Below are 288,358 nucleotides of genomic sequence, written 5' to 3' on the forward strand. Positions count from 1 at the left end.
TTCCTGGTACAATTTTAGAATGAATTGCTAAAGGGACAATTGGGGAGAATATAGGGTATGATTAGAGATGATTAGAGCATTAGAGGTGATTAATAAAAGCCAGTATGAGTTTTTGGGTTTTTTTTTTAAAAAGTCATTTCAGGTTAACTCCCATTTTCTTTTTTTTTGGGGGGGGGGAAATAGATTTAGGTACTCTAATTTCAGATCCAGTGTACTTTTTTTCTTTTACATTTTCTTTTTTGCTAGTATGAACTTGGCAAATAATAATGAAGATGAACATTTCCTGATGAAAACTATGGAAAAAAGAGTATTGTATGTCATACCTATATGAAATCTATATTTTTTTAAAAAGCAGTATGCATTAGTTTAAACTCAATAGTTCCAACATTGCTCTTCTTGTCAGTGTCCTCTTCTGAACTCTGTTCTCCTCTATTGTGTGCTTGAAACACTTTGTTCTTTAGCATCAATTCAGTTTTACTTATTCTTAATAGATGCTAATAAATTCTGGTTATTATTAATATTATCATTTAATAATTGACAATTAGGAAAAAATCAAGGAGCCAGAAAGTGAAAAATGAAAAGTTTTTTAAAAAGAACTAGTATAAAAACATTCAAGTAATGAGACAATCATATTACTGTCTAGCCTAAGAGATTAAAATGACCAATTTTTGTTTTAAATCAGTTGATTAAAAGGAGTTATAATTAAATAAAAATCCCAAAGACTTGGTGAAAGAAGACAGGCAAAAAAGGCCCCATGTTTATTACATTCTAAGAGAACAAAGGTATACAAGTTAGTTAACAGCTTAGATTTCAGGATAAGCTTATTATTAGGGATGTTACAGATTGGTTTATTTATTTACTTTTCTTTGCCTTTTAAGTTACAAAGTTTTTCTGGTCATTAGATTTGGATAAATTTGTTAAAACCATTAATCCTGCTTTTCTGAGTTCAGTAACTGTAAGACATCTATGAAGCATCAACAAAATCTTTGAGAATAGGATGCCTTTTCTGTTTCACCCAAATAGAAACTTGTCTAGAATTGCAAGTGACATATTGTTCCAATTTATTCATCTCAGATCCTTAAATGGATCTGTGGTCACTTGATTTTAGAAGTTCCTTCCAATGATGCATAAGCCATCATTCATACTTGACTATCTTGTGTGATGTCTTGCTCATGTTCTCTTGTAAGAACACCACAAAAGTCAGCCCAAGATGCTTGACACCTTCCTTGCTTTTTCTTGACATTGGGAAGATATCCATGGAACGCTCTGACTGTCTTCCACTTGTCATCCATTTTCTCTTCTTGTAATATAATTTTTTGATGGCATCTTTCACTCCTATTTTAATTTGGAGTTCCTCATTGATTATAAGTTGAAGCCTGTTTATATCCACTGTGTGTCTCCCTATTGACCTCTAGGAGATATTGATTGTAATTCCTCCAAGAAAGTAAATTCCATATCATACTGTCATATAACCCTTACAGGCAGTTAGTTGGAAAGTAGAGCTGGAGTCAGGAAGACTGCTTTAACCATTTCATAGCTACAACCCTAGGCAAGTCATTTAACTTTTGTCTGATTCAGTTTCTTCTTCTGTAAAATAAGGATAATTATAGCACTTACCTCTTGCAAGATTGTTGTGAGACCAAAATGAGATAACATTTTTAAGCTCTTTGCAAATCTTATAATACTAAGTTTTATCTGGAATAATAATTGCCACTATTATAATTATTATTGCATAACAACATTGACGTGATGCTGGCATTAAAAAGATGGAATTTTGCTTTCTTAGGAAGTCACTAAAGAAGTTTTATAATTTCCAAAGCAATTAAATCCACTCTCTTCTTGTTTAACTCAGCCCAACTCACTGTCTAAATCGAAGGATTTTCTCTTTTTTTCTCTATACAATTTCTGTTGCTCTCATCAGCTCTGATGGATTCATTTTGTACTGTTCAAGATATACAGACAGATGAATAAACTCTAGGGCAGAGTTTTTGAATCTTTTTTGTTTCATGGACCTTTGTATCCTTTCTTAGAATAAGGTTTTTAAATAAATTAAAAAAATGCATCTTTTCTCCATCCAAATTAATGAATTCCTTGAAATCTTAACCTTTGATTAAGAACCCTTTAATGATCAAAAAAATTATGTTATAATCTAGGGGAAAAGATATTCATCTTTTTTGTTGTTCTGTGAGTATGGTAGAATAATCTCTTTGATAGATATTTTCTAGGAGACATTATAATATTGATGAAATCAGAACAATGTTATCTGTAAATAAAAGCATCTGGAAGTTCTCACCATCTTCAGGGAACCCTTCTTTGAACTGTACTCTATGGTCCTAGATTTCCTTCATTATAGTAAAGAACAACTTTGGTCATCCTGAATCTTTGCCTAATGGTAATTGTCAGAGAGTCAGAAAATAAAGTTATTTTTATGATTATATATTTTAAGGAATCTTGAATGATCTTGATGCATGAATGGAGATACCCTATTATAAATGAGCCTTTAAATCAGGATTTTGTTCTCCCAAATCAAAGAATTTTTCACAATCAACATTAATAAGTACAATGGGATTTCATATTTCCTATATTTTTCATTTCATGAATTCAGAAATTCATTTATGTTTGCCATATATTGTAATTCTACCTTCCCTTTGTTCTTTGTGACCTACATGTAGTTTCTTGACCCTTCAGTTCTTTCTCAGACCAATACCCCAGTACCTGGTATACTCTCTTCCCTTCCCTTCTTGATTTCTTAGTCAATCAGTTCAATGTGCTATTCACAAATAATGACTTTTCCAAAACTTTTAATTTCTCATCCCCCTTTCCTTATTCTTTCAACTCAAAACTTTGTCTCAAATTGTACTGAAAAAGTTGAGGTCATTTGCTGAAAGAGGTTCCTCATTTCTCCTGCTCTCCCTCTCACATTTCTCCAATAACTTCTGCCAATAAGTATCTTCACCTCTGATTCAAATGAAGTAGTCCTTCCTGATAAATCAAATCATTATACATGCAAAAGTGATTACATTTTATCTTCTTTTCTTTAACATATTTCTCCCCTTGAACATCCCTGCTCTCACTGATCTTCAGAGACTCCTCATTTGTAGGATGTTTCCTAATGCCTACAAATGAACTATGTCCCTCATCCTGAAAAAATTCCCATGATCCTTCCATCCCCACTATTGTCCTATATTTTCTCTACCTCCTTTCCTTTCTTCATCTTCTTATCTCTTTTCAAACTGGCTTCTGATTTCATCATTAAACTGAAATGCTCTCTCCAAAGTTACCAATGATCTATTAATTGAATCTGTGGCCTTTTCTCAATCATCACCCTCAGCTTCTCTGTAGCTTAATTATCTCTATTCCTTGATATCCTCTTCTTTCTAGGTTTTTGGGACACTGACCTCTCCTGGTTTTCCTCCTACCTGTACGATTTCTTCTCTGTGTACTTTTTTGGATTTTCAATCATTTCATGCCTGCTGATTATGAGGGTCCCTCAAGATTCTGCTGATCCTTGAATAGAGATACTCTATTATAAATGAGCCTTTAAATCAGGATTTTGTTCTCCCCAATCAAAGGATTTTCTCTTTTTTTCTCTATACAATTTCTGTTGATCTCATCAGCTCCGATGGATTCAATTATCATCTTTATGGTGATGGTTCTGAAATCTATTTATTTAGCCCTAACCTCTCTGTTGACCAGAAATGACATCTTGAACTGGATGTTCTGTAGACATCTCAAATTCAAGATGTTCAAAATTAAACTCATTATCTTTCTCCTCAAATCTTCCCCTCTTCCTAATTTCCATTTCTGTCAAGGATTATCAGCATAGAGATGATAATTGAATTCATCGGAGCTGATGAGATCATCAAATAAAATAGTAAATAGAAAGAAGAAAAATGATAAAGATATACTCCATAGTTGAATATTGCTTACAAAAGTCTGCTTATGCTTGATTAATACTCTTGTAAAGGATGACCTTGAAAACTCTAATGAAGATTTTTTTTTTATAGATGGGAGAGTAGCAAAATTACTCTGCTTGGTTGGGTGACTTGCCAAGATTTTTAAACTCTTTTTACTCTCTGCTGCTTCTCTGTCCTTTATGACACAATATGGCTTAAAATCATCCATTATCTCTCTTCACGAGACTTTTGCAAAGAACTTTATTCTGCAAACCAATGTTGCTTCTAGAAACTACCACTCTTCATTTGGCAAGTCACATATTTGCTGACCGTGGGGCTTACTATTCTCTCTGTATCATCAGTTTGGCATTGGTTAAACTTCTGGATACAGTTATTACAGACAGGGTTGATGTCATTTCTTTTTTTTTTTAATAAAAATGTATTTATTTATTTATTATTCTAAGTACATGCAAAGAGAGTTTTCAACATTCATTTTTTGGTATGATTTTGAGTTCCATATTTTTTCCCCTCTCTCTTCCCTCTTCCCTCTCCTTGATAGCAAGTAATCTGATATAAACTATGTATAACCATGTTAAACATATTTCCATATTAGCCATATTGTGAAAGAATAATCAGAGCAAAAGGGAAAAATTCATGAGAGAAAAAATATAAAATATAAAACAAATTTTAAAAATTGAAAATAGTATGTTTTGGCCTACATTCAGATTCCATTGTTTTTTCTCTGGATGTGGTTGATATTTTCCAGTTGATGTCATTTCTAATGTTTATTTCCATTTTTTGTTTATCAGCTCCTTGAATAAATGAATGACTAAATTAATAATTCAATTAAAAATTTATTAAACCATATTATGGTATAGGAGCTATGATTTGTGCTAGAGATATAAATACATCTAAGTAGTATAGTCCCTGCTCTCAAGGAACTTGGATTCTGGAAGATAATAACTATAGGGGAATGAGAGTTGGAAGGAGCATAACTTGGAGATAACCAAGAAGTGATGTGGTGGCTGCTACATTATATTTATGGTTGTAGATAGGGATATACTGGTAAAAACAAAGGAGTTCAAAAAAATGTGTTCACATACACTTTCAAGTTTAATTTGCCTTATTAACAAACAATTGTTTTCATCACTTGTTGTCTAGATAATCAATGAAACAGTAAATCAAACTGATTTATGTAGTCTTGCCTATTTCTGAGATGTAAAAGTTCACATTGAAAATGTAACAATTGATTCTCTCAAGACTGTGAGAGTTGGCTACAGCACACCTCTGGTTTTAAGCTCTTAGATTAAGCCACAATTTGAGCTCACAGTATTAATCTCTTCATTCATTCTACCCAACTACTTCTCTATGTAGGGCATTGGAACAGGCATCTATTTTTCATTCCAATATAAGCTGCCAGAAAAAACAATGGGCATTCAGTACATTTTGAATCCTACATTGCTCCATTTGGATGTACCTCAGTCTTTGGGGGTAACCTCCTCCCCCTTTACCCAAGATCTGGGTTATTCTGATGTTTGGTTTATTTGCTGTAGCCATAGCTGTATTGTGTCAGTGCCGAAATTCCTGACCACCTCTAATTGGTCCATTAGACTTTAGTCCATTTAATTATATCCTCATTTATAATTTGCCACTGTGTCCTCACCTATAGTAAACAGTTTACTATTTGTCTACTGTATTCTTCTGGCACATTCCCATGTTTAACACTGCACAGAGATCAGGGTTCAGGACTCTATAAAAATGGGTTGATTACATTAGTAATCTTTTTCAGTGACACTTATACTGTTAGTCCAACTAGTAGGAGGAAAAGGTGGAGAAATACACACCTGAGTCAGCTGATAACTGAACCAGCAGTCTGTGTGGGAACTGTTGCCAAAACTCAAAAGTCAGACAGCAGAAATTTGAGTTTCCAGCCTCAGATGGAAGAAGAGAAGAGATAGGAAAGGAAGAAAGAGGCAGCATGATAAAGCACAAAGATTATTGCAAATTATAGTTAGGAAACGTGAGTTCAAAGCCCAATTCTGCTGCTTAGTAGCCATGGGAACTTAGACAAGTCACTTGACTTTTCTAGGTCTCTATTTTCTTACCTACAAAATGGGGGAATTGGGATAGATGATCTCTTAGAGTTCCTTCCAGTTCTAAGTCTTCTGAATTTGTCTCCCATTTTGTCAGTGTTGGTACCTCTCAACTCATTCTACATTTAGAAAGAGGGTAGTAGTAGTATTACTGGTAGGCAAAATCTTACAGTACAATTATAAAAAGTTCACTATTTCTGAAAAGTTGCTAACTCTTGATGATATTCTTGTCTTTATCCCTACTCCTGTCCCACATACTGTCATTTCCATATTAATGAATTCAAAGGCTTAAAATAATAACCTAAAACTGAAAGTTGAGCTCTTAATGGGCAGCTATTATAGTGGTGCTGAGATATTTCTCAGTCAGTACTAACTTTTCTTCCAAAATTCTCATAATAGAATGGTTTTCTTTATACATAATAGGTATTATACATAATAGGTATTTCTATCTGAATGCTTACAGATTAAATTGATAATAAGAATAATTAATTATCCTAGGTTTGGTCTATTTTTAGTGATATTACTCTCTATTCCAGATAATTAGAAATTTTGGTAGAATTTTGGCCATATTCCCAGAGATAAGAATCTTGGTCTTTGGAATTTATTGCCCATTAAAAACATCTGATAATTGTGCACTCAAATATAAAGAAGCAAATGGAGAACTGAACGAAAATAAGTTTTATTAGACTTAATTTGCAAGCTCACACATAATCTTTTGAAGAATATAGTTCCAAAGAGGACTTGTGGACTGGATCTGGATATAATCTATTAAGTGTTTACATATTAGCATTCTAGTTCCACAAGCTATGAAGTCAGTTCCCATTAACATTGACACTTCCTTTTTCAGTACCAGAGAAATCAACAGAATTGAACTAAAAATAAAAAAAAATCTGGAATAAAATCATAGGATCCCAGATTTAGAGCTGACAGAGATCTTAGGGGTCATCAAATTCAACTCCCTCGTTTTTACAAATAAGGAAACTAAAACTCAGAGAGAAGGAATAACTTGTCCAAGGTCAACACAAGCAGTAAATAGCAGAATTGGGATTTGAACCCAGGTCTTCTAACCCCAAATTCAGCACTCTTTTAAAAGAGTGTGTCTATATCTAGGGCAGCTAGATAGTGCAGTGAATGGAGCATTAGGTCTGGAGTCAGGAAACTCTGAGTTCAAATCCAGTCTTAGACACTTACTAGCTGTGGGACCTTGATCAAGTCATTTCACCTTCTTTGCCTCAGTTTCCTATAAATTTCTGTAAAATGAACTGGAGAAGGAAATGAAAAACCATACCAGTATCTTTGCTGAGAAAATCCCAAATGAGGTCATGAAGAATCGGACATGACTGAAAATGACTGAACAACAATAAGCCTGTGTCTAACTTCATAGACTCTGGGCTTCAAGCTCCTAGACGATGTCAGAATTTCTATTTCTTTTGTATCTGAGACTTGTGGTTCATGATGGTTGCTGTTAAACATAATGTACTTCAACAACTTCATATTGCCTCTAAATGAGAAACACAAAATGATCTATATGACATTCACAATCCAGCATAACCTAGAACCCCCTACCTTACCAGGCTTCTTTTACTATACTCCTCAATATGTATTCTTCCATCCATCTCCTGGTTGTTCCATGAACAAGACATTCTGTCTCTTGTCTCCAGGCATTTTCTCTGAGTGTTAATCCTTGCCTGCAATGCTCTCCTTTTTCTGTTCCAGCTTCAGATCTCCCTCACTTCCTTTGATCCCACCTTCTATAAGAAATCTTCCTCTAACCCCTCTATATTCTACTATTCTACTGCTTTCCCTCTTTGTATGATTTCCTATTTATCCTATATATTGTTTGTTACACACACACACACACACACACACACACACTATATATATATATATAGTTTGTTTGCATGTTGTCTCCTTCATTAGATCATAAGCTTCTTGAGGGTAAGGAGTCTGTTGTCTCTTTTTGTGTTCCCAGTGCAGAGTATAGTAGCTGGTCCATGATAGATGCTTGATAAATACTTGTTGAATGCATAAATAAATTCCTAAAACAAAACACAATAAAAAACATCCTTTGGCAAATGAGGCAATGAGTTTCATGATCCTTCTTTCAATAACTACAAAATGTTTTCCAAGTTGTCTTACACAATAATATGATTTGATACATTTTTAATAAAAAAAATTCCTCCTGATCTGTAAATAGTTAAAAAAAAAATCCAAGAGAACTATGCTGAAAAGACAAGATTCTGTTGGATATTTTAAAAATGTGACCCCCTCTAATTCTGTATCACCCAACCAGACATCATCTTTTTACATCATTATTTTTTACCCCTTTACTGCTTTGAAGATAGGCCAGCAAATTATGATGAATGAGTTTTCTTAGCCAAACAAAGCATCATTTGGATAAGTTGATGAGAAATAATAGTTTAATAAGTAGCACCATATGTTCTCTCTCTCTCTAGGGAATCATATCCTATCCAGCAAAACATTTAGATGCAGTGATCCAATATCTTTTTCCATTTTTGAAAACATTGGTCATTACCCATGCCATTACCCCAATTATTTATATATATATATATATATATATATATGTGTGTGTGTATATACATACACACACATATATATATGCATGTATGTATATGCATAAGTATATACACACACATATAAGTATATGCATATATTTAACTGTGGATTTCTTTGAACATAATTAATTTTTTAAAGGTCCCTTGAGATGAATAAAACAATGTTCTGTCCACTGAACAATGAGATACAGGCAAGAAAGTGACTTGTTCATTCTATTTGTAGCAATCAAACAAGAGCATGGTACATTAGCAAAATGTTTCCGTTTTCATCAGCCATTAAAGTTGTTTTCTGTGAAAGAGTCTACAAATAAATCAGTAGGAGTCTACTATTGGGCTATGCTACAAAGCTAGTTTTCAGTGTATAAACTTTGTGTAGTTCAAAGAGGAAAATCAGATATGGTTAGTTAGTTGTGGTCTTTCAGTCTCATAAAGGATCAAAAATGACACTATGTTGGACTCAAGGCACAGTATGTCCAACTGTCACTGATCTGATCCATACAAGCTCAGAAGTCTCTACTAAGGTTGGGCACAAATAGGCTGTATAAATCTGACATACTTGAAGAAACAATGGTAATTAGTTCATCTAGGAATTAAAAAGGGATTAGAACTATCTTGTCTATCCATTGTAAACTTTAAAGTGTGAAAGATATAAACGATTATTGTTGTTGTCCTTTTTTCCGATATATATTAGCTTGCATGACCATGGGAAATTACTTCACCTTTCAGGTTTCACAGCAGCTCTTTAAAATTCTAGTTACAAAAGAGATGTTGATCTACATTGGTGGAAGGTGTTTCTTCATTGCACATCAAGGAAAATGGAAATGGGGTGGAAGTGGAAGGAGGGAAGAAGAAGAAAAAAGACAGAGAAAGAGGAATAAGAGGAAGGATAAATAAAAGGAGGGGTCTGGTAGAGTAACCAGGCTATCTGACTTTCTGAATCCAGAAAACTCAAATTCAATGTATTGAATATGCTTCTGAGCTAATTACCTGTGTCACTCTGGGAAGTTAATTAACCTTGAGCCTCTGGTTTCCTTTTCTTTAAAAGAAGGGACTTGGACTAGCTAGCTTCTGAAGTCCTGGGTATACTGATAGATGTTTAACAACTGACTCTCTGGGGGAAGGGGATATACAAATGACATACTATAGGTTTAATCTGCATTATTAAAATTTTCTTTATCACTTTCTTAAGTCTAGACAATTAAAAAAACAACAAAGCTCTGATTTCTTTCCCTTTTTTTTGAAGCAATCAAGGTTAAGTGAATAGACAGTAGAAGTCTGAGGTCAAATGAACTCAGGTCCTCCTGACTCCAGGACTGATGGTCTATCCACTGCACCACCTAGCTCCCCCAAATGAGCTGCCCTGATTTCTGAGGTATGAATGGTTACACTGAAAATTTAACTATCAGTTCTCCAGATCCAGTTCAAGCTGGCTTCAGAACATCCCTCCCTGTAGCTCTAGAGCCATGGTCCTATGAGGTGATGATAGCACAGCATCCCCGATAGAAAGCAAACTGTCGAGACCAAAGATTTGGGTTTGGGTTCTATATTAGACACATACTAGCTATGTGACTATAAATGAGTTCATTCAGCTTCTCTTCAGAATCAGGCAATTCCATAAGAATCAATATTCATCAGTGTAATATATCAATGCTGTCAGCTCCCCAAAATATCCTAATCATAAAGCTTCAATTTGATTTACTTTATATTTATGAATCATTTCATCTAGATTAGCTCATATCATAATATCATTATGATGACTTTGGCTTTTATCCCACAGAAAATGGAATTGTCAAATAATCCTGAAACCAGAGCAAAGTACATTCTCGTCTTGCTAGTTGTCCATCTCATTCTGGTCCTTTCAGAGAACACTCTGTTGATGCTTTCTGTGAATTATCTCAAGAAAAAAAATTCTCCCTTGCACTTCCAAGACCTGAATACCTGTTAGTGGAAGAAAAATTAAAGTCATAGCATTTGATAAGTTTGATATAAGCTTGCACTTACCAAGATTGGAAGGAGCTTTTGCAAGAAAAAAGTCCCATGCACTAAGATGTTGATGGAACCATGAACTCATCCAACCTTTCTGGAGAGCTATTTGGAATCATGCCCAAAGGACAATAAAACTGTACATACCCTTTGATCCAGCAATACCACTCCTGGTTCTATACCCTGAAGAGATGATGAAAAAGGGTAAAAAAATCACTTGTACAAAAATATTCATTGGAGCCTTGTTTGTGGTGGCAAAGAATTGGAAATTAAGTGAATGTCCTTCTGAGAAATGGCTTAACAAACTGTGGTATATATATGTCATGGAACACTACTGTTCTATTAGAAACCAGGAGGGAATTCAGGGAATCCTGGAAGGATTTGCATGAACTGATGCTAAGCAAGATGAGCAGAAACAGAAGAACACTGTACACCCTAACAGCAACATGGGAGTGATGATCAACCTTGATGGACTTGCTCATTCCATCAGTGCAACAATCAGGGACAATTTGGGGCTATCTGCAATGGAGAATACCATCTGTATCCAGAGAAAGAAGTGTGGAGTTTGAACAAAGACCAAGGACTATTATCTTTAATTTAGAAAAAAAAGCCTGATATCTCTTGCTATCTCTTATACTTTATTTTTCTTCCTTAAGGATATGATTTCTCTCTCAGTACATTCAATTTGGATCAATGTATATCCTGGAAACAATGAAAACACTGGCAAATTGACTTCTGTGGGGGGGTGGGGGGGAGGGAAGTAAGACCAGAGTGAAAATTGTAAAACTCAAAATAAATAAAATCCCATGGAATTTCCACCTCAATCAAGTCTTTGGGTGCAGGTAGAAAATTGTGTCATTGATTTCTGTGAAGGTGTTAATAATGTTGTGGTTGCAACTGGGAACTTCAGGTGCCACAAATTGCATCCTGACATTAGTCTTTAATGCAATCATTCTTCAAAATACTCCTCAAATAAAGTAGCTAATTGAGGGCATAGCTCTTGCCACCATCATGTTTTAAGATTCATCACTGGGCTTTTGCTTCCCTTGCTGGAAAATTTTAACTCAGTGACATTGGTAGACAACATTTTTTCCCCATAGGGTCGTAGATCTAGATGAAGAAAGAACCTTAAAGTCTCTCTAGTCCAAAGCCTCATTTTTAACAAATTAAGAAATAGGTCAGAGAAGCAAAGTGATTTGTCTGAGCTTGAACTGATAGAAGTTGAGGTCGAATCCAGGATTTCTGCCTCCAAAGTTAGGGAATTTTCCGCTGCCTGACACAGCCTTTTATTAAACAGGCTTGGAGTTTGAAGCTCAGTTACAAAGGGGCTCATCAGTAAATGCTTTGTATAGGAAGTGGCATGTGGGTTGGGTCCTGATGAAAGCTAATGAGTGTTAGAGGAGGACCTGAGGAGGGAGGGCTTTTCAGCATGGAGAACAGATTATGTTGATAAGTACAGAACAAGATAATAGAACAATCTAGAAGTCTACATGATGGAGAATTGTGCTTTGAAGGGGAATAGTATGAGGAAAGGTACAAAGGTAAATTGAGACTGGAACTAGAATATAGAGGGTATTAAAGATCAGGTAAGGAGGCAATAGAAAGACATTGATATTTCTGGATCAAAGACATGGTCAGATTTCTGCTTTTTGAATCAGAGAGAGAGAGAGAGAGAGAGAGAGAGAGAGAGAGAGAGAGAGAGAGAGAGAGAGAGAGAGACAGTGAGAGAATCAGAGAGAGAGACACAGGGAAAGGCAGAGAGAGAGACAGAGAAAGAGAGATAGAGACAGAGATGGAGATACAGAATGACAGAGAGACAGAGACACAGCAAGAGACAGGGAGAGTGACAGAGACAGACAGACAGAGACAGAGAGGGAGGCAGAGACAGAAACAGAGACAGGAGAGAGAGAGAGAGAGAGAGAGAGAGAGAGAGAGAGAGAGAGAGAGAGAGATAAAGAGAGAGACTGTTTCAAGTCTCAGTCATGTCTCAGGCACAGATAGTCCCTGCCATCACCACATGGTCACATTAATCAGAATTTGTTTTTAATAACAGTCAGGGATTGAATGTGGAGAGGTAAAGCCCTTTCTAATTACAACCCCTCAAGCATTCTTCTGAATCCTTTCTCCTTTAAACTAAAACAAGCTGGGCCTAGAGTAAGGAAGATCTGAATTCAAATTTGACCTCAGACACTCCCCAGCTGTGTCACTCTGGGCAAGTCATTTAACCCTGTTTCCCTCTGTTTCCTCATCTGTAAAATGATCTTGAGAAAGAAATGACAAAAATCACTCCAATATCTTTGCCAGGAAAATGTCAAATGGGGTCATGAAAAAGTCAGGTATGACTGAATAGCAACAATATTAATTGTTATTTACAAACCTATTGTACTATGTGTGATATAATGTTGTATCATAACATCAACACTGATAATAATAGTAATAATAATAACCTAACTAATCTTCAGATTCCTCACCTATAAAATGAAAGATTTGGACTGGAGGGTTTCTGAGGTCCCTCCCAGCTCTTTATCTATGATCCTATATTGTGGACACCGTATTAAAAATGAGTGAGTCATAGAGAGGTGAAATGACATTAGTGATAAAGGTTCAACATAAGCTTCTAACTTCAAATCTAATTCTCTTTCTCTGATACTATCCTGACTCCTTTCCCTCTCACCATCATTTAACATTTTAATAACAGTATAAATTTTATTATAGAGTCCGAGTCACTCAGCCTGTTCAGAATCTCTCTACTGTCAATAGACACAAGAATGATGAATATTATTGAGTGAACTTTATACATCATGTGAGGAGGAAGAAATCTCTTTCCCAGTGTTTACATTAAATGATGAGCCACAAACATGCCTATTACAAACATAGCTCAGTAAATCAAAGAAAAAAATTGATGTAGGGATTTTACCATCTTTCCTTTCTCTTTTGGTCATACTTGTCTATGCTTTCTCTTAAAAACTCCAAGGAAGATATATGTGTTATGTTGGAGATCTGCCTCTAAATCTTTGAACATTTTGTGGGTATCAGTAGAATTCTTGGATAGTACATTCATGATTCCTGGACCTTGATATTTAACTGACTTCTCTCTTTTTTTTAATCATATATTATTTCCTGGATATCATTTATGCTACTTTTTATGGGGGTAGCTAGGTAGCAGCATGGATAGAGTGACAGATGGAGTCAGGAAGACTCATCTTCCCTTTCTAGCTGTGTGATCCTGGGCAAGTCACTTAATCCTAATTGCCTTGGTTTCCTCATCTATAAAATGAACTGGAGAAGGAAATAGCAGGCTACTCCAGTATCTTTGCCAAGAAAACCCCAAATGGGTTTATAAAGAGTTAGACATCACTGAAAGCCTCAATGGCAATAAAAAAGCAAACTTTTCCTTATCACCACTCCTCAACCCTTTACAATTAGGCTTATGACTGTACTTCTCTCCAAAATCTGCTATTTCCAAGATTACCATTCTTGGTGTCTTTCCTGCTAGATAGAACCTGTAAGAGATAGTCCTTTTCTGGCATAGTTTGAGAACTCTGTCAGTCAACAAACATTTCTTGAGCATTTAGTATGTACCCGATGTTGATTAGTCTCAAGAATAAAAAGGCAAAAACTCATATCATGATAAGGCATCTTTAGCATAGTATTTCAGTGGAGGTTAATCATTAAAGAAATAATAAATAATAGTCTATGATAGCTAATAAAATAAGATTAAAGACTGATAGATGCATCTATTTTAAAAAATTTTTGTTATTTTTTGTTTCTATAACACAGTTCTTACTATTTAATCACTGTCTCCTCTCCTCCTCTTCTCTACAATTATAAGGGGATTAAAAAAACCCTTTAAGCAAGGACACCATGACCACATCCAATAACACACCCCTCAAGTCAAATCTAAAGTTTATGACAGGGGTTCTTAATCTTTGTTGTTTCATTTTTTATACTCTTGAATCTTAGCTTTCCCTTCTCAGAATATCTATTGCCTTCATTTAAATTTTTTAAAATTCATTTTGAACATAAAGAAAAATAGAAAAGAACATTTCCATATACATAGCACAACATAAAAAGAGTAGTCAAAATAAAACTACCAATTAATAGATCAACTAAGTGGATTGTTTGATTAAATGCACTTGATTATTTTTTAATCATATGTTATACTCCTGGCAATCCTGGTTCCAATCAACCTGGTCTCCATGCTTTTCCTCACACACAACATTCCCTCTTCCACCTTTATGTCTTTTCCTGAGTTCTTTTCCTTGCTTGGAACATAGTCTGAGGATCTCTCACTTCCTTCTCTGCACCAGTACTACATCCTACATTAGGCCTTTTTGGTTTTTTTTAGTTTTTGCAAGGCAATGGGGTTAAGTGGCTTGCCCAAGGCCACACAGCTAGGTAATTATTATGTATCTGAGGCTGGATTTGAACTCAGGTACTCCTAACTCCAGGGCCGGTGCTCTATCCACTGTGCCATCTAGCTGCCCCCGCATTAGGCCTTTCTTAATCTTCCTCAGTTTCTAGCACCATTTTTGCCCTATCCTTCTACAAATTTTTATTTTGTATATATATTTTTACTTTGTATGTATTTCATATTTTCATTTATTTTGTTTATATTTTATATTTTCATCTATGCATGTACATACACATATGTGTGTGTATATATATATATATATATATATATATATATTTATGTATAGTGTGTCCCCTAAAAGAATATAAACCCTCTACATGTAGGGTCCATATTATGTTTATCTAGTGTAAAATATGGGGTAATAAATGTTTGCTTGTTCAATTGCCCAATACCCACTTTTTATTCACTTTGTTTTTTATACTGTAGAGGGTTAGTTTGACTTTTTGTTATTGTTGACTATATCAAAAAGGTTTTGTAGTGTTCGGGGTCTCAATGATGAAAATGACAAATGGGGACATTTAGAAAATGTCACCACCAATAGATAATCCTTTTGCTTGTGTTATTTTTGTAGGACATATTTCATGACACTGGAAATGCCTTAGGTGAGTAAGGGTCTCCTTGTTTTATATCTCACTTCTCAGTCATCAAGAGGTCATTGCACAAAGTCATCTCTTCAATAACATGTCAGAATCTTGTATAATTTAAATGTATGTGTGAAAAGTAGTTTGTTTCTTGAGTCCACAAGACTTTATTTGATTCTACTATGTTATTTTTTAAAAAATCAACAAAAATTAGATCCAGAAGGATCTTTTCCTCTCTCTACTTTTCAACAGGATAACCTTATTGATCCTGTGCTGATGCCTCCCTTTAGTATAAAAGTGACACTTGTTTTTTGAAAGCCATGGAGTCAAGTTATGGAAGATTCTACTTTCCAGAAGCTAGAGAGGCTTCAGGTATGGAACTAATTCCATGTTGTTTCTGCTATTCAAGGACTAATCTGGTTAATCCTTTAAAGTCTCACCAACAGAAGGAAGGTGGGCTCTTGGGTCATTTTTTTTAACCAAATTGAATTCAGAAATGGACAAAAATACAATAGCAAACAATAAAATTCACATAATGGAAAGCAAGAATATTTGTGCATATGAGACAAAAATTAAATAGGTCAATGTATTATTATGGAAACAGGCTCAGGCTTCCATTTTCTATTTAATAAATAATATCATGGGTCATACTCCCTTAACACTCATTTAATTGGGAGTTATTGTTCAGTTGGTTTGATTCATTTGAATGCTGAGCAGTGTGGCTCAGCTATTTTGGGAAAAGGAAAAGCTCAATTGAGGCTATCCCCCCTTTTATTTCTATTCATAATGCCAATTGGAAGGCTATTTAATTCTTTATTAGAAACTAGCCATTTCACTAAGTTTAAGTATATTTGTAGGAATGGAGAGAGGTTTAGAGTGTTGGGTTTCTAAGAGATAAATCATCTTTATTTCATGGCAAAGAATTCTCCATGTGGTTATGTATTATGCATTATTCAGTTATTCTGATCTCATGCCAATCAGTTCAGTGAATGTCAACGTCAGCCAGTATCTCCAGATGCTATGTTTTATTTGGTGCTGCCAGCAAAAGAGGCACAGTAATCCACAAGCGCTGATGCCATCCTTATTGCAGCAGGGGATGCCTGATATTTCTACAGTAATTCTGCTTTAGCTTAATCCATTCTCATTGTGGGTCTTACATGCTTAATTGGCTTTCCAAATGTCACTGCAGTAATCAGTTTTTAAAAAATTTTAATTTTAGTTATGGCTTGAGAATTCAGCCTCTGAGTTCCTGGAAAGGAAGATAAGCTAGTTTCCTGTTTTATAAGGATCCCTGGTACTTATTCCAGGTCTAATCAGTTTAAAGATTCAGTCACCTAGGAACCATACTAATTATTTCTCAGGACAAATGGAGCAAATGGGAATGGGAAATATAAGGATAAAAGGACAGTTTCTCTTTAATACTTCTTTATTTTTTAAAATTGGTATTTAATGAGCTTGTAAGAGGCAAGTTCATGCTTATAATAAAGTTGAAGAAAACGTCTCAAATAAAGTGGGGGAAGAGGATGCTTTAGATTTTCTTTTGAAAAGGAAAGGACCAGTTACATGAAAATTTAAGTCATTTTTCATACATTTAAAGTTGAGGAATAAGAAAGCATAAATTATTCTAAGCATAAGATATTCTGACATAGAAAGGCAAATAAAACATTGGAAAATAGTTTTTTATGTTGTTCCTGTGGAAAAGATGGAGACATGGACTACATACTGATATAAATATATGGACTTGGGTCTGGTTAAATAGAGAGACACTAAATAGTGGTGGATCACTAATAACTTGGAAAGGGTCTCCAGTGAAGTTCCTTGGACATCTTTGGTGCTACTTAACATTTTTATCAATAACTTAGGTAAATGCAGAAATATCATGCTTATCAGATTTTCAAGGTGATGCAAACCTGATAATATACCAGAAGATAGAATCAGGATCCTAAAAATATCTTGACAAACTAAATCATTGGACCAAACTGAGTAAGATAAGAATGAATAGGAATGTCTTTTTCTTTCCAACTTATAAGCATGAATACTATTTGAGCCATGTCTGGGTATAGACAAATAGGGGAAATAGCCCATATAGCCATGAGCACACACCTAGTGAGATGAGAGAAATAGACAGAAATGGAGACAGAGAGAGACTGAGACCAACAAAGAGAGACAGAGAGGTAGAGAGAGATGTCATTGAAAAATAAAGTTGTGCTTGAGATGATTGAATTTGTGTGTTCAGTAGAGTTGAAATGTGAAATGGTTAAACAGCAGAATTGCCAAACTGTATTACATCTTAATGAAGCTTATTACCAGTCTCCCTGTCAAATATACCCTAGATATGAATTGAGTTTCTGAATTCTGTTTAGATTGCTCTGTTAATATATGCTGCAATTCTCTTATGCTTATCATTTTCTTTGTGGTAATTAAATGATATCATCAATAAAATGTAGCAATAAAATCATTGATCCATGAAATATGAACATGAAAAGTAAAGTTAAAAACAAGCAAAGAACAAACTAGAATTTGACTCAATATAGAGAATACAGTTTAAGGCAAATAGGATCATATGTAATTTTGAATCCACTGTAACATTCTTGCAAATAGTGTCTATTAGAATTTTTTATGCATTTTGGATCATCATCAAATGGGAAATTTAAAAAATGTCATTGTATTGGCAAAAGGTTGGAGAGGTACTTTAATATTATGTTCCATCTGTGACTTTGATGATTGACCACTGTCCCCCAAAATATAGATCATTATCTAGCCATCCTCCCTCCTCCTAATCCATATAACGTTTGATTGTGTGCTTCTGTTAAGTCTATTCAAATGCAACCATCTACTGTGGTGGGGACCTTCTCCTAGAATTAATGCCATTTTTTGGATAACAGTGGAGCACACTGGCTATCCATCAGATATCTCTTAATTCTAGAACATTTTTATTTCTTTCAGTCATATATTTCTCTGATGATACCCTTATGCTGCTTTACTTAGAACTGAAAATGACATCTGAGATCTTTTATGAGTATTTAAACACCATTCTTTCTATGAATGATAGGGAAAGAAGCCATTCTGGTCTCTTACATCATTAAAAAACAAACAAGACTTTCTGTAAAGCCAAATAAATTTGATTTAAATCTTCCAGAAGTAGTAAAGTTATTCCCATCTATGACCCTTTAATAGACTGCCAAGGTCATTATCTCCATGACTAGGGAAATTGGCTTCAATTTGTATTTCATTTGAGAGACCCTGAAAGAGAAATTGCTTACTAAACAGCAGGTGACCATCTGTACATACTGGGCAATGCTATTCCCTGAAACAGATCAACACTGTATAGCAAAGGTTTAGTTTGTCAGACAGCTCATGGAATGATACCAAGAAAAAAAAACAATTAAAGATAAAAGATGGACATTCGAAGTAGTTGAGGGAGGGAAACCCACCACACATGTAAAGAATAGCAAAAATAAAGCCATTGACTAATTATATTACTAACATTTGGTTCTGGTTATTTTTAGGGGTAATTAAAAACTTCTTTTGAATTCAAAATTAATTTTATTTAAACAAACAAAATATTCTAGTCTTGATACAAGTCATGCTTATATAGGCCAGGTCAGCATAGCTTCTTAGTTAAAAAGGGATCAGAAGATGAAACTGACAGTTACACATAATAAACTTCAAGTCAAAGTACAAAGAGCAATATGGTAGGAAATAGGATACTGATAAGTTATCAGTGGAAAAACTTATTAGCAACAAATTAAAATTAGGTGTATGACATCATGTTATTTATCGTAGAGCATTCAGAAATAGAAACAGGACAATGAAAGACATGGAAAGCAACAAAAACATTAAGGTATTTAGCATATAATAAATGGGACTGGATCAAATATTTTCTTTTCATTGAAATGGGATTTTGCTTTGACTTTAATTGTTTATCTTTCTTTCTAAAATCCCCAGAACAAAATCTTTCAATGATAATAATGTAGAATGATTTTTTTTCAAAGTTATGAACCTTGAATTCCAACCACTGTGAGTGGATTATCTGAAGTCATTTAAATATCAATTGATATAATCGTGATTTTATAGATTTGACTATTTGGACTTTTCTTTGAATTTACTAAACAATTTTGTTAAATATGTAAGAGTTAAAAGTGCTAAATTTAGCTTTCAAATGTAGATGTTTCCAATTGTATTTCTGGGTCTCTAGCACATGGTAGGTATATAATCAATGCTTAATGATTAAATGAATCTAATTCAACATTCAATGAAATGCATATTTTGAAATACTAATAACAATACAGGTTAACCAAAAGATAAACAATTTTTACTTTAATAAAATGTGTGGCATTTAAAATTTGTGTGTAGTTTAAAATGTTTAAAATTATACTTATAATCATATATCATATAGATAATTCACTGTCATAAGAAGACAACTTGTAATATCTATGAGCAGTATCCAAATATAATCTTAAAATAACAAAAAGGGTTTTTAACCAAACACTCCAAATATAATGATTATTCACAAGAAATATCTGCATGCAGCTGAATCCTATGAGTTTGAATATTCTTATTAAAAATGGACCTTTAGGTTGAACTACTTGGGACTTTTAGTTTAAATTATCATCTTCTCTTAAGTGAACATATATGGAAATTGTAGAAATCAGAAGACAGGGCATTAAGGAGACTGGAAAGTGCATTTTCTAGATAGTTATTTTTAGTCTCCTGAGTAAAGAAAAATAGTCTTCTTGTTTTTGTTAAACTACTTCATAGAGATGAATGCCCCTTAGCTGGAACCTAGTGAAAAAGAAGGTTAAGGTGGCAAAATTATATATGTGTGTGTGTGTGCGTGTGTGTGTGTATTCAACTAAAATATTTATTTTCAATATTTATTCATTACCAGGCATTCTGCTGGGTTAAAAAAGAATCAAGGCAAAATAAACAATCCTTTTGAGTTTATAGTCTATTGGGGGTCAGGGAATATGATCACAAATATAAATAAGTACAAAACATACTCAAAGTACACACAGAGTAATTCTTTTTTTGGTAGGGGGAGTGGGGCATACTAACAACTAGAAGAACTGAAAATGGGATATTTTAGTAAATTGTACTGGAGCTCAGAATTGGGGAGCTCTAAAAGAGGGAGGTGAGGAGGAAAAACATTCCAAGTAGATATGGGACATAGCCTGTATAAGGGCATGGAGATGAAACATGAAGGGTCCTGCAAGAAAATTGTTGGAATATAGAAAGAGCAATGTACAACCATTTTGGAAAGATAGATTGAAAATATATTGTGAAAGGTTTTAAATGCTAGACTTCATTTTATTCTATAGAAAATAGGGAGCCTTTGAAACTTCTTGAGCAGGGGAATGGCATGATCTGACCTGTGCTTTAAGAATATGAATTTTGCAATTGTGTGAATAAACTGAGGCAAGGCAAAGCTTCATGTAGAAGAGCTCATTAGCATATTATTGCAATAGTCTAGGGAAGAAGTGAAGAGGGCTGGAATTGTGGTGGTTGTGTTATGGAGATCAGATTGATATGAAAGAGGAGAGATATTACAAAGGTAGAATTGCTTAGATTTAGAACTTTAATGGATTTGGAGGGTGAGGAAGATTGAAGAGTTGGGGATAATTTGGAACCTAGATTTGGAGCCTGGGTATCTGAAAGAATGGTGGTATCTCACCAGTATCATCTTCAAAGATGGTATTTCTCCAGAAATGGAGATGTTAGAAAGGAAGGTGTGTTTGGGATGAAAGATAGTGATTTGATGATTTCTGTTCTAGATATATTGAATTTGAATTGCCCAAGGTACATTCAGGTGGAGACGTGCAGTAAGCAGTTGAAGAAAAAGGACTAAGCTTAGGCAAGAGGTAATGTGCAGATTTGGGAGTCGTTGCGTAGAGATGATAGTTGAATCAATGGGGAATTTATTAAATTTTTTTAGGTTTTTGCAAGGCAAATGGGGTTAAGTGGCTTGCCCAAGGCCACACAGCTAGGTGATTATTAAGTGTCTGAGACCGGATTTGAACCCAGGTACTCCTGACTCCAGGGCCGGTGCTTTTTCCACTGAGCCACCTAGCCGCCCCCAATGGGAATTTATGTGATCACCAACAGATATCAAAAAGTTGGAAAGGTTTTTGTGCAATTAACTTTATAGAAGTCACTGACTCGGATACTGTCTTGGCTAGTTTTTTTTTTTTTTTTGCTAAGTGATAGAAGAAGCTAACATTTTCCTGGTAGTTACTATTATTATTATTATTATTATTAGTCTACTGTGACTATAGATACACTTCTCATTTTAGGAAGACTTCTTTTCTAAGAAGAAGAAACTTATGTATTTATTATTGAAATCCTTTTGGCTTGCATTTATGAATTAATAGTTTTCTTTATGGCATAGTTAACTGTAGCTTTGTGAGTTAGAATGTTTAAAGTACAAGAGTTCTTCCCCTTTCTTTTGTATAACTTCAGTAAAAAATTTTGTGGAGGTACTATTTTTTGGTATCTTAACTGCTATCTTAACCCCATCTAGCTGATAGTCTATAAGTTAATTATGAAGACTAGCTCTTCATACACAGGTTTACACACAACATGCTTTAGATGCATGCCAAAGTCATGAGTATAACAAAGACTATGCTTATGTACCCCAGTCAAGTAACATTCTGGTATCTTCACTGGTCCCAGAGTCAGGAAGACTTGAGCTCAAATCTGATCTCAGATACTTATTAGCTGTGTGACCCTTGGCAAATCACTTAACCCTAATTACTTCCCTTCCCTCTGCTCCCCACTATGTTCCTTTCTCCCAGAAAAACACATGAAATACAATGGCCTCACTGATAAGACCTAATGTCATAGGTGGAGCTTTTTTATTTTTTAAATTATTGCCATAGCAATCCAATTTCAAATCACATTGCTGCTAAATCCTCCTCTGTGACTCTGATATACTGGTTCTTCTATTGACACAGAAAAGACCAACATAAAACCAAAAGAAATTCTATAGGTCTGGAGAGTGTACCCTGCTTCATGTTATCATCAGATAAGGCCATGGAAAGCTTTTTATTCCAGAACTTTCCATCTACCTTAGATTCAGTTGTAATTCACCTCTGAAATAATTCCAATGCCCTTCAATATTCTACAGAATCTTTTTGTTGGTGGCATCTCTTCTACTAAATTCTTTTTTCTTTTTTTATATTTTAATATTTTTAATTTACATTTTTATTAATTTATACATTACTAAAATAGTCTTGTTGTAAGAGTAAACATAATCCCCCCCCACAAAAACAAAAAAACTTCATGAGAAATAAAGTGAAAGAAAGAGAAAAAATGTGGTTCAGTCTGTGTTTCGATACCATCAGCTCTGTCTCGTGGTGGATAGCATCCTTTGTCATAAGTCCATCAGAGAAGTTACTTCCATATTTTTCCACAGCTGATGTTGCTGATTGTAATTCCTTCCATCCATTTCTCCCCATTACCAATTATTATATTTTCTCTCTCTTTTCACTCTGTCACTCATCAAAATGTGCTGTGGGGCAGCCAAGTAGCACAGTGGACAGAGCACTAGCCCTGGGGCCAAGAGGCCCCAAGCCCACATCCCACCCCAGAGACCCAGCCACCACCTAGCCCTGTGGTCCCGGACAGGCCACCCAATCCCACCACCTTGCAAAAAGTAAAAAAGAAAATGTATTATATCTTACTTTACTCTCCCATGATCTACCCACATCACCCCTCCCCTCCCCATCCCCCTTCTCTCCTTTTTTCTTCTAGATTTCTATATCCTATTGATGTTGTTTCCTTTCTGAGCCATTCCGATGAGAATGAAAGCTCCCTCATTCCCCCTCACCTGTCCCCTTCCTTACCATTGCAAAAGCTATTTCTTGATTCTTTTACATGAAATATCTTACATCTATTCTACCTCTCCTTTCTCTTGCTCCCAGTACATTTCCTTTTTATCCACTGACTCCATTTTTACAATATATTATACCTTCAAATTCAGCTCTCTCCTGTGCCTTGTCTAGTTATGCTCCTTCTAACTGCTTTAACAAAAGAGAAGGTTCATATTAGTATTGTTTCATCTTCCCATGAAGGAATACACACAATTCATCATCATCAAGTCCCTCATAATTTACTCTTCTTGTCCACCCTCTCTATGCTTCACCTGAGTCCTGTACTTGGAAATCAAACTTTCTGTTCAGCTCTGGCTGTTTCAACAGGAATATTTGAAATCCCCATTTCATTGAAAGTCCATCTTTCTCATCTCACCTCCTCCTGAAAGTCCATCTTTTGCCCTGGAAGAGGATGTTCAGTTTTTCAGGGCAGTTGATTCTCAGTTGCATTCCAAGCTCTTTTGCCTTCCAGAATATTATATTCCAAGCCCTATGAGCCCTTAGTGTGGATGCTGCTAAGTCATGTGTAATCATGACTGTAGCTCTGCGATATTTGAATTGTTTCCTTCTGGTTGCTTGTAATATCTTCCCTTTGACTTGGGAATTATTGAACTTGGCTACAAGTCTCAGTAGGAGATCAGTGGATTCTCTCAATTTCTATTTTACCCTTTGCTTCTAGGATATCAGGACAATTTTCCTGTAGAAATTCTTTAAAAATGAAGTCAAGGCTCTTTTCCTGATTATGACTTTCAAGTAGCCCAATAATTTTTAAATTGTCTCTTCTGAAATATATTTATTTCTATTTCTATTTAATACACAGATCTTTTTTGTTTGTTTGTTTTTTTTGCAAGGCAAACGGGGTTAAGTGGCTTGCCCAAGGCCACACAGCTAGGTAATTATTAAGTGTCTGAGACCGGATTTGAACCCAGGTACTCCTGACTCCAAGGCCAGTGCTTTATCCACTACGCCACCTAGCCGCCCCTTAAATTCTCTCTTCTGCATCTGTTTTCCAGATCTGTTGTTTTGTCAGTGAGATATTTCATGCTTTCTTCTAGTTTTTCATTCTTGTGATTTTTTTTTATTATGTTTTGATTCCTTGCAGTCATCTGCTTCCTTGAGCTCCATTCTATATTTCAAGGATTTGTTTTCTTCAGAGAGCTCTTATCTCCTTTTCCAACTGGCCAATTCTGCTTTTTAAAGTATTTTTCTCCTCATTAACTTTTTTGAACTGTTTTTTTTTTCCTTTTGACTTAAACTACTTTTTTGATATGTTATTTTCTTCAACATTTTTTTTTTTTGGAGCTCCTCGACTAAGCTGCTGACTTGTTTCATGTTTTTTTCCTGCATCTCTTTCATTTCTTTCCCCAATTTTTCCTCTACCTCCCTTACTTGATTTTCAAAATCTTTTTTGAGCTCTGCCATGGCCTGAGCCCAACTTCTATGTTTCTTGGAGGATTTAGATATAGAAACTTGGACTTTCTTGTCTTCAAATTGTGTATTTTGGTCCTCCAGGGAACCAAAGTAATTGTCTATGGTCAGGTTCCTTTTTTTCTGTTTACTCATTTCCCCAGCTTGTGCCCTGGTTTTGGGGTGCTTCCTGAGCTTTTGAGTATTGTTGGAACACTCCTACAAGGACCTCAGTATGTGAGGCTCTGACTGCTCTCCTGCCTGTGCTCTGGTCTGTGGATGAAAATAGGGGACTCCCAGACTGCGACCAGGGTCTGAATATGGACAAAGCCCCAGAATCCTGTCCCAGGTCAGAGGAGAGACCTCGACAGTCTCCTCCACCCCATCCCTTACCTTCCATGAGCTGAGTGATCAGATCACAGCAGCCGGGTGGTTCTGTGTACCTGCTTCTGTTCCCTGGGATCTGGGCTGGGCTGAACACACAGCTATGCTGATGGCCACTGCTGCACTGCAGGCCATGCTGGCTCCCATGCACTCTGGCACAGATCTCCCCACTGTTCTTCCAAGTTGTGCTTTGTGCTCCCTGGGTTGGCAGGTCAGAAAACTGCTTCTGGTGCCAGCAGCTGGTGCTCCCAGCAGGCTATTCCCAGAAGACTGGAGCTCCTTCACTCCAGCTGCTGCCCCCTCCACCCCTATGGAACAGAACTTTCCCACAATTTTCTAGATTACCCTGGGCTGGAGAACTGCCTTGCTGGATCTTTCTGTGGTTCTGTCTCTCTTGAAAATCTAGTTAGGGGCATAATTTTAAGGTTTTTGGAATATTTTGGAGAGAGCTCTAGGAAAGGCTGTTCTCCTGTCACCATCTTGGCTCTATCCCCTCTTCTACTAAATTCTTAAAAGGAGTTGGGGGAAGAGGAATACATATAAAATACTTGAATAAAGGGAAATATGAGTTGTGTATGGTTTTTACTTTCACCTTTTATGGCACAGGCATAATTATTTCCTGCATAAACTATTTACTGCTAGGTTTTGGGGAATGGGTAGAAGAGCCTAACCATCTTTCCAAATGATAGAATTTTTCCTAAAAAACTAGAACAGGAAGTTTCACATTTTTTAATTTATAGTCTTGTCTTGAGAGGCCTATATAAAGGTAAAAAAGATTAGTAAGAAGAAATTTTAAAATGATGATAGGAAAGAAAAGCAAATGGTCATCAAATTTCTTCAGTCAGCTAAGTGATTTCTTTAGGTCAAGTATAGAGTGGACTGTTATTCACATAATTTTTATATGGATTTTTGGAACTTGAACTCATTGCTAAGCTATACATCAGTCTTTTTGTGAGAAAAACTAAATGGAGAATCAAGCTACATGAATCAGGTTTTAGAAATGTTAGTCTAAAAAAAGTATTCAAGGGGTCATCTGGTCCAAAATTCTCTCCGTTATAGGCCTGTATTCAGGAAAATAGCACAAAGCCCTCTAAATCTTCTTGATATAAATTAACAATCTTGAAGGGTGGAGCCAAGTTGGCAGCATGAGAACAACCTTTCCTAGAAGCTCTCTCCAAAATATTTCAAAAATCTTAAAATTATGACTCCATCTAAATTTTTGAGACAAAACCCACAGAAAGATCCAGTGAGGCAATTCTCTAGCCCAAAGTAACCTGGAAGATTGTGGGAAGGCTCTGTTCCATGGGGTTAGATGGGGCAGCAGTGCAGTCAGGATCACTGTACCAGATGAAGGAGCTTCAGCCTTCCCAGAACAGCATGCAGGGTCCCGGAGTCCCTGAGTCCCTGGGAGCCCTGACTCCTGGTAGCAGAAAAAGTTTCCTGACTTGCCACCCCAGGGAGCACTAAGCACAACTTGGAAGATCAGCAGGGAAACCTCTGCCAGAGCGAGCATGAAGAATGGGCCAGCTCGGCTTTCAATGCAGCCGTGACCCTCAATGCAGCCCAGATCCCAGGAAAAAAGAAGTAGGCCTACAGAGCCATCCAGCAGGGAGATGCCTGGCAGCTCTTCAGAGCACTCAGTCCACAGAAGGTAAGGAGGGTGGGGGGAGACTGTCGAGTCTCTCCTCTGTCCCTGGTACAGGTGCTTTGTCCATATTCAGACCCTGGTGGCAGTCTGGGATGCCCCATTGCTATAGAGCAGGGACCCTCCTTACAGCTCCAAGGCAGAGGGGTGTACTTGTGGTCATCCACAGACCAGACCACAGGCCATGAGAGCAGTCAGAGCCTCTGATAAGACCTTGAAGGAACTGATATCCTTGCGGGCATGTTCTGATAACACTCAAAAGCTCAGGGAGCACCCCAAACCCAGGGCACAGGCTGAGGAAATGAGTAAACAGAAAAAAATGAACCTGATCAGAGACAGTTACTTTGGTCCCATGAAGGATCAAAACACATACACACACTCAGAAGATGACAAAGTCCAAACCTCTGTATCCAAAGCCTCCAAGGAAAATAGGAATTGGACTCAGACTATGACAGAGCTCAAAAAAATTTTTGAAAATCAAGTAAGGGAGGTGGAGGAAAAATTGGGAAGAGAAAAGAGAGATGGAAGAAAAACATGTAAACCAAGTCAGCAGCTTAGTAAAGGAGATCCAAAAAAATGCTAAAGAAAACATGCTAAAAACCAATTTAGGTCAAGTTGGAAAAAAGCAGAGCAAAAATTAATGAGGAAAAACATACCTTAAAAAAGCAGAACTGGACAGATGGAAAAGGAGATAATAAAGCTCTCTGAAGAAAACAACCCCTTCAAATGTAAAATGAAGCTAAGGGAAGCTGACGACTTTTCAAGGAAACAAGAAATATTAAAACAATACCAAAAGAATGAAAACCTAGAAGAAAATGTGACTATCTCACTGAAAAAACAACTGACCTGGAAAACAGATCCAGAAGAAACAATTTTAAAATTATTGGGCTACCTGAAAGTCATGGTCAGGAAAAGCCTTGACCTAATTTTTAAAGAATTTCTACAGGAAAATTGTCCTGATATCCTAGAAGCAGAGGTAAAATAGAAATTGAGACAATCCACTCATCTCCTCCTGAAAGATTCCCACCCCCCATAACCCTCAGGAATATCATAGCCAAGTTCCAGAACTCCCAAGTCAAAGAGAAAATATTATAAGCAGCCAGAAGGAAACAATTCAAATACTGTGGAGCTACAGTCAAGATTACACAGGACTTAGCAGCATTCACATTAAGGACTCATAGGGCTTGTAATATAATATTCCAGAAGACTTTTGCTTGAATTGCAACTGAGAATCAACTACACAACAAAATTGAACATCCTCTTTCGGGGGAAAAGATAGATTTTCAATGAAACAGGGGAATTTCAAATATTCCTGTTGAAATGGCCAGAGCTGAACAGAAAGTTTGATCTCCAAGTACAGGACTCAGGTGAAGCATAGAGAGGAGAAGGGGAAAATATGAGGGATTTAATGATGATGAACTGCTTGTACTCCTGCAAGGAAAGATGGTATTGATAATACTCATATGAACTTCTTCATTTATTAGGGCAGGAACTTTTAAAGATGAGTCAAGGGAGGGAGATGAATATGAAGGCATGATATAAAGATGGAGTCAGTGGGTGAAAAAGGAACGTACTGGGAGAAAGGGAAAGGAGAAGTAGAATGGGCTAAAATATTTCACAAGAGTCAAAAAAAAGCTTTTGCAATGGATTGGAAGGGGGAGGATGTGGGGGAATGAGAGAGGCTTCATTCTCATCAAAAATGGCTCAGAGAGGAAACAGCTTAATAGGAAACAACATACTTAATAGGGCATAGAAATCTAGAGGAAAAAGGAGAGGAAAGGGATGGGAGCAAGGGGGTGAGGAGGGGCAGCGGCATAGAGGAAAGGGTAGATCATGGGAGAGGGCAGTCAGATATAACATTTTTTCTTTTTTTACTTTTTATAAGGATTGTGTGGCCTGTTCAGGACCATAGAGGTGGGTGGGTTCTGGGTCTCTGGGGTGGGACATAAGTTTGGAATCTCTTGACCCCAGGGCCAGTGCTCTGTCCAGGGCACCACTCGACTGTCCCACAGCACACTTTTGAAGAGGGACATAGTGAAAGGAGAGAGAAAATATAATAAATGGGAGTGGGGAGAAATGGATGGGGAGAATTACAATCAGCTATAGCAACTGTGGAAAAATATGGAAGTAACTTCTCTGATAGACTTATGATAAAGAATGCAATCCACCCCAGAGACAGAGCTGATGGTATCTGAACAGACTCATGCACATTTTTTTTCACTTTATTTATTGTGATGTTTTTTACATTTTTGTGGTGGGAGGGGGAAATGTTCACTCTTACAACAAGACTATTTTAGTAATGTTTAAATTAAAACAAAAAAAACCTACCAATCTTTTGGGATATTCACTTTTCCTTTTGTCTAATAATGTTTCCTAATGCCTTACCAAAGTCTGTCCTAGTGTCATTTTTTTTTTAGGTTTTTGCAAGGCAAATGGGATTAAGTGGCTTGCCCAAGGCCACACAGCTAGGTAATTATTAAGTGTCTGAGACCGGATTTGAACCCAGGTACTCCTGACTCCAAGGCCGGTGCTTTATCCACTACGCTATTTAGCTGCCCCCTGGTGCCATTTTTGCTTTATTTCATATCATGTCCTCATTAGCAATTGAGTTTAGATATTCACCCCCTCATGTCTGGAATGCTTTTGTTCTTTACCAAGATTTTCCTGGTTCATTTCCCACTTTCATCTTCCTCAACGCTGGTAGTACCTTCTGAGACTACCAATCTCCAGTTGTCCTGATCTCTATTTTGCCACTGGACTCAAGAGGGCTCAGGAGGAGGGAGTGAGGCTGGTGACTGTACAGTCCTGCCTCACTTAAATCCAACTTTTATACTGTCTTTCTGTAGTTTGATGGATTTTCTTTAAATATTTAGATGTTATACTATTCAATGCACATATATCACATCATGATTTCATTGTCCATTTTGTTTTTAAGGATATCAATTCCTTCTGATCCCTTTTAATCATTTCTATTATTAATGCCTTGCTTGAGATCACAATTGCTAGGGGGTGGCTAGGTGGCACAGTGGATAGAACACTGGCCCTGGAGTCAGGAGTACCTGGGTTCAAATCCGGTCTCAGACACTTAATAATTACCTAGCTGTGTGGCCTTGGGCAAGCCACTTAACCCCACTGCATTGCAAAACAAAACTAAAAAAAAAAGATCACAATTGATATCCTTGGCATGAGTTAATGAAGATTAATAGATTTTCATTTTAACTGTGCAAAACTTTCTATTTCTTATAACAAATTGTTGTATTCTACTTTCTAATCCATTCTGCTATCTCTTCCTGTTTGTGATTATTCCATTCAATTATATTTCCCTTCATTCAAGAATCTATACTTTTTTCAACTTCCTCAATTTTTTAGTAGAGATGCCAATTTCTGTACCATTGTCCCTCCTCTCTTAATCCTTCTCAGAGTTTAATCATTTTTTAACCTTCAAATCTGAACTTTGTTTTGATTTTGACCATTCCCTATACACTTTTAATTCCTTCTCCCTTCATCCATACTTGCTTCTCTGATGAGTTTGATACCAAATTTTAGAGGTGGAATGTGCACATGCATGCGTATGTGCACAGGATATGTATGCACATTATCTGTGCATTGCCAGATAAAAGTTCATATGTCTGTTCTCCTTTTCTTTGTTTATATAATCTCACAAACTCTCATTATAAGAAAAGCTGAGTCTAAACCTTACTCTTCAATACTGGTATATTTCTTTCCCCCTTCTCTTTTCTTTACTCTCTAAAAATCAAAACATAAGCTCAGGCTCTGTTTTAATAGCTTCTTACACCTTTGAAGCCACAAAGTTTGGAAGGAATACTTATGTATTTTTCATCTATTCTATAGGAATACAATCACTTCATCATTTAATTCATTCCAATAGCTCAAATGCATTTACTTAGCTTTGAGGCTTTTATCAGGATATTTCAAAATTGTTTTATCCATTAAAGGTCCATTTCTTGTCCCTTCTTCTCCTGCATCAGACTATACTTGGTCCTTACTTCGTAATTTGCTTTTTTGTAATAAGATAAAGACTGTAGTTCCTTGGTACTTGAACTTTTCTTTTTGGGCTGCTTGCTGTACTCCCCAACCCCCCCCCCCCGCCCCAGATTGGATTTTGGTTGTTCTTTCCTAGGAATTTTAATTTTTGGAGTTTATTTCAAGAGGTGACTGATAAGATTATTTCTATTTTTACTTTCCTCTCTGGTTCTAATAGATCTGGAGTTATCATTCATGACTTCTTAAAAGTTATTCTTAAATCCTGTTTTTCAGGAAAAGTGATGATTTCTAAATTTCTAAACTGATACCTTGTTTCTTCTATTTTAAAATCTTTTGATTTGTTCTAATTTTTACTTCAGTAAGATTTATGAGCTTTATAAAAAGCTCGTTAATAGTAAGTAGGGTAAAATACAGTTCTTTGTATTGTTTTGGTGGGGTTTCAATTACATCAAATGGCAATCTTTTTTGCTGTTTTAAAAACTGATATGGGACATAATTGTGGACTATCATTTTTTGTAAAATCTAACAAATGTTTATATTCTAAGCTGGGGGATAGCCTTGGCAACCATCTCTATGCTTGGCATTTGCTAAGATGATTTTTGGATCCTTTTGGTTCCTCATTGTGGTAATTGATTTACATTGGTAAAACTTTTACATAAAATTGGATTAATGTCCTTTCATCCATTGTCATTAATAAAAATAAGTTGAAAATATTTTAATTACATGCTAATTATTTTCATTTTTATTCTAGTTTTGTATTGATTTACAAATTGGTAGCCTCATTGTACCCAGATGATTTTCAAGTGACTATTATAAGAGGAACAAATACTTTCATTTCTGCTAATTAAAATTTTTTCTTTTGTGTGTTATTCAGTGCTTACCCTGGCTAGAACCTTCTAATCCTTTCTTGAAGAAATTATTCATGTAGCCTAAAAGTCTTGTGGTAAACATGGTATAGGGAGCTAAAAAAGACATATATATATATATATATATATATATATATATATATATATATATATGTTTAAATATTACTTTAGAATTAGTTGGGTGACTTTGGGCAAGTCACTTGACCTCTGTGACTCAGTTCTCTCATATAAAACAAAGGGATTATGGAAACCTGTCCCTTTCAGTTCTGAATCTATGAAACTATGATCACAGGATTTCTTTCATTCCCTACTCTTAAATCATATTTTTCATGATACTGTCCCTCATTTCCAATGACCTCAAGTTACTGAATAGAAAAATATGATGATTTAATTTAGAGGGTTTTATTGAGATCTTAGACTTCTCTGTTTCATCTTCTGAATACATGTTGGTTTATCAATTGTACTTATATTCATGATAGTTTCTTTGTATGTATCTATTTATTTACATGGTGTCTCCCCAAATAGGACGTAAATTCCTTAAGGGCAGAGATTATTTTTGTGTTTTTTGCCTTTCTTTACATTTCCTGCATTAGCACAATGCCTGATACATAGCTGGTACTTAAAATATTTATTTGGATGAAATACCTAACATAACAGCTTCAATATAAGATGACAAAATGTCCCATGAAATGATTTTTTTCCCCTTTTTTTCAGTACAATAAAACCAACCAATCAACCAACAAAACCAAGTTTGTCTTCTAATTTTGTTTATGGTGATAATGTCAAGGAATGATACAATTCAGTTTCTCTAGCAGTATGTACATTCACTGGTCAATGCACAAGATTACACATTTACACATTACTTACATTTAGAGCACCAACAAATTGTTTACAGAGTAGAGAGTATAAAAACTGTGATTCTTTGCACCTTCTGCCTTGTTCCCTGACATCATCCCTGCAATGGAGGGCTTGTTTGCATTCTTTTTTTATGGCTTGCCATGATCAAAGAAGTCTTTGCCAAGTGGTCAGCCTGTTGGTGAGCAGTTATCTCATAGCTCTAGCCTGGACCGTGGAAAGCAGATTCTTGTTGAGGCTCTAGTGGAAGCTTTTCTAGCTAGGTAGAATCTATCAGAGCACCCACTGTCCTAGTACAGCTTTCAAGAAACCAGTGATTATCTTCATGCCCTGATGAACCCCTGGAACAGAACTTTGAGGAGAAAAACATCATTGAAATGGTGTATGACATATTCCTTTTGTTGGGCAAGGTGACAGGAAGCTTGGAATGCTAATGAGTCCCAGGTACCATTTCCTAGCTATGTGATCTTATTTCTACTTTGAGCGTAAGTTTTCTCATCTGTAAAACTGAAAAAAATATAAATGCACAACTACCTACTTCACACATGTTTTAAACTTTTAAGATGTTATATAGATATAAATTGCTGCAGTTACTTTCTCAAGTTTTCATTTGAAGCACTTTTACACAAAAACTCTCAATTTCTACAAGGAACAGAGTCATCAGATCAAGCCTTTCTAGTTTATCTATTTAACTACCTTAGGGGGGAGAGAGTACTATTTTAAAAAGCAGACTTTCAAGCAATAATCCCTGTCCCCATCACCTTCTATCCTTTCAAAAAACCTAAAAAACTAAGATGCAGACTTGATAGAGCTTGCTATTTTAAGTTTGTCAAACCTCACGCTGCTACTGTGTGGATATTTTCTTTGTTACAATAGGTTAATAAAAGCCTTTTTGATCAAACCAATATATGACATATAGCAGTTTTTTTTCCCAGTTAGTATAGAAAATATTTTGCCAACTTCATCTGCTTAGCTTTTGCTAGGAGCAGACTGTACAGTTAAAAATAAGTCCTGAGAAATGCCCCTTTTTGTACAAGGGAGAGTGGGTAACTATTTCTATTTTAACATATTACTAGCACCTTATCCAAAGTACAGAATAAAGAAATGTCTTATTAGTGAGCTTTACCCATACAGCCCAAAGGGCACAAAACCAGTCATAAAGGAAACTGTTTAATCTCCTTACATAAAGGATAAATACAAATAAAATTACATATAACTTAAAAATGTCAATGCATAAATTAAATTCATTGTCAAAGTGAGTTATTAACAGTCTGCTGATATGGGAAATTTATTTATATTATATTTTATTGTAACCATCACTACAAAGACTATGAACATGGAGTTGAAAAGAGATATGAAAATATGAATGGTAATTTGATTATCTGCAAGGTTTTTATTTTGTCTTAAAGTAAAAAAAATGGTCAGGCAGTTTTACTCAAATGATTGAACATGGTTGTTTTATTTTAATAGTTTAATAGATTAATCATGTTAAAAACATTTTGATAGATTAAAGCTACATCAGACACTAAAACACACCTTTTAAAAAAGTCTCATTTGCATTTACTAAGGAAGACACCTCTTCTATGCAAGTTAAGGGAAAAATATTCAAAGTTACAAAACAAGTAATAGAGCTCTCCATCTATGGAACTTTTGAGGCAGGGTCTGAAAAAGAGCTAAGTAGGAGGTAGGTAGGTTGAAATAAAGGAGAAAGATTGGCTTGAGTATAAAAAAGAAAGATTTGAGTCTATAAAGCAATGAAAAGAAGTCCAAATAAGGACACAAGTATGATGTTTAGAGGTCTTGGAAGGAGAAAATAAACAAATCTCAGGTCTCTGATCCCAGGTCCCATCCTATACTTTTGGGAGCCTAGACAAGATATTTAATCTTTTTTTTCCTTGTCTGAAAAATGTGGGGTTTGGACCAGATAAACCTCTAATGTCACTCCCAACCCTTAAATCAAATTAACAGGGTTCTACTGATTGGATGGTTGATACATTTGAAAATTTGTAAGAAAAACTGGATTTGGATCTTTGTAGTATAGAAAAGAGAAGAAGACATAGACTACAAATAAATAAAAATCAAAAAAATTGCCTGGTTTGAAAAATAAAAGACCTGGAAAGACTCCTGAAACTCTGAAAGATGTCCATGTCTATATTTTTTCTTTTTCTAAGGTATCTTAGTTTAAGAATGATGTGGAGAATTTATAAGGAGGCTTCAGGAAAGAGAGATAATTAAAGGGTTTGAGAATATGACCTTTGAATGAAAAGTAAAGGAATTGGAGAAAGAAAAGGCAGAGTGACAACATAATAATGATCTTTATGAATATGAATGACTATTTATACAGAGACTGATGACCAATCTCAGAATTTCCACTGAACAAGGATAAATAAGTGTTTAAATGTTGCAACATGAAAAATTTGGAATATAAGAAATTCCTGACATGACTGTTGTTAAAACATTTGGATAGTTTGCCAAAGAAAGGAGTATAGACTTATAGTTCTAAAAATTCAACTTATGTACTACCTTCTGGATAGTTACCCATCTGTCCTTTAATTTGCAATGATCACAGATACCTATCCTGGAATATTCAAGTTCCCTACAGACTTATTTTGGGATTATTATTGCTGCACGCTACCAACCAACAGAGTTGGGATTCTTTCCCCTATTAGTGGGTCATAAATAACTTTTTGTGAATTGCACACAGCCCACTGATGATTGTTATGCTGGTAAAGAGATGGGCTCAGAGATTCTTTGGGATTCAAGGAACAATATAAATACTAAGTGATGGTTGAGAATACTTTGAAGCTATAGTTTTAATAAAAACCTGTGTCCCTTGGTAAAATACCCTGGATTCTTTATATTGTTTTGGTGAGGTTTCAATTTTTATGTCAGAGAATTTCAAGTTTTGATGTAGCTTGTTACTGTCATTTATCACTTGGATAAATCCTTTTTCTTTTATTTCTAGAAAGCTTGAAAGATATTTTTTTATTGCATTTAAGTAAGCCTATGGCTACTGAATACAGCTGGTGTCTCTTGCTTTTGAAAGCTTAGCCCGTGGATTATTAAATGAAGAAAAGGGACTTAATCATACTGAAGCCCAAAGAGAAAAAGTGAAAGAAAAGAGATTTAACAAGCTGTTGTTAAGTTGTTCTCATCTATGAAAACAGAGAAAAGGAGATCACTTGGCTTGACAGCTCTGCATCTTTGGAATACTAAATAAGGCATTACATATTTTGATACTCTGGGAGCTTTAAGCTTCTGTGATTATATATATATCTTGAATCTAAGTCACTGGCATTAGTTCTTGGTCTGGCACTACTAATACAATGTGAAATCAAGAAAATGCTTTCACAAATGCATGATAACTAAATATATACATTTTTCTGCTGAACTCAGATGAAAAGTTGTAACTTTAAAAGTTATGATAAGTACAAAAAAGCAAATTGGTCCAATAGATGCTTCTGAATTAGACAAAATATGCTTATTATATATCTAAAAATCTTCATTTGCTTCTAATTTGGACTTTTTCATTCTAATAAGTTTGACAGTACTACTGACACTAAAATAAATTCAATTTCTGTAAAAGATTGAAAAGTTGATTCAATTTTCCTTCACTAGTTAATTGTCAGGGTATATATTTTTGATCCAAAAGATATGTATAAATAAGCATGGTAGTGGATGCCTCCAAAAAGGGGGTAGGTTGAAGGTAAGCAGTTTACAGAGATAGTCTGAAAGTTCCAGAAGGATGTTTGTCTGGAATAAGTAATGCTATATAAAAGAATTGATATACTTAGGTGGGGCTTTATTCTAAAAATTATGCTAAGGGAGATAACTCAACCTAGTACCTTTGGTTGGGGTATTTAAGAGCTTCTGAAAACTGAATGTGAGTTCCATAACTCAGAATATTAAAAATTTCCCATTATTTCTATCTCTACCAAAATAGTTATTTTTTACCTTATATATATGTATGTATGTATGGAAGAGCAATTTGTTTTCTCTAAAATTCAAACATACCAGATAATGTCTCTAAATACAGCTCTGGAGAGAATATTCAAAGACCACAAAATGAAAATCCTAAACATGCTTATAATTAAATTACATCAATTGGAATTGGAGAACATGCCCTCGATGGACATGATCTGATCTCTGCTATGAGAGCCCATGCATATTTAACTTCAACTGAAGAATAGGCACCAAGATTGCTTAAATGGATTTTCTTCAGTTGAGTCAAAAAGAGTTGTTTATTAACCCATAATGACAGCAAACACCCAAGCCTCTAATCAGATATGCTGCTTGCTCCTACAGTGTCTCTAACTAGTTTTCTGAGCAGCTAATGAAAAAGGGATTGGAAGCATTACAAACAAGTCTGAGACTTTGAACAATGAAAACCTGAATATTCTGATTGTGCCAAATGACCAGGAAGCAGGCACTCAACTCCCTTGTCCAGGTAATTCTTCACAGAAGAAATATCATGTTTTCATTATTTGCTTATTTGAACATGATACTCTATTGTTTCAAAACAGAAGATGTCAGTCTAATTTTTTTTGGAAGGGAGAGGGTCTCATTTAGAGAAAAGAACAAACTGTAATAGATTAAAATACATTCAGTGGATTAAAAAGCACAGTCACGTCATGCAGAGGGGACAAAACAACACAATACATTAGTACAGTTTACCTCCCTCCACTCCTCCCCCTCCCCGGTATATTATCAGGTTATAATCATATCAACTATAAAACATAAAAAGTTATAATTAGTAATATTTACATAGCTTCATCAACATTAAAAAACATTAGGAAAAATCTCAATTAGAAAGTTTTGTAGCATTCAAAGTCAACAATAAATACATTTTTAATGTTGCTGAGACTTAACAGAACTGCTCATGCTAATAAAACCAAGTATAAAATGAAATAAAATTTAGCTAAATAGTTTTTTTATTTTATAATAAAAGAAGTTAAATTTTTACAAGTCAGCATGAATAACATGGCTTATTTAAAGGGTTGTAAAATGTGTAAAATACTTGGATTTCAGCATTTTGACTTTAAGAGAAAGATATATATATTTATATATAAAAGGAAAACTCAACATGAGCAACTTATTTTAAAGGGTTCTGTTCACATGAAATTACTGGGCAATTTCTATGTAAGTTATATTTAAATCCACTTTAATGCTAGTAGTTAGGATAATTCACCACTTATTTAAAACATTACTAAGAGGAAGATAGGTGAGTTGCATAATACAGATATTAGAATCTCTTTCTGTATAAAAGAACATTTATGGTGACTCAACTCTAGGCCAATTTAATTCAAGAAAAATTAGTTTGCTCACTAGTTTTATAGCTTCCTCTTATTCTAACTAAATAGAATGAAAAGAAAAGTATAGTATTATCCCCTCTTTCAAAATTACACACTGATATTCTTTGGGACCAAAATGAATTTTATGTATAGTACTAGGGAACTTTATGGTTCATTTGGAATTGAAAAGAATTCCTTAACCACAAGAAAATGGTGCAAAACCCCCAAAAGAAGCATTTATCTAGCCTAAGAACAGGGTTGGGTGATATCTACTAGAATCTATGACTCATGACTTCACTAGTACTAAAATCTATATTTAAAGACTATGAATGTAAGAATGGTTTCTGACTTCAAATTTATGTTAAGTATGATTCATTCAAGTTCTTCAGTTTCTTCAGAAAATAGGTCTGCAAGATCAGCTACCGTCAGGACTGAAGCCTCCGACTGCTTCAATGATGAACTAGTATGGCTGCAGAAATTTTAGAGAGCAGAGTCAAATTAACCAAAGTAAATTTCCTTGAAAAAGAAATTCTGTTTGTGTAATAAATAGTATACAATACAGAGTCATTCTAAAACTTCTACTATCTGCATTCTAATATACAATCAGAGGAACCAGGGTGGTAATATAACTGTGTTCATTCAAAAGCAGTGCACAACATTCTATTTCTTAGTTGTAGTCTCTTTTATGAAAATATTGTTCCATAAAAGGTATTAGTAGGTTTGAACCATACAATTGTCTCCTCACTATCAAAAGTTAATTTGTCTTATAGAGAATTTTAACAGTTTTCTATCCTGAGATATGTAAATAAAATCAAAGATAATTAATAATGAGAAATCAACCAAAAAAACCCTGAAGTCTAAAGCTATTTTACTGATCTGGTGACTCTTTTCTTCCTTTTAGACTTCCAGTGGAAGAAAACAATTCCTGGCTTCAAATCACTATTCTGCTCAGCAAAGCAACTCTGCAGGAATGACCCCTTTTAAGGCAAGAATCTACTTCTTGGATTTCCTCCAATCAGACCTATCTTAAAGAGATATTGTAAAGCATTAGTTAATTCTTGTTAAGGACTCTGAAGAGGAAAAACATATGGTACAAGTGTTAAGAGGCTTTATGATTCCCAAACTGGATTTGTTTGCTGACCAAATCAAAAGTTTTACTATTATAGTACAGTAACCCCAGACTCTTCTACTTTTGCAATAAAATTATCAGATGAATTCTATGCTCACAGGATATACAAAATAAAAGGTGTTCTTATTTATTCATACTAGGTTAAGTCTTTCAATTTGGAGGGGGCAGAAACCTTTTTCACTTTTAAATTGATCAAGGATTGCTTTATAATTTGACAGACTAAATATATATTTTAATCAATCTATAAATACCTCTATTTCCAATTTGTTATTTTATGATTTGGCTTAAAATTCATCATTAAAAGTTTTTCTCCATTAATACAGAGCTCTAAAATATTTAATATTGCATGTAGACTATTTTAAAAAGCACATATGTTTTCAGTTTGTGAATTCAATGTGAAAAGATATTAGATGAGACTGACTAACTGCTTTTCTTCCAAGTTTACTGAAGATGAATTCCCTTGCAATTTATAAATGATTCCGCTAAGAAAATCAATCATGACAAATAAATAATTCTTAAATTTGTGCTTCTACACACACACACACACACACACACAAAACACACTCTTGACAAAACTGCATTTTTTCTTTTATTTAATTGGTCATGTTTACCTTCTCTCAGCGGTTTTCAACATTGCCTGCATTCGTTCTTCAATAGTTGCTTTAATTAGAAATCTGTGAACAATGGTAGGCCTACAAGATGAATAAAAAAAATGAAAATGTCAATGGAATAAGGACTGAACCTCTGGTTTTGTTGGTATAAGGAACTTCCAGAGAGGAAACTGTCTCAACCAATCAATGTCAGTGATGCCTTTTCTATAACTTAAAGTTTAGAGTTATTTAGATGTGTAACTTGTCTGGGATCACACAGCTAGTAGGTGTTAGATGTAAGACTTGAACCCTGGTTTTCCAGGCTAAAGGCCTGCTCTCCATATACTATAACACAAGTTTCACATTAAAATGTAATAAACATGCTAATTGAAACAAAGAACTCACAAAAGAGTCAATATTCCATGTAATTCTTTAAATTCTCAAAGCAAATACTAAAGTATCTAACAAGTAAAAAATTATAAATATTTCTATATAGAAACAATTTATATAAGGAATTATAGATTATTTTAAAAAGTACTTGATTTGTTTTCCAATCATATACAATAGTAGAAACTATATAATAGTTTTTTACCTATCATTTTTATAAGACTTTGAATTTTACCCTTTTCCCCCACAGAAGGAAGTCTGATAAATTTTTACATTGTTTCCATGATATACAATGATTGAAATTGAATGTGTTGAGAACTCATATCCTTGAGGGGAAATTAAAATATTAGAGAGATAGCAAAATTATGTAGTACACGAGATACTTTTTTTTTTAAATTGAAGGTAATAGACTTTGGTCTTTGTTTAAACTCCATAGTTCTTTTTCTGGATACAGGTGGTATTCTCCATTGCAGGTACTCTAAAATTGTCCCTGATTATTCCATTGATGAAATGAGCAAGTCCACTGAGACTGATCATGAGTGGAATATTCCCCAATAAAACCTTCTTAGGGTTAATATTCCTAGTGAAGTCCTCTTGGGGTTAAGAAATATTAAGAAAACCATACCATTATTCTTAAGATTATTCTTAGAAGAAATACCTTGCATTCCAAATGAGACTTGTAAGGCTACCTGTTTTCTTGATAAGGAACTGGAAGGATGGCAGACTGTCACTAGAGCTTGTGTTTCAAAACAAGTTACATTACTTCAATAAGAGTTATAATCCTGAAGGTTATTCTCACCATCTGGATGGTGAGATAATATTTTATGAAAATCTTTCATTCTTTTTTTTGTTGCTGGGGTAGATTTTCCAGAGTAAAATGTAACTCTGAAGACTAACCAATGAGTTGACAGAGAGAGAGGATGGGGGTGGTGGTGTTGTTTTAAGTCATATAATCTTGCTTGACTGCCAATTTGGGGCAGCTCCTTGATCTTCACTACCTTTGTGAGACTTGGAGTGTGCCCTTCTCTTGAGAAACACAAATAAAAAAACCTTTTGGTCAGACCAGTCCCTGAAGATTTTGTTCATCATATTTTTATCACACACAGTCATTAGCCCCATGTTGCTCTTAGGGCATACAATGTTCTTCTGGCTCTCCTCCTCTCATTCAACATCAATTCATGCAAATCTTTCCAGGCTTTTCTGAAATCCCATCCCTCTTGGTTTCTAATAGAACAACAGTGTTCCAAATTGTACATATACCACAATTTGTACAGCCATTCCCCAACTGATGGACATTCACTTGATTTCTAATTCTTTGCCACCACAAACAGGGATGCTATGAATATTTTTGTATAAGTAATGGTTTGTTTTACCCTTTGTCACAATCTCTTCTGAGTATAGACCCTGTAGTGATATTGCTGGATCAAAGGATATCACATTTTTATTGCCCTTTGGGCATAGAAATTACAGATTATTTATAACAATGTCTTAAAACAATCTATTATTACAAAGATAACCAGAGAAAGAGTTCAAGTTAATGTGGAAAGAATGGAGAAAACATGTAGAGAACTTTTTCTGGCAGAGCACCACTCTTGATTGCTCAAGGAAGTGATTTGTTTGCAAGATGATGGGATTAAATGACTTGCCCTCACACAGCTAGGTAATTATTAAGTGTCTGAGACAGAATGTGAATTCAGATCCTCCTGACTCCAGAGCTGGTGCTCTATCCACTGCATCACCTAGCTGCCCCTAAGGAAGTGATTTGGATAAAACATAGTTCATATGCCTAAGCCAAGTTTAGCACCCTTTCTTTCAAAAGTGACTTTCTCCTTTACCTACTTCACCATTTCTGTGAAAGGCACTGTCAAGTCTTCTGGGAAGGATGATTTGAAACTCTTTTGGTGAGGAAGAGATGGTTCAAAATGACTAAATGGGGAAATATTTTGTTTTTAGGCTATAAAACCTTTTATTAGTAATAATATAAAACAAATGGAAAACCAACAGGTATATATTTTTAAAATTTCAGGTTTCCTATTTTGAAAAATGGCCCAATTTAAAACCCAATTTTACCTATAATTTCCTAGACTGAACAATTTAGACATCAAAAGAACAATCACTGGATTTGGAACCATAAGATAAGAGTATGAATCCCTGGCTCTGTAACTGTGAATAAATACCACTTCTCTGAACCTTTCTTTTATTAATAATAATGATAATATCTCCATTAAAGAGTGTTTAACGAATATTTGATCTTCATCAAACTTGTGAGGGGTGCTCATCTTATACTCATTTTATAAAAGGTATTAAAGCTCAGTTAGGCTCAATGTAACACAGCAACTAAGTATCAAAGGTTGGATTTGAATTCAGTGTCAATTAATGCCCACTGGTACTTCCCTAAAAGAAGGAAGTTGGATTAGCTTATCTTTAAGTCCTCTTCCAATTCTAATATTCCAAAATCTAATGGTGACAGAATAAATAATGAACATAAACAAGAATTTGAATTGAAAAGTAGTAAGTTTAAAAAAAAAGTTTGGCTCTAAAGTCTACTAACTCCTTGTATTTTTTCATTGTTCATTACTGCTTAAAATAATTATTTGGTAACTTGGAGTTTTAACTCTGAACATGATCCTTTCAAATGAAAGAGTATCAATAAATTTTCTTGCAATGTTCGTCTTTTGTTTAAAATTAGATTCTCTCCTTGTCCCCCTGAATAACTGCCAAAAACAAAAATAAAATAAAAAAAATAATAAAATTAAATCCCTTACTGTGAAAATTGGCCAGTTCTAATCATTAGACAGGCAGATACACCTACTTGCTGTGGGGTTATCCAGGATCCTTGTCTAGGCCCTATGGTTTGGAAAGGAAGGAAGAAAAACCTGCTCTGTATTAAAACTCTATTCAGATTAACAAGCATTTATTAAGAACCTAACTCTTGGGGGCAGCTAGGTGGTGCAGTGGATAAAGCACCAGCCCTGGAGTCAGGAGTACCTGGGTTCAAATGTGGTCTCAGACACTTAATAATTACCTAGCTGTGTGTGTGGCCTTGGGCAAGCCACTTAACCCCATTTGCATTGCAAAAACCTTAAAAAAAAAAAAAAAAAAGAAAAGAAAAGAACCTAACTCTCAAAGAGTACTATGTAGGTCTTGGTTTTAATCTGTAGTTGCCCAAGGCTGAACTTTAATCCTGGATACATGAAAAACAGAAAACATTATTCTATCATACTTCTATCTTATATTGATATCCCTTTCCCTTCTATACCTTTGACTGGCCATGAATTTCCAATCTTTTGGGCTTCTGTTATAAGCCTAATACTTCCAAAGGGCAATCACATACATACTATGCTCAGTTTAATAATATGTCAATTAAAGTGTCATTATGGATGCACTTTTATAAGCATGTACTGTACTGAGAAAAAACACTGGGGAACATCATCAATCTGATATTTATAGCCAGGTAAAACTGAATCTTCTTATTACAAAATTTACTTTGAACTCTGGGCTAAACCTATTAGATTCACTGATCTGACCTAGATAGTAGTCTGGGCAAAAATTGAGAGACAGAATTGTTTCTTTTCATCTGAATTAGATGTACCTTCTTTTAGATGTAGTTTGGACAACAAATTAGTAACTTTCACACAAATTATGATGATTGCTTTTAATTTCATTGCTAACCCAAGTCTTTCCAGTCCTTTTCCCACCTGTTAACCTTTTTTTTAGTTGCCAAGGGATGAGAACTTTTTGAAAAATTGGGAAGATGACTATCAGTCAGGGAAGTATATGCACTGTCCATGCTACACAGTGAAAGGAGTATGAAAAGACCCCCTGGAGAGTCACTTTTGGCTTTCCAATTAAAAGTCTGCCAGACTGTTTTACCATAAATTATAGAAGTACAAAATTAAAATGGGACTCAAAGGTCAATTATCACCACTGTTTCTCAAAGAACAGTTTCCATCTACAATATTATAATCAAGTGGTAAACTAGTCTCCACCTTGAACAGTTCCAATGAAGGGGAACTCATTATTGAAAAAGGTAACCCATTTTCATATTAAGATTATTTTAAATATTAGGAAATTTTTTAAGAAATATGTCTAAATGAAATTTGCCTCAAGGCAACTGCTGTCCCTGGAATCATACAGCATAAGTATAGAGAAAAAGTTCAATTATTTACTAAATTTTCTAATTATCTAAAGTGAAAGTGCTAGATTTTGTTTTCAATCTTACTTTGTTTGTCCAATTCGGTGTACTCTTCCAATAGCCTGAAGTTCATGTGCAGGATTCAATATAGGTTCCACTAGGAGAACATGAGTTGCTTCAATGATATTTAAACCATTGGAACCTGTATGCAGAGGTAGCAGCAAAATATTGATCTTGGGATCATATTTAAATGCTGAAAGGTTCTCCTGAAAGAAAAAAAAATAGGTATTTCAAATGTCACCATGGAAAACTGAGATGCTCATTCTCCAAATCAGTAGACTGCTTTGTGAAAGGTAAATATTTAAAATGCATCATTTTCAAAAAAATCAAACCTAAATTAATTCAATACTGCAGAAATGCAGAGTGTGCATGATTTTAGTTATACAAAAAAAATGTACGTGTATATGTATACATATGGGCTTCCCCATAATGAATTTTAAAAATTAAATTTAGAAAGATAAAGTAACTACTAGTTTGTGGAGTAGTTTGCTAGGTCCTGGAGTGAGATACAAACTCAGGTAAGATACAGTAAGATATATAAACACAAGAGAACATGTAATATACGGAGAACTATATAATAATAACTATACTAATATAACATTATATGATAAAGTATCAGGGTGGGGTTAATCAAAATATCTAAGGGGAAAGGATTGTCACTGAAGATGAATAAGACAAAACTTAATAGGGATATCTCTTCTACTGTACTTCTACTGTACTTCTACTGTACTTTCAACAGATTTTAAGAGGTTAAGAAGGTCAGACAAGGGAGATAAAGAAAATTCTCAAGCAGAAGTGGCAAGACAACTGATGTGTGAAGAGCAGATTGAGAAGATTCATACAGAGAGAGTGGAAGCTGATGTGGTAACCCAGTCAGACAGCAATTAGATCTATTCTAGGATGGTAGAAATTGTAATGTGGGAAGGAAAAAATACTAGAAGATATTGCTGTAGAAAGCTTGATAGGACTTGGGAAGTGACTAGATGCCTATGAGAGATGAAGTAGTCAGAGGTAACACTAGAGATCTGTACAAAGAAAATAGGATGAATTTTATAGACAAAAATAAAGAAGTTGGTAGAAATTTCAAACATGATAAAGCTCAGTTTTGGACAGATTTTTGAGGCCTTGATGGGACATTCAGTTACAGGTGCCAAAAATGCAGCTGGAGAAGTAGAAAATGTCCTTGAGAGCTAACAGGACATCAAGTCTCCAGTGCTGCCATGACTCTACAGAATTCTCACCTTGAACTTCTCTCAGTTCCTGAGAACTTCTTCCTCTAGTTTATTACTTCACTGTCTCAGCTTCCTCTAAATGGTTCCTTCTAGGGAACCCTCTTTTGGGGACCATATTTCATCATCCTCTCAGATATGGCTCTGATGCTCTGCACTGGGCCACTGTCCCTGTCTTATCTAGACTCCCTCACCCTGTCCGCTGTACTTTGGAATATAAAGTCCTTGATAGCAAGGATTGTTTCTTTTTGTTTGTATCAGAAGCTGTAAAAATATCTGGCTTACAGTAGGTGTTTAATAAATGCTTGTTTACTGATACATACAAAATCCTCCACAGCACCATATAGACTTGGTGAACATTTGTTGAAATTAAATATGAAAGGGCTGCTTCAGACAATAACCTAATAGCCATGAGTTCAGTTTTTCATCTCTCAAAGTATGGATGTTAGAAACTAGATCAATCATTTCCAACCTTTTAAAAAATATGAAAAATTTTTTTACCAACAAAAAATTATGATCATATATAAGAGAAACTTGCATAATGACAAAAAAGCTCAGATGGATTTAAAATCACTTTAAAACGAATTCTATTAATCACTTCCGAATACATTTAAAAATCCATTATTCAAGTTACAATATCATGTTGCTGCTAAATAAAAATCACTATGACATTGTTTGATGAACATATAAAAGTTCAGTGAATCCATGGAAAACCATGATTAGTAGTCCATACATTGGGAATCACTGAACATCATAATCTCTTGCATCTAGAATTCCATGAACTTTAAAGCTCTGAAGTGTTAAACTATAAGGTCTATGAAAATAAGGACATACAAGATTACAATATTTTTTCTTGATAATTAGGTGATAGTAGGTGTAAGTGAAAAGACTTGACTACCTTTTTATTACTTTAACTTTTAAAATAACCTATATACAGGTTACCAATTAAGAGCATGCTCTATGCTATATAATCAGATGGGTGCTTACTAAACATTTGCTGATTTTTTTTTTAACTAAGTAGACTGGTACTAGCAATCTATTAATATAAAGTCCCCTCTCAATAACTTATTTATACATACAAAGCTTTGTCAGCATACCTGAAATCTGTGAATTCCATTGATTTGTGAAAAGACCATGTTGTTATCATACAGAGCTTTTGAAATAATGTCTAGCACATCTTGCCACTGGAACACAAAAAAATAAAATAAAAACCACTATTAAACATTGTTTTCAGAATTTGGAAATAAGTTAAGAGAAGTATAAGCCTTCTTAAGAATACCTAAAAATTATTACCTATACATATTACCTGGTGTTTTCTTGAAAAAAAAAAAGCAAGTTGAAGTTTAAAAGCACAAAAGAAAGTGGTATTGTTTAAGTGATTAACTACAACTACCACTGAGAATTAAGAATAAAAAGCTTAAAATGAAATTATTTGTTTCAGAAATAGAATGAAATCCAGTACTCTCTTACACCCCTGATACACAGATACACATACACAAAATAACAAAATGAAATCCATCAGTTTAGCATATATGAAAGAAAGAGTAGTTACCTGTGTTTGTGTTAGTTAGAAAGTTACAATTTATACAATACTAAAATGTGCCAGACTTAAAAATAAAATTATGAAATAAATATCGTGTCATGTTTTGATGGACTAGATGGCCCCTTAAGAGTCCCTATGAAATTCTGTAAATGATCCTCTGAAACGACAGATGACCACTGCTGTCATCATGTCATGTAGAATTTGTCTGATTAATCCAAATCTTAAAAAAATTAATCACTTAACAGTCATTGATATTGAGCTACAGGATCTGTCAGATGCAAGTAGATTAGACAGCATTATTAAACTTTATAACCAAGAGAAAACAGTCAAAACCACATTGAAAAAAGAAAATACTGATTATACCGTTGAGAAGACGAGTGATTTGGCGCCTGGGTTTTTGAACTGGATTCTCTTTAGAGTTCTGACCACAGCTTCTACTTTTGTAGAATGACTACCCTTTGAACAAAAACAAGAAAATCTGTCAGAAACAGAACCAATTCAAAGGTAGAGAAAGGATAATCACTAGGGAGCACAACATTTCAGCATATAAGCAGTAGCTAGAACACATTCAATGTAATTCAACTCAATTAGAAAGTCATTAAGCAAATATTCAGAGAGCACTGTCAAAGTGGCTAGTTACTTTAGATAGGACATAAGACACTAGTCTTAAGTATTTTGTGATCTAATAATAGGAAGGGGATAAACAGATATAAAGAGAAAGTGAGACAAGTGCAAGGAAAGAAAAGAAAAGGCTCAAGCAAAGGACTATGGAAAATATAACTGAATGACTATGAGAAGCATAAGTGAATGATCACTCTTTCTTGAAAGAGGAAGAAGGAAAAATTATAAATTGGAAGCTGGCCTTCGAAAAGGGAAAACTTCAATAAATGAATTAAAATAAAGGGAGAGAGAAACTACTCTATACATGGGGAATGATAGGAAAAGTCAAAAAATATAGTGGAATGTCTACTATGGGTAAGTGGAAGCTAATATACTTCTTGAAACTCATAGAATTGCATGGCAAGAATGCTGGAACAGGAATTGGGGGGAACTGAGTTTGAAACCAGCCTCAGTCACTTATTAGCATAGCTGTTTTGACTCTGACAAGTCACATAACCACTTTGGGTCTAAGTGAGGGGGCTGAATTAATGGACTCTTAGGACCTTTCCAGCTCTAAAACTAAAATTTCGTGGCAATTTTATAAATTTTAAGTGCAGATCTTCTCTTTTGTTCCCCTCACTGGAGTATAATGTTTTATATTCTTAATCATATTAAATAGAATTCCTCAATGAAGACATAAAAAGAATGTTGACATAGATCAAGAAGGCATTGAGGGGCAGCTAAGCTGGAACAATGGAATGAACACTGGTCCTGGAGTCAGGAGGACCCGAGTTCAAATGCGACTTCAGACACTTAATAATAATGACCTAGCTATGTGACCTTGGGCAAATAACTTAACCCCATCACCTAGCCAAAAAAAACCAAAACAAAACCAAAAGAAGACATTGAGATATTGTGTTCACCAGTTTTCTTCTACAGTGCTATAGCCATAGTTCCAAAAATAAAAATACAAGAAACAAAAACACTTTTTTCTAATTCTTTTCATCACATTAAAGTGACTGGCCTTTCATAGATTAAAAAACTGTCTCTTATATTGCGTTGCTGGTGGAGCTGTGAGCTCATCCAACCTTTCTGGAGAGTAATTTGGAACTACACCCAAAGGGCAACAAAAATGTGCATACCCTTTGATCCAACAATACTACTACTGGGTCTATACCCTGAAGAAATGATGGAAAAAAGGTAAAAACATCACTTGTACAAAAATATTCATAGCAGCCCTGTTAGTGGTGGCAAAGAATTGGAAATCAAGTAAATGTCCTTCAACTGGGGAATGGCTTAACAAACTGTGGCATCCCCCCCACCCCCCCAGGAGGGATGGGAATTCAGGGAAGCCTGGAAGGATTTGCATGAACTGATGCTGAGTGAGATGGCAGAACCAGAAAAACACCGTACACCCTAACAGCAACATTGGAGCGACGATCAACCTTGATGGACTTGCTCATTCCATCAGTGCAACAATCAGGGACAATTTTGGGGCTGTCTGCGGTGGAGAATACCATCTGTATCCCAAAGAAAGAACTGTGGAGTTTGAACAAAGACCAAGGACTATTAACTTTAATTTAGGGAAAAACAACTGATATCTTATTTTCTCATCTTGCTATCTTTTATACTATATGTTTCTTCCTTAAGGATATGATTTCTCTCTCATCACATTCAATTTGGATCAATGTATACCATAGAAACAATGTAAAGACTGGCAAATTGCCTTCTGTGGGGGGTGGGGGGAGGGAAGTAAGATTAGGGGGAAAATTGTAAAACTCAAAAATAAATAAAATCTTTAAAAGAAAAAAAGAAAACTTTCCCTTAATAAAAGTATTTTATAGACCATACTGAAGTATAAATCCATGTCTTTGTGTGTTTTATTTTTTTGATGTTTTTAGAATGAACTAGACAGAAGGTTATAGTTATCTTAAAGAAAAAAATTCCTCAATTATGAAAACTTTCTGCCTCCCTTCAGTATCATCTCTTCTTACCTATCCCCTTTTCTTCACTCACCCTAAGCCCCTGACCTCAGTCAGATCTTTATTATTTTTTGCTTTAGACAATTATGCTCCTGATTTCAGTCTTTCTAACATTTCAATCCAACTGTTACACAAAGGCTACAAGTCTGACCATGCTATTTTCCTGATCAAGAATCTTTAAGAGATCCCTATTTCATCTAGAAAACATTACAAACTCTTTAGGCCAGCATTGGTCTTTTTTTCACAGATTCTGTATTCCAGCCTAATTAGCTTGTTTGTTATTTCCTGAAATCAGATTTCCAGTTCACAACTCAAGGGTTTTACATTAGGTTACCTCCTGGGCACTTCCAACACCTCTCAGCCCTTTAGAGTCCTCCATGGACAGTTCAGCAACATCTACTTTTTAAAGCCTTTCCTGATTCCCCTAATTGTCAGAGCTCTCGCCCACCTGAAATTCTGTTGTGCTTTCATATTTATAACTTATATAATGTAAAGTCCCGGGAGGGCATGGATACTTTCTCTTTTTTGTCCTGTGGTCTTGTACAGGGTAGTTGCTAAAGAAAAACTTGTCAAATAAAAGTGACTGCAGATAGAGCACAGGGTCAGTGTGCATAAAAATTTAGAAAAAAATTAATATTTAAAAATAAACACAACCTTGTCAAAATACTCAACTATCTGGCCCCAGCACACTTGCCTCTCTAGGCTTTGAAGGATCAGTAACAACGAGTTCTAGAAAGTGAAAACCCTGCCTGGCAAAGAGCCCCACAAAGTTTGGGCCAGCAGGACTTAATCCCTGCTTCTTACAGATTGAGAAAAAGTGGATGGGGGATCCAGAACCTGGAAAATGAGGGAGGGCTCATGGTCAGTAGATGATCCATATCTGGGTGAGATTTTTGTAATATGAGCATGTTTACTTTGGGCTACCTTTGAAAACATTTCCAGTAATCTCTAAAGTAGCTGTGCTAGGCAAAAGGAGAATAAGTAAATTAGGATCATATTAGGAAGGGAAATTGTGCAATTAAAATTTTCACATACTATTCTATCTATGGAGCAATGTTTGGAGAGGTCCCATGATTCCCACATGAAGAGAGATAGAACAGTTTGGACTATATTTTTCCCTCTCAAGACTATTTATTTATGATGATAGTGTTTTAAATTGCTACCAATGAAAAGACATATCACAAGAGATTTTTGATAACCACGTCTATGCATTTCTATTTAAATAACCACATTTTGTTTATAAGCTTTTTATGGCACCACTACCCCCTGTTCCCCACACTCCAATGCTATGAGCAATAAGAAACAAATTAAGGTTTTAACCTTTAATGTTACATGTGCTGATTTGAACTCACCAAGAGTCTGGTTTGAATCTATTCATTAACATGTTCTGAACCTTTAACACATATCAGTCACAGAATGAAGATATCTCAACAGCAATCTGGGCCTATCCATACACAAAAGATGTCAATTATATGTTTTTTTTCCTCTTCTGTTTAGATTTCATTCTTTGTTCACAACTTGATTAATATGGATCTATGTTTAGCTTGAGTATAAATGTAAAGCCTATATTAGCCAGGGGGAGAGGGGAGGGAAGGGAGAAAAATGCAAAACTCAAAACCTTCCAAAAAAAATGACTGAAAACCACTGATGCATGTAGTTGGAAAAACAAATAAAAAAAAAAAGGAAGGGAAGGGTGTTAACAGTCAAAATTTGAGGGACCTTAGGTGAGGGAGGTAACATAAATGTTAGAGACACCATTCCTCCCTCTTTCTTCCTGAGATGTTCATGGTGGGCAATGGAAGCACCATCAACTTTACCTAATGACAGTTGGGAAAGATAAGGGAACTTGGAGAAAGGGGATCCTTGGACATTCTTGCAGAAAAGTAAAAGTGTGAATTTTAACCATTAATGGCCAAGAGCAAGATGATGGATGCTTTTATCTGGGCTGAAAACAACTGGAGACAGTTCCTGTGTTTTATTTTTTTAAGATTCTTGAAGTAAATGTACATGAATTACCAAAAATAAAAAAAAATTAAAACTGCTACTGCATGTAGTTAAAAATACCCACTATAACATATCTAATCATTAGTCATCCAATCTCTGTTTTAAGGCCTCCAAGCAGAGGAGGGAGAACTCACCACCTCTGGAGACAGCCCATTCTACTTTAAGCAGTTCTATACTTCTCAGTAAGGTATTTTTTTTTTAGGTTTTTGCAAGGCAAATGGAGTTAAGTGGCTTGCCCAAGGCCATACAGCTAGGTAATTACTAAGTGTCTGAGACTGGATCTGAACCCAAGGACTCCTGACTCCAGGGCCAGTGCTTTATCCACTGTGCCACCTAGCTGCCCCTTTCAGAAAGGTATTTCTAAACATTCCAGTATGACTGCAGTTACCTCTTCTAGTCTGATTTTTACAGAAATTCCTTTAAGCACTCTCCATTTCAATCAAACTCAATCCTTATTTGTTTGCTGCTCTTGTTCCAAACCACTAAGCTGGGTTTATTCACACTGGTTGGCTTCACCATCTATGGAGGGTACTCCATTAATTGAAAACCTATTGAAATCCTCTTCTTCCTTACAATCATATCATTTATCACCTTAAAAATCTTTCCTAAATCTCCTTAGTTCCTAGTGACCACTACCCAAATTTTCTTTAGGTGCTCGATTTCTCCTTTGTTCTTATCACATTGTATACTTGATCATATATATACAAATCATATCTTCTGCTCCCAGTCATATTGTACGATCCTTATGTGAAGGGACTATGCCATTTTAATCTTTGTGTTCCAGTGCCTAGCTCACAAAACGCACTTAATAAATGTTTATTGAAAAGAATACAATGGGAGTTCAGCTGAGAGATTACTTCCAAGTAAGGAATCATGGAGGACTACAAGGAATAAACAGCCTTCAAAGAAGGTTAGGATTTGGATGAGTACACACCAGTAGGGAAGAGGGCATTTTAGGTGATGGGAATAGTAAAGGCACCAAATAGGGGAATCCTGGGGAAGATTTAGTGAACTTAAATATGGAAGGAGTGATATTTAGTTGTAGGATACTATATCTCTGGAAAATGAGGGAGGGCTCATGAACAGGTGAAATTCTGTATATGAGTATGCTTACTTTGGGCTACCTTTGAAAACATTTCCAGTTATCTCAAAAGTAGTAATCTATCCAGTAATCTATAAAGTAATTAAATCTGTAGCTGCTTAGACTATAATCTATTGGTGAATATTAGGAAGAGAATTTTTGGGCTTAAGGTAAATGACTCTTGTCTACTGTTTACATTCTTGCTTCTTTCTTTGTCTAAGGAATTTAAGAGAAGTTAGTTTAGGTCTTAGGAAAGCACTTGGGTCTTTCCTGCTATTTCCAGATAATTATAAAAATCTGACTATCACAGTGCTGTCACTTCTTTTGGGCTTAAAAAAATCCTTTCTTCCTTATAGTTCCTTATAGTCTTGCCTCATTCATATAAAAATTACTAATGAGGGAGATAGAACTAGTTTGAAGGTAGGCAGTGGTGCAATACTACCATTTGAGCTCAAAACTTATAGAAAAACCAAACAGTGCTATTGGCTCATTTTGCTGTTTCTAGAGCAAAAATATGGAAGTTAGTTTATGGCACTGCAGTTCTGCAATTTTAAAAATAACTGGTGTTAACCTTTCATTTTATACTCAAAACAAACACAAATACTTTTCATGAGAACTTTTGTTGAGATTGAATCACCACTGCTAATGAAACAAAATAGGTGCCAAAAAACTATAAGCCTAAAACCCTTTCTGTTTCAAAGTACTTAAATAGCTCCAGACTTCTGAGAAGGAAGTAAAAGCTTTTGGAAAGAACAGATGACATCCATTAAAACAAAAAGCTGACAAAAGAAGGTAGTTTTTAAAATTCAGTCTGGAGGTCATCAACATCTTAAATGAAAACTAGAAATATCATGAAGCCTCTCATCTATTATCACAAAGGTAACTAGGTTTATTTTCATTACCAGGTTAAATTTCATTTGTAAACAATCTATTGTAAAAAATGAATGCCTCACTAAAATTCTGAGAAAATCCAGTATGAGGCAGAAACATAGTCTAGAAGAAAGATCAGAGTAGACACACAGTACCAGTTCACTCAGCACTTCATAAAAACTTACTGACAAGACTGATCAGATTAGAAGTTTCCATCTTGGCTCTGCCACTAGCTACCCTTGTCACCATGGGTCAAGGAAATTAGGGGTTTTTAGGACTAAGTTAATTAAATGTTTGACTAAATATAGCCAGCTAATTTTTAAGTCGATAATTTTGTATGGCCCATGAATAATATTATAAATATCCAAATGGCCCTTGGCAGAAAAAAGGCTCCCCAACCCTGTCCTAGGTAAACCATACCAACTATCTGACTTTTAATTTCCCACAAACCAATGTCAGAGGTTATGAGGAATGTACTTTGTATACTTTTAAAGTACTACAGAAATGTGAGTGAAGAGCTAGATGATGGTGGGGTCTTCTCTACCTCTAACCTAAGGAAGCCATTTTTATTTGGATAGAATATCAGGAAAAAAATAAAAAAGAATAATAAAAAAAGAACGTCAGACTATATGACATTTCTATTGTAAATAAAAAATAGTATTTGTCTGTTTTATCTCTCTGTGAAGAGTGTTAAGTAGATAAAAAGCATTACTGTATAATAATGACACTCCAATCCTGGTAAACTTAAGGATACAGTTTGAATGACAAAAGGGATTAAGGGTTTCCCTCCTTAATAGGAATATGGGCAAACTAGAGGAAGGTATAGCACAGATGGAATAAGACAGCAGCTAGTTTGGGAAATCTATTAGATTAGGCTTCAACACTAATCCATATATAGGTACTTTCTTAAGCCTGACAAATCCTTATTTGTTCTTTCTTTAACAAACATTTACAGAATACTGTCTATATGCAAAGAACAGACCATAGGTGCTATGGAGAACAAAAAAACAAATTAAACATTTCTTTTCCTGCTGCTCACATTTCTTCAGAATAACTTGAGAGAATTATGCTTGTAAAAAGGGTTGAGAGTAACTCATTGATCTTTTTATAAACATTGCCATCCACTGAGCAAGTAATTTAATCTCTTTTGGCTTTAGTTTCTACAAAATGAGGAGGCTAGATTAGATGACTACTACTGTCCCACTGCAGTCTTAAACCCCAATAAAAGCATCTTAAAACAGCAACAATGTTTTCCTCACGTTAAAAATAATGCATAAGGGGGCGGCTAGGTGGCACAGTGGATAGAGCACTGGCTTTGGAGTCAGGAGTACCTGAGTTCAAATCTGGCCTCAGACACTTAATAATTACCTAGCCGTGTGGCCTTGGGCAAGCCACTTAACCCCCTTGCCTTGCAAAAACTAAAAAAAAAAAAAGCATAGAAGTGAATAATGTTAGATATTTTCCTGGCAATTTTTGACCCTTGCCAGAATCTGAGTTCTCGTTCTCTCTGTCTCTCTCTGTCTCTCTCTCTCTCTTTCAAAGTGGAACCATACCCAAAGCATTTTGGAAGCCATATCCATATATAAAGATTAAAAAGTTCAACAAGAAGACTGTTTCCTATATTCATAATTCCCAAGATGTATTGCTATAGTTCAGATCAGGAGTCAGAACACTAAACCACATTATTAATCCAGGCAAAGAGCATCACTGCACACTAATTCAGCGAACAGAAGGCAATCAAATCTAATATTTAAAATAAACAAGACTTTTAAAAATATAACTTTTACTCCAGAGATTCATGGTGCATAAACACAATTTATTTTAAAATAAAACCAATGCTGATATAAACAGCAACTGGAGTCAGAACATTGTAAGTTGACTGGAAAGTTAAATCTGGCATCCAGTATTCAATTTTGAGCTGTATGCTAAAAATTTGGGCACCACTAGCAACAGTGTCAGCTTCTCATTCAAGTTTTGAATCAATAAATGGAAGACAGAGAGAGGGATGAGTGGGGGGGGAAGAAGAGGAGAGAGGCGTGCGCGCGCACGCGAGAGAGAGCGAGAACATAAAACCAAGCAAAGAGAAACATCTGTTTATGACAAAAAAGATGTGGGACAATAAGAGACAAGAAGAAACTTAATATGAAGTTTTCCTAAGACCGAAAAGCTGCTGTCTTTCCTAAACAAGAAGAATAATTGCCTAAAGAGGAGATTCAATGGGGAAAAAAAACTGCAGCAAGTTTCTCTCATAAAAGTCTCTTATCTATACTATATAAGAAACAGATTTTATAATATGACTAAGATCCATTCTACAATTGATAAATGGCCCAAGGGTATGAACAGTTTTAAAAGAAAGAAATCCACATTTTCAACAAATTCCTGAAAAAATATCCCAAATTACTAATAGTGAGAGAAATGCAAATTAAAACAACTATGAGGTTCACTTCATACTATCAGACTGGCTAAGATGAGAAAAGAAGAAAATGACAAATGCTGGAGGGACCTGGGAAACAGTATGTTGATACACCATTGTTGGAGCTGTGAATTGGCTTAGCCATTCTGGAAAGCAATTTGGAACTATGTTCAAAGAATTACCAAATCGTATAGCTGTGACCTAGTTATATTACTATTAGGCCTGTAGCTCATAGATGAAAGAGAAGAAAAGGACCTATGTGTACACAAATATTTCATTTCATGGTACCTCAACAATGAAAATTATTTAGGTTTGCATTTATTGGGGATCATCTAAATAAACTATGGTACATGAATGCAATAAAATATTATTATACCAAAAGAAATAAAGAAATACACAGTTGATTTCAATGGACTGAGATAGAGTGGAGTAAATACAAGCAGGAGGACATTTATATCATGACAACAGTATAGAGAAAAATAATTTTGGTAGACTTTAGAACTCCAATCAAACCAATAATAAATGAATTCAGAGGAAAGAATCTGTAGCATACCAACTCATCTTCTACCTGAGAGGTGTTAACCTCAAAACGTGGACAATGTGGGAATTTGCTTTCCTGGACTATGAATATTTGAGGGTTTTATTATTTTTTTAATTGTTCAATTGGTAGAAATAGGAATGAGAGCTAATAAATACTTGTAAAATTAGTTTTATAAAAAGAAAAAGAGGTTTAGGGGAATCTAGGTGGTGTAGTAGATAGAGCACTGGTCCTGGAGTCAGGAGGATCTGAGTATTAATGTGAAAATTTTCCTTTTTTAAAAAAATGGCATAACATACAGAAGAGTGTGGGAAGGGATTTTTGTTAAAGGGGCTTATAAGAACAGGTTCAAGAGTGGCATTTTTAGGACAAGTCATTTTATTGGCTTCTTCATATACCATATTTCTTATGGTATATGAATGCAATGGAATATAATTAATCCAAATGTAAATACAGAGAGATATGGACTTTTATTGATACAATGAATCAAGCAGAACTAGGAGAACAATACATATACAAAGACCAGGACACCATAAATGAAAATAACAATAAACAAATTGAATACCTAGCTACTAATTTGCTGCATCATCATAATGATCACGTCTGACCCTGGAAAAGAGAAGAGAAAATGCACCTCTCTTTATTTCTTAGTTAGGTGGGGGGTTATGGGTATGTAAATGGAATTATGTATTAAGACATGCTATTAGTTGGCTTTGTTGTACTTAATAGACAATTTTTGTTACAAAAGAAAGCTTGCTGTCTAGCAAAGAGGTATATTTGAAAATGAATGTGACATTACTAAAAGGCACCAGTAGAATCCTCCTTCATTCCCCAAAGCCCCAAATAATAAGTGGATTAGACTAGAAGATCTCTAAGGTCCCTTCTAGTTTTAACATTCTAAGAAGTCTATAAGACTTTAAGGGGAAAAAAAAGAGAGAAATGAGGACAAATGGTCTTTTAAAATACGAGTACCACCTAGTTAATTTTTAGATTACACTTTATTGTCCACAAAGTGCTTTTCTTCATAACTACTATGGAAGAAGGCAGTACAAGTTCAGAAAAATGAAATAATTTGCCTCTATACTCACAATTAAGAGGTGTTAAGAATTGAGATCTAGATCTCTGGACTCCTTTATCAAAACCTGCCCACTGAACAACTCTACTTACTAATACCGAGTGAGCAACTTGGTCATGGTAAGAAAAGAGGGAAATAGTCAAAGATGAGAGGCTGTAGGAAATGACAATATGTCAATGTGCCTGTCTTCCCAAAGTCTCTCATCATTGACTATTTGGTCCAAAAGCTCTGAATTTCAATTTGTAAAATCATGCAAGTAAGGCGACTAAAATTGAACACGTCCTCTCATCATAGCAAACTCATCACTGGGCTATTTATACCTCAAGGAAGTTAAAAAAAAAAGGTTCAATGTATATATTAAAAAATATTAATTAGAAGCACTCTTTGTTATTGCAAAGAAGTGGAAACAAACTAAGTTCCTAATTGTGGCATGTTTTAAATAATGGAATATTTATTGTGCAGTTATAAATGAATAATTTGAGGAATTCAGAGAAATATGAAAAGATTTAGATGAATTAATACAAAGGAAAATAAAAACAATTTACAGAGTGTAAAAATATAAATAAAATGTCAATAAAAGAAGATAAAGTCTAATTAATGGGGGGAAAATAAGAGAATGAAATATTTCTCCTATGATGGAGAAATTGAAAAGTGCCTATATTTTCTGACAAGATTTCTGTATTAGATGTTTTTGTTGTTTTCCTCTTTCTCACAAGGGTGAGCTCACCATGGGAAAAAGAATTTATCATTTTGAATCCAAAACAGTGATCAGTCTTTTCATAATTAGCTAAACTGATCACCAGATGAATGACCTGTACTCTGGACCTCTATAATTCAGCAGGACCTGACTGATCTCTACCAGGACAATGCTCAAGAAATAAGGGTCAAGGGCAGCTAGGTGGCACAGTGAATAGAACACTGGTCCTGGAGTCTGGAGGATCTGAGTTCAAATGCAATCTCAGATACTAAATAATTGCCTAGCTGTGTGACCTTGGGCAAGTCACTTAACCTCATAACCTTCAATAAATAAATTAAAAAAAAAGAAATAAGGGTCACTTCCACTAGATTACTATTCTGATGAGTAGGACTAGATCCTGTGACACAGATCCCCTGTATTTTCAAGGGCTGTGCACTGGAAAAGTAGAAACTCCAGGGGGTAGGGGTGGGGTGGGTTGCTGAAAAGGAAGGAATTCAAATAAAGTCCTGGTAACTAATTATAATTCTATTCTCTTTTTTAAAAATCCATGAAAATTTGGTATGACTTCTGCTAAAAAGAAAATTAATAACCATAAACTTCAATAAATAGACACCAGCAGAAAAGATAAACTTTACATGATGTTTTCATCATTAAAAATTCTTTTATAAAAGCTAGCCTTGGTTATTTGTTGATATTCAATAGAGGTCTTATAAACTTTTCAGCATTCATTTATACCCTAATGTAAAGTCTGGTAAAATATAACTAATTCTAAACTTTATGTTCCTCGAAGAATTAAAGAAATGATAATAACCTATCTTATTGTGGATAGACATAAACAACCATCACATACCTACAAAACTGAAATAAACAGGAAAGTAGTGGTTGGTTCTATGAAAAGAATGCAAGTGTTGTAAATCAGTTATTTTTAAAGTAATTTTCTCTCATTTCATTGATACTGAGAGTAATTCAAATTCAATCCATTCAATCCAACATACATTTATTAAATGACTACTATATGGAAGACGACCTACCAAAGTGAAAAATAATTACTATACTCAAGCAATGTGTTTTCTACTGGTGGGATTCAATATGTAATCAGAAAAGCATATATGTGATCATTTTAGGAGGGAGATAGGAAAAAAACAAATTAAAGAAAAATGAGCTTTGAGATAAGCAAAGGTTTAGAGGAAGATATGGAAATTCTATGTTGGGGAACAGCAAGTAGGCCAATTTGGCTGGCATAAAGTAGTATTATACAACAAACTTAGAGGGAGAAGATGAAGCAAGATTCTGAGAGGTTTTAAATGTTCAAATGAAGGAGTTTGTCTTCTATTTAAGAGTTCTATTTCGAGCTTCTTAAACAAAACTATACCTTAAGTAATTTATACTTTGGTTAAGCCTTCCTTTGCAACCAGTTGTCCAACTATGACACAGACTCCACGCTAGAGGATGTAAGAGCCTGAGCTGGGGTAGGATGGAAATCATCTAATAATCATCAGGCTTTTCTTAGAATCAGAGATTTTTCACATCTAGAAGGAACTTCAGAAATTATCTTGTCCAATGATTGATGGTGAGATGCAGAGAAATAAAGGGACTTGTCCAATGTCAAGTATGGTCAGTAGTAAGAAGAGTTAGGATTCAATTTGAATCCTCCAACTTCTAAACCCAGTGGGGCTCTTTCAATTATGTCCCACTGCTTCTCAGACAGGATTATCATGGCTAAATATTTCTGGAAAATGTAAAAAGTAGTTTTTCTTATTGCAAAATACTCTACACTACTCTGTGTAAGAGCTTAGGCCTTAGTTACATTTAGAATGTCCACAAGTCTTAGTGTAGTTTTAAACTTCAATAATTTCAGAAGTATAAATGCAACAAACTTATAAAAAATATCACTTGAAAATTTAATTAAGTTTCTTTTACACTTTAGTGAATTTTGAATATAAATTTTAAATGATAAACACAATGGGGTAGCACTGTCATTAAACATGGTGTGCAGGATAGTTGTGGGATGTCACTTTCTCAGACCAGTAGATTGGTAGAGAAGATGTTGGTCACCTCATTTATCCCATTGATCTCCAATAGATTTTTTTCCTGTGGGACTATACTGTCTATGTGTTAGAACCTCACTTTCTGGATGATATTAAATCAAGGATTATAAGTGAAATTCTTTCACTCACTGAACAGTAAATGAAAGTTTTTACAAAATCTGAAAATCTGTTACAGGGATGTGTAACAAAGTTATAACTGAATTTTAATAAAAACTATCAATATCGAAAAAATGATCCTTTAATTTTAGGAGGTAAATTTGTAATATTTATGCTTCTCAAGTCATTAAAACTGCACTGAGACCTTTGCCTAATTAAAAGAATGCAAACAGGAGGCTATGACATGCATCATGATTGAAAAAGGCTTTAGATATTGTTAATCATGAAATTTTATTATTTAAAAAGGGGTTTAAATTATTACTATAGCTCTTCCTACTTTTGCCTAAAGCATAAAGCTTCAAATTTTAATTTTTAAAAAGCTACTACAAAAGATACTTAGTACAAGTACTAAGCATGATTCTTCTTGGCACTTATCCTTCTAACAATATTTTTCACATCTTTTTGAAGATATTACTTCACTCAATCTATTTTCTTTATTAAGAAAATTATTTTTTAATTTATTTTTAGTACTCTTTTCTTTCAAATTTTAATTTCCAAATTCTTTTCTTTCCTTCCACCTCTTCTCCCTTCCACTAAGGAGGCAAGCAATATGATATTAATTATACCTGTGAAATCATGCATAACATAACTGGAACTTCACAACAGGTTTGATATAGAACTAAAAAGGACATAAGATTATGTCCCTTTAAACAGCTGAGGAAACTTCTAGCTCAGAGTGAGCAAATTCCTTCAAAGGGTCCTCAAGGCTAGTATTTGTCAGAGGAAGGGTTTGATCCCAGCTCTCTCCTAACATCAAATCCATTGCTTTCGATTACATGAGCTGCTGCTGCAGCTGCGCCCACTACAGTAGATCCACAAACCCTAGAAAGGGATTGCTTTCACAGATGATTCTGATTATTGTGTGGTCTTGGCTTTTTACTTCAATTATCTCCAAAAGGCAACTGTCATCATAAGAGATGAGGTTGCTTATCTGCTTGTGGTCACAGCCTGTAGTGACATAACAGTGACACACATGACAGGCAGACTTTCAAGGGCTCTGACAATGCCTGTGAGGGTCAACTCCATTGCAGGTAAATCATTGACCTTCACAACTGAGCATAGATGACATTTTCATCTCTAAATGAAAACAACAAAGTAATTAAATGTCCTTATTCACTGAAGTCTCAGCAGAGGAGGCAGTTAGGGAAAATTAAGTTAGATTTTCAATCAGGATGACTAAGAATATTTGGGTTGATGTTTAACATATTTTCTCTGGGGCTCCATGTCTATTTTTCATACAGACTCTTCAGTTCATTCATTTTCCTATTTTCCATTTGATGTTCCCACAAAAATCTTTCTTTCTTGCCCTCCTCAGTGTTCCAATTCTCTTGAACTGAAACTAATTGCTATGAGGGCCCTTCACTATGAGACAATTTCAGACCTACAAAACAGTTTCAGCCGGGAAGTGTTGGCATGCATTGTTTTATTTCTGTCTGCACCTGTTCTCCTCATGCTGAACAGCCTATCTATGTTGGTGGTGCTAACAGTGACAGTCAGATCAAATTTAGTGCAGTCATGCCGCATGTGAGCTTGGTGGGGACGGGGAAATCCTGGTCCAAGTAATGCTTGAGGCCACTGCGGGGTACAAGGAGCATTCACAAGTTGCTACTTGGTATTTTTGCTGAATGATTACTCATCTAACTCTATGAAAGATCACAGCTGCTTCAGGCTGTAATAAACTGTCTCATTGCTTGTTCTATAATTTTACACAATTATTTCAAAAAAAGAAACTTAGGAATTGCAAAAAGTTTTTAAATTTTGTTCAAGTTAAGGATACTTCTGGGCACTATCTAGAAACAAATGTAACTCTTGGCCCTTATTAGCAATAATGTTCTTGACTCCCCCCGCCCCCATTAGGACTCTGCTCCACACTAATGATGGTAATCTTATATTAGTTTTCTATGTTTGTTGGCTGACTTATTACTAGACTCCAATTAGTACCATCAGTATGTATTTATGTAGTGCCTAATGCCCTGTTATATGCAATGGGAATACAAAGAAAACAGCCCTGCCCTCAAGGAGCTCATGTTCTATGGGGAGACAACACACACACACACACACACACACACACACACACACACACACACACACACACATACAGGGTATGATTTTTTGGGGAGGGGGACAGACATTATTAGTTGGGCAGGTCAGACAATACCTACTGTAGGAAGTGGCATTTGAGGTCATATCTGGGAGAAACTAGGGATTCCAGGAGGGTACTCCTTGAGAAGTGTGTGTTATTATTACTAATGTTGAATCAAAGGATTAAACAAACACTTCATAAAGTGAATTTAAATTTAAAGTCCTTTTAGTAACCAGATAAACAGGTTATTTTGGCTCTAGACTAATTACAATAGAAACACTATGATTATGGATTGAAACTGTTACTTTATATCTGTGTGGCATATTCTGCATAAGATTTCATTTGTCAGTAACATTCATGTGCATGCAGGCCTCTAAAATATTTTAGACAATTAGATCTGAATTTGTTTAATAGTGAAATTTGTCTAGTTTATCCATCTATGTTTATTTGAAAAGTTAGAATTTTTCCAATCCTTATAGAAATTTTAAATCACATTTAGCAATTACTTCAATGAATGAGCCTTACTCAATTTTATAAAAATGAAAGAATGAAAGCTACATAGAAACCAGAGAAAGTCTTATAGGGATTTGAAGTGAACAAATATTTTTTCTACAAGATGAAGTATAGAATATTTTTTATCAGCCTGCAAAAATTGCAAGGGATTAAGAAAATGGAGAGAAATTTGATGCACTGTGGTTATATAGCCTTATCCATGAAGCATTTCCCTAAGGGCAAGGAGTCATTTATCCCAGGGATCCTTCCCCACTATGGGGTCAGGGCTCTTACTGGCAAAAAATACTCTGTATGAAATGCAGCCAGATTTAGGACACACAGAGAGCACACCACGTGGGGTATGTGTCCTGCCAAAGAGGGCCTCCTCACAATCCAAAATGCCTGGTGTCTGTTAGAACTTGCAAGGGAATTTTGTTTGCTTTATGAAGTGACTACTAAGTTCCAAGGGCCATTTAGGAATACTGCCCTGTGTATTGTTAAAGTAAGTTAATTAAGAAATGGTTTGTTTCACTCATTTAATGTAAGTACTATCATAAAGAACAGATTTACAAATCCAACTAAAATTGTCTTTCTAAGTCAGGTAATGGGGCTGTTAATATAGTAGAATATTTCTAGATTCCAAATAACTAAACAAGCAAAAATTTCTAATATTCTTTTAAAATATCTCTATATATTCTAAAAAAAATATCTCTATATATTTTTAACCACTAAAGTATTTGCAATTTATAAATCAACTACATGCTGGAGAATGCCACTTGAAATTTTTTATACTGTTAAGTTTCTGAGATAGGCCTGACACGAAATAATGGAGACAATATAACTATCACCATGTTTCAAATAATTTCTTTTAAGACTGTTTTTCTAAAATATAAGGCTGTTTCTTTAAGGGAAAAAGTTCTAAATTTGGAGATGGAATGACCTTGATTTTTAAAAAACTTACTGGTATTAATTGCTCAAATAATATATTTACTCATATAACAATTACTTAGGCCATTTTTTTCAGTCTTAAAATAGGGGAAGGAGCCCCAAGAGGGAGAAAAACCATTTAGGAGCCCAAGAAGACAGTCAACAGAAGCAGTAGAAGGCAGCACCAGGAACAGCAGGTAGACACTGTGACAAGGAGCAGTAAGCCCAGAGGTCAATCTGGTGGGAAGTAGTCTGAGGTGGGCTGAGGGAGAGAGGAAGGGATAAATCCTTTTGCTTCATAACAGATGCCATATTAGGTCATTGATCTGCCCTAAAACTAAGAACATTCATACAACTATCACAAAAGAGAACACCTATTACATAAGTCAATTTAGTAATCCTACAATCATATAAAATGTCAATGATTTTTCACATTTGCTAACAGTAATAAAGGAAAAAGGCAGAACAACAAACAAACAAATAAATAAATGCATGGACAATACTGACTCCTGCTCAGCATGACATCAAACAGAACTACTTCTGACCTCCATCTCAAGCTTTTGAAGAGACTTTGATCAAATGAACAGATGTTCTCAGTTTGAGATCAATGATTCAGGCTGTGCTATTTATTCATTGATAGCTATGCTAATCACTTCCCAAATCTCACTGCATGAAGTCTGATTACCCAGTTCTTACTTGGATTAACAATTTAGATTTGATTTTAGGCTTTAGTAAAATGTATTAAACTAGGGGATGGGAACTTTCTTAGCCTGAGCACCAGGTGTACTAGTAAGGAAAGAAATGCTTGGGTATTCCTGCAAACATACAACAGAGACAGAGAAGGAAACAAGGAAAGGAAAAAAAAATGAGTAGTCACAAAAAAGGAAGGAAATAGTAAAGGGGTAGAAAGCTTCAGTTTCTTTCTCTCCTCTGTCTACAAGAGTACAGAGTCTTATTAATCCTCAGATATCCTTCAACTGACCCTGCTAGTACCATAGGCTCTTGTATCCTTCAACTGACCCTGCTAGTACCATAGGCTCTTGTTCTATTTCACAAATAAACTTCCAAAAAATGAGATCCATCCCCCACTCTTAGCACCCTGTAATGGCTTTTGTTTCCATCCTTCTACTGAAGTTGCTCTCTCTGAGGTCACCTTGGTTAGTGCCCAGACCACTTGAACTTTTGTAGCTTCCAACAAAACTTATTTCTTATGTTTCTGTAAATGTGATTCTATCTCCCAGATTCTCACTCTTCTACCTTACTATTATTGCCTCTGTCATCCCCACCCTCCTTTTTCGGTGTTTTCTTCTCTCACTAAAATGGAAGTTCCTGGGGCTGCTAGGTAGCTTAGTGGATAGAATGGAAGTTCCTTGAGAATAGGGACTTTCTTTTTGCTTCTATATGACTCTTCAGTGCTTAGTAAAGTATGTGGTAACAGTGTGTTTAAGAAATGATTCCTTGATTCCTTCCTTCCTTCTTCCCTAAGCAGGTATCCTTTCCTCTTGTCCTTCTTCACACTCTCAATAAAGATCATTAAATGGTTTAATCATCTATTGGCAGCATTGAGGGGGTGCAGTAGATAGACAATGGGCCTGGAGTCAGACACTTACTAGCTGTGAGAACTAAAGTGGGCAAATCCCTTCATCTGTCTGCCTTTGTTTCACCAACTGTAAAAAGAAGATAATGGGGCAGCTAGGTGGCGAAGTGGGTACAGCACCGGCCCTGGAGTCAGGAGTCCCTGAATTCAAATCCGGTCTCAGACACCTAATAATTACCTAGCTGTGTGGCCTTGGGCAAGCCACTTAACCCCATTTGCCTTGCAAAAAACCTAAAAAGGAAAAGGATCTATGTGTACAAAATACACACACACACACACACACACACACACACACACACACACCAGCTCTTTTAGTAATGGCAAAAAATTGGAAACTGGGAAGATGCCCATCAACTGGTACAATGTCTGAACAATCTCTGGTATATGATTGTGATGGAACACTAATGTGCAATAAGAAATGATGAAATGATGAGCAAGGTGCTCTCAGAAAAATCTGGCAAGACTTACATGAACTGATGTAAAGTAAAATGAGCAGAATCAAGAGAACACTGTTCACAATAACACCAACACTGATCTACTGTTAGTAACTTAACTATTCTCAGCCTTACAAAGATTCAAGACAATTTAAAGGACTCATGATGAAAGGTGCTGCCCATCTCCAGGGAAAGAAGTAGACCTGAATGCAGATCAAAGATATTTTTGTTTACTTGATTTTTCTTGTTTCTTTTTAAATCTGTTTTCTTTCATAGTATGACTTATATGGAAATGTGTTTTGCATGACTATACATGTATAACCTATGAAAAATTGCTTGCCTTCTCAAAGGGAAGGGTAGAAGAGAATTTAACTCAAAATCTGAAAAAGAGAATTGTTTTTCATGTAAATGTGAAAAAATAAATTATTGAATAAATATGCTTCTTCCCTTCCCTTACATAGATGAGTTGAATTTCATCATGTCTTTTACCTGGACTACTGCAATAGACTTTCTACCTACCTGGTCTGTCTGTCTACTTCTAGTCTCCACTCCAACTCATTCTTGGTACAAATGACAAATTAATTTTCCTAATGCACAAATCTGACCCTCTCTTCTCTGATCAAAAAGTATCAGTGGTTCTCTATTCCCTATAGGAAAAAATACAGAACCTTAGTCCAGCATGTAGGGTCTTATGCTATCAATTCCTTAACAAGTATTTATTAAATGCTTGTATGTACCAATCCCTGTGCTAGTCATTGGGAGTTCAAAGTGAAAAAATGATGAGTTCTGCCCCCAAGGAGCTAACATTCTATCATCTAGCTTCAAGCTACCCTTCCAGACATATTTCACACTAATTCCTTAGCTTTGCTCCTTATTATCTTTGCAACCCTTGGACAAGATATTTGATCTCCTTTGGTCTTATTTTTCTCATATGTAAAAGAGGATTGGGTTAAATGATTTCTAATGAATCTTTACAGTTCTAAGTTCCATGATCCTTCTCTGCTCTATGTTGCAGCCAAATTGGACTATCTAATCCCCAAATTTGCCCTGCATTTTATTGCTAGTACAACTGGGCAGGCCATTTTTTCATGTCTTAAAACATATTCCCTCCATAGCTACATGTTGAAATCTTCCTTTTTTAGCTGAGTGTGATGATCAATGTCTATAATTTCTTGCACCTCTGATGGCTGGCTGGGTTCAGTAGCTCTGAGATGTCGCAGGCTAAGCTGCATTAAATAAGATATGCATTCAGGAATAGGAAGTCACTAGAGGGCCTGGGAAGTGATAAACTGTCCCTGGCTGGAAATGGCACAGATCGAAGTTCCTGTCAATCAGTAGTAGGACTGGGCCTGTGAGAAGTCTGTACCTTTAGCTTAGGCAACACAGGGAGATACAGCTGTCAACAAAACAATCCTTTCTATGTGTCTTAACTCATAGAATCTCTTCTGCATAGTCACCTGTGATATCCCTCTACGGACAGTGAGTTTTCTCTTCTCAAATTTTTGTATAATTCTCTGATATTTTGCATTCCCCTTATCATATTCTACCTTCTATTTACTTATGTACATATTATAATCCCATTATTACTTATGTACATATTATAATCCCATTATCAGACTGAAAGTTCCTTGAAGTTGGAGACAATACTGTTTCTAATTCTTGTATCCCCGATGCCAAGCACAGTTCCTTGAGCAAAGTAGGCATTTAATAAATGGTAGGTAGTGAAAGGAAGAGAAAATCAAGTGTTACATATGATGACTAATAAGAGTTCCACAAAAAAATGCCATGTCACTTAGTGTACTCACACTTTCTGATCTAATAAGTCCACTGTTGGAAATATATCATTTCAAACTCTGTGATTCTGACAACTGACTCTTTCCCTTGGTGTGAGTTTCTCTCTGTCCTCCATATACATAGATACACAGACACAGACACAGATACACCCACACACACCCACACACCCACACACACACACACGACATTCCATTCTACCCCTGTGTTTTTTGCACTGGTTGTCCTGTCTTTCCCTTCTTTACACCCATCTTACAGAATCCCTCTACTCCTTCAAGACATGAAGCCTTTCCTGAGCTCTCAACTCCTGTATGTGTGTATGTATGTATTTGTGTATGCATATATTTAAATAAATAAATCTCCAGTAGAATCATAACTCCTTGCTAGCAGGGTTGTTTCACTCTTTTTTATGTGTATACCTAAAACACAGATTCTGGCCAAATAGGGAATACTTTATATATTGATTGCTTGGAAAGTAAAAAGGATTTGTAGTCAAAAGACTTGGGTTCAAGTTGTCTGTCCTTTGTCCTACCTGTATGACCTTGGATGTGTGTTTAAGTCTTTTCATCCACAAAATGAGGACCAAATAATCTCTAATGTTCTTTTTAACAGTAAATTTATGGTTCAATAACTCTCTGCCTCCCTCTTGTGGTGATATTCACTCACCTAATACCTACATTTTAGATTCAGCTTTGCTTTAAAGCAGTAAGAAACATCCTTGTTCTCTGTTGCCCAGGTCGAATGGGGGAAAAGGAGAAAAATTTCTATAAACAGACTCTCACTTAACCACAAATCTTATCTATTTACACGGGCCAAGAAGCTGACAAGAAAACAGAACTCTTTAACAATGCTCCTTTTTCTGCCTCAAATTACAGGGATGTTTCCGTCTGCTGTTCTCTATGCAAGGACAAGGACACTACCTCTGGTCTTCTCCAAAATGAGAAAAAAGGAAGACAAAGCTAGCACCTTCAGGGCCATTTGGCAAAGAATGGCTACATATAGAGAATGACTTGAATAATTGTTAATTCTTGTAGCCACCCTGTCCAAATATTTCTGGATGACTCCTGTCATTTGGCAGCCACAGTTCTGTTGTGTTCTAAATTGTGCTTTAACGTGCCCTTGAATTATTGTTACCTTCACAGGAATATCATCTTCCTGATTTGCAGTCTCTGCAGTGAAGACATAGGAGATTTCTTTATGTGATGTTGTCTGTCGGCAGATGGCACACTTAATTGAGCTTCTGCGAGTACCCACGCTGTATTGCTCGATGATAATGGCAACGCATTCATTACAAAAACAGTGCCCACAGGTCAGTACTGACCACTAGAGAAAAAAAAGACAGTATCACTTGAGAAGGTTGCTCTCAAAGAGTCCAAAAATGTGAAAACAAAAAAGTTTGTGGGATGCAAAGAGTCTGAAAGTTACAATTTTAGTTTATCAGTAATAAACAATTCTAATATTTTAAAAGCAAACCAAAACTGCAACATATGATTAGTTTTGTTTGCTTCTTTTTTTAAAGAATCTATCTCTATGACCAGTAAACTCAAATCTAAAATTCTTTTTATTTTTTTATTACTTGATTCCCTCTTACCTTTTTGGTCTGCTTACATCTTAACTCATTGCCTTGCATGTTGTGTTCCAGAGACACTGATTTCCTTGAACAAGACATTCCATCTTTATAATTCTAGTGCTTTCACTGGTTATCATTCATACCTGGAACTCTCTGCCTCCTCCTCTCCTTTAAGTAAAATCACTCATAAAAGAAGCCTTTCAGGGCAGCTAGGTGGTGCAGTGGAGAGAGCACCGCCCTTGGAGTCAGGAGTACTTGGGTTCAAATCCGGCCCCAGACACTTAATAATAATAATAGTAATAATAGTAGTAGTAGTAATAATAATAATAATAATAATAATAATATTAACCTAGCTGTGTGGCCTTGGGCAAGCCACTTAACCCCATTTGCCTTGCAAAAAAAACAAAAAAAAAAAGAAGCCTTTCCTGATCCCCCTTAAGGCTAGTACCCTCCCTCTGTTGCATATCTCCAATATATTTTAAATATCTCTTCAATATACATAGTGTTAGCATGGTATCTTCTTCATTAACCTGAGCTCCAGGGGAGAAGGGTTTGTTTTTTGCCCAAGTTTGTATTCCTAGCACTTAGTACATAATAGACTCTCAATAATTTCTTATCTGACTGAGTATTGAGGACAGTTGTCTATAATAACTGTCTACCACCATCTTTCTGCTTAACTGAGTACATTTTTTATAGTCAACCAAAGCATCCTTCCATTGTTCAAAAAATAACAGAAATTCTACCTTTTCTACAAAACCTGGAATCTAAAGGGTACTTTTTCTTGACAGCACATCACCTGATCATGGAACTCACATTATCTTTTTGCTAACAGTCACAAAAAAAAAAATACAAATGCACTTTTTTTGAAATTCTAAAAATATGTCAATGCTTTTGTTCACTATTTGGATAACTGCACATGCCAATGTATACAGGTGTGTCTGCCATGAGCTCCCAAAGATCAGAGATCATGAACTGCTCCATTTTCTTTGTTTTGTATAGACTTGATGATGAAATCACACACATAAAAAGGAAAACCTTTTGTGAGAGGAAGTGTGGCATTGTATGAAGGGAACTGGTTCCTGAGCAAACAGGTACATAGACGGGGGGTGGGGGTGGGGTTGATTTCTACCTCCGACCCCATTTAGGTATGTCATCCTGATCAAACTATTTTTCCTCATCTGTAAACTGAGGATGCTCAGCAAGGTATCACAATTTATTAAGTGACAAAAGCAGTATTTGAACCCAGATCCTCTACTCCTCAAAGCCAGGGAGGCTCTTTCCACTGCTTGTACTCTTCAAGATTCCTCCCACAACACTATATATGACAAGTTTATCCATTCTGTTGTTGCAAATGCTACCTTGACCGTACAAACTTCTATGAACTAATGTGCACAAAAGAAGGATAACTGATACTTGTTGATTGCCATAATATACTTCTAAAAAGTCCCTCAATTCACAAGGAGGAAGTTGCATTTCTGCTGATTAAAAGTGGAACTCTTGCATTTTAAAAGAGCTAAGTATAGTATAGAGTTCTCCACAAAGCTAAGGGAGTATACCTTTGTAATGATAAATAAACACATTCTTCGTATTCTATTTCTAAACAACTACCAGCAAACTAAGTCAAACACACAAATTCAAATCAGCCTTATTCATTTTTCAAATTAAATATTTGGAATAAAGGAGTATAATTATACTTTCTCAAAATTTGATTTAATAAGATGAACTATGCTAAAAATAATATCTGATCTGCTTGTAGTAGATAGAAGACAGTTGTCAAGCAAATCATAAAACCTGTTTTTGAAACTAGCTTTTCTACTTATTAGATGACCTTGGGCATAAAGTTAAATTTTTTTCTGTGCCTTAGTAATCTTTTCTATAAAAGAAAGAGGTTGGACTAGATGATGTGTAATATTACTCTTGTTTCTAAAAATATAAGCAAGACCAGGTAATAGTAAGATGGATTCATTACAGACTGGACAATCCTGAGCAATGGTAACAAGGGGTGGTGAAGGTAGGCCTGATGCACAGGAAACCTGCCTTTAGTCTTTGAAGGAACACTTAGTCGGAACCTTGGGCAGGTCATTTAACTTCCAAAAGTCTATGCTTATAGTCTGCAAAAAAAGGGATAACATTTTCCCTCTTACCTCAGAAGATTACGTTGATGTTCAAATAAGCTCTTAATATCTGTAAATTATTGAGTGTTAAATGAATGTAATGCACTCTATTTTACCTGTTTCCCCAGCTGCCGAGCACAGATTGGACAAGGTTCTGGATTTACTCCTCCTGTGGTCTTATCTTGAGACTATAAAATATTATTAAGGAAAAAAAATCAAATGTTTTCAGGCAATTCATGCAGCTGAAATAAATAATCTTAAGAGCTCACATTAAAGCAGAATGCAAAATCAATTAAGTGGTCCCCACCTTTTGTTGCCTTAATTATTCCAAACATTACTACTTACAGGTAAGATCTCCCTGCCTTTAACCTATCCAACCTCTGAGGCTCTCCTCCACACTCCTGATCCAGGAATGTTTCTAAAGTGGCAGTTCTATGATTATGTAATGCATTATGATAATCACTGTAGGTTGTCCAATGCCTTCAGCATAAAATAGAATGCTCATTCTACTCCCTTTAATTTATTCTATATTCTGAGCAATATGAACTGTTTTCCATTTCCCATTTCCTCTTTTATGTCTTTAGATTGCACTACTTTTAACAGCTCATCTTTAAATGTCTTCTTTCCTTCAAGGCCTAACTTTGATGCCATTTCTTCAATAAAATCATCTATTGATGTGTACTGCTCTAAGGGGGAAAGTAGAAAGTAATGTTTTCCTTTTTTACATTTCTCAGGACATTTTACCTGATGAGATTCTCCTTTGTACTTTTCCCTGCTACATCTATTCTATTATCTTCTGGTCATCTGAATGTAAGCACTTGGAGCAGGAATGGAGTCATTGTATATATTTGTTTCTATATACACATATACTCATGAATACACACACACACACACACACACACACACACACACAGATAGATAGATATAAAAAATCTAAAGGATTCAGAACATATTACAGGTACTTTATAAATATCTGATTACCTGAACTGACACATTTCATAAATAGTGATTTCCCTGGTATATCAGAAACAGAATTAAGATACAATCTGATTAATATTGATAATTGACATATTCTATTATCACCAGTGCTAAGAAGTGTTTCCTCAAATGGAATATTAGTGCTCTATTCCAAAATCAGTACTTTAAAAACTTTTATGAATACACTAGGGAATGCAATTTGAGGCAAAATATAACATTGATAATTTTTCAAACTTCCATTCTAGTGTAGATTCCACTGCAAAGGAATGTTACTTCCCTTTAATTACTTACCAATTAAGATGTGAAAGCAATGAGATTTTTTTTTAGCCAAAGAAAGACTGTGATTAAGAAGGTTTTCCTATTTATTCTGCATCTACACCTAAGTCATACATTGCAAATTTAAATAATAAATTCAGAAAAGCAACAGCCTGAAATGCATTCTGATTACCACTAGCCTCTTTTTGCTTTCTTCAGCAAAACAAAAATCAGTAGAAGAGGGGAAAAGATGTTGTTGATGTGTAAGGAAAAGACCTGTAAATTAAAACTGAATATTAATTGTTCAAAATCTCTGATGCTGCTGTTGCTTGTCCTTTTTTTTTTGCAAGGCAGTGGGGTTAAATGACTCACCCAAGGTCACACAGGTAATTTATTAAGTGTCTGAGACTGGATTTGAACTCAAGTCCTTCTGATTCCAGGGTTGGTGCCACCTAGCTGCCCCTTGTCCTTCATCCTTTTTAGGGTTTTTTTTTGCAAGGCAAACGGGGTTAAGTGGCTTGCCCAAGGCCACACAGCTAGGTAATTATTAAGGTCTGAGACCAGATTTGAACTCAGATACTCCTGACTCCAGGACTGATGCTTTATCCACTACGCCACCTAGCCACCCCCTCCCTTGTCCTTCATTCTTGTAAAGGACCATGACATCAGGAAGGTGATGCCATGACAAGCACATGAATTGAGGGGGAGCTGTGCTAAGTCTTCAGCCTCACTTTCTCCTCCAGAATCATTGGGTCCAGTGGTCAGATATGAATCAGGACGACTGGAGATGGTCCTGGATGTGAGGCAATCATGATAAAGTACTCGTTCAAGATCACATAGCTAGTAAGCATCAAATATCTGAAGCTGGTTTTGAACTCCTGTTCTCCCAACTCCAAGGCCAGTGCTCTGTCCACTGCACCATCTAGCTGTCCTTTCAAAATCTCTATTAAAAAGTTTAAAGCAAGGGCATAGTCCCCAGGGGTAGGATTTAATGTAGGTGAATTTTTAAATGAAAAACTAAATTATCACCTAACTCTTTATAAGCTGGATGAAAAGCATAGGAATCTAGGTAAAGAAATAAAATTATTTATTTGGAAATTATCTTATGCAATATTTTTAGAATAACCTAATTAAAAATAATCCAATTTTACCTTTCAGGGGAAATATTTTCTAAACTTTACTGAAATCTAAAATAGATTGCTGATCAGAATGATTCAGGGGGCAACAGAATTTACATCAACACTCATACAAAAACTTATTCCATGGAAATTCATTACCATAACTAGATCAAGAATATAGAAAGTGTTTTAAGTAAATAAATCCATAAGCACTATATAAAAACATCAATATTTGATCTCTTTTAAATATCACTAATTATTAAATATTAACATGTCTATTTCCTGTTGATAGACATCTGCAAATATTTTTAAGTAATTCACATCTAATCATAATCTTTAGAAAATAAGTCTTAATAGTTAATACTCTATATAAATGAATACATCTATATCCATTGTCAAAAAATTGACTGCTGAATGAATCAGACCCATAACTAGACTGTAAAAACTGGTCTCCTGACAAATGACAGGAAGAAGTCAGGAGGCATGGGAATGGAAAGTTGGAGGAGGCACTTAGTGATGGGAATAGTAGTAGATCAATAGGTAGAGACTGTGAGAGTTAAGTAGGGCTTCTGTTAAAACTTCATTCCTGGGTTTCTCAGTCCCCAGGATTACTAGGACCCAAGATCTGGCTAAACCTGGGAGAGCAGAAAAACCCAGCTCTTGTTCAGTGAGCCTGGATCCACCTTCAGTGCCAATAGCAGGGCACTTTGCAACATGTTTTGCTATCTCTGCAGAGAAGGGACAACTAGAGGACCATGAAGGACCAGTCTGGAAGGACCCCACCTTGTTTTCCTCAGTCTTTGGAAAGAAAGATATTTAGGTAAAGAGAAAGAAACAATGCCTCTGTCCCTCCTCACCAAACTGGATACAACTTTGCCTGTGTATCCAGGTTTTGCTCTCCCTTTTTTTTCAAGCTTTCCCAAGTCACCTGAGCAAGAAAGTGGCAAACTTAGAAGAGGAAAGGGGGATTCTGGAATCTGGATTCTTGTAAGGCCTGGGGGTGGGGTGAAAGAGAATTTTTTCCTAGGTCTAGGAGTTTTCCACTGGTTCTAAACAAGGCTTACACTGGGAGAAAGACAGGGAGTGAGTAGAAGCATGTCAAGTAGATAATGACAGTGAGGTCCAATCCCTAAGCTCTTATTTGAAAGCCACACCACTCTGGATATGTCTCTACCTCTTCCTATCCTTCGAACTTTTTCCCTTCACAACTTTGACTTCTCAAACTGAGGACAACGTCACATCTCCCCCGCCCCCTTCAAGATGACAACTGTCCTGAGCACAGTTTGTAGTATTTGCTCCAGGTGCAAAAATTCTTATTTGTAGGTTTTACAGAGATCTCTTTAAATTCATGATCATCTGAATTTGTGAGGTTAAAAAAATTAAGACAGATGTGAGAACAAATATGATATCAAGTCAAGGGTAAATGAGGATAAATTCATGCTTCACATTTTGTCTTTTTCTAAATTACAAATTTCTCCATTCACAGTCCCAAAAGTCAGAGTCAACCTTTACCAAAAAAATCAATTGGGGTGGCTAGGTGGCGTAGTGGATAAAGCACCGGCCCTAGAGTCAGGAGTACCTGGGTTCAAATCTGGTCTCAGACACTTAATAATTACCTGGCTGTGTGACCTTGGGCAAGTCACTTAAGTCTGTTTGCCTTGCCAAAAAAAAAACCAAAAAAAAAAATCAATCAAGGCAAAAATCGGTTTTCAAGTTATATAAATACAAAAGCAGAAAAATTGCTGGTGTAAAAAGGTTCAGGTTTTTCAAGGTTCTTCTAAAATCCTATAATAAAAATGGAAATTTGTGGGCTATTTAACAAAATACTTTCTGGAAAAGCTTTTAAGAAAACAGTGTGATGTTATTCACGAAAAGTCATTCCATCTAAGAATCCGAGTTGTACCCAAGGTATATCCAATCATCCATTAGCATCTAACAACTTCTCGATGGTAATGCCATGATGACATGACAAGGTAACTACACTGCTCAGTCAAAATTCTACGAAGGTCACATTCTTAGATACAAACTTGACTGCGTTGTCACCTATGTCCAGACACTGGTGGAAGGCTATGGGAAAACAACTGCTATGTGACAGACACTATGCTAAATGCATATTTACCTTATTTCATCTTCATTCACAAGAGCTCTGTGGTTGCTATTATTATCACTTTTGACAGTTGAGAAAACTGAGGCAGGCAACCAAAACTTAAATGACTTGGTCATACAGATGTGTCACACTGAAAGTGGCTGAGGCTGAATTTTTGAACTCAGGTCTTCCAGACTCTAGGCCCAGTGCTTTACTCATTGTGCCAACTAAGAGATTCAATTAGTCTGGTTTCCTTATACAATACAAAACAATGTGAGGACAGCTTGACTTAAACTGACTTGATGGTTCACATTCTGTGGGTATAGCATGTTAATAATGTAGCATATTAATGGTTACTTTTAAACAAGTACAGTGTGTCAAATATCCTGACATATAATTATGCTAATTTACCATATTTCTTAGTCTCACTGTATGATAGTTATAGTTAGAGGGCATAATGGATTGTGTGATAGACTTGGCACTACTGAATTTGAATCCTATCTCAGATGCTTACTATCTTGTATGGACTGGGAAAGTTATTCAACTTCTCTCAGCCTCAGTTTCCTCATATATATAAATGGGGATACGTTCTTGTGAAGATCAAATAAAGTAATATTTGTAAAAGCTTTATAAACCTTAAAACACCATAAAAATGTCATTTTGGTTATGTACACATACACACACACAGGCGTGTCAAGATAACCACATTAACTAAATGCTATCCTTACTAATAAGCCAGGAAATACATTTTTATACATTACAGTGAAAAACTAAAGTTGAAAAAAAAATCTGGCAGACAGTTGTAGTATCACAAGTGATGTTTTGAATACTTGGATAAATTCATAAATACATTTTTTAAAGGAAAGCAGATATGGGTTGAGTCATATTCTCAGGTCTTTAATGGGTACTAAATGTCCCATAATACCTCAAACTCTATTGAAGATAGTTGTTCTACTAACTTCTTTCTAAAAGGGGAGAAAGTAAGGGAAGCAAAATATCTTGTGGCAAAAATTGGGAGTTCTGTTTTATACATTTTGGATGTGAACTACTGGGTCATCAAAAAATAACTTGAAAGGCTTAAGGATGTAACCCATCAAGAGACTGAATTCCCATGAAAAATTTATTATATATCTATCATCAATTTGTATAAATTATACCTTTAGCCTTTATGATAATTTGAGGCAGTGAGTTTCATAAGCATGTCATTTTTAGTACTTTTATTTTTCCTTTTAAGTCTGAACTAGTAATCTCTGGTTCTAGTATTTCAGGATAAGAGTCTCAAAAATGGTAGATGCTCAATAAGTATTTATTAGTTGAGTAAACAAAAATCACTTCTCTATATTCCTACATTCTGATGTCTCATCTCAGTGAAACAGTGAACCTAGGTTCTGATAGTGCCAGAAAAATAAACATGCTGGAGCAGAAAAGGCTTTGAGTACGGTTCTAGTAACATACTGTCACCAATTAAACACCAGAAGGTTGTCAAGACTAGTGGTGTCAAACTCAAATAGAGATGGATCCCTACAAGCCATATACTGACTTGGAAAACCTCAAATTACTATAATCTGTGTTTTATGGCATTTTAAAAATTGATAAACATTTCCTAATTGCATTTTAATCTGGTTCTAGTGGCACTCAGTTCTGTGAGCCACATTCTGTACACTGGCCATGAGTTTTACATCTCTGTTCTAGAAGAGGAATTATTTTCTTCACAGCAATTCACAAATATAGTTTACTAAAGTGTAGAGAGGTTTTTGACAAAAATGAAATGGTCAGTCTCTTGAAGAAGTGGTAAATATATGTGTTAAACTTGTGCACACCAAGTATGATTTTATACTATGGTTATGCTTCCTCTCTCAGTTCATCAGTTTATTTATTAAACAGTTATGTGTTGACTACAAATTAGGCATTGTTAAGTAGTGGCCTTGGGCAAGCCACTTAACCCTGTTTGCCTTGCAAAAACCTTAAAAAAAAATACTAAGGGCATGGGGTGGCTAGGTGGCACAGTGGATAGAGCACTGGCCCTGGAGTCAGGAGTACCTGAGTTCAAATCTGGCCTCAGACACTTAATAATTACCTAGCTCTGTGGCCTTGGGCAAGTCACCTAACCCCACTGCCCTGCAAAAACCTAAAAAAAAGAAAAAAAGAAAAAAAGGAATACTAAGGGCACTGGTGGGAAAAAAATGACCCAAGTTCATGTACTGATTGTAATGTAATTATTATTCCTTTATCTACTTTAATGTATGACTATACTTCTGATAATTTTTTTTTCCTTTGGCTTTACTATCGAGTAAATTCTTATAATTAAAATTTAAAAGTGTCATTTTTATGACAGGCTGGTTATTTTTTCTTTTACTTCACTGTTAAGTAAATGCTTATAGTTAAGATATATAGTTGTCATTTTTGTAATAGGCTGGTAATGTATAAACAGAGTACATTAATGAGTATTTAAGAGCTGAAATGGAGAAAAGAGGGAATGTATTCCCCAATAGGGTGTTACCTCTAGGATCCTATGAGAGTTTCAATGTAATTTAAAGGTCCCTCTCTGAGAACCTAGATATGCCTATGTGAGGAAAAGGTGCAGTAAGTGAAGCAGTCCAGGGAATGAAAGAACTACCTAAGCATAAAATGTAAAAATTATGAGATACAACTGTATGAATGGTATCCCTTACACATGTAAACTCACATGTAGCAATATACACCTTGCTTTGTGTGCCTATCTCTAAATTTCCTAAGGAGGATATATTCTTTTTATACCCCTTAGGAAAATATTAACAATAGTCAGATTTGAATTCATAGCTTTTTTAAAAAAACTAGACCTATGATTTAATATGTGCAAGGAATTCCAAGCACTAATTCCTTGACCAATGCATATCACTTGAAACTTTTCTGAAACTTATAATTTTAGAGAGTTGTCTGGGACACTCTATAGCTTTATAGTCTCAATAGTATAGAAAATCACGATTATCAACGGTAGTATTGCTTGATTTCCACTAGAGGGCACCATGATTACACAACATAAATAAAGGCAAGTATTACATACAACCTTTTCCAAATTAGTAAGGTAGAGAAGCTGGCCAAGTTTCTTCTGAAGCTGAGATTTGGCAACTGCCTTGTCATTCAATAGTTTTACTCGGTTTTGTTCCACCTAAAAAGAAAAAATACTTATCTCTATATTCTAATAAAAATGGTGAAATCATATTTAAATACTCACATTAATATATTATTAGCTAAGTTAGATAAGGGTATCTGCAATTTATTTAGTCCATGAAAGTAAAATTTGCAAGGACTCTTCTATGAAGAAACTGTAAAATAGTTAAGTTTAGCATGCAAAAAACAAAGATTTGGCAGTAAATTAAAAATATTCTATTTTTCAGACACACAAAGGGATTTATACTAGAACAGATAACAATTGTTCTTTTCTGATGAAGAGTTAAAATAATAAAATACTAAATTTAAGGACAAGACTTTTCTAGCTTGAAAGGAGATATTGGGGAAGAGGACTAAAATATTCACAGGACTTCTTTTCTGAAATATTTTTTGTAAAGAATTAGCAATCTGATTATGTCAGCTTTTAATCCTGTAGGATAAAGGGGTCTTGTACATCTAAACATTAAGAGTTATATACATAAGTAGGCTCACTATGACTTGTGGACTGACTCACTGCTTACACTACATAACTTCCAGGTCTCTGATGTCAGGTACATTCTTTTGAGCTATACTGCCTGTATCTGACTCATTGGCAACCTACTTCATGAGGTTCTATTATGTGAAGAACAGGAGGATTGGGCTTTGGTTCATCAGGATGCCTCACTCTTAGACGTTCTGTAGCCATTGCAAGTTCATCAATAGCAGACACATGATCCCTCAGAACCATCCAATATTCATGAAGCAACTGTACAAGAAAAAAATTAGAATAAAAGTTGTGAACAGTTCTGGAGATAATTCAGTAGAAATCTTCACTGAGATCTTTAGGAAAACCTAGTATTATATAATAGGACAGAAAGTTCACAGTTCTCTGGCCATGTAACATTTAAGAGAGGTTGCCAAGCACCTGTACAAAATGGCTCATTTATTTCTCTATCCGCACAATTTTAGTTTTCTAATTTGGTAACTGGCAATTCCAACATAATACAGATGAACAAAAAAAAAAAAAAGGAAAGAGGAATCAAACACAGAGGTAATTCAGATTAATAATGTAGGAAGCTTGGGCTAACACCCTTTTAAGGCAAACATGTGATATCAAATTCTTACTACCATTCCTTTGATTTCCCACTACTTCTTCAAGGTCACTCTAGTAGGGAAAGTACACCACAAATTATATGATCACGGCACATGAGGGATGGGGCTTGAATCTAGGTCCTTGGTTCCAGAACTAGTGCTCTCTCCCCTACTGTATTAAGCAAGGGAACATGCAGCAATATAAAATATATAATAGGAAAGTGCTGATCTAGGCATTAGACAATTTGGGCTTTGGTTCTGGCTCTGCTGCTAACTGGCTATGTGACCAGCTGGCAAAGTCACTTCCAAATCCTGGGCCTTATTTCCCCTCATTTTAAAACTAAGGGATTAGTTTAGATAACCTCTATGTTACTTTTCAACATAACTAGATTAGTAGCACCTTGAGGGTTGAATCCATATCTTGTCATTCACGTATCTCCTACTCTCTCCTCACCTCTATCTCACAGAATCCTTTATAGGAGATTTAAAAAATCCTTAGACTTGACTGAATGACTCATTGAGGGCTCTGGGCACTATTGTCTCAACTACTCTGGCCCCTCAGTTTCTTCATCTGTAAAATGACAGTTCTGGACTAAATAATCTCAAAGCTTCTTTCCAATTATAAATCCTAGAAATTTCTGAATCAATATTACAGAGACTATACAAAAATCACTATAATTTAACATGCAGTTTTTATATAACCTACAAAATCTTTGAATTTACTTATCTAGCTGCAATTATCTGCTTAGAATGCTTATTTCTACCTAAATTTTCCATTTGTAGATGAAACTCCATGCAACTGTTTCATCTATACGAATAATTCAACTACTTTGTCTTCTTTGGCTAAAGGAGTTTTCTAATAGATTTTGAAAAGAAAATTGTTTGCTATTCTCCAAGCAAATCTTGATTATTACCAAAAAGCTGTCAAAGGAGCCTATGATTAGACATGAAATGCATTGTTTCTCTTCCTTTGTCTAACCCATTCAGTAACAACAAGGCCATCACATCACAGTGTATAAATACCTAAAGAACAAGTGCTGTTGTTGGGGAATGATATATTAAAAAAATGGTTTCTGACCTTAGAGATTCTGCAATCTTGGAGGAGATAGAAGACAAATGCATAGATGTTTATAATAGAAAGATGAAAAACACAGAATTCCTTAAGAAAGTTTTAACAAAGTGCAGTGTAGAAGTAGGAGGCTTATTTGTTTGAAATGGCCCAAATTTGGGAGGGAGTTAGTAAGTGAACTGAAACATACAGAATATCTTTCTCTACTCCATTTTCATAGAACTGTACTAAGAGTAGCAAAGACATCAACAAAGATATGTATGCCTGGAAAAGGAGGTGGCCTGATGAAAATATGACAAACAGGTAGATCTGTAGATAGATAACTAGAGCTAGCTTTTATTCAGTGTTTACTATGAGACAGGTAATGTGCTAAGCACAGGGGGATGTAAATAAAAGCTGATAAAAAATCCTTGCCTTACAAGGATTTGTAGAGTATCTAAGAGTATAAATGAAAGCAGGCAGTGTTATGTCTGTGGATGGAGGCCTGGAAGGTAAGGTCAAAGATGACCTCACAAAGCCCAGGGTGACTCCTGACAAAGTTCTAAACTTATATGGGAAGTGAGTGGTGATAGTGGTCTAAGTGGAATGAAAATGGACAGCCTGAGTAGTACAATGGCATGTGGGTATTACCTACTGGCATAAGAGAAAATGAGAGGAAAGCTTCGAGTATTGAGTGGAAAGGATAGAAAATTTTTGAAAAGATAAGAATCAAACAGGATAAGAAGGCATGGAGAGCTTTCAAGCTCATGTGATGTAACTGACCCTGAATGTCTCAAAGTTGTAATAGTACTAAGCCAAAGGGGAGACTGTATCAGAGGTGGGACTAACTTCTTGCAAGGATTCTTACTAGCTTCAAATATGAAAGCTAAATAAGACTTGATATTTACGTGACTATTTAATTAATAATTTACTAACAGAAATTCAAAAAAGGAGAGGGACAAGGACTGAATCTGTGATTTCAATAGCCCAGAAAACTTCCAAGTGAGTAAATTTCCTTGATCAAACTGTAGGCAGGCATATTTCTGCCATTTAGGATTGTGGAGCTGTTTAGAGTACTGAGAGAATAAGTGACTTGATAAGGGTCATAGAAGCAGGATTTAAACCTACAACTTAAATCAGCTTTGAGACCAACTCTCTTTTCAGTCTGCTGTGCTTCCCCTTAATCATTCAGGGCAGAATCCAAATAGAAAGTTTTCCTATTCTACCTTGTATTCCTTCTTCCATGCTTCAAAGAGTTCCATTGAAGTATTCCCTTCCTCAATGAGTCTGAGGTCTAGGCGGTGTGCTTTGGCAAAAGACAGGATGGCTTTCAAAGAGCGCTCTGTCTCACTCGTCGCCCACAATCCTCGGCTCGTAGTAGGTAGCCGATCGTCCACCAGGCCTTCTTCATCTTCTATCATCTCCTCAAAAATCGCAGTTTGGCCTTTCACCCTTGAAATATACAAAGAAAGAGGTTCTCACCAGAATAACTGCTGAATCTACCCAATCTGCATTTGGTGGAGCAGCCAAGTCAGGATGCAGCCACGTTATAGCCACAGAAACATCTGAAAGTTATCAGTCTATGTAAAGGGAAAAGGGAGTGCTAGAAGGAGGAAGGAAAATGAGGTATATGGAGGAAACTGTTAGCAATAATGAAGAGACTAGTGACAGGTAACAGGCACTGTGCTAAGTGCTTTACACATGTCATCTCATTCCATCCTCACAAATTTTGAGAGGTGGGTACTATTAGGATTCCTGCTTTAGAATTGGGGAGATTGAGGCAAACAGAGACTAAGTGACTTGTTCAAAGTCACAAAAAGTGTTTGAAGTCATATTTAAACTCAAGTATTTCTGACTTCAGTACCAGCACTCTACCAACTACTCCACCTAAATGCTAGCTGTTGTTGTTATTTGCTTAGGATTAACTACTACCACCTACAGATTGCCTAGATGGATCCTTAAGAAGCAACCTGACTTCATTTTACCCTGGCTCCCTTTGCTGATGAAAAAAAAAATGTTTAAATAGCTGGCAATTTATTGCTGGAATTTACTTTAAAGTAAAATTAAAACAATACATTAAAAGTCTTATTTTAAGGGGTGGCTAGGTGGTGCAGTGGATAGAGCACCGACCCTGGAGTCAGGAGTACCTGAGTTCAAATCTGGCCTCAGACACTTAATAATGACCTAGCTGTGTGGCCTTGGGCAAGCCACTTAACCCCTCTTGCCTTGCAAAAAAAAAAACAAAACCATATAAAAACCAAACCCCCAACCTCTTATTTTGTCTACAACAGAATTAAAGGTTTAAAAAAAGTGTATGTGAATATAATGTATATTATATATGTATACATACATACACACATGATATTGTGTATACATACACACATAAAGTATATACTTGGGGAAAAAAATTATATAACTTATAAACATTGTTGTGGGCTTATTTTTTCCAGTGGTTAATTTTCTAGTAGAAGGAAGGAAGCATGGTCATTGTGAAGAGAATATAATCTCAGACTCAGAACACTATACCCCCATAAAATGTTTCATTTTCCCAATGGAAAATAAGCAATCAGAGAACTTACGTGTGAGAAAATAGCTTCGACTCATACTCTGTGAACAATTCATCAGCTTTACAAAAGACACAGCTGGAAAAGAAAAGATCACCAAGAAAATATTTTCAGCTGTAACTAGCAATCAAGTAATTTGCAGGAGAGTTAAGTCAATATTTTGCAACCCACTTGTTCATTTTAGCAAAAATGCATGCACATATTAAATTTTCAACTTTTTTTTGGTGGCAAATAAATGTAAATTACAAATTGAAAGTGGAAAGTGTTTAAGAGTTGCTAAAAAAAAAACTCCAGTTAGATCAATATGAAGTTTACTTTTCTTTCTGAAACCAAATGAAAAAGCTTCATTGCCTTTGGTCATTATTCTATCAAAATAAGTTGACAATGAGGGTATGACACCTCAATCCATGATTTCTTCTTTTACCTACTTGTTGAGGGGGAGTCTGACAGGTCGAAGGTGGCAGATTGTGGCAGCTTCAATGACATCACGGGACGGAGGTCCCTCCAGTTTCTTCACGGCATCTCTCACTAGTTTTTGGAATTTTTTCAACTCTTCCATTTGTGTTGTAAGTAAGTACTGAAGACCTCTGCAGTCCCGGAACCTGTTCCCCAACAAGAACCGTAACATCACCACCAACAGTAATGACAACAACACACAAAGCAGGTCAGAGTGCTCAGGCAATGGCTGCTAACCAAAGTATTACCTTGGCTTCAGAGGTGCTATGAAGCTACACCCAGTAACCCTACCCTGTAGTATGAAGCCTTTCTGAATGCCTAATATTCAAAAAATATTTACCTTATCATTATGCCTAATATTCAGAAAATATTTACCTTATCATTTATACCTATCATCAGGTATGTACAGAATGCCTCTGTGCCTAACATTATACTAGCAGCTAAAGAGTACACAAAAGTCCTAGATGACATAGTCCCATCTAAAGGACACAATTCAATTTAATTCAACAAAAATCCACAAGTTCAGATCATTTACTAGGCATCAGGGATGCAAAGTCAAAACAAAAACCAGTTCCTACCATCCAGAAGCTTAGGTTCCACTGGAGAAGTATGATATTCTATTCTCTTAATGCATTCCTCCACACCTTTATCAAAAATAAAATGACCGGGACAGTTGGGTGGCACTGCAGTTAAAGCCTTTGGAATCAAGAGAACTTGAGTTCAAATCTTGGCCATGTCACTTAACTCCACTTCCTCATCAAAAAAGATAACACAATAGTACTGTCAAACTCAAATTGGTATTGAGCCAAGAAATCTCAAATAAGATCCCAGTGGACCCCCATATTAACTTAGAAGACTTCTTTTCCTTTTTCTAGGCAATCTTCTTGTTCCTCTTTTTTTAAGGGTTGGGAAAGGAAAGAAACTGCTAGAACTTATGAGAAGGTTGAAAATCTTTTTAAAGGAAAGAGGTGAAATCTTTCATGAGATGAAAGATTAAAGGGAATACAAACAAATTAAGAAAAGTAGATATACATGAAAGAGGAAGGAAACCCAGAAATTTGGGAATGAGAAAGGAAAAAAAAACAGACACTCTTTGGTACCTTATAGCTAACAAAATCTGGCATGGAGAGAGGAAATAATGTAATATAAGTCCTACAGATTACCTATAAAACTAAAGATTTTTAATGCTTTTACATTTCAACACACTGACATTCAATTATATTCAAATGTACTCTCATATTATTCTTTGTACATGTGCAAATTTTGATAGTTTACAAAGACTGCAAACTCCTCAAAAATAAAAAAATCATCCTCAAAATAAAAAAAAAAAATCATCCCAAACCATGTCATACACTTCCATTTTCTATTCTGTGCCAATCCTAGAACTCTCAAGCATATTAAAATTAACTACAGAACTAGTTTAGAGATGTCGAGCAAAAATAGGTCTAGAACTATTGGTATACAAAATCACAAAGAGAGGATTCTCCTTTCTGATATACTAGAAGCATGTATTTGCCTATAAATATGAAACTTGATGTCTGAAATGTTTGAAAAAGAGTAAGTTACTTCAGATATATTCTCATAGATATTTGTATATTTAAGTAGTTTGATTATATATTTCTTTACCTCTCCTGAATTTCTGAAATAGTCCTCTAATTGGTCTCCCTGGGTCAAGCCTCTTCCCCACTCCAATTCATCCTTTCCTCAGGAGCCATGGTAGTCATTGTAAAGTGGGTCTGGGGTTCCCTACCAACTCTGCCTTCCAGGACCAAATATAAAGTACTCTGGCAAAGTTCTTCATAAACTTTCCCTTTTTTATCTTTTGAGACTTCATTATTCCACCACCCCCACCCCTGCTGCTGTCCACAGACATATCCCATCATTATGTCTTCTCTGTTCCTACTTGTTCCCCATTGGGACTGCCCTGCCCACTGCACTTTGCTTCTTAGATTCTCAAGTTTTTTCTTCAAGGCTTAGGTCAAACTGCACATTCAGCAGGAGGCTGTTCCCTTTTAGATGCTAAAGTTTTACTCTTTTAGACTACCATCTAGTCTATTTATATCTTGAGGTTTCTCACAGAGTCTGGTTTACTAATCACTCACATTTTTGAATGAAGGCACTGAAGACTTCTGTTAAAAAAAAGTATGTTATCTGAGAGAGGCAACTCATTATTATCCATTAACAGTATCACCAAGAACAAATCTCCAGACTATCTCCTCTTTTACAATAAGGAATGATGAAGAGACAGATATATTCCTATGGATAAGAATAAAGGTTGGGGAAATGGGGTAAGGTAAAATGTGAGATCAGAAGCAGCTAGATGGCACAGTGGACAGGGAACTGGGCAGGGAGTAGGGAAAACCTGATCTCAAATCTGGCCTCAGATCCTTACTAGTTGGGTGACTCTGGGCAATTCATCTATTCTGGGTGCCTTGGTTTTCTTATCTATAAGATGGGGAAAATAGTAGCACCTCACAGAGCTGTTGTGAGGCTTAAATAAAGTTAATATTTATCAAGTCCTTAGCATAGTGCCTGGCATATAGTAGGCCCTTAATAAATACTTATTTTCAATCTGATAACATGGGTATGAAGAGTGAATGATGTGGGAAAGGTGCATCAGAAGTCAGCAGCATGGTGTAGGACAAGGGTGGGGAGTTCTCAAAATATAGTTCAAGGATAGCTTTGCTTGATTACAACAGAAATAAGAGAAACAGAACAAAACTTGGCCTGGTCCAAAAGAGGCAATTTTTTGAGGCAGAATGAAACGGCAGCCAAGAGAGGCTGGTCTTGAAAACAAGAAGACCTGGGGTTCAAGTCATGAATTCTCCATGTAAACCTGTCAAGTCAGATAACCTCTCAGTGATGTTAAGATCTCTCTAAGCCCATAAGCTGTAGAGAAGGCATCAACCTGCCCAGGTTTAATTAGTCTGTTCCTCTGGGAAGCTCCCTATACCACATTCTTATCCACATCCCTGTCTTAGAACACACTTGTGATTTCACTGACATAAGGAACTCTGAATATGGGCAATTGCCTGCAATTTAGAGCCTTAGAAGATCTGTTCTGGTACTCTCAGGTGAAATGATTTTGCCAATCACCCAGTCAGTATGAGTCCAAAATGAGATGGGAACATCTTGCTCATTGATCTCTTGGGAGAGGCCATGAGTGCTTACTTATAGGCAGGGATTCTCTGAAGTGCTATGGGCAATTCAAAGATTAATAAGGAGAGAAGCCTGACCTAAAAGATATTACAACCTAATACATTTAGTTTTTTCCCTATTCTTATCTAAGCTATCTTTCTTACTTTTCTGCCATAGAAAGTTTACTAGTTTGCTGCTTGTAGTTGCTGGTTATTTCATTTTGCACACGTTGAACAAGCTCCTCATCAATAGCATACTGAATTGCTGACTGGATCACATCGAGCCACCATGGTGAGCCTGAATGTGTCTGTAAGGGGAAAAACCCAGGAAGATTCATCATTAAATTAATATTTATATTTACTGAGCATTGGCTATAAGGCTAGCACTGTTAGGTCATGTGAAAGTTGCAGGCAAAAGGATAAGACAGTTCCTCCCATCAAAGGGCTTTTTGGCATATAAAAACAACAACAAAAAACCCAAAATAATGCACTCTGAGGCAGTCAAGCATAATAGAGTCTGAAGACCTGTATCCATATCTCATTTCTGATTTTTTTTACTGTGTGACCCAGAGAAAGAGACACTTAACATCTCAACTTCTTAGTTTCCTCATATGTAAAAAAGGGAGATTAATAACACTGACAGTTATTATAAAGATCAATGACAATGTTAATAATGTTAATAATTAACATTTTTCTAAGATTTGCAAAGTGTTCTATAGATATATCATTACATCTTCACAAAAAGCATTTAGTAGGTACTGCTATTCTCATTTTATAATTAGGGAAACTGAGACAGAGGTTAACTGACCTGCCTAGTCAAAAAACTTATAAGGATTCAAGGATGAATTTGAATTGATCATCCCATTTCCTGGTTCAATGTTCTATCCACTGATACCTAGCAACACAGCATTTAAAAATTTTTTAAGTGTTAAATAAATAAATGTTGGGCAATTAGGTGGTACAATAGACAGGAAGACAGGAAGACCTGAATTCAAATCCAGCCTTAGATATTTACTAGCTGAGAGACCCTGGGCAAATCAGTGAATTTTGTTTGACTAGGTTTCCTCATCCATCAAATGGCCTGGAAAAGGAAATGGTAAACTACTCCAGTATCTTTGCTAAGAAAACCCTAAACAAGATCACAAAGAATAAGATATCATCATTATTAATATTATTCTTTGAATTAGTAGTTCTATGTTTAGTCTACTAAAATAACACTATTGCTCAAGTATTTTGGATATATGAATATTTGCTGTTTATACATATAGTGAGCCCATTATAAAATATTATACCATGATTCTGGAATTCTAAGGAGCAATTACTTAATTCTGATGATCTATAGTCCTCCTCTCTAGCTATAAGAAAGGCAATACTTCTAATCACTTAATACCAGTGGCATAATTATATTTTAAACAAAATATATTTTAGATAACTTTGAGGAGACCTTCACAAAAGTGCAAAATGTTTGGTGAGGAAACATGAGGAGAGGAGTGACTCAAAACTTAAAGAATAACATTTGTTTATCTGGGGCTTCCACTTTTACTTATTTTACAAAATCAAAGTTTGAAAAGAACAAGATATTCTTGATTCACCCCAAAGTGGGTAGGAACCCCTTTTGTTTTGTCAGCCCTAAAACATCCTTTTGAAAATCACTAAGTCTTAGGTTAAAAATGCATCAAAATGTTGGGGATTCAGACTCTTAGAAAACTCAAATATCCAGTCTCACAACTTAATGTCAGACTTGCAATGTATCAGATGAAGTAGTGACATCACACTTCAGGTGATATTCATAAAATACTAATTTTCAAGGCCTTTGTCACATGAACATCCCATAAACCAACAAAAGCAATAGTCATCCTTGGTAAATGTTGGAGGTGGAATTCAAATTTGGGCAGGTCTTCTGACTAAATACTACAGACCAATCTAAAAAACTGATATTCAATAGATTGCCAAACTAATCATGGTAAACAGTGAGTTAAATCAATAATTGCAGCTTGCCTTCCTCTGAAGCTCTCGGATGGTCTGCAAAACTGGCTGTAAAGCTTGATGGGCTTCTGCAACTTCTGCATTGGATTTACTCATGTAATGCTGTCTAAGTTGTTCAGCCTGTAATAAAAAACAAGACCTTCATTTAAGAGCTTGTACAACATTCAAGAGCTTTTGTAAGACATTTTAAGAACATTTCTATAACTGATACTAATTACCTATTTACCTTAAATATATATTCAGGTGTGATCATGTGTTTTTATTTGAATGTATGTGACACTATAAATATAACTGGGATTAGCAAAAGGAAATTAAAATTCGCAAATTACCCTTATTTATTAAAAAAAACATCTTTACTCCTCTACGTGTCCTCTATTTGTATTTCTCTTGTCAAATCCAACATTTACAAAGCTATCACAATAATGAGAGTGGACTTCCTGCTACTGGAACTAGAGTGTTTATAGAGAATTTGAGTAACTGTAAAGGATACTTAGAAAAAAAGATCTCTGTACTGGGAGAAAAGTTAAGCTAGACCTGGAAAGCAACTTTCCTGAGGGACACATAAGTATCCTGTATTATGAACAAAGGTTCTTACAAAGATGGTTTTTACAAAGCTTGGGGAAGGAAGGGGTAAAGCGCCAGTAGTTGAAGGCTATAAAAGATACTAAGAATGGAAGATGGAAACAAAAGGGAAAATTATTAGTCTTCACGATGTTTCTTGCACTGGTTAGGGGTAAATTTATTTGGTATAGCAAACATTTTAGAATATGAAGAAAAAGATCCTCTCCCTAAACCAAGTCTTTTATAGTTATGCCTTTATAATTCCTTTATTTATTACTTATTTCCAAACTATGCAATTGGTTACCAAAAGTCAGACTATATTTCTTCAACTTACACAATGCAAGTAGCTCATGAGAAAAAAAAAATAATTACAGGAGCTGAGATTCGTCATCTAATTCAACCCACAAAGATTAAAAGCAGTAAAGGTTGAAAATTAGCTTTGGTCAAATACATTCTGAAATGTATGAACTTAAAGAGCAATAACAAAAAAAAGCATAGAATCTGAAAAAATCCCACTCTTCCAGAGTGAATGATAATTACCTCTTCCTTAAGTTTGCCATCTCTCAAGGTAGGAGGTATTCCTGGGTGCTTGGCTAGTAATAATTCCATCAGGTTGTGTGTAGAATGAAGTCTCTACATAAATAACAACAAAAAAAGCAACTTTGCTATCCCATTCATGGAACAAGTAAACAGGAACTTACCTTGGGAAAACTTGTTATCACTGTATATGGAGTAATGGGGCTGTATAAAGAAGAAATATTTTATATGAAAGAATTTTTGTCAACAACCTTCTGAAAAACTGAACTCAATTCCATGAAAAGACTTTACAAGTCAAACTTCTTTCAAATCCAGATGGTGCCAGCATACCTGTCTGTTAATAAAGCTTCACTTATAATTTCATCATTTATCTAATCTGTAGTGACAATAAAAATATGATGGCAAACTTATTAGAGGACTTTCAGAATAAGAAAGGTTAAAATCAGAAGAACAAGTTTTGTTTTTCTTTTGCTTTGCACATATATAGGGCACAGGTTGTCACCTGTCTTGCCAAGAGCAGTTACAGATCTGATTGATACTTTTTGTAATCAATGCACCAAAGATGAAATTGCCAACCATGGCCACAGGAAATGGTGTGAAGTTTCTCATGACCTTTTCCTGACCCCCCCAGTCAATTGGTTAGTAAACATTTATGAAGCAACTACTATGATCCAGGCATTGTGTTGGATGCCATGTTCGGAACAGATCAAAAAGTTGGGGCCATTCACCTATCGCCCAACATGATATGAACATTGAAAGGAACAACAATATTCTTTTATGTTATATAAGATTCTAGAATGCTGAGAAACAAATATAAGATTAAAGAGTCAGAAGAAATGGGTTTGATGCTCTATTTCGGCTGAGGCTTACTAACTGGGCAACTCTAGCAGATCCTTCAATCTCCTTCTTAATCTATAAAATGGGGATAATAAAGCTTATACTACTTACTTAAGAGGGTCACTATGTCAGTGAAATAAGGATGTATGCAAACTACTCTGTAAAACAGTGTTAGCTATTTTTATTATTAAAATCAAAGTATCGAGATATGTTTGGGCTAACTTTTTTTTTTAATAACATCAAACAAAGGGGCAGCTAGGTGGTGTAGTGGATAGAACACTGGCTCTGGAGTCAGGAGGACCTGAGTTCAAATCTGGATTCAGACACTTAATAATTACATAGCTGTGTGACCTTGGGCAAGTCATTTAACCCCATTACTTTGCAAAAACAAAAATATCTCCACTGAAACCTGTTGCTTTCCAGTAACATTTATTGGTATTCACAAGCATCCAAAGAATCCTTAAGAGAAAAAAAAGAAAAAGAGAGAAAAATTTCCAAATAAACTAGTCAAATATCTACTCACTTGTAATGAATCAGTTTTGAGTTTGTCTTTGTGTTCCTCAGATGAACGTAATACTTCTCTGTAAAGATCCACGGCTTGGGCATATTCATCTGAAGAATTAAAAGTTCATTTAAGGATAAGAACATATATTTTTAAATTAAAAACTTCCTTAAGTTATCTGCTACGTACAATCCAAATGTTGTAATTTAACTTTCATTATTTTTAAAGAAAAGGAAACTTTATACACTCCAGGAGTTGGGAAGTATTTTAGATGAATCTTAAACTAAAACATGAATCCTCTCATTTAAGGATTTAATTTTATTTGGTATGGGTTTCTTACTTTAAAATTAAGAAAAGTCAGTTTTAACTTGATTTAATTACAATATTTCAGACATTTTAACAGATTTTTACAATACTCTCTTACTAAAGCATGCAGAAGTGGAAGAAAAATAATTTCTGTTTAAGGATTATTTTTAAATGCCAAAGTCCTTTTGTCATTAACTATAGCTTAGTGTCTTAAGACTATTATTTCTGCCAACAGAATTTGCAAATAAAGATTATTTCTTTTTCTATTACTTAATCTGATCAACTGTTTCATCTCAAAATGACGTCAAAATGTCATTTCTAGGTAAGTTGAGGCTAATCTAGTTTGTTGCTTTTGAAAGTTCACAACACAAAGTTGAAATAGAATCTGTTTTGCTAATATCATCGCATGATTTTTATTAAAATTGAAGTACTTTAAATATGCATAAGTCACTGAGATCTAAAAGTCTTATTAAATAAACAGTTGGAAAGGCTTTTTTTAAATATCCTTATAAATATTTTCTAAACACTTAGTTTTCATCTTGTTTTTATTTTTTAAAAATATCTAGTGGCAGCAGCTACTTTATTCAGGACTTTCCCCCATATAATAAAATACAATTTCAAAACATATTAGTCAACCAATTCTTATTCAATTTAGGGCTGCAGATTATCCAGTTAACAATTACAACAAACAAACAAACATAGCCTTTAATAATTTAGGTATAAACAACCAGCTAATTTTGTTACTTCAAGATGGTATTATATAATTAGTTACCCTTATTTAAATTATTATGAATTTCTGATGAGGGTTCTTCAAAGGGCACATGGAATCTACAAGCATTTATATCATCATTTACAGGTGATGGTAAGTCTAGTTAAGTAACTATACATTATCCTAAATTATTTCCAACAAACACATATACAAGTTTATTTTCTTAAAGGAAGTACAGTACAAATTGCAGTAGAGTCAATAAAGGAGTAGAAATTGATTTTTTCATTAATATGCAGTCTAACATAGTTTATATATGTAAGAAAATATAAATGTGAACAAACATTCCAATTAAAAAAGTTGCCTATTTCTGACCCCTTGACAGCATTAAAAGTTCCAAAGAAACTCATTCTACTTGACACTGCAGAGTTCATTTGTTCATTAATATCTGTAAAAAACATACTAATCAAAAGACACAACTTAATGAAGGTATCAGTAGATACATGTGTTATATTTGCATATATACATTCATATTTTATATAAACAGACTGATGTATGGTTTCAAATTTATTTTAGAAATTCATTAAATATTAGATAAAAGAGAAAAAAAAACCTGTTTCTTTATAAGACATGTGATTTTGTCTATGTACTTTTCCAGTAAATTAATTCTATTAGTTACAAAGCATCAAATCTCTATCATTTACCATTTCATTTTCAAGCAAAAGGAATTTCGAAAAGACACTTCTAATTGAGAAGCATTCTTGAGTGGTTTTCTTTTGATTTAACAATAGCTGACTATGACTCTAACGCACAAAAAGGAAGTAAACCACAGAAAGAATATAAAGAAAAATAACTGGAATGGAAGATACTGAAAGTTTGTTCCTTTGGAGTTATGAAGCATGCTCATCTTGCCATTTGCCAAGTACTTTAGAATAAGATCAGATGTTCTACCTTTTCTTCCAAATATAGACTTATTTTTTTACTTTCTCAATGGGGTACAAATGAAAAGAGAAGAAGGGCAAAAAATGTCAAGAGAAGAACACTTAGCTATTGAAGTACCTAAGCACATGATCACATCACACACACATACACACAGACACAAACACACTTTCTGAAGCCCAGACTGTAAATTTCTTCTTATACTTTTGCTTGTGATTATATTTAATGAAAGCAAAACGCTTTCCAAGGCATATTTTGTATTCTACTTGTTCTAATACCTGTCTACGACAGGTAGTTAGAGAAGAGTGTCAACCTTAGGGTCAGCTGTGGGTTTATAATCAATCCATCTCAAACATTTATAAGCTGCATGGATCATGGACAAGTCTTAATTTCTCAGAACCTAATTCCCTCAACTATATAATGGAGATAATAATATTTACATTACCTGTCTCACATGGTTACTGTGAGGAATGCATTATAAATATGAGTTGTGAATACTATCCTTCAACTATACTCCTATTCTGATGACTAAATGAGCTAAGAAGTTAAGCCTGGTTTCTCAAAGGCAGTAAGATAAAAAAAGGTCAGTTAGGCCCTATCAAACTAGAAAGATTTACAGCATAGGCATGTATCTATTATATGAAGACAAACTAATTTGGTTTTGAAGCTAAAAAGTGATAAATTTTTGGTCATAGTATCTTTCAAAAGACTGTCTAATAAAATTACTAAGGGATCATGATGTGCATTAGATGAGGAAGTTACCTAAACTGGCAATGTAATTACAGATCTTAGAAGTATCAAACTACTGAAATTTTATTATTTCCAAGTTCTCTCTTCTATCATAAATAAATTAGATTTTGTTTTGAGACTGGCAGAAAATTCAATGCCCATTCTGGTTAATTCTAAACTAATTTAAATATGCCAGGAAACTCCTAACTGGCAAAGTCTTCGTATGTTTGTGATGACATCTCCATTAGTCACTTGGTATTAGCTTTCATTTCAGATCATAAACCCAAGGTGGGATAAGAGTATTGGGCCTGGAATCAGAAAGACCCAAGTTCAAATCTGGGCTCAGCCACTTACTAAGCTGTATGATTCTAGTCAAGTCACTTAATCCTGTTTGCTCCAATTTTCTTAACTGTAAAATAAGCTGGAGAAGGAAATAACAAATCACTCTGCTATCTTTGCCAAGAAAACTCAAAATAGAGTCAAAACTAAAAATGATTAAACAATAACCCATCAATTCTAAACATAATTCTGATCAAGTTGCTATACATACCAATCAATTCTAAATACAATTCTGATCAAGTTGCTGTATGTAAAGGTAGTCACCTGATGAAGTTATTGATAACTTCTAAGGTCTCTTTAAGCTTTCATGAACTTAAAGCAATGGTGGATATTTCTGTTCTGATTTCTGTAAATCTAGTTTGAGGTTTCTGAGATACCTGGGTTGATTTTTACGTATGAGATTTTAAGACAAGAAAGGAAAGCATCCCTTTACTAATTCCATTAAATGAATGTAATAATGATTGTACACACATGTTCATCCACACCAAGTAGATGGGTTACCTTGGTAGGGAGGAGGTTTCTTTTCCCTAGAGATCTATAAGCAAAAGATGTGTGTGTGTGTGTGTGTGTGTGTGTGTGTGTGTGTGTGTGTGTGTGTGTGAACATTTTCAGGAGAAGGTGGGCATAAATAGAAGCCAGAAGTTCCTCCCTATTCAAAGGTTCTTTAATACTCGGTTTGTAATATAGTGGTGAAGTGTTACTGTCACCAATGATTGCAGGAAATACTAAATAGTTTCTTTAACAAAGCCAATGAGTTTGTTCTTCAGGCTCACTCTTGAACACTTCTGGTTTCAAATCATAAATCTACATTATCAGCTAGCTGGATATAGCCTGTTGCACATTGCCTACCTATAGTCTATTGTGAGGTTTAAAAAAATTTTTTTAAGTCTTCCTATAGAAAATAGGGACTAGTAACATCTTATGCATAATTCTTATTGTATCTTGGTACCTGAGGATAAACAAAAACCTTTGCTTGAAAGAAATGAATGATATATATAGGATATGCTTGATATAGAAATATATATATATGTATGTATATATATATATATATATGTATATCATACTTACATATCACCTTGTCTAAAAGTGTTAGATTGTGATCTAATAATCAAATTCTATTTCACATGATTTTCTTTAATAACTACGTTTTCCTTTAATTTAACTTCACATTTTAATAATAAAATTAACTGAACTAAGCAAAGACTTTTTAAGAGCGAGTAGGGAGATAGAGAATAAGAAAAGGAAAACTCAGTATTAACTTGAAAATGTAACCTAAATCTCATGAACAAAATAGGAAAAATAGCTATAGATGATAAATGAGTGAACTAGAGAAAGAAAAAGTTCATACTAAGGTTACTATACAGCTAAGCAAAAATGGTGGGAAGAAGGCATTTTTTGTTTGTTGTCTTCTGGTAATTCTTTACCACTGACAAAAACTATTATACTAATATTAAAAGTTAATCCAGGGCAGCTAGGTGGCATAGTGGATAGGGCACTGGTCCTGGAGTCAAGAGGACCTGAGTTCAAAGCCAGTCTCAGACATTTAATAATTACTTAGCTGTGTGACCTTGGGCAAGTCATTTAACCCCAATGCCTTGCAAAACAGCAAAAATAAAAAAAAAAAGTTAATCCTTAGTTATTTCTGGGTATAACATAAGTATTTCCTAGACTGAATAGCACAAGGCCTGACAGTGCCAGCTGTAAAAAAAAAAGGTTACTACTGATTCTGAATAGGCTGCAAAAGAAAGCATAAATAATAATTTATTTATAATTTATTAAAGTACCAAGCTTCCTTCAGAATTTTTTTAAGGTAATCAGAACAAAGCAATCTGCTTCTACCTTTAATGATATGGATGCCAGCTAAGCCATTAAGAGCACAAACCAGTTGCCGATGTGCTTCTTCACATTCAGTTCGACATTTCTTTTGCAGTGAAGTCAGCAACTCTTCCATAGTCATAGTACTAAAAGAAATAGTAGATTGGTCAGACTTAGACAGTAAACACTCAGATATATCTTCGAAGGTAGTAGTATAAGCAAGCAAGAATAAACAAAATGAATCCTGTAAGGGGAGTGAGGAAAGGAGACTTTACAATTCAGAGGTTATGACTCAATGGCTAGAGCTCACAGAGTATCCTTCATATGACCCTTCACAAGGTAGGGTTATTTCCTACAAAAAAGTTTAACTAACTTTGCTGGGTAACAAAAGAAGATTTAATTTCTTTATAAAGAAAATAATATAGCAAAAGCTAAGTTGACTTAGTTTTGATTCTCTGATTCATCATGGAGGCATCAGGGAAAAAAAAATTTTTGTTGACACTTATTCACATGTATATAAGAAACTATGAGCCAAATACCTCGCCTATTCTAGGAATGGCCTACTGAAGTAATAGACAGAATTAGCACAGAAAGTAATACATCACAATCAATGCTCAGAAAGGAATCTCTATCAAAATAGTTCTTTTTTATCTCGTGTTCAGAAAAGAAATCAATTTACTTCCAAATTATTATCAAAGTAAAGATGTTTGTTCTCCAAAATCAACAAAATTTAAGTTAACAGTCAGAACGTTCAATAGTCTACATGATTACTTAGTTACTTTCTTAGAAGTAACATTTAGTTAGGGTTAAAGGAATCCTGTATTTCTTCTTCTAAAAAGCAAAAGGGGATTGACTTACAGCCAAGATGGCGGAGAGAAGACAGGCACAGTTCTAAAGTCTCCTGATCTCTTCCCCATCTATCACATGAAACAAACCTCTTAAAAGAAATCAGATCCAAAAAACCCAGAAAGAAAAACCAGAAGAACAGCTACCTCAGGATTTGTCTCCCGCAGCAGCCTTGGATGAATCTGGGCCGGTGAGTCTGGGCTCAGAGGGAGGATCAGCCCAGGGTCAGCCAGATTAGCAGCTGAATTGGAGCCAGGAGTCTGAGGGCCCCAGAGCCAGACCTGCTGGATCAGGGTGGGGCTGGACCTCCAGGAAGAGAGCAGAGGCACTGGGAGATCCAGGACAGGGCTGGGGGGGGGAGTTCTGGAGCAGGAAGGCTTCACACACCATCCCTGGGCTCCTCTGGTCTGAGTCCCATTACAACTCAGACTTCTTCCCTAAGAAACAAATGCAGGCCCAGGTGTGTGAGCAGAAGAACCAGCCCAGCTGAGGAATGACCTCAGGCCAGGGTAAAGCCCACCACTGATTGAAGGCAAAAGAATTCCATAGCTTCAGCCCCTCCCTTCAAGCAAAGGGAGAAGGCCTCAAGCAAGGTCACAGACACTCCAGAGAAAGCAACCAGCACCTCCTACTGGCCAGCCAGAGGAACTGCACTCAGTGAGTAAAGCCTTTAGAGATCCCAAGCCCCTGTGAACCAGCCTCCCCCAACTCAGGTCTTAGCAAAATGAAGGAGGGTCAGCAGAAAAGTGGATCCATAGAAAAATTCTTGGAAGGGAAAGACCCTAACTCAGAGAGACCTGGAACCTCTGAGGAGAATACAATCTGGTGTTCAGCCCAGAAAGACTTCCTTGAAGAAATAAGGAAGGAGCTTAAAAATTTCGGAGAGATAATTAATACCTTACAACAAGAAAACAAAACCTTAGAAAGTGCAATTGGACAAATACAAAATGAGAATAAACCTCTCAGATCTTCAAATGGGCAAATGCAAAAAGAAATTAATTCTCTCAAAAACTCAATTGGTCAAATGGAAAGCTCTTTCAAAAGTAGAACTGACCAATTGGAAAAGGAGTTGCAAAAGGTTAATGAAGTAAACTCCTCCCCCCAAAAATGGAGTCTACAGAAACTAATGACTCCATGAGACAGCAAGAGTCAGTTAAACAAAATCAAAAAATAGAAAAAAATAGAAGAAAATGTAAAATACCTCATAAACAAAACCACTGACCTCAAGAATAGATCAAGGAGGGGCAACCTGAAAATTATAGGACTTCCTGAAAACACTGAAGAGAAAAAAAAGCCTGGACTTAATATTACAGGATCTAGTGATGGAAAACTGCCCTTATATCATGGAATTGGAGAGCAAAGTAGTTACTGAAAGAGTACATCGATCCCCACCAGAAAAAGATCCTGAAATGAAAACACCAAGGAATGTTGTGGCCAAATTCTAGAACTATCAGATAAAAGAGAAAATCCTACAAGCAGCCAGAAAGAAACAATTTAAATATCAAGGAGCCACATTAAGGATCACACATCAACATTAAGGGATCGAAGGGCCTGGAATGACATATTTCGAAGAGCAACGGAGCTTGGAATGCAGCCAAGAATCTACTTAACCACAAAGCTGAGCCTTCTCTTCCAGGGAAAAAGATGGACATTTAATTAAATGGAAGAATTCCAAAAATTTCTGATGAAAAGACCAGGGCTAAACAGAAAATTTGGACATCAAACAGGAGGTTCAAGAGACACATGAAAAGAGAAAAAAAAAATAAAGGGTGGCGGTAAAAGGAAAAAAAAATGCAATCCACTAAGTTGAAACTGGCTATATCGCATCATGGGGGGGACAAAAGATTCTCATAAATCTTGAGAATTGTAACTCAAACAAAGAGAATATACCTAGCCAGAATGATGGACATTCATGACCTATCCATGAGACTGCTATCTAAAGAGATGTAACTGGCTTTAACCCCACTTGGGAGAAAGACCCTAATAACTCTCAGGAATTTTGACTCTATTCGATAGAATATAATGAATTAGAAGGGACACACACTCAGAATTTTCTATGACTTAGAATGATCTAAAAAATACTACCTCCTTAAAAAGGGGGACAGGAAAGAGACTGGAGGAGGGAGGGGAATGAATGGGGTATAGCTCCTTATACTAAAAGGCACAAAAAAAACCCTATGGTAATAGAGGGGAAGAAGGGAGCAGATGAGAAACACCTGAATCATCTTCTCATCAGACTTGGCTTAAAGTCAACCTACACCTACTCAGTTAACTTATAAAACATCTAACCTTTCAAGTATTAAAGGGGGGAAAAGGGGAGGGGGGAACAGAAAAAGGGAAGGGGAGTGGGGGGGAAGGGGAAATAATAAAAGGAAGGGAAGGGAAAGAGGAAAGAAAGGGGAGGGTGTGATACAGGAGGGGCAAACACACTGAAAGGGGATGGTATTCAGAAACAAAATACTGGGGAATATGGATAAAGGGGGGGGAGAAGGGGGGAAAAATACAAACAGAGGGAAGATAGCATGGAGGGCAATAAAGAATTAGTAATCATAACCTTGAATGTGAATGGGATGAACTCTCCCTTAAAATGTAAGCAAATATCAGAGTGGATTAAAAACCAGAATCCTACAATATGCTGCTTACAAGAAACTCATTTGAAGCAGAGAGATATATATATAGAGAGCAAAAGTAAAAGGTTGGAGCAAAATAGTATTTTGCTTCAGTTGAAGTAAAAAAAGCAGGGGTAGCAATCCTTATCTCAGAAAAAGCAGCAGCAAAAATAGATAGTGTTAAAAGAGATAAGGAAGGAAACTTTATCCTCCTAAAAGGTGCAATAGACAATAAAGTCATTTCAATACTGAATATATATATGCACCCAGTGGGACAGCACCCAAATTCTTAGAGGAGAAGCTGAAAGAATTACAGGAAGACAAAGACAGCAAAATTCTCAACCTCCCGCTATCAGATCTAGATAAATCAAATCATAAAACAAACAAGAAAGAAGTTAAGGAGGTAAATAGATTATTAGAAAAATTAGATATGGTAGACTTATGGAGGAAACTGTATGGGGATAGAAAGGAATATACCTTTTTCTCTGCAGTACATGGAACTTATACAAAAATTGACCATGTACTAAGACATAAAAACCTAATGATCAACTGCAGAAAGGCAGAAATAGTGAATACATCTTTCTCAGATCACAATGCAATAAGTCATATGCAATACTGGGCCAAGCAGATACAGATCGAGAACAAATTGGAAACTGAATAACCTCATTTTAAAAAATGAGTGGACCAAAAAACAAATTATAGAAGAATTAACCATTTTATCCTAGATAATGATAATAATGAAACAACATACCAAAACCTATGGGATTCATTCCAAGCAACTCTCAGGGGATATATTATAGCTCTAAATGCTTACATGAATAAATTGGAGAAAGAGGAAATCAATGAACTAAACATGCAACTAAAAAAATTAGAGAAAGAACAAATCAAAAATCCCCAATTAAATGCCAAATTAGAAATTCTAAAAATTAAAGGAGAAATTAATAAAATTGAAAGCAAAAAACTATTGAATTAATAAATAAAACCAAAAGTTGGTATTATGAAAAACCAATAAAATTAATAAACCTTTGGTCAATTTGATTAAAAAAAAGAAAGAAAACCAAACTGCTAGTATCATAAATGAAAAAGGTGAACTCACCACCAATGAGGAGGAAATTAAAGTAATAATTTGAAATTATTTTGCCTAATTCTATGCCAATAAATTTGATAATCTAAGTGAAATGGATGAATATTTACAAAAATATAAGTTGCCCAGGTTAAACGTAGAAGAGATTAAATATCTAAACAACCCTATCTCAGAAAAAGAAATTCAACAAGCCATTATTGAACTCCCTAAAAAAAAATTTCCAGGGCCTGATGGATTCACAAGTGAATTCTACCAAACATTTTAAGGAACAATTGTTTCCAATTCTATATAAACTCTTTGGAAAAATAGGGAAAGATGGAACTCTGCCTAACTCTTTCTATGAAACCAATATGGTACTGTTACCTAAACCAGGAAGAGTTAAAACAGAGAAAGAAAAGTATAGACCTATTTCCTGATGAATATAGGTGCAAAAATCCTAAATAAAATCTTAGCAAAACAATTACAACAAGTTATCACTAAGATAATACATTATGATCAAGTAGGATTTATTCCAGGAATGCAGGGTTGGTTCAATATTAGGAAAACTGTTAGTATATTCAATTATATAAACAACAAATCCATCAGAAATCATATGATCATATCAATAGATGCTGAAAAAGCTTTTGACAAAATACAGCATCCATTCCTATTAAAAACACTAGAGAGTGTAGGAATAAATGGACTGTTCCTTAAAATAATTAGCAGTATCTATCTGAAACCATCAACAAGCATTACATTCAATGGGGAGAGGATAGAGGCATTCCCAATAAGATCAGGGGTGAAACAAGGGTGCCCATTATCACCACTACTATTCAATATTGTATTAGAAATGTTAGCATCAGCAATTAGAGAAGAAAAAGAAATTGAAGGAATTAGAATTGGGAAGAAAGAGACAAAACTTTCACTCTTTGCAGATGACATGATGGTCTACCTAGAGAATCCCAAGAAATCATCCAAAAAACTACTGGAAACAATTAACAATTTTAGCAAAGTTGCAGGTTATAAAATAAAGCCTCATAAATCCTCACCTTTTCTATATATGTCTAGCAAGATACAACAGGAAAAGCTAGAAAGAGAAATCCCATTCAAAGTAACATCAGACAATATAAAATACTTGGGAGTCTATTTGCCAAGACAGACTCAGAATCTTTTTGAAAACAATTATAACACACTTCTCACACAAATTAAATCAGATTTAAGTAACTGGGCAAATATCAACTGCTCATGGATAGGCATAGCTAATATAATAAAAATGATAATTCTACTAAAACTAAACTATCTGTTTAGTGCCCTACCAATCAAAATTCCAAAAAAATTACTTTAATGAGTTAGAAAAAATTGTAAGTAAATTCATATGGAGAAATAAAAAGTCAAGAATTGCCAGGAGCTTAATGAAAAGAAGTGCAAAAGAAGGTGGCTTAGCCCCACCTGATCTAAAATTACATTATAAAGGATCAGTCATCAAAACTGTTTGGTACTGGCTAAGAAATAGAGTGGTGGACCAGTGGAATAGACTAGGTGTAAAAGCAGATGATTACAGTAATCTGCTGTTTGATAAACCCAAAGAATCCAGCCATTGGGATATAAACTCCCTCTTTGATAAAAACTGCTGGGATAATTGGAAGTTAGTATGGAAGAAACTTAGATTAGACCAACACCTCACACCCTTTACCAAGATAAGATCCAAATGGTTACAGAACTTAGACATAAAAAACAATACTATAAGCAAATTAGAAGATCAAGGATTAGTTTACCTGTCAGATCTATGGAAAGGGGAGCAGTTTATGACTAATAAGGAAGAGTTGGAGAACATCACCAAAAACCAATTAGATGATTTTGATTACATTAAATTAAAAAGCTTTTGCACAGATAAAACCAATGTAACCAAGATCAAAAGAAATGTAGTAAATTGGGAAACAATCTTTACAACTAATGATTTTGACAAAGGACTCTAAAATATACAGAGAACTGAGTCATATTTTTAAAACAAAAAAGCCATTTCCCCAATTGACAAATGGTCAAAGGATATGCAAAGGCAATTTACAGATGAGGAGATCAAAGCAATCCATAGCCATATGAAAAATGCTCTAAATCATTAATTATTAGAGAAATGCAAATTAAAGCTTCTCTGAGGTACCACCTCACATCTCTCAGATTGGCCAATATGACCAGAAAGGATAATGATCATTGTTGGAAAGGTTGTGAGAAATCTGGGACACTATTACACTGTTGGTGGAGCTGTGAACTCATCCAACCCTTCTGGAGAGCTATTTGGAACTATGCCCAAAAGGCAATAAAAATGTGCATACCCTTTGACCCAGAAATACCACTACTGGGTCTATACCCTGAAGAGATGATGAAAAAGGATAAAAACTTTACTTATACAAAAATATTTATAGCAGCCCTGCTTGTGGTGGCAAAGAATTGGAAATCCAGTAAATGTCCTTCAATTGGGGAATGGCTTAGCAAACTGTGGTATATGTATGTCATGGAACACTACTGTTCTATTAGAAACCAGGAGGGATGGGATTTCAGGGAAGTCTGGAGGGATTTGCATGAACTGATGCTAAGTGAGATGAGCAGAACCAGAAAAACACTGTACACCCTAATTGCAACATGGGAGTGTTGTTCAACCTTGAAGGACTCACTCATTCCATCAGTGCAACAATCAGAAACAATTTTGGGCTGTCTGCAAAGGAGAGTGCCATCTGTATCCAGATAAGGAGCTGTGGAGTTGAACAAAGTTCAAGGACTATTCCCTTTAATTTAGAAAAATACAGATATCTTATTGTCTGATCTTGTTACCTCTTAGACTTCTCTTCTTTAAGGATATGATTTCTCTCTCATCACACCCAATTTGGGTCAAGGTACAACATGGAAACAAAGTAAAGACTGACAGAGTGCTTTCTGGGGGGGGGGGCATGGAGGGAAGCAAGATGGGGGGAAATTGTAAAACTCAAATAAAATCTTTAATAAAAATTAATTAAAAAAAAGAGATTGAACGCAGCAAAAAAAAAAAGCAAAAGGGAAAAGGCAAGTTCTATAAACCATTACCACAGGGGATCTACCATATACTTCAGGGTGAAAATGACAATATTTGCATGATGCTGGCAACCTCACAGAGCTCAAGAACATCACCAAGCAAGAACCAGTATAGAAATATAGAGCACATGAAAGGCTCCCTACACTTAGCAGAGACATGAAATTTATAAATAGCAAGTTAATAAATAGTAGGAAAAGGAGAGAAATAGAAAGTAGACAATCCTCACAAAAGCAGAAAAAGAAATACTATTTAGATTTGGGATTAAATTCAACTTTCTAAATAGAAGGTAGTATGACAGAGTAGACAAGTCCTGGATTTGGATTTCAAGGACCAGAGTTGGGATCCTGGCTGTCTAATCTATTACTTAGGGGACACTGGTCAAAATGACTTCATTTCTCTTTGTCTCAGTATCTTCATCTGCTAAATAATGGGGACTAAGTAGATGATTTACAATGTCTAGCCCAGCTCCAAATCCTATTAACCTTGGATTCCTTAGAAACAGAAAATTTAGGAGAGGGAAAATAATTTCTGAAGAACAACAAAGTAATGAGTTAATGGAAGTTGCAGAGAGGGAAAATGTCTTAAGAGACAAACAGAGAAGAATTTCTGTAAAAATAAAAGTAGGGAGTACTTAAAACCCCCAAACAACTTTTATATAGTAAGTAGTTATAATGCTGTACTTATCAAATAGATAGGTACTCAGAACTACATCCAAAAAGTAGAAAATGGCAATTAATTTCAATAATATCACTGATTTCCTTTTAACATAGGAAAGTTATTTTTTGTTATCTTAGCTTCCTGATCTATAATGCTATTTCTGTGTGTATATACATATATATTTGTATATATCATATATATATAAATCAAGAGCTAAGCGTGTGTGTATGTATATATATTATATATAAAAATATGTTTTATATATGTTTATATCTGCATTCTAAATCAAAAGCTACATTTATGGAAGAGAAAGTTTAAACACAGAAAAGGAATGCATTGTTTATTAATGAAAATGATGACGATACATAGGAATCACCAAGGGCTTAGTATTGAATTAGAAAACCACTTATTACACACACACACACACACACACACACACACACACACACGTTTTATTGTGACTTTATTTATTTTGTTAAATGTTTCCTAAGTACATTTTATTGTGATTTAGGATGCACTTGGGAGTGTGGTGGGCACTGCCCACAGGTCACATATTTGATACTTCTGTTTTATAGAAGTTAAATATTCAGTCTCTCAATAAAAATACCAGATATCTTAAAAGTTAATATTTTAAAAACTATTAAAACTTTTAACAGTTTAAAGCTGCACTAAGTTTTTTGGGACACCCCATATATCTCATTTTGTATAAATTATTAGTTATTTTGAATAGTTTAGTTTTGCTATGGAGAGGTCTAGCTGGCTTAGAACAGATTTTCCTCTTGCTTTTTTAAGTTTTTGAAAACTTAAGGGCATTAAAGGCAAAAGTTACCAAGGCAGTACATTTGGAAAAAAATAAATGCAAAGGATTAAATTTCACTGGGTTAGTGTTAATCACTTTCCTATTAATTGCAATCATCAAATTATGGCTAATAATTGAGTACAATTTTGATATGACTGAATAAACATTATTAGTTACTTTGAAGAATTCAAATAAATAAAAATGAATAAAAATAAAAGTGCTTATAATTTAATTCTCATTTCATCTTTGCAATGTATATTTTGGGAAATATGGAAATTAATGAACAGACTTGCTTTCCCACAGCAAGATAGCAAGAATACAATCCATATCTAATTTAGAAAGTAAAAAATAAAAATATTTCAATAAACAGAGAGTAAAAAATGTCAAAAGAATAGTTCTGCCATTCTTTATCTCAGTAGTAGAGGGGGTTTGAGACTAAGGAGAGACTAAGAGAGAGAGTTTGTTTTATATTTTTCCCCCTAGAGTGATCACTTTAATGAGTCAATATTACTAAAGGATTATCAATAACAGGATAAAGGAATTATAAGTAAAACCTTTTTTGTAGTGGCAAGAATTCTCCTCGAACAGCCTGTGGGTGGCAGCAAGCCTGTCTGAGTCTCAACAGTGGATAGAGAATAGATGTGACGGTCCTCCTGTCCAGGCTGCTGAGTTTCAGAGTCCAATCTGATATCTTTCTAAGCTTTGCCAAGGCATCCTGACAACACACCTCATGCTGACGATGATAGAAATGTCTTTCCACTGGAGAAAAGTGAAGCCAGTGAATATCCTCTGTCTGTGGGGGAATCTGGATCTGAGAATGAAAAACAAACAAGATATTTCATAAAACATTTTTTCTCTACAAGGATAATGGTTGCTGTTATTGTTTTAAACATTCTTAAAAGAAAATCAAAACTTTTACTGACTTGATCAATTACATCCTTCTTTGCAGACCTCCACATTATCTTGGCAATAAGGTTGTAGAGGGGTTGAGGATTTTTCCTGCAGTAAGGACGATACAGGAGTTGATCCCACCAGTGTTTGACCCAATATGGATCAACACCAAGAAACAGCACTAACCCATAGAGATCTAAAAATAAAGCAAATAAGACAGTTTTCTGTTTTTGTCTTTCTTTGTTATTCTTTAGAGGTAGTATTTTCAATGGAAGTTTTTCTTTTAAATGAAATTATTCATCATCAGTTAAATTAGGATCAACACTTTTCAAGAAATTAAAATGAATATTAGACAGGGTCATGGGAAGCTTATACTATAAGAGTACAAGTTTAATATAAGTGGTATATATATATATATATATATATATATATATATATATATATATATATATATACACACATATAAAATATGCTAAAAAAAGATCCAAGACTTCAGTGAAAAGAGAAATTCAGCACCTACTTAATCAAGAAGGCTAAAATTCTTCTAAGATGTAAAGTCAGAGGCATACTTGCTAGAGACTCATAAGACTGTATTTGTTAAATGAATAAATGGTCTGAAACTAATACCAAAAGAATATATACACACAATACAATACCTGCTGGATCAGAAAAGGCCAAGTAAATGGAAGCATATAGGGAGGATGGTTCATAAAAGATATTCTGCCTCTGATTTTAAAGATTTGAGCCAAAAACTATTAAAAGAATTGTTGGTAACTGGTACTGGTTTTAATTTCCTTACTATTACCAAAGAAGTCGAGTGATAGTTAAGTTAAAGAGTCCTGAAATAAGTTATCTAAAGTCAATATTCTAAAAAAACTCAGAAGTTAAGTCATGTAACATCAACAGGAATTAAGGCCGACCACACTACAAAGCACATAGGCTAAGGGAGAAGGGAAAGAGTATTTCTGCCTTACTTGTAGTTTCCAAGAATTTTTCAAGGAGAAACAATCATCTATATATATATGATTTGGCAATCACACACTACTTGATATAATGTACTATGATTCTAAATGCTTGATTTTCTAATACCCAGTCTTAGAATTATCTGATACCTTTCTCTATCAGTCCACATTCAATTAGTAAACAAATTGTGTGGCTTTCATCTTCACAACAGTAGCAAACCTGCACAGATCTCTTCTACACTACTACCCTGGATCCTATTACCTTTTGACTAGGTCTTCCTGGCTCTAAGGCCAGTTCTCTATAAATCATACTATGCTATCTCCTAATATATTTAAACATTTTCAAACTGTAGTGTATTTTTGCATATATCTTATCAAGCTCCTTTAGGACAAAAACGACATCATCTTTATCTCCTCCAGTGCCTAGCAGAATGTTGCATATGATTATATGTTTCATATGTGCTAAATAAACAAATGAATCTGTACTATACTTGGGGTCACATATTTCAGGGTTAATTTCATATCAAAATTTTCTTAATTTTCTATCATCTCACAATGCATTTAGAACTAATATCCTATGTGAAGAGGTCCTCTCTCCCATATAACATACTTTATAAACTGCCTGTGATTGTGTTAAACAGATGATCATCATGGGCATACTCAAATGCTTTGTTTCTCAAAAATTAAACAAGTACTTTGTAAACACTTATTCAAGTAAGTGTTACATGAAAAGGTATCAACTTGGATTTATTATAAACAAACCATGCCAAACAAATTTAATTTCTTAGTTTGATAATATCACCAGAATGGTTGATCAGACGAATGCTTTGATATTATACCATAATAATCTCCTAATTTGCAATATGAATCAATTTTGAGTGAATGATAAACCAGATAGGGAGGGCATTTGAATGAAGAACCCAAGGAATATTGATTAATTGATCTATGCCAGCCTCTATAATCCAGAATTACAAATTATCTTTCTAGGCTTTCTTTTCTCATGTTACTCTCCTCCAAGCAAACAGATCTTTCTCTCCCATAATTTCTCCCCCAATTCCCCCACCTTGGACTGTCCTATTTCCAAGTTGTTGTTCTGATTGTTCTCTTTGTTCACAATATCTTTTATTTTCCACTATCCATCTTTTAAAAGTTTAATTCAAATGCCACCTTATTCACATAACTATCCTAAAACAATCATAGATGACATCAGAGAGTAATTTGTCTTGCAGTTGTCCAAAGAACTTACATATAATATTGTCGGGGCAACTAGGTGGCACAGTGAATAGAGCACTGGCCCTGGAGTTAGGAGGACCTGAATTCAAATCCAACCTCAGACCCTTAATAATCACCTAGCTATGTGGCCTTGGGCAAGCCACTTAACCCCACTGCCTTGCAAAAACCTTAAAAAAAACAAAACATATAACACTGTCTATTATATTCTTCCTATTTGCCTATCACATCCTAGACTGTAAATTTAAGGGCATGGATCAAGGACACTTTCTTTCTTTCTTGTATGGTGCCTAGCAGAAAGTTCTTCATCCAGTGGGTAATAAGAAGTGCTTTTCAAAGAAATATATGAAATTATACAGAAGTTAGTTTATTACAGCACTCTTTTGCCCTATTTTATGCCTACATGGATATTTTTAAATCACTAACTCAGATGAAGACATAAAAGTCATGATTATCAAATCATCAGCTGATAAAAAAAATCAGGAAGGGGGTAAAGTCAGATGAACTTTAGCACTTATGAAAATATCCTTACAGGATCAAGTGATGCTGAATAATAACTAAGCACATCTTTTTCTTCTTTACTATTATAACTGACCCATCTACCCTGAGTAATAGTCTTATTCTTCTTGAAGTCTATTTTTTCCCCTGATATAGATACAACAAAACCAAAGAAACATTTTTTGCTTGTCCTTAGCATTTGTTTTACTCATGTTGAAGAAGAACATTCCAGACACTTTTATGGGATTGTAACGTGCTTTTGTATTCCTACTCTGTCATCTTCTGTAGCCAAGTGGGGCAGTAGGAGAGAGTGCTAGGCCTAAAGTCAGAAAGCGCAGAGTTCAAAGCTGGTCTCAGATACTTAACAGCTGCATGACCCTAATATTTTTGGGATTTAAAATTATACCTTTTTCAACATCATAAGTCTCCTAATTCTGTTCCTGGCTTCTAGACTTCCACAGCATCCTAGTTCATTCTAGAACATCCACAGTGCTTGGGTCCCTTGTTCCTCTAGAACATCTCACACTGTCTTTGGCCTTCTCAATATGGATCATAGCTCTGAAAAATCCACTCCCTTCTGAGTGGACCAATTTCATTTTGTGGAGGACCCAAGTCAGTTGCAATTCCCCTGCCATTATTCTGAGCTCTACTTTTGGACCATGAACTTCAAAACTATGACTCCACATCACATACCTTACCTCTTGAGGAGTTTAGAGTTTGTCTTTCTTTTAGCTTTTATATATCTACATCTATCTTTTCTATAGCTATAAGATAATACTTTGCACACAGTAAATGTTTAAATATCGAATTTTTTCCTTCCTGTATGAGTTAATAAATGAATTCAACCATAGAAAATTTTTGAAACAATATAGAGGATAAGAGTTAAGAGTAATATACTGGTCAGCTCTCAATATTTATGGGATTATCATATAGAAGAGGGATTAGGATGGCCCTTTAGTTTGGGAAGAGGAGTAGAATTAAAAACAAACAGAAGTATGGGGAAAAGGAGATTACAAGGAAACAGATTGTTGTTCAATAAAAAGGAAGAACTTTCTAACAATCTGAGGCATTCACAAAAAAGAGTGGGCAGCCTAGTAAAGTAATTTCTACTTCAACACTGGAAGTTGAGCAGAAGATGGATAATAACCTCTCAAGGAGTTTAGAAAGGGGAATTCCCATATTAAGTAGGAAGCTGTAATGTTCTCCAAAGACCCTTCCAACACTGGAAAAATTAATACTCAGAAAATTTGATTTTCATAGAAGAAAGGCTCAGATACAAGTGATATTCAAATTACTTTAAGTGTATTTTACAACCTTGATAGAAAAAAAAAGATGTTCCAGAAAACTACTTTTTCATACATGCTTTTTAGTCTCCCATCTGCATCACACTGGCTCTGTGACCTGGGCCAGTCACTTACCTCTCAGTGATCTAAGTGATTCTCCAAGACCGTAAATTGCAGACCTACACAGTTAGAGGGCGCTTCCTCATCCAGAAGTTCCCTATATCAATGAAATCACAGAGCCAGTTCCTATTTAAATTCCTATTACTATTCTATTCCCTTTTAGGAGCAAATAAAAAAGTTACTATTCTTTACTACTTACTACTAGAGTAAATTATTACTCAAGTTTGAATATATTCCAAAATTATTTTTAGAATTTTACATGTCTTAGGTACTAAAAATATTTCTAATCAAAGCAATGCTTTATGGCTGCAAATTATTTTCACAAAATGAAAATTTTCACTTTTAATATTGAAAGAACAAAATAATTTTATTTATAGTATTTTAAATTTTTTATGGCCATATACACACACACACACACACACACACACACATTTATGTACAAACAGATATTTCTGATTTTATTTTTTTAACAGGTTCACTTATAAGTATTTGTCTATTACCAAAGATTTTGGAAGTCAAATTACAATTACGTTCCAATAGCAAGATGGGAGCCAGTTTTGGGTAATGAAAATCTATGGAATACTGCATTATTAAATGATGAATTACCATTATTACAAATGTAAGTATGTGTTATGTATGTATCTATCTGTAAATATATACCCACAATATTTATAAATGGAAGAACATAAATTTTTTGTCTCATAAGCAAAGATCTCACTTTCAAAAGGAAAATTCATCCTAGAACTTATTTTAAAAAAAGCACAAAACCTTAGAATTTCAAATAGGTTTAGTTTCAATAGGGTTTAGCTTCATTACTTTTAGTGAAAATATGAAAAAGTAATTTTGTAATGTATAATTCAAATCTTCTATAGAAAAGTTAATCCTCTCAAACTAATATAAACACTAATACATAGAGAAAACATAACACATAAGGAAATTAATCCTTCACCTTCTAATCCTCTTTGTACTGGAGTGCCACTAACACACCAGCGATTGATTCCACTCAAGCGCAGAGCCATTTCAGCAGCCTAATGAAAAGGAACAGGAATAATAAACAAATTGTGTGGAAAAAAAAAAGCAAGAGTCAAGAATAAATGTACTCGGGAGGGAGGGGGGAACCCATGAATGTCTGTACTGCAAATTAGATGTATACTGTTATTACATTTAACCAAAACTATATATAAGTTTATATTTTTTCAATGCAAAATCACCAACTAGCTTCACAATTATGAATTCAGTTAAGGTTATACTAAGTTAAGTGAACAGTCAGAGGTAATCCTTTATTTATATCCAAATTTCTCCTCTCTTCCCATTTCTTAACTCATTTAGTGAGTTAACTCAGTCTACTGTCTTTTAAAGTGACAATTCTGTCTCAATTTGGTTTCCCTGGAATTGCCAATTAAGTCATCTAGAGCCCAAGCTATTCAATCCTTCCAAATGAGCTTCCACAAAGTAAAGACATGATTGTGAATACTCCTAAAAAGTATTTCTATTCTGAACTACATCTTATTCCAATATATTAGACATTGTATACAAAATGATTCAAGTCTATAAATTGGTAAGTAAAAACTGATAAATACCCTTCATTTTTTTTTGGTGTGTATGCCTGCATACTATATTTTGAGAAAGAATTTCATTTTCTATGAAATTAAATGCTCATAAGAAAGATAGCAAAGAATCTCCCTCCTGGGCACACCTAAAGATTTTCCATGACTACTTCTCACCTTTGCTGTGGTACACTCAACCATCTGAGCTTCATCCAGGCAGATCCTCCACCATTCCACTGCTACCAGGGGACTTGGTATGGCCATATACCTCTTCTGATTTCTGAAGCGACGCCCATCCTCACTGTTGCTGTGAGGGATGTCTACATAGTTCAATTCTGACCGAAGGACATCATAGGTAGTGATAACTACATCCTGTTCTGCCAACATATGAGGCTGTAAGAAGCCATGTTTTTTCACCCCTTGATACACCTAAATAATAATTAGCAAAGACACAGATAGAGGAAGAATTATAGATAAGAAATGAAACATTTTTTAACTTTTCGCTAAAAAATATTACCAGTAAGAGCCACATATTCTCTTGGTTCATATCTATTTACAATTGTATCAAAATACAGAAGGGATATATGATTATCCAGAGTGAAACAGAAATAATTCAGAACACTTAAGTGTTGGATTTGAGTTCCAATTATACCACTAAACCTCTTAGTAGTATTAAGAGGATCAAAAGATAGCACTAAAAAAAAACCAAAAGATAGTACTAAGACTCATAAGGCCTTGGATGTCATTAAGTATAACTCCTCGTTTTCTTCATGAAGAAACAGAAATATTTAGGCAGTGTGTGTGACTTGCCTCTGGTCCAACAGGTAGCAGTCGAATTAGATAGCGAGTACAATCTTTCCTACAAAAGACCTGCTCCAAAGCCAACTAAAATAAAGATGATTCATTAAAGACACCTAGGAAAAGTGAGACTCCTTATTTCTTCCAACTCTTCTTTGAGGTATATGGAAACTAACAGCCCTCATCCTAGTTACTATCACCCTCCATATAACTGAATTCTTATTAAAATCTACATTCCTATATTCAAAATGAATAACCCTTTTAGCTTTGCAATTACAATTTCCTATTGCCCATTAATTATTTTCAAAGCTTTCTTTTGAGTTCTCCCTGATTTCTCCATATTTTCTCAAAAGCTGGCATCAAGAAAATGGCTATACTCTAAAAGGCATCATCCACCTGGTCTAAAACTTTTATTCAATGACTCTATCATGCCAATGTTGCCCCATCATCACTTAAAAAGTGTTGAGAAATGTGCCCATTTGAAAGGAAGAACAGCAATAATGTGTTTTTGCAGCCTAGAATTGGAAAAGTGTTTTACAATTTACAAGTACTTTCTTGTAATTTAATCATTGGCTTCATTAAGCAAGGCAAAGCTTCAGAGACTGAGGAGGCAACAGTTCTTATTGAAGTGTGTGCTGGTTAAGACATATATCTCAACTACTTTGTCCAGTCCTTGGAGCCCCACGTTAGCAAAGGCAATGACAAGCTGAAGGATATTCAGGAGGCAATCATAATAGAAAAGAGTTACAAATTCATTACAAATTATTCATTAAATGCTCACTATATGCCAAACTCTTAGAGGGTCACTAGAAATACAGAAGCAAAAATGAAACAGCTTCTGCTCTCAAAAACATTCTATAGGAAGATAAGGTGAAAAACTGAGGATGTTTAGTCTAGAGAAGACTAGAAAGGAGGGAGTGGGTTATGTGGAAGAGGGAATGGATTTAATCTGCTTGGTCATGTATGACAACTAGGAATGATGGAATTAAGTGGTAAAGTGGTAAATTGAGGCCTGATATAATGAAAATTCTTCCTAACAATTAAAGCCATCTAAAAGTAGAATGAAAAGCTTGAGAGGTAATGAGTTCCCCTCCCACTCCCCCCCCCCAATAAGTCTTAAGGCACAAGCTAATGTCAGCTCTGCTGTAGAAGGTTCCCATTTAGAAATGGATTAGATTTAACAGTTGCTGAGGTATCTTTCCAAGTACTAGGTACCTAGTTTCTAGGAAGTTATGTGAATAGCTTACATGGAACAGGTTCTGTAAGAAAGGTACCTTTACAGGGCAGCTAGGTGTCACAGTCAATAAAGTACCAGCCCTGGAGTCAGGAGGACCTGAGTTCAAATATGACCTCGGCTACTTAATAATTACCTAGCTGTATGACCTTGGGCATGTCACAACCTTATGGCCTTAAATTAAAAAAAAGAAAGGTATCTCTTTTACTGATGGTTCTTAGTTTCAGAAAAATCAAAACTAAAACTGATGAAAAGAGAAATGGAAAGATACATGGTAGCTAAAACTAACAATTTCTGATACCCAGGAAGGGCAGAAAAGATGCTGTTAAAAACTTATGACTGGAAAAAGAGATAGGCTAGTTTTGAGAAGAAATTAACAAATGTAGAGCTCAAATGTTACTATGGTTTCCTTGAGATATTTTAAAAAACCCACAACAGTATCAGACTAAGGTGTTTCAAGTGAATAGGCTAGATCCAAGAAGACTTCATTAAGTGCAAGGGCAAGAAACTACACAGGATGGGAAGGCCTGGCAGAACTGATGAGAAACTATGATGTCTGCACTAATAGAATATACTCATTTTGATGAGATCACAGATACATCTAAACAAGTATTCATGAGCTATATATTTGTGAATGTAAGTATTTACATTAATAATAGCTTGTTTTTAAATTCTATTACATATAAGTACAAGCATTATGATTGTCATTTTATAAATGCTGAAAATCAGAATTAATCATTCACTCATTTCTACAAATAGACTCCCACTTACATCTCTAAACCCCAGTGCTTTGGCTACATTAAGGCTGTCCCTAAACAGTGTCTTTAACAATGAAATATTTACAATACTGTCTATCTTTCTATACTGGGGCACAACTTGAATTATTAAAAGTGATAGCTTAAATTGAACCCTTAATATCATTCCTTTAATTTTCTTGTTAAGAACTCAAAAAGTTTTGTAAAGCAAAGGCTTTAAATAATAATTTATTTATATTTGAAGTTACTCCAATAAGCTGATAAAATTCCATCTGTTTATTCAACATATCTCTTTATACATTTAATAGGAATGTCTATATGTTAATCTCATAGCTAAGTTAGTTTTACTTATTCTAATAAATAAATCTTTATCAAAAAATAATCATTTAAAAAGTCATTATGGTTTACCTTCAACAGCCTTAATTATTCATTAGATTTTTTAAGAAATTAATAAAAAAAAAGAAATTAACTATGTGGCTAGAAATATTCTAGGGTAAAAATTATGAAACCTGACACATATATTAGTAATCACATAGGAAACAGTCAGTAAACTCCAGGGAATAAGGTAGGAAAAACTGTGATATGAGGTGTATGGCATATACCCTAATATTTAGCATTTATCATAAGTTTATTTTAAAAATATAAACAAAAATCTGTAATTTTCTGTTGAAGTGAGCTATCATGGAGTCTCCTTTATCTAGAACACAGCTAAGAAGCAAAAAATTTTTCTAAGAAGAAAATGGAATTTATATAGTCTATACACTAAAATTTAAAATTTAAAAATTTTATACCCAACTCTAATAAATTTTTTAAGTCTTGAACCTGAAAAGTTTTAAATCAGGAGTAGTAAAGATGACTATGACAAAAACAGGTCAGGTAGCACGTACAGGGGATAAAGCATCAGGCTAGAGCCAGGAAGACTCATCTTCTTGAGTTCAAATTTAGCCTTAGACATTTACTAGTTGTGTGATCGATCCTAGGGCAAGTTACACTATCCTGTTTGCCTGACTTCCTCAACTGTTTGTAAACTACTCCAGTATCTTTGTCAAAGAAAAACCCAACCAAATAGAATGACAAAGAGTTGGATACATTTGAAAAATGACTGAAAAAAGATGACAAGTACATTCATAGCAAGGAGAGGGAAATCGACAAAGTGTTAAAACCCAAAATAAAAGACACTGCTTTGTGAGTATTTTATGTGACAGTACCAAGCCAAATCACATGTGTATTCATTATCCCAGTTTTGAGAATCTATGGACAATTATTTTATTAAATATAAAATATCTAAAATAGTAATAATAGCTGGTATTTACATGACATAAAAATTTCATAAAAAGCAATATACCTTCACAAGTACATTATCTTATTTAATCCTCAAAATTCTGTGAAGTAAAAAATATTCCTATTGTATAAAGAATCTGAAGTTTAGAAACATGTAATTAATTGCTAGCATTTGCTGCACAATTAGCAAGTCAAAGATAGGAGTACAACCCAGGTTCCTTTAGTCTCCAAATCCAATCAGCATATTGAAATATTAATTAGTCAAAGCACTAAGAAATAAAGACTACTCACTTTTAAGGTTTGCAGTGGCTTTTAAGTTGGAAAACTAAAAAGTTCAATTTTTAGTCACTTCTCAATTACAATGAATTAACTAATTGAGAATCTAATTCCTTAAATTCTGGCTATGGGTATTACATTTTTGTCCTCATACTCTAAGTAGATTCTATATTCCAGAAGAGATTAAAAATGAGGAGGTTTGATTTTATATTTCCTTAGTTATTTAAAATATCTTTCAAAATACATGCTTGTTGATTAGCTGTCATAGCACATGTATACATGTTTATTTCCCAAAATATGCAACTTTTTTCTTTTACCAATATTCAAAATTAACACAATATTATATGCCTAATCACAATGTATTTCCATTTTTGGTTAAATATGAAACATCCCACTTTGCACCTAGGACTTTCCATTAGATTATTACATTAATACTAAAATTTCCTAAAGATGGTAAGTCAAATCCTTCCTGTATACTTGAATGTACATATAAAGATTTACTCATATATATCTTTTGGCTTTTTGCATCATTCCACTCAACTATTTTACTTTTTCAATTTTCACTGTTCAGAACGAATGATATAAAACCCTGAGTCCTGTTTTTGAATTTATTTACACTTGCATTAAAATTTCTGTTTTAAGATTCTTAAACAATTATCTAATTACAAAGTCTTTTTTGATGGATTAAAAGACATGGGAGGTTCTAAAAATATTTCTATTTTGGGATATGAGTCAGGACAACCAGAGATGGCCCTGGATGTGACTTGCCCAAGGTCTCATAGCTAATAAATGTCTGAGGTCACATTTGAACTCAGGTCCTCTTGATTTCAAGGCTGTGTTTTTTTTTTAGGTTATTTAATTTTTTTCCAATTATATGTAAAGATAATTTTCAACATTAATTTTTTTAAGATTCTGAATTCCACATTTTCTCCCTCCCTTTCCTCTTATATATATAATCATGTTAAATGCAGTTCCATATTAGAAAAAAAAAACTGTCTTACCAAAACCCGAAGAGAAGACGACCTCACATGTCTGTTGATTTCATCAACCCACTGATGACAAATAGAACTTGGAGAGATGATTAAAGTTGCTCCTGTGGAAACTGGTTTCATTGCAACTAGGCAATGGGGACAGTAAAAAGGCTTAATTTTCAAGTTTTCCTCCTTGTAGTTCACACATTCTGCATGTTGCCATAGGTGGCATTTCAGACACTGAACACGAGCTTTATAGTCTACTAGACCAAGTTCACCACAGATACACTCAAAGCGATAGTCAGAAGTATTGAAGGGACTTATAGAATTGGTATGCTGTACTTCATAGCCAGTATGGTCCTGAGTTTCAGATACCTGATCCTTCAGGCTGTCTTCTTCAGAATTTGGTTTACTTTTAGAGACAGTAGCATGAATACTTAGGGGATCACTGGATGATGGACTATGTCTTTGCAAATCAGCAGTATCTAATTCTTCAGTTTTAGGTTGAAGATTTTCATTAGCGTGTCGGCTGGGTTTTTGCCTGAGCCTACCATGGTATCTACTGACCTCACAATAATCATGCTCATCTTCAGTGATGTCCAATGATAGGGATTTTTCTCCCTTGTTTTCAGAAACTGTGTCCTTGCTCTCTGATTGATGTTTTTCTTCATCTGAAAGTTTATTCTGATTCTTTCTAGGGCTTCTTGTTGCCTATTGTAAAATTAATAAAGAGAAGGGTTTTTTAATAGTCCTAAATCTAAAGAAAATAGAAATAAAAGAGAAAATGGTCATATTTTGATTAAATAGATAAAATTTCAATTGTCTAACATTATTATTATTATTATTACCCTTACTCCTAAGTAATATCATTCAAGTTTTTAATCTTGTATCTCATAAACTTCAAATGGTCAAAAGGAAGAAAGGAGGGAGGGAGGAAGAGAAAGAAGGAAAAAGGGAGGGAAGGAAAAGCAAGCAAGTAGGGAAGGAAGGAAGGAAGGAAGGAAGGAAGGAAGGAAGGAAAGAAGGAAGGAAATAAAGGAATAAGCAAGGAAAGAAGGAAAAAGAAAGGAATGGAGAGAAAGGTGGGAGAAGGGAAAGGAGGAAAGAAAGAGGGAGAGAGGGAGGGAAGGAAGGAAGGAATAGAAGATGAAGAAAGTTCTTAATTCCTTTCAACTTTATTTAACTGGAATTCAAAGCTTCACATGACACAATCCTTATAACCATTTTATTTGACAAAGAAAATTACCCTGTCTTTCCCCTCTGCTTTCTCTGCTTCTGAAGCCCCAAGATTCATGCCAGTGTGTTCAGGGACTCATAATGCACTTCTCTGAAGGAATTTTTCAGTCAGAAAGCAAGTAAAAACAATAAGGATAGATTGATTATGCACAAGGTCTCTTGTTATAGCAGAGGATTAAAATATCTGAGAACCCATCCTCTATAAACCAAAAGTTCTTGGTTTGCTAGTTCTTAAAGGATGAACTTTTTTCATATGAAATACAATAATTAAACTAATACCTGCAAATACACACACTTTAAAAAAAATTCTTTATTTCAATTTGCAAATACTTCAGTGATGATTTTTCCTAAAAGCAAATTAATATTCATGGCCCAATGTAAAAAAAGGCATAGAATTACACAATGTCAAAAGTTCAATGACTGTGAAAAAAATGACATTTGGATGTGAAAAAGAAGAGTATTAAGCACTATATAAATTCAAGGCATTATTAATATTATTTAAAAATTAGGGGATGAGATTTTAAAATTGATAGCAATATTATAATCAGAATAGAGCTGATATTTTAAATGCCATCTGCCTGGACATTCCATTAAACATTCACAAATCACTTAAAAAGCAGGAAATCTGAAACAGAATTGGACAGCATACCCAAGTATTTTATAAGATAAATATTCATCTTCAAAAGAAAAGTTCCTAAAAAGTAGATCCTCTACTTTTCTAGAATAATGAGCATAAATAGGCACTTAAATATTTAATAGTGAAGAATAAAAAAAGATGTTAATAGGCCCCCTTCCTTTAAATATAATTAAATTCATTATTTTACCTGTTTCTTAGTTTTATCACATGTCTTCTGTTCCTTGTAATTTTTTCCCAGTTTAAAAGATCCAGACAAACCATGTCCTTTGACTTGTTCCACAACCTGTTCTGCAATTAATTTTTCCAAATTTTTCTTCAAAAGTCGTCGATTCCTCTGTACATCATATCTATATATAGTGCTGACATACTTGAAGATAGCAATGATGGAAGCTCCCTTCTTCACATTCATTTCTTTCACAGCTGCTAGTATCATCACACGCAAACCTACACATACAAGAACGTAGTGATTCAAATGAATTAGATGAAAAAATTCAAAGGGAAGAGTCAACATGGAAAATAAAGAATTTACTGTGGAAATACTCATAAAATTATTTAAAGCTGTTTTATCTGTACTGTGAAAATGGAATACTATATTCAATGATTAGGAAATGGTTGAACAAGACTATAATCAAGTGAATTGTATTTTGATTACCAAAAAATGACAAATAGGAAGAATTTGAAGAAACCTGACAAGACTTTTATGTGAATGAAATCAGAACAACATGTGTGTGTGTATATATCTAACTTTTATTGGAGCAACTAGGTGATGCTGTGGATTGAACACCAGCCCTGGAGTCAGAAGGACCTGAGTTGAAATCTGGCTTCAGACACTTAATAATTACCTAGCTGTGTGACCTTAGGCAAGTCGCTTAAACCCACTGCCTTGCAAAAAAAAACAAAAAATAAAAAAAATATTGAACTTTCAGAAGAATATAGGAGAAAAAAGATAGGAACAAAGAACTAAATAAGATATCAATATTATTATTTTATTACAATTAGCCTTTCTTCATTTTAGTGATCTGTAAATAATTTAAAGTTTATTAGTTATATGTAAGATTAAAATTGTATTTATTTGGATGTTATGTTGAAACACTTAAAATACAGAGCTTGTTTTTGTTTTTGCAAGGCAATGGGATTAAAGTGACTTGCCCAAGACCACACAGCTAAATAAATAAGAGTCTGAGGCTGGTAAAATATAAAAACTTGTAAAGAAATAAGTTGTTAACAAGAAAGAATTTATCATCATGAAGCTAAATTTCATTGATATAAATGCAATCATGCTAAACTAGTGATCTTGCAGTCTATGACTTCATATGAAAAACTAAAAATGCTTTTAATATTGGTTACCACATTAGCTTACAATTAAATATATTCAGTTCTAATATGAACAAAAAAAATTTTCAAAACAAACTTAAAAAACTAGAAAAAGTCAAATTCAGTATACTTTGACAAAAAGTAAATTGGATGAAGAAGAACATCCAATTCAACATTAAGAATTACATGGAATCTAAAGAATTAGTACAAATCTTCTTGAAGATTACAAGAAGATTATCAGCAACAATAAGGTCTATTTACTGGAAGGTTTCCAAGAATTATGATAAACATTGGAAACATAAGTATTTAAAAATATAGATACAAATACTTACTGGGGTACTGTATTTTTTCCTTAGATTCAAACTCCATTGTCTTAGGTTTCTTCCTTTTGCTTCCTTCAGCAGGTTGTGGAGGTATGAAATAATTTACCAGTTTTCCCTGATAGGAACAATATTCAGTAGTCACCAACCAGACTTTCAAGTTCATCATTACAGTAATATTAAGCTTTAAAATCTAGATATGAGCTATCAGATTATAAGGATAAAGATATAAAAGTTATCAGATTATATTCCCTCATCTTCACCGCCATCAAAAGGTTACTGCTCTATTCTTTTGAGTTATGTTTTTCTAAGTGTAGGGATGATAGACCTAAGCAGATCCATTCACCTTTTCTCTTTCACTTCTACCAATGATCAATGAATGAAGTATGCTATGAAACAAAGTGAGATGTATGGGCTTACACACAAACCAGACTTTTTTATCTTACACAAAGTTCATTGTCTAGCTACACCTTTTCTTAATGATCTTCATGCAAATTAAGTAATCAAAAATAATTAACCTTGTACATTTGCATAATGTGATAGAAAAGCATTGCTTTTAGAGTTGGAAGACCTAGGTTCACTTTCTGGCCTTGACACTACCTGCTGTGACCTTGGGACAGTTACTTCTTAAAATCTCTGATTCTCTGTAAAATGAGGGGTTAGATTAGATGATTTCCAAGGTCCCTTCCAGCTCTAATCCTATATATGAATACAAAAATTTATTTCATATAATGCAGTATATAATGATTGTCTCACAACTTCACCCATAAAGTTTATAATGGTATGACAATAACAATTAAAACAAAAACAGTAAAATTTTTCCCTCTTCCACCAACAAAAAGTTACTGCTATTTTCTTTTGAGTTATGTTTTTCTAAGTATGGGTGGTGGGATCTAATTAGATACATTCACATTTTCTTATTCACCTCTACTGTTGACCAAGAAACACATATATGAAGGTTGGCTAGGGATAGGCATGCATTGTGATCCTGAAATGAAATGCAACTAACAGAACTAGATCAATTTTGTCCCTTTTACTTTAACCACCTAATCATGAACCAATATTTTCCAATAAATTGATGAAAAGTTATCATCAACAATGTCCAATTAATTATTATAAATTAAAAGAAGTGTCCCTTTACAAAGATGGCATCACCAATATGCACTGAATTGTTTCCTCAGTAAGGAGAGGGTAGATTAAGGCAATATCACACTCATATCAGGGTCCCCTGTGTGCTCTTTGAAATACATTTGTAGAGGCAGCTAGGTGGCGCAGTGGATAGAGCACCAGTCCTAGAGTCAGGAGTACCTGAGTTTAAATCCGGCCTCAGACACTTAATAATTACTTAGCTGTGTGACCTTGGGCAAGCCACTTGACCCCATTTGCCTTGCAAAAAAAAGAAATACATTTGTAAAATAAAAGGTTGGGATAAGGCATTAGGTAGTCTACAGAATGTTTTTTTTTTAAAATCTAAATTTAATTTAACAAATGTTAACAAATTACTTACTACATGGGAGGCACATGCTAGGTATACAAAGATGAAAGAAATAGCTCCTGCCTTCAAGAAGCTAGTAATGATGATGATGATGCTTTTTGAAGTAGTTTACAAACCTTATCTGAGAAACTCAGCAACCCTGTGAGGTAGGTTCTATTATTACACACATTTTATATGAGCAAAATGAGGCTGAGAGTGGTTAAGTGACTTGCTCAGGGCCACACAGCTAATAAGTGTCTAAGACAGGATTCGAACCCAGGTTTTTCTGACATCAAGTCAAATATTTTTTCTACTATACCGGGGGATAAGATGTAAACAATTAAGTATAATACAAAGTAGACTGTGAGGGCGAATGAGAAATATAGAAGAATTGCATTTAAAAATAATTTAAGGAGAAAGTAAGAGGATCAGAAAAAACTTCAAGAAGAAGCTGATATGTGAAATGGACCTTGAAGAAAGAGAAAGGTTTCAATAACGAAGTAAGGGTATTTATAGGTACATGGGATGGTTTTCAGTTAGTTAATAGTCCTTGATTTTGGATGTAGATTTTATGAAAAAAGTTTGGAAAAGTAGGATGGCATATGGTGGATAGAAGGAATTTACATTTTAGATATCATTATATAAAACTCTGGGTTTGCCCATCTGAAGTTGGGTTTCTTTTACATAAATTCTAAATTTGAATTTTTCAGAAGAAAAGTCAACTTTGGTAGAGGGCAATGGTCTAAGAATATACAGTCTACTTTTAAAATTTCAACTGTTATGCAAATTAACTATTTAACTAAGGTATTCTACATAAATATAAGGGGTTATGATATGGATTGGACCACATGACTTCTGATGTCCCTTTCAACTCAGATTCTGTTACTCCCATGTCTTAGGTTTGTCACATCAATTCATTAAGTGCCCTTATTGATTCTCAAGTCATGTGCAATTTGAAGGCTTCTGTAAATAAGAAGAGAAATAGTAACATTTTTGCACATAGCTTGTCACTGTCAACATAGAGGCAAACATTTTTTTTTTGGCAAGGCAAATGGGGTCAAGTGGCTTGCCCAAGGCCACACAGCTAGGTAATTATTAAGTGTCTGAAACCAAATTTGAACCCAGGTACTCCTGACTCTAGGGCTGGTGCTTTATCCACTGTGCCACCTAGCTGTCCTCAAACATGTTTTTAATGCTAAATTAAGGCAGTTATAAAAAAAAAAGGAACATTTCAGCTGGTCAGTCAGTGTAGTGGTGGCAAACAGCTCAAATCATAGAAAGGTCTAACACTTCTAAATTAACTCTCTTCAGTTCCATAGGATAATAAAAATTTTTATTTTTGTGTCAAAACAAGCATTTAGAACATATTGTTTTTCTTGAATATACTAAGTCCCTTGCTTGCCTAAGTTCTATGTGGTCATCCTACCTCAGGCAATGTTAGAACATCCTCTTTGACATCTTGTCGAGCGTGTGAAAGAATCAGAGCCAAAACCTCCACTGTTTTCCCCAGACCCATCTCATCTGCTAAGATGCCACCAGGCCACTGTGGCCCAGCATTTGGGTATTCCCGGACGATGCTAAAGGAAAGGTCAAAGAAAACAAAAAATATGTCAAAGTAATTCAAACAAAAATCACATTGGTAGCTACTTGAAAGAATGGAAAGAACTTCATTAAAATGGAAAATTCTTGAAGCTATATTATCTTGTAAAAAGTGAAAGTACTTAAGAGTTCTTAGAAACCCAAACATGAAGCTGACATTCAATCAAAAAAGACAACTACATTATAATATCAACTAATTTTACAACAGAAAAAAATGAGTTGTATTGACATTTTTCTTTCCTATGTTGTTAAAATAAGAAAAATATCCATCTCTTTACTGTGACCTTAAAAATAATTTATAAACAGAAAAGAAAGAGTAGTCATTAAGTTATTAAATTAACAAATTTTTCCAGTGTCTACTAAAAATCTTTTAAAAGAGAGGCAAACTTGAATTCAAAAAATAAAGGAATTGATCCACAATGAACACAGTGACATTTAACCTCCTATTACACTCACTCTAATTCTTTATAGTATCTTGAATCCATTATTTGGCTTTCACTAAATAAAAGGGGTCCTTTGTGTAAAAGTCTTTAACAAGATATTCAAAAGTATTCTTTCATTAGCTAATACTATAGAATATAGTAAGGTTCTCAACAAGTCTCTTCTGTAGGCTTTCAGTATGGATATATACATGAGGGTATGGGTTTTGGGAAAAGAGAAGCAGCACATTGATGAATATAAAATTGCCTTACCAGCCTGTAAATGGATTATAGTATAATTTCATCCCTTCTGTTGTAATGACCTCTCGCCATAAGAAATGTAAGGCATTTTCTAAAGAAGAAAAGAGCAATAAGAACATTCTCTCTCTGTCTCTGCTTCTCTCTCATTTTTCTCCCAGTTATCATGCCTTGCATTTAATAGTGCTTTATAATTTTCAGTCTTTCACACATATTAATGCTACCTTATAACCCCTCTGTGAGAGAAGTGGAGCAAGTCTTGACTCTAGACTATCTTTCTTTGCTTAGTATTCATTACTGTCCATCACCTACCAACCAGCCTACTTGCTGCCCCCTCCCCCCCACTTCATCCCTTAGGTCCAGAGGCACTGCTCATCCTTGCCTGAAAAATAAGAACACATTCCTTTCTCAACTCTTAAAAACTTTAGTTTCTGGCAAAGTTTGGCTCAAGTGCCATCTCCCACAGGAGTCCTTTTCTGATTTTCCCACATGCTATTGCCTTCCCCCTAAATGATTTGTATTTGCTGTTAAGTATTTTGTATTCACTTCAATGTCTTTCCCCTGAAAAGAATGAAAGACAGAGATATCCCTATCACCTAATATAGTAACTACCATGAACAATTTAAATAATTGCTGATTGATTGATTGATTCTTTCTGAGACTCAGAAAGGTTATGATGCTTTCTTTACTGGGGAACCATAAACTAAGTGAAATTTAAGTTAAAAGAATCCATGGCTCAACCAGGATACTGCCCTAGGTCCCTTACAGTTTCATAGCAACATAGGATATATACAAGCATACCCTCTGTTTATTTCTATCAACAATTTTCATTTAGTTTGTCTTACCAAGAATTTCAAATACTTCCTACATAAAGAAGGTTAAAGAAAAGAAAATAACAAAAAAACTTTCTAACACAATATGAAGTGATTGGAAAGCAGAAATTCATATGCATAATTTTAAAAACATTTACTCAACAAGGTGTTGGAAAATACAATAAAAGGGCCAACCTTGGAATCAGGAAAACCAGAGTTCAAATTCTACTTTTTGACACATATTGATCGTGAAAACAGACAAGTCATTTAACTTCTGAGTATTTCAAGCAGTTATCTATGTCTAAAAATTACAAAAGAGTTGTGATCTACACAGGCATAGAGTTTCCTAACACAATTGAATTCAATGATCAGAACCCCACAAATGGGAAGATTTTTTTCACAAAATCTGCAAAAATAATTTTATTAAACACTGAGCAGAGATTCTAATTCTGTTCCTCTTAAGTCTCAGTGCTTCTCTAATCAAATTGTGCTTCTCCCAAAATGAAACCATACCTTTTCCATACCATGGCCTCATTTAGAAAAATTCTAATTATTAAACTAAGACATGGCATTTCGTTTTAATAAGATTGACCATCATATATGTATTCAGGTACCCCTATTGTCTGTAGTTTGACCTAAAAGCAAAATAAATGTTATCTGAAGACAAAACCCAATAGTCAAGTAGGACATGACAATTTAAGGGCTGGTCCCATGTGTGATTTATTTTCTAACATATTTAAATTCAATTAAACACAATTTAGCAAATATTTATTGTCTACAATTTGCACAGTACTGTGCTGCAAATTAGATATTCCAAAATTTCAACAAACACAATCTCCTGACCACAGGAATCTAATAATCTAGTGAAGAAATACAGGATGTAAACAATAAAGTATAATGGAAATGTAAAGGTATAGAAGAAAGTATAATGGAAATGAAAAGATATAGGAGCAAGGAGGTGATTTAAACAAAGTTCTCAAAGAATATGTGAAAAATAAAAAAAAAAACAGCTTTTATCTGAGGAAGGGGATCAAGGGACAGGCTACATGGAAAACTTGCCACCTGCACTGACCCTTAAAAAAAAAAAAGGATTTCAAGAGATGGAAATGCAAAGAATGTAAGCGAAAGTTATAGATATTCAGGATTCAGATTATGAAGTGTTTTTAGAAGGATTTGGAGCAAAAAAAGGATAATGACAGTAAGGACCTTAAGAGTAAAGTCCAATAGACAAATGAACTATACATAAATATAATTGTTGAATTAAAATATCCAAATTAAAAAACCAGTTCAGTTTTAGAATTTGGAAAGAATGGAGAAATTTTCCTAAAAAAGATTTAATTCAAAAGTTGTAAACTGCTAAGCAAAAGGGAAATTAATAACAGATTACTGATCAATTTATAGAAATCTATAAAAGAGCTATGTTTAAAGAGTCAATGTTAGGGTAGCTAAGTGGTGCAGTGGATAGAGCACCGGCCCTGGAGTCAAGAGTACCTGAGTTCAAATCCGGCCTCAGATACTTAATAATTACCTAGCTGTGTGGCCCTGGGCAAGCCACTTAACCCCATTTGCCTTGCAAAAAAAAAAAAAAGAGTCAATGTTTTCTATTCAAAATCATGTCCAAAATTACTTTACTATGATGGTCATGAATGCAGGAACAAAGTCTCTGGAGGCATGAGAGAGGATGATAAGTAAAGAAAAGCAAGCAATCTCTGGAAATTTCCTGTCTTTTTCAGAATAAGTACTCCATGAGTAATGAGTAGGAATTAAGGTCAAGGAAGTGAGAATATTTATTGGGGAATATCATATAAAATCAATCATATCTTCCCTTTTCTCTACCTCACCAAGAAAACATTGTTTAAAAACAAAGGATTTGGGAGCTAGAAAGGCCCTTTGAGATAAATAATCTTATATACCTCCATTTTACAGTGAAGTCAAACTGCTCTTTAACATCTCTCATCAGGTTTTTGAAAACCATTCCTAGAGGGGCTAACCACTAGTGATTAGATTTCTTGTTTCTTAAACTGGATCAAGGCAACCTTAATTTGGAACTGGAAGAAGAATCACTTTAATAAACTTTATAAATAAGCCCCAATCATACATGAATGATCTTGATCATCTAAATATTCAAAGAATTCTTTAAAAAACACATTCAAACATAACACTTTCTCTTTCATACTTTCCCTTTGATACCCTGTTGGTGATCAATTCTCTCATCCCCTCACCCCCTTAATTTTAAGGATCTTACACTTGCCATTGGTAGGAGAGTTTCTGAAATTTTCTCGAAGCAGCATCCAGTTAACAGCCTCACTTTGGTATGGTCTCAGTACAGGAATCAGTGCAGGATGCTGGACATCTTCTTGTAGGTGTTGAGCTTCTTGCTGGTGTGTATGTCTCACAAAGTCATATAATTCCTCAATGTTCTGTCTCTCCAGCTCACTATCAGACTCTTCTTCATCCTCCTCCAAAATATCTGCAAATAGAAAAGAAGTATTTCTTAAAAACCTGATTTATTTTTAAAAGATGGGAACAAGAACTCAGTAAATCTGTGACATGTCTATCTTCTAAGGAAATTTTTCAAAATTATATCTTCTTACTAGACAACTTTAGAATATAAGTAGGATTTCTCTACCTTTACTTCATATAAGGTAATTTCAATTAAACAAACATTTTTAAGCATATACATATATATTGAATACAAAGCTTTATACTAGGTTCTGGGAAGTTTCCAAAATTTTGATGGGACACTACTATCCTGTCTTTCATAGAGTTGGCACTCTTAATAGAGGGGAAGAGGTCCTAACCATAAATTATTATAATACATCTTCTATTTCCTGACCTTTTCTCGATAGGGAAAGATTTATATTTTTTCAGAAATTTTATGATTATGGTAGAATTATTAAAACAGAAGTTTGACTTCAGTAAAGAACAAAGCAAGCAAAAGAAAAGATCACAGAGTATAAGATGAACCATTTCGGCTATATAAAATTTAATTTTAGGGGCGGCTAGGTGGCACAGTGGATAGAGCACTGGCCCTGGAGTCAGGAGTACCTGAATTCAAATCTGGCCTCAGACACCTAGCTGTGTGGCCTTGGGAAAGCCACTTAACCCCATTGCCTTGCAAAAAAAAAAAAAAGAACCTAAAATAAAATAAAATTTAAAATATTTTGAATAAACACACTCTTCTATGCAAATAACCCTATTGCCACTAAGATTAAACTCTAGTGACTGCCTGTTGCCTCGACAATCACATATAAATCGTCTTAAGTCTTTTTTTTCACAACCTGGTCCCAACTTCTCTTCTGATTTCCACGGACAGGTCAAACTGGCTTTCTCCTTGTTCTTCATATAATACTTCATATATAATAACACCCATCTGATGCCTATGTATTGCCATCCCTCCTGTGTGCAATGCACTTGTTCTTCACCTCTGCCTCATAGAATTCCAAGAACCAACTTTTACACACTTTTACTACCCACAAATCCTTCTCAACAACTTGACAGTGTCATCCTTTTCTAACCAGTTTGCATTTGAGATTTAGTATATATGTGTATGGGGGAGAAGAATAAAATGGGTATATATCTATAAATAGACAAATTTATATAGAAATCTCTCTCTCTCTATATATATATGTATATATATATATATATACGTATATATATATACATAAACACATATATGCATTATATATATATATATATATATATAATGCATGTATGTTTTAGGGTTTTGAGTGTGTGTTTGTACATATATGTGTGTGTGTGTGTATATGTGTTTGAATATGCTTGCTGTTTGCCCCTAGAGAATGCAAGTGCCTTGAGAGTAATGATAATTTCATTTTTTCTATTTCTTCTTCCAGCAGCTAGTAAAATACCTCACTCGTAGAAGATGTCTAATAAATTTTTGTTAAGTGATTAAGATAAAAGGTAGACTTTATTTAACAACAATAAAAAGTCTATTTTCCCAAAGTTCTTTATAACTAAAATGTAAATGAGAGGTCACAAATTAGTCTCTACCACTCTTCCTAGATCCAAGCTATTCTCTAGTAACCAAATATAAATAACAAACATAATGTAGTTTAAATCAATGGGGTCATTTACTATTATTATTATTATTTCTGCCTGAAGTGATTCAATTTAGTTAGTTATTAAACTACTAATTAAACTAACTAAAACATTAGCAAATAGTAATAGTTCAAATACAGAACTTTTAGACAGAAATTACCTGGAATTATAAAGTTGTAAAACTTTTCCATTAGCTTCTGGATCAGCTGATTGGCCTTTTTTATTCTTCCATTTCCATCACTGAGAAAGTCAGGCTTGGCTAAGCCAGTTTCCAAGAGATATATTCCAACCTACAGAAATACATTCACCAATAATACATAAATTTGAAATATGCCAATAATTAAAAGGGTATTATGGAAACAGAGGAAAAAGTATTTAATGAACATAATTTTACAATGAAAATTTCAATACTGCTTTTAATAATTATGTTAGAAATACCTATTGTATATATACTAATATGTAATATATTTTCTTTATAATAAATATTAATGTATGGTGTACATAGAAATTTTCCCCACTAAAATGGGAAACAAAGGGTGAGAGGGAAACATGTAAATATCTACTCTGGTCCTTAGAACTTTTCATTAATCTTTAAAACTCTCAACACAAGAAAAGCAGCAAAGCTCTTAATCCATATTTAGTAAAGCAGCATGACTCATTCAGAAGGCAGAAATTAGTGACAAAATAATTATAATCTAAATTTTCTAATTTTTTCTTCTTTCATCAGTTCAATTTTGAATCAACATTACTTTTTATGTTTTTGAGAATTCAAGGGAAAATTTATGAAAAATGAAGAGGAAATTTAGGATATCCTTTACTTTTATGTTTTTATTTTGAGACCTATAGAACTTTGGTCTAAATGAAAAAAGGAAGGTAGCTTTTGTAGTCCCATTTCAAAACTACTATTTATTACAGAGAGGCAGCGAGTAGCACAGTCAATAAAGTGCTAGGCTGAGAACCGGGAAGATTCATCTTCATGAATTTAAATCTGACCTCAGACACTAGTTGTGTGAACCTGGACTTAACTCTGCTTGCCTCAATTCCTCATCTATAAAATGAACTGGAGAATGAAATAGCAAATCACACCAGTGTCTTTGCCTAGAAAACTCCAAATGGGGTCACAAAGAGTCAGGCACGACTGAAACAAGTGAAAAACATTTATTTCAGAATGTTAGCACACTAGGATGTCAACAACCTTTCATCATTAGAGGGATGAAAAAGAAAGATTGATATAAGACTCCTAAAGGAAAGTCAGCTGATTTACCATTCAGGGATCAGTGAGAAGTATCATTTGGTGCTACTATTTAAAGTCCTTGGGCTTTTTATTCTCTCCTGTTAATCTACTCAACTTGAGATACAGAATATTTTCCTACTTCTCTTTATTTTCAATATAACTGATCTCATTTTCTGCCTCTGCTTCAACCCAGGACCTCATTACTATATTTATGACCTTTCCCTGATAAGTGATCCTGACTGCTCACTTGGAGTGACTGTTTGATTTTAGTTTTTTTAAGCCAGAACTATGCCCTCATATTGATTATAGGATAGCAAAAAGAGATAGTAATAATTAATTTTCTATCTCTCTATACTAATCAGAGGGGCAGCAGCTTGTTGCTTCTTTAAATCAAAACTATCAAGAAAAAATACCTGACAAAATTTGGGCTACTTTTCCAAATGAGAAAAAAACGAGGTAAAGAGATACAGTAATTCATATAAGGGAAACATCTTTCTTAACTTTCTTCTCAATATAGAAAACTATATGAATATAAAAATACTTATAAATATGATACAATTATGAGAAGCAATACAGTAGAACAAAGAAATTTGGGTACTGGGTGAGTGAAGTAATCTTTCACATTCAAATTCCTCTGCCAGAAATGGGAATAGTAATAATAATATGCAACCCTATCTTACAGGGTTGTTGTGAGTAAAGTGCTTTGCATACTGCAAAACATTGTATTAAAAGGTGAGCCACTGGGGCAGCTAGGTGGCATAGTGGATAAAGCACTGGTCCTGGAGTCAGGAGTACCTGGGTTCAAATCTGGTCTGGTCTCAGACACTTATTAATTACCTAGCTGTGTGGCCTTGGGCAAGCCACTTAACCCCATTTGCCTTGTAAAAACCTAAAAAAAACCCCCAAAAAACAAAAAAAAAAACAAAAGGTGATCCACTACCATAATAATAATAATAATAATAAGTAGTTGATGTAATTATTATTACAGAGCTGAAGATTAGGCACAGAAAAAAATAAACTCAGCAAAATGAATGAAAAACCAAAGAACCAAAAGGATCATTGTGTTTATAAGTCACTAATTTTCCTTATGTTTATAAGCTGTTACTTTTAAAATTATCAAGCAAAAAAAAGATTTTTTTTTAACAAGGCAATGGGGTTAAGTGACTCGCCCAAGGTCACACAGCTAGGTAATTATTGTCTGAGGCCGGATTTGAACTCAGGTCCTCCTGACTCCAAGGCCATTGCTCTATCCATTGCACCACCTAGCTGCCCCCCCAAAAAAAAGATTTTTAAAGTCAAATCCACAGAAGACAAACTCCTGTTACAGGAATAAATTCTTGTGCTTTTAGAGATAAATGAAGGATTAATAGATGATGGATATCAATTTTTACTTCAAGAGATTTACCTTAATAATTGTGCATGTTCTTGTTAAGAATTTAGAGTTTTCACTTTGATTTGTCTTTACAGGAAGTAACAAGATATCACTGTGATAAAGTACTGTATTGGTCAGGATTAGTGACAATTATCTGGATTTTTATAATATAATTTGAACCTTAGTAAAACTATTCCATAAATCTTTAGAACTACACCTCAAATCCCAAACATATTAGGTATCAACTTCAAGAGTATGAATATTTGTATAGACAGATTGATAAGGTATAAAGAACAATGAATTTAAAATCAGGAGAACTGGGTTTTAAATTTGCATGCTCTGCATTCTCTCTGCTCAGAAATGTTCCTATTCCTTATCTCTCCCTCTTGGCTTCTCTGACTTCATCTAATGTACAGAAAACCTTTCATTACCCCTCTTAATTCTAATACCTTCCCTCTGTTAATTAGTTCCTGTCTATATATTAAATATAGCATCTGTGAACATAAATGTCAGCTTGTTCTCTCCCCATCTGAGTATGACCTCCTTAAGGGTTGAGACTGTCTTTTGCTTCTTTTTTGTATCCCCAAAGCTTAGTACAGTGACTACTTTCCATAGCAGTCATTTAATAAGTGTTTATTGAACTGCTATTTCTCTGTATGAACTTAAGACACTTAAGTCTCTTACTCTTGTATGCTTCACTTTCTTTATTTATAAAATTAGAATCTAGACTAACGATTATCTCAAAGGTCCTTTCTAGCAATAACATTCTTTGAAATATGTGGAACTTTATGCCAAATTTTCTTATCTTTCTTTTACCCATAAAAATTTATTAAGATAAACTAAAGTAAGCCACCATTAACTGAGCACCTTGATGGTTTGAATCCCTTCAGGTCTATGGTAAAGGTCTATTATTTTCTTCTTTTGCAGCCACCTCAGATCTTCTAACATTTCATTACTGAAGGATGATTTCACCAAAATATTCTTTTCAGAAACACTGACAGGCTCTTCAAGTCCTTTTTGTTGGTCTTCCACCTCTTTACACTTTGGATGAACAGAGATCTGCAATTGATCACTTGAATCTGCTGTCTTTAAAGTAAACTTTCTTTCATGAAAACTTTCAATTAAAATCTCCTCAGCAAGAAGCTGGAGAGTTAGCTCACCTAAAAATGCTTTCCAAGAACTAGCTAGGTGATAAGGAGAAATGACAACATTTAAGTTTACTAATAATGATGGCAAAATACAGGCAGTTTCTTCTTCATCTGTTAGTAAATTCACTGACTTTGAACATCTTCTTTTAATCTTGTGCTCCTCTTCTTCCTCTAGACTATCATCATCTATAACAATTAAAGGAATAGATGAGGAACTTGGACCTGGGATAGGTTCATCATCACCACCACTACAACCACCACCATCATCAAGAATAATCACTTCATTTTTTCGGTCTTCATGCATATTCCAACGGAGTTGCTTTTGTTTCTCTTCATCCACCCTAACTGGAGGGGCACGTTTCCGCCGACTACTCATTCTGAAGCTTCCTTCCTTGTGAGTAACAGAAAACCTAGAAAACATATATAATAGGTAATAATAGTATTCTGTCAGATAAAAATTACAACAAAAATTCACTGTCTATGTTCATAAAACCATCTATGGTGGAATAAACAAAGTAAGAGACTTTTTAAAAGTCAGAAATATTACTAACAAATATATAAACTATAAGTAATATAGCAAATGTTTTTAGGATTTCAATACATTTTAATATATAAATTTAGTCAGATAATTTTGACTAAAATAATAAAATCCCTATCAAATAAAAACTATTTGTGAGGAAGGCAAATTTCTTAAAGACTTGCAAAAAGCTTGTTTATATTAATGAACCATTCCTTTTCCTACCATTAAAAAAAAAAACTAAACAGTTCCCCAAATATTTCATTTCAGTCTTAAAAGGCATTCAAAATCTTCCCCTACCTCAACATTAAATTTATTAAAACTAAACAAAGAGAAGCAGCTAGGTGGAGTTGTGGATAGAGTACCAGAGTCAGGAGGACCTGAGTTCAAATCAAACCTCAGATACTTAATTCAATTACCTAGCTTTGTGACCTTGGGCAACTCACTTAACCCCATTGCCTTAAATAAATTAAAAAAAAAAAACCTAAACAAAGATCCAAAACACTATTTTCCTACCAAAAGAGATAACTAGATAAGGAATTAAAGTGATTAGTAAGGAATGAGATTAAAAAAAATTCAGCCAATATTTAAATGATGTAGGTATCAAAATAATGAAAGTGCCTCAATCCTTCTATTTGATCCTGCTTCTTATCTACTTTAGGGTCTTGTACTCTTATGAATAGCCAAAGCTCTTACTTACACAAGTGGCAACTTCTCTCCCTAAACCATGGAATGTCACCTAGAAATTCCCTTTTTTCTTTTCTCCTGTGTATAAACCCCCTAATCACAGTCTCATGTGGACTGTCTCTGTATTGTCTAGGTGATTGCAATCTGTTGAGCCTCATATAAAAATTGTTCTAATTTCCCTAAAACTTTGGTGTTGATATTTTACCCTACAGTGCCTATATTGAAAGTTATCCTGACCTATCCTGACCAGTTCCATTTGTCAATAAGGTTTGGAGAAGGCATCATTCAAGTTGCACCCAGATATCCAGTTTATGTTCCTACCTGTTAGTATCATCTCCTACACATTAAACATCATGTACAGGCATCTGAGGAAGAACTGAGATGTAATGGGCCATTCCCTTTGCCTGACATGGACCTATCCAAATTATCTTTATCTAAAGATGAAAGTTACCAAAAAAAGCTGGCTCCACCTTTGAAACCGTTGCTGATCTCCAGGTGATCAGTCCATCAACTTGATATTTTTTTAATAAATTCTTTTAATTCTCTTTTTCCTGAGCTTTGCCTCATTACTCAAGTGAAAGAATAACAAACTTTCCTTTTAATATCCACTACTTTTTAACACCTACTGGCATATAAGGCATACTAGTTGGTATCAGAGTCATACAAATCTCTAATTAAGACAGTACTTATCTCCCCACTTGTAACTTACAATTTTAAAAGCAGTATGATAGGTACAATGGAAAAAGTTCTGCAGTCAGTAGCCTAGAGTTTCTCAACCAGCTACTTTCTGGGAAATCCCTCACCTTCGGTCTGTTCATTTGTATAATAAAAAAGGTTAGATTTGATGAGAGCTAAGGTCCCTTTAAGCTTTGATTCTATGATCCAATGAACTCAGGGAATAACACATTCATGGATAATTAAGAATATAAGGCAAGAAATAGGTAAGTGCCTCTTTCAAACCACACCTGAGATTGCATTAGAAATAGGATGCTTCTGTATGGATCTACCAGATTATTACAACTCAACACCTTCTGCAACTTTGAGTCTTAGAGACTTGCTATGGAATAGAAATGTTAAATGACCTGCCCAGGGTCATACAGCCAGTAAGTATCAGAGACAACATGAGGTCAAAAAGGGAAAAGCTAAGTTAACTGACAGAGGTAGGAGAAGACTACAAATAGAGGTTTCAGCATCTGAATAGAGGTTTAAAAGTTATGTTTAGTCAGTTTAGGAAAGGGAAGATTTTACAGACACATAGGAAAGAAAATGAATGAATCAAAACGCAATTCTTAAGTGCCTATTATATGCCAAGCACTGAGGGCTTGCTGCTGTGTTCATCCACCTTTGGTGTTCACTGGGAATTCAACTCTCACTTGTAATAATAAACTGAAGCATGTGCAGTGGCTAGACTCTGATAAACCATTCAACAGAAAGGCTATATCAGATTAAGGCTAAGGTGAATTGACAGGTCAAACACCCATCAGTAAATCAGCAGATTATCTACCCCCTAAAAGTGAAGAATTTCCTGAGCAGAATAGATGGATGAGAACAATTTGTTCCAATGCCCATGAAGCTGAAGTAAGAGATGTGGCATGCTGAGAAGCTTGGTTAGACATCGAAGATGCCAAGGTCATCAACTGCATCCTGGGCACTTAACAGTCCTCCTGACTCTTGTCTCACCCTGGACTTTGATGACTGTAGAAGAACGAAGCTGATGATTTTGTGTAACTCTGCCTCACTTAAATCCAATTCACCCAGGAATCAAGATATCACCTGGAGTGTGATATTGGTCCTCTTCAAAAATGAAAAACAAACAACAGCTAAGTGCTAGAGACAAAATTATCAATCAAATAAATCAATAAAACAAAATAATTCTTACCCTCCAGAAACTTAAAGACTCAAGTGAGAAGACAACAAATAAAAGGAAGATAAAAGTCTGGATTGGGAGGGCAATACAAGCTCTATGTCATTCAGATTTGGGGATTCTGATAAAGAGGAGATTCAATTATCAGAGTCCATAGTCCCTGAGTCTGAGTTCCAATGTGAAGTTAAATATGAAGGGTGGTCAGTTTGGTAAATAAATAGAATGAAGAAAAAGGATAATGCAGAGCAGGCTTAGGGAACAGAGTAGTCCAGTTTGGCAGGAGAACATGGAGAAAACTAATATAAGTTTGGAAAGAGAGAATGAATAAACAGAGAACATTTTGAATGCAAAGGTAAAAATATGAATTTGATTCATTAATCAATGTGGAACTACTGAAGCCTTTTAAATATACATAGACAGTATCTATGTTTCAGATACTGTCCTTCTCCCCCCCCCCCCCAGGCAGTTTAGTAATGAAAGAAGAAGAAAACGAACTTTTGAAAAAATGAGTTAAAATCAATTGGTAAAGGATATAAAATATGAACAGTCTGATGCTTGAACTAGGAAAACAATTCTGGTTTAATTAAAATCTGCTAAAAATATACAAGTAAATATATAGTTGCTACATGGACATCGGGCAGTTTGGGGCAGAAAATGAATTCTGGCCTAACTAGAAAGGTTTAAGTCACTTTGTAAATGATATAGGATGATGCTTCATTTGTATATGAATAGTCTGCTTAAAAGGGTAGAGAAAGAACTTTTATTTATTACAAATTGGTAAAATGTGATTGGGAAGAACATAGTTTGAACAAGGACTCAGAATGAGATGCTAACTTTGAGCGAATAATTCATTTTGTCTATTACAAATAAATTATCTATAAATGACATATGAAGAAAGACACTATATGCATCTAGAGGAAGAATGTATGTAGATAATAATTATATATATATACACACACACACAATGTATGTAGATATTACACACACACACACACACACACACACACACACACACTGCCCCTCCCCCATTTGTATGTAATGGCAGACATCTGTATAGTGGAGAGAGAAGAACAAAGGGGGGAAAATGCATATGATAATTTTCTTGTATACCTGAAAATATTAGAAAATTTGTATTGTAGATTTAGTTTCATGTACAAATCATCTTTTTAAATCATACTATGTTATGGAAATGCTTGTTTTATTCCATAAATTAAAAATAAAATAAGTTAAAAGATAAAAGTGAAAGGTGGGTCAAAGAGTTCCAGAAGGCTTTGATTGAGTCAATGTAGGTAAAAGAAGCTAAAGTTGATAGAAAGAGACTTTAGCCAGGGAGAGGGCAAAGACTCAGCAGAAGATCAAAAAGTACAATGTAGCAGGAGCTGTCTGAAGAAACCACCATGGTAAACAGTCAATTGAATAAGAAGACTTATGCTTTTAGTTCCTGATGGACTGAATAATAGGTCAACTTTCAGTTATCTCCTGTCTATGACACCTAGAGCATAGGAGAGGTAAAACCACTCTTTAGAGAGTGCCTATTGGTTTTTTTTTTTTGCTAACCAGCTGTTTGGGGACAAAAAAGTTGGAAAGGGAAGAGAGTTATGGAAGTTTTAATTAGACAGTATAGATGCTAAGCTTATTTGTCTTGATCTGAGAGTTAATTTAAACTGTTTTTCTGTGAGTTGCTTGCTACCATTTGATTTGAGGGTAGCACAACATCCTGGTGAATGAATAGTTGAGTTTGTCTTTATGTACCAGGAGAGTCAGTTTGATGAGTTTCGCAAGCTTAAAGGAAATTGTTAACCAAGTCAAGAGTGGAAAGTTTTTCTAATGTTTGTTTAAAGATAACTATAAGAGGATAAGAGTTTGGAGGGGTTACATCAGTTTGAGACTAGAAGGAAAGAATTACCCAGATAAGAATAGTAAAGACTAGCAGATAAACTATTATCAGAGAAAAGACTTCATAAGGGTGTAGATGTTCTTGAAAAGACCAATGAGGGGCGGCTAGGTGGCGCAGCGAATAAAGCACCGGCCCTGGAGTCAGGAGTACCTGGGTTCAAATCTGGTCTCAGACACTTAATAATTACCTAGCTGTGTGACCTTGGGCAAGCCACTTAACCCCATTTGACTTGTAAAGAAAACTAAAAAAAAAAAAGGACCAATGAAAACAAAGTCTAGAGTTCTTAGCTAGATATCCTGTGTATACTGGGTTTTTTTTTTTCCATCATCTCCTAGCAGTATAGATGTATATCCACTCTTATCCAAAGATAATAGAGACAGAGATAGGAAATCAAAAGGATTGTAATATTTGTATTATTAGCATATTTCCTTTAAAAAGTGAGTGCCAGTGGTTATACATTGTTTCTTGTTTCACTGCATAGTTGTTTACTTCCTTTCTTATATAAACAACTTCTGTTTTCAGTCTATAGCTAACATATCTAAATGTTTATTTACAAACTATTAGCATATATATGTATATATGTATATGTACACATATATATGGAGGGAGGAAATCATATAGGTATGTTTCTATATTTGTCTAATGGCTTGCAAATTAATCAAGAGAATTTAAACTGACTTGAAAGAGACAGGGAGGAAACAGCTTACATGTAACTCCCATATAATAGATACAAATAAGAATAAGAAATAAAATTCAAACAGGGAGTAATAAATAAAATCCATGACTTCAGATATTTAAATACAAATTCAAAAGGTATGGGGTAAGGGCGGCTAGGCAGCACAGTGGATACAGCAACGGCCTTGGAGTCAGGAGTACCTGGGTTCAAATCCAATCTCAGACACTTAATAATTACCTAGCTGTGTGGCCTTGGGCAAGCCACTTAACCCCACTGCCTTGAAAAATCTAAAAAAAAGAAGGTATGGGCTACAAACAATCATAATTAACAAATAAATTTGATCTCATGCATCCTTAATATTTGGTGAGATGAGAACTATTTACTTCCTTATTTAAAAGGAACAGGTTAGGAAAGGGGGCTGTGAATGGAATAGTCCTGAATATTATGAAGATATACTAAAAACCCAACAATCAATCATAGTCAAGAACATCTGAATGAAAATCAATAGAGGTAGAAAGAGAAGTAATATTGATATCAGTGTATAGCACTGACCACATAGACAAAATGAGGGAAATGAGTATGAAATTCAGGAATTCAGGAAATAGAGGACAGATGGGTATATATATGGTGGCACAATTAGGCAAGACTTCAAATTATGTGGATATCTCAGGGTTCTAGAAGTAATTTTCCTTAATGATAATTTTATCCTTTAGGAGATAATAGAACCAATGAGAATTCCTAATCCAGACCTCATTTTCACCAGGAAGAAGAAACTGGTTACTAAAGTGGAAGTGACAGGAATTTGATGGGAGAAATGAGCACTGAATCTTAAGAGTCTGTGTGCTAGGTGAGAAGAAAGCTGGGAATGATATTGAAGTACAATATCAATATTTGTGTAATCCCTGTATAGAAGGTGTCCTTTGACACCTTTCTGGGCCCTGAAAAACTCCTCAGAAATATAACTTTGGTTAGGACCTTTGGGTCTGAAAATAATCTGACAGGACCCAAATGCTTGACTCTGGGGGTCACAAATTTGTCTGAGATTCACAAAGCACCCTTGTTAGCTTAATTATCTTGCTTTATCTGTAAAACTCCTGCTTCCTCCCAGGGCTGCCTCCCCTTTCCCAGATGGGGCTGGAACCATCAGATAGTAAATTTTACTCCCTCAAACCTGTGGGAAGCCCCTGAATATGTGACTCCCTCTGTCTCAGGAAACACATTCAAACATAACAAAAAGACCCTGAACCTTTCCCATTCTGTCTAGTCTCCTATCTATACTCAACCATATGTTTACATATGTTTCTAGTATGACAAGAAAATATATCTAGTAACCCCCCCCCAAAAAAAACACTAAAAAAACCCTATCCCCTGAACACTCAGGGACTGTCTGATTTGGGTACTTTCATCCCCAGGCAGTCCCAGGGAAATTAAAGATCTCCAAAACTTATCGAATTTTGGTCTCCGTCTCGCTCTTTGGGTTCAGCAATATGACTGCTCTCCTAAAATCAAGGAGTAGCCAAAAAAAAAATCAGTCAACAGTCATTTATGATTTATTGTTCAATTGTCAATTGATAGCTAGCTACTGTCCAAAAAGAAAAGAAAAAAAGCCAACAAAATCCCTGACCTCAAGGAATTTACATTGTGTGTGTGTATGTGTATATGTGTGTGTGTGTCTGTGTGTGTGTGTATGATACATTCAGATAAGATACAAAATAACCTTAAAGGTGACTGAATTGCTTGGCGTATTGGGAAAAGACTCCCAAGGTATTTGATCTTAATTTTAAAGGAAGTAGGGGTCCTAATAATTAGAAGTGAGCAGTAGTAGGGGAAGGGGAAAAGTGGGGTACAGTACAGAGGTAAGAAGCCTAGAAGTGGAGCATAATGCAAATTAGCCAATATAGTTAGATGACAAGGTGTGTGGAGGGTAGGAATAGGTACAATTTCAAGTAGAAAGATATAATTTAAAGGGAAGACAGGAGCCTGTAGCTTAAAATTCTATAACCTCACATTCTAGCCAAACTGTCCTCTGTGTGTGTATATGTGTGTGTGTATGTGTATGTGTACACCACATACATACCATTCCTTATAAAAACTATATGCTAGGTTCAAGACTTGGATAGCATTTCTATCAAATATGCCAACAATTAAAGGCCAGGAAAGATGTAATTAATATATTTGAATGAATGAGTAGCTATTCAAAAGAAAAGAGAAAGAAAAAAAGAGCTCAGCAAGCTAAAACTGCAACAAATCTAATAGGATGAATTTTGGAATTGATTGTGTGACATGGGAGACACTAGAAGAAAAAACACCCAGCATGATGTACCCTCATCAGAGAAGGTGTGCTCTATGAACATAGCAGAACTGAAGTAGCTAAAGGAAATGCAAGATGAGCAAGTTTAGAGATCTACTCCAGGTGTTCACAAGGATTATTTGGGCCCAACCTCTAGAGCATACCCAGTTTGACTTGGTCTGATCAGCACAGTTAGACACACTGTAAAACTCTGACTTAGTGATATCATTTTTGGTCCTCTTCAAAAATGAAGGACAATAATCAATCTAACCTTATCAGTGGAAAATGAAAACATAAGTAAAAAGAACCTGAAGCATTCTTTCAGAAATGTAAGCTCAAGGCATTGGAGTTAGTTTTGATTCTCTTTCCCTTGGCCTTGCTATTCAAATAGTGATCAAGTAATGTCAAGTCTTACTTTTTTCGCATGCTATCTGACAGATGGTTATGCAATCATTGCTTGAGGATTACCAATGAGAAAGAACTCATTACAATTAATAGCAGTTCATTGTACTTTGGGTAGTTCTAATTATTAGAAAGTTTTCCCTTATGTTGAAGTGATATGGTTGCTTCTTTGAAAATTAGTTTTTGTTCTAATTTCTGCCTTTTTGGGTCAAACTGAACAACTCTAATCCATTTTCCACATGACAGTCATCCAAAAATTTGAAGAATTATTCCATCCTCAGTCCTCAACCCTTATTAAGCCTATAGATTCCAAACTCCTTCATCATATCAGAAAAAGTCAGGTAACTTTTTAAAAAATTGCTTGCAGCATTCATTTATCTATCATCAACCTTTTACTCAGTGAACAGGAATTGTCAATGATTGAAAGTATACATACACTCTTAATATAGACCACAGACTATTAATCCTTCTGTGGAGCCTGTATGAAAACACAACAGCACTGCAGCTATTTCAAGCCTTTTCATTCTTCCTCAACTCTCCAATAGAACTCTCTTTTTTCCACCTTTCTACCTCTCATACCTCACCCCTGGATGTAGGGCAATCAGGGATATGAGGGCAAGCAAAGAACTATCTATCCAGGCTTGCAGATTCTTCAAATTCTCTCTGTATTAAAGTAGAGGGCACCTTGGTGGTTCTAATGACAGAATGACTGACCAAGATTCAGGAGGACTCATCCTGAGTTCAAATGTTACCTCAGACACTTACTAGATTTATGACTTTGGGCAAGTCACTTAACCCTGTTGACCTCAGGTCCTCAAAGTGTAAAATAAGCTGGAGAAGGAAATGGCAAATCACTCTAGTATCTCTGCCAAGAAAAATCCCAAATGGGGTCATGAAATGACTGAACAAAAACAAAATTAAAAGTAGATCATTAAGGGCGACTAGGTGGCGTAGTGGGTAAAGCACCAGCCTTGGAGTCAGGAGTACCTGGGTTCAAATCCAGTCTCAGACACTTAATAATTACCTAGCTGTGTGGCCTTGGGCAAGCCACTTAACCCCATTTGCCTTGCAAAAACCTAAAAAAAAAAAGGAGATCATTAAAAAGTAACAGATCTGGAGCTCTCATCTTTCACTCCGCCCCCATTCCAAAATTCCTTCATCAAGTTACAATCTAGTCATTTGGACATTTCTGTATCTTTTGCAGCAAAATCCAGTTTAAATATAATTTTTTAAAGTTTATCTGCAAATATGTTTTCTATTGTCAATAAAATTATGTAACACAGTGTGTCTTCCTTTTTACCCTAACTGCCAAGAAATTCTAGAGTCAGCTTAATTTAGTTACTAATGTTCTATTCTTTTTCTATCCCTCATTGTTCTATTGATGTCCTTTTAAAAAGGAAAACCAACTCAAATCTTTTGGGGAAGAGGTAGTACTGAAATCTTAAATAAATAAAAAGATTCTGAACCAGTTCTTAAGGTTTCAGAGGTAATCTTTATTTCATTAAGGTTAAATCCACACACATATTATATTCCCTTTTAAATGAACTATTCTGTTTATTTGAGTCCAAGTTTTCTAATAACCCCTAAAACCAGAGAAATGTAAACTATCAAGTTCAAGTTCTCACAATAGACATTTTCATCAATTAGTGAAATGATTTAATATTTGTTGTTGTGATAACCAAGAGGGTTTGACTCTGTGATGGAAAGGGGTGACTATTTTCCTCTTCAAAGGCCACCAAATTCTAACTCAATCCCAGGGGTAAAAATAAAAACAAAGTGTGGGGTTTGATATGAATAGAAAGGGGTGAGAGAGGGTACTGCAATTCAGATTTGTAGAAAGTTTAAGTGCTCAATATGTCCCTAGTTCATATGTCTAATTTGGGTTCATTTAAACAAGATTTCATGGCATCAGATAAAATCAGATCATGATTCCTCTCACCAGAAAGCAGGCCTGAATCATGAAGTCAATCCTACAACTGATCCAGGAGCAAATTATGTTTTTTAGATACTTCAGATCAAATACAAACCCAGGGATAAAAAGGAAAGATTCTACCAATCTAAGCTTTTATCTCTCTAATATCCATTAGGGATTGAAGAACTGATTGTATTTTCTACTTCTGTGACACCCCAGTGTACCTCAAAATATATAAAAATGGTAGATTCCCAAATATTATACTTTGTCAATTTTCAAAGAATACAATACATACATACTGAAGTACTTTTAGGAAAGAAATTCAGAAAACTCAAACCATGATGTTGTCTGAATCTAAGCCTCAGGTTTTCTTTTATAATGATGTACAGCTTCAGCCCTGACATCAATTTTATAATTGGACTTAACATTACATCCACAGAAAAGACAAAACTACTGAATGAGCTAAAAATGGATTTCTAGCTCTGACCCTGCTTAATCTCTACTCAATCATTTTACTCTTTCAGTGCATCCATTTATAAACCAATTTAAAAATTACTTAATTTGGTTCTACTTTTCAGGAATGTTGGGAAAATTAAATGACAGAAAAGATTTTTGAGTTTTTTGGGATGACAAAGGCACTATATGAAATTAGACAATACAGTTTTGATCTACTCTCCACTAATGTAGGATAATAATATCATTTAAGAGGTACTAGTGTAAGCAGTGTATTTTAACATAAAGTAGGAAAACAGACATGAGACACATCCAAAAACATCTTCTGTTTTAAAGATCACACTATTCTATAAAAAATTTAAACCATTATGTTAAGATAAAATACTTGCTAATCATTTTTCCCATAAAAGAAAATAGAAAGGGAGAGGAAAGAGAAATCTCTTTTAAAAGCACAGCATTTCTGCATTTAGAAGTGAAAATTCCACTCCTTTTAAAATTTTCAGTTTTTCTGTTTGTTATAGAAAAGCCTCAGTTTGATGTTAATAAGCTTTTTGTACCTCTATATAACACATACTAATAATACTTGTTGAAATACCAGATCCAGGCTCAAAACATCCCCTTTTAATGAGGAGGTTCTAAAGTGAGGGATAGCTGGAGTGATAGTAGGGAACCTAGAGTTTGAAGACTTGAATTCTCAAATCTGAAAGGCTTCCTACTGATTCACCTGATTCAGTGGTTTTGACTTGTTTCATGATCAGACTTATTGTATAATCAGATAGGACTTCAATTTAGAGCCCTGAACCAAATCACCTTGTAAACAAGGATAACATTTAAAACTATGATTTAGGTTTGCTTTTTTAAACTTAATCAAGCCAATTTTAAATTCAAATTTTCAGTACTATTTTTAGGATGAGGTCAGTAAACACTAGGAACTCTAAAAGAGCTTTTAGGCAAGAACTAGTGATATGAACTCTTTAACAGGTGAAATGCAAATCCTAAACTCAAAGTGAGACAGGAAATGTGTTTCCCTTATGTTGGTGTACTATCATTTAAAAATATATGAAGATTACGGGGGAAAGTTTGGGGAGAGGAATGGTTTTAAATATTCTGAACTATATTACAAAAGCTATTTTTGCTGTTGCATTTGCCTTTCATTACTATTCTGTTTCATAAATCACGAGTTTGAAATAGAAAGTATGAAACATTATTTTGGGGAATAATCCTTGAATACTTTCTGCATCTTCAAATGCATACAATCGGAATGAGTAATCAGTCAAATGATTTGTAACTATTTCCATAAGGAGATAGTGGTTCTACCACTAACTCTAGAACCTAGTACCTTTATAATCCATTCATTCCTATAGGCCTCAGAGTCCTCATCTTTAACAGGTTCTGTGATTCCATGAGTTATGTGCAGACACCTTTCCAAGCATTTGTAATTGATCTCAAACTATGTTGCTTTCAAGTATAGTTGGGGGCATGATCCACAACTCATCTAAATTGCTGCACCAAAGGTGGACCCTGAAGAGAAGTGACTAGGCTCTATTTCTTCCTTGCCAACCTACTGTCTTTTGGTCTTTATGAGAAGTGATAAACATTAATAAAAGTGTGTAACTACTACCAAAAAAAACCCCCACAGTACTTGGGATAGGTTTGACAAACACCTTATTTCAGTTATTTGTATAACAGGAGATTTACCAAGGAAAGTGATCTTGCATCTAAAATTTAAGATTTCTATGTAACATGTAAAAACCTGATCTTTAATGAGATTTCTGAAGCAATTATTGATTTAAAACAGTACTAGATAACTTTATTTCCACTTCGGCCATTTCCACTCTTCTACCAGCTGTAACAAAAGTTACCTATATTGATACTGAAAAGTTTTTATTATGATTAGCATTAAGAATTATCTTCAGTCTTTCACCACTCTGTATTGTGCTTTTAATACTTCCAGTAAAAGTCACAAGTTAATCAACACCTGCAAAAAAATAAATAAACAAATCCAGTATTTACATCTTGCTGAACACAGCAAGGTAGTGGGGTCACAACTCTGGCATGCAGTACAACCTTTAACTATAACTTCAGCCATCAGTTAATCATATGGGGGTTAAAAAATACTTTTTCCTATTTGATATATTCACATATACTCCATGTATACAATATATTCCTATTCAATATATTCGATGTATCCATATAGGCTCCAAAGATATTAAATGTATCCATACAGACTCTGAAGGAGTATATATTCAATGTATCCATATAGACTCCAAAGAAGTATATATTTCATGTATCCATATAGACTCCAAAGGAGTGTGTGTGTATATATATTTGATGTATCCATATAGACTTCATAGAAGTATATTTATATTTGATGTATCTACATAAACTCCAAAGGAGTATATATGTATATATATATATATATATACACACATACATGCATCCATATAGACTCCAAAGGAATATATATTCGGTGTATCCATACAGACTCCAAAGAAGTATATTTATATTCAATATATAAACTCCAAAGGAGTATATATATATATATATATATATGTGTGTGTGTATATATATATATATATATATATTCATGTATCTATATAGACTCCAGAGGAGTATATATTTGATGTATACATGTAGACTCCAAAGAAGTATATCTATATTTGATATATAAACTCCAAAGGAGTATACATATATATATATATATTCATGTAGCCATATAGACTCCAAAGGAGTATGTATATATTCTATGTATACATATAGACGCCAAAGAAGTATATTTATATTCGATGTAACCATATAGACTCCAAAACAGTATATATTCAATATATCCATATACTCCAAAGGAGTATATATTTGATGTATCCATGTAGACTCCAAAGAAGTATATTTATATTTGATGTATCTACTCCAAAGGAATATATATTCGGTGTATCCACATAGACTCCAAAGAAGTATATTTATATTCAATATATAAACTCCTATTCATGTATCCATATAGACTCCAGAGGAGTATATATTTGATGTATACATATAAACTCCAAAGAAGTATATGTATATTCGATGTATCTATATAAACTCCAAAGGAGTATATAAAAAGTGCAACATTTCTGAAAGTTCAGAAGAGCTTAACTGGACACAGTTAAAACTCTACTTCCAGGACAGAAAGACTTTGGGGTCCAGTCTCTTTGGCCCATTTGCTGACACCCTCCGGGCGGGACTAGACAGCAGAGCGGGGCTCCCGGGAACCGCCGCATTAGTCAAGGCTGCCCATCAACAATGGAGAGCCTCCAAGGGCTTTAAAGCTTTTTTAATGCCCCGGTCCTGCCCCCTCACAACTCCCCTCCCCCCAAGGGTGGATAAAGCAAAACAAAAGCCTTCACACTTTCTCCCCCCCTTAAGGGGTCCCTTCCAGGAATCCCACCTAGTCGGGAGGGGGAAATAAAAGGTAGCGGGGTGGGGGGGATGGGTGCGGGGCTGCGGGCCGCCGGCCTCCCCGCCCCCTCCGCGCCGCGCGCCCGCTCGGGGCCCCGGCAGCGCCCGCCGTCCTCGGGCCCCCCGGACCCCCCAGGCCCGCCATCACCGGGAACCTACCGAGGCTCGGCCGGCGCCGCGCTGCTCTCCTCTCCCGGGCTCCCGGCCGCCCTGGGCCGCTCCTGGCGCCGGGGCTGCGGGCAGGCGGCGGCGGCCCGGACGCTCTCTAAGCTCTCCCGGGCGGGCTGCGGCCAGTCGGGGCCGCTGGGCTCGCGCCCCACGGAGCTCCGCGGGGCGCGTGGGGTCGGGAGGTCGCGGAGAGTGCGAGCGTCAGGGGGAGCACGACGGCTCCACCTTTCATCCCTGGGACCGCCCACCTTCCTTCATCCCGGCCCCCTCTCGGCTGCTTCTCCGCTTTCCGCGCAGGCGCGAGCCTAAGAGCCGGAGGTGAAGGGGCGGGGGAAGGCGCGCGCTAGTCTCGCGAGATGACGTTGGTCGCGGGGGGGGGAGATGGACGGGGAAAGGCCAAGAGGGGGCGGGACTTCCTGGGGACTGAGTGTGTAAGCTACCAGCCCGGAGCTCTAGGACAGCCTTCTTCTGCCTCAATGTCCCAAGCGGTTGTTGGTTCGAACCCGATGGAAGCTTCCCCTTGATCTAGACTTGTAAAAGAATGATTTGGGAACGTGACAATAACCATTCTCATCTCTCCGATGCTTTCAAGTTTACAAAGTGTTCATTTTGTAATTTCCTATGTGAGAACCACAAGTTCACTTTGTAACAACCGAAACCCGAGATTAACTCCTGCAAGGAAAACTTTCCCCCATCTAAGCTTTGAAAAGAATGTCTTTGGAAATAGCAACCATTCCCCTTTCTATAGTGTTTAAAGTTTACAAAGTGTTTACTTTGCTACAACAGCCCTACTGTAAGTATCTGACTGAAAGTTTGAGTTCAAACATGGACAATAGTCATGGCAACCTGTTTGCCTCAGTTTCTTCATCTGTAAAAAGGGAGTAATAATAGCGCCCATATCCCAAGATTATTGTGAGGATCAAATGAAATAATAATTGTAAAGTGTTTAATATAGTGCCTGACACCTATACGGTTTAGGGATAATTGTTGTTATTGTTAGTGAGATTAGTTTAGTGCAAGGAAAATTTGTCCCTGTCTTTTAAAAGAATAACTTTGGGGGCAGCCAGATGGATAGAGCACTGGCCCTGGAGTCAGGAGTACCTGGGTTCAAATCTGGCCTCAGAAACTTAATAATTACCTAGCTGTGTGGCCTTGGGCAAGCCACTTAACCCCATTGCCTTGCAAAAACCTAAAAAAAAATAACTTTGGAAAGGATAATAAGTATTACCATTTCATTAATGCTTTAAAGTTCACAAACTTTCACTGTATTACAAGAGCTCTAAGAACAGCTGCAAGATTTTCTATTTATCCAGTATGTAATTGAAGCAGTAAAAGGGTAAATGGATACTCACCCAAAGTTGAAAACAAGTTATGACAGACCCAAACTATCTCATAGAATCTTAGGATCACAGATTTAGAGCTGGAAGTTAAACTTAGAAGTCCCCCACCCCCTCTTAGTAGAGTTCATGGTGGGTTAGCAGTTTCTCATGAATCTGAGATAAGGTAATTTCATGAATACCCATAGACTCATTAACTGGAAGGAACTTTGAGATTTGAGATCAACATGTACTTCACGGAGAACTGCCTCTAAAAGATTTCAACAAATGATCTTCTGACCTTTGCTGACAAACTATGAAGGAAGATGCCAGCAACACAACCTATTTCTCTTTTGGCTAATTTTAATTGATAGAAAATATTGTACTTGTAGTCTGAAAGAGTTCATTAGAATTGGACCAGGGAGAATTGTGTCTCCTACTAGACAGGAAAAACTGAATGTTTCCCTATAATCCATTTCCCAATATATGGTGACAAAAATTGCACCTAAGTCTTAGAAAGTTTTTCTTCTAGAGGGTTTTTGAACTTGCCTGACCAAAAGATAATGTGTGGCAAAGAAAGAGGAGATACACATTGGGATCTCCTCTGTGAAGAACTGCAGAATGAGCCATGATAGAGAGCTGTGCCAGGGAACTGCCCAGGGAGAAGATCTAAGATTCTAACTAACTGGAAAATTAGGTAGATTTTGGTGATAGCATTGAATTCCATACTAGATTCACTCCCCCCCCACTTTGGTTTTTTTTTTTTAAATAATATTCCTTTTAATTTTGCTAGGTGGGAGTCTGCTAGCATTTTCAAATTTCCTATGTGGGAACCACAAGTCAAAAGAGTGAAAAACATTCTCTATAGTATATGCAGGACCATCATTTCTTGAGATCCTTGACACAAGAGATAAGCTTATGCTATCTGCCTTACATTATTATGGTATTATGGAAAATTCAGTTTTTAACCTCAAAACTCTAATAAGTAGGAGTTGTCATATAAAGTGCTGCCTCAATCACTGATGTATTCATTTCCCTCTCTCCATTGATAGAATTCAGAATGTATAGGCATAGTAGAAAAGTAGTTTCTCATAAATCTGGGGAAGGGTACGCATAGATATTGTATGAATAGTTATGGAATCACAGCTGAAAGGACCCTCAGAAGTTATCTAGACAAATAGTAGCAAACTGAAATAGGATCTGGAGCTCCTAAACTGTATCTAAGGGTCTCTACAGACTTAGAAAAACCATATATTAAGATTATCCCCAAGTCTGATTGTTTTACCTCTATCAATGAGATCTCATGCCTCATTAGTTTTGGGGTTTGTTTTGTTTTTGGCTATGTATTGAAAGGTTCTAGTCAGTCCTGGGCCTCACATTTCCTGACTATACATAAGCAAAAAGTATCTTAAAGGTCAGACAGAAAAGACCGGATAAGAGTAAAGTTTTTCAGGTTATAGAGTAACATAGGAGAAAATTTGTCCAAGAACCAGATATAATCTCAGTGTTACAGCAATATGACCAATTCTATGGTAGTCTGAGGTCATAGTCATTAGACATAAGAATAAAATGTCTGGCATAGTTCAGGCTACATTGACTCAAGGAAGTTATTATGAGTAGGTTTTTTTGTAGTATTTCAAATAGTGGTAATCTAGAATTATGTGCTTTATATCAATAAGTTTATAGTATTGAAAAATGGTCCAATGAAGATTAAATATTTAATGTGATTAATTATGAAAATACATTTAATTAGTCAGTTGATTAATCAAGATAAATGAATAAGAGGAAGTAAAACATTTCAATTTCTTCTTACAACTTCTCCAGGATGAGTCCTGATTGAGAAATTCAAGAAAAATCACAATCGTTTTTCTAGCCCAGATCAGTATGAGATAGATATCTAAGGAATGTGGCATGGGGCCTTTAAGCTGGGGAAGCTGAAGCAGGGCTGAACTAAGACCTCTATGCATTAGAACAAGAAGAAATCACAGATTGAGGAGAGGATTCTGCTGCTATACAGGGAGCAGGAACAAATACCAACTGACTGTTCTATTACTCATAACCCATAGCTGATTCATAGACCCAGTGCAGACTGAGGAAGGGACTTGCATCTAGAGGTGGTATTACATGGCAAGGAGTGATCATGGACTGAGGTTGTGTGCTATGCAAACAGCAAGAATAGAAGCAAGCAGCAGCTACATAATTCTGAGAGCATAACTGAATAATCAGGGTAGTGAGGGTGGAGCAGCTAGGTGATACACCAGCCCTGGAGTCAGGAGGGCCTAGTTCAAATCTGACTTCAGTCACTTAATAATTGTCTAGCCTGTGACCTCAGATTACTTCCCATTGCCTTAAATAAGTAAAAAAAAATTTTAAAAAAGAATTAAGATTGGAAGGATGATCAAATAAAAAAAGAGAATTTTACTGTAATGAATTGATAGAGTAAGAGGGGCACCCAAATGGCAAATCTAGAAAAAATGAACAACACCAAAATATCTGTTAAACTAGAATTCCTGGAAGTTAGCAAGAATTTTTTGTTTTGTTTTATTTCATTTATTTATTTATTCATTCATTCTTTCATTCATTTATTTATGTTTTTGCAAGGCAGTAGGGTTAAGTGAATTGCCCAAGGTCACACAGCTAGACAATTATTAAGTGTCTGAGCCCAAATTTGAACTCAGGTCCTCCTGACTCCAGGGCTGTGCCACCTAGGTACCCCCTGGTTTTATTTTTAAAGAGCTAAAAAATTAAAAATGAAATGAGTGCTCAAAGAAAGAATTAGAAAAAAACATCAGAATTATTGAAGAAAGAATTGGAAATAGAATTAGCAGTAAATCAGAAGTTAAGAAATAGAGAAATTAATCCATGAAACAGATTAAGTATTTAATATACAGAAGCAAATGATCACATTAGCCTTATATAAATCCAAATATCCTTGGATCAAAAACTGCTGAGAAAATCAGAAAACATCCTGGAAAGAAACTAGATATAGACCAACAACTCACACATTATTCATATTAGAAGCTCCAAATGGATAATAAACAAATTACTTTTCAGAGTTATGGATAGAGAAAGATTTCAAATCAAATTAAGCTAAATCAGAGAGCATTTATCAAGATCTTAGTATTTATCAAACATTGTGTTAAGTTCTAGGAATAGAAACAGGTAAAAAGAAAGATCTGTGCCCTCAAGAAGCTTAAATTTTGATGGCAGAATATACTACTGTTAAAGCCAGCTGAAAGTTGAGAGGGAGGAAAGGGACCCATAGAGGCCACCATGAAGGCATGTGATAGCTAAGTCCAAAAAATGAATGTAGGATGATTGATCTGAGCCCCTTTTTTCAGAATGAAGACTGCAGAAGAAACTCACCATTTGGGACAAAGTACAGGGAAAAGTTGAAACATGGTGTCACTCTAGAGAGTGAAGCTTGACTAGTCTGGGTACTCTTAAAACAGAAATTTCATGAGGGAAAAGGGGAGCAGCAAAGGAGGAAGTTCATTACCAAATAAATGATAGAGAGAATTATAGAAAATGAAATGATTTTATGAAACTTAAAAGATTCTGCACAAACAAAACATAAGTGCAACTAAAATTAGAAGGGAAGTAGGTACCTGGGAAAAGTCTTTGCAGCAAGTTTCTCTGATAAATGCCTTATTTCCAAGATATATAAAGAGCTAAATTTTATAAGTATAAAATTTATAAGAATTTTTAAGAATAAATTTTATAAGAATAAAAGTGATACTCCAATCAATAAATGATAAAATATATTAATAAGCAGTTGTCAGAGGTCAAAAACCAAGGTATCAATAATCTTGTGAAAAAATGCTTCAAATCACTAATAATTGAAGATGTGCAGATTAAAGTATTTCCATCTCACAACTATCAGATCAATAGAGTTAATAAGAAAAAAGAAAAAATAGAAAAATTACAAACACTGTAGTTACTGTGGGTAGAACTGAGAACAGATTCAAACTTTTCGGGAAGCAATTTTGAACTATTCCTCCAAATTATTAAACTCTGCATACCCTTTGATTAAACCATACAACTACTAGGGCTATACCTCAAAAAAAGTAAAAAATAGAGAAAAGGGGACCATATCTAACTACTTATAGCAGTTCTTTTTGTGATGGCAAAGAATTAGAATCTAAATATGTACCAATCATTTGGGGATAGATGAACATATTTTGGTATACAATTGTAATGGAATATTGTTGCCCTGGAAGAAGAAATGAATGGTTCTATTTCAGAAAAACTTGAGAAAGCTTTTATGAATAGATGCAGAGAAAAAATGAGTAGAATTAGAACAATTTATACAACCATAACATTTAATAATAAACAATTGTGAATGATAACTCTGGTGACCAATCTTGGTTCCAGATGACTAATGATGAAATATTCTCTGATTGAAGTGATAGATTCAGTGTAGAGAAAGATATATATTTATCTATAGTTTTATAGATATAGATATATTTGGGGTATGCAAAAAGACAGCTGAAACATGGTATCAAAGTCTACAGAGTGAAACTTGACTAGTCTGGGCACTCTTTAAACAAAAGTTTCAGGAGAAACTCACCACTGGGAGAAGGGGAACAGCAAAGTGGAGGAAGTTCATTACCAAATAAGTGATAAAATTATAGAAAATATATATATGTATATATATATATATATATACATATACAATACATGTATTCAAACATACATGTATAATAAACATGGCCAATGCTAGAATTTGTTTTTTGCTTGACTATGAACATTTGTTACATTAATGTTATTTTTCTTTCTAATTGATGGTAGGGAGAAGGAGGAGATGGAAAGGAGAGAAGACAGATTTTTATTGAGAAAAATTTGTTTTAAGATAATTTAACTAATTATAATGGCTTGTTTTGTTGTTGTTGTTGCTGTTCAAACCTCTTGTGTCCAGTTCTTTGTGACCCAATTGAGGTTTTCTTGACAAAAAGACTGAGGTGGTTTGCCATGTCCTTTTCCAGTTCATTTTACAGAGAAGAAACTGAGGCAAGCAAGGTGAAGTGACTTACCCAGAGTCACAAGATTGAGGCTAGATTTGAACTCATAATTCCTGATTCCAAGTCCAGTGCTCTATCCACTATGCCACTTAGATGGCATAGTATAGCTTAAGTGAGGACAAACTCAAGTTATATCATATACCAGTCAGTTTTTAAACATTTAAGTGCCTACTGCGTGTCAATCACTAAACTATATGCTAAGGGTGCAAAGAAAAATAAAAACTCTCTGCTTTGAAAAAACTCACAGTCTAATGAAGGCAACATACAAACAACCAGGTACAATTAAGTTATATATGGGATAAATTTGGAAATAATCAACAGAGAGAAGACATTAAATCAAAGGCACCTGGAAAAGGCTTCCCAAAGAAGATAGTTTTTAGTGAGATATGAAGGAAGTCAGGGAATCAAGGAAGTAGAGATGAGGCATGAGAGTATTCCAGGAATAGCGTATGGCCAGCAAAAAATGCTCAGAATTGGGAAATGGAGAGTAATGTTTAAGGAACATCAAAAAGACCAGTGACATGGGATCACAGAGAACTTAGTGGAGGAGTGATGTCAAATGTAAGAATTATGGAAAGGTAATAAAGTATTCTTTTTGGACTGGGGGAGACAGCTTTAAACTTCACCAAATCTGAGGGAAGGAGTCAAACATCTAACTAAAGTCAGTTCTATTTCCCTAGAAATCACTGCTAGAAAAATTGTGAAATGTAAATTTCCCAGTATGAACAAAGGCTAAGACTGTTTTGAAGGAAACTCAGAGTGAGAAGAATCAGTGAGTATAGAGGAGTAAAAAGGGGAAAAGACTGAAGTTACCAAACATAGGAGAAAAAAACAAAACAAAATAAAACAATTTAATTAAAAATCTTGTTAATCAAAAATAAACCAACAGAGAAAATATTATTAAAAGAAGGGAATTATTTTCTCCAAATATTTAAAAGGGTTCAAGCATCTATGAATACTTATTATAAGACATGAAAATGAATTGATAACTGATGAAATACGGGACTCTCTGGATTCCCAACACAATTTAGAACCACAGTGAGATGTTCCTGAATAGTTTAAAAGAGAAACAAGAATTACAAAGGCAGAATTTATGATCTTCACAGCAGAAATAATCAGTAGAATAGAAAAAAATGAATTCACTTTCATCTACAGTGAAAGTTTCATGCCAAAGAAACAAAAGAGAGAATAACTGATTGAATAGATATATACACTGAACTCTGCTTGAGTACATTAAATTTCTAATTAGGCAAAAGAAGAAAGAAGAAGAAGAAGGAGTAGGAGGAGTAAAAGAAGAAAGAAGAAAAAAAAAGAAAAGAGATGTTTTTATTTATTTTTTTAATTTTAGAAAGGTTTTATTTATTTTGAATTTTATAATTTTCCCCCCAAAATGCTCAACTGTGAAAAAGAAGTGAGAATGCTTTTAAGAAAAGCAAGTCATAGGTCTAACTAGGTGTGGGGATTAGGACATGCCTTGTGGAATCATCTAGAAGCCAGAGAGAAAAGGACCAAAAAAGCAACAATGCAAAACAGGGAGGAAGAAACAACAAAATTCCATATAACTTTTCTCATAAAGGCAGCAGAAAAAAGAGAAAGGGCAAGTGACAATGGAAAGTTATTGCTTCAGTTTTTTTAGTATATATGTATTTTTCAGATTGGAGAATACATTAATATAAGTTACTTCTTGCTTTCCTAAAATAAGACTGGATATAGGAACATTCTTTGTTTTACTATATCTCTTTTAATTTTTTATCTAGAGCTTGTAAACATTTGTTTCTTCTCCATATCTACAAATTAAATAGTTGCACAAAAAACTATGATATACTCGGTTATCCTCTTCAAGGACCAATCTAATATATTGTTGCAAGAAGTGATTATTTTTCTGTCCAATTATTTTTTTAGGTTTTTTTTTTTTTTGCAAGGCAGATGGGGTTAAGTGGCTTGCCCAAGGCCACACATCTAGGTAATTATTAAGTGTCTGAGACCGGATTTGAACCCAGGTACTCCTGACTCCAGGGCCAGTGCTTTATCCACTGTGTCACCTAGCCACTCCATATTATTAACCAATTATTAAATAAGATTTGAGGTTTCTCCTTTCTATTTCCTTATTCAGAGACCAATCCCTATAGGTCATCCAGTCAGTCTCTGAAGGACAAGGTTGATAGATAAGATTGGTCAAATCTTCTAAGTATATGCCCTGAGATCTTGGGTGGGATCCCATCCAACTAGAAGAACTTATTTTTCCATTTAGTTTTAATTCTGAGTAAAGTTTGAATGTAGAATTAGCAATTCAAGTATAAATTACAAAGAGGCAAAATAAACAGGACTATGACCATTTTAGAATATGATTATTTCAAGGAATGGAAAGCAATGCAGTCTTTAGAAATTTTCAATCAGTACTTTTCAGGGAACTACTTTTCCAATCCTTCCTATTACAGTACTTCAATGCCTGTACTTGGGGAAGAGCCAATATTCAGATATGAACACGTTTCAAAAAGCACTTCAATAAACAATGTCCTAATAATTGCTATATCTTGCCAGTTGGCAAGATCAAATATTTGGTAGGTAAGTAGATTCTAGGTTCTTTACTAATTTCCTTGTTTAGGTGATTGATTTGCATTAGTGAAATTTAAGATACAGTTTCTTTGGGGGAGCAGGAGAAAGAAGAAAGTTGAATAAGAAAACATTGTGAAGGCTATTTGGAGTTGGACTTAATAAAGAAGATAATAAATTGAATGTAGGAAGGAGAAATTCTAAGAACTTTGTAATAATTTGAGGAAAATTTGAAAAATGATTAGAAATTTGAAAAATGGGCTCAGATTTTGCATCTTATTTCTACCAGAAAAGATTAAAGAGGGAACAAACAGTATTTTAGAATTGTAAGGAAGATTAAGTAATAAAAGCTTGGACATCTCAAAGAAGACTCAAGAAGAAAAAGGAAAGAGCAGTTAATAAGGATTCAGTTAGAAAAGGTAAGCAAATTAAGTTGACGACTAAAAAAATTGGAAAAGTAATCAATAACAGAATGCTAAATAAAAACATGAAAAAAAGAAACATATAAAACAACCAAACGAATATGTTAAACAAATAAGAGGTCCTTGCTAAAGGGAAAAATGTGTGGTTAAATATCAATGAGACAAAAAAAGAGGTTGAGTTTTGTCTGTGAAATTGTTTTGGATTGTGTCTGACTCAAGATAGTCCCCTGGAGGAGTTTGGGTATGATAATAAAACAAAAATAAGACTCAAATAGGTTACTCAACAAAGTGCCTTGAACTTTATATGGCTGCTTTTGTCCTCAGTTCACCAGGAAGTGATATCAACAGCCTTTAGTTTCTTGAACCAATCAAATCTGGATTGTTTTAACAGTTTTTAAGGAAAAACTAGTCTAATTTTAGTGTGGTGAGGGGTCAGAATATTGCTCCTACCCCAAAAGTCTTTAAGAAGTAATTAAATACTAAGAATTTAAGGATATACTTAAGAGGTAAGAATTTCATTAAGTATGGAAAGAATGAAGAAATTGCAGTTGCACTGAGTGTTGGGGTGGTTGTATTTCTACTATAAACAAATGATATCTGACTAGGTTTCAGTGTAAACTGATTCCCTATCTAGAAAAAAAGGTGAAGGAACTTGAGGAAATTTTCATACACTCAAGGTAATCAAGGACAGTGGAGTTTTCTTAAAACAAAACAAAAAATAGAAGCGGAGGTTGGGGAGAGAAGGGTTCACAGAAATAATAATTAAGAGAAGACAATAATTATTCCTTCCACATATCAAGGGGTTATGGACAAAGAAAGCTACCCTGTGACTGGAAAATTTGCATAAAATTTTTTACATTCTCTTTAAACTAGAGAAATCTGAATTTTTTTTCTATTTCTTTTATGGATGTTTACAGTATCTTATTGTAAAATTTCAGTTGATATTATACAGCACCATATATATTATATATAATGTATATATATATATATATATATACACACATATCTATACATACATATATATATATATATATATATATATATATATATACATATGATGCATTTCCGAGTTTTTAAACTTTTTCTGTGACATTGGCTGGCCTTTGTGTGTCATCTGTGGCTTCTGTACAATTCCCAAAGAATTTCCATTTAAATTTTTATGCCTACCTGTGATATATTGAAACTACAGTGGGGAAGTTGTGATGTGTAAGGAATAACTATACTCTTGTCAGGAGGCTAAAGAGTAAAAAAATGTCACAGAGTAGAAAGGAAAAGAAAGATAATTATACATTGGGAGATGAAATGTAGATATGAGCTTCTTTCTGAAGAAAATGGAACTGAATGCTATGATGAGGAAGCATTTGCTTCTCTGACAATGATAAAGTTGAACATAGAACATAGAAAGTGGTGAGGGATCATCAAGTAAGAGTTATAGAAAAAAGGCAAGAGTAGTGGTAGTTGTTGATTGCTTAGGGGCTATTAAAACCAACTTTTTGTGAATTTGACAATTATAATATTGTCTATCTATTGCCTTTTGGGGATTTGTACCTAAAGCATAACAGAGATCCTCTTAAGACTTGTAAAAAACCATGACTATTATTCATTGCTGGAGATTTGCGTGGGTTCAAATAATGTTCCTACATGGAACTTAGAAAATATTACCCAATATTATGAAGCATTGTACAAGAAACTGAAGACAATAGGGGCAAAACTTGTATTTCCCTCCATCTTGATTGTTGAAAACAAAATACATAGAAAAGTAAAATGAATTTAGGATAATGTTTAAAAGTGGGATTTAGATTTCTGGCTTAAAATAGGAGGCTGAAAATCTTCTGACCAGTGATGAAATGCACTTCACAAAGATTAGAAATAATGTATTTGCCTGGTTTCTTACAAATTTGTTAAAAATATTTTTAAACTAAAAAGAATAGATTGCGAATATATGTCTACTGAGCTAGATAACAGAAGAACTACAAAGAAGGAAGAAGAATAACAATTGAGATACCTAGAAGTTCACAGGAGAAGAAAAAAGTCTCAAATCCATGGCATCAATTGTTCATAAACAAATATCAGTTTGGACAACAAGCAAGAGGAATTATATGTTCCAATTATGGAGGCAATTTTGAGATTATAGATAGCATCAAGACTTGATAAATGAAGGGCAGAGCCAAGATGGCAGAGAACAGCAGGTATTCATCTAATAAATTTGGTACTCTTCCAAATTGCCCTCCAAGAAACTTTAAAGCCTTAAAAACAAATTCTGGAGTAGCAGAACCCACAAAATGGCAGGGTTAAACAATTTTCCAGTTCAAGACAACTTGGCAAAACAACTGCTGTGGAAGATAGAACCAGGAGATATAATTTAAGAAATATTGGACTATCTGAAAGTTATGATAAAAAAAAATCTATTCATCATCATCTTTCAAGGAATTATTGCAAGCAGTCAAAAAGAAATAGTTCAAAAATTATGAAACGACAGTCAGTATGATATAAGAACTAGCAGTTTGTTCATTTAAGGATTAGAAGACTTGGAACATGATATTCCAGAGGGCAGAGGAACTAGGTTACAGTCAAGAATCACCTACCCAGGGGCAGCTAGGTGGCACAGTGGATAGAGCACTGGCCCTGGAGTCAGGAGTACCTGAGTTCAAATCCGGTCTCAGACACTTAATAATTACCTAGCTGTGTGGCCTTGGGCAAGCCACTTAACCTCATTGCCTTGCAAAAACTAAAAAAAAAATCATCTACTCAGCAAAACTGAGTATAATCCTTCAGGGGTTAATAGCTATTCAAAGAAAAGAGGACTTTCAATCCTTCCTGTTTAGAAAATTTGACATACAAAAATAAGATGCAAGCAGAAGATAAATAGGAAAGAGAAACCATAAAAGGATTTAATACAACTAAACTATTATATCTCCTAAGAACTTTAATCATTTTTAGATCTGTTAGGATGAAAATACATGGACAGAAGGCAGGAGTGTGAGTTAAATATGATCAGATAATTATCTGAATAGATAAAATTAAGGGAGAAAAAAAGTTATGCACTGGGAGAAGGGGAAAGGGAGAAGTAGAATTGGGTAAATTACCTCAAATAAATTAAACAAAAGGACTCTTACAGAGAAGTGGAAGATGAGGGATACTGAGGAGACTGTGTGTGTGAACTAACTTACTCTCATCAGAATTGGTTCAAAGAGGGAATAACACACACCCAGCTGGGTATAAAAATCTATTTTACCCTACAGGAAAGTAAGAGAAGAGATAAGGGAGGGCAGCTGATAAAAGGGAGGGGTAAATGGGAGAGGTGGTATTTAGAGGCAAAGCACTTTTTTTGTTTGTTTTTTGAAAGGCTGTGGGTTTAAGTGACTTGCCCAAAGTCACACAGCTAGGCAATTATTAAGTGACTGAGGTTGAATTTGAACTCAGGTCCTCCTGACTCCAGGCCAGTGCTCTATCCACTGTACCACTTAGCTGCCCCACAAAGCACTTTTGAAGTTGGACAGGATGAAAGGAGAAAGAATGGAATAAATGAGGGAAAATAGGAGGGAGGGAAATACACAGTAAACATAATTGAATTTTTTTATAAGTTCCTTTGATAAAGGCCTTTTTTCTCAAATATATAGAGAACTGAGTGAAATTTATAAAAACAAGAGCAAATCCTCAAGTGGACTATCTGAAAGTTATGATAAAAAATTCTATTCATCATCTTTCAAGAAATTATTGAGGGGAAGCTAGGTGGCATAGTGGATAAAGCACCGGCCCTGCAGTCAGGAGTACCTGGGTTTAAATCTGGTCTCAGACCTAGCTGTGTGGCCTTGGGCAAGCCACTTAACCCCATTGCCTTGCAAAAACCTAAAAAAATATATATTGAAAACAGTCAAAAAGAAATAGTTCAAAAATCATGAGACCACAATCAAGGGATATGAAGTCAGTTTTCAGATGAAGTAATCAAAGTTATTTACAATCATATAAAAGTGCTCTAAATCCCCTCTTGATTAGAGAAATATAGATTAAAACATCTCTAAGGTATCACCCCCATCCTTTCAGATTGACTAATAAGTGACAGAAAAGAAAATGGCAAATGTTGTAAGGAAGTGGGAGAATTGAGACTAATTCACTTTTGGTGGAGTTGTGAACTGATTCAACCATTCTTTAGAACAATTTAGAACTATTCCCAAAGCTCTATAAAAAATCTATAAAAATCAGCTATACCACTACTAGGTCTGCATCCTAAAAAGATTAAAAAATTAGAAAAAGGACCTATCTATACAAAAATATTCGTGCATGCTTTTTTGTATTGGCCAAGAATTAGAAGTTGAATAGATATCTATTAATTGGGGAAATGGTTAAACAAGTTGTGGTATATGATTATGATGGAATGCTATTTTGCTATAAGAAATGATGAGCAAGATTTTCTGTGAAAAAACTGGATACATATAAATTGATGCAAAGAAATGGGCAGAACCAAAAGAATACTGTGCATAGTAATAGCAATATTACATGATGATCAACTGTATATTCTGAACAGTACATTGAACCAAGATAAGTTTGAAGAATTTCTAATGATGAAAAATGCTATATATCTCCATAGAAAGAACTGATAGAGTCTGAATTCATATTAAAGCATATATGTGTGTATATATATGGTCTGTGTTTTCATGACTGAGTAGTTATAACAACATGACTAATATAGAAATATTTTTGCATGACTGCATATTATAACCTATATAAAATTACTTCCCTTTTCAATGAGGAAGAGAGTAGATAGGTAATTAGAAACTCAAAATTAAAAAATAAAGAACATTAAAAATCATTTTTACATGTAATTTTGGAAAAACAAAATATTAAAAAAACAAAGGTCAAAAAACTTGATGGAATGAAACAGTCAATATAGGTGAGGATATGCCTTATTTAAGGAAAACATGATAGGTAAACATAAGGAGAAGTGGGGTGGCACTGAATATTTAGATGCAATATTCATTTGAAGAGAAGTTAGGTGATGATGTGGAGGGAGCACCAGATCCAGAATCAGGTACACTTTAGTTCAAATCCAACTTCAGACACTCACTAGCTAGGTGAGCCTGGCAAGTCACTTAACCCTGTTTGCCTCAGTTCCTCATCTGTAAAATGATCTGGAAAGAGAAATGGTAAACTACTCTAGTATCTTTGTCAAGAAAGCCCCAAATGGGTCAGACATGGCTTAATTGACCAAACAACAAAAACATATTCATTTGAGTAAATCAAGGTGTTTGATTGAGGAAGCATGAAAATGAACATTTAGATGAAGATCAATGGGAGGAAAAAAAAATCTTGGAATATATCACAAACCACTTAGAAAGAGGAAATAAATGGTAACTTGGTACAGTGATATGATCCTTATAGGAGACTTTGATTAGTCAAATGATCTTTGAGAGTATACTTTCATCTTGTCTTTGTGCTTAACACATTATGTTTTACATGGTAAGCACTTAATAAATGTGGTGAATTAAATTGGATAAAATTTTTAAAAGGTAAAGGAAACAATAAATAAAATTTTTATTTTGTATCTGATTCTCATAGGAAAAAACTGATTGCTGGAATGGATATAGCAGAACCCTAGGGGAAATGATAACAGCTTACTAGAATTTGTAATAGAGAAAAGCCAGGCCTAGTCTGAGACATTTCCTAGACTTTAGAAAAATCAAACTTCAATACAATTGTCAGAAATAGGATTCCATAAAATAGGAAAGGATTTTGAGGGATAAGAAACTCTCAAGAATGAAATTCTGAATATATAGAAGCAATTGCTATCCACAGGGAAGCTGGGAATTTTCTGAAGAAGACACTACTGTAAATGAACAAGGAATTCAGATTTAAACCAGCTTGGATCTTAAAAAAAAGATATGTGCAGAAAGGGCAGATGACAGTGCATATATATATATATATATATATATATATATATATATATATATATATATACTATTTAAATAATATATGTATATATTTATATATATATGTTATATATATGTGTGTGTCTAGATATATGTGTGTATGTATATGGAGAAAGAGAAAAAAAAGAGATGGACACAGAAAGACTGAGAGCATGAAATAATCCTGTACAATTTCCATCTGGAGAGTTAAAGTTAAAGCCAGAATGAACTGAGATTGACAAAGAAAGCAAAGGACTAAAAAAGGGATGCTAAAAAAAAACCTATGTTGCGGTATAGATACAGATTTCAGAGAGGATCATGAGTGACAACAAAGTCAAGGCAGAGCTACTCATTTTTGTTTTGTTTCTGTTTCTTTTGGCCAGAGAATGACCTTTGCTCTGGAAAATGGTTCACAGGAAATTGGTACTCAATGGGAAAGAAAAAAGCACCTTGTTGCCCTTGATAAATGAGAGTTAGCTGACCCAATGTTTCAAGTATGGAAAGGATTGTCAGATGTGATTGTTGAGCCACTTTCAGTGATATTTGAAAGATCATGGAAAATGAAAAAAAAAATACCACAAGATTGGAGAAAGGCAAATGTTATCCTGCTTTTTCCAAAAAAGGAAGAGAACAGTCTGTAAGCTATAGTTGAGTGATTTTTGACTTTGATTTCAGAGAAAATCATAGAGCAAATGATTAAAGATGTGGGTTACAGTCCAGTAACAGTAGAGTGAATATGTACACTATTAATATCACAGATATATTGACATAGCACATAAGGTCAACTAAATAAAACAACCTTCGGGTTACAAACCTCTCTATGCTTAGCCATGCTAGCATAGACTCACAGTTCATTAGTAGGTACTACCACAAAACCTTTACAAATTTTAGGGACCTAACATAGCCATTGTGCTGGTTTAGTCTTCTAGAATTCAGTCATCTCCATGACATGATGAAATGTCAGAGAGGGATTTTGCTGAAGATCTCTGTGTCTGTGTCTGTCTTTGTCTTTGTCTTTATATATCTGTCTCTATGTCTGTCTGTCTGTCTCTCTCAAATGGATCTTTGCATTTTATATGCAGAATATGGCCTTTATTTATGCCTATCCTTTTTCTACCCATTCTGTATAACTCTTGCTCATGTTCCCCTGAGAGTTTCTCCCCTGTATGGCATATAATATCTAACTTACTTATAGTTGAGGTGGTATAGTAAGTGGGTAAAGATTATGAGTGTTTAATGTGCACAAAGGATCTTATAATCATAGGTTTTGATCTGGAAAGGGTCTTCCAGGTCATACTACAAATGAGAACCTTCTCCAGGAGATATTTTTTCAATTAGCAAAAGGTAATGTTATCTTTTGGGAAATTTTTGCTTCAGAACTCAAAACATAGACCAATGCTACTATTTAAGAATTTCCCTTTGATGAGTTTGTAATACCTTTGTTCATTTAGACCAGAAAACTAAACTTAGTATTGTATCTAGATAATTATTTACAGAAACATTAAGAAATGTGTAGTATATTTTTTGCCTTTGCACCTCTTAACTGATTCAGTACTCTAGAGAGAATAATAATAATACTATTTAAGGACTAAAAACCTCAGATGAGAATGAAAAGTGAGCATGTGACAATTTATATACTGAAAATTTAGTTTGATAAAGAAATGACCTTTCAATTTCATATGGTGTATCAGTTGTGATTTTAATGTGGCTAGGCTGTCTGTATCATCTTTTAGAATTTATTCCATTGTATAATGGACCTTAGAGGAACAGTAGTCGAACTATATTTCAGAAAGCACAATTCACATTTGCTTCTTGGTCTGTTGCAACATCCAACTGTGAGTCACCTGTCTACCAATAACTACACTAGTTCATAATTCCTATTAGAAGTTAATGAGTTGGTATCATTCCATGGCAAATGTTTGCTAACTAATAGAAAAAGTATCTTAATGATTCCTCTGGCATCCCTGGATGTGGAAGCTATTTCTTCTTTATATTATACATTTATAGCTGCTTAGATGATTTCATTAAAGCAAACTGCTCATTAGATCAAGGTCATAGATTCAATTCTTATGTACTTTCCTATAAACATGAATTTTAATATTCAAATGATGTTAGTTAAAAGAGGTTTTTGTTGAAAGATTATGGATGATGTAGACACATAAGGTGAAATTACTTGCCTAAGGTTACAGCTAGTAAGATGCTGTAAGAATCACTATTTGAACTAAAATCTAGGTTGAGGGATCTTTTCACTGCACTGTAATAAAGAAGGGGTTGAGAAAGCTAGTGGAAACCAAAGGTAGAAGAGAGTAGGATTACTGGAGAATGATGTCAAGTTTATTTATTATGCAGTCCCCCAAACCTCATCTCAAGCTGATTCTTGGCATCTCAGATGGATCAGGTTCTCAGGTCAGGTAGCCATAGATGGAAAAAAGGAGTTTAGGAAGGTAGTTTACTTAGCCTCTCCCTGGTGGGTAGAAAGACAGCTGAGGAGAGGGGCTTAATGATGATAAGAATCTGAAGGATGGCAATTTAGGGGCCCAAGTGAGAGCTGAGGGGCATCTACTGGGACAGGAAGTATGCCACTTTGAGATATTGGCATTTGGGGCAGAATATGTTTATTCTGACTGACAAATGGGCATAGAAGAGGCCAATAAGACAGGTTCAAGTTCTAAGCAGTTCTAGTCATGAGAGCTTGGATTTTGATCAGCATGAATAGTTAGGAAAAGATAGTTTAATTAAGCAATTTACATCAGAGAAGAATGAATGACTGCAGTGGTGAAACAAATGCATTGATTGATCATGTGATGAGTCACAAGTTTTGCATTTTACAATACAATCATTCACATTCTTTTGAGACCACTTGGACTGAGAACTGGTTTCTAAGTTGGAAGATCTAATGCATACTGGCTCTTTAAGATGATTTAAAAAAAACCCAAATCGTCCCTGATACAAATGTATACTCATATATTTAATTTCATTTTATCACTTCAAAAGTGAGAAATAAAACAAAAACGAGATGTTATCAAAATGACTGTCCTTGCTGATTAAATAATAGCAACTAGTATGTTTCTCACTCTTTATGGTTACAAAGAATTTTCTATGTTATCTTGTTTGATACTACAGTTCTGTTCTATAACGTAGCCAGTGCTAATATTATTGTTTTGATTTTTTTTTTTGTAAGGCAAACGGGGTTAAGTGGCTTGCCTAAGGCCACACAGCTAGGGAATTATTAAGTGTCTGAGACCGGATTTGAACCCAGGTACTCCTGACTCCAGGGCCGGTGCTTTATCCACTATGCCACCTAGCTGCCCCTATTGTTTTGATTTTCAACAGATAAGGAACTAAGTTTCAGAGAGTTTTAGTAATTTATCCAAGATCATGTACAAAAGTAAAAGAGCTGGATTTGGAACTTCATTCTTCTGATTCCAACTTTCCCATGCTATTTTGTTTCCTATATGTAAAATATTACACATTTGGTCACTGCTGGGTAATATTACTCTGATTTGTTGCCTTTCAGTCAGTCAAAAATAATCTATTAAACATTTTAGTATGTACCAGAATAGGTTAAGTGTCTGAGCTACTAAGAGAGGCAAAAATAAATTCTTGCTTTTCAAGGATTTGGATTCTACTAGGACAGACCAAACAAATGTCTATATACATAGAAGATATATACAGAATACAGGAGAATAACTCTAAAGGAGAAGATAGGAGGGAACTCAGGAAATAGGGAGACCTTTCTGACCTATTGACACAAAGTCATTGTAAGGTCATCATAGGCTAATTTTATGGACTAAGTAAGGAAAGAGTTCACATAAACCCAAAGATTTTCAGGAGAGTCCTTGCAATCTTGTGGTGGATGGGTCTTAATTGAACTATGCCAGCCTTCGCAAGGGAGTAAGGCAGTTTGGATTTTCCACAACAGGAATTCCAGGTCATAGCATTTGCGTTATCCCTTATGTCAATTCACATAAAAAAGGTCCCTGAGAACATAAGAAAACTAGACAAAGAGAGATTAAACAATACAGGTTACTGTAACTTTATTGCTGCTATGAGCTGTATATGCTCAACATAGATGAAATAGAAAGTAAATAACTTCTATTGTATTTGTTGAGTGAATGGGAAAGGATGCCTCGTCTACTGACAAGAAAGAAATCAGTGGTGGAGTGTATATAGTATTGAGTTTAAAATCAGGAAGATCTGAGTTCAAATTCAGTTTCAGGTACTTACTAGCCAAGTAACATCGATCATTTACCTGTTTCTCTATACATAAACTGGAGGTACAATAGCATCTATTAGTATAATATAATATTTCCTTGGGCTGTTGTGAGTTTAGAATGATATTACAATTTGTAAAGTGCTTAGTATGATGCCTGTCTTATAGTAGACACTGCATAAATGCTAGCTATTATTAATTGCCACCTTGGTTTGGCAGATGCTCAGGTCATGCTCTTCACAAATGTTCTATATTTCCTTGTCTAGATGAAAAGTCTATTTTTCTAGATTAGTTATGAATTATTACAAGGTCCTCAGAGGTAGGGGCTCTTACTTATCCAAATTCCCAGAGAATCTCTCTTTGAGATATAGAGCAGAAGAGTCAAAAGCTAATAAAAAAATTTTCTTAGGTCTTTTTCTCTCTCTCTTGCTATTCCAAATAGAATGCTGATTATAAGCTAACTTTATCTTTGTGACTTTTTTTAGCCTCTGTGAACAATGTGGACCTATTCCCCCCTTACTCCCCAATTTTCTTCCTGAACACAGTGTACCTCACTCAGGATAGGATTTTACACTGTTTCATAGTTTCAGATCTCTTCTCTGGCTCCCATACCATCTTAATTTTCCTTAAAGGAAAAAGAGTTTATCATCCTGGTTCCCATTCTGATGCTGCTTCAAGTCAGAAAATTAAAAAATAGGACTTCTTTCCAGAGTTGATGCATTGACCCCTCATGGTGCTGCTGCAGACTTGTTTATCCTTGAAAAGGGAAAGAGTGAGAAAGATGAACCATTTCAAATTGGATTAATCCATGCACCAGTAGAGGTCAGGTAGTAGAGGTTTTCTTTTGTCCCAAAATGTTCTGCCAACGTGCCTAAAACCATAGTCAGGAAAAAAAACCTCAATACAACATAATTTAAAGGATTTGGTGGTTGCGACATAAGTGAAAGTTATCTGCTTGCTGAAGCCTTGAGTCAACCCCCTTCTCTCATGTGCCCGTCACAGAGGTCATGGAACCCTTACTGTCAGGTTGGGGAGAGGACTCTACAAACCATCCTTGACAGGGATGCCAAAGGGATAAAGCATAGTTTAGACCTTGTCCTCCTGCTCAAAAGACTCTAGTGATTCCCTAGTGATTCTAGAACCAAATACATACTTCTCTGTTTGGTATTTAAAGTCCTTTATAATTTGGCTCCAACCTTTACTGTGTCTCCTTCCTATATTCCACGGTCTAATCAAACTGGCCTTTTTTTTGTTCCTCATGATATTCCAACTCTAGTTTCCATGCCTTTACTTAGACTTTTCCTAATGTGTGGAATGTATTCCTTTCTCATTTCTACTTTTAGAATTTCCCCATAGTGGCATATCAAATACCACCTCCTCCATAAGAATTTTTTTTTTTTAGGTTTTTGCAAGGCAATGGGGTTAAGTAGCTTGCTCAAGGCCACATGGCTAGGTAATTATTAAATGTCTGAGGCCAGATTTGAACTCAGGTACCCCTGACTCCAGGGCCGGTACTCTATCCTCTGCACCACCTAGTCACCCTCATAAGACTTTTCCTGATCCCTCTCAGCTGCTAATGTCTCCACAACACTTGAAATTACATTGTATTTATTGGAATATATTTTGTAAGTAGTGCATACTCTCTGGTTTCCTGTCACAGGGCCAGGTGGGCTACATTTTTCTCTCAAGGTTCTAGGGGTCCTTTGAGGAGTTTGTGAGCTGTCTCTTCTTTACTACTATTAACTTAAATCCTCACCAGCTGTATTTCCCTCATTGTAGGAGCCCAGTGCCCATAGTCTCAGTTCTATTTAACCACTCAACATCTTGTAGCTTTTACAAAGTGGATAGAGTACTGGATCTGGATTCAGGAAAAGTCATCCTTCTGAGTTAAAATCTGGTCTTAGACACTGACTAGCTGTGTGACCCTAGACAAGCCAATTAACTATTTGCCTCAGTTTCCTCATTGTAAAATAATCTGGAGAAGAAAATGGCAAACCATTCTAGAATCTCTGCCAAGAAAACCCTCACATGGAACTATGGAGAGTCAGAAATGACTGAAAAATGACTGAACAACAGCTATCACTATTATCTTCATCATTTACTTCAAAGATATCAAAAGGACAAAGTACAAACTTTCCATAATATCTTGTCTCTTTATGCCACTTCTGGCTCTGAGGAAGGAAGGCTCAATTTTGCTCTGTATCTCCAGGGCATCATTATTATCAAGTTCACATTCAGAGATGGTATCTGATGAGAAAGTACTTATTTCAACCACTGGGCTATATTCCTATGCTTCATTAACTGTACACTGCCAGAATGCTGAGATATTCTCTGGACATTTAGAACTCACAATATTGTGGGCTCTACCCCTTTTGTTAGGCTTGGTGATCAAAGAAATTTCTTGATTTCCCAAAGAGTGCTGAGACAAAAAGGATTGGCTGAAGGTACCTGTTTACTAGGTAGTGTAATGGATAGAGTACTGGACCTGGAAGCATGAAGACCCAAGTTCAAATCTGGTCTCAGACACTAGCAGTTTGGCCTTGGGCAATTCATTTAATTCTGGTTCTCTTCAGCTTCCTCAATTGAAAAATGTGAATTACAGCAACACCTACCTTCCAGGGTTGTTGTGAAGATCAGCTGAGATAATATCTGTAAATAACCTAGTAGATAGATGTTAATTCCAATCCTTTATCTTCCCCTAAAGCAGAGAGACTTTTTTGAATGTCTCTGCAGCTAATCAAAAAGATTCCTCCTCATCTCAAAGTTAGCTAGGCAGAACCAATAATGATGTCCACACTTACTCCAAGACTCTCTGAAGTATTTCTGTTCCAAGTCATAATGACTCTCCCAAAGCAGGAATCAGAATTCCTAGAAGCTGGAAGGAGAGATAGATTCTGTGTCTTTTTTGTTCAGTGATGCCATACTAGACAGACTCAAGCCCAGCAGGTAACCATTAAGTAGCAGCCATTCAAGACCATCAGAAATCAATGACTAGCAAAGACTATATGTCCCATTCACAAGACTGCAGAGATTCCACAAATGCAATCTAGGCATAAGCAGAAGGAAACAGTATCTGTTCTATTTGATGGAATCACCAGATGGCATCAATATTTTTGCTGTGTTGTTGACATGAATAATTATTGAAATCATGACTTTCCCCTCTTCAATGTAACCTGGGCAACTATATTCATTATATATGTTTACTTCTCCATGTATATTCCATGACTAAGTGTGTTCCCTTTGTGTATACATCTCTATTTGTATCCTTTAAGGATGACCACACTTATCAATGATGATGTGTATATTTGTGAAACAATATTGTTGTGGCTTGTTTCAACCCAAGGACTCCAGCGCACCTTATCTCTCAGGGCGGTATGCCAGCTCCTGAGACTGTCCAGGTGGCAGTCCATTAGAATAGTCTGTGTTCCCACACAATATGCCCCCAGTTTATAGGGGAAATAGTTTATTGCTACTTTTCTTTTTATTCTATTTATTTTTTAGGTTTTTCAAGGCAATGGGATTAAGTGGCTTGCCCAAGGCTACACAGCTAGGTAATTATTAAGTGTCTGAGGTCAGATATGAACCCAGGTACTCCTGACTCCAAGGTTGGTGCTCTATCCACTGCGCCACCTAGCTGCCCCCCCCCCCCACCTTTTTTACTCTATTTCATTAAATGCCTTTTATTTGAACTAATCAGGTCCTCTGGCTGAGTGATAAATATAAACACATCCATAGAAACTTGTTTTGTGAGCAACTAAGGTCCCTCAAAGTACCTTGAACTTGAGTCTGCTTATTTGGTGAAACCCATATTCAAGTTGGGTTTGCTTCTTTTACTTGATAATATTTTTTTCTTCTTAAGAGCAGAATTTCTTGAATAAACATAGCCTTAATTATTAATTTTCAATTGTAATCTTCCTGGGTGATTTGCAAGCCAATTCTATTCCATCAATTTTTTTAATCTTCTTTGATGAAAACAATCTTCAAATTAAAAATTGAAGTTTTATACTGTTTGATTTTTTATATTATCATCTCTAATGAAAACTTTGCATTTGAATTTCAGCTGTCAATATTGCTATTGGTACCTCAAATAATAATCTTTAGTTCCTTATATTTTCCTCTTATTGTAATAAACTAATGCTTACCAAGGAAGTGAGAAAAGATGAGACTGAGAATGGCTTAGTAATACATATTAACAAAATTTTATGATTAATAAATCATTAAAATCAGAATTCTATGTCTATTGTTGATTTGTACTAATCAGGGATGTATTATACAGCGGGTTCACTGACTCCCAAGATTATTATTTTTTTCAGAGTGATTATTAAATTTTCAGAGTGATCATTTACATCTTGGAAATCAGCAAATACTACAAATCAGGGCTTGATTTATTACTTTGTTGATTGTCTAGACTTAAGAATGTAATGCGGGAAATGTTATAATGAAGATTATACATAAAATTGTGTCATGTGCATATTTTTTGGACGAAAGTGTGTCTGAGAGAACTGGTTCTTAAGCATTTACCAGCATACCTTAGTATGAATTTCTCCTCCCTACATACTCATATTGCTTAAATGAGACCCATAAGCAAATATGAATATGAGATAAAATGGCTTGATACTGATTTTTCTGCCTTCTCTGAAAGGAGTGAGTTTGAAATGTCCTAGCAATTAAAGGACAGTTAATAGGTCTTAAGAGATAGAATCTTGCTGGGGAAATAAAGGCAGAATGCAAATTTTGACTTAGGGTAATCAGATTGTTATATAGAGTTAAGCTGGAATTCATGGAATAGTCAAATTAAGATTTAGGTATGAGTTACAAAGAGGGTTCTATTGAGTTGTTTAAAATAGGCTGAGTCAATAAAGAATCAGAATGAATATGGCTAGAAATTAAGATGGTCTCTAACAAATGAAATTTGTCTTAAAAACCTTTTTACCAAAATGAGATCCATGCATGGTAATGACCTGATAGGCACATCTCTGATTTTTTTCCTCTAAATTAATGCTGCTATGGTCTGGGATGTAATTCCTCCCCTCTAGAATACCTCTCTGTAATTCTTGGTCATAGTTTGATTGGGTAGTCTTGGTGGAAATTCTCTATAACTCTATTGCATCAATGAAAGATCTAGGTCCCCCTTTCCCCCCTTTTTTTCAAGCTTCTACTCTTTCTCTCACATGTATATCTATGTAAATATGTAGGTATTAATATATATTTATATAGACACAGATATTGTTTTGATTAGATCATTGAAACAAAAAATTCTTAAACATTATCCTTCCATAACTTCTCCAATTTAACTAACAAGTTATCATCTAGTCTTTGATTTTGTTTAAATTTCATCCTCTCCAGTAGTGAGGAATCAATTCTTTTCTATAGCAGTCTATTTTATTTGAATAAAGTTCTATTTGTTAGGAAATGTTTCCTTATTTAATGACTAAATCTTTCCACTTTCCAAATAATGCTTCTGGTTCCACCTTCTGGGGACCAGGCAGAACAACTAACTCTATTCCCTATTCTACATCTTAGATACTGGAAGACATTCAGCATATTACTACCCACTCTTCTCTGAGTTAATAATTTCTAGTTCTTTCAATCATTCCTCATATGACCAGATTTCCAGTATCCCAGAATTACCTTCTTTTGAACATATCCATGTCCTTTCTAAAATATGTCTACTAGAACTGAATGCAATACTCCAAATATATTTTGACCAGGGAATAACATAATAAGACTATCTCCTCTCTCATTTGGGATACTAAGCCTCTCTTAATGATGCTTAAAACTATATAGCAGCTCTCTTAGTGGTGACAAAGAACTAGAGATTGTGGAGTTGCCTATCAATTATGAATGGCTAAACAATAGGGATATATGAATGTGCTGGAAAGCTACTATGCTATAAGAAATGATGTGCTCACTGATTTTAGAGAAATGTGGAAAATTTGCATAAAATAATAAAGAGCAAAATGAGTGGAACCAAAATAATATTGTATACATGGACAGCAATCTTATTTTAAGAACAACTTTGAGCAACTAAGTCATTTTGAATTTTATAAACATTCAGATTAACTACAAAGGACCTATGAAGAAAGATATTATTTGCTTCCAGAGAAAGAACTGATAAATAAAAGTATGTATAGTATGGTTTTAATATATGTACATATATATGCATATATTATGATTGATATTTTGAACCTAAGTATAGAGTTTTAGTTTTACTCCTCTTAAATTTCACAGTTGCCTTCCTTTTTAGCTCAAGATCCTTCTGAATCATCATTATTCAGTATATTACCTATCCTTTGCTTCCTGCTTTGTTTCATCTGCAAATTTGATAAGCTTACTGACTGTGCCTTGCATCAAGTCTTGAATTTAAAAAAATAGGACCAGATCCTTGGAGCACACTACTGTTCAAGTAGATATTGATATGCTTTGAGTCTGTTATTACAAAAATTTTAAATTCACCTAATGACTATATTCTTGCCAACATTTTTCTGTCTTATTCACAAGGAAATTATGGGGAACTTTGTTAAATGCTTTGTTGAAATCCAGATATACTATTACTATAGGTGTTAGAAATAGAAGAATCCAGGAAAGAAGTGGCTTCTCACCTATAGCTGCAGAAATCTTTATTGTCCAACCTTTCTCTGGGCTTATTCACAAGCATTTGTAAAGAACCTTAGGCATCTTGTGGTTCTTGATTTTAGTTCTTGGTTCAGTAAAGTAAAGAGTGTAGGCAGAAAATTCATAATGTGGCAAAAGAAACTAAAAGAATTTGAGGGAACTGAGGGATTGTTTGAGAGACTGGTAGATGAGCGTCCTTAATAAAAATCAGTTTAGCGTGAGAGGCATTCAGCCTGTCACAGGGAATAGTCATTTAGGGAACTTGGAAAGAATAGTGAGAGTGAATTCAGGGAAAAGGAGATGCAAGAGAAAGAGAGGAAGATTTTGGTAAGTGAAGTGCTCTATGTAGCACAGAATGTTAAATTGAATCCTTAGCCAAATATCATAGTGTACTAGACTCTGTAAATTCTATTGGTCAGTGTAAAAGAGCAGGAAAAGAGAAGCAAGCAATTTGATTCAGTCTTGCACTTATATAAATTGGGGGTTTTCTCAGTTAATCCACTTTATAAGGAGAATGTTGGAGAATTGGAAGGGAAGGACCAAGAAGTCAGGGTGTCTGTAATAATGACATGACAATAGCTTAGTGATCTTTTTGCTACCTTGTTATCTTTTGGCCAAGTGATATAAAAGTGTATATTCCACAACATTGTTTTCTCTTTTTTTCTCCAAGTCTTATATAGTGGAAAGAAGACTGGATATTAAACTGGGAATATAAATTCAAATTCCAGTTTTGCTACTTATGTTGATTGACAATGGTCAAATCACATTCTTTCTGGGTCTCAGTTTCTTCATTTGTAAAATGAAAGTGTTGTGTTAGATGATCCCTAAAGTCTCTTCTAGCTCTAAATCCTGTTTCTTACATAAATGTTTTCTTCCCTCTGGTTCTTCTACTTTCTCACATGAAACCCATCCTCATCATTTCTTTTATCTATTTTGTACCTTTTGAATATTCTTCCATGGACATACTAGGCCTTCTTCATTCCTCTTACTACACATTTTCTTGATGATCTTATCAATTGCATAAATTTGTCATACACATATAGGTGATTTCAAACACTATATTTCATCTTCTGAGCTTTAAATTCACTCATTACCAACTGCCTATTTCTAACTGAATATTCTGTAAGCATCTGAAATTCAACATATCCAAAATGGAACTCACCTTACCTTCCAAATCTACTCTTTTTCTTAATTTCTACATTTCAAGTACACTAACAGTCTTCTGGATAGCTAGGTTCCTAACCTCACGAACTTTCCCATTTCCCTCACTCAACATATCTAATCAGTTGACAGACTTTATTAATTCTATCTCCACATGATCTCATTAATTATTCCCTTCTTTCCATTTACAGGACAATCATCTTAGTTTAGACCTTCATCACCTCTCACAGCAAGTGAACAAAAAAACCTCCTTACTTGGTTTCCCTTTCTTCAGTCTCCAAACCATTTTCTGCATAGATGCCAAATTGATATTCCTAAAGTGCTTTTGTGATCTATATCACTCCTCAATAAGTTTCAGTAAGTTTTATTGTCTCCTGGATAAAATGCAAACTGGTCTGTCAGACATTTAAAATTATTTGCAGTCTTGTTCCAATCTACCAGGCTGAGTTCATATTATTACCCTTCAAAGGCAAGAGAAAGGAAAAATGACTGGAGGAAGTGGGTGGAAGACAAAGGCAAGATGGAAGATGTGGGCTGTATTTAGAATTATAGTCTAGAGGAGAAAGAGTATCCAGACTGAGGGAGAGTATAATGAGCTTAATGGGCTATTTGAGTGTTTTATGTTTGAGTGTGGATTCTCTTGAATCTGAAATAATTTCTGTGGTAAAAAAAATAAACAAAACACAGTATGCATATTTTGCAATAAGTAACCTTGTAGAAGATGATTCTAGTACCTGCTTTTGAGGAGTCCCTAGACATAAATCAAATCAAAGTTTTGGTGTAGGAATTTTCCTGAAGGAATCCAGGTTGGGTCAATAATTATTAAAAGAGAAGTTGATTCCTTTAGGATTAAGCTCTCACAATATAAAAATTGGGTTTCTATGAGCCCAGAAACTCTTGCACTAGGGAGGGAGAGATGGAAAGGAATTGAAATATCCAACTTTTTACCTCTGAGACTATGTAATTCTTACAAATTTATTTGATTTGGTTGGTTGGTTGGTTCTTGTCTTTTTTTTTGAGGAAGACCAAAATGACATCACCATGTTTGAGACAAATTACAGTGTGTCCCACTGTAGCTGATCAGACCAATATGAGTTTGGAATGCTTTACCACAGATTGGGCACACCTGGAGTGGTTACTCTAAACTTATGAATGTCATGTTTCCTTCGAGCTGCTTCAATTCTTCCTTCCTCATAGAATTCAGTCCCCTCACTGATGAGAGCACACCATGCTGGGTGGTCCTGTGCCAGTGTCTCCTAACTTGTACAATCAGTTCTAAAGTTCTTCAATGAAACCTTCAGGATGTCTTAGTATTGCTTCTTCTGAACCCCTTGGGAGGGCTTACCCTGTTTGAGTTCTCCATAAAATAGATTTTTAGGCAAGCATATTTCTGGTATTCTAACAACATGTCCAGCCCGTTGTTGTTGCACTCTCTGTAGTAATGTTGGAATGCTAGGTAATTTAGCTTGAGAAAGGACCTCAATGTCTGGTATCTTCTCTTGTCAGGTGATCTTAAGAATCTCCCTAAGACAATTTAAATGGAAGCAATTCAATTTCCTGACATGACACTGGTAGACACTGGTATGCCAGGTTTCACAGGCATATAGCAATGAGATCAACACAATGGCTCTGTATGCCTTCAGTGTAGTAGTCAGTCTTATACCTCTTCTCTCCCATACTTTCTTTCAGAGCCTCCCAAATACTGAGCTCATTCTGGGAATGCAAGTATCAATTTCATTGTCAATGTGTGCTTCCTTGGAAAGGACACTGCCAAGGTAAGTGAACTATGATTACAGTACTCAAAACTCCTCCATTTGCTATAATTGATGGTTCCACATATGGGTGGTGTGGTGTTGATTGATGGAGCACCTGTATTTCCTTGGTGTTAATTGTTAGACCAAAATTAGCACAAGCAGGAGAGAATTGATCCATATTTTGTTTCATCTCAGTTTCAGAGGCTGCACTGAGGCACAATCACCTGCAAACAGAAGATCCTAGGGGTGGCTAGGTGGCATAGTGGAGGGGCGGCTAGGTGGCGTAGTGGATAAAGCACCTGGCCTTGGAGTCAGGAGTACCTGGGTTCAAATCCGGTCTCAGACACTTAATAATTACCTAGCTGTGTGGCCTTGGGCAAGCCACTTAACCCCATTTGCCTTGCAAAAACTAAAAAAACCAAAAAAAACAAACAAAAAAAGAAGATCCTGCACCTATTCTCCCTCCACTTTGGTCTTGGCTTGTAGCTTTTACAAGTTGAAATATATCAGTGTGGTAACTGGCCTTGAGGCCATGTTCATCCTCAGTGAAAGCATTGATAACATGGCTGAAAACATCATACTAAAAAGAATGGGAGGAAGAACATATCCTTCTTTTACTCTATTACTGACTGGGAAATATTGAGAGCATCATCCACTATCCAGTACCCAGGCATGTATAGCATCATAGAACTGATGTACAATACTGCTGAACTTCTCCAGGCAACCAAATTTTGACATAATTTTCCATAACCCTTGTGACTGATGGTATCAAAGGCCCTGGTCAGATCTATATATGTTGTATACAGACCTCTGTTCTGTTCCTGGCATTTTTCCTGGAACTGTTGGCTAGCAAATTCTTAAGAAGGTGACCAACTTCAAGGCAAAGGATCAGATTATTAAGGACATCTCTGGCAAGAATCTTAACAGCAATGATGAAAGAGAAATACCCTTGTGATTGTCAAGGACAATCTGTTCCCTTTACCTTTATAGAGATGAATGATGGAGCCATCCTTGAATTCTTGGGGGATAACCTCTTCATGCCATATAATCTGGAAAATTTCAGTCAGTTTTTTGGATGAACAATTGAAACCCCCCCCCCCCCAAGATCTCAGCTAGAATAGAATCAGCACCAGGTGTTTTGCCACTTGAAAAGATCCTAATGGCATACAAAACCTCTTCTTCAGTTGGAACTTCAACTAGGGACTGATTGACTTCAACTTGAGGTAATTGGTCAATGGCTTCTACATTGACTGGTGATGATCTATTAAGAACACTATGGAAATGTTTAGCCCATCTCTCTAGCATCATGTCCCCATCATTAATCAATGTGGATTCATCAGCACCAAATAGTTGAGATGTACCATATGTCTTTAGTCCATAAATAGCCTTAAGGGAATCAAAAACATTTTGGTTTGTTACTGTCTGCATAAAATTGAATTTCATCTACCTTCTTATTGAGCTAAGAGCCCTACATCTCTCTAAGCTTCATTTGGACTTTACTTTTGATGGAATTAAATGCCTTCTTGGAAATGGATGAACTATCCTGCTGGTAAATCTTGCAGAGTTCTCATTTTTCATTTAGTGGCTTCTGCATTTCCCCATCATTTTCATCAAACCAATCTTGGTGTTGCCAGTGTTCTGACCCAGATGAGCAAATGCAGTGCCATACATCAGATCTCTGAAAGCTGCTCACCCCTTTTCTGCTTGACTGTTGCCAACTGTGTGTTGGCTCAATTTTCCCTCCAAGTTAGCAACTCACTGTTCAGGCTCAGAGAGAGAGAGACTAATCTCTTGACATTTATTATTCTAGGATTTATTTTGCCTTGGGGCAACTGCTTTGCTTGAATCTGAATATTTAGCTTAGAGAGGATCAATCCAGCACTCTGCACCACAAGCTGCCTTTGTCACTCTCACGTCCTGTCTATTTCTTCTCCTTATAATCACAGTCTAATAGATGCCAATGTTTGCTAAGAGGGTGCATCCAGGAAATTTTATTGTGTTTAGATAAATGGAAAACAGTATTTGGGATGAGAAGGTCATGAGTTGCACAGGTCTTCAGTAGAAGATGACCATTGCTGTTGCTATTTCCAATTCCATTACTTCCAAGGACTTCCTGACATGTCTGGTAATCTAAGTCTCCTCTAGCATTAAAGTCATCCAGAATGATAAGCTTGTTCTCTTTTGTTACATTGACTATAAGGGTCTCCAGGTCTTCATAAAATTTTTCTTTAACTTCATCAGTGTTCATCATGGTGGGAGCATAAACACTGGTGATGGTGGCATGGTGTTTTCCTGGAAGTGGCAATCTCATTGTCATGAGTCTGTCATTCACTCCTTTTGGTAGTCATTCAAGAATGTTGACTAGATTAGTTTTGATTGAAAAAAGGGTATTCCCTTTCACTGTGACTACTTCAGAAAAAGTATATCCAGCCTTGTTTCACTTAGGGCTGCTATTTGAATATGATACCTACTGAGTTCTCTGGCAACAAGAGCTGTTCATCTTTCAAGTCTATAGGATCTTGTGTTATCTATGGGTGTGCACTTATTCCATGCACAGATGGTGAGTGGAATCTTCTTTGAAGAAATTCTTGTAGATTTTTTTGTGTCTCAACTGCACTGTAGGATTCCATGCCTGCTGTGGTAATCAATTTTTAGGGGACCTTTTCTAGCCCCTTTCTTGCAATAGGAGGTGAGCAGTGCAATCCTTAGAAGGACTGCTCAGTCACCTGGGGGCTGCCAAATCACACTGCTGCTTTTAGTGGAGAAATGACCTTATGACCCCCCCCCAGGATGCCTGTGTGCAGGTTTGTGACTACATCTCCCAGTGTATCCACACTTGTTGCTTCATCATTTGCCTGTTGCCACAGGTCTTTGAGGAATGGTTATGAGCAATGTCTTTTGTTTCATGCGTAAATTAGATTTAAGTGAGGTAGAGCTGCATGAAGTCATCTGTCTCATTCTCTCTTCCAAAGTCATCATGATCCAGCATAGCAAGACAACTGATGAGGGCTCTAGTTGCAGTGGATGACTTTGGCGTCTTCAAAGTCTAACCAAGCTCTAAGCATAGCCCGACATTTGCTTCAGATGACTTCATGGCTCTTGGAATGGACTGTTCTCCTCTGCCCATTCCACCAGTGGAAGACTTCACATGATTGGGGTAGACACCCCCCATTACTCATAGATGAGTTTGAGACTTCCTCCATTTTCCTCAACCTGGGTTAAACCACCTGCCAAAGTGGTTTACTGGAGGGTGGCTGCTGTGTCTTGGAGCCACAGGTGAGAGTTGGGTGACTCAGGTGGACATCAAAGGTGGAAAGCAGCCTTGAAGGGGGCTCAGCAGCCTTCACACCAAACATTCTGTGAAAAATAAATCTATTAGTTAATTTAATAGCTTTCTATTTTATATATATTTGCATTCATATATGTGTGTTTCTTTGTTAAAGAACATTATAAATATTAATCATCAGGTCAACAAGCATTTGTTAAGTGCTTACTAAAGGCCAACCATTATATTTAATGCTGGGAATATCAATATAAGCAGAAATAAGGTCTGAAGGGAACTTATTTTCTAATGACGAGGGACAAAATATAAAAGAAAATTGAAAAGTAGGGGTGGGGGGAACAGGGCCAAAGGTATCCACTGAGAAGGTATGGGGAAGAACATTTAGAGAGTCATAGTATAGACAGAGAAGAATGAAGATATGATTGATCTGTGGTTGCTTTAAAAATGGAAAATCTGAGATGAACCATTCAATCAGAAGGAGAACCACAGGGGTAGGGGGGAGCTTCCACTATTGAAGTCCAGGAGTAGTATGAATGAACATGGTGAAGAAGTTTCTATGGCCTTGCAAAGAAAGGCAGGAGAGTCATGTGAGACCTGAAGAGGAGAAATTATAGTTTAATACTGTTATTGTTGTTGTTGTTATTCTTATGCCTTTCCTGTTCCTCCTACTTCCTCCTCATGGGACAGAGAGGTCTTGGGTGGAGTGCTATAGTGAGACTAGCTATAGACAGAATGAAAATACTGAATGCCCAAGGGTCACTAGAACAGGATTAATAAAAGACTGGAAAGAGGTCCAGAAAGTAGGTTAAGTAGGCTGAAAGAGTCAAAAACAAACTTTTCCTAGTTTCTGGTTTTGCTTAGGGCTCTAGTACCCAGCATACAAAACCTATCTGTATTGCCTGTTACTAGACTATATCATTCTTTCATTTAATAAACATGTATTAACTACTATCTGTCTGTGGTTCTTCCTGTGAATTTTAATCTGTCATTTTTGAGACTAAGCATTACAGTGAAATGCTTGTGCACTAAATGTTTCTCAATTTAAATAAATCTTGAGTAAATTGTTCATATTTATTCTACAACAGATGGGCTTCAGACATATAATGTTAGTTAACAAAAGCTGAAAATAATCAAAATAACCTCTCCCAATCTTTCCTTAATGTTTTAGATTTATTGACAAAATTATGCAGCAGGTATTCATTTTTTCTCTCACTATCAGAAATGTTACAGTTCATTAGTTTTTGTTTTTTTTTTTTTTACGAGGCAAAAATGGGGTTAAGTGGCTTGCCCAAGGCCTCACAGCTAGGTAATTATTAAGTGTCTGAGACCAGATTTGAACTCAGGTACTCCTGACTCCAGGGCTGGTGCTCTATCCACTCCGCCACCTAGCTGTCCCCAGTTCATTAGTTTTTAATACAATTTCACTTGTCCATTATACTGTTGTTTTTGGATTTTTCTCTTTGAAACATTATTTAAATGATCTCAATTTAATTTCACACATTTGACATCTTTGAAAGTCTCAGGTTTATTTTATTTTTAAAATGACAGTTATATTTGAATAATACTAATTTTTATATTAGCAGAGATTAATTTTCTGCAAATACAGTGTGCAATGATTACTGAGAACTAAGATAATGTTTTTCATGAATATGCAGAATGTGTATATTATTGGAATAATTCTACATGGAAATGCTGAAAAAAAATGTGCTTCAAATTGCAAAGTGCACTGAAATGAGTTGAAAATGCCATGGGTTGATGAGTAATGTTAATGTTACTTTTATTTCTAGAAAAGCAAATTTTCTAATAACTGGGAAGAACCTAAAGTCTCAGAATATATTAAGCATGAGACATGATTTGAATAGTTTGAAGATTTTTTAGTTTGATCCTTTTCTTTGGTCCTAGGAGGATAATCAAAATGTGCCTTCCTGGACTGAGTAATGAAAAATCTCTTCTGTTCCCAGAGATTCATTCTATGGAATGATTGTTCTTATCCCTTGCGACTCCAAAGAATTTCCCATTTTTTAATAGTAATTTTGCTGATGCTAGTTAAATGTGACCAAAAACAGGTCTCCTTTTTTACAAATATATATATTTCTTATATGTAAGAAATGTGGTGGAAAAGATACCCAAAAATGTAGGAAATGTATAATTGGAAAATGTTATTCATGAGATGATGGATAGACCGAATGCTACATGAAAAAATTCAAAAGACTTATAGGAAATATTTCCTGGTTAAGTACTGCAAAAGATATAGGAAGACATGAGCAATAATCACACAATGAGAAAATTTGGACATGTTGAATGGGTCCCAATTAATGAGTCCACTCTCTAACATTTGATTCTTCTTAGAGTGTCCTTCCTGGGTCTCCAGCTAAAACCAGGGGTTCTATGACTCTATGACTACAACCTCTATCTCCTACTTCTTGCCCCAGGCCTTTTGTCTCCCTTTGTTTGTTTTCAGTATAAGGTGAATAGGGTTATCTTTTAATCTTATGCAAAGGTCTCTCAAGTGCTTCCTACTCTTTTTACAATCATGGGTTGTAACTCTATTAGAAGATCTGTCCTTCTGGTGCTGCCATCTTTGATCTCTAGACCCACAACAATTTGTCTGAAATCATTTCTTCTCTCTTCCTTTCTTTTTTTCCCCCTATATGAAGGAGGGTATGTCAGATATCTCTTAGCTAGTATATCTCCTATATCTCAGCTCACTGTGCCAATATAGCCCCCAATAAAATGCCAACAATGCCACATCTTGTGAACTCTTTCTCAGACCAATGCCAACCCCAATATCATGGAGGTACAAACCCCAACAATGTGATCTGGACTGATGCAGAGGATATTTTTATAAATGAGCACATAGATCCAGTCAAGATTAGAAAGAATTTAAATGGGAGTCATCCTTAGTAGATGGATCACTTTAGCAGTCCCAGGTCATAATTCTCTTTGTGAAAATGCTTTTTCTTAATCTTGGAAACCTTGGCTTTGGATGCTTATGGACTGAACTGCCTTAAATCCTTGTATAATATTAAGCACCTCTCAATGTACTTTGAGATTTTCTTTTAGTCCACATGTGTCCTTGATCTCATCTCTAAGGGGGAAACCTTAGATAATACTGTGACAGTGAACTTTGAAAGATTAGAATGGTGAGCCAACAGAGGTCCAGCAGTTAGAATCTATAAAGATTCTTCATCCAGCTGAGCCAGAGAAGAATGGGATTTCAGGGAACTTGTTTGACTCAATATGAATGGAAATCAATCAAGAAGGAAAAACAGCAATAGCCACAACATCCATTGTCTGTGACTTGATGAAAATATCTTGTAGAAACTTCTTTAAGTTTGAGTTCACTTATCCCAGGGATAGATAAAAGATATATGAAAGTGTTAAACCCATTATTTAGAGGGTGGGAGTGCTCTGGAACTTTTCCCATTATATCTTGTAGCAAACATTCCTTTGTAAGGGTAAATAGATGTTAATTGGTTAAATGACTCTGGGACACTCTTCTTTGATGAAGGCTGTGAAAGAACTCAAAAGACTCACTCAATCCCTCAGGCCTACTCCTGAGAGTTAGCAGAATTCAAAATGAGAGTGAGTTCAGATTCTAAATTACTTGTGGGGCATCATCTGGAAAGAATTGGATCCTTTGAAATTATAGGAGTTTGGAGAGATTCTCCACTTGGGATTTTCATGAGATACTTTAATTTCAGGATTTGCTAGAGAAAAAAATTCCTAACTTTTTGTATCTGTTGTTTTAGTCTATCATTCTATGGTCATTTTTATCTTGGTCAGCCAACACAGTTTAGTAGTGGATTAAGCCCTTGCTGAGGTGTGATCAACCCTTTTACTTCAGGTTTGATGTTGGGGAGAAATGAGACACCCGCAAGTCACTGAACATTTAACAGAGGAAGAAGTTTATTTTGCCCTAATACAGTAAATAATAACTAACAAATATGCTGTAGTTCTTAGAGGACACAATTCCTTTGTTTCCATTTTGAAATGTATCTGGTCATTAAGTCATAAGGAAATGGCAAGTCTGGTACTCTCAGGCAACCACCCAAGTCTGACTGAGAGAGCCAGACTATAGGAGGCTGGAACTTTTTGTGCCTCTTATTCAGGAAGTTGTCATTAGGGAACTGGGGGAAATTATGTCAAGAAAACATTTTAGTAAATCATATCATACTTCTGAAGGCAAGATTACAGACCCTACAAACAAGGGGGAGACTATATCCATCTATTATGCTAAATTTAGATGTGAATTTGGTGGAACAAATACTGAAAATATGAATTCACCATATGAACTGAAGCAATAGATAAGATAGTGTGATGATCCCATCCCTTTGGGAGGGGACTGCTTTGTAATTTTGCTCCATGCTTTATTTTTGCAACAAATACCACCTTGTGAAATTTAATTTATGTTAATTGGTTAAATGAAACCCTTTGATGCCTAATCATTGGAGGGTGATATTGGGAAAAATATACTGGAATAGTGTCTTAAGCTGAAAGGATTAGAACAGTTCTCCTGTGTATTCTTAGAACCCCTTAGAGAGATCCAAGTATTTTACAGAATTCAATTAGTGGTAATTAGGGTTATCTTCAGAATTGCATGTACAACATATAGTAGACAGGGCAGGTATTTTTATCCCCATCTTTCACATGAGCCTGGGGCAGAATACCTTCATTAGTAGGGGGAACTATCCATATTGATGAAATTACAGCTCCCTAAATACTCCAGTACACACAATTAGTTCACAGTTTTGTTCATTACCTCATAAGGTAAAAGTGGGTTGATTGTGGTCCAAGGATGTTTATTTAAGTTCACTCTTCTGAGAGCCCACAACTACATTACTTTCAACTAGGAGGTATAGGGAGAACTGTCCAACAAACCACTAGCCATTAAATAACACTTTTTATTTTATTTTTTAAATTTATTTTTTTATTCTCATTTTGTACAAATGTTTTTTTTTACATTAATAAAATATACCTGTTTACAAGTAAACAAAATACCCCTCCCCCCATGAATATAGATAGACTTGCTTGGGTGAAAAAGTAAAGGGGAGAGAAAAAAGATTAAAATAAAAAAAAATAATAGTAATAATTGTAGGTATGGCCAGGTGGCACAATGGACGAAACACCAGCCCTAGAGCCATGAGCACCCAGGTCCATATCCAGCCTTGTAAACCCAATAATCACCCAGCCATGTGACATGCAAGCCACCCCAACCCCACTGCCCTGCAAAAACCAAAAAGAAGAAAAAAAAAAGACCCAAAATAAAATAAAATAGTAATAATAGTAGGGGTGGCTGGGTGGCAGACAGAGCATTGGCGCTTGAGCCAGGAGCACCTGGGTCCGAATCCAGCCCCAGACACCCAAAGATCACCCTGCTATGTGGCCCCAGGCAGGCCACCCAGCCCCACTTGCCCTGAACCCTCCCCCAAATAATAATAACAAAAAAATGTGCTTTAGTCTTTGTTCCAACACCATCAACTCTGTTGTGGGTGGATCACATTCTTTATGATAAGTCCATCACAAAAGTTACTGATCTCAACTCCCTCCTTTCTTATTTCTCCACTACCATGTACTATATTTTCTTTCTCCTTTCACTCTGACTCTGCTGTAGGGTCACTGAGTGGCACAGCAGACAGATCCCTGGTCCTGGGGCCAAGAAGCCCCGAGCCCCCATACCACCCCTTAGGCCCAGAATCCACCTGGCCCTATGGTCCTGGGCAGGCCATCTAATCCCAGCCCCTTGCAAGAAGTAAAAAAGAAAATGTGTTATATCTGACTACTGTCCCCCCATGGTCCATCCTCTCCTCCTTTATTCACATCCCCCCCTTCCCCCTGCTCCCCCCTCCTTCTTACTCCAGTTGTCTATACCCCATTAAGTATATTTGCTGTTTCCTCTCCTAGCCATCTCTGATGAGAGCAAAGGTTCCCTCATTCCCCCTTGCCTCCCCCCTTCCATATCATTGCAATAGCTCATTGTAATAAAAAAAAATCTTGTTATGTGAAATATCTTGGACTATTCCCCCTCTCCTTTTTCTTTCTCTCATTCCATTTCCCTTTTTTTCCTATTGACTCCATTTTTATACCATATTTTATCTTCAAATTCAGCTTTCTCCTGTGCTTCAACTATAAAAGCTCCCTCTACCTGCTCTATTAACTGAGATTGTTCATATGAATATTATCAGTATCATTTTTCTATACATGCAGTTCATCCTCATTAAGTCCCTCATATTTCCCCCCTCTCCTCCAATCTCCATGCTTCACCTGAGTCCTGTATCTGAAGATCAAACCTTCTGTTCAGCTCTAGCCATTCCAAAAGGAACCTTTGAAATTCCCCTGGTTCATTGAAAGTCCATCTTTTTCCCTGGAAGAAGACATTCAGCCTTGCTGGGTAGTTCATTCTTGGCTGCTTTCTAAGCTCTCTTGCCTTCTGGTATATTGTATTCCAAGCCCTACAAGCTTCCAATGTAGTTGCTGCTAAGTCCTGTGTGATCCTGACTGCAGCTCCACGATATTTGAACTGTGTCCTTCTGGCTGCTTGTAATAGTTTCTCTTTGACTTGGGAGTTCTGGAACTTGGCTATAATATTCCTGGGGGTTGGGTTTTTGGGATCTCTTTCTCAGGGGGATCGGTGGATTCTCTCCATTTTTATTTTGCCCTCTGCTTCTAGAATATCAGGGCAATTTTCCTGTAGTAATTCTTTGCAAATGATGTCAAGGCTCTTTTCCTGATCATAACTTTCAGGTATTCCAATAATTTTCAAATTATCTTTCCTAAGTCTGTTTTCCATATCAGTTGTTTTTTCAATGAGATATTTCACATTTTCTTCTAATTTTTCATTTTTTTGGTTTTGAAGTATTGATTCCTGATTTCTGGTAAATTCATCAATCTCCCTGAATTCTATTCTTTGTCTGAAGGATTTATTCTCCTCAGAGAGTTTTCTTATCTCTTTTTCCATCTGGCCAATTTTGCTTTTTAAAGCATTCTTCTCCTCAATAACTTTTTGAACTGTTTTGTCCATTTTACCTAAGCTGTTTTTTAGCATGCTATTTTCTTCAGCATTTTTTTGGATTTCCTTGACTAAGCTGCTGACTTCATTTTCATGTTTTTCCTGCATCTCTCTCCTTTCTTTTCCAAGTTTTTCCTTCCAACTCCCTCATTTGATTTTCAAAGTCTTTTTTGAGCTCTATCATAGCCTGAGCCCAATTTCTGTTTTTCTTGGAGTCTTTAGATATAGGAGCTTGTGCTTCCTCATCTTCAGACTGAGTATTTTGATCCTTCTTGGGCTCATTTGCAAAATATTTCTCAATGGTCTTCCTCTTATTTCTTTGCTTGTTCATTTTCCCAGCCTAAGCCTTTTTTTGGGGGTGCTTCCTGAGCTTTTGGGACACTCCCACAAGGGTCTCAGTGTGTGAGGTTCTGTCCTCCCTCCTGGTCTGTGAATGACCATAAGCACCCCCCTCTGCCATGGGCCGAGGTGGGGGGGGCCCTGCTGTTCTATGGGGGGGCCTAGACTGGGATCAGGATCTGAATGTGGTCAGAGCCCCAGAGTCCTGTTCCAGGGGCAGAGGACAGAGCTAGGCAGTCTCTCTCTCTTCACTCCCCTCCCTCAGCTCAATGGGCTCATGCCCTGGGGGTTCCTGCTTACTGCCTGCTTCTGTTTCCTGGATCAGGGCTGGTGAAAGACCAAGCTGCATGCTGTGTGCCCTGAGGGCTGGGCTCCACGTGCTCGCTCTGGCAGAGGTCCCCCACTGTTCCCCCACTTTGTGCTCGGTGCTCCCCGGGGTGCAGCTCAGGAGACTCCCCTGCTGCTGTGAGCCTCGGCTCCCAGCGCCCCTGGGGCTGCCTCTGGGAGGCTGAAGTTCTTTCGCTCTGGTGGGCCACCCCTCTGGCAGGCCGCTCCTCTGACCCCAGGGAGCAGAGCCTTTTTGCTCTTTTCCAGGTTACCTTGAGTAGGAGAACTGCCTCACTGGGTCCCTTTTGTGGGTTCTGTCTCTCGAAAGTTTAGTTAGAGTCCTTAGTTTATGAGTTTTTATCAGAGAGCTCCTAAGACTTGATCCCTTCTTGTCGCCATCTTGGCTCCGCCCCTAAATAACACTTTCTTAAACTGATTCTTTGCATTTAACAAAGCTTTACTGTCCACTACATTCCTCCACCCAGTTTTTTTTATAGTGACTCTGCCCTTGCTTTGAACTATCTGCCTTTGCTCTATATTCTCCTGTCTTCCTCCTAAACATGGTATCTACTAGAATGTTGGTTGAATTGGATATGTGATTGGGTATGTGATGATGATGTTTGTCCTTCACTCTCAAAGAAGTTCATGACACTAGGGAGGTGATGCCATGACAAACTAATAAATTGAATTTTGAATAAACTAAGTCACTTTCTTTTCCAAAGTTATCTGGGTCCAGTAGCCAGATGCAAATCAGAAGGACTGGAGATGGTTCTAGATGTGAGGTAATCAGGGTTAAATGATTTGCCAAAGGGTCACACAGCTAGTGTCAAGTGTCTGAGATCAGAGTCGAATGAGTTAGCCCTATGTGATTTACATGGCACAATGGGTAGAGCACTGACTTTGAAGTCAGGAGGACCTGAGTTCAAATTTGGCCTCAGATACTTACTATGTGACTTTGGACAAGTAACTTAATCCTGATTGCTTCTCATCCAGGATTATGTCCAGTTATCCTAATTCACATCTGACCAAGATCACCAAGAAGAGAAAGTGAGGCTAGTGACTTAGCACAGCACCTCCTTCACTCAAATCCAATTCATGTACTTGTTATGATATGATTTAGACATAAAAGATGATGCCATAAATACATTAGGAGAGCAAGGAATAGTTTAGCTGTCAGATCTAGGGAGAGGGAAAGAATTTATTACCAGAGACAGAGAATATTATGGAATGCAAAATGGGCAATTTTGATTATATTAAATTAAAAAGTATTTGCACAAATAAAACCAATGCAATCAAGATCAAAAGGAATGTAATAAATTGGGAAACAATTTTTACGGTTAGTATTTCTAACTTGTTTCTAATATATATATATATATATATATAGTCAGTTTTTTTCTGATAAACTTCATTTCTAAAATATATAGAGAGACTTGAGTCAAGTTAAAGGATATGAGCAGGAAGTTTTCAGATGAAGAAATTAAAACTATCTATAATCATATGAAAAATGTTCTAAACCACTATAGAGAAATGAAAATTAAAAAATTTTGAGGTATCATCTCTCACCTATCAGATTGATGAATATGACAGAAAAGGAAAATAATAAATGTTGGAGAAGATGTGGGAAAATTGGAATACTACTGAATTGTTGGTGGAGTTGTGAACTGAACCAACCATTTTGGAAAGCAATTTGAATCTATGCCCAAAGGGCTATGAAACTGTGCATACTCTTTGATACAGCAATATCATAAAAAAGGGAATCATAAAAAAAGATCATAAAAAAGGGGAAAGGATCCACATATACAAAAAATATTTATAGCAACTCTTTTTGTGGTGAGAGTTGGAAATTGAGAGGATGCCCATCAATATAGGAATGACTGAACAACTTGTGGTTTATGAATGTAACGAAATACTATTGTGCTATAAGAAACGGTGAGCAGATTTCAGAAAAACCTGGAAAGATTTAAATGAACTGATGCTGAGTGAAGTGAGCAGAACCAGAAAATATTGTACCTAGAAACTACAACATTGTACAATGATCAACTATGATAGACTTAGCTCTTCTCAACAATACAGTGATCCAAGACAATTCCAAATGCTTTCCACATTCAGAATCTTAATGCAGAATGAAACATACTGTTTTCATTTTTTTTTTTTTTTGCTTTCTTGTGGGATTTCTCTTTTGTTCTGATTCTTCTTGTGACTAATGTGGAAATGTTTAACATGAATGCAGTTGCATATCCTGTATAAGATTGCTTGTTGGGCAGGAGAAGGGAAAAAAAGGGAGGGAGAAAAATATTACAAAGTTGAATATTAAATACTATCTTTACATATAATTGAAAAAATAAATACTATTTAAGTGCAAAATATATATAGTTATGAGGTTCATAGATCATGGAATGAGTTAAATATAATTACCCAGATTTTCATAAACATTTGATAAAGTTCCTTATGGTGTCCATGTGAATAAGATTTATCAATGACTTAGATAAAAATTATATATAGTACAATCTCAAGAGTATACTTTGTACTGGGCACTGCCTTAGGAGTTAGATACATACATACAAAAATGAAGTAGTTCTTGCCCCTAAGGAATGTTCATTTGATTCAGGGAGACAGCCTTTATAGTATAACATACTTACCACATCTGAATATAACAGAAAGTTGAAAGGGATAACTAAAATGTTGGATATAAAATACAGGCTCCAAGAAGATCTTAACAAGATAGAACATGGAGATATTTAGCCTGGAAAAGAGGAGACTTAGGGGATATTTAATTGTTTTCAAGAATTTGAAAAACCAGTTATGTTTTGCCTGGAGTCAGGAAGATTCATTTTCCTGAATTCAAATTTTACCTCAGACACTTACTAGCTCTGTGACCCTGGGCAAGTCACTGAACCTGTTTGCCTCAGTCTCTTCATCTATGAAATACTTTTCAAGAGAAATGGCAAGCCACTCTAGTATCTTTGCTAAGAAAACCTTAAATGGGGTCATGGAGTCAGACATGACTGACAGAAAAACAATAACATACTTTGCTTTGCATGAGAGAGTAGAATTCAATTTAAAATTTTAAGAAGCTGTATGGTACAGTAGTGTATTTAAAATAGGAAGACCTGTGCTCAAACTCAAATTCAGGCACTAGCTGATTCTGGGCAAATCACTCAACCTCTTTCTCAGTTTCTTGATCTGTAAAATGAGGATGATAATAGTTCCTACTTTTTAAGAGTTATTGTGAGGAAAAATGAAACATTTTTAAAAGTGATTCAAAATCTTGAAGAAGTATATAAATGCTATATCATTATTGTTGTTATTATTATTTCACATCTCCTGAATGAAAGGCATTGTGCTAGGTGCAGGGAATACAAAGACAATTGTCTCCCCCTCCCCCATAGAAGGTTTTCTGAAAGAGGAGACATTTGAACTGAACCATGAAGAAAGCAAGTATTCAAAGAGACAGAGATAAGGAGTAAGTGTATTCTAAGTCTGAAGAAAACACCTATTTAAAGCCTCCAGAGATGGAAAACCAAATTTAGGGAATAGAAAATAATAAATTTTTGTTGGCTTTGAATCATCAAAGAATTACTATAGTGTACTCAATTATGTTTTAGTATTGTCTTTTTGTTATAATATAATTATGTCAAAATAAACAATGTCATATGTGATAATTTTCCATTAAACACAATATTTATTTAGTTAATTTGAAACTCCCTTTTCTCTTTTCCTTCTGAGTAAACTTATATAAAGACACAAGGTGGCACTAGTGAGCAAGGCAGGATAAGCTTGTTAATCATCCTTTCTTTTGGGTAAAGTAGAACTTTATTTCTCCCTTTGTGGGAGATGAGCTTCCCCCCACCCCCTTCAAACACAGCACACCAAAATGGATGACCTTCTGAGCTCTCTTAGTCACTTGGGTGGGGCATTCCTCACCCCGCTCACATAGCAGAAAAGAATCTGGTTCTGAGGATTGTTCTTTTTCTATCTCAAATGAACTGTCATCTGGTTTGTGAACTCTCAGGTTAGATTGTTCTGGTAGCTCCAACTTGGATGTTAACTTTGAATAATTTAAATTTGCTCCCCTTTGGGTTTTCTTTCTGCCTTATATAAGCAGAATTGGCACAGATTCAGATAGCTATCTGATTTTTATTACATTGTCACATGCATTAAAGGGGAAAAATCCCAAACAACCCTGACTGAAGAAATTAAAACTCTAGGGGAAGGGAAAAACACCCTAGCTTTATTAGCTTCCTTTCAATCCCACATTCCATTGGAGAATATGCTTAGTATAGTACTTGGCACATTGTAGATGTTTAATAAAAGTGACTGATTAAATGGGTAAAAGTAAGGGAACAGTAAGGGAAAAGTAAGATGAGGAAGATAATGGAAGGGGGGGAATGACTAGTTGACCCCCATTTCTGCATGTCCAGTAAGATGCCATCAAGTTCTAGACTGACACTTCTATAAACAATGTCCCCAACATGCTGACTTGGAGTCAGCATGAGGAATTGGACCTCTTGGCTGATAGGTCAGCTACAATGGGGAAATTCAACTTGCAAACCCCAGTTGGGATGCTGTTCTAGTCTATCCTCTATCATTCTCTATCTTCCTCAAGGTCAGGTGTTCTGGTCATTTCCCTCAGCTGGATGTAATGGAACTGTCACTCAAGCTGTAAAATCAGTGAGAGCTAGAAACCAACCATTCAGGTGAAAGTGCTGATGTTCTCTATGCAGCACATGTCTATCTATATCTTTGACATTCTCAGTGGTAGCAGAAAGGAGTGATGTATGTGTTAGCACTGCAGGGATGGATCCTTGGAAATGGGAAAGGATAACACTTACTTGTTTTACTAAGAACATACCAAAGGTATTTCTTCTCATACCAAATTCATCAAATTCAGTTATATGATTTAGAGAACCCAGGCCCACAGACATTAGTTTTAGTTAATATTGTTTCTCATAATCAAGTTTGTTTTTTAACAAAGAAATAACAGAATGCTTCTGCTATAACAGTTAATGAAATTTGTAGAATTTAATTAGAAATAGAAACATGGGAAATCCTATACTTACATATTCAAATGAAGCATAGTGCTATTAATTATCATGCATAATCATGAACCTGCATGAAATAATGAAGAGTGAAATGAAAAGAACTAAGGGAACAGTGGATTTAGTAATAGCAATAACTACAAAGGACCTATGGAGGAAGATGCTATCTGAATCCAGAGGAAGAATTGATAAATAGAAGTTTTTGAAGAATATATATTTGTGTCTAATGATAATCTCTAGGTTGGGGGAGGGGAGAAAAAAGTTACACAATAACTTTATTATACATTTAAAAGGATTAGCAATTGTATATAATAGAATTGCAGTTTCATGTGCAATCATCTTTTTTTTCTATTATGCTATGGAAATGTTTGTTTTATTTCTTAAGTTCAGAATTCAAAAAAAGAGGAAACAATCACAAAATCACAGAATTTAAAATTTGAAGGGATATTGGTAGCCTTACATTCTAACCCATTCCAGATAAGAATACTCATTCTACAAGAGATAATATCTATGTCATCCAGTCCCTGTTTCAAGACTCTAAGAAGAAGAAACTAGTGATGTGTTTAAAGTTTAATAACTTGCTCTCTGGGGTGGGTTGGATTCACTTTCAAGTTTAATCTACATTATTATTATTATTTTTTGCAAGGCGATTAGGATTGTGACTAGTCCAGAGTCACATACAGCTAGTAACATGGAATAATTAGGTTGCTTTTTGATCACATACATGAATAGATATATATGCTTCATGTGAACAATACCCAGTAGGAAAAATTGTTTTGAAAACACTTGGAGATTAGATGTGAGAAAGATGGATGACTTTTAAAAAATGCACACACTATTAGAAACCAGGAGGGATGGGAATTCAGGGAAGCCTAGAAGGATTTGCATGAACTGATGCTGAGCAAGATGAGCAGAACCAGAACACTGTACACTTTAACAGCAACATGGGAGTGATGATCAACCTTAATGGACTTGCTCATACCAGCAGTGCAACAATCAGGCACAAATTTGGGATATCTGCAAGGGAGAATGCCATCTGTATCCTGAGAAAGAATTGTGGAGTTTGAACAAAGACCAAAGACTATTACCTTTAATTTAAAAAAAATTGTCTTATATAATTCTGCTATATCTCATGCTATATGTTTCTTCCTTAAGGATATGATTTCTCTCTTATCACATTCAATTTAGATCAGTGCATACTATGGGAATGATGTAAAGACTAACAAACTGCTTTCTGTGGGGGGTGGGGGGAGGGAAGCAAGATTGGGGGAAAATGTAAAATTCAAAATAAATAAAACCTTTCTAAAATTAAAAAAATAAAAAAATTTAAAAATGCACATACTTAGCCTTTGATATATAGCATAATGTTTATTGTGTGGTAACAACAAAAAATCTTAAACCAGCTTCCATATGAAATATTGAAAACTTTAGTTTTGAAAAGGTATACAGTTTGGAAATATATTAGTCTCATGAACCTGGGGGAAGTAAAGTTATTACTTACATCAACAAACTAACACTATTTTTTTCTCTAAAGAAATAAATTCTCCTCTCAGGGTAAAACAAATGGTTACTTTAAAGTATAAGAAGAGACATGAAACATCGTAAATATGATGTCATCTCTCTTGGGGAAGAGGGGGAAGGAACATAAGTTTTGCAAATCTTGTTGAAGCTTATTACTTATAACATATTTCTGAGTAAAAATATGAATTATAAGATGCTTGATAAGAGATTTAGTATATTTATAAGATATATAATAATATTTATAAGTAGCAAGTATTTTCCAGTGACAGAGTATAGATCTGTAGATTTCAAGAAGTATAGTTCAATTTGTGTTGAAATATTAAAATGTAATCCATATAATTCAAACTTGAACATATATTCTTATATAATAAACACAAACAATTCAATTATTCTGTTTATATCCCTTGTAAGTCAAATAATTTATTTCAACTCCATACTCTTTGTAAAAACTATCTTCAACAAATCATCCTGAAAGATTATTCCAAATACTTTTTTGTGTAGTATATATATTAAATAATATAAATTAGCAGTCTCCAATGGCTTCTCATTTTGTAACATACAGTTCTGCCAAGTCAGATATTCAAGCTATATGTTTTAATTTTGATCCAATTTAACAACATATTCCTCATAGCTATAACCATTTTTTGGCAGCACATTTAACTCACATTTAACCACCAGATGGCATTGATTTAATCAACAGATAGCTACTGTCTAGATATAGAAACTAAACTTTCCTCATTAGTTTGTACATGGCTTACCCTAGGATAGAAATGCTGGGGAGGTGTCAGCTTTTTATGATTAATCAAAGAGCCAAACTTCTCTTCCTCACCTCAGTTTTCCTCTGTTGGTAAGCACCAATGAATTGACAAGTACATTGATTTTTGATTCTACCTTTTTAGAATTTATCTTTGAGCTTCCACCCAATGGCAAAACATTGTTTTCTTTGTTGAACTTGCTGAATTTCACTGAGTGGTAGTTATGTGACCTTAATATAATAGATTCAACGTTTCATAAAAGTAGGTACATATTTGTTTTCTGTGTAAAGTTTTTTAATTCAAAAAAATTATAAGCACATATATTGTAGCATATGACAAATGAGAGAAGAAATAGTATTTAATAATTACCCAATGCAAAATAAAAATAAAACACTTATGCTAAGTTCTTAAGGATCCTAATCCCAGAAATTTCCCCTTGATGTAGGGATGGATTTGGACCAAAGAAGTCTACAAAATATTATGAGTTGCTATTTATAACATCCTTTAAAATGAAACAATTATCATCTCTCTATCTCTTTCTCCTTTCCCATCTTCCTTCCTTTGTTCTCTTTTTCATTTTTCCTGTTTTATTTTTTCTTACTTCGACATCCCTGATATTGTTAGTATTGATGATGCTTCAAACAAGTGTTTAGTCAAGAGTTTAGTTCAAATCTACACATGTTTATTAAGTGTTTATCATGTACAAAATACTGTATTAGGTGCTAAGGTTAGAGAAAAAAAGAAAGAAGTTCCTATTGCTAATAAACTGACATTCTGTTAGTAGGAGAATGCTATATATGTACACACATACATGTAAACATACATGCATACACACCTATGTCCAAGGCAATTTGAGGAGAGAAAGAACACTAAAATCTAAAGAGATAAGTGTAACACCCCCCTTGGGAATTATGACGAAGGTACCCCTTGTATTACAATAAGAAAACTTTTAATTGGCTGCTGAATGGGAATATATTAAAGAGGCCATTCTCACTTATAAAGCTCTCCTTTTTGCCTTCAACATGATATAAGGAAAGTTGTCTGAGCTCTGGAGCTGGGCATGGGGGCGGAGAGTGGAATTGTTCTTTCCCCATCAATTGAGCCATGAGTTTATGATCTCTTAGGCATCTCTGTGTCTGGGATGAATCTTCTTCCTGTTTCTGTCTTCTTTTCTTTACTACAATACCTTGTGAGATCTTGAAAGGCAGGTGTTGTTTTTCCCCTTTTTTAGGCACTTGAGGGGTGTTGACAAGTAGTTGCAGAAGTAGCAGCAGACTTCCTGGGAGGAAAAGAATTACTTACAGAGAGAGAAGAATGAGAGCATACTTGGAAATGATCAGGAAAGAAAAGAGCCCACTTGGCAATAATCAGATTGTACTCAGTGAAGGTGACAAATAAAATAGCTAATAAAGCAGGTCCCATTGCAAAAGTCCCAATGATGCTTGCACACTAGTTTCTCAACTGTAAACAATTTATGACTTTTTTATTGCTTAGTATTACATTTATGTTTGAGATAAAATTGTCTATTCCTTATTTGATTCATGTTTGTACTCTGAATGCCTTTTTTCCCCTCTTCTGGAAGGACTCCTTTAGACCAGAATAAAAAAATAGAATCACTTCTCAGGAATCTTAGGTTAGGTAAAATTGAAGCTTTGGGAGCTTATTTCCTCTATTGAGGAGACAGACAATCCCAGAGAAATGAAACCAGGGCAAAAGTGAAGACAGGTAAAAGAAAGGAATCCAGGTCTTGGGACCTCAGCCTGATGGTATCTGGCTAGGCAGAGATCTAGATTAACATTAACACTAATATTAACCACTGAAGAAATCAACTTTAACCCTTCTGATTACGGTATAGATAGCCGTCAATGAAGAATGTGGTGAAAAGTTTTGTTTCATAGAATACATATAGCTTAAATATTTTATGAAATGGCATTTGAAAATGTTATTTTAAGAACATTCTATATAAACTCTGTCCCCTGAAAGTTAAATATTTGAAATAGCATTGAAGTGAATAAACACATAAAGATATGTAGATCACAGAAAAGACACATTAAACTGTAGATGTAAACTATGTCCAATATAGATCAAGGGTAAGAGATGAAAAGAAAAGATGAACTATTTTTTGTTTTTTAATTTTTTTTGTTAAATATTTCCAAAATTACATTTTTAGTCGGATTTCAAGTTGACGTGCTTCAAGTTTCAATGCAGCCTACTAAGTATGTTTGATACTTCTGGCACGATGAACTCACAATGAGGATACTCTCTCTACCAATATAAATTGGCATCGGTATTGCAACTTAAAATCTGGAGAATAGTCTGAGGCACTGAAAGGTTGTGACTTGCCCACTTTGTGTTAGGGGTGGGACTTGAACCCAAGTCTTTTTGACCCTGAAGCCAGCACTCTATTCTCCAAGACACACTGCCTGTTTGTTTATTTTTATCATTGTTTAATTGATGAGGAAGGTGAGTCTCAGAGATGTTAACTTACTCAAGTTTAAATGACATATTCATGATACGACCTACTCAGGATACTACTCAGAGAGTAACTGTCAGAGGTAGGATTAGAATCTATGACTCTCCTTACTCCAAGTTCAACATTCCTGACATTTATACCTCCTTGACTCCCAGATCTCTTGAGCCCAGAGTCCATCATCCTTTAGATCTGGATTGGATTATTTAGCCATGAAAGAATTCTTTTATATTAACCCAGAGTGAAACTCACAAACTCTTACTTATTTTAACAGGAAAAGACAAGTTGAGAGGTAAATGTGGCAGATCAGATTGAGAGTTGGTCATATAACTTGGGTTCAAGTACTACCTCTAACTCATAATGGTTGTGTGACTCTGGGTAAATAGTTAATTTATCAATGCCTAAGTAACCCTTAAAAGTTGCAAAAAAGTTGCTGATCTATATTAATGGAGTTGAAGTTTCCTTACAGGGAATCATCTGCATAGATGAAATCACAGATACAGTAATAAAAACTAAAAGATGAAGATTTGTTATTGAAATGGAAGTAATTTCCAAATGACCAAATTGATAGTACAAAGATAAAAATCAATACACAATTGGGGGGGGGGGAGAGTAAAAATGAGTACAAGTATGAGACAACTTTAATCTAATTTCAGCAAACTGTTTGTGTCCTATTTCCCCCAATGGAAAATGATAAGAACAAACAGTGGTAGATTATCACCATTCCTTAGCCTGCTCAGTCAATGATAACCATAAAATGGAAACTGAAGGAAACTTGAAACTACCTAACCCAGTAAAGACTTGACATCCTTGCCAAGTGTAAGAATATGAGAGTGAAGGGTAATGTTGGTTTAAAATTTAAATTCATTTGCAAAATCTTCAAAACAGGATGGTGGTATATAAAGAACTTTATTGCTTCATATGTCAGCAGTAAATAGTGGTGAAAAAACCCCAAACAAATGAACTTAAAGAAAGCTTGATGAAAAACTTAACTGATCCAGTCTATCCAGAGAGAATTTAAGAAAAATTATGGAAGAAATTAAGACAAAATATGGAAATAATCATCAGCTTTTCTTGAACAAGTGCTTTTCTCCATCAACAATAGTGGAACTACTTCTTTTGGATGCTAATCTATAGTCTCCATGTTCTACATGAAGAAATCAGTATAGTGATAAAAATATAAAGATAAGAAGAAAAGATGGATTAGACAAAATATATACAAAGGTCTTTGTTGGAGGCAACAACATTTTGAAAGTGTTAAGAGAATTTTTGAGATAGCTGAAAGAGAGTATATTAAACGTAGAAAATAGACATTATCACAGAAAAAGACTGAGAAAACTATTGATTTATGTATCTGCTGTTTTAGTTATAAAAACATTTTATGAGAAAATTCTATTCACATATTGAGTTTATTATTGAGGAAGATGTAAGAAGAAAACAGTCAGACTTTAGCAAATCACATTCTACCATAAAATGAGGTGATCTAACAATATTAAAAAAAACAAGGATTAACTGACAAATAGCTCAGGATTTATTAAGCACTTAATATATATCAGACATTTTGCTAAATACTGTGTATACAAAAACAAAAGCAAAAATATTGTCAAGGAGCTTATATTCTGTGAGGGAAAATACATACTTATTAGTATTTGGGAATACAAAAAACATGAATAATAATACATTTGGGGCGGGAGGAACTAGCAGGAAGTGTCTAATTAAAAACGTAGCACTTGAGCTAAACCTTGATAGGAACAAGAGACTCTAAGAAGTAGCTGTGAAGAAATCCATGTTTTTCTTTGATATCTACAAAGAGTCAAATAATAGAGGAAGAGTCCCAGCATGTTGGGTGAACTGCATGTGGAAGATTTCAAGAAGACAAGGATAAGAATACCACCGGGTGAGAAATATGAACAGGTTACAATCTGCACCACTGGAAGGAATACCCACCTCAGCAAGACCACAGATCCATTTAAGTATCAAAGTCCTTGTAATATCTATTTATTCTTTAATTTTTACACATAAAATATAACAACAAAACTAATCAGATCAAAATGCAGTCATTGACTGAAAAAAGCAATTAGAAGATATTTATGACTTACCAATTTCAGTGTATTAGAGAATTGTAAAAAAGTAGTCTATTGCAGAGAATCATCTACTATAGCCTTCCTTTTCCTCCTGGGATTAGTCATGGATCTAATTTATTTCATATATATTATATATATAATATATATATATATATTACATACACACATATAATATATTCTTAAACCCTAGGAGGGTTATTGAAATTGTAGCACAATTTACTCTATAAAGAAATCAGAAGACTTATTCAAGAAACCTCTCATGTGTGATTTACTAAAATAAAAATTCCAGATATGATTGAGTAAAACTCTTTTGCATTGCACCAGTGTTAGATCATTATATAACAGACAGCTTTAATATAACATATGTAATAATACAATAACATATTAATATATGTTTTAATTAATAATAAAATAACATAAAACATAATAACTGTATTAAGGTGAAGTTACTGGTGAAAAAGAAATGGACTTAGTCTACCTTCTAAGGAACCTCTTAACCTAAGGGGCCTTAAAATCATCTTATATAAAAACCGATGGAAAGGATGATGACTATTTAATCTGGTTAAGTCAAGATTTAGGTGGTTTAATAATAGTCATGACATACTTAAGTAGTTACCTTGTAGAAGAGGGACTAGTCTTATTTAACTTAGCCCCGAAGAAGGAAGAACAGTCTCTTGAGTGATGGTGGGTTATTCTTCACTGGAAATTTTCCAGAAAAGACTGGTAGACCACTCTTCAGTCTAGTGAAGAAGAGGATTCTTGTTCAGATTTAAGTTGCATTGTAAGTCCTTTCTAAACACGATATTGTGTGATTTTTTGATTCATAGAGTGCAAGGCAGATAAATAAATAATACTTGATGGAAAGGAAAAATATTCCAACAATTATAAACTATCCTAAATGGTAATGGGCTGCCTTAGCACATATGATATGTTCCCTGTCACTTAGAGATATTTAAACAATTACTGAATTATGACATGTTGGGGATGTTGTAGATTAAAAAGTTATGTTGGGCTAAATGTCTTTGGCGTTCCTTCTAACTACAATCTGATCCAATGTGATCCAATCCAAAGCATTTGCTAATAACAATGTGCCAGACACTCTGCTGAGAAGATAAAACATGCCAGCAGGAACGTATACATATGATAGTCTGAGGAGGAAGGGGAGAGCACCAAATGGTTTCAGAAAGAGGCCCCATAGGAAATAGCATATAAGCTAAGGTCCTGAAAGCATCAACTCCTATGTCAACTCCTACAACTATAACTCAGTGAAATATAGCAGATCCATATTGGAGGCAAAATTACTTGTAGGTGCAGGCTCAAATCTAATTCTGATTGAGATTCTGAGTCTTCACTAACCAAAGCCCTTAAGCTAATAAGAGATGGCACAAGGAGTATAAATTGGAGATAGATTGCCTGTGAACCACTGTGAACCATAGAATGAATGGGACTTCCCATCCTGTATCTGAACAAGAATTCTCTTCTATCCCAGACTGCACAGCAGACTCTTGTATTTTCTACAAATTTCAGTGAAGTATAGAATTGTAAAAAATGTAGTCTATTGGCAGGGCATCATCTACCATAGCTTTTCTTTTCCTTCTGATTTTGCATCAGAAATACCTGTGATACAAACAGAAGTCATTGTCATAAAGAATGTTTATAGAATCATTGAAGTTACAGAAGGAAAGGATGAAAATTTGCTAGTAAAAAGTACCACTTAGGGGTGGCTAGGTGGCGTGGTGGATAAAGCACCGGCCTTGGAGTCAGGAGTACCTGGGTTCAAATCCGGTCTCAGACACTTAATAATTACCTAGCTGTGTGGCCTTGGGCAAGCCACCTAACCCCATTTGTCTTGCAAAAAAAAAAAACCCCTAAAAAAAAAGTACCACTTAAGTGGAAGGTAGTATTTGTTTTTCTGCCTCCAAGTATGGAGAATTATGGATGGCAGTGAAGAGTTTAGATCAGAACTTTAGCTATAAAGGAACTGGACTGAACTCACAAGTAGTTTGAATTTAATAGTTATGAGTCAATATGCCTAGGCATAAGGCAAATTGCTGCATATCTTGGGTTCTGTGGCAGCCCTGGTCCCTGAGACCTATTCCAAGCTTACCTAGAGCTTTGCTTGTGGTACCAGTGTTTACAGCTCTAAGCATGGTGGCTGAGGTCTTACCCTGGTTCTTGCCTGAATGCTAAGGTTTTCCACCTTCAGGCAATGATTAGTTGGAGAAAATGAAGATATTTATCCTAGAGAAGACACTTGGGAAGCTGGTGTACATGTTTGCTGTCTTCAAATATTTAAAAAGCTGTCAAGTTAAGGTTTAGACACATTCTACTTGGTTCCACAAAGCAGAATTAGGAATAATGGTTGGAAATTGGCCAGAAACAAATTTAGACTTGATATAGGTCAAAACTTGCTAACAAATATAGTTGTCCAAAATTAGATTCTGCTATCTTGAGTGGTGGTGGGTTATTCTTCACTGGAGGTTTTCCAGAACATCCCCAACAAGTCATCATTCAGGAATTGTTTAAATATCTCTAGTAGTAATAGTAGTAGACCAATTTTCAATCCAGTATAGAAGAGAATTCTTGTTCAGATATAAGTTGCACATTATAAGTCCTTTCTAAACACTGATATTCTGATTCTTTGATTCAGAGAGTGCAAGGCAGATAAATAAATAAATAAATAAAAGTCCACAGGATGTTTCACAGAACCAAAATATGCATTTGAGCATCTGAACTTTGTAAAATCACAAGTATACTGACATCTCCCCTGTGGCTTCCTCACTGGAGGGGAGTGTTGTGGGATGTTTATAGAATGCATACTCTAGTTCAGGAAGGCATGTGAAACTAATTGGTGTACAGAATTAAAATATCCACTTTTCTTGCGTGTATTTTGAACTCACAAACAGAACATCTGGAGTCTGTCTTAGTTATGCACTTACTGTTTGAATTTAGGCAAATCACTTAGCTTCTCTCATGTGGTTTCTTCCTCTGTGAGATGGAAAAAATAAGCATCTGCCTTACTTGGCCTCAAAGGGTTTTTGATGACAAAATGAGATTCCATGTGTATGAGTGTTTTGAAAATGATAAGGTCCCATAACAATGTAAGATATAAATAATAAAAGCAATAAGCAAAGAACTTTGTAGATGTATTTGCTTTTTAGACATTCAAGTATCTGAGTTCTCAACTTTTTTGTGTCTTATTATTTCTGAGGTTATGTTTGGTTTTGGGTATTTGGACAGTTGGATAAAACAGGTAATGGCTAGTATTGTGGTTCAAATGTGTTTGAAAAGGTTGCTTTGGTTTATAGGAGGGTGTAAAGCAACTTAATATGAAGTCAGGAAAGGATATTTGATTTCAGGATAGCCTTTTTTTTGTTTGTTAGTTTCAAAATGAAATCAATAATTACAATTAGGATGTGACACAAAAATAAATTGGAACAGTACTTAGTAACCAGTCATTAAGAACAACACACACACACACACATACACACACACACACACATCTATATCTATATCTATATATCTATATCTATATATATATCCAGTATTTGCTTTCTTTAGCAGTCTGTTTCTGAGTTTTGTAATCTATAACTGGTAAAATAAAGGAATGGAACAAAATTACACCACAAGGGAAAGCAAGCAACTGATTGGCACTGAAGTTTACTTAAACCTTTTTGTCAATATGTTATGACTATTGGGACAGGCTTTCAAAGGAAGTTGTTGATTCTCTGTTATTGGAAAATTTAAAAAAATTTAAAAAAGAAAATATTTCGATGATTAAGCAGACTATGTCAACTTTTCCCTACCTTACTCTGCTAGTAATCTTAATACATCTCTTTACTCCAGAATGTGACTTTTCACTTTGCTCCACATAATCTCGTTTCATTTTTCTTTCAGTGATCTATTTTTTAGTGTCCCCATTCTCTTTCATAGTTTATGTCTCTATATCTGAATTACTCATGGTTTTCTTCTTACTGCTCTACTAGCCTGTGTCCATAGAGGCAGATTTGGTGTGGTGGAAAATGAGTTAGACTTACTTGCTATAAAGGAAAATGAATTGGTACTAGGAAAAGGACTTGGTACCAGGAAAGTCAGTAGAGACATGTGTGTGTGTGTGTTTTGTGTGTATGTGTTCTCAAATATTACCTCCGACATTTATTAGCCATGTGTCTCTGGCCAATTCACTGAATCTCTTGAAGTCTCTCAGTTTCCTCATTTACAAAATAAGGATCTGGGAAGCTAGGTGGCACAGATGTTAGAGTGCCAAGTCTAGAGTCAGGAAGACAAGTTTAAATTTATCCTTAGATACTTATTAGCTTGATGATTCTGGACAAGTCACTTAATCTTGTTTTTCTGAGTTTCCTCATCTGTGAAATGAGCTGGAAAAGGAAATGGCAAACCATTTCAGATTCTTTACCAAGAAAACCAAGAAAAAAATGGTGTCAAAAAGAATTGGAGATGACTGAAATGACTGAACAACCACAAAAAAATGAAGATAAAATTACTAATATCTTCTGAATTGAATGAAAGGTCAAAAGACAACATATTTGTAAAGCATTATTGTTTAGTGCTAAGTTGTTTTGAAAACAGCAAGCTTCCACATAGATGTAAGGAATAGATAATTTTAAAAATAACAAATGAGTTTTGTATATGTGCTTGCTTTCATCCTTTCTATTATCTGGGTTCTTGACTTTCTTATGCTGTCTTACCATTTCTGGGATCACATGTGATTGTGAATATTTGAACATTTGTATAAAACAGATAATAACTAGCATCATGGTTTAAATGTCTTTGAAAAATTGGCTTTGAAAATGGCTTATATGAGGACACACAAGAATTTAATAGTATGGAAGGAATCAAGAAACAATATCTGATAGCCTTTTTATTTGTTTTTTTAGTTCCAAAATGAAATCAATAATTATAGTTGGAATCTGAAACAAAAATAACATTGCTTAGTACTTAACAAACAGACATTAAGAACAACATATTCTTTGTCATTGGAAAATTTAAAAAAATTTGAAGAAAGAAAAGATTTTTGATGATTAAGCAGACTATGTCAACTTTTCAATGACTTGTTAACAACATATATCATAAGATAGCAATAAATATCAGCTGTTTTATTAGCAAGTCCACTTGCTCATGGAAGTTTTTCTTCCCTTATTCACCCCCCTACCTCATCCTTCTGACTTTTTGTCCCCTCGGCTTTTGTGTTCTTTGCAAGATATCAGTCAGGATCCTTGGATATGTTTATTTTTTCATTGCTATTGTTTGTGTCTTTTAAAACTATGATATTAGAAATAGCTATTTTGAATACAAGGACTGGGTAGGGATTTTCAAAGGTTTGGGAGAGTTTGAGATTCTAGAACTGTCTTATCAAGGGATTGCTATAATTTATGTGAAATTTTCAAACATGTCCTCTGGAGGTGAATGCAATTCTATTCTACAATTCCAGTAGCTTCCATCTATTCAATTCCATAGTTTATCATGATGGATAATAATAATAATAATGATTTTCATTATCATAACTAACATATGCAAAGTGTTTTCCAGATATTATCTCATTTGATCATCATATCTGTTATTATCTCCATTTTACAGATGAAGAAACTGAGGCTGAGAAAGAGTAAGTGATTTTTGGGTCAATGGGTCACACAACTAAAGTATTTGAGGCAGGATTCATACTTATATCTTTATAAGTAACTTCAAATTCGATCCTATTTGCTTTGTTATGTAGCTATTTATGGTAGCTCTCACTAGGAACTGAAATGAAACAATAATAATATATAACATTTTTATCCTTCTTTATATATTACTTAATTAAATAGATATAGATTATGTATGATTTAATCTAATAGTTCCTTTTTCTCTGGAAATAAAGTCAAATTTCTAATACAAATTAATTATTCTCTCTAGGAGGTGAATAAACAAAATTAAAATCTGAAGTGATTTAAAAAGAAACATAATGTGTAAGCCCACATGTTAACTTTGAAATTTATTTGTTATTATGTCTTGTGTTTGATTCCAGAAAACATTAGAAATGGGAGAGGGAAGATTTATTTCTATTTCATGTTTAGGGAACAAAGTGAAAAGGATTAATTAAAGGTATTGATACTTAATCACCTTTTGGGAGCATCTAGGTGACACAGTGAATAGAACATTGGACTTGGAATCAGGATGAATCATCTTCCTAAGTTGAAATTCAGCTTCAGCCATTTATTTACTAGTTGTGTGATCTTGGGCAAGTCACTTAACCCTGTTTGTCTCAGTTTTCTCATCTGTAGGGAAAATCACTCCAGTATCTTTGCCAAGAAAATAACAAATGGGATCACAAAGAGTAAGATATCATTAAAAAATTACTGAATAATAACAACTCACCATTTGACTTGTTAAAATTTTATATTATTTGGGTTAGTTCATTTGCATTATTCCAGGGCACAAGAAGATAAAATGTATAAAAGTTAAACATTTTGAGTACTATGTTTAGAATGAGATTAGCCCTCTAATTTTAGCTTTGCTGTTATCTGTGTGGCCTCAAAAACTCATTTAAAGCTTCCTCATCTATAAAAAGGGGAACTGGTTTACAAATACATGCAAAATGTATGACAACATGAAATTTATTATGCAAATAATATACCTCTATCTGTGATTCAGAATACATGGTAGATCATTTCTAGGGGCATATAGATGGAAAAGGGGATAAACTCAGTTTTAGGAAGACCTGAGTTTGAATCCTCCCTCAGAGAGGGCAAGAGTACTGGATTTGACCTAAGGAAGGCCTGGGTTCCAATACCATCTCAGATGCAAGTTGTGTGATCTTAGCAAGACACTTCACTCTGGTATTATTGTTTCCTTACTTCTAAAATAATGGTGGTGGGCTCAATGGCACCTATAGTCCCTTCCAGCTCTAAATCTATGGTCCTGTGGAAAAAAAATACAATAAGGCAAAATTTAGAAATATAGGATATTTAATAAATTAAAGATAATTTTAATTAATTTAACTTTGAGGATATGTTGAGAATTCAAAGACAAATTATCAACCTTTACACTCTTGAGAAAATCAGAAATACTGAGAAGTGCTGAACAAGTCAGGAATGATTTTGCATAAAGCCAACCCTAAACTGCCTCATACTTCAGATGAGTAATTAGCTGAAACTTGCTATAAATGGGGACTATGAGGAATTCATTGCTTCTTCACACTCTTCTTAACTAGAAGGGAAAAATCAGAGTAAATATGTTAGGGATTTAAAAAAAAGTCCTAATTCAACACTATGTAGAGTTGTTAGGGAAGTTAAAATGCTAAGTAAGCTATGTTCTTTATCCTCATGGTGTTATCACATAAATAGACTTATAACACATACATAAATATGCAATACATATTTTTTTTGGCACAGATATAATGGTGCAGGGAACTCCCAGTGAAGAAATTCACTTAACTAAAGCTGATAGAAACTGTTTTCAACTTTTATTTTTAAAGGTGCTGGATCTAGTAATAGCGACTTGGGCAGGCTTGTACAGCAGATATTGTCTCAAAAATAAAAAAAAGTCAGGTTTTCTTGACTTCTAGATTGGCTTTATCTGTTATGTCTTTCATACAAAATTATAGCTAATTCCATTTATTTATTTATTTTTTCTTTTCTATCCATATGCACATATATAGAGTTACATAATTTCCCTCCAGCCTCCCTATCTACCCCTCTCCCCTCAGCAGCAAGCAGTCAGGTTAGCATTGTACATACATATTTTTGATAAACATGTTTACAAGATTAGTCTTTTTCAGCATGGGGAATTAGGATTAAGGGAGAGAGATACATAAGAGATAATTTTTAAAAACTGTTCATCAGATTCTGAAGGGTCTTTTTTTATTTTGTTTTTCTTCCTCTGGATTGGGATATCATTGCCCATAGCTGGTCTAAAACAGTTGTCCTAGCTCTCTGAACTCCTGAGAGGAGCTGCTTCCATCAAGGTTGATCATTTCATAATGTTGTTGTTAATATGTACATTGCTCTCTTGGTTCTGTTCTCTTTGCTCAAGCATCAGATCCTGTAAGTCATTTGACGCTTCTGTAGAGTCCAATCATTTATGGTTTCTTATAGAACAATAATATTCCGTAGTATTCATGTACTATAACTTCTTTAGCCATTCCCCAATTGATGGGTGTCCCCTCATTTTCCAATTCTTTGCCACTACAGAAAGAGTTGTTATGAATATTTTGCAATATGTGGGACTTTTCCCATTTTTTTTGTGATTTCTTCTGGATATAGACCTAGGAATGGAGTTGGAATTGGAATGGAATTGGAATTGGAATTGCTGGGTCAATGGGTATGAACAGTTTTATTACTCTTTGGACATAGTTCCATATTGCTCTCCAATATGATTGGATCCATTCACAGCTCCTCCAGCAATACCTCAGTATCCCAATACTCCCAAACCTTTCCAACATTAATCATTTCCCTTTTTATCATCTTGGTCAATCTGATAGGTGTGAGGTGATACCTCATTGATGTTTTAATTTACATTTCTCTAATCAATAATAATTTGGAGAAGTTTTTCATATGATTATATATATAGCTTTAATTTCTTCACCTTAAAAACTGTCTATTTGTATCCTTTGACCATTTATCAATTGGGGAGATAATTCAATTTAACATAAACAACAAGTTGGTGTAGAGAGCAGAGCACTGAACCTAAAGTAAGGATGTCCTGACTTCAAATTCTCCCTAAAGCTCTTTTTAAGCATCTTTCTGCCTCAATTTTATTTTTTGTAGAAGAGGTTTATTTTTTGTACCTACCTCCCTAGGCTATGAGGATAAAAATGACAATATTTTATTAAGTATTCTGCAAACCTTAGAGTACTCTGTAAATGCTATTATTAACAAACATTTATTAAGTACCTAAAAAATAAAAGTTTCTGTTTTAGGCACTGGGGATACAAAACCAAAGGCAAAACAATATCTGCTCTCAAGAAGTTTATATTTTATTGGATGATTTATAGGTTTTTTAGATAAGTAAATATAAGGTATTTTGAGGAGGTAACAGCACTGACAATCAGAATAGAAAACAGGGAAAAAATGAGATAAAAATGTTATGCTAAGAAAAGAGGTTAGAGAATACATATATACTTTTAAACTCGATACGGTTACATGATGAGGTCCAGTTTGTTTTCATTTAAAATGATCAATGACCCATGTAAATTTGTATTTGAGTCAAATATTCAATTGTGTTGTTCAGTAGTTCAGTCTTGTCTAACTCTTCATTACTCCATTTAGATTTTCTTGGCAAAGATATTGGCACGGTTTGCTGTTTCCTCCTCCAGCTCATTTTACAAATGAATAAATTGAGGCAAACAGGTTAAGTGACTTGCCAGTTACTAATAAATAACTGAGGCTGGATTTGAACTCATATTTTCCTGACAGGGCTTGTCACTCTATTGTCACTGCCACCTAGCTGCTTCTATTCCATTGTAATTTAAAAAATATTCATCTCATAGTTTATCACCTCAGGCCCATTCATGTCAAGATATATATATCAGCCTTCTCTTTCTTGGGATTTTATGTGATGCTGTGACTGATACAACTTCAAAATACTGAAAATCTTCAATTTTATTTTTTAGACTATATTTCTATAGGCAATATTTTAAAGAAATTGATTTTTTTATTTTTTTAAACCTTTATTGTCTTTTGAATTTTACAATTTTTCGCCCAATCTTGCTTCCTTCCTCCCCCACCCTCCACAGAAGGCAGTCTGATAGTCTTTACACTGTTTCCATGCTATACATTGATCAAAATTGAATGTGTTGAGAGAGAAATCATATCCTTAAAGAAAAAATAGAATATAAGATATAGAAAAATTACATGATACCTTTTTTTTGAAAAAAATTAAAGGTAATAGTCTTTGGTCTTTGTTTAAACTCCACAATTCAGTTTTTGGATACAGATGGTATTCTCCATTGCAGATACTCTAAAATTGTCCTTGACTGCACTGATGAAATGAGCAATCTACAAGTTTGATCATCATCCCCATATTGCTGTTAGAGTGTACAATGTTCTTCTGGTTCTGCTTATCTTGCTCAGCATCAGTTCATGCAAATCCTTCTAGGCTTCTCTTAATTCCCTCCTGGAAAAAAATTTGAATTTAAAAAATTGGTGATGCTGTTTTGTACCCCCAAAAAGCTTTATACCATCAACTAGGTATTTTGAAAATAAACGATTGATGAAATTTCGCCAATATTTTCCTTTCATACCTAGATGAGTTTCGAGACACAGCCTTAGATTGCATAAAAGTAGAACACGTTCATAAAGTGTTTTAAGGCTATCAGTACTTTCCTTATCACAACCCAATAAGGAAAGTAATATTAACCTAATTTCACAGATGAGATGTTGCAATCTATAGAGTAGTGGACCGGAGTCAGAAAGAACAAAGTTCAATTCTAACTTCATATATTTACTAGTTGTGTGATCCAGGACAAATCTCTAAACCTTGTTTTTCCTCAGTTTCTTTATTTGTAAAATGAATTGGAGTAGGAAACAGCAAACCACTCCAGTATTTTTGCTAAGAAAACCCTAAATAGGGTTTTTTAAGGTTTTTTTGCAAGGCAATCAGGTTAAGTTCCTTGCCCAAGGCCATACAGCTAGGTAATTATTAAGTGTCTGAGACTGGATTTGAACTCAAGGTACTCCTGACTTCAAGGCTGATGTGCTATCTACTGCACCACCTTGCTGCCCCCAAATAGGGTTTTGAAGAGTTGGGAACAACTGAAAGATGACCAAACACCAAACTTCTCCAAGGACACACAGTTCTGAAGTCTTAGACTTGAACTGAGACCTTTTTTGTTTCTAACTATGTAGTACATATGCTTTCCAGTATACTGCTGAGTATAAGACGTTTAATGTATTAGAACTAATACATTAACATTTCTGTTAATTTAAAAATTAGAAGGTGAAAGGGTCCTGCAGATCTGAAATATTTCATGCTTTCATGTACTTTCAGATAAGGTCACTGCATTACAAGTTTTATTTAACTGTTTTTCTTTGTTATAAGAGAGCTCTCAGAGAGGAGTTAATCTGTATATGTATATAAAGTAAAAATAAAATATATCACTAAGACATAAAGTGGCAAAAAATTAAAAGAGTACATCTTATGCTAGACCAATTCCTTTTTATCGATTCTTTCCCCCAAGTTATACACTTCAGGACAAGCCAGTAAAAAACCAAAACATAGAATGGTAGAATTATAGAGGACCTTAAAGACAATCTAATTCAATCCCTGTATTTTATAGATAAATTAACTGAAGGTTTAAGAAATTTGCCTTTGGTTCCTAGAATTTCTGGGAACAGAATTCTGTTCCTTTCCACTGTAGCTCTCTCACCAGTGGCAAAAAATATATCTTAAGAAAAACAATGTCTACTTGATATATCAAAATAAGGTAAATAGCAAAAAGCACACTGGTAACTTGCAACATTGTTATTGCCAAAATTAAGCAGCAGAAGGACCTACCTGCAGATGATTTTCTAGGTGAATTGTTTCTACAGTTGATATCACTAACTTGGTGTTAGGACATAATTGCTTTCTTACTGCTCTTTTGGGACTTCCTGATATTTTATTTTCTTCACTTTCTCCACCAGCCCCGTTATTGTGAGTGACTGGCACACATTCATTTATTCATTCAATTCAATTAAAAACAATTGTTGAGAAACCACAACATGGAGCTCTGGTTATAAGGCACTATGCTGACACTGAGTCTCTACATATACTTTAAAATTATAGGGATTTTAAAATGCCCCAATATTTGTCCTTGCAAAATTCCAATAGCTCAAGTTAAAAGAGGATCAGTTAAATCTTTGATTCAGCTTCCTAACTGGATGACTTTTAGCAAGTGACTTCCCATTTTCCTTATCTGTCAAATGAGGGGCTTTATGTAGATAATCTCTAAGCATCATTCTGGTTCTAAAGTATAATTCCTTAGAATACAACTTCACAGTCACAATTCAACACCTTTTCTGATAAAGCAAATATAGAAGCTATGCTTTTCTAACAAAGGTATACTTTTTATGTCTGGTTTTGAGAACTTGGCACGGAACATACTTTTAAGTTGGAGTTTAGGTTGACTGGTGCCTAGCCAAACAAGACAGTATGATTTACTGGGGCCATATGATAGGATCATTGTGGACTGCTCCCAGCTGTATTAATTATGCAATGATCCATATTGATTCTTAAGAAATTCTATGGCCAACTGTACTGACCACTTTGGTTTAGTATTTGGTCTGGACATGGGCACACTCTAGGGAGGCTTAGGGGTTATTGTTTAGTTATGGAATATGGTCTTAATACTGAATTTAATATATAATGTAATATATATAAATTAAAACTCGAGAGGATAAAATTATTTTGTATTTAAAAATGCAGTGACTTTCTCAAGGTACAATAAACCAACAATTAAATGCTAATTTCTTTAGTTATCAAGGACACTTCATCATTTCTTTTAATTGTTATTCATCATGTTCTTATAAAGCACTGGTGAAGAATTTAGATTTTTCCAGATGACATGCCCCACCCCAACTATTCCTTACTAAACTGTAAACACTTCAAAGTGATAAAAGACTTAAGTACTTAAAAACACATACACACAGATATGGGCCATTGAAATATTCTCCCATTCTCCCACTTATTTTTCTCAGAGAACTAATCTGTTCTTGTTTCCCATTCCTGAATTCAAATCCCTCATGGGGCTTTTCGTGATCATATTAAGAGAATTTTTTTCAAAGAGTTTATACCCAATAAAGCATGATCAAGTTTCCCCTGGCATTTTAGAGGGTAGCACAAAGCTACTTCATGGGCATTCTCTAAAATTTTCTTTCAGAATAAAATATTTATCTTTTCCTTGTGTAGACAACCGCCCTTATTATAGGGTAAATATTTAGAGGAATTTGTAAGGAAAAATAATCTCAGGTACAATACTTACTTGTGTTCATGGTTAATGAATTTAAGATTGCCATATAATTAAAAATGACCAATATTGTCAAAAATGATCATGCAGATGCTATCTGAAAAGACTTCTTAGATCATTGGTATTGAAATGTCTGGCCAGTTTCAAGCCAGGGCTGAGTGGAGTTTTGCCTACTGAAGAGTGCTGATATCATGGTCCTGCTCCCCCCTAAAAAATCCCACACTGTCTCATCATCACTTTGTCTGAAATCCCACCATTCATATTTTTTAATTAAGCTATTCCTTTCTACCATCTTTTTAATATGTTATTACTGTCCTGAAACCTATTAAGTTTCTCAGATCTTTTCCTCTGTAACAGGACAGTATTCAACACATCCAACAAGTTAGGTGAAGTGATCCATATCTATGCTCTCCAACTATCAGAGAGAGGTTGAGACTGGTGAATCTCTTGAACCTGGATGTTCTGATCTATGATAGGCTGGGTAGAACTGAGTTCAACATCAATATAGGAATTATAGGGGTGGGGTAGAAGGGGAAAGGGTCAGGATATGAACTGACCAGATCAAGTCAAAGTTCCATGGCTGGTTAGTCCTAGGATCTAGCCTGTGTCTAAACCTTGTACTTCCAGTCTTTGTGGAGGTGGTGAGCCCTATTCTTTAAAAGTAGTCTTTTAGATTCTATATGCCTACATTTCAGCAGAGAAGGTGAAAAAAAATCTGAAAATCAGGAGAAAGAATACCAAAAGATAATATGAAGCTATTTCTCCCACTTATGCATTGAAGGCTTTGATGGTAATTCTAAAGGAAGAATCTGGAAGTTGTTCTGAGAAGTGGCAATATCCTAACAAATCATCATTTCAGTTTAGAACTGCAAGGGACTTCAGTACTCTTAATCCAACCCCCTACTCATTATAAAGCTGAGATTACTAAATTTTGGAGTGGATAATATGAGAGAGGTGGTATGATTGGACTTGGAGTCAGGAAATTTGTGCTTATGGTCTTGTTTTTCCACTTGCTAATTGTGGAACCGTAGATATTTTACTTCTCTGAGACTCCATTTTTCCATGCCTAAAATGGGAATAATTGTATCTACTCTCTCATAGGATTGCTTGAGGGAAGTACTTTTTAACCTTAAAATTATTTATTAACGGCCCCCCGCCCCCCGCGCGTGTGTCGGTCATGGCCCCGCTGCTGCTGCCGCTGCTGCCGCGCCCCGCGGCCCGGGCCCTGCGCCCCGCCGCCCTCCCGCCGCTGCGGCCCGCGCTGGCCGCCGCCACGCGCGCCTTCGGAGGCCTCCTGGAGGTGGACCGGCGGGCCGGGCCCCGCGCGTCCGCGCCTGGGCTCTGTTCGTGCACATGCGGGGGCCTCCACACCGAGGGAGACAAGGCCTTTGCTGAATTTCTGACAGATGAAATTAAAGAGGAGAGGAAAATCCAGAAACACAAATCTCTCCCCAAAATGTCCGGAGAGTGGGAACTGGATGTACAAGGAACAGAAGCCAAGCTAATCCGGAGATTAGCTGGGGAGAGGATCACCGTCACATTTCAATATTAACAACAGTATCCCGCCAACCTTTGATGATGAGCCACCAGAGGGACAGAAAGCCCAAGAACAGCAAGAGCCTGAACTTACGTCAACCCCAAAGTTTGTGGTGGAAGTTGTGAAGGACAGTACCAAGAAGGCCCTTGTCTTGGACTGCCACTATCCAGAGGATGAGGTTGGACAGGAAGAAGAGGATGAGAGTGACTTTTTCTCCATTCGGGAAGTGAGTTTTCAACCCACCAGTGAATCTGACTGGAAGGATACCAACTACACATTGAACACAGATTCCTTGGACTGTGCCCTGTATGACCACCTGATAGACTTCCTGGCTGACCGAGGGGTGGACAACACATTTGCAGATGAACTCATTGAGCTCAGCACAGCCCTTGAACACCAGGAATACATCAACTTCCTGGAAGATCTGAAAAGCTTTGTCAAGTGTCAGTAGGGAGGCTGAGGCAGAAAGACCATGTGGACCTAGAACATCTAGAAGCTATCATGGGAAAGTCAGCTAAAATACTGGCAGACCTAAATATCAATTATGTTCTTAACCCACTTTTATTTACTTGCTCTCCTAGTGTTTTTTGTACACCACCACAGAATGATGAAAATAAAAAACTGCTTGGACCCTTAAAAAAATTATTTATTAACTTTGCTATCAAGTATCCAGAATGACCCAGATAGTGATAGAATAAGGATTAGAACCCAGGTATTTTGACTCACAATCTTCTGTTTTCCTTGCTATATCATGGAACAGAAGTGCAATATTTGTATAGCATAAATATATTACAGATTATTGCTTTGAAGAAGAAGATACACATTCATTAGTATAACTTCAGTTACATTTGTTTAAAATTGAAACATATGATGTTGTGATTATACTTTTTATGAAAATATGTGTTGACTGGAGTAGGCACAAAATGCTATTTGTATTCAAAGGAGAGAGAGTTCACTTCAGGCAGGGATGCTCACCACTTCTTCAACATAAACAAAATAAAAAAAAAACTTTATCCTGTAAGAAATGTCTTCATCAAAGATTTTCGATATAATGAAAAGTAGTGTTTTAGAGGTCTAACAATATATTTCAATTAAAATCAATTCAATAAAAATTTATTAAGTGCCTACTATGAGCCAAGTACAAAAGAGGCAATAGACAGTCCCTACCCTCAAGGAGCTTATAATCTAATGGGAGAGACAACATGCAAACAAATATATTCAAAACAAGATATCTATGGATAAATGAGAAATAATTCACAGAAGGAAAGAGAGTTTGGGGAAAATTTGTAAACTCCTTGAAGACCAGGTCACTATATTATTCATCCTTCGTATCTCTTTTAATACCTAGATCAGGGTCTTCCACACAGAATCAATGTGTTTATTAAATGAAAGAATAATGCAGCATAATGGAATCTACGGTTTTCCTTATGCTAGCAACACAAACTGTTTTGCCTGAATCCCCATAATTAAAGTAGTCGATTCCAAATGACTAAAATATATTTTGGGTGAATTACTTACATTTTTAGCTAATTGTTTTGGCATCAGAACTTCCTTCTTTCCCCAAGCACCCCATCACATCTCTCTCCTCTTCCTCAGGTAACATCTGATCATCCTAAAACCTTAGCAGATGAATCCAACTGCTACTCTGTTGGGACAATTAATTTCTTTTAAACCCTCTAATCTACTTCTCAAAATTCCTCTATATTTTCACCCATACTTAACCTTTTCTACTTGTGCCTTGATCATATCCTCTCCCATTTTCCCTGGAAGCTTTCTTCCCTTGTAAGAATTGATCATGTTTTCCACATTTCATCTTCAGTCTTTCCACATCTATTGACTCCTTTACCATTCCGGTGACTTATTTGTTTGTTTTCCGGTATACCTAGATCTACTGTCATTCTAAGAAAGAAACCAAAAAACTTCCTTGACTCCACCTTTCCTCTTCCCTTTCACTTCTAAGCTCCTAGAAAGAATCATCCACATTTGCCACAATCATTTCCTCATTAACTTCCTGCCATCTGCTTTAGAGAAATAGCACAGTATGGTAAGAAAGTAGATTTAGAATAAGGGAACCTTGGTTGGAATCCCAGTTCTGCCATTTGTTACCTCTATGACTGAGTAAGTCACTTGATCTCTCTGGACCTGAGTTTTTCAGGTATAAAGATCACTTTTCTATTCCTAAATCTATGATCCTCTTTTCTTACAATTTAACCTAGTTAGATTGCTCTCTCAAAGCTTATCATCAATATTTCTCAATTGGAACAAAATCAAATTGTCCAATTTAACTATATAGTTTTGCAACATGTGTCATATCTTTAACTTAAAATGTTTTATGCTAATTGGGGTTTAGAACTTATAAATGATTAAGAAATTCTATCCCTGTTTCTGTCTGTGTCTATCTCTTTCCCCTTGTCCTTTTTTATGTCTGTCTCTCTCTATAGCTATGTCTCTCTTCAAATTCATTCTTTGATTTGAAACAAATGCTAATTTTAGTATCTTTCATGATTTTAAATACTTCTCTTCATCTCTTAGCCTTTGCATTAACCTTGTGCACAGGATAGGATTTAAATGTGTAAAATGACTCATTCAAAGAAACATAGATAATAGACTTCAGAGGATTTTAAAACTATTCTCATAGAGACACTTTTCCACTTCTCGATCCTTTTAATAGTGTTTCTTTTTTATCATTTAAATTTATTTTTATTAAAGATATTATTTGAGTTTTACATTTTCCCCCAATCTTGCTTCCCTCCCCCCTCCCCCCCCACAGAGAGCACTCTGTCAGTCTTTACTTTGTTTCCATGTTGTACTTTGATCCAAATTGGGTGTGATGAGAGAGAAATCATATCTTTAAAGAGAAGAGAAGTCTAAGAGGTAACAAGATCAAGGGTTTTTCTAAATTAAAGGGAATAGTCCTTGCACTTTGTTAAAACTCCATAGCTCCTTATCTGGATACAGATGGTACTCTCCTTTGCAGACAGCCCAAAATTGTACCCGATTGTTGCCCTGATGGAATGAGCAAGTCCTTCAAGGTTGAACATCACTCCCATGTTGCTGTTAGGGTGTACAGTGTTTTTCTGGTTCTGCTCATCTCACTCAGCATCAGTTCATGCAAATCCCTCCAGGTTTCCCTGAAATCCCGTCCTTCCTGGTGTCTAATAGAACAATAGTGTTCCATGACATACATATACCACAGTTTGCTAAGCCATTCCCCAATTGAAGGACATTTACTGGATTTCCAATTCTTTGCCACCACAAACAGGGCTGCTATAAATATTTTTGTACAAGTAATGTTTTTACCCTTTTTCCTCATCTCTTCAGGGTATAGACCCAGTAGTGGTATTGCTGGGTCAAAGGGTATGCACATTTTTGTTGCCCTTTGGGCATAGTTCCAAATAGCTCTCCAGAAGGGTTGGATGAGTTCACAGCTCCACCAACAGTGTAATAGTGTCCCAGATTTCCCACATCCCTTCCAACAATGATCATTATCTTTCCTGGTCATACTGGCCAATCTGAGAGGTGTGAGGTGGTACCTCAGAGAAGCTTTAATTTGCATTTCTCTAATAATTAATGATTTAGAACATTTTTTTCATATGGCTACAGATTACTTTGATCTCCTCATCTGTAAATTGCCTTTGCATATCCTTTGACCATTTGTCAATTGGGGAGTGGCTTTTTGTTTTAAAAATATGACTCAGTTCTCTGTATATTTTAGAAATGAGTCCTTTGTCAGAATCATTAGTTGTAAAGATTGTTTCCCAATTTACTACATTTCTTTTGATCTTGGTTACGTTGGTTTTATCTGTGCAAAAACTTTTTAATTTAATGTAATCGAAATCATCTAATTGGATTTTGGTGATGTTCTCCAACTCTTCCTTAGCCATAAACTGCTCCCCTTTCCATAAATCTGACAGGTAGACTAGTCCTTGATCTTCTAATTTGCTTATAGTATTGTTTTTTTATGTCTATGTCCTGTAACCATTTGGATTTTATCTTGGTAAAGGGTGTGAGGTGTTGGTCTAATCTAAGTTTCTTCCATACTAACTTCCAATTTTCCCAGCAATTTTTATCAAAGAGGGAGTTTTTATCCCAATGGCCAGACTCTTTGGGTTTATCAAACAGCAGCTTACTATAATCATCTCCTGCTTTTACACCTAGTCTATTCCACTGGTTCACCACTCTATTTCTTAGCCAATACCAAACAGTTTTGATGACTGATGCTTTATAATATAATTTTAGAATGGGTAGGGCTAAGCCATCTTCTTTTGCACTTTTTTTTCATTAAGCTCCTGGCAATTCTTGACTTTTTATTTCTCCATATGAATTTACTTAAATTTTTTTCTAACTTGTTAAAGTAATTTTTTGGAATTTTGATTGGTAGGGCACTAAACAGATAGTTTAGTTTTGGTGGAATTGTCATTTTTATTATATTAGCTCTACCTAGCCATGAGCAGTTGATATTTGCCCAGTTATTTAAATCTAATTTAATTTGTGTGAGTAGCGTTTTATAATTGTTTTCAAAAAGATTGTAAGTCTGTCTTGGCAAATAGACTCCCAAATATTTTATATTGTCTGAGGTTACTTTGAATGGGATTTCTCTTTCTAGCTCTTCCTGCTGTTTCTTGCTAGACATATATAGAAAAGTTGAGGATTTATGAGGGTTTATTTTATAACCTGCAATTTTGCTAAAATTGCTAATTGTTTCCAGTAGTTTTTTAGATGATTTCTTGGGATTCTCTAGGTAGACCATTATGTCATCTGCAAAGAGTGAGAGTTTTGTCTCTTCCTTCCCAATTCTAATTCCTTTAATTTATTTTTCTTCTCTAATTGCTGCTGCTAACATTTCTAATATGATATCAAATAGTAGTGGTGACAATGGGCATCCTTGTTTCACCCCTGATCTTATTGGGAATGGCTCTAGCCTCTCCCCATTGAATATAATGCTTGTTGATGGCTTCAGTTAGACATTGCTGATTATTTTAAGGAACAGTCCATTTATTCCTATACTCTCTAGCATTTTTAATAGGAATGGATGCTGTATTTTGTCAAAAGCTTTTTCAGCATCTATTGATATGATCATATGATTCCTGATAGGTTTGTTGTTGATATAATTGAATATACTAACAGTTTTCCTAATATTGAACCAACCCTGCATTCCTGGAATAAATCCTACTTGATCATAATGTATTATCCTAGTAATGACTTGTTGTAATCGTTTTGCTAAGATTTTATTTAGGATTTTTGCATCTATATTCATCAGGGAGATAGGTCTGTAATTTTTTTTCTCTGTTTTAACTCTTCCTGGTTTAGGTAACAATTGTTCCTTAAATGTTTGGTAGAATTCACTTGTGAATCCATCAGGCCCTGGAGATTTTTTTTAGGGAGTTCAATAATGGCTTGTTGAATTTCTTTTTCTGAGATAGGGTTGTTTAGGTATTTAATCTCTTCTTCATTTAACCTGGGCAACTTATATTTTTGTAAATATTCATCCATTTCACTTAGATTATCGAATTTATTGGCATAGAGTTGGGCAAAATAGTTTCGAATTATTACTTTAATTTCCTCCTCATTGGTGTTGAGTTCACCTTTTTCATTTATGATACTAGCAATTTGGTTTTCTTCTTTTTTTTTAATCAAATTGACCAAAGGTTTATCAATTTTATTGTTTTTTTCAAAATACCAACTTTTGGTTTTATTTATTAATTCAATAGTTTTTTTGCTTTCAATTTTATTAATTTCTCCTTTAATTTTTAGAATTTCTAATTTGGCATTTGATTGGGGATTTTTGATTTGTTCTTTCTCTAATTTTTTTAGTTGCATGTTTAGTTCATTGATTTCCTCTTTCTCCAATTTATTCATATAAGCATTTAGAGCTATAATATATCCCCTGAGAGTTGCTTTGAATGAATCCCATAGGTTTTGGTATGTTGTTTCATTATTATCATTATCTAGGATAAAATGGTTAATTCTTTCTATAATTTGTTTTTTGGTCCACTCATTTTTTAAAATGAGGTTATTCAGTTTCCAATTTGTTCTGGGTCTATATCTTATTGGCCCTGTATTGCATATGACTTTTATTGCATTGTGATCTGAGAAAGATGTATTCACTATTTCCGCCTTTCTGCAGTTGATCATTAGGTTTTTATGTCCTAGTACATGGTCAATTTTCGTATAAGTTCCATGTACTGCAGAGAAAAAGGTATATTCCTTCCTATCCCCATTTAGTTTCCTCCATAAGTCTACCATATCTAACTTTTCTAACAATCTATTTACCTCCCTAATTTCTTTCTTGTTTGTTTTATGATTTGATTTATCTAGATCTGATAGCGGGAGGTTGAGGTCTCCTGCTAGTAGAATTTTGCTGTCTTTGTCTTCCTGTAATTCTTTCAGTTTCTCCTCTAAGAATTTGGCTGCTGTCCCACTGGGCACATATATATTCAATATTGAAATGACTTTATTGTCTATAGTACCTTTTGGGAGGATAAAGTTTCCTTCCTTATCTCTTTTGATGATATTTTTGCTGTTGCTTTGTCTGAGATAAGGATTGCTACTCCTGCTTTTTTTACTTCAGCTGAAGCAAAATATATTTTGCTCCAACCTTTTACCTTTACTCTATATGTATCTCTCTGTTTCAAATAAGTTTCTTGTAAGCAGCATATTGTAGGATTCTGGTTTTTAACCCGCTCTGCTGTTTGCTTATGTTTTAAGGGAGAGTTCATCCCATTCACATTCAAGGTTATGATTACTAATTCTTTATTGCCCTCTGTGCTATCTTCCCTCTGTTTGTATTTTTCCCCTTTGCCCCCTTTTATCCATATTCCCTAGTCTTTTGTTTCTGAAAACCACCCCCTTCAGTGTTTTTGCCCTCCTATATCACACCCTCCCCTTTCTTTCCCCTTTCCCTTTTTCCCTTTTTCCCTTTTCCCTTCCCTTCCTTTTGTTATTTCCCCCACTCCCCTTCCCTTTCTCCATCCCCCCCTCCCCTTTTCCCCCTTTTAATACTTGGAAGGTTAGATGTTTTATAAGTTAACTGAGTATGTGTAGGCTGACTTTAAGCCAAATCTGATGAGAAGAAGATTCAGGTGTTTCTCCTCTGCCCCCTTCTTCCCCACTATTACCATAGTTTTTTTGTACCTCTTAGTATAATGAGATTTACCCCATTCAATCCCCCTCCTCCCATCTCTTTGCTGTCCCCCTTTTTAGGGTGGTAGTGGTTTTTTTTAGATCCTTCTAAGTCAGAAAATTCTGAGTGTCTGTCCCTTCTAGTTCTGTACATTCTGTTGAATAGAGTCAAAATTCCTGAGAGTTATTAGAGTCTTTCTCCCAAGTGGGGTTAAAGCCAGTTACATCCCATTGGATAGTAGTCTCATGGATAGGTCATGAATGTCCATCATTTCTGGCTAGGTGTATTCTCTCTGTTAGAGTTACATTTCTCAAGGTTTATGAGAATCTTTTTTTTTTACCCCCATGCTGGGGTTTAGACAATTTCAATTTACTGGATTGCATTTTTTTCTTTTACCGCCACCCCCCCCTTTTTTTTTTACCTTTTCATGTGTCTCTTGAACCTCCTGTTTGATGTACTAATTTTCTGTTTAGCTCTGGTCTTTTCATCAAAAATTTTTGTAATATTAAGTCCAGGCTTGTTTTTCTCTTCAGTGTTTTCAGGAAGTCCTATAATTTTCAGGTTGCCCCTCCTCGATCTATTCTCAAGGTCAGTAGTTTTGTTTATGAGGTATTTTACATTTGCTTCTATTCTTTCTATTTTTTGATTTTGTTTAACTGACTCTTGCTGTCTCATGGAGTCATTAGTTTCTGTAGACTCCATTATTTTTTGGGGGGAGGAGTTTTCTTCATTAGCCTTTTGCAACTCCTTTTCCAATTGGTCAATTCTACTTTTGAAAGAGCTTTCCATTTGACCAATTCAGGTTTTGAGAGAATTAATTTCTTTTTGCATTTGCTCATTTGAGGATTTGAGAGAATTATTCTCATTTTGTAATTGTCCAATTGATGATCTGAGAGATTTATTCTCCTTTTGTGTTTGTCCAGTTGTACTTTCTAAGGTATTGTCTTCCCCAAATTTTTAAGCTCCTTTCTTATTTCTTCAAGGAAGTCTTTCTGTGCTGGAGACCAGATTGTATTCTCCTTAGAGGTTCCAGGTCTCTCTGAGTTGGGGTCTTTCCCTTCCAGGAATTTTTCTATGGATCTGCCTTTCTGCTGACCCGTCTTCATTATGCTAAGACCTTGGGTTGGAGGGGGGCTGGTTCACCTGGGCTTGAGAGCGCCGAAGGCTTTACTGAGTGCAGTTTCTCTGGATGGCCAGTAGGAGGTGCTGGTTGTCCTCTCTGGAGTGTCTGTGACCTTGGTTGGGAGGCCTCTCCCTTTGCCTGAAGGGAGGAGTTGGAACTATTGAATTCTTTTGCCTTCAATCAATGGTGGGCTTTAACCTGGCCTGAGGTCATTCCTCAGCTGGGCTGGTTCTTCTGCTCACACGCCTGGGCCTGAGGCAGAAGTAGTTTGCATTTATTTGTTAGGGAAGACGTCTGAGTTGTAATGGGACTCAGACCAGAGGAGCCCAGGGATGGTGTGTGAAGCCTTCCTGCTCTAGAACTCTCCCCCCAGCCCTGTCCTGGTTCTCCCAGTGCCTCTGCTCTCTTCCTGGAGGTCCAGCCCACCCTGATCCAGCAGGTCTGGCTCTGGGGCCCTCAGACTCCTGGCTCCAATTCAGCTGCTAATCTGGCTGACCCTGGGCTGATCCTCCCTCTGAGCCCAGACTCACCGGCCAGGATTCATCCAAGGCTGCTGCGGGAGACAAATCCTGAGGTAGCTGTTCTTCTGGCTTTTCTTTCTGGGTTTTCTGGATCGGATTTCTTTTAAGAGGTTTGTTTCATGTGATAGATGAGGAAGAGATCAGGAGACTTTAGAACTGTGCCTGTCTTCTCTCCGCCGTCTTGGCCGGAAGTAATAGTGTTTCTCTATACCATTTTCTCAACATTGTCTTTCTTGTGCCAGAGAATTGAATTACTATGTTGGTTAACCCATTTTGAGCTCTCCAACTTAAGTTCTATCCTGATACTTCATCATGACATAGAGGTCATCCTGGATTTAGAAAGCCTATGTTGGTGGCATGAAGGCTCTTGTAAGTCTTAACAAGCTGAAAATGCTTTCAGTAGTATTAAGTAGTTGATTGTCATCAGAGCACTTTATAAGTGGGGAGACACTTACCACTATAAGTCTGGCCACCAAGAAACTACCCATATCGATGCAATAATAGACTTTTAAAGTATTGAAGAATAGTTTTTTTTTTTAGATTTTTCAAGGCAATGGGGTTAAGTGGCTTGCCCAAGGCCATACGGCTAGATAATTATCAAGTATCTGAGGTCGGATTTGAACCCAGGTACTCCTGACTCCAAGGCCGGTGCTCTATTCACTGTGCCACCTAGCTGCCCCGAAGAATAGTTTTGAGAAACAGAATATACCTGGTATCCTTTTAAAAGCGAATGAGATGCAAAAATGTTAAAAAAACTTAGCTAAATGATTACAAGTTATTACTAGGATAACACACTATGACCAAGTAGGATTTATCCCAGTGATGCAGGGTTGGTTCAATAAAAAATTTTTTTTTGACAAAATACAGCACCTATTCCTACTAAAAACTCTAGAGAGTGTAGGAATAAATGGATTGTTCCTTAGAATAATAAGCAGTATTTACCTGAAACCATCAGCAAGGATTATATGCAATGGAAATAGGCTAGAGGCATATCCAATAAGATCAGGGATGAAACAAGGATGCCTATTATCACCACTACTATTCAATATTGTATTAGAAATGTTAGCTTCAGCAATAAGAGAAGAAAAAGAAATTGAAAGAATTAGAATTGGGAAGGAAGAGACAAAATTCTCACTCTTTGCAGATGACATGATGGTATACTTAGAGAATTCCAAAAAATCATCTAAAAAACTGCTAGAAATAATTAGCAACTTTAGCAAAGTTGCAGGATATAAAATATACCCTTATAAATCCTCAACATTTCTATATATGACTAGCAAGATACAGCAGAAAGAGCTAGAAAGAGAAATCCCAGTCAAAGTAACCTCAGACAGTATAAAATACCTGGGAATCTGTCTGCCCAGGCAGACTCAAAAACTTTTTGAAGACAATTGCAAAACACTTCTCACACAAATAAAATCAGATTTAAATAACTGGGTAAGCATCAACTGCTCATGGATAGGTCGAGCTAATATAATAAAAATAACAATTTATCAAAACTAAACTACCTGTTTAGTGCCCTACCAATTAAAATTCCAAAAAAATTACTTTAATGAGTTAGAAAAAGTTGTAAGTAAATTTATATGTAGAAATAAAAAGTCAAGAATTTCCAGGGATTCAATTTTTAAAAAGTGCAAAAAAAGCCTTACCAGATCTAAAATTATATTATAAAACATCAGTCGTCAAAACTGTCTGGTATTGACTAAGAAATTGAGTGGTGGATCAGTGGAATAGACTACATGCAATAGCAGGAAATGATTATAGTATAATCTACTGTTTGATAAACCCAGAGTCCAGCTATTAGGATAATAGCTTTTATCTTCGATAAAAACTGATGAGAAAATTGAATGTTAGTATGGAAGAAACTTAGATTAGACCAACACCTAGATCAAGATAAGATCAAAAAGGATGCAGGATTTAGATATAAAAAACAATATTATAAACAAACTAGAAGATTAAAGAGTAGTTTACCTGTCAGATCTATGGAAAGGGAAGCAGTTATGACCAAGGAAGAGATGGAGAACATCATTAAAAACAAACTAGGTAATTTTGATTACATTAAATTAAAAAAAAACTTTTGCACAGACAAAACCACTTAAACCAAAATCAAAAGAAATATAGTAAATTGGGAAACAATTTTTACAACTAGTATTTCTGACAAAGGACTCATTTCTAAAATATACAGAGAACTGAGTCAAATTTTCAAAAAACAAGCCATTCCCCAATTGACAAATGGTCAAGGGATATGCAGAGGCAATTTACAGCTGAGGAAATCAAAGCTATCCATAGTCATATGAAAAATTGCTCTAAATCACTAATTATTAGAGAAATGTAAATTAAAGTATCTCTGAGGTACCACCTCACACCTCTCACACTGGCCAATATGACCAGAAAGGACAATGATCATTGTTGGAAGGGTTGTGGGAAATCTGGGACACTAATACATTGTTGGTGGAGCTGTGAATTCATCCAACCTTTCTGGAGAGCAATTTTTTTTAGGTTTTTGCAAGGCAAACGGGGTTAAGTGGCTTGCCCAAGGCCACACAGCTAGCTAATTATTAAGTGTCTGAGACTGGATTTGAACCCAGGTACTCTGGAGAGCAGTTTTGAACTATGCCCAAAGGGCAACAAAAATGTGCATACCCTTTGATCCAGCAATACCACTACTAGGCTTATACCCTAAAGAGATGATGAAAAAGGGTAAAAACATCACTTGTACAAAAATAGTCATGGCAGCCCTGTTTGTGGTGGCAAAGAATTGGAAATTAAGTAAATGTCCTTCAATTAGGGAATGGCTTAACAAACTGTGGTATATGTATGTTATGGAGCATTATTATTCTATTAGAAACCAGGAGGGATGGGAGTTCAGGGAAGCATGGAAGCATTTGCATGAACTAATGCTGAGTGAGATGAGCAGAATCAGAAAAACATTGTACACCCTAACAGCAACATGGGGGTGATGAGCAACCTTGAAGGACTTGCTCATTCCATCAGTGCAACAATCAGGGACAATTTGGGTCTATCTGCGATGGAGAATACCATCTGTATCCAGAGAAAGAAGTGTGGAGTTTGAATAAAGATCAGATTATTACCTTTAATTTAGGAAAAAAACCCATTATCTTATTATGTAATTTTGCTATCTCTTATACTTTATTTTTCTTCCTTAAGGATATGATTTCTTTCTCATCACATTCAACTGAAATCAATGTATATGATGGAAACAATGTAAAGACTAACAGACTGTCTTCTGTGAGGGCGGGGTGAGGGAAGCAAGATTGTAAAACTCAAAATAAAATCTTTCTAAAAAACTTTTAAAAAGTGGGGGTGGCTAGGTAGTGTAGTGGATAAAGCACTGGCCCTGGAGTCAGGAGTACCTGGGTTCAAATCCGGTCTCAGACACTTAGTAATTCCCTAGCTGTGTGGCCTTGGGCAAGCCACTTCACCCCGTTTGCCTTGCAAAAACCTAAAAAATAAATAAATAAAAAACGTTGAAAAAATGAATGAGAGAATGATTCTGATTCATTTCCTTCCTTTTCCTTCCTTCCTTCCTTCCTTCCTTCCTTCCTTCCTTCCTTCCTTCCTTCCTTCCTTCCTTCCTTCCTTCCTCCCTTCCTTCCTCCCTTCCTCCCTTCCTTCCTTCCTTCCTTCCTTCCTTCCTTCCTTCCTTCCTTCCTTCCTTCCTGAATGCCTTCATTTTGAGAGGTATTATCAAGAAGAAAGCTCTAATTATTCCCACATGTACTTAACATCCTTTCTATTTCAATTCAAAAATATAATTTGGAAACATAGAAATACCTGATATGCTATAATTCTTCAAATTCATTTTCTTTAAAAGCATTTTCCATAAAGCCTGAATACTTATTTGCTTACTGTCAAATGAATTGGAGCAAAATGAATCTGAGCATTTAATTACTTCTTCAGTAGTAAAGGAGCCATTTCTAAAACACATTAATATTTTATTTTTTAAATGTTCAGCTTTGCAGAACACACATATGGAAGCACAGTTTGAACTTTAGAGGCTGTAATTTTCTCAAACCAGAAAATTATTATTAATGTATTATAAATATACAGATGACTGCATCATTGAAGTGCTCATGGTCAAATTTCATTCAGTGTTCACCTTACTAGGGTGACATTATCCAAAAATGGGAAAAAGGCAAATAAAATTTATATTGAAGAAAATGTATTAATGTCTGAAGCATAGATGCACTGTACTGTAGCTTCAAGGCAATAGCTTTCCGAAATTTAAAGGGCACAATCTGTTCAGTCTCTCTGGACTGGGTGACAGCTGACCAAGATCACCTTTTTAGAGGGACAGAAAATTATCTCCTGCTCATTCTCTCCTGAAGTCTAACGATGGCTCTACAAATGACTCCTCTTTTCCTAGCTTTCCATACTTCTGCTCTTAGCTTCCTGGATCATTATGAGTATGGGATGGAAATCAAATTCCTTTTAACTCTAGGTATTTTCTAATAACAAAACAAAACAAAACCCCCAAAATAACATTATCCATCACAAAAAACCCAAATAGTCTATGCTGGCAATTCTATCTGCTTAATTTTGATCAATGTTTCTAATTTACCTTTATAAATATTTTTAGAAGGATTTTTTGGTTCCTGTGACTGTTTTTTATTTTGTAAATATGAGCCAGTAGCCTATAGAATAATCTCATATGTACACAGAATGAACTGAATCAGAGTGAACACATCAACATATGTTCCCATCTTTTTATAAGTTGGACACATTCTTTTCATCCAACAGAGTTCAGAGGGATGGTGATCTAACTTCAACTTTCACACAATGAGCTGTAACACCCAGAGACCTGTTGGGGTGATGCCAGCCTGAGAGGTATTTGGATAAGTGTTTTTCACTCCACTGTTTTCATGTGACCTGGCTTACTCATGCTCAATTTAGTTACATCTTGACCTGAAAAACAATACAGTCTAGATTTGCTTCTGTCTTCATTTGGTTTACCTTCTCTCTCTCTCTCTCTCTCTCTCTCTCTCTCTCTCTCTCTCTCTCACTCATACACACACACAGAATCACATCCCTACAATACAACACACACACACTCTACACATCAATCTTCCTTCTGGTTTCTAAAATGCATAGAAATGCATAGAAAATGCCTTCTTCATGCCTCCCCATTTATTTACAATCTACATTCCTTAGTCAGATTTTGTCTTATTTGAGGGAGGACAATCTTTTTGAGTAGCTGAAAGATATATAAGAGAACATTTACAAAAAGCAGCATATGTTCTTCCTTTCCCTATAAACTCAGCACCATTATTTATGTTTTACTGTTTCATTAAGAACCATAGAATAGTAAAAGAAATAAGAAATATCTTTTCTTCTCAGTCTTATTCCCCATCCCCCTTCCACAAATGACTGATTTTTTTTTTATGCATGAGATAATGGATGAGCCTTGGGTGACCTGTTTTCCCCCCCTTTTTTTCTTGCGGTAAAATTGTATTGAAGAAAGAGGGCACTAGTGTACAGCCCATAGCCTATCCTTACCATTCGACTGGATTTGTGCTAAAGCTTCTGTGAACGGGAGAGGTGCCACTGTCTGCTTTGACCAAGGAAGAACAGCACTGTCTCCCAGATTCAGGTAAGGCTCAAGTTTAAATCTGCAAATATGTCAAGATTGTTCTATAATATAGTAGATAAAAGCTGTTTCCATATGGCAGGCACAGTTCTAATCTCTCTGATTTTTTGCATGGTGCTAGATGCATGTTTATTTATTTTGACCATTTAATCAGGGGAAGCGTTGATACCACTGGTTCCATGGAATCATTTTCTTGCTTTCTCCTGTACATGCTTCCCTCTTTTTCTTTACCTTCCTACTCCCTTAACCCCTTGTATTTCCTACTTTCTCCTTGAGGAGAAAGCGGCTAAGGATAGCAGTGGGAGCCAACTTCAGCTCCGCTTGCTCCTGAGAGTCTGTGACTATCCCCAAACCAATCCCCACTCCCACTCTCCCCAAATTGGTTCAAAAGGATCAAGAGAAGCCTCAGTGAAACTGAGAAGGGACAGGAAAGGTGATGGGGTAAGGGTGTATTGCGTGTTCGTGTGTGTGTGTGTGTGTGTGTGTGTGTGTGTGTGTGTGTGTGTGTTTCAGTGTTGCTGCTGCTTTCTGGTGGTGGTGATGGGGTGAGGAACATAGACGAGAAAGTTGAAGGAGAGGGGAAATTTTGGATGGGTTTAATTCATTCAAAGAATCCTGGGTACTGCAGGGAAAAGGTTGAGGCTGATCGGTGCGCTGTCCAATGTTCTGAAAACAGCGATAGGGTGCCGCTTTCCCACCAATAAATGCAACAGGAAACTATTGCTTTTCCCCCTTATTTAAACTCTGCTGAACAAAACAGTCTTGACTAGGATATATACACGATTCCTTAAGCCCCTTCTCTCAACTGCTCTAAACTATTTAATCTATTCTAATCAGCGTTTTCTTCCCTCAAAATCTAGTGAAAGGCTGGCTTCTTAGGAAAAAAAAACCACACCAAAACACGATGACTTTCTCAGGCGTTGCCTTAGTAACTAATATGGATTTTCCCCAAGCTTAAATTTCACACTTGGATTTAATCTTTCATCCTTTATTCTCCCTCAATTTGAAAAGTTTATGTAAATGGTACATCCACATCTCTGACCTTAAAAAGTACTTTGATTTACTTAGAAGAATTTCAAATTTTCTCTCCTGAAAAAGTTGAAATCAGAGTGAGAATAGGGGAGGCATATAAAGCAACTATTAAGAACTTTGGGTTGGGCCACCTGGAAGGAAGAAGCAAAAGCAAAGACAACAACTTGTAAACTTGTTTATTTTGGCCAGCAGGACAGAATGAGAGGGTGAAGGGCAACCTTGAAGCTAAATAGTTACATCTATAAATCAGACAAGATTGAACAGAGCATGGAAGGAATAAAGATAACATCTCTAGTTGTCCTCGAGGTGGCCTGTAAAATTTTCCTTTGGTTGATATTGGCATCTACTGAAATGAAAGAGCTGAGAAATGATTGATGTTCATTGACCATTTATTCTAATCAAAGTGTTTTTGTTTCTATTCTTACTGTACCCCCACTCCCCAGGAAGGCATATCTCCTGACCACAATGACTCCAGCTGTGGCATTTATGTATTTACTTTGAGCTACTTCTGGAGAAGAAAGACTCATGTTTGTCTGAAAACGCCTCCAGTGAGTGGAGGTGGTGGTTGTGGAGGACGAGGAAGAAAAAGAGGAAGAGGAAGTGGGAAGAAACTGTGGCCATTACTGTACAGGAGACACTTAGAGGAGAGGTAACCAAGTGGAGAAAGAAACAAGAGGCATCTCTTTATCCCAGACAATGTCCAGGAAAGAGGAGTCTATTAAATTGGTCACCTGGATGTGTATGGCATCGTGCAATAAGATGGTTGGGGTGTTGTTGGTGCTTTTCCCAGCCATCTTTTTGGAGATGACTCTTCTTCCCAGGAGCCCTGGCAGGAATGTGTTGTTGGTTGGGGGCTCCTCTCAACGATCAGTGGCTAGAATGGATGGGGATGTCATTATTGGAGCTCTCTTCTCTGTTCACCATCAGCCACCAGCAGATAAGGTACCTGAGAGGAAATGTGGGGAGATAAGGGAACAATATGGCATACAAAGAGTGGAGGCCATGTTTCACACATTGGATAAAATTAACTCTGATCCCATTTTGCTCCCCAATATCACTTTGGGCAGTGAGATTAGGGATTCCTGCTGGCATTCGTCTGTTGCACTGGAGCAGAGTATTGAATTCATTAGGGATTCTCTAATTTCTATTCGTGATGACAAGGATGGGATTAATCGATGCCTGCCTGACAACCAATCCCACCACCCTGGCCGGACTAAAAAGCCCATTGCAGGTGTGATTGGTCCTGGTTCCAGCTCAGTGGCAATCCAGGTCCAGAACTTACTTCAGCTCTTTGACATCCCCCAGATTGCTTATTCAGCCACAAGCATTGACCTGAGTGACAAAACTTTGTACAAATATTTCTTGAGGGTAGTTCCTTCAGATACGTTGCAAGCCAGGGCTATGCTTGACATAGTCAAACGTTACAATTGGACCTATGTCTCCGCTGTCCACACAGAAGGTAGGGATTGCATTTGGAAAAAAAATGCACTGGGAATACAAGGGCACTGATGGAATGTGGTCCAGAAATTGGTATACAATGCCTTTCTTAATAACTCTCAGATAATACTTTCCTCCTTCTAATACACATTCAAGAAGAAGGCAGGCAGACACACACACTCCTTCCCTATTTCATGAAGTGAATATCATTTTCCTGTGGAGTAGTGGTTATTAAAAAGGAATTAAACTCTTTAAGTATTTATTGCCAGAATGTAAAGTTATGTAACAAATCCTCATCCTTTTCTGTAGTTGTAGGAGTGGTTTGCAAGGTATTGTTTTATTTTCAGGTAATTAGCTAAAAATTACCAATCTGAAGGATGTGTTTTTCAAAAAGAAAACACTGACCCTTGAATCTGACTTGAAAGCTTTAAGTAACTTGAACAACCGAAGGTGTTTATGTGCCCCTATTACCTCTGTCCCCATGCCTCAAACTTATTTAGGTGTGTAGGAATAAGACAGTTTTCTCCATTAACCCAGTCAGATCTCATACCTTTCATACCACCTCCTAAGAAGACTACATAAAATGAAAAGTACATTGCTGATATAAATATCAGGATGTTATTTAAAAAATTTAAAAGGGAGATAATAACCACCTTTTTTTCCTCCACAGAGATATATAAGCTTAAATTAGCAAAATAATTGGTTTTATTAGATATTTTCATTACTCCATATGTCTCTGCCTATATACAGAGACTATTGTAAGTCAGATGTGGAAGGTAATCATAAAGATCATTTAGTCCAGTCCCCTTATTTTCTAGATAAAGAGACTTGATTCCACAAACACTAAATTAAGTTTATTGGGATAAGAGAATTCATATACAGATATATAGGAATGAATGTTTGGTAGATTGTTGGAATTTATTTCTTAAAATCAGAGCACAGTAAAAAAGAAATTGGATAATGATAATATATAATATATAATTATCAATGAAATCAATGAAATATAATTATCAATGAAATATCAAGAAGTATAAAATGATTTTTAATATGCTAATTGTAGAAATCAACAAGTTTGATTAAATGGAGCAGCTGTGAGGTAATTTTCAGTAACAATGAATAACTCCATTTCTAAAAGCACCAGTGCTTTCACCATAATATATTAAGACAATTTCTCCCTTCTCTCTTCTCACATATGTGTTTATTATTATTCAGTCTTTATTTATGGAAAATACTATGGGCTACATTACTTTGACCTTCTACCACCTGACTCATTTTTTGTGAACCTTGATTTTTTAAAAAATTTAACTCTTTATATCATATTCATCTGAGATGCCAACATATCTCAGATATCTTTTGCTTTCTTTTTTAGTTTTGCATAATTTCCTTTTATCCTTAAATAGTTCAACAGCACATGTTAGAACATATACACCACGGTTGAATAAGAGAAAACTTTCATAAAAGGAAAATGTTAGAATCTAGGGTGATTGGGATTGGCTCACTTCATTTAATTATTAAGTAGACTTTTTCAGTGAGCATGTCCATGTCATTGATATTTGAAATTCTGTATTTGCTTATAGGGAAAAATTAAACTTTACTATTATGAGTTAGTGTAAGTTTTCCAAGTTAACATTAAAAGGATAATTTCATTTGTTTTCAGGGAAGGAAATGAAGAATGACTTTTCTTTTTGTTTCTCAGTGGAATCATTCGGTTAAAGAATGCCTATATTTGGATGTTACGTGACACTCAGAATTATATGTCTGGAAAAATGACCTGCAATTAGGTCTGTTAATTTTGTTGAGAAAGAACTTATATTAAATTCCCATTGTTGTTTGAGTTTGGGTTTGTTTGATGTCTTTCTGTTTGCTGATTTGTGATTCTAGGGATCACATCTAAAAATAACTGCATTAGTCATTTGAGATTGTGATATGTTAATAACTCCACATCATATTTGATGTGACTTGTTTCATTGTGAAGTTTATACCCATACTGCTATGTTCACTTATATATAATTTCCTATTCTTTCTCAAAGTAAGTTATTTCTTCTTCTGCTTGATTTATCCAACCTAGGAATTGAAATTGTTTTTATTTTCTTTTATTTACAAAGATATAGAGCATTTTCCTCTGTCTATGCCCCAGTTGCGAGGCCTTTCTTTCCAGGGCACTTTTACCCTGTTATTAAGGGATCTATAAGAGATTAGAGAGGAGTGTAGTGTCCTTAGTCATTGTGTTCTCCTAAATCCTTGTCTAGACTGACTATGACATCTACTCTATGATGTCAATGGTGGCCTTTTAGAAAACAAAAGCACACAGTGGTTTTGTCTGTATCACTCAAGGAAAAATGTTTTTTGAATTTATAGAATGTATTTATAGTCTCAAGTGTGGAACTCTTCTTTAATATATTTCTCTTAAATATTCTCCATATTGATAAATCTAGAGAATATCCCTAATATCAATAGATGCAGAGTTTAGTAATTAGCCTAAGGAACCCCTTTTCCTACCCCCATCTTAAAGTTGATTGGATGATTTAAAAAAAACCACTGGGTTGGTTCTCTGAATACCTAATATTTCTCAGCATTTTACAAAGCTAATTACATTTCACTATAAACTTTAAAATACTTTGTATTGGGGCTATATATTAATTTCAATCTTACTTTTTTTTGCTGCCCTTTGTGATGCTCTTATATTTAAAGTACACTACCAGCCTCTAATCTTATTATGACAGAGAACTATCAACATAGACATGACTTTCCCCAGAGCACTTCACCTATTTTTATTATTTATTTAAGGCAATGGGGTTAAGTGACTTGCTCAAGGTCACACAGCCAGGCAATTATTAAGTGTTTGAGGTCACATTTGAACTCGGGTCCTCTTGACTCTAGGGCTGGTACTGTATTCACTGTGCCACCAAACTGCCCCCTACCAATTTTTTTAATTATTTATTTTTAATTTTTTACAATTACATGCATAGATAGTTTTCCATTCATCCTTTTGCAAACTTTTGAGTTCCACAATTTTCTACCACCCTCCCTTCCCTTCCACCTCCCTATGGTAGTGAGCATTCTGCTGTAAGTTATACATATATAATCACATTTCACCTATTTCTGTATATATTCATAATATGAGCTTATAACTATCTAGCTAAAAATTTAACTTTTTAAAAATTATAATGTAGCAAGAATAAAAACACTTTGAATTTTCACATTTCCTTCATGCAAGTTTTTGAAATGTTTTTATGTGAATTTTATTTCTCAATTAACATTTATTTTACCTTCTTACCACCTCCCAGTTTAAAAGAAAAGAAGAAAAAAATTGTTGTAACAGATATGGATAGCTAAGCAAAGCAGATTCTCAGAATATCTATGTTCAGAAATATGTGTCTCACTCTATGTCTTGAATTCAATCTCTTCCTCTCTATTAGTTGGATGATAGGATAGAGCATTAGTTATCTAGAATCATGGCTGCTCATTTCTTTGATCAAAGATCTTTACTTCTTTCAAAATTATCATTGAAAATTTTTATTATTATGTAAATTACCTTTTTGTTTCTGCTTGCTTCACTCTGAATCAAATAAACCTTCCCAGGTTTCTCTGAATACATTCCTTTCATAATATAGCACCATGATCTTCTATCACCTTCATTTACTATAATTTGTTATTCAGTAATTTTTAAGTCTGCACTATACACAAGATTGGATTCTGGGATATAAAGATGAAATAATAGGTAATAAGTGAAGTGACACTAACACTGGACTTTAGAGTCAGGAGACTAAGGTTTCAGTTTTTATTCTGACATCAGCTGTTTGAGCATGGACAAATTACTTCTCTGAGGCTCAGATTCCTCATCTGCAAAATGAGTATAAATATTTACTCTGTCTGCCTTAAATGATTATCATGAAGAAAGGATGTTTAAAGCATAAAAGCATCAAATAAAATATATTTATGGTATTTATATTTGATTTATCAGATTAATATAGTTTATAGACTATTTTGGATGAGTACTTTACAATCCTCTCTGTTAAAATAAAAAACTCTTATTCATTCAATAAGTATCTGGAGAAGCAACTTTATGAAATGATATAAAAGGATGACCCACCTATTTTATAGTTGTTTAATTACTGTTTGTCATTTTTTTATTCATTTAATTCAGCAGTTCAGAAAATATGATATAAAATCATTGTAATCCTCTAGAGTATATTGTCTAACCATATTATAAATACCCTTCATAGGGATGAAATGTTCTTCATGAATGAATTGTAATAATTTTTACTAATATTAATCATTATTATTGAAAAACTTAAGGAGGGTTGACTGTATATTAATTTCAAATTATTTCTATATTCCACATATTAATTCAAGATGTAGTAGGATTGCAAAGCATGTTATTTATTGAATATTGAAAGAAGTATTTAAGGGACAGGTTGAAAGATAGGCTAGGCATGGAAAGAGTGAAGCAAGGAAATGACCATAAAGACTTTCAATCTACTCTATAATAAGCTGTTCACCTGGAATCTGGGCCTTTACTATATGCTAAACAGAAATACCAAAATAGCCCACTTCTGTGGTGAACAGCTCAGCCAAGGACATTGTGTTCTATCTTTACGATGAAAAGCAGGTTTCACATCAAAAGGCAAATTTCTCATTTCAAAAGGTTAAAGACAACAATACTTAAAAATAATTTTGGTTGGTTCCACTGAAAGTCTTCTTTGGATCTTTAGCATTTTCCTTAAATTATGAATAACTAATTTTTCACTTTCAGTTCTTGCCTCTTATTGTTTTGAAGTAGTCATTTATTGAATATTTATTATCATCCTTGTGCATCCTTTCTAAAAGTGGTTTATGTCAGTGGCACTGTTGCCAGGAAAACAAAACCTCATTTATACTGTGTGTTTTAAATGCTTGCACATAAAAGCAAAACAAAAACCAATAGCAACAATGAACAATACTGATATCCATGTGTCAATTATATTGTTTTATCTTATTTTCCTTCTGTATTTAAGTTCCACCCCTTCTTTGATGCTACTAGATGACTGAGATGATACAGGTATTTCATTAAACCTAATGACATCATAAGGGAAAACACTTTCTATTTTATACAATATTTAACAATCATTGACTAATGCTATTACAGAGAACAATTTTTATTTATTAAACACATTTTGACCAATTTAATTTCTGAAAGTGATTGTCTTTCTCATATCCATTTGAGGTTGACCTTTTGTAATCTATCTTCCATTCCATTTATTATAAATATTTTCCAACTACAGTTGAAATTTTTGTTATTAGGTCCCTCTTGATTCAGTGTAATGATTATTTTGTAAGCTTCTGAGTACAATGACCATATCCCATTGTCTTTCTGAAATATACCTATGCATATATTAGACACAATTTGTTCAGCTGAACTCAACTGAATCAATGGAATAATTTTTCACATTTTTAAAATCTCTAAAGACACTGCCAACTTATAAAAACACTGTTTTAACTCTTTTCTCTTTTACCAGAATTTCTGTTTCTCTCTCTCTCTCTATGTTCCCATTTATCACTTTCAAGATCACTCTAGAGTTAATAGCAAACCTTTGACTTGATGACAAGCTGTTTTTTGTGTTCCATTACTATATTTTTTCTCTCAGCATCTGATAAAATGTCTTGCTTTCCTGGAATTCTATCACATGATCTAGGCATTTATTACCCTTAGTTTATTAAGTTCAATTAAAAAATTTCCTTTCTTCACTTTGGGTTTTGGGAATGCCCTCAGATATTATTCATTTTGCTTTTACCCAATCTCTTTGCTGATTTTCTTATCTTCCTACTATTTCTTTTGTCTGTGTTTTAGTCCTTTACCATGGATGCAGGTTTGACTTAATGTGCCCTTTAGGTGGGAGGGGTCCTGGGGTCATAGGACAAGTATCTCTCCTAGCTGCTTTTTATACAGAATGTAATGACATGGTCATTATGAGAGTGTCATAAACTTCTAGGCTACTGGCATTTCTTCAAGGAGGCATACCAGCATAATGCAAATGGCACCTGTTAATGAAGATTATATCATCTACCTCTCTTGGTTGTTGGGAGGATCAAATGAGATGTTTACAAAGTGTTTTGGAAAACTTAAAATACCACATAGATGCTAGACATTGCTGTTACCCTTTTATCGTGAACTAAAGATTGTCCAAAATGTGTAGAAAAACTATTCCTATAATGTGTAGCATATTTTTACTGAGCTCAGGTAATATTATTCTGGGCCTGGAACATGAATAACTTTCCCCAAATATGAACCTAGTACTTAGAAATGTACTTCAAGGTACATATATTACAACAGTCACACAGCTCTGTATAACACATGCATAACAATGCTTTCTTTACAAATATCTAGTTCCCTTCTAAGCAATCAATATCCTCATATCAATAGCCTCAAACATCTCTAGTCTTATTAGGGAGAGCAACTACAAGTTCTGAGTTTTAAGGTCTTAGATAGAGTATGTGGTGTCTTTTAAAGGAGGTCATCTGTATTCTGAGCCAATTTCAAGATGAATATAATTATTTTTCTTCATCAATTATGAATATATCTCTTCAAGTAAGCAATTTAATTGTATACTAAGATAGTTCTCAAAAACTCTAGACCTTCTTAATTGATCATAATCATTCAAAACATACCTTGATATTGATAGATCAAAACAACTAGAGGAAATAATTGCCTGATCCTTTAAAAAATCATTTGTGGAAGGGGAAGAAGCATTTAGAGTTTTCTGGCCCCTTGAAACCCTACTGTTGTCCAACATCATGGAAATTTACTTGAATTTCTTTGTAGTAATTTCTCTAAATATAGATGAGGAGAGACAGGGATGGATAATTACATGGTAGTCCATGCCAGATTATTTAGACTGATGGTTTTTAATCTTCTAGTTTCATGGACCTCTTTGGCAGTCTAATGAAGGCCATGTCCCCGCTTTTAAGAATCATATTTTAAAATTCATCACTGAAGGAAATGATAAATTTGTTGGATGTTAGTGAAAATAAAGATGTAATTTATCATCCAATCCAATTCATACCCCAGAAGTAGGAGATTTGATATTAATGTCTAGTATCACTAGGTCAAAAGTCAGAGGAGATGGAAGTTAAAGGAAAGAAGCAATTTTTTATTTTTCTAGCTGATGTTAAGTGCCAATGCACCACCACTACTTGTTTTGTACTTTGGATAACAAGTACATCCTTTGTGAGGGGTGAGACAGTGAAAAGACTAGGAAGCAGAATATTTGGGTCTTTCATTCCCTGTCTATATAACTTTGGGCAAGTTTCTTAAACTTTGTTTTCTCATATGGAATGGAGAAAATATCAGAATAGCATTGTGTTAAATGTGTTGGCAACAAGTCACTCTACTCTATTGCTAATCTGTAACTTGTATTCTGTTTATATGGTTGTATATTTGTCTTCAACAAACCAGTCTCTTATCTCCAGTAGATGATCCAGTGAAGCAAAGTGCTTTGTAAACTGCAAAGTGCTATATAAATATGACATCTAATCCAATGCTTTATCTACTAATGAATAATCTGGTTATTCATTTTAGTGATTCAGTGTATTTTATCACTTGTATTTCATGAAGGGCAGAATACAAAAATCAATGGACAAATTGCTGATAGTATGCTCAAGCAAAACTGCTTACCTTAAACTTCTAAATATAGAATGGCAGAGAAAACTACTCACAAGAAACAAAATTTACTTTTTCTTTACAAATCAACAATTTTTAAAAAATTTTATCATTGTCAAAAGAAAATTCCATTTTCCCTATTAACACAAATATTAATCCCAGCTCTCTTATTTCTTTCATGGACTTGGGTAAATCCTGTAAGACTTGGGCAAATTCCTTAAGTCTCTGGACCTTGGTTGAAGGAGAATGGATCAAGTATTCTCTAAGGAAATGTTGTATGGTACAACAGAAAGGAAGCTGGATTTGGAATCAAAGGACTTGAGTTCTTTTTTGACTTAGTACCTATCGAGTCACCCTGGGAAGGTCATTTTGAATTTATATTCCTTAGTTTCTTTGCTTGCAAAACAAGTGGGAGTGATGGAATTAGATGCTTTTTAATATTCCCCTCCAAGACAAAAGTGAAATCAAGTTGTGCTTGTCATAGTAAAGTGTGGATAGCAACCACATAGAAGCACAATTTGCCAACCTAGCTTAGGAAACACAGTTATTTCATCCCAATTCTTCTCAAATATTATATAATTGCTGAATCAGAGCATTGAACTGTTGACAATCAAATGTATGTTGCTGCCTCCTTGTAGAAGAGATTTAGATAGAAATTGTTATGATGTCATGTATTATAAGAAAGGAAATGTTTCCATGTATGCTAAAGACACCAAAAGATATTATTTTGGTAGTCATAGAAAAGTTTCCTAATGCTAAGTATAAAAAAAGATTCGAATTTTCAATTTGTAAAATGGGCCTGATATATGTCATACTTCTGACACAGGATTTTTATGAGTCAAATGTAGTAATTTATATAAAGGACTCTTCAAACCCCACATGAAACAAGGCAAAAGTTCTAGGTCAAAAGTTCCTGTGCCAATCAGTAAAGGGATTGCCCACATGTATAACCACTTTGTTTCTAGTCTGGACAACATAGGGAGAAATAGTCTTAAAAAAAAGGAAAAACAAAACACACAGCACTGGAGAAAGTCACTATACTTACTGGTTCATTAGCAAATATATACTGTTTATTCTTTACATAAAAAACCCTTTTCATTCATCTCTAATAAATTACTCACAGATATTCTTTCATACTGTTCTCTTCTTTAACCTTCAGTCTAACTCTTTCCTTCTGTCAATCATTTCTTCTTTCTCCTCTAGAATCATCGGGGAAATGTTAATCTTCTCCCTTTCCATAGCTAATCTCTCTACCTGCATCTTGGATCTCACACCTATGTCTTCCTTAACTTACCTCCAACTATGATTCCCTTGCTCTCACATGTTGTCAGTTTCTCTCTATAGGCTACTTCTGAATCTAAAAATCAGTTCAACCCTCACCTTTTATAAAACCTTTTCTTTTGTCGCTGCTATACTATTAAATTGCCATTCTATATCCTACTCTTTACTGACAAGCTTCTAGAAAGTATAGTCTATATTGGTTGATTTATTTCCTCATAACCCACTCATTAAAACACACATAATAGAAACAAGAACTTTACAGTTGAAGAGGGATCTCTGGCTTGAAAGGAATCACCTTATACTCAATACAATAATCATTTAGGCTATACCATAAGACTTCCAATGAGAGAGAGCCCACTAACCCTTTAGATATCTCCTTTCACCTTCAGAAAATCTAAATTATTCAGAAGTTTTTTCCTAACATCAAACTTAAAATTGCCTTTTGCCTTTCACTTTCTAAATGGTACTCTTGATTCTATCATCTAGGACCACGCAGAGCATTTCTGATCTTTCTTCCATATGATAGTACTTTATTATGACTTTTCTGAGATGTTCATTTTCTAAGCTAAACACTTTCAGTTCTATCAACTGAATTTCTTATGAGAAGGACTCAAGGTCTTTTACACCTTGTTTGACCTCCACTGTACATTCTCCACTTTAATAATTAATAAATACTCATTTATTAAGCACTTACCCTGTTCAGACACTATGCCAGACATTGAAGTGGAAGATCATGAGTTTCTGAACTCGAGGAGCATAAACTCTAAGTATTTACACACACACACACACACACATATATATATAAAATATACATATATTTTATATATATATGTGTATGTGTGTATTTGTATAGTAATTTTCACTGATATTTATTGATAGCTTGAAGGATAAGAAAAGGTCTCGTATAGGAGATAGAACTTGAGATCCATATGATAGATGAATGAGTGAATTTCACATCTAGGAAACAGGTGGGTGGTAGGAGATTAAATTCTGAATATGAGATTTTTTCCTAAAGGCAATAGGGAGTCACTTGAAATTTTTTGTGATATGGTCAGGCCTGTGTTTTAAGAATATTGCTTTGGGAAGTATGTGAAGTTGTATTTTTGAAAGGAGAAACTTGAGCTATGAAAATCTGTTAGGAAACCATTATAATAGATCAGGCCAGAGAGGATGAGTGTAACTAGGGCGAGACAATGAGAATGTAGAAATGGATACAAATATGAAAGATATATTGGAGGTGCTATAAAATCAATGAAATGTGGCAACTGATTAGATATAGGAGTGAAGAGCCAAAGTTGATACCAATATTTCAAACTGTAGTGATTAGAGGAATAATGGTAGCCTTAGCAGAAATAGGGAATCAAGGAAAGGAATCTTTTTTTGGAGAGAGGAAGTGAAGTCAGATAATGAGATATGTTCTATACATATTGAATTTAAGAAGCCTAAAGCTCATTCAGTTGAGAATATCCAAAAGGCAGAATAGGAGCTCAGGGGAGACTTTAAGACTGGATAGATATTTTTGGGAGTCTTATGGAAATGATCATTGATTGAATCCAGGAGAGCTGTTGAATCATTTAGAAAAAGGAGAGAGAGCATAGTATCCTGAAAATTCAACAGGATAGAGTATCCGGGAGGAGAGGGTGATTCAGTAGCATCAAGTATTGAAGAGAGGTCAAGAAGACTGAGAAAATATCATAGATTTGACAAGATGATTATGATAAAATTCTTTTTAAATCTTAAAATATGACATAAATATGAGCTACAAGGAACTTATATTTTATGTTATTGATGTGTCTTATTTCCATACTAAAATTGTAAACTATGAGGTCAGGGATTTTGCTTTATTTAAACCTTAGAGGCTAGCATGATATTCCTCACAAAGCCGAGACTTAATAAATATTTGTTGAATTAAGTTGTTTTATTGTTATACCTTTATTATGTACAGAAAGATGTGGTAGATATAATGCAAAAATAAAAAAAATTAACAAAGGTATGCATCCTAAGGAACTGGAACTTGTTACTGAGGGAAAGATTAACAATCATCATAACACAAAAGATGTACAAGGGCATTGAAGAGAGCAGAGAGACTAGGATTTGGAATCACAGCATCTGTTTGAATTAATATTGTTTATATGAATTCATTTCTGACTAGGGTGTTAGAGAAAGCTTCCTAGAAGAAGTAACGTTTGAAATAGAGCTTGAAGACTCCCAATAAAGAAAAATTTCAACTGGTGAAGCACAGGAAGATAAAGAAAGGGTAGAGGATTGCAATTCCAAGCACAGGACACTGTATAGCCAAAGATAGGGAGGTGGAAAAATATATGATATGATAGTGAGTAGCTGACATTTTAAAATATGATGCCAGGAGAGGACAATGAATTTTTTTGTTTTTGTTTTTTTGTTTTTAGTTTTTGCTAGGCAATGGGGTTAAGTGGCTTGCCCAAGGCCACACAGCTAGGTAATTATTAAGTGTCTGAGACCGGATTTGAACCCAGGTACTCCTGACTCCAGGGCTGGTGCTTTATCTACTGAGCCACCTAGCCGCCCTGACAATGAATTTTAATGATGCAATTTCAAGTATGGAATATTGGGTACATAAGAGGTTTGGAGGTAGAGGGCCTTTATAAGGGCCTTCTAAGGTTCTGTAGGTCATACTCTATTTCACCTGTTATTTAGGTTAATTCTACTTTTTTTCCCCTAACTTCATCTTTGTTGCCTTCTTTCCTTGCATGCTGCTTTAAAGATATTGCTACTGGGTAGATTTGATCATTTGGCCCTTAGCCCCTTGCTTTGGTAAAACAGAGTTCCTCTATCCCTTTTTTTTGATATAAAGGGCTTCTCATCATATTTTCCTCATTAATCTCCAAGAATAAATAAAATGGCTATATTTATGAGTTTCTTGAACCAAAAATCCCTTGTAGATTAGTCATTCCTGAAATGGGTATTGATTTAAGTAAAGAAAGGGATTTGATTTTAATGGAATATTAAGAAGCATGAACTGAGGGAGTTAACAATGTGCTATCTTTTTGTTACCATGGATCTGGGTTGAAATTCAGGTATATTGAATAAAGAAGACAGTGGTATATTGGCAGCATCAATGAATGAGTAACTAGAATTTTTCTAAACTCACTCATACTCATTGAATTGTTATAGGGGACCCTTTTATACTATTGTATTTCTACTCAGGACCCCTTTTTATAATTAAAAAGAGAACCTTAATGAGCTTTTTGTTTGTGTGGATTATAGCTATAGATAATTTACTATATTAAAAATGAAAACTTATGAGTTTTATATGTGAAAATATTTTTGGTTTTATGGATTCTCCAAAATGATCTTAGGAATCTTAAAGAGCTTCTCTAGACCACATTTTGAGAACTACTGCATTAAATCATACAGAGAATTTTAACAGAATGTCCAGATTATATTTTTACTCTTGGAATCATCATCAGCAATAAAAGTAATTATTACTTGTATATCATGAATAAAATCATTCAGATATCATTAGTGTCTATTTTTAAACCATTTGGGATTCTGTTAACAGTGTTTCCATGCAGAGACAGGAGAGGTAAAACCTCACTTGTTTTTCAAGTTCTGATGATCTATGACTTTGTTTGCAAGAGTTTTATAAATCCATTATGGATTTATTTAGAATTCTGATTCTCTTCTGTTCATTTCCCCTTGAAGGACTTTTTATTAGGGTTGTGCTTGCCTGTTATGCTCAAATAGTTATTGAATGACTAAGTAAATGTGTGTGTGGAGGAAAGGGTTGAGTAGAGGGCTTGTGTGGAGGGATTCTCTTCCTATTCCCCTCATCATCTGCTTTTGTTTTCTTGTCTACCCTTGTCAAAGCTGAGGAAGACATCATCATCAACATCATCATCACCACCCACTACTACCACCACCACCACCACCACCACCACCTCATCAACATCATCATCATCATCATCATCATCATTATCATCATCATTATCATCATTATCACCACCACCACCACTACCACCACCACCACCACCACCACCACCATCATCATCATCATCATCATTTAAAATCTGCAAAGCATTTTACTTTATCTCACTTGAGCTTCCTGGAAATCATGTAAGGTAGGTGCTTTTATAATTCCCATTTTTCAGAGCATATGAGAGTCACACAGTTAGTAAGTACTGGAGATGAATTTTGAATTTAGGTCTTCTTGCTCCAAATTTAGTTTTCTATATAACCATATTATACTTCTTATTTACTAATCCTCTATATCTTTGATTCTTTTATATTATCATAAATATTTTACATAAGATACTTGTCTCTTTTACTTAGAATTTTGGTATAAATGACTTTAGACTCAGCATTGGTTTTTGAGATCATCTAACCCTGTTATTTTATAGATAATCCAAAATCCTCTCCATACCCCCCCCTCATAGGAAAGAAGGCTCTAGATCTAGTCAGAGGACCTGGGTTCAAATCCCACTTCTAATGCTCACTTAATGTGGAACCTCAGGTAAATTGCTTAACTCTTTTAACTTTATTTCTTCATAAAATGGTAAGATAAACTAGATAGGCTTTGACATTTTTTCTAGATCTGGATCTGATTGTATGATTGTCAATGGCTCATTGCTGTTCTGACACCAATGCAATGGGGGTTTGTTAGATTTTGCTTAATCCTAAATTTTAATTTAAGTAAGACTTTACTTAATCCTACAAAAGTAAACATCATGAAAAAACATCATGAGCTTATAGCTCATATTTTTGTCATCCAAATTAACTATGTATGGTATAGTAGGAAAAAGTAATAGACTCATAGCCAGAAGACCTAGTTTGGACTAAAGCTATGTCACTTTATAGCTGTGTGCTCATGGGGAAATCACAGCCTCTCTGCATCTGTTTTCCTATTTTTAAAATAGGAATAATAGTATTTAGAATGAGTAAACAAAGATTTATTAAGTATCTCCTATTTATTAAGTACCTCCTAAGTGGCACTTTAATAACCATTAGAGAGTTAAAGGCAAAAGACAGTTCTTGTTCTTAAGGAACTCACAGTCCAATTAAATATTTTAGCTAACTTATAGGGTTATTAGGAAAGGACTTTGCAAAGTTTAAATCATGATGCAAATTTGAACTATTATTCTTATTATTTATTATTCTTATTAATTATTGCTATGATATAATCAGTATTATTATTTATCATTAAGCTCAGATACTTTCCCAATGTTCTCTAAATCATCTCCTATAAAATTTCTTAGAGACTTGAGAAAAAAAGAAAGTAGAATATGATTTTACTAAGATAATTGAGATTAGAGTCATGCCATGGAAGAAAAAGAATAACTTCATATCTCAACTACTTGCTAAGGTGCTCATTAAATCACTGGTACTTGGTGGAAACATGACTAGATGTCATGAGGAATGAACTACCTTTGTTCCACGGTTTGAAATACTCTGCTTGAAATAGTGGGATGAAAGCTCATTTTCTTTCTCATACTAGAGTAATGCAATGGAAGAGTAGAAATTTTTCTGGAGTGGTAATTAATATTATAATTTCATTTGAAAATAGATGCCCTTTTAAAAGATCCAATCAATTAATTTGATGGGTTATCATTTTCTTCAAGTGATTATACTTTATTTTTAGGTAGTTCATTTGCCATCCTGCTTGGATGCAAAAAGGTTTGTTATTTTGCCCCCTTTAATATTGTGCTTCATAAAAGAGTGTCATATTCTTTTGTGTATCTTATACATTTTTGGAACTAGTCAAGGTGACAGTTTATTATGTTTGATCATATTTATTTGTTTTGAATTTTTTCCTTTCTGCTTTTCTTATTTTTTACAGTAGCAGGAAGTGATGGAAAAATAAATGCTTAATAATTGGTATATTCACATAGTTTTAAGTGTTTCCTTCACAATTATTTGTATGCAATCCTGATTATTAAATCAAAATCAAACGATCAACAATGATTAAGGACCTGTAATTTATCTGGCACTGTGTTAGGTGTTTCCTGGTCCTTCTATTTGAGATAGAGTTCATATAGCAGTGTCATTATTATTATTCTAACATTGAGAGACAACTGCTAAACTCAAGGGTCTGGGACTCTTTGCTCTTCTCTTTCTCCTTAAAGGGAGTCTATCTGCCCTAGATCCTGGGGTAATTTACTTATTGATTAGGTATAGGCTTATATTTAGGGCTTCTTCCAAAAGGGGAGTAGAAAAGAGATCAATCTACAATATTAATCCAGGATGGCATTGAGATTTATTTCGTAGAAGAAAAAAATTCGAATACACACACACACACACACACACACACACACAGATTCTAACAAGTTTGCTTTGACAAAAAACTTAAACAGAGAATCAGTAATAACTTAAATTTACAATAATATTCTCAAAGAGTATAATATATAAACCATCAAAATAAAAGCAATATATAAGATTGCTAATTAGATATTTTGAATTTCATCTCAGCTTTGCACTAGCTAATCAATTCCTAGTATATTTCTTTTGATAAAACAACCAGACTTAGACCTCCTCTTATCAATGGCCATTGTCTTTGATGCAGAACTTTCCCTCATTGCCAGCCAGATCTTCTGATTGGTCTTAGGATCTCTGTATATCTTAAACTCATGAAATATCCTCTAAATCTGCCTATGCTTAGCTGATGTTAGATCACCTCCTCAGTTTAGGAAATACAAAGTAGAAAAGAGAGAGAGAAGGGGCGAACATATAGAGAAGCTGAATTCTTCAAACATGTCCCCATCCTAACCTTGTTACACAAAAGACTTTGGGATAATTTCCTTTTCTTGCAATCAGTCTCTCTTTGTCTCTGATTTCTTTCAATCTTTCACTCTCTCTCTTTGTTTCTATCTGTCTCTTGAACTGAGATATCTTTTTTCCAGATAGAGGACTCATTGTGTTATTTCATTGATTTCTATTTGTTATTGGCTAATTTATTTGCTATTAACTATATTTGTGTGATGGGAATTTGGTGGGGAGTCAAGCCTTTGGAGATATAGCTCAGGACATGCCACCTTCTTCTTCTTCTTCTTCTTCTTCTTCTTCTTCTTCTTCTTTGCAAGGCAATGGGGTTTAAGTGACTTTCCCAAGGTCACATAGCTAGGCAATTATTAAATATGTGAGGCCAGATTTGAACTCATGTTATCCTGACTCCAGGTGAGTGCTTTATCCACTGTGCTATCTGTCTGCCCCTAGGGCATGCCTTCTTGATGAAAGGGATAGAAATCAGAAGAGTAGCTTGAATCTAAACATTATTTTTCCTAGACTAGTGATCTTTAAGGGAGTGGATAGCTATAATTCCAACATGGTATCCCTTTTCTGAGGAGAGCAAAATGGTTATCTGAATCAAAACTTCCCTTAGAAAAGAGTAGTCAGAAAAGACTAGAGATATTTATTCATACATCTGTGTGAGTCATATATCAGATAGAACCAATCAGACTTAGATAACCAATATGGGAAACTCAGAAACTGTACACTGATATAGTACTCTACTTCCCTTCCCTGGTCTTGACACATGGTTAAAAAAGGAAAGAAAGGGGGAAAAAGCATTTATTAATCACCAACTTTGTCCCAGAGATTCTGCTAAGTGATTTATAAATATTGACTCATTTGATTGTCATAAAAACTTGGCAAGTAGGTGCTATTGTTCTCTCCATTTTTATAGTAGGAAACTGAGATACACAGAGTTTAAGAGACTTGTCCAGGATTAGGTAGCTAGGAATTGTTTGAGGCTGGGTTTGAATTTAGGTCTTCCTGTCTTCAGACCCAACACTATCTCCACTGTGCCACCTAGATGTTTCTAGGTCCCCTGGGGAAAAACCAAGGAACTACTCAGAATTGCCATGTCATATCAAAATGCCTTGTCCTTTCAGTGCTGTCACTACATGACTGGAAATGGCAAGGGAATTTATAATTTTTGATGGGTCCAAATCACCTAGAATTAAACAAAGCTTATATGCTATTCAACCTTCACTTTATTATCAATATTATATCAATGTTCTCATTCTTTTCAATGGTGTTGAGGTAGAAAAAGTACTAGGAAAAGTCACCATCCTGCTATATTATTCCTTTACATTCAAAGATCTACAGCCTATTACACAGTGGATAAACTTTATTTATTCTTTTGATAGTTGGATACAAATATTAGAATGTAAGTTCATTTTCTGCAGGTTCACTAAAAGCATCCTCACAGGAATGATATGTACCTCTTCCTTTTTCTAAATGATTTTAATCTCTGTTTCTAGGTTTTTATAATAATAGCTACCATTTATATAACATTTTAAGATTTGCCAAACACTTTTTAAACATCTTATTTTATCCTCACAACAGCTCTGGAAGAGAGGTGCTATTATCATCATTTTATGGATTAAGAAATTGATCTAGATAGGGCTTAAGAAGTCAAGTGATTTGCCAAAGGTCACTCAGCAAGTAAGGGTCTAAGGCTAGGTTTTAAATGAACTCTTCCAACTTTCTATAATTTAAAAGCTTTTCATATTAGTTAGAGATTATTTCAGTGTTTGTGGTTGTGGCATTTATTAGTAACACGGTTTTTTTTAGTGATTTTTTAGTCATGACCAACTCAAAAGATACTGGAGTAATTTGCCAATTTCTTCTCCAACTCATTTTACAAATGAGGAAATGGAGGCACAAAGGGTTAAGAAATTTGCCAAGCTAGCAAGTGTCTGAGACCAGATGTAACTCAGAAAGTGAGTATTCCTGACTTCCAGACTAGCAGTCTATCCATTATGTCACTTAGCTGCCCATTAATAACATTATTTTTAAGTTTTTATGAAACAAAGTTATGTCTGGGTGATTGAGACATGTTAAATCTATGATAATTCTAATACTATTTATTGCTTGAATTATCTAGAATATTTTGGATTTGCCTTCTTTTTACCATTCCTTGGTGTAGTGATTTCTTACTACAAAAGGATTTTTGTAGATTTTGATCTGTTTATTATGTTTTCTAAGAATGTCTTTCAATCTTCTTATTTCCTTTTGGGATGGAAGTGTTCTTATTTCCATAGTTGCCTTAGGGAGATGGGCCCTATATTTCATTAATATTGTATGATTTTTCAGGTTTGTTTTTGTAGGAAAAATTTTCACATCTATTATGGTTCATTTTAGAATTCTAAAGGTATATATTAATATTGATATCATTTAATGTTCAGTGGCATTGAATAGGCTTTAAAATGTCCTTCCTAATTATCTTTAATTTCATAATGCCAGTAAGCCCCTTAATATTTCTCCATAGTTTTCTCCTTGATCTCTTTCTGCTCTACATCTTGCCTGAAGGAAAGCAAGGTATTTTTAGGTATTGATTTTATCTGTTAATTTAAGGTGTCTCCTCTGAATTCAAGTTCATAGTATTGAGTCTTTCTTTTTCATTGGAGTATGGTAAGGATTTTACCATTTTTGGGTCCAAATGGAATTTAGATATCAACTCAATAAGAGGAAGGAGCCGTTTAATTTTTTTCCCAGTGAGACATATAGCTTAGCATACATAAAGTAGTTAAAAAAAAAGATTTTGGTTTGATTCTTTAATTTGAACAATGTGTTTAATTCTAATAAGGAAAGATGATGCTGTTTAAGGTAGAGATTTTTAACTGAAGTTTTTAAAAAAATTTTGATTAGTATTTAATACAATTTATTTCTTTTATAATCTTATTTCATTTTCTATTCATTTAAAAGCATTCTTTTGATAACTGGTTCATAAGCCTCAACAGAGTGACAAAGATACAAGAAATATTTAATAACTGTTTTAAGACTAGGCAGAACTGGTATGGGCTTAAAGAATTTTCCTGAAAAATGCCATATTTTCTATAAATTGTTTTTAACATTATTGTATTGGTAGCATGTTTTAAATGGAGGACATTCTTCCATGTAGATAGAAAATATTTTAGCATTTTCATAATGCTTCATTTTTTTTACACATCTTTTAGCCCAATTCCTTCATCTGGCCATCCACCAAGAAGTTAAGGTTTATTAGCAGGAGTATGCTGGAGCCAATCCAAATTGTTATTTCTTGAAAGCTAATTGTCAAATTTTCAGTGTGAATATTTATCCTCCAAAAATGTTAAAAATCAGAATTTGAATTATTGTTTTCTTTATTGTCTAGACTTAAGACAATGAAAGAAAAATGTTAACAAAGCAGATTACTTTTAAAATTATGTCATGGAGAGCTTGATGTTTAACATTTATCCATATACCTTCCAGGTATCTTGCCATTTGCCCTAATTTTTCTTTGCCCACAAACCTTCCAATATTGTAATTAGAATAATAATCAAATAATTCCTCCCATTGATACTGTAAAAGATTTGACAATTGATTATTCTGTGGTTTTGATCACAATTCCTATGATTCTCCTAACCCAAACTCTTTCTCTGATCACCACCATTTCTCTCTATGTCTTGTTCTCCCCATTAGAAGTAAGCACTGAGAGCAGGAACTTTTTTTACCTTTATATTTTTATTCCCAGTACCTAGAGCAGTGACTGTAGGTGCTTAATAAAGACTTTGCCATTCATTCATTTTAGCAATAAAATTGAGGTTCAGAATTTCTATACAGTTTTTATGGGGTTACAAAGCTGGTTTAGAAAACAGAGCTGATCTGTTATTATCAGCTTGCTGATTATTATTTTTTAAAATGAAGAATTATTCCTTATCTCACATTGAGCTTTCCATAATCCTTTAAAGTATTATTATATTATGTCATATTATTAAGACATAATAGAAACAATCCTGGTTTGGGAGTTAGATATCTGAATCTGAATCCTAGTCCTACTAATTATTAACAGGAATTTCTTTGTCTTTGTTTTCTCACTTATAAAATTAGTTGATCTTTAAAATCTCTTAAAATTAAAATAATTCTATGATCCTATGACCTTAAAAACCTTTGTTAACTCTAATAGTTCTATGAGACATATCTTGAACTCTTAACTTTCATTTCTTGATATACTCATTTTATTTTCTCCTTCCCTTTTTCCCCTTTTCTATCCTTTCCTCCCCACGACACAAATTCCATTTACCTCCAACTTTAATCTTTTTAGGTTATGTCACTGAGCTACCTTCAGTATCACTTCACCTGCTATTTTACCTACATTATCAATCAAAAGATAGAAGCCCCCTTTTCTAATTCTTTCCTAAGGATTGCTAAGAAAGCATTTTTGGATGTCTGCCATCTACTCAATTCCTTTAGCTTTCCACACCTTGTGCCTCAAAGAACATTCTGAGCAAGGACACTTCATCTAGCACAATTTGATATGTTGCGTTTACATTACAGAGCAATGTAAATATTTGAGCGTAAGAAGAATACTAGTGGAATGTACTGCAACACTTTGGAACCAGAGTCACAGCACTGGGGGACACATGGCATGCCTCTCTGTTAAGCAAAAGGCGTATCACAAGCTGGTTTCTCAGCTGTGAAATGCCACTACTCAGGTCACATGCCTCTGTTTAAAAAAAAACGCAACCTGCCTCTAGCAACGCCTTCCACTTGGCTGAGAGTCAGGCCACATGTCACCCCAAGCTGTTGGCTCCTCTGGCATCATGTAAGAATAACTAATTCCATTACACTGTTGGGGAGGTTGTGTTCTTTGGAACATTGACTTAAGTGTTATATATTTTTTCATAAGCGTGACTAGTATCGAATTCAATCTGTGTCAATGACTTAAGACTTCTGAATGTTGTCTCAGAGGACATCTAAATGTAGGGTGCTTTTTGAATGGTAGCATCTTCATTTGCAAAATCAAAATTGAAATGACACTATTTAATATCTAGTACATGGCAGCCTGTTCTAAAACATATACCCAAAACTTTAACATAATGGAGCTAATAGCTAGCTCCTAAGTTACTTGTAGTCTTGGCAGGTAATATCACTGATTATGGTGAGATGGCATTGGCTCTATCATAAATGTGGGAATGTGCGTCCATCTAAAGAAGGGGTTATTAATCTGGAATCCTTGAACTTGTATTTTAAATATTTAGATAAATATATTTCCAACACAATTGGTTTCTTTTTTTTAGTCTTCTGCTTTATTTTTTACATTTTAAAAACATTCTGAGAAGATATCTGTAGGCTATATCTTACAGCCAAAAGGATCCATGAGAGAAAAAAAAGAGTTAAGAATCCCTCATCTAAGTCTAAGGAACAATAAGCAGTTTTACTTAATTATTTCATATATACATGTCTCAGCTCTATAAATACTCTTCTGTCTTCTGAAATGCAAGGGTCTTGAATTTCTTTTAAATCTATTTCATTGTGGAAGGAAGGAAAGAAAGTACTATACAAGGATTTATTAAGCACCTACAATATGCTTAATTAAGCACCTGAGTTCAAATTTGACATCAATTATTTGACACTTACTACTTGGGCAAAATCATTTACCCTTTATTGTCCTGCATCCATGGCCATCTCCAGTCATCCTGATTCATATCTGACCACTGGACCCAGATGGCTCTGGAGGATAAAGTGAGGCTAATGATTTAGCATAGTTCTTCATCATTTAAATCCAATTCAGTTGCACATCCTGGCATCATCTCTCTGATGTCATGTTCTTTAAGAACTAAGGACAGACATCATCATTGTATATCAGTCACTGTATTTAGTGCTTTAGAAATATTATTTTATTTAGTAACTACCTAACATAAGATTAGGAATAATAGGGACTAAATGAATATGAATTCCACAGAAAGAACTGTGATATGAGTCAGGGATTATCACAGCATGGATCATCACTGATCCATACATTTCTCTGGGAAGGATTCATTATGAGAAGGTATACCCTGCTTTTGTGAAGGGATGTGACCCAGTAACATTCCAAGAAACATAGACATTCAACCATAAATGAAAACTTTCCAAAAATATTTCAAGTATTCAGTATAGTTCACATATTTACCATCTGTTCTTCTTTTGGCTATTATATTGTGAAAACCAATATGGTCTTTATGTATCTTGCACGTGTGCTTAAGAGAACAATGTATCATTATTGAACACCTTTCGTACATCAGATAATGGTCTGGAAATTAATTCTCTCAAAAAAGTAATGGAGGTTTTAGTGCTTTTGAATATTGAATTCTGTAACCATATTTTCAAAGTTATTTGAAAAATGAACAAAATAATATACACACTAGTTTGAAGTCTTTTGTCTATATATTTGCCAGCATATAAAATGTCTATTTCAATGAGTATACAAACATGTATTAAAGATGTCCTAGGCATTCTAATATCTCTCAGGTATGCACAAATAGGTGATACAAACTCTCTTAATCCAATAGGACACTTATTCTTCAGGTCTTTCAATTTGATTTTATGAAACATTTTGGTCTTCATAAACCATGATGATAGAACCATGATATTATGTAGGGGAAAGAGTGTCAAATTTGGAGTCAAAAGATTAGTTCAAATTTTTGTTTTGACATTTACTATGTAAGTCACCTTAGAAGTCACAGTTTTCTTAATTATAAAATTATGTATTGTACTGGATGTTCCTAAGTTCTCTTCCAGTCTCTAAATTTATTTTTCTAAGATAGAGAATAAATACCTAAGGTTCCAGTTTTTAATCATTCTATTTAAATTATTAAAAATACAGATTTCAGGTTTATGTATTCCCTGATTTACTTTTGTTAGCACAGGATGGCCAAAAGTAATAGTCCCTGTCAGGTCATGATGAATAGTTCTACATTGATTTATATTTCAAAGCCCTACTGATGTCTATTTAAAATATGATAATTCTGGGAAGTGGTGATGAGATGACATAAGACTTTTTTATGATAGTACATGTATAACCTATATCAAATTGGGAGAAGGGAGAGAAGGGAGGGAGGGAGAAAAATTTGAAACTCAAAATTTTACAAAAATTAATTTGGAAACTATATTTACATATGATTTGGAAAATACAAATATATACAAATATGTTTAAATGATTTTTTTCTGTACTAGATACTGACTAGATACTTGACTTTATTGAAAAAGTGGAGACTCAGTGAGAATATCCTTTTCCACTAACAAAGATCAACATATGCTCTGTAATTTTTAGTCTTAGAAAGTTGCCTTATGACTTTTCTAAATTGACAACTCCAGCATGCTTCAAAGATAGAGCTTCTTGACTTTGAGAATAGTTCTATCTACTACGATGCATTGCCTTTATCTCTACAGTTGTCCCTTCCATATTGTGACTTTTTCCATCATGGTTTTGATATATCATTGATCATCATAAGAGATTAGATGGGAATTTGGGGGGATTTTTGCACAGATGACACACAAAATTCGTCAAGTGATTAAAAAACTCCTAGAAATATATAAAAGATATATATATATATATATCATAATATCAACAAATTTTATATTTTAGTATCATAATATTCAGACTTCTTCTCTGGTATGAGGGACAAAATAATTTACATGAATTTTCCAAATGGTGGGTGGCACTCACCTTTAACCCTTGCCTTATTGAAGGTATAACTGTATTACTAACAATCAGGGCAATCACCATTGGAGAGAGTAAGGGATCATTTCTACTGACTGGGGAATAGAAACTAAAAAATATATTGTGGATATATATTTTTCCCTACAGAAAGATGATTGTTAAACATGCACCCCCCCATGTGTCCTTGACCTTAGACCTGGGCTACAGGATGGATAATTTGGGGGGTGATCTCTACTACCTAAAAATATCAGAGCTACTGTTAATGAAGACAGGCATTTATTTGAAAGGAATACTAACTGAGCTACCCTTGAGGGTATTGGTGACTGCCTTGTTAGGAATTACAGATTTACCAGACTTGGAGTCAGGAAGACAAGTTCAAACCTGACCTTAGACTTTTATTCGCAATGTGACCTTGGGCAAATCACTTCAGTATCTTTACCAAGAAAAAACCCAAATGAGATCACAAAGACGTGGAAATAACTGAATAACAAAAACTTTTATACAGTTCTTTAAGGTTTGCAAAGTACATATCCTAGAGAAAGTAGAAAAGTAGAGAAAAAACCTGATTTGTAGTGTCTGATATATACTGTATGGCCATAGAGAGATATAATAACAAATTCTAACAGCACAGCAGAGAGAGGAAACAAGACAGCAAAAACCACAGGCTTTAAATAGCAGATGTTTGCTCTGCATAGAAGCCTCACATCTGAGGTTTGAATAATATGAAGTGTGACTTGTTTATTAGACTTGGATAGCTGTGGAGAAATATTTCATTTTCAACTAGACAGAAGTGGAGATAAGGTTTTATTTTGGAGAACTTTTAAGTAGTAAATGGAAGGAAACTCCATGGACTGGTCTAGGGGCATGCAGAAGGCAGCTCATATAGGTTAGATTTTATTATATTTTCACTGTGATCTTATATAAGGTCAGAAATCAGTAAATGTTACAAACTAGGAATTGATTTATTGTTTTGTTGATTACCTAGACTTAAGAAAGAGATGGAGTTGTAGATTAAACTAAAAAGTATATTGTGGATATATAATTTTCCCTTGAGAAAGCTGATTGTTAAACATGTACTAGGATCTTCCTTAAAGAGTCTATAAGAGGTAAGCCAATAAGAAGCAAAGATAATGGTGCAGTGTGGAGGTTTGACCATGTGGAGGAATGAATTGGACAAAGCAGTAGGTGACAAAAAAAATGGAAGCTTTCTTTACCTTAAATCATTCTATAGATCACTTTCTTACTTCCTAGTTTCTTTCTTCCTTGAGTCTATTAATTAGGGATTTCTCAAATTTCATCTGTGCATAAGAGAAGAAAAAGAATGTAACTTAATGGGAAAGATTGGGATGGTTATATAGTAATTTACTAGGATGCCAGGAACTGGAAGTTGTTTTAGAGATCATAGTGTTAAATCTCATTTTACATACGAGGAAATAGAGCTTCAAAAATGTTGTTTTTCTCCCTTCTTAATTTTTTTTAGAGCATTTTTCTTTTCTTTACTCATATCTCTTGCTACCTTGTATTATACTAATTAATGCCCATACCCTTCCTCTTACCTCAGTGGAATGTAAACTTCTTGAGGAAGTGATCATGACATTTTTATCACTTTTTGTGCACCCGGTGCTTTGGACTTAAAAGGGACTTATTATTTGTGGAATTAAGTGACTTGGTCAAGATAAAAGAGGTAACAAATATCAGAGTTGGAATTTGAATCTAGGTTTTCTGACTTAAAAGCCAGTGCTTCTTCCAGTACAAAGTATTACCTCACAGGGAGCTAGGTGGGACAGTGGATAGAGCACTGACCTTTAGAGTCATGAGGAGTTCATTAGGGTTAGGGTTAGGGTTCGAATCCAGTATCAGACATTTGACACTTATTACTTGTGTGACCCTGGGCATGTAACTTAACCCTGATTGTCTCTTATCCAGAGCAATCTCCAGTTGTCCTGATTCATATCAGGCTCCTGGACTCAGATGGCTCTGGAGGAGAAAATGAGACTGCTGACTTAGCACAGCACCTGCTCTCTCAAATCCCATTCACGTGCTTGTCATGGCCTCACCTCCCTGATATCATGATTGAGAATGAGGACTCAGATCATTCATCATTATCATTACCTTCCACTTTCCCTCCAATTGTTTACTCAATCAGATAACAAACATTTATGAATTGCTTAGTATCAGGCTCTGTGATAAATTCATTGGTACTTGGGATGTCATATTGTGTGACCTCATTGAGTCGTACTGTAGAATTTTAGAATTGAAAAGAGTCTTCAAGATGATCCAAACTGACCCTTGCCTGAACAGGAATACCACCTACAACAACCCTAGCATGGAGCTGTCCAGCCTCTGCTTGGAGACCTTCAGTAATGGTGAATCTCCCCACCAACCCTACCTCCCTCTGCCAAGGCTTGACATTCCATTTCCGGAAAATTCTAATTACTAGCATCAATTTCTTTATATTGAGTTGAAATATAACTTTGTTAAGTCTCCATCTATCACACCAATCAAAATCAAGCAAGATAATATTTGTAAAAGTGCTTAGCACAATGTCTGACACACAGTAGGCACTGTAAAAATACTTATTTCTTTCCCTTACTAATTTTGCCTTCTGGGGACAAGCAGAGTAAGTGCAATTCATTTTCCACATGACAGCTATTCAAATATTTGAAGAGAACTATCACAACTCCCTTGTCTTTTCTTTTCCAGATTAAACATGCCCAATTCCTTTAGATTGATCTCCATGTGACATTATTTCTAGTTCTTTCACTATTTGGATTTCTCTTTGAACGTGCATTTCCCATGTCATTTCTAAAATATGTTTCTCAGATCTGATCATGATATATGGTTTAACTATGCAAGAGTAAAGTGTGACTATAATTTTCCTCCTGGACATTAATTTGTATTAAACTTTCAACCCTGGAAAAGTCATAGGTCCCTCAAACTGTCATCCTATAAATCTCCCTTTTACAATCATACTCAGAAAAAAAAAATTCATTCCTAAATCCAATGATCCTTATTCTACTTGGTTTCCCAGAAGCTCTGTACTTTTTTGATCATTTTCTCATCCTTTTGCTCCACGACACCACTCTTTCCTTGTTCTCCCTGTATATTTTTCCCCATTCTTTTTCGGATTTGGATAGTTGTGGAGGTCACTTGGGTCACCATCATCTTATTCACTGAGTTCTGGCAACTCTGTAGGTTCTGTCCTGGGTTTTCTTTGCTTTCCATATTCTCTCCCTTCGTGATTTCATCAACTCCCACAGGTTCAATTATCTCTATGCAAATGTATTTTAAATCTATATATTCACTCCTAATCTTTTTCATGAATTACAGTCTGACTTAACCAACTACCTCTAAGACATTTCCATCTAGATGTCAGGCATCTCAAACTCAACATGTCTAAAATGGAACTTATTATCCTTCCCCCCAAATCCCACATGCAAATTTCCCTATTTATGTGGAGGGCACACTATCCTTTGAATCATTTCAGTTCACAATCTTAGACTTTCCTAAACTCTTCCCTTTTTTCATATTATATCTGTTCTGTTTCAAAGTCTTTTCTTCTTTTTCTTTTGAATTCCAATTTTTTTGTATATTGCCTGATACATAGTAAATGCTTGAGACATTTGTTGACTGTTGATCCTATCTCCACTTCTCTGGAATCTACCCCTTCTCTCCACTAACAAGACCTCTGCCTGATTTCAGACTCTTTATCAACTTAATTTCTTAATTGATCTTGTCTCTGTGTTTCCTCTAAAACATTCTCCACACAATGGTCAAATTAATATTCTTAAGATATAGAACCAATCATATCACTTCTTTACTCAAAAGTCTACTAAGGGTCTGTGAAAAAAATTTAGAATTAAATATCTGTAACATACAAGACTTTGTGCTAGGATGAAAGATGATGGTAAGCTTTACCACTGCAATAAGGAACATGATCCTTAGGAAGGGATTTCAAGGACCCATGAGCACCTTGATCTTTACTATACAGATATGAATAGATGGGCTGGTAGGTTACACAGTGTTTAAAGAGTTAAGACTTGCAATAAGAAAGACTTTCCCAGGGGGCAGCTAGGTGGTGGCTAGGTGGCGAAGTGGATAGAGACTGGCCCTGGAGTCAGTAGTACCTGAGTTCAAACCTGGCCTCAGACAATAATTACCTAGCTGTGTGGCTTTGGGCAAGCCACTTAACCCCCTTTGCCTTGAAAAAATCTAAAAAAATGCTCCAAAGAAAGATTTTCCCAAGTTCAAATTTAGTCTCAAATTTATTAATTCTGTGACCCTAGGCAAGTCACTTAAGTCTGTTTGCTTCAGTTTCTTATTTTTAAAATGAGCTGAAGGAGGAAATGGCAAACCACTCATTCCAGTTTCTTTGCCAAGAAAACTCCAAATGGGGTAATGCAGACTTGAACAAGACTGGATAGTAAACAACAATGAATAGATGGAGGCATCATAGAAGGAACCTAACATGTCAAATATCTCAATTGCATAATTTATCTGTACCTAATATGTCAACTATTTTTATTTCATAATTTTATAGAGGATGAAAATGAGGGCCAAAAAGTAACTTGCTCAAAGTAACACAACAGTAAATAACAAAGAAGAAATTCAAATCCAGGTCTTATGAATTTAAATCCAGTAGTATTTTCATTATGCCACAATACAGGTCACATAGCTTGTGAAAGTCTGTCTATGAATTCTTAATTTTGGATCTACAAATTATTTAAATATGTTGATGGTCATTTCAATATAGTTGATTTCATTTATAATTCTATGTATTTTATTTTATTCATGTAAAACATTCTGAGAAAAGAACTCTAGTCTGCCAAAGGTAACAAAAAAGTTTATTGGTGTTTTCTGTAGACAGAACACGATGCAAAGTTATATATGATAATTCACCATCAAGAGGGATTCAGTATTCATTTTCTGTCATTTTGTATCTTTATAACTCTTTTTAGGATTGCCTTGACAAAGATACTGAAATGGTTTGCTAATTCTTTCTCCAACTCATTTTATAGGTGTAGAAGCAATGTTAAATGACTTGACCAGGCTAGTATTTGTCTGAAGTCAGATTTGAATTCACAAAAGTATGTCTTCTTGGCTCTAGGTTGGCACTATACAATCCATTATCCAATAGGATTAGATATACTTTGAACTCAGGGTGAAAGCATGAGAAACCAGGATTCTTTATTGATACCATGGTCTACACTCAGTTCTTTTCATTGCCCTGACATAGAGTTTCAGGCAAGTCACATCCTTATTTTACTTCACCTTAAAATGCTGTAATTATCAAGACTGATGCATGAAAAGTGCTGTGAAGCTGAGGAAAGTGCTACATTTTCATGATTTTTTCTAGTATTATCTTCTGTCTCAGTGCTTTGTGACAATGAGTCTATCAGGTATTCAGATGCTTAAATGAATCAACAGCTCCATTGATTTGGAAATTGCTTTCAATAATACAGCTCATAGTCCATCACAAATCATTTCTATAGTTTATCCCATTTCATTGCCACAAACTTAAAGTACTCCTCATATTCCTAGAAAAAACTGGATATCAGAGATGGAAGGGATCTTAAATTTTGTCCAACATCCCTTATCTTATGAGGGAGGAAGGAGAGTCCCAGTAAGATCAAATAAATTATCTATTCATTCATGAATGCATTGATATTTTTTAAGCAAAAATTTACCAAAAATCTATTTTATGTGAAATACCTTATAAGATCAATGAAAAATGCCAAAATACATAAGGTCCGTCTCCTTTCACAAGGAGCTCACCATGGAACCAAAACAGGCATATTGATGCCCACAATAGGAGACAATATATGCCAACTGTTACATAAATAATGAAAATGAAATCCTATGGGAATGAGTCCTTAAAGAGGGAAGAATTTTGCCACCTATCAAAGCTGATCCCTTCAGGTTCAGACTAAAGTTGGGAAGGTTTTTTTTTTAATGTCTTCTAAAATATGCTTAGTTCTTGGTCAAATTCCATTATATAATTCTTTGAGATGACATGCAATAAAACAGTCAGAAGTCCATTGCTTCAGGCTATGTTATCCTTTAGTAAAGGACCTTTAAAAAGGTACTCATGCATAAAAAATTTTATGAATCCAGAAATCCTCCTAAACTCTATTGATCATTTTTTCTCTGTCTTATAGTTATATATCTTATCTCCTTGAAGAACATTAGAGATGTTTAATTTTTTTTTTCTGATTTATGACTAAGCACTGCAATACAGTTTTATTGGTCTCTTCTGTAATTTCTTGTTATGCTGTTTAAACCTGTGTCCTTTCACTATTTGAGATAAGGGAAGGAAGTTATCATATCTTCTCCCCATCTCCATCTGTGGATGAAATTTGCTTTTATCACATTGACATATTAAACCTTGCTTTTCTGGAGCAAAGATAAGAGCAAATCTTTCCTAAATCGGTTTTCAAGATGGATCCTGGTCAATAGACTTTCTCATCAGTAAATGATCTTATTCAGCTACAGAAATCTGAGATTTTCCCACTGAATGTGCAGTAGTTTTTTTTTTTTTAATCTTCAAACTTCTTTTTCTTTTGTAGGGAAGAGAAAGAGGGTTAGAGAGGTAAATTAATCTGCTGACTCAAGGAAGATTTTGGGGAAATAGTATGAAATAAATTATGTTTTCATATTACTTCCTACAAATAACTAGATGCATTTATAGAAAGCTGAGTTAGGGCAAAGGTCCAAATTTTATTGAGATGACTGTAATTGTAACCCTGAGGATAGTAAACATTTGTGGTCCCAGGTATTATGGGGATGCCTAAATTGTTGTTGTTGTTTGTCCTTTGTTCAGGGCTGTAATGCCATGCCATGCAAGTGAGTTAGATTTAAGTGAGGTGCAAAGTCACCAACCTCATTTTCTCCTATGGAGTCATCAGGGTTTAGTGGCAAGATATGGATTAGGATAACTATGGATTAGGAGACCTCAGCCTTCTTAGCCTAAGGTCTTAAAGGGTCTCAGTTTGAATGAGGCAAGACCCATTCAGTGATTAGGGCTAGATAATAAATGAATCAGAGAATGGACTCAAAAAGAAAAAGAAAGAAAGAAAAAAGAAAAAAAATCATTCTGGGAGAGGAATCTGGCCAAAACAGAAACAATTACTATTAACATTCACTGTGAGCCAATCAGGGCCCAAATAATGACCAAGTTGGGTTTGAAATTTATTGTTACACTATCAATGAGAAGCAGAATGATTTGGGTTTAAGAAATGTTCTTAAGAAAGAAATCTAGGGGGCAGCTAGGTGTCACAGTGAATAGAGTGCCCACCCTGAAGTCAGGAGGTCCTGAGTTCAAATCCGAACTCAGACACTTAATGATTACCTAACTGTGTGGCCTTGGGCAAGTCACTTAACCCCATGGCCTTGCAAAAACCTTAAAAAAAGAACTATATCCCATAAATATCAAGATAACTTATGAGGTTTCAGAGATCAAAATTTATATTCCTTGGGGCAGAACATGGGCACATAAAAATATATTATCCTATATGGAAAGAGAAAGACAAAAGACAGAAAGAAGGGAGAAAAGGAGGGAGGGAGGAATAAATATGTAAAGTAGAGGAAAGGGTGTTTCACCATTGCCCTGGGCTGGGATATAAATGGTGCAAGCATCTATGGGGATTTGTGGAATGGGGCTGGAGAAAGATTTAGTTTATTCTGTCAAGATTGTGAGCCAAGGTTGAACATACTGAGACATGTTTGAAGTTAAGATTTTATATTTTGGATTAGTGAAATCTTGCTGTCTCTGGCACACTGCTCTGTGAACTGTAGAATCTGTATAAATATTTGTTGAATGAATGAATGAGATTGTTACAGATCAGGATTCAATAGGAAGCAGATTATCCTTCCCCTCCCTCCCCTCCATCCCCCCATACAAAGTAATTAGTTGCTGAGGTTTTAAAGATTTTTTCACTGCCTTAGTTCCAAAGTATAAAACTACGAGAGGAAGATTCTAGCCAAAATATTACAATTCATTGTAATATTTTGAGAATTTATGATCACAAGTTTTTCAGTACTTGTTTTGCCACTAATTGACTAGGTGGCTATAAGCAAGTTACTACATCTCATTGTGCCCCAATTTCCTCCTCTATAAAATAAGGGAGTTGGATAAAAATAATTAGATTTATATACTATTAGTAGTAGAAGTAACATTAGAAATCAGAGTCCATGTTTTTATGTAACTATCTATGTATCTATCATCTATCTACCTATCTCATTTAATTAAAAAAAAGAAAGTGTGAAAGGAAGGTGTGAAAACATCAAGATCATATTTGAATGAATTAAATACTCAGAGTTTCCTAGCAAAAGCAAGTGGTTACTTTAGAGAGATAAAGACCATCATTTTCAAAGAATCATATTAGTTTACCCAGTAGATTCAAACATCTTGTCTTCCTGTTCTAACTGCTCAGAGACCCCAGGTACAAGTATTGAAAGTTAAATTGACTCAGCATCCCATTTTCCCCAACCCTGTTTATCGAGCAGTATTGGGGGAGGTTCTGATGGGGAAGCAGACACCAAGTTTGCAACTCTTGCTCTTTGTCACATAATCCTACCTGCATGCTGTCAGATTCTTGCCACCTTGGAGAGGAACTGAGATGAAAGTCCTGATCTCCTTTGCTGAGTTGGACCTATCTAGATTGTCTTAAAGTTACCTAAAAAAGTTGTCCCCACCTCAAAGCCATTGAAGATCTTCAGTGATCAGCCCATCACTTTGTTGTTACTGACAACCTCGTGAGTTTTGTCTCTAATAAAGAAACTATATGAGTTAACCTCCAGAGTTTGCCCTAATAAGGAATAAATGATATTAAGTCAACCTGTGCTAGCCCAGAGAAGTTGATCTTAAAAAGCCCAGAAATTTCATTACCATACAAGTTTAACAGTTCTAAGCTTTGCTGCCACATGTATATACATGGGGAGATCTGGCTAGGAGCTGGGTGCCCCAGAATGAGATCTTGGGGTACATTTCTGTAGGAAGTAGTAAAGGACCTGGGAATAATTAGCAGCAACTAATGAAGTCAAAGCATATGTAACAATTACTTTACTGATTTCAGGATGTTGGATTCATGTCACATTGTCATGGATCCCATCAAGGGATAAGAATATCTTATCTCTTCACATAGCCAAGGATCCCATCAAAAGGGCAAAAAACCCCTTTATCGTAACTCAGGATGTCTGGGTCTTAGCAGCCACAGACGTCTATAAAATACAAGATTTTTCTCTCCAAGATGTCCATGCTATTGTATCAGAAGGGGATTTTCTGTTGTTCTCAGAAAGATAATCAGACAAGTCTCTTGTTTTCCTAGGAAGAAGTTGAAATCTTTATGCTCAGATCTATAATTATAAAAGAGGGAGATAAGTAGACAATAATCTATATTTTCTCACTATCTCAATGCACTTATAATAAAATTCCTTTTCATTCTCTTTGTCCTGAGTTTTCCCTTGTTAAAAGGGTGAAAAGCTCAAATTAATTTTTCTTTCAACACAGACTTTCCCTTCAGGAGAAGCTAGAGGCAATTCAAAGGGTTCATTTTAGATATGTTTCATAAGCCCCTTCCTATCAAGTGATTCTACATTTGGTCTAGGGTATTAAGTCATCTCCCTGGGGAAGTTCCTTTTTGGCATGTACAAGTGATGTAGCCTTTATTGTCTAAACTTAGCCAAAGACTAACTCTACAACTTCCCCATGACAGGAAAAATTACTTTAAAATTGTGGCCCTAGTTTCCTACCCTCCCCACCCTTTACAGCTTTACTCTTTTATGTTGCTTACTATTATTCTAAAAACTCAGAATCTTGATTATAAATCTAGTAATATAATTTTGGGTAACTTGGCATGTTTGTGGAAAAGGAAACTAAACTCCTGGAACCTTCTATTCCTGACAAGCTGTCAGAATATGTCAATGTCAAATATGACATTTGTTGTTGTTCAGTCATATCTGACTTTTCGTGATCCCATTTCTTGGCAAAAATGCTGGAGTGGTTTGTCATTTATTGCTCCAAATCATTTTTACAGATGAAGAAACTGAGGCAAACAAGGTGAAGTAACTTGTCCAGGATCACACAGCTAGTATGAGAGTCAGATTTGAATTTAGGATAAATAATAAATAACAACAGGCATAGTACTTTGTACACTCTGCCACCTAGCCACCCTTTATTTTTAAAAACCTTGATTTTACAGATGAGGAATTGAGGTAAATAGTGTTAAGTGACACAACTAATATTAGCAATAAACAGTTGCAGAAGCTTGTGTTTCTTCTTCCCCGACTGAGAATCTTTAGTTCTCTTCAGAGTTCAGTTCAATGGCCAGCTCTTCTACCTTTCTAGAGCTTTTCCCCTCCAGATTGTATCTCTTGAAATTATTTTTTACATTTTCTATTTATTTTGCATTTACTTATGATTTATTTATCATTTTCCCCAAAGGAGTTAAGCCTCTTGATGGAAAAAACTTTAATTTTTGCCTTTGTTAGCTGCCTTGCTTGGCAAGGGAGTTGATACTTAATAAACACTTGATGACCGATTGATAGATTGAATGACTTTAGCAATAATGAAGATGGCTAATCATTGGCTTCAGTTGTGTTAAGAAAATGAAACGACTGCTAGTAAAAATACATGCAAATTCAATCACTGAATAAGAATTTATTATTCAACCACTATTGTATGCTGTATTCACTGTGCTAGATACAGGAGATAATGTGGAAATAGCATTTCTGTAGTGTTTTGATGTTATCTCATTCAAACCTCATAACAATCATATGAGGTAGAGTGTAATTATTATCTCCATTTTACAGATGAGGAAACTGAGGCTGAGAAAGGATGAAATGATTTGCTTTAGACTCCATGAACTATATTCTAGTTATGAGAAAAGGAAGACACAAAGAAGGAGGATGGAAGGGAGAAGGAAGGAAAGGAGGAAGAAGGAAGAAGGGAAGGCAGGAATGAGAGAATGAAGGGAGGGAGGGAGAGAAGGAGGAAGGAAGGAAGGAAGGAAGGAAGGAAGGAAGGAAGAAACTTTCCCATGGATATTGCCTCCCTCGAATAGCTTATAAACTCTTTGAGAGAAAGGATTATTTCATTCTTTGTATTTGTTATCTCCAGCACCTACCACATTGCCTGGCCATATAATACATGTTTACTGAATGGCAGTAACAATAGGAGGAGACAGGGAGAGTTCCCAAAGCAGTGTGCATGAAAAAGATAGAACAGCAAATGTGAGAGGGAAATTTTTTTCAAGGTATTTTTACATAGCTCCTAAATATCAAAGGCAGGATTTAAACCCTTTCTGACTCCAACTTTGGCATTCAATCCATTGCATCACCTGCTTTCTAGGATACTGCCTTACTGGAGTTCCAGCTATATACAGACAGATAAAGAGGGGAAGGGAACACATGTTTATTAAGTGCCTGCTAGGTGCCAGACTCTGTTGATCCTCAAATCAGTTCCTTGAGATAACTAAATACAGAATTTTTGCTAAATAAATACGAAACTTTTTTGGAGAGTGGTGGGGTCGGTAGCAATGAAACATTAATCACTTTGGGAGATTGCAAAAGACTTTCTATGGGAAATGTCAAAAACAAAATTGAACCTAAGAAGAGATCCAAGGATTTGAAGAGGTGGAGATGAGGAAGGACAACAATTTAGGCAAAAGAGACAGGTAGTGAAATGAACAAGGATGGAGTATGGAATGTCCTATAGGAGAAACATTAAGTAAAGCTGATTAAGCTAGAATGTGTGATGCCTCAGGGAAAAGAAACTATTTAGAAAGAGGCAACTGAGTGAGTAATGGTAAAAAGAAATGTCAATTTAAATCCATTTCATGTACACTGCTTTAGGAACCCTCCCTGCCTCTTCCCATTGTTCCTGCCATTCCGTAAGCATATACTATGATCAGGCAATGTGATAAGTGCTGGAGATAACAAATACAAAGAAGGAAATAGACCTTTCTCTCAAGGAGCTTATAAGCTATTTGAGGGAGGCAATACCCATGGGAGAGTTCCTACCTTCCTTCCTCCTTTTCTTCCTCCCTCCATTCTTCTCTTCCTTCTTCCCTTGCTTCCTTCCTTTGTTCCTTTCCTTTGTTCCTTTGTTCCTTCACTCTTTCTTTCCTTCCTTCCTCCCTTTCTCCCTCCCTCCCTTCCTTCCTTTCTTTCCTTTCTTTTCCTTTCCTTTTCCTTCCTTCCTTCCTTCCTTCCTTCCTTCCTTCCTTCCTTCCTTCCTTCCTTCCTTCCTTCCTTCCTTCCTTCCTTCCTTCCTTCCTTTTTTATTCTCTCTTTTTTACTATGAATAATTATCTTGCTTCATTTTATTTCAAAGTGATTTATCATTAAAATTTTATCTTAAATGTCAACTATATCTGACAGTCTGGGCCCAATGACTCTTGCCATATGGAAAAGGAGCTGTAACTGTTTTTCACTTTTAGTGGCATTTTGATTTCTGTTGCCAGTTATATGAAATCCTTTCATATTTTTAAACTCATCTTTTAATGGACTCTCTTGGAGATGTTTGTGAACATTTGTTTAAAATGACCAGAGAAAATACTGTCAGCTTATTTCTAAAATTGACCCAAATTGTTATAACAGAGTTGCTGTACTTATTTATCTCCTGCTGCAGTAAACATATTAATGAACTCTCACCAGAACAAAAGAGAACAGATGCAGATTTTTGAAAGCACTGTTCTTGTCACATTTGATTATCTGTCTCTCCTACACACATATTATTGGTTGTGACTATATATAAATTTATATATATATATATATATATATATATATATATGCACACACATACATAACCACTATATATATATACATATGCACACATGTATAAATTTATATATAAATGCACACACATAAATATATAAACATATTTATTCACACATAGTTATATAAACACATTGGGTAGTTCAGTTGCACACAACACAACAGAGTTGTTTGGTCATTCAGCATGTTTGACTTGGACTCTATTGACAATATTGTCCATATAATTTTCTTGGCAAAGGTCCTGCCTGGAGTAGTGTGCCATTTTTGTCTGCAACTCATATAACAGATGAGGAAACTGAGTCAAATAGGGTTAAGTAACATGTCCAAGGTCACATAGCTAGTGAGTGTATGAGGTCAAATTCTAATTCAGAAAAGATGTCTTCCTGACTCTAGGCCCCGCACTCTATTGAAAGCTATCCCTATAATACATACAAACACACTACATGATATATATAGATAGTTGTGTATATATGTGTTTATACATAAACACATATATGATACCACAATATATACATAGAAAATTATTAATTCTCATGTTTCCTCTGCAATGTTGCACATTAGCAGTTTCAATATTTATCATCATGCTGATACTATGTTAGATCACTGAAATAATTCTTTCACTGAAATTTTTACCAGTGTGCAAAAAGTATATATACATAATATCTATTCTTTTCCTTTCATCAACTAATATCAGAATTCTACTTTCTCATGTTAAAAAATTAAAACTATTAGATTTGTTCTTTACAACAATGCCATGTTGACACTACTCATTATTTTATCATTCCTTCTATATTGTCAGACTTCCCCCTTAATATTTAATTCAACAGTTCACATAATACCATTATCAAGCTAACCAGATGGAAAATCTTATCCCAAATGTTACCTTTTTGATAGATCATAATTTCTACCCTTTCCTTCAATAAATGGATGCCTTACTTTTCCTCCAAGCTTACAAAAAATGTATTTAAAATTATTTCATAAATTTATAGATCCTTAAAATTAAAAGATACATGCCATCTGACTCTACTGGCCTACTATATTCTATATGAATTTATATCCATATCTATATCTATGTATGTGTGTGTGTGTGTGTGTGTGTGTGTGTGTGTGAGATTGTATCCTTTACCTTCTCTATGGAGTTGTTTTCCACAAACCAAAATGACAAGTAATAAATGTTTAAAAGTTTTCATTCTGATTGATATGTCTTTTGTTCAGATTTGCTTTTAAAAGTCAAGGGATTTACTAGAGAAGAAAAAGTAAAAAAAGATGCTGTAAAAGTTCTTTGGACAGTGCTGGCTCAGGGGCATTTTTAAGCTCTCAGCTTTTTCTTGATATATTTTCCTCTCTCTCTCTCTCTCTCTCTCTCTCTCTCTCTCTCACACACACACACACACACACACACACACACACACACACACACACACACACACACCTTTCTCTCTCTCCCCCTATACACCCACTACAGATATAAATCCTGGCAAACTTCTACTAGAATTAAGCCCTGTAAAAGTCAGACATCACAATTGTTTTCTTATCAGACTTTGGCAAACCTCTTCATTTCTTGTTATTTTAAATGAAAAGACCATTCAACTGACTTATACATATAAAAATTCCGTGAGTTAAAATATAATATTTTATATTATATTGTATATAGATTAGATCTGAATTTATATATTTTTAAGAATTAAAAAAAACTAAAGTAGCTATTTACTATGACAAAGGGACATTAAGACAAAGGGAGTTTTTGAGTTAATGGCACTTAGAAGGTATGTAAAATTCCAAATACTTAATGTCAATCTTTCCATGTTCATTTGACAATTAGATTCCTAGGATGACTTCAACATTATTATTCCCTAGATTAGATGTAGCTTTTTTTATGTCATTCATATTGAATTACAATTTCCCTCCAGATTTTTCATGCTTATTGGAAATAGGAATAACCCAGATAAATTGCTATACTGAGGAAATCAGGACAATTGAGTTGATGGAGCAGCCATATAGCAGCCATGCATCCTCAGAGCTGAACTAGCCTTTCTCCTACTCTTTGTCCTGTAAGTGATCAGAAACAAAACCTTCAGTCTGAAGCTTCTAGGTTGGCCACAAAAGTGTTGTTTATGTACTTGGCAGCCCTTGAAGCAGCAGATACACCTTTCTGGTAGAGCCGAGTGTCCATGGGAATTTAGTGCTTGATGGTAGTTTCAGTGTGTATTTTTGGGCTATATCTGTATTGTGGAAGTTCCGTGTTCTTGAATGTTAGCTGAGGTCTTGGACACAGAGAATACCAATGAGTTGGGGCAATAGGTATTTGGAATTTATAGCAAAGGCGGTGATAGATATATCCTTGAAAACATTTTCTGAGTTGTCGTCAAGAAATTAATAAATATCTATGACAGGCCAGATACTATGTAAAGCCCTGGGGATACAAAGAAAGATAATTCCATATTTTCTCTTTCTTCCTGTGTAAGAGGATGAAGTATCTTGACCCCAAAAACTGAATAACTCCTATTTTAATCAACAATTTCAAGCCATTACTAAAATTTTTCCCCAGAGCTACCCTCCTGGAAAAATGGATCACTTTCCCCTTATTTTCTTCCCAGCTCCTTCTATGGAACTCAATAGTGATGATATGAAAACATTTTTAAAGGGAGATATTTATATTATAAATGATAAATAATATACACACAGTTTGACTAGTAATTTTTCTGTATCATTGACCCAATTAACAAAGCCTGGAGTCAGAAATTATATTGATTAGGAATCAGGAGGATTGGGATATGACCATGGGCAAGTCATTTCATCTTTCCAAGTCTCAGATTTTTCATCTATTGGTGAATGGAGTAGATGATCTCTAAGGTCCCTTCTAGTGCTAATGATTTATGATTCAATTTCACTGGACACACAATTTGGTTTGTTGATTGGTCATTTGGCTATAAAGAAAGTATTATATAAAGTGAATGCCGCATCAGTAAGAATGGCTTAGTTCCTTATTGAGAGGAATAGGTAAGTTAAGAATATTACCATTAATTTCAATGTGCAAGTATGTGCTTGTTGTGATTTAACATTTCATTCTGCATCTATCTCAGTTCCTGAAATTGCACATGTAGTTGATAGTTATTTAATGTTATTATCTCTGTAAAACTTTATCTACAGTTGGCCCCAAAGAAAATTACTAGGGATATAAAGTATATTTTCGAATCTTCTGATCATTATTACTTTCTGAATGAAATAGGGCATAGTCATAAAATAAAAATAATTCATTATGTCAGAAAAAGCAAAAAAGTAAGAAAATGTACAAAATAATGCCTTCAATAGTGTTTCAGAAATATTAGAGCAATCAAAAATGTTATGGATTATTCTAAAAAAAGTATGAGCTTTCCATTATATCAGGGGCTGATATAGAGGTTAGACTCATCAAATATTTTATATGGAAGATCATTTTATTAGAAAGGGGCATAAATTTGTTCTTCATTTCAGTTTTTAACAACTCACTTTTTATATTAAATATTTCAGATAAAATCAATATCCTATGTATATAGGAGGAAGGATTCAGATGTGTCTATAGGTTAGAAATTATTGAAATATAATTTAATTTTAAAGATTTGTTCAAACTCCTATTAAACTCTCTTTAGAGTTGCCAAGGTAGAGAAATAAAAGTCTCTGTATCTTAAGAAGGCATACTTCTTAAGCTTCACATAACATATGTTGATTGATTTTGGAAGATTGTTAGTTTTTGCATGTAGGAGAAAGCTGTCTTTTGTCTATTGAGTGCTCAGCAAAGTTTTACAGCTATTATTAAAGCATACTAACTCCCAGTTAATAATGCCTGTCTGGGGAAGAATGAGGGAAGAAAATGCCCAATATCCAGACTTTAAAAACACTCTATTTTGAAAAATTTTGTAAAATCTACAAAATTTCTTTCATGTCATTTTAAAATTTTAGTAGTAGTAATAATAGCATTTGAACTTCCTGAACACCAGTTTCTAGTCTCTTCTCCTGGGCTGTCAGATAGTCAGTAGCATAAGCTATAGAGTCCCATCAATTGTCAGTGGAAAATAATAAGTTGCTTCTAAAAATGACTTGATATTTACTTATATTGCATGTGTTCCATTTTTCTCTCATGCATTCCCTTCTGTTACTATCCTATTTTCTGGCTTTGGGATTTAGGAAATAAAAAATTATTTGAGTATGTGAGTCTTATATCTTGGGTCTCAAATAACCCTTGAGATAGATGGTCCCATGAATTAGACAAGATACTTAAGCTATGATTGTTAAATTCTTACCTATTATCAGAAGGATGGCTTCCAGTCAATGTGTGCTCAGGATGCCCAAGGGAGGGGAGATACAGACATGTACTATGACTCCTCTAGGCTCAACACTGTAGGTAAACATATAGAGGCATCTAGGTAGCACAGTAAATAGAGTAAGATAGACTTAAGTTGTGTCATTTCTCAGACTAATAGCTGTTGACCATGGACAAATTATTTAAGCTTCCAGTCTCAGTTTTCTCATAATGTAAAATGGGTGGGCAAAATAATAGCTCCTACTTCATAGGGTTGCTATGCCATTTGATAAATACAAATACTTTTGCAAACCTTAAAACAATATATAAATGCCATTATCATTAATACCATCACCACCATAATTACTATTAGTTGTTCCCTCATCTGGGAAGACTCCTGAGAATCTGAAAAATATCAATACTTAGGTAAATCTATGAGTTAATAGAATGAGATGATGTTCTAAAATGCTAATTACTTCTTAGGCTGCATTGACAAACATAGGATAGACATACAGTACTGGGGAGGTTGATAGACTCAATGTACTCTGCACTGATTATCTCACAGCTGGAGTATTGTGTTCAGATTTGGGTACCTTATTTTACAAAGGTCATTGATCTATTGAAAGAATCAGAGGAGGCTGACTAGGCTAGTGATTTGGTCTTAAGATCATGCCATAAAATTTGAGGATTATTTAAAGGAAATGGATCTGCTTTGCCTAGCATGGAGGTGACTTAAGAGGTACATGATACTTGTCTTTAAATATTTAAAGAGTTGTCATATAAAAAAGAACAGAACTAGAGGCAATCAGTGGAAGCTCCAAAGAGCATAATGTAATGAAAAACTTCCTAGCAAATGGAGCTAACTGAAGGTAGAATGAACTGCCTTCATGAGGTAGTAGTTTCTTCCTTATTAAAGACTGATAGCTACTGCTTAAATATATGGTAGAGGAAAATTTTTGTTGTTGGTGCAGATATAGGTAAGTCTAGATAGGCTCTGAGGTCCCTTCCAAATCTGTTGCAATTCTATTATAAAGACCAAGTTCTAGTCCTAAATCTGTCACTAACAGATTTTGTTACCTTAGGGTAACTCCATCTCTCTGGTCCTATTTCCATATTTAAAAAGTGGAAGAGCTGGACTATGCCATTTCTCTGAATCAGTCATTCAAAATATTCATAGTTGTGCTACATTAGCAACTTTCTTCTCTGAATTATGAAAAACATATTCCCTTTCCCTAGTGTTGTACCAGGTATGATGTCCCATGTTGGAGAAAGGATTATTATTCAGTTTAGGGGTAAAATATTTGTCTTCTGAAAAATCTTTGTCCTTCCTTGTTTGTGAACATTTATATCCTTAATGGCAGCACAGTGTAGCTCTCTGGACAGTAGTTTGTTGTGTCCCTTGCCATAGTGCTGATGACATTTCTCTTGGTTTAGCTACTGTTTATTGGGTAAGTACTGACTGGGGGAGACAAGGGACAGGTCATCGTCTTAGAACTGGAAGTTATCTTGAAGATTATCTAGTCCAAACTTTCTACTATCCTTTTTGATATTTTCCTCAAATTTGATTTGTTTTCATGACTACCAGCATAGCATCACAATTTTAAAATATCACTTAAAAAAACCCTGCCTTAAGGGAATATAATAGTTGATGTTGTGCAAGTAGAAGTGAACACATGGTTTCATGTGCCTAATTGCAAATGTGACTCTCATCCACTTGGAAATTTCCAGCAGGAATTCTAGATATAATAGCTTGATGTGGGTCATATTCATAACAAAACTGAAGTAACCTATAACAGGGAAGCATAACTTCTTGCAATAAAAGCAAAGAAGGGATTATGATTCTCAAAAATACTGAGGAAAGTCACTATTTCATAGTGGATATAAGAGTGGTTTTGGAGTTAAGAAGACTGAAGTTCAAGTACTGTTTCTGATTTTATATACATATATATATATATATATATATATATATATATATATATATATATATATATAATCAGACAATTTTCCAGTGATATTGGATACAGTCTTTCAGTATTCCAGAGGTTACACAGGTGCTAAGGTGAGAAGAGGAGAATGCATAAAAAGGATGTATCTCCCAGAAGACCTAGTGGTATTCCTGGTTGCTGTTCAGTCTTGTCTGACTCTTTGTGATCCCATTTGGTTTTCTTGACAAAGTTACTTGTTTGTCATTTCATTCTCTAGCTCATTTTACAGAGAAGGAAACTGAGGGGGGGAAAAGGGTTAAGTGACTTGCCCAGGGTCAATGGCTTGTAAGTGTTTGAGACTAGATTTGAACTTAGGAAGATGAGTCTTCCTGACTCTAGATCCAACACAATCTACTATGCCCTACTCTAGCTAGCTGTCCCAGTCTTCATGGTAGCCTACAGTTATGAGGGAATGAGTTAAGGGATAGCAATGTTTGGTAGAGACTCCTTTTTTCTTTCTGGAACCTAACTTTCCCCCTTTAATAATAGAATTCAAGGCATTAGAAGCATGTATTTTGTAGCTACAAAGAAACTTAGACTAATCCAACCTCCTCATTTTACTACTATGGCTCATAGAAGGAGAATGTGACAGAGGTAAAGTGACAGAGCTGGGATCTTGAACCCAGGTTTTCTGACTCCATATTTAACACTTGTCAGTGTCTTTTTCACTATGCCTCAATACGAAGCCCTATCCTCCTATTAATGACTAAGTTACTGGACATTTATTGAACACTTTCCATGTGCATTGTAATATGCTATAATTCTAAATTTTCATACAAGGACAATAAATCTTGTCCACTGTTGGCAGATCCCATTACTTACAAACCACCTGTTGCTATCAGTTGTTGACAGTTCATAAGAACTGCCATCATGAAATAGTTTTAAAATACTGTCTTTGATTCTGGTTATATCCACTTTTTTCATTATTTAAAAGCAACAACCATATTTTATTTGATAGGTTTAGAGAAATCTAACATCAACAATTCATAGACAATATGTTTACCTTTATCTAACAAGTTAATGATCTTGAATGCTGATCTTGTGTCAAATGGAAGGATATAAAATACCAGCACAAATTACACAATATCAAGGGCTTTAGAGTCTCAAAGAAATTGAGGGGTTGTCCTCACTGGTAGCAATTTAATTCCCCAAAATTACAGTCTGCAGTTTTCCTGATGGTTAGCCCTCTAATACTTTGTATTTTGTCATTCAAAAAAACAGTGTCTTAGTCAATATTCTGTATATATATTATCAAGCAATATAATCACATATCCAAAAAAATAAATTCCATTCTCCTCAGTCTCCCCTGATTACCATATTTCCCTATGTGTAAGATGTTCCCATGTATAAGGCACACCTTAATTTGGGGGCCTGAAATTTGAAAAAAAATATTACATAAAGTTATTGAACTCATTTTATTCATCATAAAATTCATATAACTTCTCATCACTGTCAAAACTCCCATCCATTAACTTGTCCTCATCTGTGTTTGATGACAAATCACTGTTTTAGGAGAGGCCCTGATTGCTCTCCTGCCTGTGCTCTGGTCTGTGGTTGACCACAAGCACTCCTTGGGCAAGTCTGATGCATATATGCATATTTAATCCATTCCCTTTCATGAATCAATTGTCCTCCTTTGAAATCAGTCCCTTCTTTTTCATGGATTCTTCTTGTCTCCTGCTGAACTATCTTTGTGGATACAGGAATTCCAATTGCTCTTTGCTTTTCAATTTGTCTCTTCAATTCCCTCTCAAAATCAGGCCATTTTGTTGATTTGCCTCTCATGACATTCTTCTGCCCTGGCATTTTCAGTAGGGTTTCTTCTTCCTGTAACCAATCTTAGATTATTTTCTAAATTGGAGGAGGACCAAGCTGACATTCAGCAGCATAATTTTCAATCTTGAATTCAGCATTGTTTGAAAATCTTTTCTGAGTCATTTCTCAGAAGATCGTGGCAAAACCTAATCTAATAATCTGGTAACAAATGTGAAACAATGAGTGCAAAGATAAGCAGCATGAAAAAGAGGGAAATGCAAGTAAAAACCCTACAACCACTATATAAGATACTCCCAGTTTTTAAAACCCAAGTTTTTTTTTTATGTTTTTGCAAGGCAAATGGGGTTAAGTGGCTTGCCCAAGGCCACACAGCTAGGTAATTATTAAGCGTCTGAGACTGGATTTGAACCCAGGTATTCCTGACTCCAGGGCCGGTGCTTTTCACTGCACCACCTAGCCACCCCTAGACCCCAAGTTTTTTGAAAAAGGATGCATTTTCTACATGGGAAAATATGGTGCTTTCTATTGCATTAGATGCAAACTTTCTCAGGATAATAGGGAACCATTTAAAATACTACAGAAGAAAAATGAGTAATACTTTTTTTTTTAATGATGTATAGTGAGACAGATTGGAACAATGGAAAAGGCACTAGTTCTTTTGTTAGACAATGTTGGTCAGATCCCATCTCTGACACTTACTATTTGTTTAACTTTGGGCAAGTCACTTAGCTTGAATTAGCTGATCTCTAAATTCTCAGTTCTAGACAAGTTTCATTACCAGAGATACAGATAATAGATGAGGCATAGAGATAAACCATGGGGTATTGGATTCTTCTAATGGTATGTTGACTCTTACTCATGAAGTTCTGGTCATTAAATCTCAAGAAAGTTATAAGGAAGTTGGAACAAATTCACATTTAAAATGTTCAATTGAGACAGGGACTTTGACATAAAGAGTGAAAATGTTCTCTCATAGTGGTGCATGGGGTATCTCTTCCCTCATTTTCCCCTTTCCTTCTCATGACAGATTTTGGTTTCCTAGTCCTCTCATTTGAATGAGGATATTGCTTTCTCTTTTGAGTCCTCTGTGTCCCTAGCCTGAACAAAGGGGAGTGTTGGTAAACATTTAAGAACTGTCTGAAAAAAAGTATACATATATCTTTTAAGTTTATTCTACATTTTTAATATTTTTTTCCATCACTTTCTTTTCTAGATTTACAAATCATTAAATCAAATCTTGATTTGTAGATTTTCTGATTTCCAAGTTGTAAATGTTCACAATGAAAATTAACAGTTGATGGCCCCAGCATATTTCTGCCTGAGTACTACTCTCATGCGATTAGGTCCTTTAAACCCTGAGAATATGACTTTGTCTTCATCCAGATCCAGTAACTAAATTTGTTATGAGCATGATATTCATTCCCTCCTCTTAATTCTATTCCCATTCCCCTATTTACCCTTCTATAATCATCTTCACCATTTCAGCATAGAAAATATGGAAAATTTGCTTTACACTTTCACATACAAAAGTTCACTCTTTCTATCTTTACTCTCTTTGAGACCTCATCAGTTCCCTTAGATTCAAATATCATCAATATGCAGATGACAATAAAATCTATAATTCCCACCATAATTTTATTCCTAATGCCAGTCATAAATCATTAACTATTTGTTGTTCTTTCTTCCTTCCCTGTTGGCATCTCAAAGTCAAGGTGACTAAAACAGAATTCATCCTCTTCTTTCATAAACTTGCTCATCTTACAATCTCCACTATTTCTATTGAGTCTAACAGATTTTATTGAGTCACTCAGATTTGTAACCTCAGAGTCATCATCATTTATTCATTGTCCCTTAATGTCTTTATGCAATCAGTTTTCTAATTTTTTTTAATTCTTTCTCTATAAGATCTCTGAAAACTATCCATTTTTCTCTGTTCACAAAACATTTTTTGTTAGGGTCTCATCACCTCTTGCCTATCTATAATTATTTCCTTGCTTCTCTCCTTCCTTCCAGGGTTTCTTCTCTTCTTAGTTTTCTACAGGGCTACCAAAAGAATCTTCTTACATTACAGATCTAATAATGTCATCCCTTTGCTAAAATACCTCAGTGCAGGCACCTAGGTGGTGCAGTGGATAAAGCACCTCCCTGGAGTCAGGAGGACTTAGTTCAAATTTGATCTCAGACACTTAGTGCTTAAGTATTGACCTTGGGCAAGTCACTTAATCCCATTGCCTTGGAAAAAAAAACCAAACAAAAACCTTCAGTAGCTCCCCATTGCCTATAAAATAAAAGAAAATGCCTTTTTTTTTCCCCTGAAACTTAAGGTTTCTGCAATTTGACTTAATTTTGTATATATTATTTCTATTTCCAAGAGATAACTGAAGACTTTAGTTTTTCCACTTTACTTAGGTAGAAGTGACATAGTCTGTGATATTTTCACAAGAAGTTTTTTAGTCTATATAATTTCTAAGTATTTTTCTACAATATAATTTAAGGAATAGTGGACACAAGTCAATGATTAGGGCAACAACTGGGTCTCCAGCAGGGTATATCCCTTTCTAGGGGACAGAAGCAGGGTCTAAAATAGCATTTAAGATAAAACAAAACAAAAATTAGAACTTTGTCGGGAATCTTTTCCTGGGTCATTAAATTCCAGAAGGCTATAAAGTGAAGTCAAGTACAATAGTAAATATTCAGCCTGAAATAGTCAAGGCTGTACTAGGAAACATACTTCAGTGTTTTCACTAAGCTCTGGTCTTATTATCAGAAATGTTTGGAAATTTTTTTTTCATTTAAGGTGCATTTTTCCCCCTGATGGGTTATACTGAATATTGCTAGATAAGCTTGTAATCCAAGCTCTCCACTTCTCCATAGTTGTGGCTGCTAAATGTGATCCTGACTGTGACTTCTTGTATACTTGAATATAATTCTGACTCAAAGCAGTGTTTTTCTTTGACCTAGAAACTCTGAAATTAGGCTATAATGTTTCTGGAACTTAAAATTTTGTGATTTCTTTCATTAAGTGAATGGTAGATCCTTTCTTTTTTCACTTTGTCTTTGATTCTAAGAGATCTGGGAAGTATTAAGATTTCTTAATATATCACATCCAGGTTGTTTTTAGGGTCACGGATTTCAAGTAGTTCAAAGATTATTAAATTGTCTCTTGTCCTGTTTTTTTTGTGCAATGAAATACTAATTTTTCCTTTTTTGTCTTTTGACTTTGTTTTAATATTTCTTGATTTTTCATGGTATCTTCTAATTAACCCATATTAATATGCATGCATTTTGATGCTTGAATAACATTTATTATTAAATTTACTATTTTTACTATAATTTACTGTTAAATTCCCTTTCTATTTTTTAGAACTCATTCCTTCTCTGTTTTGCTTTAGCATTATTTCACTTACAAAAATTTCTTATAAAAAAATTAAGCTTTTTTTTGAAAATACTCTTGCTTTTTTTTCCCCTAGAATTTTATTTGAATTTGTACTCAAATGTTTCAGTCATTCTCTTTTTCTGGATTTGAGCTTCACTGTCATCACAATAGCTTTATGTGGTGGGATATTTTGTTTGTTTGCTCAATCTTCCAACATACTATCTATCTTAGTACATTATGTTAGGCTGGAGTTTGCACACTTCTGGAGCTTGTATCCTCTAGAATATTAAATGTTGTATCACTTAGGATCTCTGAGACAGTTCAGGCTAGAAACCTGCAAATTTTCAGTATTTCCAAAGTGGTCTGATTGAGGAAAATATCTGATCACTATTTTCCTGGTTTGTAAATTCCTGATAGGGAATATGTCTGACCAATATACTTAAGAACTTCCCCTGAATGGAGTTTTAGTAAACTGTTGATAGACTCAGCCACCATCACCAGTAGGAAAGCTTTACTGGTTCTGAGTGACAGAACTGTAGGTTCCCCTTTAATTTTGATTTTTCTGCCCTGATTCTTTGGCTGAAGTCTTTAGATTAGATTTTAGGGTGGGCTTTAGATCCTCTCCTTGGGTCTAAGTCAAGGAATGCTCATGATAGATACTTGGTTCTGTACTTGCTCCTTGTCAATATGTAGCCTAAGGTCTACAACCTGCATCTCATTGTGGGATACTACTCTTTGGCAAAGGTTCTTTCCTTGGTCTGCTCTGTGTCCGCAACCTGGAATAAAACAGATGACAATAGAGTTATCAGTTTGGCACCTACTCTTGTACCCTACACATGGTCAAACCTCTCTTGCTAAATTTGGGACTTCTTCTTGCCCTGGTACACAGCCTTCCTAACACTCTATGCTGCTATTCCTGACTGGACTACATCCCAAATAGTCCTAAACCTCTCAATCTGTGGACTTTACGTGAAGCTGAGCTGAAAAATGATTCACTGTTATTTTTATTTTTTTGAGTTTTCTGATTGAGATTTGAATTAATACATTTTTAGGGCTAGTGGTTTTTGTTTTTGGTGGAGGAATTGTGAAAGAGAAATAGGCTGTAGTACTCCTTGTTACTCTTCCATCTTGGCTCTCTTTCAGTTCTTTTCCAAGAACTCTCATATCTGTCCTGCGGGGATTGAGGCTTCTAGAGTTTTGTGGATTGTATAATCAAATGGCCAATGTGGAGATCACTTATTTTCTCTGTACCAAATATATAATGATATCCGTAGTTCTTAAGAATCTTTGACTCAGATGTGTCTGGGGTCAATGGTTTTTCATTGTTCTTCAGTTATTTTTAGTTGTGTCTGACTTTCTTGTGAACAAATTTGAAGTTTTCTTGGCAAAAATATTGTAGTTTGACATTTCTTTCTTCCAGTTCATTTTACAGATGATGAAATTGAAGCAAACAGGGTTAAATGATTTGCTCCAGTGTCACACAATTAAGTGTCTGAAGTCACATTTGAACTCTGGTGCTCCTGATTCTAGGTCTAGTACTCTAGTTACTTAACTGCCTCAGGTCTATGGTTATTTATACATGATATTTGTTATTGCTAAGAGCCAATAATTTTATTGTTTTAAGATTTTTAACATTTATCCATATGTGGCCTCATGCTCAGAAAGGTTAAGTGACTTGTTAATAAGTGTGTATGGAATAGAACATAGACTCAGGTCTCCCTGACTCCAAATCCACCACTCTGTTTGCTGTGCTACCTAGTTTCTTGGTATTTCAGATGATATAATAGACCACAGTAGGAACCAAAAGTGATTTACCCTGCAGTCAAATGATGGCTAGAATAGAATGCTGCTTAACTTCATCTCAAAGCTAATCAATTCCACAACAGTCTGAAAAGAACATCTTTGTCACTGTTATAAATCTGCAGTTAGCATTGTAACCAAAAAATTATTGGGCTAATCACTGGCCTGAGGACAAAAACCAGGTTGTCCAAATCCCAATCTTTGTATGTTTAAATCAGAAGGTCAAGTTATGCTGTCTTGACATACTAAAGAGAAATAATCCATATTTTCCCCATTTCCCCCCCCCTCTAACCTCTGTCTCAAAAAATAGCAACATTTTCAAGTTCTCTGTTACAATTAATTGGTAAGTAAAGTAGATAAATAGATGATCAAGCTGACCCATTTTGCCAGATCTTCATCTTTCTTCATCTCTTTCTGAAAAAGTGTATTTCTATGGCTGATCCCTCTAGGCTTCTTCCTCTTGTCTTCTTTCAGACTGCAGTCAAGAACAACCCTGAAGAATTTCAATTCAGATTCTTCATAGGGAGAGATTTCAGTTACTAAACCCTGCCTTTCACTTTCTATTATTTAAGGTTCCCACATGCCTAAAATGCTGTTGCTTCTCAGGCAATCTTAGATTAAGAATTTGAAAACATTTCCAGCTCGGGGGGAAAAAAACATTTCAACTGAAATGCCTGCTCTTCTTCACTTTCTAGAAGTGAAAAGAGGAAATTTAATTTCCCAGATCACATTTGCTTATCCACATTTTTTAAAAGGTGTCAACTATGCCAACATCTCATTATCAGAAAGAATTAGTGAGACATTTCATGCCTTTGTTTGGAAAATGAACAAGTTTATCAAAGTCTCTAAAGAGTCTTTGCTCAAACTAGGCCATAGGGTCTATTCATCTTGCCTTGCTCCATTCTTCAGTATTGTAACTCATCTCATCCAATGATTCCTCATAGCTACAGAAGTTCTGATTTATCCATCTGGAAGTAGACAAGCATCTTTTAGAATTGAATGTTTTTTGAGGGAGGTAAGCCAAGGTCAAGAAATGTTCAGTGGTTGAAAGCTGTTGTATACATATAGTAAGTATTTAATGTTTGTTGAATGACTTCCCAACTATATTCTTTGTTGTCAGAAATTTTATAACTAGAGGTAAATAAAGGTTTAGGAATATATTCAAAGACAGAGAATCTCTTCTATCTCACTTAATATCTATTTTTATAGGTTCATATATATTGTAATGGATTTTTAATCAATACTCAGGAGATTTTTTTCCAAGCAGCCTGTGACAAAGAGATAATAGTTTAATAAGTCCCTGTTTAAATTAGAATGGAGTCTTCATGACTTATTTGTTCTAGTTCTTTTATATGCTCCTTAAGGCTTAACACAGTACTTTATATTCCCCCCTCTCTCTCTTTTATGTAAAATGGCCTGGGGTTCCTAGTTCTGAGGATGATTGAAATTTCATCCAAAGTAGGATGTTTTAGGATTTCCCTAAATTAGTATTAGGGTCAGAAAGATCTGAGTCCAATTTTGGCCTATACTTATCAACTTTGTCATTTTATCTCTATCTGCTTCAATTTCCTCCTCTGTAAAATGAAAATAATAACAATATCTATCACCTAGAATAATTAGGAGGCTAAAATGAGATAGTACTTATAAAATGCAATCAGCTTTGCAAACTGCATAGTATAATAAATAAATGTTAGTTAGTTATCAAACAACACAATTATAGTTTTCTTTGGGTTGGAGGAAAAAATCTAGTTTATTTGCTCAATAAATATTTATCAGATATCACCTGTCTAAGGTACTATACCAGCTGCTGTGTGGATGATATAATAATTCTCATATGCCCTTCAGAATGTGTAAAGATGAAAAAAAATTGAAATTCACTCAAAGCACTCATAATTTACTAAACACTAAACATCAGGAAGGTATAAGGAAATTACTTGGAACTGTGGTGACATATCTTCACAGGAGCTAACACTATCTAATCCCATGTGAAACTGCATATGAAAGCATATTACAAAATATTCAAGCCTTCCTCTCCATTCTGACAGGTATGAGTGATGAAGGTCATTGCTTAGAATTTTTGCCTTAAGAGCAAGTGCTTTGGGGCCTCCTTCTCCTTGAAGTCCAGTTAGATTTGATCTTATTTTGCTAGCACAGAATACTAACTTTAGTTGCCTTCTGGTCAGAGGTTAAAAAACAAATGGAGCAAAAATATGTGACTGGATTCAGAAAAATGCTCCTCCCCTATATGAAAAACTCAATGATGCTGAACTAGGAGCATCCTATCTTTCTTCATGAAGGACAATAAAAAGATGCAGCATGGAAATATTGCGAGAATGTAAAGCTTACTTAATGCTTTCGAAACCCATTGGGATCTGGGAAAGGGGCAGGATTTGATTGGAAAATATTGTTTTCAAAATCAGAGCTCTTCAGCATCTTGAAATCTTAGAGTTGTTGGATGAATGATATTACTCAATTTTCAAGCACACTATTGTCTTTCAGAAAGGCAAGAAATAAAGTCATCCATTATGCCAGTGATTTTCTATTTAGTGTTTTTAATCTTGTTTTTTTTTCTGAATAAGTTCTGAGAATTATTTCATGACTCTTTTGCTTGTGTATATGTGCACATATGCATGCACACACACACATACACACACACACAAACATACAAAAAAATTAAGAAAGTAGCGGGGATCAAGATGGAAGACTGTATAACCTATGTTCATAGCTATTTCAAGTACTTCTTGTGTTCCTCATCCTTTTCTATGTGATTTTATAATTTATTACCACAAATATTCATAAGAAGATTTTCTCATGTAGTCCTTTTTACTTTTTAATTGGCAAGATTTCCATACTGCCACAAAGGAGAGAGAGAGAGAGAGAGAGAGAGAGAGAGAGAGAGAGAGAGAGAGAGAGAGAAGCAATAACTTGATGTCTTTCCTTTCTTCTAGAAAAAACTAAAAAGGAGGAATGGTCAGTGAATAACTCAATAATCACAGAAACAGAAATGGTTATAGGTTTATTACCCTGGATACATAATAATATCATCAAATTATGGCTAAATAGAGAGAGAGAGAGGGAAAGGCAGACCCAGGAATTAGAAAATCAATCAAATTATAAGTATTTTTAAGTTCCTACTATGTGATAAGCCCTGAGTAGGTTCTGGGGATTCTAAGTTCAAACTCTTTCAAGAGTTTGCATTTTATTGAGGGAAATGACTTATACATGTAAAATATATATATAGAAAATGTATATACAAAATAAAAACAAAATAAACACATGGGCAGCTAGATGGCTTAGTGACTAGAACATCAGGCCTGGAATCAGAAAGACTCATTTTCCTAAATTCAAATCTGACCTCAGACATGTTTGAGCTGTATGACCCTGAACAAGTCACTTAACCCTGTTGGCCTCAGTTTCCTTAACTGTAAAATGAATTGGAGAAGGGAAAGGACAAGCCACTCTAGTATCCCAAAATAAATCCCAAATAGATCCATGATCAGTTAGGTATGACTAAAAACTATTGAACAACTACTAAGTTAAGGGGGGAAGGCAGTAAAAAAAGTTTTGTGTAAATGGTAATATTTAAGGAGAATCTTGTAGTGGAGGTTAGGAGAGAATACATTCCAGTATGGGACATAGTCAGTGTCTGCCATGAGGATGAAGATAGAGATGTATCTGTGAAGAACAGAGAGCTCAAGCATGGTTGAACTGTAGTGTTCAGGAAAGGAAGCAATGTATAATGAAAATGGAAAGATATGGTGGGGACAAACTGTGAAGGGTTTTATGAGCTAGCAGTAGAGTTTATATTTGATCCTAGAAGTCATTGGAAACTACTGGAGTTTATTAAATAAGAGGTTCAGACCCAAGGTTAAGGATAATTATTTTAGAGGTGATATGGAAGAGGGATTGGAATGGTGAGGAGAAAAATTATAAGGTCATTGCACCAGTTTGGAAAGAAGCAATGAAGGCTTGAATTCAGGTAGTGGCTTTAAAAGTAAAGGGTTCAGTTACAAAGATGATGGAAAGATAGAAGCAGCACGATTGGGCAACTGAATGGATATATGGGGTGGGAAAAAGGAGAAATTGAAGATAGCATCATGATTATGCCCATGAGAAACTGGAAGAAAGGCTTTGATCAAATTAGACATGTTTTAAAAAGTAGTAGTTTTTGGGGAAAAGAGTAATTTCTGTTTTGGACATGTTGAAGTGAAGGTGTTTCTATGCCATCCAGTTTGAAATGCCCAACAGATAATTGGTAATGCTAAACTGAAGTTCAGAAGGAGAGATTAGGATTAGATACTGAGATTTGTGAGTCATTCTCAAAGAAATATAAACTGATGAGAGCTGATAAGGTGACAAAGAGAGAAATTTAATAGCAATAAGAAGAGTTCTAGTCCTGGACTGAGTCTTGGGTTATAGTCAGAGTTTGATGTATTATAGGGTTTGTTTGGTTTATGATATGCTAATAGAGAAAACTTAGAAGGAATAGGTAGAAAGTAGTAGGAAGAACAGGAAAGTACCATCACAAAGTCTCAGAGAAGAGAAATAATTTAGATGTAGAAAATGGTCAATAGCATCAAAAGCAGCAAAAAAACCCAAAAAACAAACCAAAAACAAAAACAAAAAAATGAGGGCAGAGAAAAAGCAATCAGATTTACCACTGAAGTGTAACAGAGAACTGAAGTTTAATGATGAGGTTAGAATTCAGATTGTGAAGTTCTGAGCAGTGAATTTAAGGAGTGGAAGTGATTTCAATGATGTAGATAACTTTTTCCAGTAGTTTGTTGAGAAAGAGAGGAAGGATACAGATTGAAAGCTTTAGAGGAATGGGAGAATCTAGAGTAGTATTTTAATGGTGAAGAGCCTTGGGCATGTTTGAAGATAGTAGGGTAGGAATGAAATTTAGAAGGAGTATTGAGGGAGCAACTTTCTAGGGAGGATGGGAAGGGATGGCATCAGGTCCATATATGTACCTCAGGCTTTGCTAATAGCAAAGAGAAAGACCACACTTCATTTTCAGATACTGGAAGGAGGAGGAAAGAATGGGGTAGACATGTGAAATGATTTTGAGAAGAGGAAACACAGTAAATGACCTCAATCTTGTCAGTTAAGTAAGAGCTGGTGGGCCTCAAATAATGAGGGTTAATTGTATGGAAAGTTTGAGAAGAGAGAATATTTGGGAAAGCTTCAAAGTCAGGGTTGGCTAGAGAATCAGGGAGGAAAATAAAAGGATTTATTTTCCTATTGAAAGCTCAGTTGAAATCAGACAGTATTTATTTGTAGGAGAATCAGTCAACTCAGAGAGGTAGGTGGAATTGGGACAGTTCTAGTAATAAATCTCCTGTCACCACTGTGGATACCTCAGATGTTCCCAGACTTTGGGGATACAAAAGGGGTCATAATCTTTCTAACATAAAAAAAAAGTTTTCAAGGTTCCTATATGAGAGTAGTTTTAGTGTTCATAATCATTGGCTGAAAAAGCTACTATGAATTCAGCAATGCTTTTGTTAATATTCCTTATCTTTGCTGCCCTCCTCCTGAAATATACAACACAAGGTTGGGTGCCCAAGGGATGTTTACCCCAAGTTTAAAATCTTCTGTGAGTCCAATGCTAGAAAACAAGAATCCGATAAAATTGAGTCCACATCTGGACTCAGATGCTTATTGGCTATTTGGTCCTACTTAAGTCACTTTAAGTTGCCTGTGCCTCAGGTTCCTTATCAGTAAAGTCAGGAAAAATAGTAGTATCTATCACTCAGGATTGCTGTGAGGATAAAATGCAATGATGTTTGTAAACCATTTTGCAAACTTCAAAGTGCTTCATTATCAGAGATTACTAATGTAGTACAGTACCTTGGGCACCCTATCTCACACATCCCAGAAAAGTTACTCATAAAGAGATTGTATCCTTTCAAAATATAGCTCAGGAGCCTGACTTATGCTAGTAAACCAGAAACCTCAATTTGTTCAAGGCAGAGGCATTTAATAAAATAGCAGCATAAGAAAATTAATAATAGAAGACTTTCCTCATAAATTGGTAGCACTCTCTCCCATGAATACATACCTAAGGAACATAAATGGAAGACACAAAAATTTCCCCAGGTGCAGGACTCTATGTTTTCTGGTGATATCATCATACCCTCTGTGATAACAGATACCCTCTGAGTCTCCTCCACATTGATCTTATATAACATGGTCTGACATCTGTGTAGTCTTTGGTATGATTATGTTCTTTGTCAGGTATTGGTTACTATTAATTATTGCTCTCCTAGGTTATGTACTTGTATGTCTAGTTTCTTGATTCTATTGAAATTCCTTGGGGCGGCTAGGTGGCGTAGTGGATAAAGCACCGGCCTTGGAGTCAGGAGTACCTGGGTTCAAATCCGGTCTCAGACACTTAATAATTACCTAGCTGTGTGGTCTTGGGCAAGCCACTTAACCCTATTTGCCTTGCAAAAGCCTAAAAAAATTCCTTAACTGAGGTGCCACCTCACAACACTTGGAGCATAGTATGTACTTTTTAAATTCTTGACTTCTTCCCCATAAGTGATGGTGAACAATCTTTTAGCATAAACTCCAGAGGCTTAAGCTTCACCTCTTTTAGGGAAGATAGATGAATCTATACATAGCTAATACTGGGTTAGGAAAAACCCTCAAATGTTTTTCTCTCCATAAGGAGACTCTTAGTTCTCTGTATCTTATTTGTGTATTTTCAGTTCAGGAGTTTTTCCACCTTCAGAATCAAAAGTGTTTTTGAATACAGACCAAGCACTCAACTAGCTAGAACACTTTGGTATTTAATCTATCTTTGAAATTCTGTCTGTTAAGAGCTGAAACCTAGTTTCTTTTCTCTGGCAACTGACAAAAAGCAAGAAACTTTCAAGATCCTTTGGTCTCACATACAAATAAAAGATTTGAGAAAAAAGGAGAAACAAAACCTAATTCTTAGTTAGATCTCAGATAAGATACTACCTTTCACCTCAGTACTTTGCTTCAAATTGCTGCCTTTGTTATATATGAGGCTGGCATCTCCCTTTAGAATTTGAGGCTCCACTATATTTCTAAATGAAACAAAAAATATCTATAGAGAGAAGTTTATATTTCGAAATCAACTAGAAGTTTCTATTAGACTTACTTTTTCCTTTGGTCTTGGCAGTGGATTTTAATAATTGGGAAGGGGGAGGAAGGGGAAGTTGTTGTATGATTGGCTAAGAATACCATTGACAAGTAGATTGAGCTCAGAATTGGGAGAATGGTAAACTTATAACAACATTTTCTTAAGCTTATCAAAAATTCTGCTCATAGTCAGAGACCTGGGACTTCAAGCCAATGAGAATTGAAATTTCCCTTTACAATTTTCCCCTTCCAGCTAATAATACTTTTTCATGATGCTGATCCCCATTTGTCTTCCTTCTTATGTCCATTTCAGAGTACTTATAATCATTAGCTATGTTACAGATGATTTACTGTCTATTTATGCTAAATGACTTCTGAAAATGTTGAGTTCTACAAGTGAATTATATCAACCTAAGTTATATCCTAAAAATGAGAAATTTTGAATTCCAGTGGGGACACAGGCTCATAAAGTTAGGTGCTATTCCAATGTATATTCTATGAAGGGAGCCACCTCCCTGCTCCGACATAGAGTTGCCCCTTCACATGCTACTGAGGGTGAATAAAATTCACCTAGCAATGAAGAAAGAAAGAAAAAAGGGGTTTGTATTTGTGTGTGTTGTGTGTTGTGTGTGTGTGTGTGTGTGTGTGTGTGTGTGTGTGTGTGTAGACAGGGACAGAGAAACAAGAGACTGAGAGACAGAAAGAGACAAAGACAGTAAAAGGCAGACAGATGATACTATACACACAGAGGGTGGGGGGAGAGAGAGAAAGAGAGAGAGAGAGAGAGAGAGACAGAGAATGATAGGATTCTCTTTTAGCTCCATGATGCAGAAATAATAGAAAAGTGACAATCTGTGTATGGTAGATTGAGATCTGGTTTCAGATTCAGGAAGACCCTGGGGGTCAAATCCTGCTTCTGATACCTACAGACTGTGTGACCCTGGGCAAGTCTCTTAACCTCTCAACTCCCAGGTGTCTAAGACTATAAATTGCAGAACAGAATATTCTGCCTTGTTTGAGGGAATTTTTCTCATTAGGAATCGCTTCTACCAATGAAATCATAGGACTTCTTACTTCCTCAAAAATGATAAAAGATAAAGCTTGGGGAATAATTCAGTGTTTAAAGGAGAAGATGGGTTTTCAGATGCTTTGAATCCTGATTGAAATTTCTCTTTTCTATTCAAATGTGCATAGTAATTCAG

The 288,358-nt window shown here is 35.1% G+C and overlaps 3 protein-coding genes across 6 annotated transcripts in view; 2 read left to right on the plus strand and 1 right to left on the minus strand.

Annotated features, from left to right (window-relative positions):
• Window positions 1-34,376: 34,376 nt before the first annotated feature.
• Window positions 34,377-147,796, minus strand: SHPRH (SNF2 histone linker PHD RING helicase). 4 transcript variants are annotated; one of them, XM_074187781.1, is made up of 30 exons: window positions 147,591-147,796; window positions 133,021-133,711; window positions 129,708-129,837; window positions 127,737-127,955; window positions 124,689-124,767; window positions 123,824-123,974; window positions 120,936-121,041; window positions 119,477-119,733; window positions 117,447-118,127; window positions 112,279-112,530; window positions 111,504-111,582; window positions 106,494-106,657; window positions 106,125-106,381; window positions 96,557-96,678; window positions 91,720-91,808; window positions 90,363-90,455; window positions 89,274-89,381; window positions 87,441-87,583; window positions 84,111-84,284; window positions 83,698-83,760; window positions 82,345-82,570; window positions 79,601-79,744; window positions 78,896-78,997; window positions 71,529-71,600; window positions 68,863-69,051; window positions 47,304-47,396; window positions 46,495-46,581; window positions 44,196-44,374; window positions 39,608-39,688; window positions 34,377-38,336 (listed from the first exon to the last, which is right to left on the minus strand). In XM_074187781.1, the coding sequence occupies exons 2-30, from the start codon at window positions 133,675-133,677 to the stop codon at window positions 38,240-38,242; spliced, it is 5,094 nt and encodes a 1,697-aa protein (XP_074043882.1). In that variant the 5' UTR covers window positions 133,678-133,711; window positions 147,591-147,796; the 3' UTR covers window positions 34,377-38,239. The 4 variants fall into 4 exon arrangements, with proteins under 4 accessions (XP_074043882.1, XP_074043883.1, XP_074043884.1 ...); XM_074187782.1 differs by lacking the exon at window positions 147,591-147,796 and having other exon boundaries at window positions 133,314-133,395; XM_074187783.1 differs by lacking the exons at window positions 129,708-129,837; window positions 133,021-133,711; window positions 147,591-147,796 and having other exon boundaries at window positions 127,731-127,808.
• Window positions 147,797-213,507: 65,711 nt separating this feature from the next.
• LOC141489950 (complement component 1 Q subcomponent-binding protein, mitochondrial-like) lies at window positions 213,508-214,439 on the plus strand. The gene is given in 2 exon segments (XM_074190280.1): window positions 213,508-213,870; window positions 213,872-214,439. Coding segments are annotated over 2 exon segments (810 nt in total). The 3' UTR covers window positions 214,319-214,439.
• Window positions 214,440-230,015: 15,576 nt separating this feature from the next.
• The window catches only part of GRM1 (glutamate metabotropic receptor 1), a 359,847-nt gene continuing 301,504 nt past the window's right edge, over window positions 230,016-288,358 (plus strand). Inside the window, 1 exon segment of the mRNA XM_074190052.1 lies at window positions 230,016-230,733. Coding sequence (XP_074046153.1) covers window positions 230,016-230,733 — 718 coding nt within the window.

The sequence above is a fragment of the Macrotis lagotis genome, chromosome 5 (genome assembly GCF_037893015.1).
Source record: "Macrotis lagotis isolate mMagLag1 chromosome 5, bilby.v1.9.chrom.fasta, whole genome shotgun sequence".
In the NCBI taxonomy this organism is placed as follows: Eukaryota; Metazoa; Chordata; class Mammalia; order Peramelemorphia; family Peramelidae; genus Macrotis; species Macrotis lagotis.

Excerpts from the sequence above, each read along its gene's own strand:
- SHPRH (XM_074187781.1), bottom strand. The coding sequence starts at position 133,677 with ATGAGTAGTCGGCGGAAACGTGCCCCTCCAGTTAGGGTGGATGAAGAG. Across the intron at positions 121,042-123,823 it reads ATGTTCTAACATTGCCTGAG|GGAAAACTGGTAAATTATTT; the intron begins GTAGGATGACCA and ends TGTTCCTATCAG. Across the intron at positions 91,809-96,556 it reads TGGCATCCATATCATTAAAG|ATGAATATGCCCAAGCCGTG; the intron begins GTAGAAGCAGAT and ends TTAATTCTTCAG.